This window comes from Molothrus ater, chromosome 6, assembly GCF_012460135.2.
Source record: "Molothrus ater isolate BHLD 08-10-18 breed brown headed cowbird chromosome 6, BPBGC_Mater_1.1, whole genome shotgun sequence".
Classification (NCBI taxonomy): domain Eukaryota; kingdom Metazoa; phylum Chordata; class Aves; order Passeriformes; family Icteridae; genus Molothrus; species Molothrus ater.
In genome coordinates, this window is record NC_050483.2 from 52801154 (window position 1) to 53039214 (window position 238061).

General features: G+C 40.0%; 8 protein-coding genes across 17 annotated transcripts; 3 read left to right on the plus strand and 5 right to left on the minus strand.

Moving 5' to 3' along the window:
• Window positions 1-37196: 37196 nt before the first annotated feature.
• Window positions 37197-42637, minus strand: BAG5 (BAG cochaperone 5). Of its 3 annotated transcripts, none has more exons than XM_036384239.2 (2): window positions 42559-42637; window positions 37197-41977 (listed from the first exon to the last, which is right to left on the minus strand). In XM_036384239.2, the coding sequence occupies exon 2, from the start codon at window positions 41946-41948 to the stop codon at window positions 40596-40598; it is 1353 nt and encodes a 450-aa protein (XP_036240132.1). In that variant the 5' UTR covers window positions 41949-41977; window positions 42559-42637; the 3' UTR covers window positions 37197-40595. The 3 variants fall into 3 exon arrangements, with proteins under 3 accessions (XP_036240132.1, XP_036240133.1, XP_036240131.1); XM_036384240.1 differs by having other exon boundaries at window positions 42551-42570; XM_036384238.1 differs by lacking the exon at window positions 42559-42637 and adding an exon at window positions 42357-42508.
• Window positions 42638-42724: 87 nt separating this feature from the next.
• Window positions 42725-51082, plus strand: LOC118687521 (cytochrome c oxidase assembly factor 8). Its single transcript, XM_036384541.1, has 5 exons — window positions 42725-42873; window positions 43705-43902; window positions 44926-44989; window positions 46934-47024; window positions 49492-51082. Exons 1-5 carry the CDS (start codon window positions 42748-42750, stop codon window positions 49595-49597), a joined length of 585 nt encoding a protein of 194 aa, XP_036240434.1. The 5' UTR covers window positions 42725-42747; the 3' UTR covers window positions 49598-51082.
• Window positions 51083-65049: 13967 nt separating this feature from the next.
• KLC1 (kinesin light chain 1) lies at window positions 65050-110593 on the plus strand. Of its 5 annotated transcripts, none has more exons than XM_036384228.2 (16): window positions 65050-65339; window positions 82056-82317; window positions 85470-85700; window positions 87713-87791; window positions 89639-89864; window positions 90387-90474; window positions 91133-91234; window positions 91857-92030; window positions 92172-92271; window positions 93132-93181; window positions 93268-93335; window positions 94704-94812; window positions 96786-96947; window positions 102110-102240; window positions 106800-106866; window positions 108219-110593. In XM_036384228.2, exons 2-16 carry the CDS (start codon window positions 82057-82059, stop codon window positions 108282-108284), a joined length of 1914 nt encoding a protein of 637 aa, XP_036240121.1. In that variant the 5' UTR covers window positions 65050-65339; window position 82056; the 3' UTR covers window positions 108285-110593. The 5 variants fall into 5 exon arrangements, with proteins under 5 accessions (XP_036240121.1, XP_054371222.1, XP_036240123.1 ...); XM_054515247.1 differs by having other exon boundaries at window positions 65051-65339; window positions 96786-96920; XM_036384230.2 differs by lacking the exon at window positions 106800-106866 and having other exon boundaries at window positions 65052-65339.
• Window positions 110594-112176: 1583 nt separating this feature from the next.
• Window positions 112177-124701, minus strand: XRCC3 (X-ray repair cross complementing 3). The gene is made up of 8 exons (XM_036384234.2): window positions 124207-124701; window positions 122758-122868; window positions 122267-122404; window positions 121145-121357; window positions 118490-118644; window positions 117437-117649; window positions 116029-116075; window positions 112177-114991 (listed from the first exon to the last, which is right to left on the minus strand). Exons 2-8 carry the CDS (start codon window positions 122810-122812, stop codon window positions 114769-114771), a joined length of 1044 nt encoding a protein of 347 aa, XP_036240127.1. The 5' UTR covers window positions 122813-122868; window positions 124207-124701; the 3' UTR covers window positions 112177-114768.
• A 184-nt stretch (window positions 124702-124885) lies between these two features.
• On the plus strand, window positions 124886-138540 carry ZFYVE21 (zinc finger FYVE-type containing 21). 2 transcript variants are annotated; one of them, XM_036383759.2, is made up of 8 exons: window positions 124886-125034; window positions 129829-129879; window positions 131149-131317; window positions 133007-133082; window positions 133443-133534; window positions 134315-134368; window positions 135844-135986; window positions 136797-138540. In XM_036383759.2, exons 1-8 carry the CDS (start codon window positions 124912-124914, stop codon window positions 136830-136832), a joined length of 744 nt encoding a protein of 247 aa, XP_036239652.1. In that variant the 5' UTR covers window positions 124886-124911; the 3' UTR covers window positions 136833-138540. The 2 variants fall into 2 exon arrangements, with proteins under 2 accessions (XP_036239652.1, XP_036239653.1); XM_036383760.2 differs by lacking the exon at window positions 134315-134368 and having other exon boundaries at window positions 124887-125034.
• Window positions 138541-139235: 695 nt separating this feature from the next.
• PPP1R13B (protein phosphatase 1 regulatory subunit 13B) lies at window positions 139236-207411 on the minus strand. Of its 3 annotated transcripts, XM_036383755.2 has the most exons (18): window positions 207187-207411; window positions 181894-182041; window positions 175211-175330; window positions 173669-173736; window positions 156337-156438; window positions 155137-155311; window positions 154567-154763; window positions 152656-152820; window positions 151648-151828; window positions 149793-149948; window positions 146818-146987; window positions 145473-145974; window positions 144177-144943; window positions 142495-142632; window positions 142284-142417; window positions 141414-141580; window positions 140265-140464; window positions 139236-139394 (listed from the first exon to the last, which is right to left on the minus strand). In XM_036383755.2, the coding sequence occupies exons 1-18, from the start codon at window positions 207193-207195 to the stop codon at window positions 139353-139355; spliced, it is 3441 nt and encodes a 1146-aa protein (XP_036239648.1). In that variant the 5' UTR covers window positions 207196-207411; the 3' UTR covers window positions 139236-139352. The 3 variants fall into 3 exon arrangements, with proteins under 3 accessions (XP_036239648.1, XP_036239651.1, XP_036239650.1); XM_036383758.2 differs by lacking the exon at window positions 149793-149948 and having other exon boundaries at window positions 152680-152820; window positions 207187-207407; XM_036383757.2 differs by lacking the exon at window positions 149793-149948 and having other exon boundaries at window positions 207187-207407.
• Window positions 207412-220367: 12956 nt separating this feature from the next.
• Window positions 220368-224897, minus strand: ATP5MJ (ATP synthase membrane subunit j). Its single transcript, XM_036383943.2, has 4 exons — window positions 224784-224897; window positions 223065-223188; window positions 221426-221446; window positions 220368-220564 (listed from the first exon to the last, which is right to left on the minus strand). Exons 2-4 carry the CDS (start codon window positions 223186-223188, stop codon window positions 220539-220541), a joined length of 171 nt encoding a protein of 56 aa, XP_036239836.1. The 5' UTR covers window positions 224784-224897; the 3' UTR covers window positions 220368-220538.
• A 7663-nt stretch (window positions 224898-232560) lies between these two features.
• RD3L (RD3 like) lies at window positions 232561-233994 on the minus strand. Its single transcript, XM_036384205.1, has 2 exons — window positions 233696-233994; window positions 232561-232858 (listed from the first exon to the last, which is right to left on the minus strand). Exons 1-2 carry the CDS (start codon window positions 233992-233994, stop codon window positions 232561-232563), a joined length of 597 nt encoding a protein of 198 aa, XP_036240098.1.
• Window positions 233995-238061: the final 4067 nt, after the last annotated feature.

Consider the following 238061-nt stretch of genomic DNA (forward strand, 5'->3'; position numbering starts at 1 on the left):
CCTTGACAAGTTAGAGATGGGCAATCACCAACTGCATGAAGTTTAACAAGGGCAAGTGCTGGATTCTGCACCTGAGACAGAGCAAGCCTGGCTGTGTGTACAGAATGGGGCATGAGAGACTGGAGAACAGTGCTGTGGAAAGGGATCTGGGGCTCCTGGTCGATGGTAAGTTGAGCCAGCAGTGCCCTGGCAGCCAGGAGGGCCAATCCATGCACAGCATGGCCAGCTGGGCAAGGGAGGGGATTGCCCTGCTCTGCTCTGCACTGGGGCTGCCTCACCTCGAGGGCTGGGGGCAGTTTTGGGTGCCACAATATAAGAAAGTCATAAAGCTGTTACAGAGCTTCCAAAGGAGGCCATGAGGAGGGTGAAGGTCTGGAGGGGAATCTTTATGAGGAATAGCTGAAGTTACTTGATCTGTTCAGCTTGGAGAAGAGGAGAGAGATCATTGTGGCCTTCAACATCCTCACAAGGGCAGCAAAGGGTCAGGTATCAATCTCTTTAGTGAGAGGACCTGAAGAAACAGCATGAAGCTGAGTTGTGTGGGTTTCTGTTGGGTATCACAAAAAGGTTGTTCATGCAAAGGGTGGTTGGGCGCTGGAATAAACTCCCCAGGGAAGTGGTCACAGCACCATCCCTGACAGAGTTCAAGAAGCATCTGGACAATGCTCTCAGGCACATAGTAAGATTCTTGGGGTGTCCTGCTCAGGGTCAGGAGCTGGACTTGATGATCCTGAATGGTCTCTTCCAGTTCAGCATATTCTGTGAAAACAAAAGGAGGAACGAGGGGCAAGGAATTCAGTCAGTGTATCCCTTTACCTCCACAAAATCCCCAGCTGATACCTGAGATCTGGGGACATCTGGGTGTGCAGCAGCTGCAGCCCAGGCCCTTGACTCCAGGACTTACCCTGCAGCAAGGCACACTGCATGTCTAACACAGCTGCTGGTGACAGATGGGACCAGTTGAACCCAGCTGCAGAAACCCTGGGGCAAGCCCACATGCTTGATTTTACTGCTCTGCAGGGATGGAGAAATAACACCTCTAAAGCATCACTCACCCCAGGGGCAGTGAGGTGCTGGCACCAAGCTGAGCCCTCAGCTGTGGTGCTTGGGGAGTTACAGCAGTGGGAGAGGCACCCAGGAATGCTCAGGCTGCTCACAGGGAGCCATGCTCTAGGAGCTGTGTCCAGCAAAACGCTGCTGTAACCAAAATTCTCTCAACCAGGCAGGACATAAGAATTCCCCCCAGTGACATTATATTTGCAGCCACCAAACCTCTCACTTGCTGGCACTGAGCACGTCCATTTGGAACAACAACATGATTTTCACTCTATGATTCTTTTCTCAGCATTTGCCAGGACTAATGTGTAAAGCTCAGGGTAAGTGTGGTAACTCACAAAAGTGATTTCTGGTAACTCAATCTGCTGTTGAGTGAGTGGTCTGCCTGCAACTGTGCTGCTGGATGCCCTGCTTTTTATGGTGGATAATGTGTTTTGAAAGTGCTCTCACACCCTATGGAGGTGATGCTGGTCTCATTTCTGGTAGATGAGTGTGGTAGATGAGACCCAGCCTTTCACCTGCTGAAGTCCATCACAGCTTTGCCCTTGTCTTCAAGAAAAGCTGGTAGCAACTTTCAGTTAAGGAAAAGGTAGAGGAATGAAATAAAGTCCTGTTAGAATCCAAGCTGCAGGAGAAAAAGCTGATTTTTGTATAAAGAGGATACAGGGAGCACAGGAAATTTTGGAAACTGCATGGATTTTAGATTAAATGAGCTTAGTGTGCATTTACTCTGAAAAAAAACCCATGAAATATCTTGTCAAAAGTCTACCCTACAGTAGATTGTAAAATATTACATGGTAGATTATAAAATGACTAGTGGGAGAATACCTTGATTGGCAGATAAGAAGAGGTGGCTGCTGTAGTGAGATTCACAGAACGAAGCCCCGGGGCACTGCTACCTACAAAGAGCAATTCCACCCACACCACAAAGACATGGCTGCAAGCAAAGGAAAGGGAGATGAGAGTTTCTTACATGGCTGTAATTGGGACCTAGGGGAAGCAGAGATGGAGATGGCTCTGAGAGAGATTTTTTTTTTTTTTTTTTAGCCAGGAAGAAGGTTTTTTTGGTTGACATTCATACTTGGAAAACCTGCTGGTGTTGGTGAACTGCCAAACACTCAGAGAACCATTGCATCATTCCATGTTGGTTTGGGAGACACAAGGTTGGATTCTGCAGCCAGACATCTTATTCCTTACGTCAGCAACTCCCAGCAAAAGGCAGAAAATTTATCTTGGTAGTGACATCTGTGGCTGAGCTAGGAACTGAAATAGCAGCTACTGAGTAACTGCTCTGCTGGCCTGGAAAAGTCACCAAGGTGGTGCAGTGGAAGGTGTATTTCTGCATTCTTCACCCACTTTGCAGTCTGAGACAGCCAAAAGAAAAGGTTTGGGACTTTTTTTTTACCCCTCCCACTTCCATTTGTTTTCTTGATGTGGCTCAATGTTGTCATTAAATTAAATACATCCAGGCTATAGGAGAGTGAATTTATGCAGGGACTAAAACAGGCTAACATTATGCCATTGAAAAATTCCTTAGCTTGTTACTGAATGAAAGAACAGTGCTGACCTGCACAAGTATTTCTGCCCAGGAACAAAAACAGGTCTAAAAGACAGAACTGAGAAGACAGCTGGCAGGATGAAATGAGGAAAGAGAATGTCAGCTGCCTCTCCAGGGACCAGGCCTCTTTGAAATGAGCCCTGCCAGACAAAATAGAAGTCTTATTGCTGGGCTTTAGCAAAATGCTAGCAAAGGCCAGATCTGGTAAGCCCCAGGGCTGGAGGATATCAGTGTATGATTAAAGTGGTAGGAGTGGAAATGTGAATGCCCAGCTCAGCATTAATGCTCACTAGTCTCTGCTCCTCAGCATGCCCAAGAGAAAAGAAATGAGTTCGCCCTGGCCCCAGGACTGGGACCCATCAATGCTGAGGGCAATCCCTGGTGTCTCCCTTGTGCCACCCCCCTGCAAAGGACCAGGGCAAGGAACTGTGCCCAGAGCATCAGGGAGATGGACAGGGAGACCCAGCATGGGTGTTCTCCCACAGTGCCAGGATGGTCTGTCTCAAGTTTAAATAGGGCTTCCCACTAAGAAGCCACTCTGTTAGCTGGTGTAGGTGGACTTCACATGAGCTGAGGATCTTCTTGAAATGCCACCAGAGAAGAGAAAGGTTTTTCCTTTATCATACTGGTATGACTGAAATCTCAAAGCGAGAAGGAGTTTGGACAGAAGGAAGGATTGTAACCCACCTCTGGCCATAATTATTTCAAGACAGCTGTTCAGACAGGGTATTAGCATTTTTTGTCCTGCCATAATTATTTTTGCAAGATGTTGTTTTGTTGGTTTTTTTTGTTTTTTGGGTTTTTTTTCATTGATACATCCTGGAAACAAACTGTATAGGAAGTTCACTGTTACAAGATTCATGCTGCTAGCCATATGGGTCCATACTGTGTCTGCTACATAGGACAGATTAATAATAAACCTGTACTTACTTCTGTATGGATAAGAATAAATATTCATCCCACTAGCTGGTAAATCCCATTTCAACTACTGTATATAGTTATATGACTAATTCCCTTAGTGCATAAACTGTTCTGGTATAACAAGTATATCTATTTTAGACAAGAAGATTCATTTAATTTATCTACATGAGTAGCTATCCCAATACAGATGTATTTATACCAGCACATCTGGAAGAGAGCAGATCTACCCCACTCAAAAGGAGTTTTGCCATGTTAACTGTGTGCACAGCTCAGCATGAGGGCACCTTCCAGTCAGCAGAAGCTGTCAGAGAAAATACAGTCTGCTGTAACAAGAGAAATACAGTCTGCTCTAACACGTGCTCCTATGCAAGACCTGCTGAGTCCCTTTCCTCCAACAATACAAGGAGGTGAACAACAAGTAGAGCCACTGTTGAAAAAAAAGTAAAACAGATGACCTCTGACATCAAGAGAGCTTCAAAGAAATTGTGTCTTTCCTCCTGTGGGGAAAGTAGAGTTGTTTACTCCTCTTTTGGTCCAGCAGCTGTGGGTGTAATTAAAGGCATGGCCTGATTTGTTTGACTCATTGACAGCCTGAACAGCCACCTCATGTTTTGTTTGGTCACACCAGAAGCCAGCCAGTTTTGCAGGCTGGGGTTTAGTGGGTGAACAGCCCCCATTCTCAGGAACTTCTCTTTTCCCCTGAGACACCAGGTTCTTTCAGCATTTGACACTTCCGCAGAGCTTTCCCCCCGTGGGCTTTCCACATTGCTATTTTTGGGAGGTTTCAGAGAGATTGCAGCACAACCTTCGCTTGTTCAGCTTCTCTCTGACTGTAATAAAGCCGCCCTGCACCCCTAATCATCTCAGTGTTCGGTATTAAATTATCCATCAGAGCTTCTTTGGTAGCAGAGGGAGTTGATTGTACTGTTTTTACAGAGGATAAAAATAGCAACCATTGCAAGCAAGGGCAGTGGGGAGGGCTGAGGCAAATGGAGGCAGCACTTCTACTGTGACTGAAGTTGGTGCCTTCACCTGCAGACAGCAGGGATTGGTAATAAAGGATCTAGTTTCTGTAATAGATGGAAATATAAACGGTGCTGTCTGAATTCATGCTGATGACTTTGATCTGTTAGGTGGGGAACAAGACACTGGATGCTGAAAATTGCCCTGCAGTACTCTGAAAACTCCCAGTCACCAGCTCAAAACCCCTTCCTGTTTCTTCAGCTGGCTCCATAAGACAGCCCTGCTTCCCTTTCCAGTGCCAGTGCTGCCCCAAGCTTGCACACCCCAGCCTTTCAGGAGGCACAATGAGCTCCTGGGCTCTGACAGGGGAGAAAACAGCTCCCTGGAATTTCTGCAGCTGTTAAATAAGTGGGGCACCTTCCTGTGCTGCTCTATGAACCCCCAGCCCCTGCCAACCCCCTTCCAGCTGCTCTGCTCCTAATCCAGGCTCTGACATCCCTTCTCCACCACGCCCATTGGTATCATCAATGCTCTGAGGCAGCTCTGTCTCCAGAGCTCGCTGGCAAACTCACTGCCTGCAGCCCAGAGGCAGGGCTGACGTGCAGAGGCAGGAGTCATCTGCTGATGGCATGTCCTGAAGCAGGGAGGAGGTGGGATTTGCCTCCTGAAGCAGGGAGGAGGTGGGATTTGCCTCCTTGGGCCCACGCACCCGCGAGCCCACAGTCGCCAGAATGTTGTGTGCCGCTTTCCTGCTCCCTCAATGGGCTGGCCTAGGAGAGCACAGCCATCTGGCAGCTCCCATATGTGAATGATGCTGCTAAAAAAACGAGGATTTCACATTCAGATCCCTTTTTTTTTTTTTTTTTTGCAGAAGTGCCAATCAAGCATGTGCTACTTGGACTGGAAAAATGGTTTAAGAAGTTTGCCAGGATTAATGGAACTTCATATCAGTTGAATGGAAAGAAAATCAAGGGCACATTCCCCTGCAAGGCCAGGTAATTTTGTGTCCATAATTCAGTTATTCTGGGGCTAAAGGCTAAAGGAAGACCCCAATTATCAGGAGCACTTCAGGAGACAGCAGAAGAATACAGTGCACCTAAGTGCAAATCAAAGTAGACCTTTGGGAAGTGAGTTCATATCTAGAAAGGGATGTGCTCTGGTAGCAGGCAAAAATCAGTTCTCCTTTTCACTAGGATGAGGTAATGGTGGCATAAATTTCAGGGATCTGAACCTACATCCTTTGGTACAATAAGAGCAAAAAAATAGGTAGTGAATCCTTTACTGTTTCCTATCACTTTTTAGGCCACTGTCAGGACTTATGCACCCTCTCAGACACACACCTGTTCATCAGGACCTCACAAGGGACATACTGTTTATTGATCTGTGATCACCTTTTTGCAGTATTAAGCTTTCATTAACCAATAACTGGATGACTGTGTCTCAGAAATACTGATGCTCTGCTATTTCAGCACTGCACATACAGCCAAGGGCAATCCTTCCCCAAAAAGCAGTGAGCCCTGTCCATCCCCACCCCATGAGCTTTCTGGGAGTGCCTGTGCTCTGCTGACTCAAGCGATCTCTGAGAGCACATCTCATACTTTCACATGCAAAAAGCTGTGCATTCCATTGGAAGTGAGACAGGGTACTAAATTCCCAAGAACTTGCTTGGAGTCACAGTGCCAAGCCACCAGTGTCACCCCAGGCCAGCTCCTGAGGCTGTGACCCCTGGGTAGAGAGCTCAGTGGTCCTGGGTGGGTGCAAATGAACACAACTCAACACATGCAGACATCTGCAGTCAGAGGGGACCCAAACAAGGAAGATCTGCCAACAGATTGTTGTTTCCAACAACTCAGATATTTCCAGGATGAGTGCTGAATGCAGGAGACCCTGGGGTGGGGACAGTGAGTGGCCACACTTAGGCTGAATTCGGTGCTCACCAACCAAAATGAGAATCTGCCTTTGTGTTTGTGGGGCTAACCACAAGTTACATATTCAGCCCTAGCAAAGTTTTTTAACTGGTGGAGACACTAAGGCACAAAAGGAAAAACAGTCTGAGATGATCCTGCTTTGCTGAAACGTACATCTGCAACCTATAAAGCAAATTGCCATGGCAAATAGTGATCAGTGAGGCTGAATCATCTCCCCATCCTCTGCACATTTTCACTTTGACATTTGTTGTCCTTCTTCTTCTGTTTAACGAGTGACTGAAAGATATTTGAAACCCAAGTCAGGGCGTCCTAGCAATTGAAAAAAGTATTCCAAAGAAAATAAATGCATTTAAAAACTGTTTAAAGCTTCTCAGTGTAAATAGAATGATTTACCTGTGCTATTATGAATTTTATTCTGGTCTGCAGCAAGTCATAAATAATAAATCTGAAAATCCAAAGCAATTAATACACTGCTTTCTCTCTGCCTTTCCCTGCCATCAACTCCATTAAATTTTACTTGGGTAAATTAAGCTTTGATACTTCAACTTTACATATTATGCATAAGACATATGCATTGACATACAAATATATATATAACCTAAATATCTTTATATATACATAAAAATTCTGAGATAAATAATGTATAAATAAGTATATAAATAACAATAATAAATATAAAATTAACATATGTAAATTCTGAGAAAAATTATTTAGGAGAAAACTGAGGTTTCATGGCACCTTTAAAAAAGATGAGCATTTCATACAGATGAGTTTTGTGAAGATAGCAATGTGATGACTGGTCTCTGGGTTACTAACACTCCATTAGCTCTTTTTCCAGCCTATTACTCATGTCAGGAAAAATGTGTCTTTCTGAATAATCTTCATTTGAGTGCCATGTCACCCAAAACTTCACGAGGCAAATAGCAAATTCAAGGAGCAAGAGGCACTGGATAAGAGACTTTATACTCTCTGTGAATGTCCCAGTAGGTTGCAGACAATACCTTTGCTTTTTTAAATGGGAATAAATTGTTGCAGATTCAGGGCCAAAGTTATTGCTAGGGAAAACTAAGCAACTCTTCACTGACTTGAATAACTTGCAATAAAATATGGCAGGAAGAAATCAGACCTAAATCCAGCCTGGAAAATGTGGAACAGTCAACACAGTTTTTTGCAAAGCTGGTGACTGGGGTGGTTGGAGCAATGTCTTGCTCTGCAGAGAGGAGCTGGGATGTGATGCATAGAGCTGTAGGCTCAGTTATTTATGAATCCTTGGGAGATTGGTGGGGATCCTTGTCAAAACCTGAGAATACATTGAAAACATGAGAAAGAAGCTCATTATACAAATAAGGAGCTCTGCTTGTTACCCAGTGCCAGCAGGACCTCACCTGTGAAGGCCCCTAAATGCTTTCCCTGACTCCAGGAGGTGATGATCATGGAGCATGGCACTGATACTGAGCCAGGAGACTAATGCCAGCCCTGGAATTACCTGTTCCAGTGTGCAGTGCAGAGGCATGGACTGATTCCATGGCTGTGCAGCCCTGCCATGCCTGGCCTGCAAGAGTTAGTGACACACTGAGTGACAGCAAGCACAACAGGGGCAGGGGACTCTGTGGGACAGAAATGCCATCCCTGTGACAGCTGTCTGTGGCAAGCAAGAGAGCTGCCCAGCCAGGTGTGTCAACTCAAGGGAAACAAAGGTGAACGCAAGCAGGAGGGGAGGAGGGATGTTGAGGCATGCTCTGAATGATCTAGCACTGCTATTAAAGTGCAAATTTAAACAGCAGATGGATATGCATGTTTATAGACAGAGTGCAGAACTGGTAACTGCCTGGGTTTGGCTGGTACATCTCTGTGTGAGAAGCAGAAGATGAGCCCAGACAATTATACCTTGAAGGGAGCCCTCCAGGTAAGACTTTAAGTTATGCGCTACTCAATTCCAGTCATGACCAGCATCCAGTTGCCTGAAATTCCAGAGGGACAGCAAACTCCTCCTGACACACCCTCATCTTGCCCAAAGCTTCAGTGCTTGCCATGTCTTGCACTCCCAGTGACATCTCCTTGCCCAGAAGCACCTGCTGCCCAGTGAGGGACAGGAATTGCCAACAGCACTACCTGAAGCCGCCCTTTTTTTCATGAGTGATTTTGTTCCTTATACTCAGAATGCCCTTTTATTTACAAGGGGAAGAAGAAAGAATGTTTGCTCCCCAGCCCAGGGAAATGCTGCAGTCAGGTCATACATCACTGGGTAAGAAAGTCAAATAATTTTTCCCCTGATAGAGGTATGACACTCTTTGCAGAGATGCTCTACACTTAGTTGGTATGCCCGAGGCATCACACTTTCCCAGGGATAACATATGGCAGCATATTTATCCCAGGGCTTGTAGGGCTCCATGTTATTCTTCATAACTCACAGGTATGAAATTTGTCCTTGTGACCTCATGACATTTCAAGACAACACCAAATCAATAAAGCACATTGAATCATCAGCCAGCTTAAAAAACGAACGCAGCTGCAAGCATCGTTGTAACAGCGACAGATGAGCATTACTATTAAACAGTCAGAAGTGTCATTTGTCCCCAACCTGCTCCACTGCTTTGGTCTTTGGGGTATTTCGGAGCAATTCCTTTCCATCGTGTCATTTAAGCAGTAAAGGAGAATCTTTTATAAGCTGAGAAAGGGCTGCGGTAGCAGCTGACGTGATTTATGTTTAATAAAGGCCCTTTTAGCGCCAGGAAAGAGGGGCCCTGCCAAATCTCAGGCGTCTCTCGAGCCGCTGCTATTGTCCCTGGGGCAGGAGCACTTTTTAGGTTCCCTCTCCATCGCTGTGAACAAAAGGACAGCTGTACGCTTGGCTGGCTCGGGACGGGGCGCTTTGTGCGCGATTAGTACCCCGCGCACATCATTCACGGCTCTTGAATAAAGATGACCTCTCGCAGGACGGGATGAGGGGAAAAAAGCCTCTTTATTCAGCAGGGCTTGAATTAGCATAAAGACAAGGAAGCCGTTCCTTGGAAGTCACAGGATGAGCTAGAGACATAAACAAGCAAACTACAGGTTCCCTGCAAATAGTCGGTGTTCAGGAGTTGGGAACTGTAAAATCCGAGGGGAATTGTCCCCACTCTTGGTGGCTCCCGCGTGTGCCACCCCTGGCTCTGAGCGCCGCACGGCCCAGATGTTCACCCGCAGCTGGCGGAACAGCATCGCCACGGAGGTTGTGCCCTAAGGAGGACAAACACAGCATGTAGCCTGGCCAGCGTGGGCTGATTTCCACCACCGTGATCCCTGCACTTCCCTCGGGCCGAGGCAGGGCCGGTGGCTCTCGGAGCAGCAGCGATATTTGCTTTACTGCCCGCATTGTGTGTGCGCGGCTCGGCGGCGAGCGGGGCGAGCGCACAATGGCACACGGAATTGTTTCACATGCCGGGTGACACAATGACACACGGAATTGTTTCACATGCCGGGTGACACGATGACACACGGAATTGTTTCGCATTCTGCGTTTCCCGGCCGGGCAAAGGCGATTCAGCGGCTTAGCACCGTGTGTGCCGCTGCATTAAGAGCCGTGGGAGCAGCGGCGAATGGAGTTCTCCTCCCCCGGCCCCCTCGGCCCCCATCCCTCCCCCTGGCCATAGGAACAGGCTGTCTCTGCCACCCACCGCAGCAGCACAATCGCAACCCTTATACTCGGGCTGAGCTCCGTGACCCAGGGCCAAGGGCACGGCAATGAGCACCAGGGTGTCCTCCAGAGCCAACCTTCGCTTCACATTAGATTTCAGCTGGAGTCCTGCTGTGTCAACTGGAATGGCCCTTAGAAACACGGATTTCTCTCCTGGAAGTCTTAGCAACAGCAGAGTTAGCTCGGATTAAAAATTAGGTAAAGGCAGAAGACAAAAAGTGAAACAGAGTTTAAAATTAAATTAAATTAAATTCCAAAACTGTTTTTAAAGCAGTATTACCACTTTGATTTTCAATGCTTACAGTACTTGCTCCTTTCCTACATGTTTCACCTCTTGAAAATTATCCCATCCCTCTTTTTTCCTTTTTAATTGCACCCTTTTTGCTGAAAAAAATTGAATATGTGGCTGTAGTTGGAGGCTCCAAGTAGAGGAGAAAAACATGTGAAAAAATACATATTATTTCAGAATTTGTGATTTTCAAGTCAGTCTCATCACTTCTAGCTCTCTGCAGATGACACCACAATGAACAAACCAGAGTCTTTACTGGCATTCTTGTGTTCTGTACAAACTTCATGACTCTCCAAAGAGTCTGTGGCAGAAAAATCCACAAAAACACAAAACAAGGCAAACTAATGAGATGGCATCAGCCTCTTCCAGTGGTCTGGGTTACTTTGGGGTGGAGATTAACACAGGCCAGCTCCAGTGTAGGCAACAAAGTGATTTACACAGGTGAGCATTCTCTTCCTCACTCTTACAAGGACCAGAAGCCAAGTGTTTTACCCCTAGGGTTTGGTTTATCATTGGAAAAATAAATAGTAGGACATTACCACTCCATGTAAAAGATGCACATGCATGGAAGGACATGGCACATTGCAGACTTCTGGCAGTGGGTGGTCAAGAAATACTGCTGGAATAAAGACATTTCCCACTGTGCCTTAGTCCTTGTACTTTAAATTATACAAAATGAGCCATTTGAAAGATATTAAACCACTCGCTTGTTTCCTCTCACTCTTGCCTTCTTCCAGCTCCTTACCCTGCACCTCCAATGTGTCTTCTTTGTTTCAGTTCATCTCGTGGGGAAGACAACAGCCTGAGTGTGACTGAGGCTAAACTCAACATCTGCAGCAGCAGCCACTGATGGATGTGATGGAGCACACCTGCACCACTAACAGCCATGCTGGAGCTGCAGAAACAATGAATGAGTCCACAAAGGAACTGAAGTACATAAAAATTTCTGAATGAGGCTGTGAGAAAACTCAAGTGCATCAAAGGGGATGCACTACAACTGAATGAAGGGACTTCTGAGGAGAATAGCTAGTGAGGAAAGATTATCCAAAGTGCTTGTTATTGAAGAATGTTATTAATACAAGGGAGATCCTGCCATCCTTAGAGGCACTCTGCCTCTCTGTTTCATTATGGAAATGCTTCCCTCAGGCCCCATCTGCCTGGTTTTCTGCTGCAGATGAAGGTGACCCCAAGGGAATTTGTTCCCACACATCTCCTACAGCAAAGGCAGCCTTGCTGCAAGCCAGGCAGCACAGCCTGGGAGGCTCTGACAAGCACAAGGCTCACAGGACACCACTGTCAAAAAGATCCCCATGTGACAGTTTGTGCTTCCTCCTCATGCAGCTGGACCTCTTGGCAGCAGGCAGGGAGCTGGGGAGAGTGATATGACTCATGTAGGGCTTTTTCTGGGAACATGCTCCAACAGGACACAAATTATAGTGTGTGCTTGGATCAGGCACTGTCCTGGATGCAGGCAAGACATGAGAGCTATATACAAAGGAGGTGTCTTACCAGGGAAATCAGGCAAAATGCTGCAGGTCCCAGCCAGGGAATATATATATTTATCTCTCATCTTCCATGGCTCTTCTAGAATCACTCACAGATTAACCATGCGGTACAGCTGGGAGTACTAAAGCAAGCTTCACTAGTCAGTGCTAGCAGAAAAAAATGGGGCATAAAATATGAAGTATTTCATTAAAGGCCAACAAGAAGTCATAAACAGACCTCCTGCCTGTTTTTCAGTACTCATGACAAAAAAGAAAAAAAAAGGAAAACCAAAACCCAAACAAACAGTAGAGTTAGGCTTTGCCAGATTTGAAGGGAAAAATAAAATACATAGGGACAGACTTGACAGTAACAGAAAATTCCTAGGTGAGGCAGAGGGGTGAGACCCTTAGCTATAAGTAAAGCCAGGGCCCACATGACAATCAGATTCTGATTACATGGCACCTTTTATATATGGAAGTAAATTAGACAAAGTTAATAATCTCATGGTTTATGTGTGTCATAAATCAGGGAGATGAGAGGTAGGTAGTGTATCTCAAGCATTGACTTCATCATGGAGGACCAGGATTTTCTGGCAACCTCTATGCCAGGTACAGTTCAGGTGGGTCAAGCAAGGAGTTGAAGGGAGTTCAATGCCAAAAGGCTCAGTCTCATAAAAACTGCTGGTAGAGTTACACACCCATGTGACTCAGGCTCTCAGCTTGTTCAGCTTTATTCCACAATAAAAAGAAACACACATAGGCCCTCACAGCTTAGACCAACAGTATTTGTGAGGGCCTATCACCCTGCAGGTTGCAGTGCCAGCCCAGCATCTTTGCACCAGTTCTTGGAGCTCCAGATGGGAGGGCTGCACATACACAAAGGGGATGCTCAGTGGCTCTGGGGGACTTTGCCCTAATAAACCCTGTGGTCCCTCTGCTGCTGCTGTGAGAGGCTCAGGGCCTGGCAGAGGAGATATGGCATGAGCCTGCCAGGAGTATTCCCAGCAGAGGATGAGCCCAGCACCTTTTCCAGCAGGATGTGGGGCCAACACCAGTTCAGGAGAGGTTTGGGAAGGAGATTCCCTCCTCCCTCAGGCATGCCTGCTCCAAGCCATGGAACACCACACCCTGTGGAAAGGTTACCCAAGGAAGGGCCATTGCCTCCTCTCCAATGTGCAAGTGGTTAGACATGTGCAGTAGTTCATTTTTTCTCATATCCATGGAGCTGACTCCCTGTCTTTCTGGCAGCTTTCCATCTTTACTGAGCCCCAGCAGCAGCTGAGGGATGCAGCCTTGTGGGGCACATAGGGGAGCAGGAAGGGGACCAGTAGCATGTGAAGGAGCAGGGCTGGAGATTGCACATCACCAGTGGGACAGGCAGCCTGGGAAAATGGCATTTCAAGTGTTGTTTTCTGCAGACTTGCTTATAAACCTCAAGCTTTATAATCTGTTGCAGGAGAAAAATTGGGGTGCTTTGTGTGTCTCCTGCCAGCTTTGTATGGACTTTCTCCAGCTTCTTGAATTTCTAACCTAGTTCTTGCTTAAAAGCCTTGATTTCAGTGGGAGGCCATGAACTTGGCCTGCTCTGTGGCATGAGCCACATGAGGAGCAATGGCAGAAACTTGTGTTTTCTGGTGAGACGGCATCTGTGTGCCCCTGGTTGGAAAGAGACATCCAGGAGGCTGTGCATCTCCCTCACTGCCCTTAGCTGTGGCATGTTCAGAGTGAAAGCATGGGCAGACTCACACACCCAAACCATCCTTTTTGGAGTATGAGTGGTCCTTAAATACCTCATTAAAAAGAGACTTATCTCAAGCCTGACACTGGCTTTAAAGTGCTGAATCCTAATCTTTGCTGTAGTGTGGCAACTTGATGCAATGTTTACAAACATTTGCAGGCATAGCATGATAAAACAAATGCCACCAGTCCTCCAGCAAAATGCACAGTTTATTTCCTGCTTCACACACAAATATTTGTGCTGTTCTGTCTTTGAGAGCTGCTGAGTGAGAGCAGTGAAGCAGCTGAGCCAGGAGCTCTGCCTGCACACAGCTCCTGCAGCCCCACATGGGCACACAGACAATGTTACTGGTCAAACTGGGACCCAGCCTGGCTCCCACAGTGGCAAATAATCCTGTAAAAATTCATTTTGGATAGGCTGTTATCTTTCTGAAGGAGGAAAGGTTATATTCATACTAAGTAAAACCCTATAGGAACTTTGGAATTTCTTTTTCCTCCTTTTTTTTTTTTTTTTGTGTGTTAAGAAATAATAAGATTATAGTTCACCCAGGCAGAATTAGTGGCAGATATATGAGGCAAATTTAATGACAAGCTTGTAGGCTTCCAAGTCTATGTAAGACTATAAAAACTTCCCCAAACTGTCCAATCCATCCCATCCTTCTCCCTCAGTGTTGCTCAAAGGGCTGCCCAGGCAGGGAGGCAATGGGGAGGATGCCCAGTCCCTCTGCCCTCCCAGGGGGAAAACCAGCAAAGGAGCATTTTGTTCCTTCTCCCACCCTCCCAGCACTGAAGCAGCTCACAGAGGATTGCTGGGAAAGACAGATCCCACAAACCATCAAACCACCAGATGGAAAAAGTGCAGATAAATGCAAACATGGTTTCCTTCCTGTCCACAGCACTGGTAAGGGGTTTTTCACCACAAGTGGATGGGAAGGGATATAAATACATTTATAGCTCAGGGGAATTTGCTGCATCACCTCTGCTCCTACAAGCCTCTTTGCAGGCTCCTGTTTTAGGGAGATTATTTCTCCCAGGTCCCAAAAGGGAGGTTGCCCTTGCCAAGGGAGGATTTATGTGAGGATGTGGCTGCACAGAGAGGTCAGCTTTGGCACAGCCTGGCATCCTCACCCCAAAAAGGCATCAGGAAAGAGTAGGGAGCAGGACACCAGCACTAAACAGCACAGCAGGGTTGAAGCAGACCAATCCAGCATCCACAGGGAGATATGGGGTGCAGGGAGAGCTCAGCTTTCTCAGTCTGGGGCAGCTCCCAAAGCTTCTTTGGTTTCGTGCAGACAAGAGCTTGGCCTTTATTTCTCCCCTAAAGCATGTTTCCACTCGTCATCACTTCTGTGTCCATGCTCCATTTGCTTGGACCGATGGCATGAACCCTGTCTGGGCAGTAACCACTCACATTTACTGACCAGGGCAGGCTCAGATGGGGAGGGGATCCACCCCTGCACATCTCAGCTGCTCACTACACACTTTAGTTCCCTTCCCCAGACAGACTGAGGCAGCTCATCCCTCCATCTGGGCTTTGCTGGGAGGATTAGTTAGCACACATGACATGGTTACCTGAGATAGCCCAGGGTTGAATTGAGTGGCTGAGGAGCTCCCTCTGTTTCTAATGTTTGCACAGACTTTGAAGCCAGAAGCACTAAGCACTGCACGTAAATGTGCAGCAAACTGTGTTTGCTGAGGGCCAGATGCTTACAGCAAACAGGGATGCAGCTGGGGAATGCTGCCAATGAGCACTTGAGAGGAAGGGATTGGAGTCTGTCTGGTAGCAGGAATGACATTACATGTATAGCTTGGATTTATTTCCCCTTGCAGAAGGTGCATGTGGTGGGGTTTGCCCCCCAGGCTCCCTCTGCAGCTGTGGTGGCAGCACCCTGGGATGCTGCAGCTCAGTGCACAGCATTTGACCTGGTGTTTCACCCCCAGGGACCTTCCCCAGGCTGCCCACACCTTGCCACCATCTCTATGACATTGCCATGGGCAATGAACCACGGGGCCCCTCTGAGGGCAGGCAGGAGGAAAGGGGAGATGACAGGGACAGTGGCAAGAGAAAGGGGTGCCTGAGGGCTGTGGCAGCCCAGCACCAGCTCTGGTCAGGGACTGCTTCCCATAAAGCATGGGTTTCATTAGTCAGACTCAGTGACATTTCTTTCTTTTCCTGCCTGAGCTGTGTCTAAGTGCCTGCCCATATGTTGGCTCGCTGGCAGCTCTGGGCACCTGGGGAGTGCTGTGCCTGTGCTCAGAGGGAGAGTGGCTTCACCCTGCAGGGAGCTGGCTCTGAGCTGCATCCTCAGGTGCTGCCTCTGCTTTCCCATCTCCCACGTCACCAGCTTGAAAGCCAGCCCTGACTGTGGCATTTTGGCCTACCAAGTGTCACTGGGGGACCCTACTACAGCTCCCAGACCTGGCAGTAATCACATATTGGCCTCTTTGGGATGCTTGAAATGAGCAGAGCAGCCTGGCCTGTTTTACAGAGAGCTGCTGCTCCAAGTCCCAGCCCTGCTCTCACACTTAACTGGGAATTTGCTTTGCTCCTGTGATAGTTTCGTTTCTATTTCCCTGCTGTGCTCCCAGAATTGCTGCCTGAAGATGTAAATATTGTAAAAAGCAATCCCTGTGCAAGAATCATCTCACTGTGTCCCACAACTCTGAATAACACTGAACATGGCACTGCTTTGTGGTCACTATCCAGCTGTGATTTTAAGGGGCCAAGAGGGACACCATGCTAAAGGTCTTCTCACTGCTTCCCAGGAAGAAAGGAAAGAGAAAAGAGAACAACTAGTCCTGATTAAAGGCCTTTTTTTTTTTTTTTTCCCAAAGCGGTCTCTGCATGCAAAGATTTGGTTCAAGGAGCATTAAAATCACTGCTGTCAGTTGAGAAAGAAGGGCTGAAGGGAATCTGGGCCACTGGCATTGTGCAAGGGTTGCTATGGCAATCCTGCAGAAAGGCAGCTTAATAGGCTTTCTTCCCAGGAAACTCAAAACTGCAGCTCGCAGGCTGCAAAGCGGCGCGTGCAAAAATATTTTCATGAATAGCATCTCTGTGGAAAATTTTGTTGGCTGTTTCCACCCTCCCTTTGGAAGCAGGGAGGTGAGGATGGTGGTGGCAGATCACCCAGTGGTGACCTGAGGAGGGGACAGGGACCTTCCAGGCGATGCACAGGGAGTGTGAATCTCTCTGCACAGCACAGGCGCTGTGAGAAACTTAAAAACACAGACGGAGGTGACCCACCCTGGCACAGCAAGGGATGCTTTGGTAAACAGGCAGGACCAACAAGGGGCTGCTTGCCCTGAATTCTCTGTCTCCATTCACTGTTATTCCCAATGCAAAGCTTCGCTGCCTCTCCGCTCTCCCCTGTAATATTTATTGTATTAAAAAAATAATGGCATCAGCTAAAATATTCATGAGTGCTAGCTGAACACCCTGCTTTTTTCAGAGGAAGCTTCAGAGAATTCCAGTGATTCAGGGCTTACCTGAAAAGCCCTTAACTGTTATGGATTAGGGAAACATATTTTATCTTAATGGAAGGAAAGAAGGACTGGGGATTAAAACATGAGACTGTGAGAGAGGATATCTCTGGCTCCGGCAGACCTGGATTTTGTGACGTCTGAGTCACATAAATCCCTCCGTGCTTCTGTCCCTCCCTACCACCTGTAAACTGGTCATGTTACAAGCAGTTATTTACTTTTCTGGGTGCTCTAAGATTTCATTGTTTTGGTGTTCTTGACTGCATGTTATATAATATATGATTTAACATAAAGAAATTACAATCAAATATGTACATGTCCATCTTGCTGGGGAAAATATAAACGGCTCACCAGGCTGGCATATGGCAAGGAAGATTTTCCCTTTTCTTTGGCAGTAAATGCTTTGCACTTTGGAGCAAAGAGAGCTGAGTATCTCTTTGCTAAAGCCAGGAAATTCCACGTTATCACAATGTGTAGCACAGAGCTAACCCACAAGTCTTAAAAGGTCATGAGTTAGATTTAAGCTACTGTACTTTTTACTGTAGCTCTATTTTCCATTTCATCTGCAATTCCAGTGTGGATCTCTCTCAGGGCAGGCAATACACAATAATGAGTGCATCAGCTGAATAAAAACCTGCACTTATTATAAAAGACGGATGTGTGGCCAGGAGAAAAAAAAATTAAATCAGAATTACTTTATATTTGAAAATCAGAAGAAACCATAGAAAAAATTACTTGGGATGAGTCAGGATAGGAAAACAATAGATAATGGTCTGAATGCTTTGCTCCCCACTGAGTCTGCAGCCTGTCTGGCAGAATTATGCCATTTCCCCTGTTATGTAAAGGGATTACTGCCCTCACAACATTAAGAGGAGAGTCTGAGCTCCTAATTTTTAGATTCAGAGCCAGGCTCATGGAATAAAATGGAAATCAGAAAAGGGTGAAGACTTTGACATCTGTGACTTTTTTGTGGGCTCACCTCAGTTATAGGGAATTTAACAACTAACTACAAAGAAGGGGGGAATGGTCTGCATGCCTTTTAAGTCTCTCTGTTAACAGAGACAAGTCAGATGTAGGAAACCCCAAACAAGCTGTAGCAGCCCTTCCTCTGTCACTACCAGACTGTGATGCCAAAAATGTAACAACACATTAATTTGTAATGATTGGAGAAAATTATGTCCAGAGGAGCAAAGCAATGCCTCAAGGTCCCACAACCTGTGAAGATTTCTTGGACTTCTTCTTGAGCTTCAACACTGAGCTTCTCTCTTAACTTGATTATGTAATTTAATTAGATTATGTATTACTAAAAATTCAGAACTTGGTCTATTCTTTAACCTGTGAGGTAATGAAGAGATGGTATGGAGGCAGAGCTGCAGCTGCTTCATTGTACCCAGGTGTGCAGTGGGAAAACTCCTACAAGCTTGTTATTTCTGTTCTTTGTAGTGAATGACTACAGGACAGTGCCCTCTGTTTATCTTTCAAGCCCTTTCAGGTAGTTAATGCACAGAAGGTATGGGCTGATTGATTTTTCAGGAGCCAGGCAGAACATGAATAATTTTAGCAAAGTCTTCTTCCTTGGAGCCAAAGCTGGAGGAGAGATTATAGACCTTCAGGGACCTCTAAACTGAAAGCTACAGGGAATCTAAATGAAAAAAAAATGCAATTTACATGTGATTATAACTCATCTGCATAAAACGAAGTTGTTTCACTGCTATTTTTGGCAAGCTTAAGCTTCAACAAGTCCTTTTCTTCGCACTTTCAAAATTACTTACTTTCATTTCTCCTTTTCTCACCTTTGTTTCCCTGAAGGCCTGAATGCCAGAGGATCAAAGGGTTATCTGGGTTACTGGCTGAAGCCTGCCCTGGGACCTTGCTTCCCTGAGCCTCCAGGAGGTGTTTGGAGCCGAAACCCCACAGCATTATCTGAATAACCGGGGCTTCCCTGCATTCAGAAAACCTATTCTTACAGTAGCTACGAGCACTTAATCCACTCAGTTTTGCTCTCTGAAGATTCAACCAAAGTTTATCCAGTGCTGGCTTGTCTGAAGGCATTCAGAAATTGCCATAAAACCTCCTTTGGAGCAGCAGCTAAAGCAGCCGGGTGATTACAATGGATGAGCTCATGCTTTTCCCTGTAACAAGCAGGGCTTTGTTCACGGCTCCGGGGATGGAAGCCATGAATGGCAGGCAATACACTAAATATCAGGGTCAGATGACTCAGGAGTAAGGAATTAAATTGTTTTCTGTGGTGAGTAGGTCAGAAAAGTTAAAAAATATGTTTTATAAATATGCTGGGCAGAAGGGGAGAATATTGTGCAAAAACCATTCAGCCCTGCTGTCTCCTGCGTGTGAGTAGTATTTGCCATCTGCTACAGAGCCTGATCTCTCTCCCATTGATGCCAGTTACAAAATCCTGGCTTCAAGCAGCAGAACAGAGATTTTTTATAGTCTGCAGTGCTGTTCTGCAGTGCTAACCACGAGTCCTTTCATTTCACCCTTCAATTGCTGTCACTACAATTTTTCCTGTAGAAGCACTAATGTAGAACCAGTGCACTAATAATAAACTGCTGCTGGTATATCACAGTTGAAAATGCTCTACTGCTAAAAAGTTATCAAGGAACAAACCAGGAAGGCATTTGAAATATTATGTTTTTATCTAGATGTGTAATTCTAGAAAAAGCTCTCAAGTGAAATTCTTCCCAAGTGAAGCCTCATGCAGAACAATAGCAGAGACTGCAAATGCTGTTAAATGACTGAGAAGGTTAAGAAAGGATATATGTAAAAAAAACCTGGAGATCATTAATTCAGGTTCCTATTTTGAGATCAGCTTGATGATAGCAGATTAAGACAAAGACAGGCACAAATGCAGAACAGATGCCAAGATATGCTAATTTACTACAGGAGAACAAATAGTGGAATTATTCTACTTTGGCAAAAATATTAAGCCACACAAAAAATATTTAGATGAAGAAACACTAGGAAAATATGTAGTTTCTGTACTTCTCTTCTTGGACTCTTGTGCATTAAAACAATGTAGTAGCTGGATGATTAATTTTGCAGGAATAAAGAAAGGGAGTTAACCTGAAATGAATCACAGCTCATGAAGCTTATGTCATGTTCTTGAATTGAAGGAATTTCCTCCATCCCAGGAACCTGGTGAGTGACAGCTCTGCTGAACAGCATGCTCAGAGTGCCACCTGATGGCTAAGCCCTGCTTTTTCCTCATCCAGCTGCCTCCAAAATGGAACAGGACCGTCCCTGGGCTCATCACTGTTTTCCCTAAGTAATAAAAAAAGTATTCTGCTTAATTTGCAAATGCTCCTTTGCTCTGGCAGGTGTATCCTCGGTGTTACATTCCCTCCAGTCTGATAAAGCAGACTTTGGTCCACTCTGGATCTTCACTTCAGTGGGTGCACTTGGGGCACACACTGTGGCCATCAGTGGGGCTCAGTGGGGCCAGGGATTGAACTGAGCTGGGGGACACCCCACATCCAGGGAGGATCCTGGGAGATCATTCACAGCTCCAGGTCACCTCCAGACAGGAAGGAGACAGCTCCAAGCTTCAGAGAACCAGGGTGCTATGGATTTCAAAAGATGCCTCAAAATCCACATTTGTGGATTAAATAGAGACCCCCTCAGTTAATACCTCGTTCTGCCTTCTAAAATCCCCCCAGATTTGCAGTTGAGGATCACTTCTTCAGGAAGCATACACTGAGTGAGCCAGGTCACATCTACTGAGCTGCAGCCTGGATCTGATTCCTTTCTATTGACACTGGAGAGAAAACATGAGATTCTTGCCCGACCTGTGCCAAGTCAGCAGGAGCAGCCTCTTTCTTCCTTCAGCACTCCATACAGAAGGGAGATCTTGTCCTTGAATGCCTGGTGGAAACAGGGCCATGCCCACACCTTCCCTTGCACTCATCTGCAGGTTTTGACAGAGGGGAGGAGAGCATTTGCTCTTCCCACTGAGGACAGCAGGCATGAACTTGCTTTCTGGGGAGGAGATGTCCAGGTCCTCTTCCAGAGAGAGGCACAATTCCAACTGATTTCTACTAAAAAATAATCTCATTCTGCTTGATACCCAGTTTTAATGTAGAGTGATTCCACTTTGCCACCTGCATGGGCCAGCACCTGTCAAGTCACAATGCAGCCTGAGGTTTGACTTTGTACCTGAACAGCTGCAGAGGCTGCTGCCAGAATACAAAATAAGAATGACTGAAATGTTGCTTTGTGCTCCTACATATCTCTGGTTCTCAGGAGAAACTGCAGGCAAAGCTTATACACAGTAAGTCATGGTTTTATCTTCCCCCGAAGGAAGCAAGAAAGAAGCTCATCATTGTTTTTTAAATAACTATATTTAGTCTTTAAAACAGTATCTCTCACTCCTCTCCTAGGGCATGATCAGATAAGATTTCAAAATAAGCATTCATTATGCTACTGCTTGCAGGAAACCCACATCAAGGACAATCTCACCTTATTTTAATCCTTGGGGGGTAAAACACAAATCCCTCTAAAATCTCACACTCTCTACAGAAAAACAGAAGAGGCAGCATTCTTTAAAACAGATGAAGATATTGATCCAAGCTGATTTATAACAAAACAATATTTCACCATGACAATAGTGGGACACTAGAGCAGAGGAATGGAAACAGGTGAATTCTTCATCCCTGGAGAAAACTCATTTGGAAAATGCCTTGAGCACCTGGATCTGAGTTCAGTCAGGCCTGTTTAGGGCAGGAGGCTGGGGGAAATGACCTCCACGGGTCCCTTGCACTTAGATCCTTCCCTATTTCTTTGATGCAGACAAGGAGACACCCCCTGACTCTGAGCAGCAGCCCATGAATTTGGCCTTGCCTCTCTCTCCATGGGGAGGCTGCAGCCATGAGATGCTGATTCACCCAGCAGTGATGTCAGGCCAAGTCCTGCAGCATCACCCTTTGGGGAGCTCCTCTGGCTGAGGCTGACCAATGTGGCTGTGTGTTGTCCCACATTACAGTAAACTCACAGAGCTCATTACCACTGAGCAAGCACAGTGTTTCAAATCCAGCTGACAAAACAAAGTTTGGGGACCATATAGCACACCCTTTCCTTTTGAAAATCCCCATTAAACGTGGGCACATTTCTTACTCATCGTGCTAGCTTTCCCACAAAACCTTCCTCCAGTCCATACATCAGAAATTATCCCCTTCTCAGCATCCAAAGGCAAAACTTTTTTATTAATGGCATCTGTCAGCTCATTCAGATGGGCCAAAACGCAGCTCTTGATGGGTCTGTGTGGATCTTTCTTGTGCTCAGATGGCTTTTGGTTTTGACTGCTTCCCTGAAATCCCACTGAGATGGACAAAACACAAATTTCCAAGAGACACCTTCTCTCCATTCTCTTACAGAAAACACTCCCAAGTTTCCCTTCAGGTCAATTTTACATTTATTATCTAAGTTATTTCTGCTTTGTCATTGCAGCCTGTGAACACCTGGCCCTCTGAAAACATTTACTTTTGCACAGTGGATCTCTGCTGCATGTTTTGACCAGATTGGATTGGAAAATTCCTGACCTAACACCTTTCTTCTGCTCAATTTTCACTTTATAGTTGCCTGATTTTACAGCTACTCAGAGTTAACTGCTTGCACTGCAAAGCTCTTCAAAGTCTGAAAACCTCAGGGATGCTCTGTGGAGGGGCACAGGGACATGTCTGAAAAGACACTCAGTGCTCCTTGTGGATGATGGTTGACCCAAAGCAGGGAAGATTCGACCTCTCCCCAACTCTGCTGCCACTGGGGTCCTCCAAGATCAGAGCAGATCTGGGCTAACAGCACCCACTGTCTGCCCTCACAACCCTATTTAAATTACTCTCATGATGCCAGGTATGATTCACAGACTGTGAAAACCAGAGGGAGTGTTGCAGCACTTTGGTGTGACTCCTGAGCAGCCCAAACCAAAGTCTCTGCCTCTAACCCCAGCAGCAGAGAATTATTCTTGACTTGTGATGTGGACAGGTATCTGCTGGGACTCAAGCTGGTGACGTGCTGCCTCATGTAGAGTTACCAAGAAGGAAAATAAATGGGCTGTGTGTCATGTGGGCAGTAAATGTGTGTCATGCCCAGAGTTTCATTAAATGGGTATTGAGCAGCACAGCTTCCCCAGTGAGCAAAAATCTTCAGGAGGTACTGGGACACATCAGCCTCCAGCTGATACCTCATGGTCACCACACTCCCTCACCAAGGTCACCAAAGGTTAAAATGCACCAGAGTTTCCTACACCTCTGAGAAGAGCCTGACCAGCAGAGCCACCAGTTGACACCTTGTTCTTCTTCAAAAATCTTGAGGTTTTAATAGGGAAAGGAAAGAAGGGGATGAGCCCATGTGCCCTGACATCTCTGCTCACATGGACACAGACTGGCTGAGGGCTTGTGTTTGCTCCTCATCAATGCAACACTGGAAACAAACCTGCCGAAGCTGAAACCCTGTGTCCTTCATGCAACCCAAACCAGCAGCAGCCCTGCGAGCTCTGGCTTTATAACTGACTTCCCTTCTTCCCATGGGCTCTTTATAACTGACTTCCCTTCTTCCCATGGGCTCACACAAACAGCCACAAGCCATCCCTGCAATCACAGCCCTGCCTTCCATGGAGGTGAAACAGAAATGAGGGAGATGCCTTCAGGAGCTGCTGGTGGCAGAGGCAGCCTGCAGAGGCAATCCCTGGCTGCAGGAGTGTTAATGCACCCACAGAACATGTTCATAAACAACTTCAGCAAGCTCCCTGCTAATCCTCAATTCTGGAACATCTATGGAAGAGCTGATGGCCTGTACAAAGTGTACATGGGCTGAGGCATGGACAGTTTGTGCTCCTTCTTTCAGGCATCTCAAGGCCACCAAGGCAGGGGTAAGTTCACCCAGTGCCTGGGACTCAGTCCCTCCATTTGGGGCTGCTGGGGCACACGTAACACCCCGTGTTGCTCAAAAGGACAGTGGGAGGGGTGGAAATGCTGGAGGGGACAGATGGATGAGGGACCCAGGGTTGCAGTGGGGTGCTGGCTTGCTTCTCTGTGGGTCTAATAGGCCTAAATACCTTGATTAAACACTGCTGAAAAGCATCTGTCATGTCTGCCACTGATTGGGCTGCTTAATTAAAGACTCCTGAGCAGTTACAGGGCATGGTCTCAAAACCAGAGGAGACATTATATTTGTGGCTTGCAGTACTAAGGAATTGCTGCAAAACTTTTCCTTAGGGGTGTCAGAGATAGAAAACTCTTAGGGTGGAAAACACAGTGGATAAAAAGTGAACTTAACCTCAAAGATATAAGTGTGGACTGCCTCATGGGAAGCACAGTGCAGAAAATGTCAGCAGTGGGTTCAGGAAAACAAAAATTTATTGGTGCAGCTCAGGGCATGGAGGTCAACTTTCATTTTGTACAGAGCTGGTGTTTCTGAGTCCCTTTCTCACTGCAGAGAACAACAGAAAAGGCCATCTGCAGGGGATAGCCCACCCCAGGAGAGATGGGGCCTGGATGTCCCAGGTCACTGGAAGCCCCTGGAACATCCCCCATCCTCTTTGGGCTGAAGGGTCATGGAGCCACCCATGTCAGCTTGCACCCATCACTTCCTTTCCTTTTATTGTGGTTTCCTTCTCGGAAAAGAGAGGTGATGGCTGTGCCCTGTGTAGAAAAATGTTTTGAGACCCTTGAATGCAGAAGTGCGAAGAGGAACAGGCAGGGCCACCAGGCTGAGCCTTGGGTGCTTTGTTATTAGCTGAATGTGCAAAAACTAATTTAATACATGTAAAGCAGAGGACAGATACCAAATTCCTTTAGTTTATTCCTTAGAAATACATAAAAAATGTGAATGCTTTCAGATTTTAGCCATGGGGAAAAATCCAGGAAGAGCCTGTATTTTTCTTCCTGGCTTTACCTGGTTGCTCATCCTCATCATTCTCCGCTGACATTTGCCAGGTCTCCTCTTCTTCCTGTCCATCCCAGCTACACAGACAATGCTCTGCTCTCTCTCCATTCAGCCAGTCTCCTTACCTGGCTCTCAAAAGCACAAATCCTCAGCTGGCTCTGTGACTGCAGATGGAGCCACAGCTTGCACAGTGAAAGGACCCATCACTCAGAGAATTAAAACCCGGGGCGCAAGGACCATGACATTGCAGAAAACACTCCTGGAAACGAGTGAACCAGTGGTTATCTGCCATGCCATGCCTGCCCACTTCCAGGCTGCTCTGACTATCTCACACCAGAGCTCTCAGAAGCTCCCTGGCTATGCAGGGAATGTAGATTTCCCTCTTGAGCCCGGAGCCACGAGCACTTGGTGCCCGCAGCAGGAGCGTGAGTGCAGCCCTCTCTCCTCACAGGTGGAGCTAATGTGTGAAATGACCTTCTAGCATCTCCTGGTGTTTGCAGACAGGCCTGTCAGGCCTGCCTGTCACTTGTCCTGCCAAGTCCCTGAGGCAGATCAGTGCTGGCAGAGAGATGAAAAATTGCTGCCTCCCTTCTTAGCTTTTATTCAGGGATGTTAAAAAAAAAATCTACTGCTTACTGGCCAAATCTGTGGAGTTAACTACAGGAGATCAATAACTAGCAGATTTTTTATATTGTTTGAGACTACTCAGCACAAGGATAACAGCTGTTTTTTGCTTCTGAGAAAGGTCTAGAAGGAAACCATCACTCAGCTATTCAGCCAGGTGCTTCTCATCAAATGAAAAGTCATTTGCTTCACAAGGCAATGCTTCTACATTTGGATTCACCTCATCAGGAGGGTACCAGGTATGTGCCCTTTGTGCTGTGAAGAAGGTCAGAAGAAAAGTCCAAGCTTCAAGCATTAAATACTAGGCTAGAGAGGGTGGACACTGGTGGGGTAAAAAATTAGGGAATGCAATATCAACAAAGGTAAATGAAGATTAAGCAGTGCTGTGTGCTGGTACCAGTGTGACAGCAGTGCACCCTCTGTGGTAAGCCCTGTACCAGCCTATTTTTATCCCTTTCTTTGAGTCAGAAACAGCAAACACAACACTCTGGCGCCGTCTCCAGACAGTAGGGCTGGTTCTTGACAAAACATTCCTGTCAGAGCATCTGCACCTCTCACACCTACCTGCTTAGATTCAGCATCTCCAGAGAAAGTGGGCACTGTTCCAGCCTCCTGTGGAGGAGCAAGAGGATTTACTTTTCTCAGTGGCCTGGGTATTGTCTGTGTGCAGCCAGGTTGGTTTTGCAGAGGCAAGGCTGGGGCTCTCCCAGGGCAGTGGGGATGCAGTGGAGGGCAGGAACACCTCTGTGTGAGTGGCCACTGTGACACAGCCTGAACTCACACAGATGGAGCAGAGATCACAGTAGGCAAAGTAGCCAGGAATGAATTAGTGCACAGATAAAGCTCTTTTTGGTGAGACATGAGAGACCTTAAACAGTGAGAAGGTTGTTTATTGAGGAACATGCAGGCTGCTGAAATGTGCCCACATGCCTGAAGACAAAGACCCCAAGGAAACGCTACACAGGCTGTGCTGGGACAGGCTGCCACATAAACACAAACAGACCCAGGGAATGATGTGATTTTGAATGTAAAGAACAAAGCCAGCACAAGGGCAAACTTGGTTGTCAGCAATCTTAGGTGGGACACTGCAGCTGGCAGGGAGGCTTGAGACCAGGGTGATGGGAGTGTTTTGGGAGGAGGCTTGATGAGTTAAAGGAGGGCATGTGAGGGAAGTGGTGTTTGCCACAGCCAGGGTGAGCAGGCAGCAATCCCCACAGAGCCAGCCAGCCCAGTGCAGGGCTGTGAGTGTTGGCTCTGCTCCTTGGAGGGGCACAGCAGTGCCTGCCCAGGGCTGACTGTGTGCCCAGGGCTGACTGTGTGCCCAGGGCTGACTGTGTGCCCAGGGCTGGGCTGTGTGCCCGAGCCCGTGCCCCACTCTGGCTGATCTCATGTGAAGGGGCTGTGCTCACAGCAAGAGCTCTGGAGCTGTTTGCCTGTGATAGAGCCCAGGAGCTGGAAGGGTGCCCTGGGTGTGTCCCACTGCCTATCAGGCCACCAAGGGCCTCCCATTGCCTTCATTTACTTACCCTGCTATACAAACAAGATGGACAGCAATTCTTGGAACTGCTGCCCTTCTCCATATGCTAAACCAGCAGGAGTGGAAGAATGAAGCCCTGGGGTCAGCACACTGTGATTCACAAGTACACACCAAGAAGAAACTCAGGCTCAAATTTTTGACTGAGACTTCCTATGGCCCATTTCTCTTTTGGCCATGCTTATATTTATTTTTTGTTGTTGTTGGAAGGCAAATCTCCTGTCATTTTATCTTCAATTTAGGGTGTTCTTGGTCAGTAAGAGCTGGCTTAGGTTGGGTCTTCAGTTCATATTGACCCTGAGGTAAAAGCTCCCAGTCCCAAGCAGTGTTTGTTCTGCTAAGTAGGGCATAGTGCTGTTACCATCTGGCCTTTCATGCCATCTCCTGTGCATGGTTTTGCACTTTCAAATGACTTTGCTGGCTGAAGTAACAGAGTTTGCATTTATAAGCCAGAAACAACAGAGAGACAAAAAAAAAAAAAGCTAGCTAAGCATTAGTGTCATGATATTTTCTGGAAGGAGCTCTATTAACCTAAACCTCCTTCTGCTCACTGAGTTGTTTAGTGCTTCTCCTAATGTTTACATTTGTGAAGGGCTTTTAAAAAATCCTTCATGACAGCATTTATGTTGTTGAGTTGTATTTTAGAAATATACTCAGTCTGAAAAATGCAGACACATGCATCTTCTTCCACTTTAGTGTTTCAATTTTGGAAAATCACAATCTTTTCTTGACTGGGCACATGATGAGGCCAGCTGCAGTGCCCTGTCTGAGCCATTTATCAGCCCCTCACAGCCTCAGCCCTTCAGGAATTTAACACCAGTGGCTGAAGACATATCTTCACCCTCTAAACATCTGCCAGTGCTTTCTTGGCACCGTGAGCAGACAGGTTCTCCTCTCCCTCTGCACAGGCCAGGCCACTTGAAGTGAAGAGAGGCTGAAGATTTTGCAAGACTGCATTCCAGATAACTTTGGAGAACCATGTGTTTAGGGATGAAAGTCAGGGTTCTTTAGACAAATGAAGGAGCTGAATCTTGTTCCCTACAAATCCACATGTAATAATCCCTCTGACTTCCTTCACTGCCAAAATGCCATGTTTGTTTACTTCTTCTACTAGTTGTTTTGCAAAACGGTGAAGCCAACAAAGAAATAAAAGCCCTGCTGCTTTCAGTTAGAAAAGTGACAAGTCACGTTGGCAATAAAAGCCCTGATGAAAGCTGAGGAACTGCTTTTCCTGTTCTGCACCCTGTGACAGTACAGCAGCCAGTGAGTACTGCAGCTTATTTTGAGAAGTGCGTCATGCACTCCAGTTATAGACAGAAAGCAGCAGATTAGGTTGTGCCCTGTTTCTTTCAAGACCCTCATGAGATTTAGGGGACCAGGCACAAATCTAGTGCCCAAGCACAGGACCATGTCAGACAAAATGGGTAAGCAGAGAAGAAATGGAATTTCTCACACCCTGCAAGGCTGCAGGATCTGGAGCGATGTACAGAAATAGAAAGCTGCTGCTGTGCCTCCCCCTTCCTTCCCATAAAAAACCTATTTCCACCAAACTGCAGTGACACCTCGACCGAGGGACCATGTGGCTTCAAAGTAGAGCCATCCTGGTGAGATTTAAAGGGCACAGCAAATACCAAATCAGAAAGAAAATAAAGGAACAGCACAAAACACTGCAAGGTTTTGTCAGGGTGGGTTTTCCACCTACAGGGAGGAGGAGAGATGAGATATCCTACAGCAGAGTGATGGGCTGCCTTGAAGAAAAAAACAATGGTCCAGGCAGAAAGCAGACACTCCCAACACACCCAGCAGCTCACACAATGCCTGGAAACATCCAAGTGCCTGTTGCAAAGAAGTGAAGTGTTTTAACTCTTTGATGTCAGGGAAGGGGTTGATTTCATCCACAGTCAGAGGCTTTTGCCTGTACAAAGTCTCCTCAGTTTGAGTCTCAAAAAGAGCTGGGGTTGCCTTTTTAGTCCTGTGTTTCTCCAGATGGGCTGATGCCCTTTGCATCCACAGTGGGAGGAGGGAAGGAGCTTCTTCCTATGAGATGAATTCATGTGAGGGAGAGTCTGGGATTAAGCTAAGGCTGGCAATCACAAGTGGGAATTGCAGAGCAGGCATTGGAGCAGGAAGGTGAGAATCCCATGGAAAGGCCTTGGAGAGACCAAAGCTGACATCTCACTCACATTCAAAAATCATATTGGAAACAGGTTCAGTGGTCTCTGAACTGCTTGACCTGTGGGAAGGGGCTGCTCTGCTGTCAGTTGTGGTGGCTTATCTCTGCAATGGTGGCTCTACTGTGCCTGTCCTCTGTGCAGACACAGCCAGGGTTGGAGCTGGGGCAGGACACTGAAGTCAGGCTGGAAGCTCCAGTTCAGACTGAGGCAGGTACTGAAGTCATGCACAGACATCTTCCCTCCTCTCCAGTCTAATCCTCACTGTGCTGGGCATTGAACAAAGATCTCATCATTAACCCAGGAACCAGCAGCTCAGGGCCAGATATCAACAGATTATCCCATGCCTGTACTAATGATTGCCACCTATCTTTTTCCTTTTAAATATAATTCCCTTCCAAGCTAGAACACAGATCTGAAATTCAGAGTACACAGAGAGAGCTTCTCCTTAAAACACAGCCTGGCAATCACTAATGCAAGTGATACAATGCCCTGTCTGCCATAATCCAGACTATGTGGAAGAGAATGTGTCCCTTGCCAAAGAGCTACACAAGCCTATAAAACCCCAGGAGAGTGCTCTGGATTGCAGGAGCAGATGAGCATGCCAGAAAGCAGAAGGCACTCCTATTTTCAGCAGCTGAATATGTAACACTAAGGAAGGGTGTGGGACTGAGGAGAAGGCTTAGCAAAATGAAGTTTCTAGTGACTATGGACACCTCTTTAAGTGCCCTGTTAGAGCTCTCTGAGCAGTTCTTTTTCTTCAGATGTTTGAGAGGTTTCAAATCAAAAAGCTGAAATGTGCCCAGCACAGCTCTCACCCTTGCTGTGGGCAGGCCAGGGGCAGGAACCAGTGCCAGGAGTCCTGCACATGATGGGAGAGATCAGACAGGTCTGGGCTTATGCAGGATCCTGTGCTGAATGTGAGTCAACTCTGTGATGCTCTTGCAAGGAAGGGGTTCTTGGCTGTATTTATAGGTCTGTAATAGCTAAAATATGAAAGGCAATTATGCCATGCTACTAATTGTCAATGCCTCCCCAACTGCAGTCCTGTGTCCATTTTTGGGAATAGTACTTCAAGAAATAGTGAGCATATATGGGAGAGACACCTCAGCAACAGAAATGTAAAGAACGTGGGGTTATTCTGTGATGGAATACTGAAGCTGTTTGGGTGCTTAGTCTATAAAAGCAATTGCTAAAAGAAGAGCTGAGTAAACAGCTATTTTCTGTGAATAATAAAGGATTAGTTATTTATTACTAACCATTACTTACTCTCCAGACTCATGAAGATAGAGTAAGAAGAAAAAAAAATCAGCACTATTTAAATCTTTAGATGAAAAGTCAAGCTGTTAGGAAAAAACTTGCTAATTATAGAAGTAAAGAGCTAGAACAGGCTGCCAGCAGAGTGTGTGGATTCTCTGAGAAGGTTACACAGATATTGGTCACTCATGATCTATTGATATAAATCCTCTCTTAATGCAAATGTTTTCATTAAATGCTCTCCTTATATCCCTCCCAGGTTACTAATTCTTTTGGGGTCTAAGTCACTAATTCTGTGATTTAATGTCTGCCAGACTTCTGCTTCCCAGCTTCCTATGAAAAAATGCCCTCATTTGGTGGCTGTGGGCTCCTGAAAAGTGCACTCCCACACAGACAGTGAAGGCATCTCAGAGATGATCATCTAAATTTTAACAGCCTGCATACTGGGTATGGTGCAGCCTCTCCCACCAACTGTCTCCAAAGCCAATTAGGAACAAGGAATAATAACAGCCCTCAGCTCTCCCCGTGGGTGCTCTGAAATCAAACTCACCAATGTCAGCGAAATCTGCTGAGGCTGTGACAAAACCAGTCATGGCATACTCAGAGTAGGATTTGTATTATTTGCAGGAAATTATATAAATGTGGAACCAGATACTGAATAAGGAGTTTCAAAAGAAATACTGAATAACTTTTAAAGCATTGTTGCTTAGCCACATTGCCATCATAGGATGGCTTCTTGTCTGTAAGAATTTAACAGAATCTTACAGCTACTCTGAAATGGTCATTATTTCCAAAGCAGGGTAAGCTAAATGGAAATTTGTGACATATACTAGCACACCCAGAGAAGACTTAAGAAGGCAGATACTCAAGGACTCAAGGTATCTTTGGGGTAATCAAATCAGTGCAACATCTCATATAGCTTCCTTTAGAAACCGTCTTTTTTTTCCCATTTTCATGCTGGCTCATTTCCATCTATTTGTATCTTTGCCCACACCATCCATTAGCTTAAGTAATTGTTCTTTCATCTTTGATACTTGACCTATTTAGAGAGAACAATCTTACATTGTTTTTTCCTCAGTTTTCATTTTCCTGGGCTACAAAACCCAGCTCTTTTACTGCCTTCCACTAAAGCAGGCCCTTCACTCTTCTGGTCTGTGTTGCACCTCTCTCCACCTGAGAGGGAATGACCAAAAGTGAGGATGATATCTCAAAGGGGGCTCCTTACCCCCCTGTGCAATGACAGTAATATTTCCCTTTCTGATGGAGATATTGTCTCTGATGCATTCTAGGAACACCTTCATCATCTTTATGTCCATACCACAGAGATAGCTAGAAACACTCTAGAAAGCTCTCTGTGAGGTAGTGTCAAAACTGAAATGGGTACTGGAAGTGACCACTCAGATTTCCACATGAAGCTCTGTACAGCTTCAGTGAGTCAAGATCAACAGGCCCTGCATTAAATACAAATATTGCATCTGCTAGTCCTCAGTCATACAGCATCATCCTATAAATCACCATCCCATAAATCATCACCCCAAATAACATCATCCCATAGTAAGGAAATCAGAATGCAATTGCATCATGAGCTTTGGGTGTACAGGTGTGTGGCTAATTGTGTATCATGTGATCAGAAATTGCACACTTGCTGAAGGTCCAGACCTCTTCCACACTCAGGTCCTTGAGGTATTCAGCAGCTGACTTTGCTCTCTGGATTTATAGGAATGCATCCTTATGACCTGAGCCCAGCCCCAAATTTCCAATGGTTTAACCTTACCCTGAGGTCCCCTAACTGCTCAGCAGAGTCTGTCTAAAACATTGACCCCTTTGATTGGTATCCTTGATTGTTTGGAGCTGGAGCCCTGACCCCAACCCTCTGGCTGTGTTCCTGGCCTGCCCTCAGACCTGCTTTAGCACCAGCCTTGCCTTTTGATCTGGATTCCTGGCAGAGCCTGGATTTTGTCTCAGGACCTGCCCTGCCCTGCTGTCATGCTGCCTGCTGGAGCCCCATGCCATTCTCCATTTTGTCTCCTACCTTCCATCAGCTGAGAATATCAGCAATATTAGTATTTTCAGTCACCTTCTTGGCTGTTCTTCTACCTCCTCATGGTTTCTCATTTGTTGCTGCAACCTCCTAACATTCTCTTTTTCTGTACAAGGAATGAAGCTCATTAAAATCCTCCCAGCTGCCTTGTAACTCAAACTGCTTCTTCTCAACTACCAGGACCTGGGTCCCAGAGATCCATAACACAGTAACTCATGTAGAGAACATGTATTTTTCCAGTGTCTCCAGGTCTGACCAAGTGAGGAAAATTTATCTTTTCCAAAGAAAGGTGCCCAAAATGTCAGCTGTGAGGTTTGCACCAGGACAGAGAAAGAGCTCAGCCATCAGTGAAGTGGTGGAAACAATGCCCACAAAATAATTATAACTTGGGAAGAAACTCCTGCTTGGGAAGAGCAAGATGGACCAGATATGATGAAATTTGCCACAAAACTGAATTAATGGTTATAAATGAAAAGACAGAGACAAATACAGCAGAAACACAATAGCTGTGTAGAAACAAAGGAGACAATAAATTGGCTTCTGCTTTGAAAACAGGGATGCTGAGAAATGTTCCAAAACACTGAGTTGAAATGAAGCTATTCTGAGGCTTTCTGAAACAGCCACTGGCTTTACTGCATGGCAGCAATCTTTCCAGCCACTATTCTGCAGACTCTTAGTAATCCCTGGCACTTTCAGAAGCTCCCAAAAGGCAACAGTGGTCAGCAGATTTTAATTAGCCACATGTATTTTTTGGAGTTTATAACTTGAAGAAGGTTGAAAACCACAGGGCACAACTTGTCTGAATGTCCACTTGTGTATAAATGCACAGTAGGATGTTTTTGAGTTTATTAGATATTTTTTCTTAAGATTTTAGTACTCTTAATAATGAAAATTTGAACATATCTATACATGACAGTAATGTAAATCATTCTTCTACACTATGGCCACACTTACTAAGCAGTCTCCTGTTTTAACTGATGATTTCAAAGACCTTTGCCATGAATTGGAGGGGACTCTCCCCAAAGAACCTTTTAATCTATTTAATCTATTGCACTTGCCTAAGTAAACTCACACTTCCAGTTGAGTGAAATAGTGAGAGGTTCTGATACAAAAACCACTCATACATAGTTCCTTCAAACAACAACACACCTATTATTGATGCAAAACCACTCCAACATAGCAGAGGTTGAAAATGCTTCTAAACTGCTTCTGCACTCAAAACTATCAATTGCTAGAATATTCAAATGGCAAAGCAAGCTGGGCATGAAGATAATGCCATGAAGTACTGAAAATAAGTAATTCACAACTGCAGTGCTACAGAGCTAATACTAAAATTTCTTTTCTATTTCCTTTGAAACAATACATCCAGCAGTGTACATGTATGGACTCCAAGTTGGAAGTTTTTTGTCAGAACTGGAAAAACTCCTGAAAAAAAATGCAAAGTGCTACTTATAATTTGTTTTGGATTCAGAGAATAGAGATTTTCAAAGGAGCTCAGCCTGTTTGGGTGTATTTGCTTGGTAGCCAAGCAAATCCAGAGCTGAGAGGCAATTCAGCTGTGGCCTATAAATATATTGCAGACTACACGCTAGGGGAGATGAAAAGCTTTTCATGAATATGTTTATGCTGGAAATTAGAAGGTTACTCAGTCCTCACAGCAATGATGCTTTGGAACAACCTCTCACTGGAGAAATGAGGCAAAGCCATTTTAAGTGGCTTCTTGATTAGCTGCAGGGATGATCCTGTGGTTGTCTGTGACAAGAAATGACAGTGTTTGGGTCTGTGCATGGGCTCCTTTTCAAAACCTGCCCTTACTTGTCACGGTGGGAACTTTGGATGCTGAGTGTTTTGGAAAATCTGGGTTTCACTGCCTGTCTAAAAGTGAGCAGAGGCCGTTCATAAATATCCATTGACAATGGAGCTCTTCAAACCTCCATTTCATGTAGTACTAACATGGGCCATACTGGAAGGTAAGCAAGAGACACTTGATCACAGGTTGATTTGTATAAAACGTTATGAAGAATTTTCTTTTAAAACCTAATAAATTCAGCATAAACACACAAAAGATACCTTACTCAGACTTGCTAGCAGTTATTACACAACCCCTTCCAATTACTACTTTATTACAGAGTATAACCTTCATGCTGCACACTGCCTTATGCAAGCCATGCTGATATTCTATGTGCTAGGAGTTGCCACACCACACATTTCAGAGAGAATAAAGGTAATTATGGTATCCCTGGAGATGGGTGGCACCCTCTTGCCCACGGGCACTCCAAGGCTAACCCCCATCACCTCCATCGTGCCCCGGAGGAGCACTTAGGGTGACATAGGGTGAAAACAATGTGGAACTGCAGGGTGTAGACAATGTACAACTGCACCAAGCCAAAAGGGAGCTTTGCTTTGCTTGCTTTTCTTGTCATAAAGCTAAATTAAGTTGGTCAAACCTGACAACTGCACTAGGTCTTAGTTTTGTTCTCCTCCAGCCTTTCTTGTCTCTCTGCTTCTTTGGTTTGCGCTCTTGGTGGCCATGATCACAGATTGGTTTGGGATGCGAGTTCTGGACCTTACTGAGGACGTTGCACTCCATCATGGTGTTTCCTCCCTCATGAGATGCTTTTGATTAGCTGCCTGAAATACAGGTTTCACAAGGAACTCCTGTGGCACAGAAGTTTGTCTGGCAAAACTAATTGAGGAGAAATGGCCCAATTAAGAAACTCATTGTACTTTTCCATTTCTAATGGCAAACTCTGCAACAATTTATGTCCTGTAGGAAGAGTTTGGAGAATTAGAAAAGGTCATTATTTTTTTGAGCTGTCAAGCAGTGCAACTCATGCAATCATCTGTGTTTGGCAGTCCCCAGAACAAAACGCTGGGTAGAGAATGGGTAAGTGTTGTGCAAAGCCTTCGACAAAAGCACAGCTCATTCTCAGCTTCTTCAGCTAATGACCAGCTTTTAGCTGACATGTACTTGCCTACCCGTATAACTGAAAGCATCGTGGACATCGTTGTTCCATGTAGCAAATCAGAATGATACCTAGGTCAGCCCCACCACAGCTCAGCAAAAGCTTTAAACATAATTGCTCAGTTTAATCTAAACCAAAAAGCTCTAGAGTGTTACAGGGAATACTCCCCTAAGAATCCACTTTCTCAATGAAAGCTCAGCAGCAGCAGAGGGACAGACACACAGCTCTGAAAAACATTTGGTCATGTCTCTGCTAGCAGTCTCCTCTAGCAGGAATGTTTTCCTGGATCTGCCATTTAAATGTCTCCTTCTGGCAGCCAGCTTGAACCCCCAGGCTTCAATCTATGAGCTCAGTACTAATGTCCTTCCACTCCTTAAATTCTCAGCTGAGAATTCTCCAAAGGAGAGGATACACCTAAAATAAATAAAATAATATATAAATATAATAGTATAATAAAATATGGTGGTTTTCCAGTTGAACCATTTCAGGCACCAAAACACACACAAAAAATATTCTTACAAGGTTAATTCTCTTTGACAAGTAAACAGGCAATCAAGACAAACTGGTCAGCAGCTGGCTGAGCAACATCTAGAGCCATGGCCCAGAGGATTTACTGGTCTTTGAAGAATATATTTCCTTCAAATAAGCTCTATTGTTAAAAGGGAAAGAAGATATAGTGAAGTTACCTATGGGAACATTCAACCTTTATAAACCCTGGTCTTATCCAGTATTTTCTGGGTAAGGCTTTTCCAGAGCCTGTGTAGTACTTTACCATGATTGTACTTTGTACAAAGATACAAAACCAGTCAGTCTTTTCCAACCTTACCCTCTGTAATGATCCTTGTGACATGATCATGAAAGTGCAGTTGAAAGCTACTGGTTTATTTTCCATACATGATTCATTAGTATTGCCTTCATCGCATCCCATTAGTGAAGCAGAAAATTCCTACTTCTTTGTAGGAGTCGATAGTTGACACTTTCCTTCTTCCTCCTTCAGTTATTTAACTTTGCAAGTTGATCTAATGACTTGCTGCTACCAGAATTGTTACCATTTGCTCCCTAGCCCATGGCTACACCACCCACCCCTTCATTTCGCAGCAGCTCTGGCCCACATGCATTTCTGAAAGCCAGTTTGGTTCATTAAACCCCCTCCTCCATTTTTGTTATTTGTTTTCTCCCATTTTATTGAATTCAATCACTCACTGAAGTTGGCCAAGCAGCAGAAACTGCACAAAGCCGGCAGCTTTCTGGGCAGAGAGGGAATTCTCAATTTCCATCAGCAGCGAGCTGGTAACGTGGCTCAGTGCACCTCCAAAAAACACAGGGAACCAGCAGAACACAGGGAACACAGGGAACCTGCCTCATGTGCACAGCCTAAAACCAGCCCAGCTGAGCTCCTGCTAAAGGCTCTGGGATCCATCCACGCTGACTTTGCACAAAGAGAATCCCTCCATCAGTTTCGCAGCTCATCTGCTCAGGCAGCATCCTCCAAAGGCAAAGTGGCAAGAGCTGCACACTGCCACCAGCACTGCTGCAGCCATCAGCCAAGTGCAACCCTGCAGGCTTGCAAAGCTGCTGCTGAGGAATGCAGAGAAAACCAACAGGCACCAGATTTAGCAAGTAGGAGTGGTATCCACACAAAGAACTTTATTTTAATCAATACAGCAGTGAAAAAGCAAACTTTTCAAGAAGGAGGGGGGAAAAAAAGAGCTTTCTGTCTGTATGTTTAATAAAAACACTTGCTCTAAGACAAAAATAATTTACATTCTGATAACTCACATTCAAAAATAAATAGAGAAAGGCATCAGGGCGTAACATTCAAATGAATATCTAGTAAAAGCAGTAATGTATTTGTATTAATAATCAAGAATTTAACACTGCAATATTTAATCTTGGATCTGTGAACACAAATGTCAACTCCTGCACAGCAATAACTGAAGACAGGTACACCATTAGGAGCACAGACACTGACTTCTGTTAAGTTTAAAAGGTAAGAATTGTACTTAACAAAAATCTTCTCCAAAGATTTGGATTTCTGTGATATAGAAATCCAGAAAAAATCACAGAAAAACCACTCTGAGTGGCAAACAACAAAAAATAAATACTGAAGTAACTAAAGAAAACTAGTTCAAAAAGAAATTTGGTTAACAAATAGGAATCATGATGCAGGATTAGCTCTCCCCCAGAATATCCACTCGATTATTTTGCTCTAAGGTACATAACGCAGCACACAGAAAAGTTATTCTATTTTAGTATAGTACTAAAATGCAGGCTTTAGCCATTTGGTCCATTTACATTTTGATGATTAGTTTAGCCTGCTGTATTGGAAAGAAAAGTTGTGTCTCCCTCAATCTTTGGATATGAAAAACAGAGAAATTACATTCTTCAGCATAAAAGCAAATTTTTGAGAAACCTGTGCATTTCTTTTTTTGGTTTTTTGGGTTTTTTTTTTGTTTTGCCTCTTTTTTCTTGTTAAGCACATATATTTTATTACTTTCATTCATGCAAAAACTGTGAATTAAACCCATTCCAGATGAGGATTATACCACAAAATTTAAATAGTCAATTTATCAGAGTACAGAACAAAGGAAAAAAAGCTTAATCCACATATCTTGCTACTGAACTCTACTCAGTCAGCCAAATTACACTATCATTACACATTTGCATTCTTAGAGATGCAGGCATAACAATCCATCCAGGAAAACTAAAAGACACATTTAAAATAGGACAGATCTGATAACTATACTTACTCATTTTTACATAAGAGGCTCAAACGCTTATAAAACTACACATATCTGCCAGAGAACACAGACACTAAATTGTTCAAACAAACTACAAGTAACCACTGCAGACCCGACAGTAATGCTAAAGAAAAATTATTAACATCATTACAATATCAAATCCTTATCTTTCCTAAAAACGTAAGTGCAAATCACAAGTTGCAATTCAAACATGAAGAGAGCTTGAAATGAGTAAAATAATTCAGGTATATAACATTATTAATAGTCTGTGTTAGCCACATAATATTCAAACAGAGATTGGAATTTTAATTAGGGATTTTTTTTTTTTTTAGTGAAGGAGAGTTAAATTCCATGGGGTTGTGTCTCTGAAGGAGCAGGAAGAATCCTCCACAAACATTCTGTCATTGCCAAATCGTGCCTTAGGCACTGTACTCAATTATGTCGGTTTTGGCAAGTAGATTTGCAAAGCAATCACCTGCACAATCACAAACAAAATCTATTCACACTCTGAAGGTATGCAGCCTTCAATCAACATCTCATAGTATGTTATGAACAAACATATTATTCTTGTAGCAATAGGCACAGAAGACCTGCCCAAATTCCCCCACCTCCACAGCAATGCTTTAGTTTTTAAGCAGAATATGTATTTCCCAAATTTGATACTCATTCTCAGGGCTCTATAGGGCAACTGTCACCTATTGTACTTGTGTTAGCTTGACATATACTACAGTAGAATTAGATATATACCTGAAAAATCCAGTTTGTAAAGATTACAAATGTATCAAGCTGCCAGTAAAGAGTTCCTATATCTACATATGACGGTGCAAGATAGCAGTGTCATAAAGGCACTTGTCTCTCACAGACAGTACTGTCTTCTCTAATCAGTCAAAAATAGATCTTAAAAATATTTATTGTAACATCTGAAACGGTTTTTACTCCTTAAAGTGATGCAAATCATCATCTATAGAATATTAATTCCTTAGTTCATCCTGAAAGAGCTGAGTGCAAATTATCCACAATTGAATATACCTTTATATATATATCTATAGTCTTTATATATATCTGTATATACTCAAATAATTTTAATGCCATGCTTTCAAAAAATGCCAAAAAACATGCTATAGTAGAAATGTGATTGGCACTAGCAGCCACAAATAAAAAGGTAGGTGCATACAACAGTACAAGCAAGCTTATTTATGAAGCTTCTGAAAGAAGTGAGTGAGTTGCAGAGAGAGACATTTGCCACAAGTCCTTCCAAGACATGCTCGAAGCCACACCTGACCATGTAGCACATACTTACATCATTAGGGACATCTTTACAGCTGGCTACCTAATTTTACAAAAATAATTCCAAAACTGCACATTTCACTTCAAAGTGAAGTCTGTTTATGTTTTCGCCAAATGTGAAAACCAGACGCAACAGCAGAGTTTAAAAAGACACCTAAGCAGCCACTAAAGAAAGTTCAGTGCAGTTTTCAAGGGTTTATGGATGGCAGTTTGAAATCCTCAAAATCCCCTTTATCTGTTTGGTATAAATGTACAGATTTTCCTCTCCAAATCTCAGTACCTTAAAGCAATAACTTGAAAGAATTTCCACCAACAAAAGACCTGGTTTTGCAAATCAAAGGGCTCGGGTATTACAAAAATTGACATAATTGGCTTTGCCTATGTAAATGCTAATTTGCAGCTGGCATTATAGCTCCATTAACTGAGATATCTAGATGCTATGATGGATGGAATAAATCAAGTACAATCCAAAAGCCAGCAGGCTTTTTGCCCCTAGTACTTTATGTCATGACAGCACATTAACAGGACATCCAGACTGCTGTGAAGTTGCTGGATGGAGCCTCATGCCTGAATACTAATTTTCATGTTCAGTCTCCTTAAATAGTTTTGCCAGTATTGTACCATAAGGAAGTTTCTGTGATTTGAAAAACCTGCATTCACTGAACATTGCACAAAGCTATTGAAATAAAAACAAGAAAGAAAAAGAGAAAAAAAAATAGAAGAAGCTATTTGATCAAGTATTAAGCTATTCCTTCAGAGAATTGCACTTCTTTGCTTATATCAGTGACCAGAATTGCTGATGGTGTACTGACAGTTGCCATGGCAAGTGGGTGACTGCGTGGGTTAGCAGACATATAGCCAAGTCAACTGCTTATGCAATTTCCATGATTTCAGCAGGCACAGAATACTTTATTATGTGCTGCCAATGATCTTCCTAAGGTGCCAAAGGGGAAAATGTTCTTCTGTGTCAGGCCATGGCTGTTTCAGTATTCCCATTCATCTGTTTTCATGTCCAGATAGTAAAGAATATTCTGTGCAAGCTTTACTGCCTGCTTCCTGGCAGCCTTACACCGCTCGTCACCTTGCGGATCAACAGCATCCAGGGCTAGAAGTTGTTTTGTAAGAAGTTCTTCCAGTCTCATGTAATTTTTATCTGTTCTGTTTCCATCAAACGAAATCACCTCTTTCTGAATCTGAGACAAGTTTCCAAGTACAGTCCAAACTGCTTTATGACACTGATGTTCAACAGCAGTTTGCTCTGGATACTTCTGCCTTTTTTCCAGAGCTTCATTCAAATCAATATATGTTATAAGAGTCTGAACTTCAATTACTGCTCTTCTCCTGGCCTCTCTAATACAGGGGTTTTTTCCTGGACTCACTTCATCTAGGTGGGCAATTAGTCCCTGCAACTCTGCTTTGGATCCCAGATACAAATCAGAGGCATTCTCTGTTTTGAGAAGTAAGGAGTGAACTTCCTTCATCTTCTTACGGATCTCTTCTATTTTTAGAATGGACTGATTTTTTGCCAAATCATAAGCATGAGTAGAATTTGCTTCTTCATCCAAGTCCAGGTATTTCTGCAATTTATTGATCTCTTCTACTACTTCCTTTCTGTAGTTTCTTATTTCCGTGCGACCACAGACATCTAAAGCATCCAAATCAGCAATGAGGCCTGTGAGCACACAGGACAGATGCCTGCAGGTATCATTACTACTCACTCCCATTAGAAGTGCAATGAGAGTTCCTCTGGCTTTGTTCACCTCACACATTACAGAGTTAATTTTGGAGACAGAAGGATGAACATCATTAGAGAGTGGCAGGGACAGCTGTTTCTTTACAGCATTCTCTATAATCTCCTGAACAGTACATATCTTTGTCAGAGTGCGGTATCTTGCTTTGCGTAGAGAAATTTTCCCTCCAGTTTTCACCTGGGTAAGCCTCAGCACAATGTCCTGAATTCCTTCTTCAAATTCATCACTTATACCGTTTCCTCCTTCGTAAAAAGGTGTGATCTCGCGTTCCACAAGAGCCTGTGCCTCTTTGAATAAAGCCTCTATTTCCAGTCTGCGCGGATGGTTTGCATTTTGTTCCAGTTCCTTCAGCAGCCTCTCAGTTTCTTGGGCAGCTCGCTTTCTGGCTTGCTGAATATCCCCCTTCCCTTCGGTGTCTACAGAATCGATCTCGAAAAGCTGTTTCGTAAGGTTTCTTTCCAATTCCTTGTAATCTCGGTCGGTAGACAGACCGCTGAAGACAGCCACTTGCTGTTCGATCTCTTTTACTTCCTTCTGTATTTCATGTAACCGTTTTACGGATGGGTGTTGGTTACCCATATCCATTCCTCTTCCCCAGTCCAGCTTCTGACGAACTACAAGGAAAACAAGACTTGCTTAAGTGCTACACGAGCACACATTGCAACTTCTCCGTTCTGAAGCACTTCAGCGTTACAGCTATGTTAAGTACCTTCACCAATACGAATAAACCGCTCAGCTGATATTTCATAACCTTTTAATTTTTTTACACCTTTCTCCCGGTCGGGCCGCAGGGGCGACGCTTTAGTTGCCACACGCCCAGCTCCAGGCTGCTCACCCCCAGCCTTCCCCACCTGCTCTGCGGCCGAAGCCGCCGCAGAACAACCAGGGCACCCGCAGCCCAGGGGAAAACCCGGAGCGAGGGGAGAACAGCGGCCGAACCCGACCGCCCTCGGGCGCCACAGCCGCGGGGCAGCGCTCCGTCCCCGCACATACCTTGCTGCCTCTTTGAACTCGTCGCCCCCGCCATGGTCGCAACCTCCCGCCTCCCCCGCGGTGGGGCCCGGCGCAGCGGGAAGAGGAAATGAAACCGGGCCGCCGCCGAGGCACCTGCGGGAGGCTCGTCCCCACCGGCCCCGCAGCGAACCCGCGCGGCGCGCGCGACCCGCCGCAGTCACTCACTCACTCACTCACTCACCCGCCGCCCAGCGAGGACCCGCTGCCCGGCCCGGCGCTGCGCCACGGGCCGAGCGCCGCGAACCGCCCGAGCCCCGCCCGGCCCGGCCGCGCACAGGGAGGCGGAGGCCGAGGCGGGCCCGGGCCCGGCCCCGACCTGGCCCCGCCCCGCCCGCAGCCCCCGCGCGGCAGCGCCGTAAAGCGCCGGGCCATGGCGGCCGCCCGGGTGCTGCGGGCCGGTGGCTGTTACCGCCGCCACCCCCTCGCCTCCGCTTCCTCCTCCGCCTCCTCCGGCAGCGGCCGCGCGGCTGAGCGCGGGGAGCGGCCGGACAGCGTGGTAAACCCGGCGGGGGGCGGCGGCTCCTGCGGGGGCCGTGGGGGAAGCCTCGGGGGCCGCCGCCCCCACGGAGCCCTGAGCGGGGAGCGCTCTGGCTGGCTCCCAGTAACGCCGGCGGGGCGGGGGCAGCCGGCAGCAAGCCGCGATCCCCGCGGCCTCTGGTTTTTATGTGTTTGCCGAGGCCCCCGGTGTTGGGTGTTGGAGGGGCGCTGAGGTCTGGGCTGTGGGCTAACCCCAGGTGTTCCGAACTCGGCTGGGGCAGGCGCACGCCTGTGTGTGGGCTCAGGGATGCAGGAAGAACGCCGGGCTGAGGAAAACTTAGAATCGCAGAATTATAAAATATGAATTTCTAGGCCCATACAAGGATCACCGAGATCCGATTCGTGGCCCTGCACAGAACAGCCCTAAGATCGCACTACTGAGAGAGTTATCCAAAAGCTCCGTGAGCTTGTCAAGCTTGGGGCCTTGACCCCATCCTTGGGGAGTCTGTTTCAGTGACCCTCAGCCCTCAGGGTGAAGAGCCTTTAATATCCAGCCTAAACTTCCCCTGCCACAGCTTCACGCTGTTCCCTCGGGTGCTGTCACTGGTCGCCAGAGGGCAGAGATCAGCCCCGCAAAAAACTGGGGTACTTGCTGGTTCTCTCCGTGAAATATTTTAACTGAGTATTAGTGGTAGAAAAATAAAATTTAAAAAAAAATTTAAAAAAACTGGTCACAGTAAATAAATGTGCTTTATTTCTGAACTTGGCGTTTGGGAATTTATTCCAAATTGCGAGGTCCTTCAGAAGCTCGGCAGAGGTGCTGGTAACGCGTTGTGTCTGTGCTCCGCAGGGCCTGGGTTTCCGTCCCCCCGCGCACTCTCACAGTGACTGGATCGGGCCCCCGGACAAGCTCTCCAACCTGCGCCCCGTCATCTTCTACGTGCCCCCCGAGGAGTCGGCGCTGGAGCGGCGGCTGCGGGAGGCGCGCCAGGAGGCGCAGGCCAGCAACCAGCGCTTCTGGGCACGGCACAACCGCGCCTTCCGCCAGGTGAGCGAGCCGGGCCCGCACCCGCACCCGCTGCTGCTGCTCCCCTGGCTGCCCGAAACCCGGGGACTCGCTTCTGCCCGCTGTTAATGCGCTCAGGGTCACGGGGGAAATGATGGTTTTGTCGTTCGTTTATTTAGATGATGCACAAAACTAAGCATCCCACGTGTTGCTGCCTAGTGGCATAGAGTATTTGCCTTTTTCCTGTCTTGCACTGAAAGTATAAAGTTGCAGCTGTTCTACATGCTGGACCTGGCTGTGGCTAGAGCAGCTGTTGAAAATTATTTCATGGCTGGTTTTTCTCTTGTCATAAGTGAGAGAAAAGAAATTTGGTGTAATTACCAAAATTACTAAATGATGGTAAATGACGTGTCCCATTTCACTGGGCAGCGTATCCCAGCAAGGCTAAAGTGAGTCTGTCTTTCCTGATTTTAGCATCTCCCAGCCAATGTGGCATTTTTGGAAGAACAGTAACAGTTCAGTAATTCACCATTGTTTATGATGCTGAACATCATATCCTCTCAAAACTTGCAATGATCCCAGAAAAAATGAAGCTTGTTTTTTTTTTTTTAATTCCACAGAACTGTTTTTAAGTCTGTAAAACCCACACACAAATGATTATGTGCTTCCATCTAAATAATTTTAATTTTTAGGCTGCATGTTTTTCTCTATGCTCAAAATCTCGGTTATACAGTACAGCACATTTCCATAGTTTGCTTTATAAACTGAAACTTTGACTTCTGTCAAACAACACTGAAGTTTGGCTGTAGCTTTACTCCATAAATCAGTTTTATGAGTATCAGTAGGACACTTGCATGAATTAATTGATGCATGCAGGTAGCAGGATCTAAATGACCAGTTTAACTCACTAGACTAAGAAAAATGTTTAGTTGACACTTGCAAGTATAACAAGTATTGCTAGTTCTTTCAAAGGATGTTGAACGCCACATTGCTATGTAATTAAAACCAATGGTTAACTTCAAGGACTGACTACATCCCATTCTAATGTGGAAAAACATGTTTTAGGAAAAAGAAGAATTTATTTATTCAAGACTGAAAGCCAAGGGTCTGGAAATGAGAGATGAATCAGGTTAGTGAGATCTTTGTTAATAGTTTAGGATGCATTCTCAATTCTGCTTAACTTTGAATATTGTTAGTTTATGCTCTTTGTGTTCTGTCAAAAGTAAATCTTAGGGGTAGGATTTAGAACTGTTTTCAGGAGTGTGATTATAAAAGAGACAAGGAGCTTTTCAGAGACGTGCATATGGGGGTCAGGTCATCTGTTGCACTGTTCTCCCCCTAATTCCTTCCCTGCAGCCAGAGGGAATGTGCTGAAATCCTAGCCCAGTAATATAATAATTGTGTAGCCTGAGGAGGAAGGGACTTTTTACTTTCACACCTCCTAAGCCAGTGAGCTGGCTGAGATAAACATACAGAGCATTTGCCTCAAGTGCATGTTATGGTTGGGCAGATAAATTCCCAGTCTTTGGCTTCAGGTCCATGCTGTGTCCAATGAAAGCAATATTTTTCCTTGAGGGAGAGTAAGGCAGCTGCTATCTGCCTGTCTCTGCCTGGGCATAGTTACTGTAAAATAGTTGTCCCTCTAATTCATTGTGTGAAAATGAAAACAAAATGCCTTCGTGATAATAGTGAATTGGGCATTGTAGTATGAGGTTGAACACTTTGTTCACAGAATAATGATCTGTTTGAGTTCAGTGAAGCATCTGCTCTGACGTTCTGTATGTCACAGACCATTATTTTTCTTTTCTGTTTGTATTCTGGTGATCAGTGTGTGCTTGAGAAGTAATTTTAATTAAGATCTATGTTGTTTCAAAACCACTTCTTTTATATTGCTGTTTTGTTGGGTTTTTTGTTTTGCTTTTATACTCTAGAAGTAAAAGAGAGTGACCACATACTTCCATTAAAAATAAATCTATATCAACTGCATGCCTTTGGTCAGCTATTCTATAATACAGCTGTGAATGTTTGTAAAAATAAAAATATACACAAACAGTTGGAACAAAACTTACTTTCCTATGTAATGAATCAGTTTTGCTGATACCAGTATGAAGAAACAAATTAACTATAAGTATTAACAGTTTTCAAATGGTTTTATAGTTAATTTATCCTATAGTATGTTAATACATTGTGGTATATTAGTTTTTTTAATAATGACAAATAGAACCAATCAATAATTTACATTTCTGTGGTCAATCTCAAAAGCCTTAAAATGCATTTTGGAAGCGTAGCAAGTTGAATATTGCAATTCCATTTCCATCATCCTATCCATGTTCCCTGGGGCATTGAAATTTGACTGTCATTTTAGGGACATTTTGTGCCAGAAGGGTTGTGTAGGAATTGTCTGGTAGAGTTGAGAATATTTGCTGGTTCTCAGGATTAGACATCTTGTGCTATAGCCACAGGTCTTCCTGGACCTTTTATATTCTGGTTATGAGTGACATATTCAAAATAATCTTTTGTTCTCAAAATAATTGCCTACTAGATTGTTTGGGAGTCTCATATCTCAGAACATAAACTTTTTGCCTGAAGTTACTTGGAATTTATTAACAGTAATAGAAAAAGAATTACATCTGAAAATACCATGCCAGTTGTGGATAGTGTTCTTTTGATATTTATGGACTTGCTTTAGGGGGGGAAATTAAGTTACTAAATGCTCTTATTGGTACTCTTTAGGCTTTAGCCCTGTGAGAAATTATTTTATTCAAAGGAAGATAGTCCTAGATCTATGCACATTTTCATAGGGGTTCACTGCTTCCCTAACAGTCTAAGAGCTGATAAACTATTACTGGCACAAGAAATAGGGGGTTAAGAACTATGCCAGCTTCAAGATGATCAGTATTTTTCATCTGCTGTGCTCTCTAGATAAGTCTTAAAAGGTTGAAAGTTAAAGACATTAACTTGTTCAGGTTTACACAGAAAGCTTGTAGGAGCAAGGAGTTAGACCTAGCATCTGAACCCAGTGTTTTGATCCAAAGAATTGCCTTGACTTTGTTACACCAAAACCTATTTTCAGGTCAAAAAGCAACGCTGAATGCAGAGGAAATGGCTGACTTTTACAAGGACTTTCTAAGTAAAAATTTTAAAAAGCATTTGCAGTACAACAGGTATGTAGCAGGTATTTATGTTGACCATTATACATTACAGTTTAAGTGAAAGGTATAAGATCAAGCTTAAAATTTGAACATTTTTTCTGTAATTGGTAAAACAGCACAAACCCTTGTAATTTTGGAAAATTATATTTTTGATGCTATTATTAGCATTTGGCGAATCTGCATTATCATTTGAGTTCTGCTGCTGCTTATTGTTGTTTTAATGGAAAGATAAGCTCAAGTCTGAGATTTCAAGAGACAAGATCAGGCACATTTTATTATCTTAGGGCATAGGTCTTTTCATGCTGCTAATTGAAACTGATAAATATGCAAATAGACCACTTGAAAGTTCTGGATAACAGATTCTAGCTGACTGTTAAATAAGGACAAGTAAATGATTTATATCAAAGGAAAATCATTTAATGGGAGTAATATTTAATAATCCTGGGTCTATTATTTTGCAAGTGTCTAGTAAAAAAGTGATCAGCTTTTAGTTTGACAAGGCATAAATTGATCACCTGACCTGGGTAGAATCTCAGCTACAGCTTGGTGAACTCACATCCAACTCTTCAGAGCATCTCCTGCCTTGTTTCAGTGTTACTGTGTGTACAACAACTTGATAAACTGGACTGGGGATCTGAAAGGGGTGAAAAATGACTTGCAAACTCACATAGCCCTGCAAGTAGCTGTGCACACTTGAGAAAGGGCTAGAAGTGAGGGAGGAATGGGAAGGTGAAGGAAGACAGCCCTTAATCCAGGAATGCTGATCACTGAATGTGAAAGCAGAACTGCAGTTTCCTCTCTGTAGTGGATTGGGAGATTATTGGGCTCAAAGGTGTCAGGTGTGTCCGGGTTCCTCATGGTGTGATGCCAGTGAGAGTTCTGCCATCACTGCAGCTGGTCTGTAACCAATGGTGGCTTGAGTTTCCTTGTATATTGTGCATAAACCATAAAACATTCTAAAATCCTGTAAGAACAATTTAACTAACAGATATTTAAATCTACACATCTTATCTTGCCCATGGAGGGGCAGGGGGAACCTCATCATAATCCAAAGCAACAGCACGAAAAGATGCAAAGTAAGAAATTGTTTTTAGTGAAAGGATTGTCAATACATTGCCTATAATTGATAAGTGGGAATGCAAATAGTTAATCTTAGAACTGGTTACCAGTTGCCATTGTTGCAGTGACCTTAGGATAGTGTCCCATCTTCAGGGGAAGAAAATTCAGGCTTTGTGCTTAAACATGACCTTCCTTGCTGCTGACTTGGAAAATCAGGTTGTGTTGGCTGCATTGTTGTAGTTTCAAAGTGGAACTGCACAGCACTGAAAACAGCAGAGCTTTTTACAGGCAGTCTGATTTTGAGGGGTCATATTTATAAAAATCTGTTTATGCATTTAGCTGTATGTTCTTTTGCAGTATTGCCAGCTGGCCTGAAAACTGGCAGCTGAAGTGTTGCAACTTCTAAAATGTAGTTAAAATTGAAGCAATGACTGTGCATAGATGCCTTGAATATCTAGTTCAGGGTACTTAGACTGGAAATAGGGTTTAGTTTTGGAAAAAAATTCAAGAAGGATGTAGTAAATTAAAGGTGAAAGGGGAAAAGAAACAGTTGCAATGCTAGCATGATACTTTTATTTAACATGACAATTGAAGGGGTAGCTCAGTGCTGCCTGTCAGTGTGAATTTGGCTGCTGCCCTCACTGAGGGGTTGGTATCTCAGGCTTATGTTAGAGCTGTGCATGCAAGGTTTGCCCCAGACATCTCAGGAGAAGACCTAAATCCTAGTGTTCTAGTTACAGAATTCTATGTATCCTATTGCTTCTTGTGAGCATTTTACAACATGGAAGTGAGATCCTTGTTAGAAACTAGAAAAAAAATTTGGTATTATTTTAATTTGTAACAGGGCAGAGAACTTGAAGCTAGTTTGCAGAGGTTAAAAAGGGCTGATGCAGACTATACTGTGAATAATTTTAATTTGTTCCAGACGCCGTGCATGATTAATAAAAATTAAATTATTTAAAGATATAAAGACTAACTGACAATATTAAAGGCATTATCTTTAAAAGATACTGTATACTGAGTTATACAATTAGCCTTTGAAGTGTGATTTGATTTTATTTTTTGCCATCCTTGTATGAGACCAACTCTGCCCTTTTTAACACAGGCATCTTTATCCACACACAAACAAATTTTACCTGAAGCACAGCACTGGCAGGTAGTCCAGATAGCTTGGTGATCTGCTTTACTTCTGAAACATGAGACAGTTTTAACTATTTTATCTCACCTGATTTCAAATCTGTTCCTGAATGTGGATATACACAGACTTTTTCATAGGTTATTTAACTCTTATTAGGCAGGAAAAGGGGGTTCCCACAAAGAACACAATTTAGCAGTGCCAAAGGATATTTTAATATAATTGTGTATCTTTTTCCTGTTCTTGTTCTGTGTGCTGATTATTTTCTTGGCTTTGGAATCCTAGAGATTGGTATAAACAAAACTTTAGGATCACATTCCTCATGGGACAAGTTGCACTGGTGAGAGCTCTGAGGTGGCTTCGTCGGAGAAAGAAAAATGTAGAACAGTAATCACAGCTCCATGAAGAATGCAACACTTATGCTATAAATTTGTGGTTTATAGTAATGTTCAAAATTTGAATGATTGATGCAATAGTTACTTGAATTTGTTTGTTAAACTATGTAAATAAAAGTCAACACTGGTCTTAATTTATAATCAGTATGTAGATTTCCTTTACCCTTTATTCCAAGAATATCTAAAATATTTCTCCACCGAAACACAAGGAAGAAAACTTTCAAAAGCTGTTCCTTGTTCATGTCAGATGGAATGGGTAATGAGTGTCCTGTTTTTACTATAGACTTATGGCTGCTAAATAATATGAGATTGTGTGCTGCACCTGAAGTCTGGTCTCAGAATGATGTCTCCACTAACTGTATTGTTATATAAAGACAAAAATTCCTCATTTTGCAGCAGTTGCCTGTCTGGGGCAGTAGCTATCCATAAGTAATACAATATGGGTGAAGGAACAAGTTTGAATTGAGAGTATATATACAATCAGTTTAGAATAATCCTCTCTTCAGTGTGATTATCTGCTATTTTTGATAAAGATTTAAGGTAGGATTTCATATAAAGTGCTCTGCAATAGGATCTTCTTAGATTTTCTTTTTTTTAATTAAGAGAAATGTGCCTCCCTTGGACAAGAGCTCCTCTGATCCATGATTGGTAAATGTTTTAGTTGCTGAGCAATTTAACAAATGTGCTACCCATCATTTAATCTTGGTAGAAGACAAAACTGGTAACTCCTGAATGAAGAATGACATTACTACAAGCATGCACTGCTTTCTCCTGGTTCATTTCTTCCCCAAAAGTGTGCTATTCTCACCAGCTTCACCAAAGCACTGAAAATAACTTGTCTGAGGGTTGTTTTTTTGGCCTCCAGGTAAGTAACAGCAATTGGAAGAAGTTTGGCTTGAGTGAAGTCCTAAAATATTGTGCCATTTTTAAATTAAAAGAAGTCTCAATCCTCACTATCTTCTCTCTGTCCATTTCTACAGTTAAATTACTTTTTTTTTTTATCCAGTACCTACTAAGAGGATTCTGTTAAAAAGAATGTATGCTGTCAGATGAAGTGTTTTCCTAAAGCTGTGCTGTAGGGAAGGTTCTGCTTTTGGAAGCATCATCTCAGTAGCCATTGACCTATTTTTCATATCCAAACATGACATGGTTTGTTCACAGACTTTTTTCAACTGGAGCAAAAAGAGCTTTGTCCACATCAGCTATAATAATTTTCTGCAAAATGAAATAAGTTAAATAAATTACTAATACAGTAGCAGATCACAGTGTTTCATGCAACTATGATATTATCAGGCTAAAGTGGCCATTGAATTGTGATTTTACATATTAGTAAATGAAAATACTGATTAATGGTGTTTGCTGAGATAATAGCCAACACTTTGAAAGTATCTGTGAATGTTACATTGCATCAGTTACTGTATAGGGTATATATTAAAAATGTTCAAAATACCATGTTTAGGAAAATAAATTTTTGAAATTGACTATAGTGGGTGTATCATATACAGGGCTTTACAGCTTCAGGGCTTTACAGTAAATCATATCTTACAGTATGTAAATTTGACCACAATGTGAATGCACACTTTAATAGGTAGTTCTGATGTAAAACAATAATTGGATAATACAAGAAAATATCCCAGAAAGGGAGAGACCAGAGCCCTAGTGGACTGGTGGTTAATGGCCATATGTTCTGACAGCCTGTGTAGAACATCCCTAAGGTGGTTTCACATATGCTTTAAATGGGTAGAGGTCAATCAAAAGCATTTTCATTTCTGAGCTGCTCACTTCCATTAGCACAGACATTTTTGTGTCTGCCTGCTGAACCAGATCAGGAAATTGATTCACTACTCAAACTAATCCAAGGAAAAAACTGTTCGATGTCAGATGAGCTAATGTGCTTCATCATGCAGATATGTGTTATTTGGCATGGGGGAGCTGTGGGAATTCAAATGAAAGGTTTCGATCGTGCTTCTGTAAATTCACAGTTAAAACTGTTTTCTGAACATGTAATTTTAGTGTTTGTCACCCAAAACCAGTATCAGCATACACTGGACCATACTAGGATTAAGCTGAGAGCTGCTTTGTCTTTTAAATGCCTCCAGGGACAGTGACTCCACCATCTCCCTGAGCAGCCTGTTCAACTGCCTGACATCCCTTCTGGTGAAGAAATTATTCCTAATATCTCAACTTCTGCTGGTGCAGCTTCCAGCCATTTCCTCTCCCATTGCTTGTGACTTGGGAGAGTGACTCTCACCTCTCCAGAACCTCCTCTGGGGTGGTTGCAGAGAGCAGGAGCACTCCAGCAGTGACCTCTCTGTCCTTCCTGAACTGAGGGGCCCAGAACTGCACGCAGCAGCTGAGCTGTGGCCTCAGCAGTGCAGAGTACAGGGGAATGGTCACTGCCCTGCTCCTGCTGGCCACACCATTGCTGACACTGGCCAGGATGGCTGTGACCAGTGCAGAGTACAGGGGAATGGTCACTGCCCTGCTCCTGCTGGCCACACCATTGCTGACACTGGCCAGGATGGCTGTGACCAGTGCAGAGTACAGGGGAATGGTCACTGCCCTGCTCCTGCTGGCCACACCATTGCTGACACTGGCCAGGATGGCTGTGACCAGTGCAGAGTACAGGGGAATGGTCACTGCCCTGCTCCTGCTGGCCACACCATTGCTGACACTGGCCAGGATGGCTGTGACCAGTGCAGAGTACAGGGGAATGGTCACTGCCCTGCTCCTGCTGGCCACACCATTGCTGACACTGGCCAGGATGGCTTTGGCCTTCTTGGCCACCTGGGCACACTCTTGCCTCATGGTCAGACACTGTTGACAGGACCTCTGCTTGTCCTTGTTGACCCTCACACCATTGGCCTTGGCCCATCACTCCAGCCTGTTCAGAGCCCTCCAGCAGATCACTCTCCTGCCCAGCTTGGTGTCTTCTGCACAGTGAGGGGGTCCTGGATCCCCTCATCCTGGTCATTGATAAAGATACTGAACAGAACTGGCCCCAACACTGCTCCCTAGGGAACACTGCTTGTGACTGGGTGCTAAATGGATGCAGCACCATTCACCAGCACTCTGGGCTCAGCCATCCAGACAGTTTTTAACAGTGAAGAGTACACCCATCCAAGCCATGAGCAGCCAATTTCTCCAGGAGAATATTGTGGAAAACACTGTCAAAGCTTTACTGAAGTCTAGAAGGGAACAAAGCCTAGGAGGGAACAGCCTTCCCCTCATCCTCTCTGCAGGTCATCTTGTCACAGAAGGACATTGGGTCAGTCAAGCAGGACCTTCCATGTGATCATTCTCAGGCACTTCTGAGGTTTCCAACACATCAATATCCATTGTGTCACTGCTGCCACATGGAAATCCATCCCCAGTCTCCATGGGACAACAGATGAAAGGAACTCCCCAGCACACCATCCCTCAGACACTGGTGTGTTGCCCCCAGGCTATCTCCAGTCCTGGTTTTATCCTTTTCCCCCTTCAAATTCATTAGGATTCTGTGTGGAATGCTGAGTCCCTTCATCTTAAACCTATTGAGGGAGTGAGGTATTTATCCATTAGGTAAGTGTTGAGGTCTGATTTAAATAGATTTAAAATATCTAATAGAACCACTGTGAAAAGATGTTATTAAAATTAATCTGTCTGAAATTTTGAATCTCATTACTAAAAACCACATGCATTTACTGAGATAATTACATTTTCTGAACAGCCAAAAACCATATCATTTTCACCAGTGTTGCATTATTATCCTTGACTCAGAGCAATTGCAATAACACCAGCTGCTTTTAGATATTATCGATCATAAAACCTTTATACATCAAAGGAAAGCTAAGGAGATGCCAAAGACTACTAAAAATAAAATTTTATGTATACAAAAGCCTGCTACAGTAACTGAAGCTAGTGAAATAGATCAAAGAGCGACTTTTCTGTGCACATTTTCTGAGTATAGGAAAAATACAGGGGAGTGTTCTTATCATTTAAGTATTTAGCTAATCCTGTCAGAAGGAACAGCAGTAGTTCATATTCAGTAGTGTCAGCATGTGCCTTTCTAGTCTCTCTCATGTGCTCAGTAAGTCCACAATAAAGCAACAGTATTTTGGTAATATTCAAATAGTTTTAGTTTGTATTGACTTGAGGTGGTTTTGTTTTGATAGTCTGTGTGGCATTTTGCTATTCACTGAATTTCTCTATTGGACCATGAATTATGATAGAATATGAGAGGAGAAGAGGAAGTGTCGAATGGGAATTAAGCTGCAGACTGACTAAAGGCTGGGTTAAAGTGATTGCAGCATCTTTACATATGATTAATAAAGACTTGTACTTAAAAAAAGAAGAGCTTTTCTCAATTTCATTATGGTCTTTAAAAGCAATGATAGGAGCTATGGAGGAGACAGCTTCTATGTTTAACTGAAAATTCTTAGGTATGCTATTAAAAATCTAGTTCAAACTTCAGATTTGCTGTTTAGAAACTGACCCTTCCTGGCCCCATTTCAAGTGGACTGTCCTGCTTGCAATTTTTAGCTTCCACTGTCACTAAGCAAGATTGGTACCCTACAGGGTAATCAGATTTAGCCAAACAAGAACTTAATTTACATCCTGTGCAGAGCCCACGGGCCAATCTTTTGCATAAAGACTTGAAGATTGAAATGTTTTCATGAAAGGATAATATATGCCTGGAACTGTAATATGCACAAATAACATTTTCATACTAAAAATTATATCCACTGATCACTGTAAACTGATTCACAGAATAATAAACCCATAATTGAATATTCAAGTTTATTTCTCAAAAAAAACCCCAAACTAGTAAGGGAAGAAAAGCTCATTTTATTTCTTAACAATTTATGTCTTCAGAGGAGTTTATAAGTGCACGGAATGTAATCATCTTGAAGCACATACTCATTAGTATTCACAATTATATAAATCACTTCTTTGTGCCTTGGTTTTGCATACATTAATGGATTAAGATTTACCCAAGTATTGTGAGATTTACTTGACTGATATATTCGAACAGCAATTCAAACAGCAGATGCTGTGGAAGTGCAAGAGTAGTACATGGGGCTAGAAATAGTAAAGGCAGAAAAAAGACATGATCCTTTTCAAGTCTGATCTTACTCAGAAGAAGTATCACTATGTAGTGACTTATCTATAGTCAAAATCAGTTCTAGAAGACATGGTCCATTTCATACATTGGCTTGTGTTTGTGGCTTGTGGTTCAAACCAAATACCCATTTAACTGAGTTTCTTATATTTTGCAGGGAAAGGCACAGTGATTTTGCTTGCTGGTCTATGCAGGTTCTCATCCCTAGGGTGGTCCCAGGTGTGCTGTGACTGCTTGAGACAGCAGGAGGCAGCAAAAATGTCTGTATGCATTTCCTGAGGCTGCCAGGAGCCAACGAGCACCAGCCTAAGCCAGAGCAGCCCTGAAGCCACCGTGATGGACCATGTGTGGCAGGAGTTTCCAGCAGCCCCCCTGCCCGTCAAGGCTTTCTGGCAGTCAGCAGTGCTCTGCTCACACTGCTGCCTCCAAAAAACCCACTGATATGATTCAGCTGCAGGCTTGGCCGTGATACTTCCATCAGCTGAGCCAAAACACATTAACAGGCAAAACACAAGTTTCAGAATCATAAGGAATTCAGGTCACTATTCATATCTCATTGTAAAAGAACTTCCTGTTGACAAATTGTAAGAAATCCTTGCCATGGAAAAATCATGATTGGGGTGTAGCATACGCTGGCTGTTTTTAAAGGGTTCCAGAAAAGCTACAGACTTTAATTCCTGGAATGACTCAAATAATTAAAAGTCTAAATTCTTGGGAGAGAGCAGAGGGGGTATGTGTTGTTTGTAAAACAGACTTTGTAGTTAAGGCTATTTAAGAAGACAAAATCCATGAATTTCAAATTTCAAAAGAGTCTCACTGCCTTGATTGCTTTCCAAGTGGTTGTATTACCCTAGAGTGTCATATAGAAAATAGATGGTATGACACAGCATAAATATTCTGCAACAAACCAAGCTCTGACCTTAGTAACTCTACAATAAATACTTAGGAGAAAACACTTATTTGTTCAAAATTTTATAAGAATCGAAGACAAAATGGAAACTAAGTTCCAATGAATATGTAAGAAAATGTCTTCTGAATTTATCAACCTTCTTTTCACATTTACCAAAATAGCACCTCACTTTTACTGTCATGTCTGGAAAACCTCCAGTTTCCTCAGGCCTCATGAAAAATTCCATCATGGAAAACAGAACAAAATACTAAGCTGACATATGAGTAAATAGCCACAGGTGCCAATTTGTGCCAAGGAAGAAATCCAGCTCACTTCAAAGAAAAAAATCAGTTCTGCCATAGGATATTATAGAGCAACTTGAATTGACAAGAGATGCTTAAAATTAATTTTGTTCGCTGCCTCTCCCCTGGTGCTGGTTCTGCTGCTGGGCAAAAAGGGGTCTATTCAGTGGGACACCTGAGGGCTTGCTGGACATGTCTGAGTTACCAGGGTATCTCAGCCCTAAATCTGAGCTCCACAGGACTGAGACACCCAGGCTGGTGCTGGGACAATGTGGCTGAAGAGCTGCCACTGTGCAGAGCACTTTTCCATCTCAGGAACACTTCTCAGGCTTTTAAATCATGGGGTTCACAGTTTCTCTAAAAGGAACAAAGCAGCTTATTACTTACTGACTTGAGTCTATAATTTATAGGTATTATCAAACAGGCACCTAGCACTCAATGCTCAATTTTGTATGTAATTAACAATGTCATTTCAGTATTTATAGCTACTATATGTTTACATGTAAATTAGAAAAGCAATCTCACTTGTTTACAATATGGACTTTGGTTTTGGGCACTACCCAACAGAATTCATAACCAAAAATTCATAACCAAATTCATATGAGTGTTCATATGAATATTCATTCAGAATTCATAACTAAAAAGAGATAGAAAAGAAGTGAAATTAATGAAAAATATGGTTAACACAGCATTCCATCCTCTTTTGGCTGCAAAATGAGTGGGATGGGAAATGACAGAAGTGTGAACCATCCTTTAAATGAATGTAGTGCTTTCTGCATTGGTGCACAATAAACCTGGCAGCACCATTTTACAGTTATGTGGTTAATTACAAGGACGTGGGGCACGTTCAACTGCTGCCCACAATGGAACCATTGACAGCACTGTACATTTCTGGTCAGTGCTATACACTGGGGAAGGGAGATACTGTTACTCATCAGCCTCTTCTGTGTGAGTCATGGCAGCTTTCAAACATATGGTGATGGGGTACTTTGTGGCCCTTCAGCATGTAATATGAAGTGTAACACTGTGTAGGCAGTACATTTCACTTTCATGGCTAATTTATATTTATCAGTTGTTCCCAGCTTTGTCTTAGTTTTAAGTGAGGCATGTGTCAGTTCCTGTTTGCAGCTACATTATCTTCAATAGGTAGACTTTGATAAAAAACTGCACTATATATGTCTTTGAAACAATTTCAATATATTTCAATTCGAGCTTTCATTAAAATAATTTTTTTAGATATTAAGGAATAATCTTATGTTAAAATACATGGATTCAAAATCTAAATGCCATGCATATGGCATGTTTCAGCAATTCCCCAGGACATTCCCAGGAGGCTGTAGTTAATTGGTATGGCAGAGTGAACTGCTCTCTGTAATCAAAACACCTCCAACAGTCCAGGTGTTTTAGGTGACAATGATGTCATAGATAACCATGGCAGCATGGATTTTTTTCCTTCAGAGAAATTACTACAAGCTCTACTCTGTGAATTTTCCTATGCCCAGCTAACCACCAAAGTCAAAGGCCAAGGAGTCCTGCTTTAAATTCTTATTTATAATTGTCCTCTAAAGTAAAATTGTAGCCTCAGAATATCTGTAATGACCTACATACCAATGAGGTAACTGCCTTTTTAGCCAGTTGCTGCATAAATTACCTAAATTAAATCTAGTCTTTGGCACAAGGAAAACCTTCAGAACATGATGTGATGCAGCAGTGTCTGCCAAACTTGTCAAACTAATAGCATCCCCTCACAGGTTTTTTTATACCTATACTGGTCAATAAAAAACCTCTACACAGGTGCAGGAGGAATTGCTTTCTTCAGAAATAGACACCTACAGGGCTGCTTTCTAAGGCCTCCTTCCACATCCCCTAAATGCAGGGGGCACACTGAGTGTGGGTAGGCTGGGTCAGAGATGGGCCCCATGGAGGGAGATCATCTGTCCTTATCCTGCATCTGCTCTGTTTCCCAGGAGACAGGATAAGGAACAAAATATCCAGCACAGACAGTTCTGTTTGCTATTGATTTTTAGAGTGACTCTGCCCTTCTGAGCCCCAGGTCCTGTCTACCATCCATCTTGCCACAGGCACATTCAGAGAAGTCATTTTCTGTACAGACATAATTGGTCATTGGCACAGAAATGACAGAAACTATTGTCACACAGCAGAAGCATTTCCATTTCCCTTTCCCTTGGGGCAAACTGTATTACCATGAAGTCCCCAGTCCAGTGCAGCTGGGTACTGCCCCTGAAATACCCTCTTAACACAAACTTAAGACAAACTCCAACAATGAAAAGTGAATGTACAATGGCCTCCCATAAAAAATGTGAAATTCCAATCAACCTTGAATGCCAAGTGAATTTGGTATAATTCCATATAGAGCATTAGCTAAGGAAGAGAGAACAGCATTTAACAGAACAAAGGGGTATAAAATTTTGGCAATTACTGTGCTATATGCAGAAAAGGAATACATCAAATGTAAGGGAGGTTTGCTGGCAAATCTGTCTTGGGAACAAACATTTTGGGTAGTGACCATGGCACAAACAATTGCAGCTCTTTATGCTCAAGGAAGATGAAGCAAATAGGAGCAGAGAAGGGCAAATTGAATAATCAGGGAGATGTAGAATCTCTTTTAAAGAGATTAAGAGTTCAGTTTGTTTAGCCAAGCAAATTGATGGTCATGAGGGGAGAAAGGTGTGCAGAATCTGCTACACAGGTGAGTGGAGGAAGAACCAGCTAAGAGAGTTAAGCAGGAAAGAATCTTCTTTTTCTACAAGAATTTAATTAAACATACAAAAAAGAAGTATTACCTATGAGGACTTCCTTAGAAATGCAAATACATAGAGAAATTGGGCCAATCAGTAGCCAGGGAAAAGAGCCAGAAAAAAAATAACACAATTTGGCACAATATCTGTATGTATATATTACCCTTGAGAATGCACAGTGAAGGAATGATGTTCTTGGGCAGGAAGGGCAAGATGCCTGCTTGGTTTTCAATGGACTTTGATAATTACATTTAGAAAAAGACCAGATTAGGTGTTTATCTGTAATGGCTTTTAGACTTCAGAGATTTAGTTGTGTTTTCTTTCATCAGTAGGTGCAAATTTCTACATGGAAAAGGTCATATATAGCCATATACTGGCATTAGCATTTCTTGTGATTAGCTTATGCATAAGCTTTAATAAAAGGCAGCATCTGAAAAATCCTTCCTTCTTCTCTAAATGTACCCAGGAACCTCAGTGAGAATAAAGAGAATAGATCTCCTATATCTGTGTGAGGAAGCACCAGTTTTCCTGGTGCTGAGGCAAGTTTATATTCTAGTCTGTGCCTCTGCTTGATGTTGATTGGAAAAAAAATAATGCTTTTCCTACATTTTCAAAGATTCACTTCTCAAAATAAGAAAAATCTCATACTTCTTAATGAAATTATCCCAGATTTACACTAGTGTGTCACTGAAATTACAGCCCTCATAGCCCTCACAGGTTGGTTGTTTTAGGAAAAAGCATTTCTCATAATGAAACTCTGGAGGATTTAATGAAAAAAAGGTTATCCATAAGTCTCCTTTGCTGAGGATCCTAAAATGGCTACTGAAATTACCAAGGAAAGAGTCTCACCTAATCTAATTGCAAGTAATCTGGCAGCCAAACTGGATGAATTAGCAGATCTCTACAGGAATGCTGACAAACCATAGAGATAATAAAGTGTTCTTAGTGTTCTTTAGAGCACCCTTTCTGGTGTTCTAAGAAAGGGAAGGGGATAATGGAAGCAGTAAGAAAGCAGACACTTAGAAATCAGTAAAGGTGATCCTTTTCCCCCCTGCTTTACCTACATGTTCCTGGGTTTGAACAAAGACACATGATTTTGTGTTTGGAAAAGTCTGTTTGTTGTGTTTGTGGAATAAACTTTTTTGCCATCAATACTGGGCCTAATCCCAATATAAAGGTAAAAAAGGGAGCTGAGTCACAGTTGGGAAGTAAGGATATAGGAGGGTGAACAGGAAGTACTGTACCACAGACTGAATGTTATTATTCCAGTTGTGTGATATTCCAGCCACAGCATGTTTTTTATTTCCTCTGGAGGATCTAATACACTTCTGCAATGGTTCAGTGGCTGAGGTAGGTGAATATAGAAATAAATGTAACTTCCTGTGACTCATATGCAGAGATTAATAATCCTCATAACCTTGAATGAACAACTGCAACCCCAGGGGAGAATAAACTCACTGAGAAGTGAAAGTATGGAGGAAGGAAAGGAGGAACCTAAATAGGATGTTATCTTTCTTCATGCATAAGCACTAAAAGTCATGCAGAGTGAATATGGAGAAGAGAATATTTCCAAGCTAGAAAGGTGCTGGTAGACAACCATCAGGTGACTGTGGAACATGGAAACAAATGAGGAAGAAAGTTGCTTCATCTTTCAGTGAAATGAGAGGTATGACAGAATGCAGAGCAGAAATTGCTGCTGCAGCATAGTGAGTGTAGTGGTGTAAACATTCCCTCGTAGAGGTGGCAACTTATTCCTTGAATGCAAGGATTAAAATTCAGGTCTAATTATCATCACAAGTTCTCCTCTGTGAATCCTTAACCTGTTCAGAATTTTGATGTTTAAAGTAGGATCTTGGAGAATACTGACAGTGTCTGTAACCTCATATAGCACAGAGTATTAGAATTTGTCAAAGGGTGGAATCCTTAGCTCCTTGATCACTTACTACTTTGAAGATAACAGTGGAAGTTGGGATATATAAATATAGCTGTGTTGCTGAAACTTTCTAGTATTTTCCTCTATGTTCACATTAATATTGACATGCAAATTCTCTAGCTTTCCAGTGGTTATTTTAACTGTATTACCTGAGGTTTAGAAGTCTGTTTTTCATAACAGAACTGTTTTAAAGCTAAGTGAACGTGCTGCTTAAACCTTTCATTCGGTATGTTATGTTCTTTAGTAGCAGCACAGCTTTGTAATAACTGAGAGTTAAAAAAAAATCTTATTGACAAAATATCCAGTGCAAGTATCCTGCTCTGTTTTAAAAAAAATAACAGAAATTAACTGTTAAGATTTGAATTAACACTTTATGCTTTATTTTCTTGCTATTTCTCTGTGGAGAGAAAACAGCAGGGAAAAGCAAACTTGCTTCCGTTTGTTACAACTTCCTAGAAGTCCTTGTGACTCTGAAAAAGGAGAATTCACTTGCATGTAAATAAAGCTTATTGACTTGGGAAGCAGGATCATGATCAGTGTTTATTTTACTTAGAATTAATGCCTTACCTGACAGTGGGTTCCTAATGGTAAGTTCAGGCATTTGACAATGAGTCAAGCAAAGCAAAACACAGTCCTTTTACCCCAAAGTGCCTGAACTCCCTGACAAAAAGATAGCTCTGCATGCAGTAAATGCACACATGAACAAAAGAGTTGGGCTAAAATTGTGCCTAGGACTGGGTACTTGACACTTCTGAGTCCGTTTTTTATGTTCCTCTTTTCCATAAAGGACGTTCTTTTAGGAAATACAAACTAAAATATATGCAACTGTCAAGTGGTTGTGGTGAAACAACAGACAGGTTGCTGAATCTGGCCTTACAATATTTATTATTGCCAGGATGCTTTTAAACAGCACTTTAGCAGCAGTTGAAATTACTCCAATATAGTACTTTATTGTGGCCATATTTCTAAAATGAAGTCATAGATTTTATAGACTATAAGATTAGATTGAAAAAAAAGTAAAATTCTCTTTTGGTAGAAAGATTCTCTAAGATATATATCTAAGAAGGATATATTTTTTTAGTACAATAGTGTGCTGGTGGCATTTGGCCAGCGTCAACCCATCACAAATGGTAAAATAAAATGACTCACACTTAAATGAAGTGAACCTGAATTTCTTTACAGGCTTGCCCCATTTGTGGATGTCAGTTAAGCTGACCTCAGTTTGCTGTGTGTATTTCTCACACTGTTGCACTTCAAAAACCACCGGGCTTTGTGCTGCATTAGTTGAACTGTTTGCTTTTTGCTCTCCCACTGTGAATTACAAACCTCCCTCTCTCTTCCAGGGGAAGGGGGAAATTGGTATATATTCAGACTAAAGAATCCAGCGTTGTAAATAATGTGTTATGGGGTTATGTTTTGGTATGCACTCAGAAGTCTGCAGAAAAGCATGGTGACCTTGCTGGCAATAGGCAAAGGATCATAGGAGCCACCATGCTTGGAGGTGTTTAAGCAAAGACTGGACATGGCACTTAGTGCCAAGGTCTAGTTGACATGGTGGTGTTAGGCCATAGGTTGGACTTGATGATCTCAGAGATCTTTTCCAACCTAATTGATTCTGTGATTCTGTAATGTACTAGAGACAGCATGTCTCGATAATTTAATCAAAAAATCAGGGCATGCAGCATAACTAGTTCCTGAAGAGAAAATGAAAATGTGGGCAGTGAATAGTTTTTACTTCTAGATGAACCTGGATAATTCTCATGTAGATGAGACAGGAAAAACAAGATCCAAATGAAGAGGAACTCTTTGGATATTTCAGGTCAGGCAGTAGCTTGAGGAAAAATCATCTTCACCAAGTCCCTCCTGTGTCTAACTTCTGCTGTGTGCCATAAACAGAGGAGTAACACTGCACTATAGCTCCATTGAGCTAATCAACCTTCCTGCAGGAGGGAGCTTATAGTGTGTGCTGTTTATGTGGGAAATTGCCAGGATGCAAATACTTGATTAGCCAGCATATTATGAATCAGGGTCATAGCTGGAGTAGTTGCTTTGTTCAGAGATGCTCACATCCCTGGGGTGAGCAGCTAATTGCAGGAAATCTTTTAAAGCAAATGTGTGATAGGAAGAAAGCAATGAATATTGTTTATTCAAAAGGCAGGAGTGGTTCCTTTGAATCAGTTCTCTTGCATAATTATGTAATTAGGGCATGTTCTATTTTTAATTAAATCTCTTGAATATTCATGAGAATACTCTGAACCTGTGAACCAATTGGCATAACTCTTTAAAATGTACTTTGTGTAAAGGAATGCCCTTCAATCTTTTTTCCCCTTTCAGATTACTGTGCAAAGAGATATTTCACATTGCTATAATTAGGTTGTATTGCCTGTCAAAACTAGAATGTGGTTAATTAAATCATTAATATAAAATTGCCAGAGAAAAGTTTTAAATGGAGATGAAGAACACAAGAAACTGCTGCTTGGAAATATTTGTATCAAAATTGGGTTTTGCTGGACAGCTTGATGTGTGTAAGATATCAACCAGAGAGAGGAATTCACTAAGTATACTTTATTTCCCTCAACTTTTCAAATCCAGCAATGATTCTCTGTATTTACATTCTAAAGACTATCCATGTTCCCCTAACTTTGCTTTGTTTCTTTTGACTCTTCCTGTCCTCTGCCTCTTTGACAACAACATCAGCTTTGATTCCTCTTCCGACTTCCTGCTTATTCTTAGGAGCCTTGCTTTGTCACCCAACTCTTGTTCTCACATCTGCTATTCTGTAGACTTGCTCAGCATTGTACATGAGGGCAAACATACATAGCCTCTGCTTTCCTTGAATATTTTAAATATTACCACTTAGGTGAGGCTGCATATTTTCATTTACCACTATACCTCTGTTCTTCTATTAGGTTATGATTCATACCCTGTACATACTGCAGGGACTAAATGATCATTGCAGGTCTCCTCCAACTGAACATTCTATTCTATTCTATTCTATTCTATTCTATTCTATTCTATTCTATTCTATTCTATTCTATTCTATTCTATTCTATGTGGAGCCCAGGTGATAATCAATAAAACAATCACAATGTAACAATAGGTTGTCACCAATCTCACCAATCCCTGATGATTTACAATGTACATTTTACTGCTTTGCTATATTTGATGTTTTGGGGGTTTGGTTTTTTTGAGGTTTTTGTTGTGGTTGTTTTTGTTTTGTTTTGTTTTTTAAACTGTTCTTTTTAATATTTTTTTTTTTCTATCTTATACCTCAATTCCTTCCATCTTTCCTTTCTGGTCTTAAATTCTACCTAGTGGAACATAACACAAAGAAAATACTGTGGCTGTTCCTTCCTCTCTAGCGAGAGTGGGAATGAAATTGGAAGCTGCAAAGAAATAGTTCTTGTGACAAGTGTCACTGAGTTCTCAAGAAAGTCTTACTTTTCATGAGTAAACCTGGGTAAGAGCAGGGATCTTTCACTTACTTCCATGCAGAACAAAGACAAGGGTATTGAAATATATTAGCAACACACACTGAGCTCTGCGTGGGGGCCCAACCTTCAACACAGAACTCGTCCTTCAGCCTATTTCTCTGTGACTTGCTCCATGAGCCGCTGCACACTGCAGAGATTTTCAAGCGCATTTCATGAAGTCATGGTAGGAAGAGACCTTCACGATTATCCAGTCCAACCCTCCACCCAGCACTGCCTCTGTAACCCCATAACCACTGAACCCCATTGCCCAGGGCCACATCCCGGTGCCTCTCGAGCATCTCCGGGGTGGTGGCTCCACCACCTCCCTGGGAAACCTATTCCAGGGAGTGATGTGGTTCCTCCTGAGCCTCTCCTCTTCTCCTAAACCAACTCAGGTCCCTCAGCCATTCCTCATAAGAGACATTTTCTAGACCTTTCACAAGCCGTGCTGCCCTTTGCGGGACACATTCCAGCACCTCCACGTCCTTTTTAAAGGGAGTTGAAGATTTTCCCAGAGGCATTCAACTGAGATGGGGGCATCAGTTTCACAAGTTCTACAGTCACCATAACCCTGAACTTCCTTCCACTACAGGAGGTCAAACCAGCGCCAGGAGCATCAGCAGTGGAGCCCCCTTGGCGTGGAACCGCCCCAGTGTCACCGAGGGCGCCCTGAGGAACCGCCGGGATCTGCTCTCCGCTGACATCCACTTGAGGCGGACGAGGCAGATCTTAGCAGGGTTTAGCGTGGCCGGCACCGGCATCCTCGGGGATGCACCTGAAGCTCTGAGCTCCCTCAGAGCATCCCGCCGGGCATTGCCCGCTCCCGTGGAGGGCTGACGCCATGACGGGGGGCGGTGGGGGAGAAGGGCGCGCGGGCGCTTGTGGGAGAAGGGGGGGCGCCGCCATGTCAGGCGGGGCGGGAGGGAAGGAGGGAGGGGAGCGCGGGGCGGGACAGGGGCGGCGGCCGCAGCCGCAGCAGCAGCAGCCGGGGCGGTGGTGGCGGCTGCCGGCAGCTGTCAGCGCCCGCTCCGCCGGCGCCGACCACCGCGGCCCTGCCAGCGCCTTGCGGGAAGCGCTGGGTCCGCCGTGGTGCTGACTCGCTTCTTCCTCGCCTTCCCTCCCTCTCTCCGGTCCTCTCTCCCCCCCCAAAACCCTTTTCCTTCCTCCCTTTCGCCCGCCCATCGCTGACATCCTCCTCCGGCCGCCTCCCCGCCCCGGGCTGCGCGGCCCCCGCCGCCCCAGCGAGCGCTGCGCACATCGCCCGAGCTGCAGCACCGAGCGGTGAGCGGGGGGAGCCGGCCGGGCCGGGGCCGGCGGGCCGGGACCCGGGGCGTGTGTGTTTGGCTGTGGGTGCGTGGGGTGTTCAGCTCCTCTCCCTTCTCATCCGCCGCTGCGCAAACAACAAAAGGCTGCGCGGGCCGCCCGGTCCCCCCGCAGCGCCGCCGCTGACAGCCGGCCCCGTCCTTTCCGCGCCCAGGGCGGGGTGGCTTTTTGGGGAGGCTTTTTTGGGCGTTTTGTCAGTTGCGCTCGGCGCTCGGCTGCGGGCAGGGGTACGTGCCTCGGGATGGGGATCGGCTGGGCTTTGTCCCCGTTTCCTCTGCCGGCTCCCCCCGGTGCTGCGGCGGGCGCCGCCCTGGGAGGGAGCGGGCAGAGAGGGCTGGGGAGGCTCCGGCCTGCGGCTCCGGGCGTGCGGCGCTTTGTCTGCGCTCCCCCGGCGCCGGGGCTGCGCCGCTGCCAGGGCGGAACTGCTGGTGGAAGGCGAGGCGAGGACAGGTCTGCTTTGGGCTTTGTACATAGTGACCGGATTTATACATTGTAGGTCACCTGCCGGGCTGTAGTCCGAGGCGATTCATAGACTTAGGTCTTGCCTGGATTTCTGCACCTCCAAAATAAGGAAAGCATTGGTTAGAAACGCGTTATTCTAGCAAAAAATACATAATGGATTTAATTGATAACTAACTGTATCTTTGGAGTGGAGATTGATTAGAAGGACACTTTAAAACCTTACTTATTTTGCTTTGGTCTTTCTGATATTTTAAGTAACAAGATGCCAGATTTGTAGGTCTGCATAGCAGTTGTACGTAATCAGAATAAGGAAACTTCTTGACACTTTATTGAATTCTATGTTCTAGACATATTGAAGCACATTTTAATTGCCAAGATGGTATCACTTAGTATAATACTCTTGTGTGGCTTTTGAAGGTGGCTAAATCAGTGATGGTGCTCTTAAACATTTTGGGTTTTTTTTTTTTTTTCGTTTTAGTGATTTCCATTAGTGGATATGATGTAAAAGTAACATCAGTACTCAAGATACTGGTCATGAAGTCAGAATACAGACTCAGAAAACAAAACTGGCTAGGAAAAAGCAAAAGTCTGTTTCTATAGTTTACTTTGAACAGCAAAATTATGAGCCAGTGTCATTCATATAGCATGCTTTCATGTTTACACATAAAAATACAAGAAATTAAAACAGTTAAAATTCATTTTTAGCTGTCTTGTGCTAGACAGAAGGTTTAACAACAATTGCTCTGCAAAGTAATTGTCTCTTTCACTTCCACTTTTGCATTTGCTCATCACTTAAATAGGAAACTTATGCACAAAGGGTGTCCATTGGAAGCTAAAGATGAATTGTTGAGGTTTTAGACAGCTTAGCATTTTGATTAAAAAAAGAAAAGCCCAACAAAACTGAAAGCAACACCTTTTAGAATGCACTGTTCATTTAAAACTCTTTGGGAAAATAGCTTTATTTTAATTGGGTATGAATTCCAAAGCTTCAGCGAAACATGATAGAGGATGTTATAACCCCAGGATTACAGATACAATTGGAAGTTACACATTCAGCATTTACTGGCAGCAGAGAGAAAGCTGATCCATCTGGTGAGGCTGAGCAGAAGACCTTGTAAGTCACTTGCACAATTATTTTTGTGACCACATGGTTTGGGAGGACCTTTTCCATGAAATTAGAACAGCTATGGAGAACTCTGGCAGTTCCATTTAGGGAGACATTTCACATAGTGGAGAAGCACGTGGGTAAAGGCAGGGAATTTAAATTGTCCATTCCTGAAACTCGCTCACCAATGCAGTATCACTTCTGCATCATGTTGCAGTTAAAGTTTGGCAACCTTCATGTTTCTGAAGGATGAGGATGGAGCTGGACAGTTCCAGTAATCAGAAGTGCTAACAGCAATTTGAGCATAGATTCTCTTTACTTGCTACCATATATAACTAAAAAAGAGTATAAGGTTACCCCCCAAAGGTTCTGTGAAGTAGCTTCATGAATTGTTTGTCAAATTCCTATTATATGGTTAGTAATGCCTTATTAATGGAAATTGATTCTTTTAAAAGGTCTGTGTTTGACAACAGAGGACTCACATACATAATTTGAAATTAAATATGCAGGAGTCAATCTGAATGTTTTTGACATAGAACAAAATACACTGTACAGACATTTAAGGCATATAAGGACAATTGCTGCTTCCTGTGTTTATGCAGAACTTGCCATGCTCATGTCAGAAACCTCTCACTCATGTGCTGCTCATACAGTACACATATCTCTCTCTCTCTATCTTTTTGTGTATGCACACATACCTATATATGTCTCTTATTTAATTGGGAATTTGGGGAAATACTGTAGCCTTATATTCAGCTCTGAGTCCATTTAATGCAGCTTCTGTTTCTCTTAAAATGTGGGCTTGTGCAGTTACTCTTTCATCTCTTCTTCTGTTTGACTTCTCTGGCAGACATGCAATTGAATTTACTCTGGGATTAATAGCATCTCTCCAGTTGCATAGCTCATGATTATTTTAAAACTCGATTCAGTGTACAAATACTTGTAAAATAAAGTTTTTATAAGAGGAGTAAAAAATACAGAAATCTAGGTAAATTCATAAATAAGCAAAGTGTACTCTGTTTACAAAGTAAAATGTATTCAGTGTTGAAGAGCAGAGTTGCAGATAGTGATGGGGACAAGCATGCTAGGTCTAGTTAAATTAACATTTTTTGTAGTCAGTAAGCCTCCAGGGTGTTGTTCAGTATGACACAACTGTTGTAAAAATGGACCACTTCCTTCACCATCTCAATAAAGTGGGTAGCCACAGGCTTTCTCTTAATTCAGCCTTCATAATATTTCATGTTTCCAAATATTTCTAATTGTTTTACAAGAACACAGTCTTTACCTTGACCAAAGTTTAGAAAAACATTTCTTTTCAACGTTAACTCTGATTTTCCTTCAAGCAAAAGCATGACAAACATAATGTCTAAAATGTATTTGTTGTACCCAAGTACCAGCCAGAGAAACCTTGTTCACTCTAAAAAGATTCCTGTTTGACTTCAAAGTAGAAATAGTTGTAGCAGTTACCCTGAGTCAGAGTCAGCTTCAGGTGTTCTTGAGGTAATAAAGTCTTCCCAGTGTTTGATTTAGTGAAACATTTTCCTTTCTGAAAGTAGGATGTAGAAGGAAGTGTGGTTCCTTTGAAAATTACTAAATAAATGCCTGACCAGAGAAAGGTGCCCTTTTTGTGACTTGGATTTGCTCAGATATTTGTTGTCGTCATCTTCCGGGATTTAAATTGGGCACTTCACTACGGATTAGAGCCAGAGTTGCAGATGCTTTCAGTGATACAGGAATTACTTCCAGAGGGTTCTGTGTGAGGTGTTTGGTAGTCACCAGGCATGAGATGACCCTATACATGGGGCTTTTTGTGCTAGACAGTTAACATACTCAATAATAAGAGGCCATAATGAAAGGGCGTGCATGAGGGCTGAAGGTTGTATGTATGCTTCTAGTACCCATAATATATTTGGGAATGTGAACAAAGGATGAACACTAAAGCACAGTTAACATTAGAGATGCTAATTTCTTTAAATGTGTAAAGACAGTCTCTGATAGTTGACAGTTTCTTCAGATTCAGTCAGCTAAGAAAACAGATGCAGGTAATAATATCCATGTGTTGATTTAATCACTGTTTGTTTCTTTGAATCCAGTTTATCTCCCAGGGATGCTGCTATTTAACTGCAATAAGAAACAATCTTTACTCTGGAAGCTGTATTTTGGCATTTGGCATGTATGTAGAATTAAAATGAATTTAGTTTGTCAAATAGTTATAGTTGGTCATGTTTCTTGCTGAAAATGAGGAATATGGGCTCATGCCATCTTATATTTCCAATATGCTTTCCCTCTGTTGTCTGCTTAAATGGACATATTTTGTACATGGTTTCTCAGTATCAAGTCTTCCTTACAAGTGAAAGCACTAAAATATCTTTTGTGGGTACACTTAAAAGTGAGCAGTTTCATATTTTGATTATTTTGTAAATACCCACCATAAACCCAGTTCATCGTGTTTAGATTTTCTTTCTAGGACTATGTCAGAAACCTAGCTGATTTTATTAAGTTTTAGAGTGACTAGAACAAAGGATGCCACCAATCTAGTGGGTAGCACTGGCTTCTTTACATATCTGTAGGGTTGGGGTGGTGGCTAGTTATATTACATTTACTATGGGATGTACCCCAGCAAACCATTTCAAAAGTTAACACTGCACTTCTTACTGTTCAGAAGTTCAAGAAATGTCTGACATAAACCAACTTTTTGATACTACTTAAAAAGTTATATCTACAAGTTAGTCTTTTTAAAGGACAATACCTATATTTTTCAGTATTACCAGATAAATTATTATCTTCATTCTTATCTGTGTTTGTATGTAGTAGTTAAGTAGTTAATGTTAACAAAAAATTAAGATTACTGGCAGTGTGCTGTGGTTTGAGCTTGTGAGCCATTCCTCAGTGCAGAGGGTGGTGGTTGAAGCTTTGTAAAGGATTGCAGTAACTGCATTCCTGCGCTGTATCTTGAGTTTGTTCCTTCCAGTGACAGTAGCTGAATGATTTGCAAACCATGTCATTATAGATTAGGGACTGGCAGGGAGGAGCAGGGTGTTTGTTGGTGTGGTTCTGCTGCTTTCTTTTTGTTTTTCTAAACAGAATATTGTCTTAAGATTTAGTGCTTTTATGGATGTTCCTTTATCAAACAATGTCAGCCTGAATAACGTGGGAAAGGCACAGTTTCATCTTTGTCTTCTGGCTTGAGCAGCTTCCATTTCAGAGGCTGCTGTTACTCTGTCATCCCTCCTGTCTTTGCCATGAGTGGATTTTAGTATATCCCCACCTTTAATATTTCATTTGTTCATGTGCTTAAACTGGATGTTCCACCCTGCTCTCCCCCAGCTCCCAGTCACATTTAGTGTGTATTTAAAAGGGAGGAGGGTTGATGAAAGAAGTGGATTCATCTCTCCCTCACAGTGGCAGAGTGCAGTCAGATTAATCCAACTAGTGGGATGTAATATGTGAGGACACAGGGGAGGTTATAGTTTTGAGCTAGGAGGGGCATTACAACCTCCTGTAATGTTTCTGTTGACAGAATAGGAATATATAATTGATCTCTAAGGATGTAGATGAAATGTTCTTCAATCTCAGTGCTGGTTTATGTAGTTCCACAGTCCTGCTGCTTGTTCCCTTGTCCTTGTTCCATCAACACAGCTTGCTGCATGGCAGCCTGGGGAAATAAGTGTATTTTGGTTGGCCTGAACCATTTTTCTTTTCTGTACCCTCACTTCTGACAGTAAAATAATCTAGTAAAAGGCACATACCTTTATTTTGATTTATTATGGACAGGGATTTATTATGGACAGTGAATGAAATGTGTGGCTGGATGAGGAGCACTGCCAGGTTAGGATGGCTAGCCATAGCCTTGGTGAGTGAATGAGTGCTCAGGGTCAGGTGTTTGCAGGAAGCCAGACCAGATGATTCAGTCTCTAAATTCCTCTGGACATAGAAGGCAATAATGTGTGGAAAATAAAAGAATGTGCTGAACTTTATATTTACCATTTCCTTGGATGTAGTGGCCCAATTCAGTATAGTAGCATTCACTATAATGAATATTAATTACTGTATTGAAACATGGAGGGGTGCAGAAGTCCTGATGATTAGCTTGCATGATAGTGACCTAGAGGTATAAGGGAATGAATCCCCAGAAAGACATGTTAGTTTTGAGGAATGTTGTATTTTGGGAAGATAAGATGTGTGAACCTGAGGACTATGGCTGTGGTAAGGCAGAATTGTGTTTAACAGAGAGCATGTAATAAAACTGCTTCATAAGATTCTGGTCTGGAAGCATTCTGGAACACAAGATACTGGTCCTTGGTAGGCACTCCCAAGTGCTTAAGAAATCATACAGAGATGATATGTAATGTTTTCTTATGGTACAGACAGGTGTCATAGCCAGATGTCCTAATTTTTTAAAGAATTTGTTATCCATTCTATACCTTTTGAAAAAGACAAGAGGCACCACAGGGTGACTTTGTCTCAGAGTCTCAGTAATTTGCTGTTACTTAAATACATCTTTCCATTGTTCAGAAAATAGATAAAGGCAGATTAATGAATCAATTACTTTGCTTTTAAGTACTTTTTATTCAATTAGTATCAATTTCTCTCCCTGGAGTTTTAAGAAAAAAATCATATTCTGCATGTTGATTTTAGCCCACACTTAAAATATTGCTGTTGGAATACATTGTTTAACTAAAGAAAAATACCTTGGGTTTGGAATTTGTGCTGAATGCAGGTGGACAGCAAAGATGCACAGCCCATTTTTGAAGGCAGCAGTTGGTGTGATTTGAATTACAGTGACTGCCTGTACTTTGTGTGGCCATTGAATCTTGATCCACACCCATTTGTTAGGATAACAAATAGCTCGAAAACATGCTTGCTGACTTCTGTTTTTTCTTTTCCTTTTTGTATTGCAGCCTGTAGTGTGGCTGCGCATGGAGCGGTGCTTGCAAGCGCATGATATGGTGCTTTTAATGGCCTGCTTGTTTTAGGAGGCCACTGTTCTGCCATCCTCGGGAGGGGCATGCTTTCAAAACAGATTAGCCAAGTGAGATGGTTTAAAAAACAGTATTCAAATGAAACTTTTAGCTTCTGTGTTTATTTTCCAGTTAGTGTGCTCTTGTTCTGTGTCAGCCCACCAGAAGAGCGGTGTCCTGCAGCAGGGTGGGGGGAGCTGTGACACGAGTGATGTGACCACAGGGAGGATTTCAGGAGTCCCAAAGGGACACTCTGTGCCCAGCACTAGCTAAGGTAAATCAGGAATGTGAAAGATCCCTAGAGAAGGGGTTGGAACTATGGTTTGGTCCTCAGGTATGAGTGCACAGAATGTTAAGGTGCCTTTGTGAAGTGTTGTGTTAGGGCCTGCTCTATTGCTCAGCACCTCCTGACCCAGGAGAGTTCAGAACATCAGAATAAGGCCTCCAGATTATGGAGTACTCAACAAGGAAATTATTTCCAACCTTACAGCTAAGTCAGCTTTCTGCAGTTGTAGGTAAGAATCAGTGAGTGATACGCAGTTGTTTTTCTAGATGGTTGTATCATTTGCTGTCCTTTCTGTGAACTTAAATATGTAAGGTATAAAAAAATTCTCATAACTGGTAGTTGCCATTGAAAGTATTGGTTTTAATGTAATATTGAATGGGTTAGCATTGATTCTTTCTCAATATTAAGGATTATGCCTGGACAGTTAAATTGTGAAACTTTTTCTGTCTTTTTAGTGGTTTTGCATTTCTTTTTTTAATTATTGAAGGATAAGCAGGAGGAAGATACTTCCCCTAAAGCTTGAAGAGACACTGCACAGTTTGTGCATCTTAATGTGAACTATTAAATAGTTTCAAAACCTGATGTAAGGATTTGTTAAACCTAAAGGCTGCTGTGTGCTGAAACACTGTTAGTGGATGGTCCTTTTATGCCTGCAGAAGAAATAGCTTTTTTTTTCTTGTTTCAGTCCTAATAACCCTTTTCTTCAATGTCATCAAGCATGTAAGAGCGTTGTAGTCAATACTCGCAGCAAATTGTCAGCAGAGCTTCCCACATGGATCGAGTGATATGAGGCAAGCTGTGGCCTTCTCTGCCCTTCCTGAATGCATTTTCCAGATCTTTATGGCTATGCTATAAAAAGTAGATTTGGTTAAGATAATAGAATTGATGTTAGCAAGTGGAAGCTGATAGCATTTCTAATGTATTCTGGAAGACTGATTTGATGGGAACATTCCTGTACTTCTACTTAAGTGCTGTTTAGAGATTAGATAAATAGATAACATAAATGGATGCTTACTTTGATTAGTCAATAAAGCAGTTCTTGTCCAAAAATAACAATGCAAAATGAAAGAACTGGAGTTAAGCTGAAAAAATGTTTTGTCTACACTATTGAAAACTTCAAATTGCAAGACAGGTAGCTTTTGATGTTGCTGTATTTCCTCTTATGTTGTGTGCCCTAACCCTATTCCAGTCTCAAAATCTCTCACATCAGCAAGAACCAGCCTTATCAAAACATTTATCAAAATTCATTGACGACCTGTTTGCACAAGGTGGCCAGTCCATGAAGAGCCAAGTGCTATTTTCACACAGAAATCAATGCAGGTTCTTGGAATGTTGAGGGGAAAACCTGTGTAATTTGATAGTGATGATGGATCTGTTACTCAGACTTTCTTGACAGTATTTATTTTAAAATACAGTCAAAATTTCCTTTCAATCCACTTAAAGTAGATAATTTAGGAAGCATGTCCTTGTAACTACAAAATACTAAACTACAAGACAATTTTTGAACAATTAGCCTAGATTTCTCCTGATGGATTTTTGATTCTTGTGACAAGACTTTTTAATAATTAAAGGTAATTATAACTACTCTTTAAGTTGTTACACCTCTGCCTTCTGATTCATGTAAGTAAGCTTATTCTGTCTTTATGTAACTGCTCTTGATACAGTCATGATCTTTTGGTTAAAGTGATCCAGTGAGGTGGGCTTTGTTGTCACATCTCACAGGAGAAGGCAAATCTCCTGTGGCCTAAACTGGTATGTTGTGTCAGTTTTATAGGGAGGGACAAAACTCTCCTTTCTCAACATCCATTGGTGGCTGCCTGAAAGTGTTTTACTAGTGCTCACAGAAGCTAAGGAAGTGCTGGCTTTGCAGGAGACCAACAGACGCTGCTTCTGTTGACACAACAGTGGTACAGAAGGGAGGCAACTCCCTTGCTCCAAGGGGTAGGAGACTTGGAGGTTTGCAGTCTGCCTGCCTTCAGAGATTCCATGGACATAACTAAAATTTAAAAAAAATTCAGCATTAGATTTCACCCAATACTGCCAGACAGCAGAAGAGGATTGTGTTCAGTTTTATTATTCTGGAAGAGAATGGAGTTTGGATCTTGCCACAGGGTTGTTTCAGATTTTGAGTAAGGAAGTTATGTACCACCAGCATGTAACAGATGATAGCAGCCTTGATTAACAAAAAGTTTTTAAGCTGTCCCTTGTTGAAAGTCTGGCTTTTAGTGTAGCTCCTCTGGACTCCTGACTGGCTCTGTGGAACTGCCTTAGACACACATGCCTGTCAGATTGCTTTTGCACTTGTTTCAGCTTTGCCAAAGAGTAATCTTTGATGTGATACCAAATGCATAGAAGGGTCTTAATATCCATCCTAGTTTCATTTGAAATCTGAGGTATAGGAAGGGCTTGGGAATGTGTACAGAGAATGAATTTTTCTCTTACATGCTTATAATACATCCAGACCAATTGTAGTATCTAACACTTTTCAGAGAATCTACAGTGATTTTAGGATATGTTGCCAGTCTGTGTTTCAATCACTGTATTTTTAGGTCTTTGGAAAGGTAAAATGCAGTTGATGAGATGTGCAAAAAAGAGGGTACTTTGCCTTGATTCCTTCCACACAAATAATTGGAATGGGTGTAATAATGTGTAAGGGGCAGTCACATCATCTGAGGGTCTCTGTCTGCTGCAGTATGTGAACAGGAAAAGCAAGATGGGATTTAGCCTGCAGCGTTATGGAATTCCAGATATGTTTGAGTCTAAAAGAGATTTTGGAATTAGATGGGCAGGTCATCTGGACTGTCTGCAGTTAAAAGGATACAGATTTGCTGTATCATGATAATTGAAATGCTAGCTAGTAGCCAGTGTTTATTCAGTGCAGCACGGTCAAGGGATTGACACCATAATCTTTTCTTTAAGAGGGAGAATAATCCGTGTAGTTAAAGAAAGCTTTTATGTCACTGAATACTTTTACACTGTATACAGATTTTGAACTGTTAACTAGTTCAGCAGGAAGTAATACATTTCATGAAAATAGTTTGCTTGCTGCAGAAGGAAGAAGGCTGAGGACTGAAATAACTCTCAAGACATTTTTGCCAGCTGTCTTTGAAATGTGCAAAAGTATTTTTTTCAAACTAGTATTAAATTTGTTACCTTTAAGAATCCAGGTATGATTGCTAAGAAAGTGTTCATTAGTGTTGAAGTAGCGTGCTATAGAAATCTAAATCAAAGGACTCTGCAGCAGAGCAAATCTTCTAGCTTGTACTTTCTCAGCAGTGCAAATCATCTTAGCTTGTGCTTTCTCAAAGAGAATTGTCAGCTTCACCCTTGGTAAGGGTTTTATAGGAGCTATTTTTGCTATCATCTCTTTTTTTTTAGCAAATATGTTTTGTTAGTCTGAGTTTCTCTGTAATAATTTTTTCATTTTCCAAAGAATCTGAAGATTTCCCCTGAAAGGTATGATTTTTAAATTTTTTAATAGCTGGCCCCAACGTTAAAACATTGAAAGATTTATCAAGGTAGATGTACAGTGGCTGTGTTCTTCAGCTAAACAAGTACATAATCCTCTTCACTTAAACATAGTTTATTGCAGTGCATGGGCTTTGGTGGCCATTCAGGTTTTCTAGAGGCTGGCAGTGTTTTTCAGAGGTGGATGCTGCTGGGATGCAGGGGTAGAACGTGAGGCCACCGCAGCCTCTTCCCACTGCTGCCATGTGGAGAGTAGGCTGCTCCTGGCAGTCATTAGAGAAAAGCAGCAGCCTTGTTGGAGATGTGGAGATTTCTGCCAGTATTCAAGGGTTGTTTTTGTTTTACTCCTTTTAGTCAATCTGTCCTTTGCTTAATTTTAGTGTCCTGTGCATTTCTTCAGAAACCTCTGGGCTTGCCTTTTAGAAATGCCAAAATTTTGCAAAGATTGAGTGTTTGTCCAGTTTACTTACCAACACAGACATTTTATGATGTTAAGACTGTAGGTGAAAGTCCAGATGTGATTCTGAGCTTTTCTTGGGATATGTGTCCTTGACATTAAAGAACCACAAATGTCTTTTTTACAGGACATTTATTTACTTAGCATACCTTCACTTTAAACCAAGTGGTAGGGCAGACTTCTGCATTCAGGGCTAGCTCTCAATTGAAGGCTGGCAGGAGGAGCACAGCAAGATATTTTAAATTCAAATGCTTACTATCTGGTAATTGGTAGAAAAAGTGACTCCCCTTGGGGAGGGGGAGTTTCTCTGTAGCTTAATGCTGGTTGCTAGGTTGTGTGCAACTCCATCCTCTGCAATCACTGCTTCTGGTCAGTGATTTCCAGCCTCCAGAATGTGCTGCTAATTGTCCTCACCGAGTTATTTTTATTTTTAAGGCAGCTCGTGTACCTGTGTGTTAAATGCTGAAGGTGCTTTCTGAGCTCACGCATTTGGAAAGCCGAGGCAGTGCAGAAGTACAGCAGTGTTCTGTTTATAGAACTGGGTCAGCCAGTGTGCCTTAAGTCTGACCTCCACCAGGACACTGCTTGCAGGTGCAGTTCCAGATTTTCTATTTTATGCAGATTCAAATATAGATGATGGGAAGAGTGATGACTAGCACTGGCAGGGAAGCTGCAGTCCTGAATATGTCAAGAGGGAAAAGCTACATTCCTCTGGGAGTTTAGGGATCATGTAATGGAACAAAATTCCTGACTATAAGGGATCATTTTAAGTAAAAGGAAGGCAAATCAGACAAAAAAGGAAAGATTATAAATATTCCTTATGGGAATATGACTTGTGACAGCAGAAATAGTCTCACAGGTAAAGAGAAATTTAACATCTTAAATTTGAAAAAAACAACAGATAATCATTGTTCTTTCAGATTTGGAGATTCTGACTGAAAGCCATAACAGCAATATAGTCCCAATCACTATTTGTTATGGGAGTGCTTTTACAAACACCTTTCTCAGCGTATGAAAGGCATCCGTGAGTGATTCATCCTTGTCCCTTGTGCTGTTGCTGGGCTGCCTGCAGGAGGGGTGCGGCTGATGCAGTGTTTGACACGCTGCTCAGTCCTTCCCAAACTGTTTTTCATCTCTTGCCTTTGTTGCTTAGTTTTTGTGCTTGGAACAGCCTGTAATGTTTTGATGGTTGTTTGAGAAGGCAGTTTTCCACATTAGGAAGATTAGCAGTTAAAGCAGCCTGTAGTATTTGAAGATGATGCCTTCCATGATGTAATGAGATGTGTTCTTGCTCTGAGCAGGGAATTAATGACTTGTAATTTGCAGCTCTTACAAAATTGAAGCAAGTACGCGGCAGATGTAGGATGCTGAACCTTGCCATTTAATTAGGAGGAACTAAAAGTGAAATTAGGGTTAAAAGCCTTGAATAGACTGATTATTGTTAGGAAACTGTGAACTGTTAGGTTCCTATTAGAGATACAAAAAGCTCAAATTAGTTTAACTTTTCTCTGTAACTTCGTGGAATTTGCAGTGCATGTGGGTGACAGAGCCCCTAGGTATGGCTTGAGCCAGTCTTGCAGCAGCTTTTACTGTTGGGAAGATGATTTACTCTTTTTTATATACAAACACATTATTTGAAAATGAATGAACACATTCATTTTCAGCTATGCTGCCTGTTAGCTGTACATTCAGAGAAAAAGTTTAAGGAGAATTTCACTTGACAAAGCAGTTTAGACTTGGAGGGTTTTATAATTTATTTAAAATTATATTTTGCAATAATTGTGATCATACGCTAAGTACATTAAAATTTTATCTTCCAAGCTTTTAGTACTTGAAACTCATTAAATAATAAAAATATCAATACAGAGAGGGGCGTCCTTAGGGATTCAGACCAAGGAAGAAAAACTAGAATGGTTTTATTTATTTGTTTTTAGGATCTATGCTAATCTTTAGTCAAGGAAAAAAAAATCTTGTGGGTTTTTAGAATGAAATTCTTCCTTGGTAAGTTTTCTTATGCAAAGAGGGATTCATACATGTTTTGGCACAAGAATATTTTGAAGCGAACTGCAGGAAAACAACTCTTCTTTAAAAGCAGCTGGGTAGGAAAAGCTCTGTAAGAGATCTTTAAATGTGAGCTGGAGAGTTTAGTAGCTGGCTGTGATATGTGTACGTCTGTGGAAGAATTTAGGCAGAAATCTGTCATGTCAGCATTACTAGTGTAGTTGGTTTGAAAGTTTTATGAATAACAAAATACTGGAACTGATTAAAGATAGCAGCCACTTAAGTTGTTTGTATATGATGAGATTATCCCAGTGGTTACAGACTGAAAGCTTGGCTTTGCTTGCTTTGTGCTTTCTTTGGTTCAGACTCTTGCTATTCTCAGTCAATTTCTTTGTTTTGAGCTTATGTTACAAAATGTTGTGGAAACCTCTTTAATTGCAGGGCTTTTTATGTTGATCTGTCAAAATTACTAATTTTTGTGTGTTCGAAGGCTGTGACTTGATTTTTCTAGAAGTTGGAAAGCATTAAGTGCCTTTTGGACTTCAGCATAGTCAATATCATCACAAAGAAAGAAGGAGGATAATATTCAAGATCTACACAGACACATACTTAATATAATAGGTAAATTTCTTAAGCCAGCTAGTGAGTCTGTAACTCTGACTGCATTGCATATTTTTTTTCCTCATCCAGAATTCTGTTTTATAAACCTTTGTACATCTTAATTCTTTGATTTGTTTTCAGTTGTAAACTGAGCTAAAAACTAGTATTTGATTCTAGAATTCCTGCCTAGGTAAAATTTGCAGGGCAGTGGAGTGCAGGACAAAACTTTCAGGAGCTTGAGAAGCCTTTGCCTACACCATTTTTTTCCTGTAGGGAAAATGTATAGGAAGAAAGAGTTAACATTTTTTGAGAAGTGACAATAGACTGGCTAGGTTTTGTCTCCTTTCCTCTTTATACATCCTGCATACAAACTTCATTTGTTTGCTTCCTGTGTGGCATTTGCTGTCTCAGGATATTCAAATCTAATTTACAGAATTACAAAATATGCTGAGTTGGAAGGGACTCACAGGGATCATTGAATCCATGTCCTTGCCCTTTACAAAACCTTCCTCAGTTATATGATTATGTATTCAAATATAGGCTTGATTGGTGAACAGGCAATGATCTTTTGTAAAATACATTTTAGAAGAATCATGATTGCACCACACCTTCACTTACTGCCCTTAAAGGCTATTAGATATTTATCCATAAATTTTACTCCTGCAAGGAGTCAGATTTGATAGCAGGACAAATTATATGTTTGTTTTCCTCCTGTTTTCTAAATTATTCTCCCAAGCACAATCTATAAAACTCTGAACACCAACAGACAACCCTCAAAACTTATCCCAAAAGATTTATTCCTTTCCTGTCAGTGGGAGATTGGGATTCTAACAGTGAGATGATAACAGAGGAGACTTGAGAATCCCAAGGACCTTCATGTCAGTCTGTCTTGATGCAGCTTTTGGCTTGGCTCCAGCTCCAGCAGATCCCTTGTGCTGGTAGTGCAGAAGCAATGAAAGCTTTTAGCTACACTGGAGTTGGAATGAGGCAGCTAAAAAGCCTGGCACACTGGATTGAGACAGGAGGAATGTATTCATAAAGCAGGTCTGCTGCTGGGATGGTTTTAGTGTGGTTTTGCCCCATCATGTTTAAACCTGCTTCTCCTCTCTTCAAAAGCTGCTGTGCTGGCTTGGCCATCCTTAGTTGCAGCTTCAATGTATTCAGCCAGTGCTATGGGCCTTTTAATTTATCTGTTAATTTATGAGTGTTAATTTATCTGTATTCATCACTTAGAATTAATTTTATTTCTACTGAAGTGTTTAAAATGTGTAATTTTTTAAAGACAGTGTCTGTGTGTGCATTACATATATGCATGCAAACATCTGCTTTTCATTTTGCTGTAAAATGACAATATTGAGGTATGCAGAAGGAATTGCTGCTATCTCTGTTCACAAAAGATACACAGATAATCACTTCATTAGATGTCTCTGCTGGTTTTACTTCTTTATAATGAAAGGTTCAGTTCTGTGCATGCAGGATGGAAATTGTTAATTGAGGCTGTGAAAGTGTGCCAAGGCTAATTAGGTTTGTGTGCTGAAGTTAGTATAATCCATAACAAATTCCTATATGACTGTGTGTTAGAAGCATTTATTTGCAAATTTGGTGCACATTCAATTACAGTTCATTTTTCTACACAACTTTGGAGAGTCTGTACTTTAAAACTGTCTTTTTAAGCATTCTGGGTCATAGTTTTCAGGTTAGGAATGGGAAATGTGTAAATACCATTCTCCTCATCAGATCTTCATGGGTTAATTTCTTATGCCATGCTAGATTTGTTGCTTTATACAGATTTATATGTTTTATATTGATTTATTTGTGAATATGAAGTTACTGTATTAAATCTGGGTAAAATCAAGTTCACACTTCCCCAAATTCTGTGTTTTCAGATTATTACAAAAAAATCCTACTGTCACCTACAGCTTTGGTTTGGTAACAAGTGGCTCTGCCTTTTGGGTATTGTATTGCAAGACATCATCACAGAGAGGGTAATTTGAGCACATATAAACAGAAAGAGCAGCCTTTTATTTTTAATATAATACAAAAGCATAAGAGCACTTCCTTTGGTTGTTGTCATGATGTGCATATACATGTCTTCTTACAGCAGTTTTAATTCAAGATTTCAGTGGTTCTAATTATTTTTGAGTTCTCCTAAAATTAGACTAGCTTTTTTAGTACAAAGTTTTAATACAGTTTTAATTCATGTTAAATGTTAGTTTGCCAGTGCTTACCTAGGTGTCTTCACGTAGATGGGATAATTTATTGCTTTTGAAAAATCTTTCCTATTTGATTCTAATTTATACTTCCTGGTTCACACAAAGGTTTAAGTAGCTGAGCTATAGAGGAGTAATTTCTCAAGTCTTTCTTTTCATTATAGAACATTTTTCTGAGTGACATTTAAAGGGTCAAATGGTTTGTGTGTCTTCTGTTTACATTTTTACATTGTTAAGCTTGTTTGTCAGTTCAGTAACAGCATGTGTGATAATTAGAGAATCTGAGTTTCTAAGCTTTTTTGTGTCTTCATTTGCATTTGGTAGAGGTGTTGACAAACATCCAGAAATTTACTATCTTTAGTGTAATGCATTAGATACTGATAAAATAGCACAGTGAAATGTTTCTTGCTGCAAGGCTTGTACTATACAAACTATTTTTTCTGGCATGAGACAGGTGTTCCATCTTCATCAAAACAGCTGCATCTAGACCTGTAGGCAATTGAATATCTATGTGTTTAGAGTTAAAATAATGAATTAAAGTTGTCCTGGGAGTAGTTGTGGTGTTCAAAATACATAGTGGTAAGAGCTTTTGTAGTCCTTGGGAAAGGATGAGGCTGGTGTTACCTTTCTGCAGGAGAAAGATGACTTTTCTCATGACTGACTGATGAACTCTTTCAGAAGGCTACATGATATTTCTTCAAATTCTTCAAACTCCATTTTGTGGGTTTTTTTTTTTTTTTTAGAGAACTACAGATCAGTGGCATCTGCAAATAGCTATATTTATTATAGTGTGTATTTTATACACCACCTACTTTGCTTTTCACAAACCAGAATCCTGGAGGTGCAGCCCTGTTCCTCAATAGTTGCTACAAATTCTAATACCACGTCATAGTCTGTGTTTCATTATATGTTGTTTTTTGGTTTATCAATGAGTGTTAATATTAAATCTGGAAATAGAAACTGGGGAAGTTGACAGTGTTCAAACTCAGGTCATGAAACACTGTAAAAATTGTGCACAAATATAATTGTATTTTGAATATACGTTTCAGATTTTATTCACTTATGTACTTATATGCTTATTTTATTTTTCCTTTTGTACTAACTAGCATATTCTTCCATTTCAGAATGTATGAAAACATGTCCACAATGGTGTATTTAAAGGAAGAGAAGTTGGAGAAGCTTACTCAAGATGAAATCATTGCCAAAACTAAGCAAGTGATTAATGGACTAGAGGCACTGAAGAATGAACACAATTCAATTTTACAGAGCTTACTTGAAACTTTGAAATGTTTGAAGAAAGATGATGAAACTAATCTGGTTGAAGAAAAATCAAACATGATTCGAAAGTCACTGGAAATGCTGGAGCTTGGCCTTAGTGAAGCACAGGTAAAGTTGTGGTAAAAATGAAACATTTCAGACATTTCTCCCCAGATATTAGTAATATGCTGGGGCATTAATATTATTCTTGGATATAATGGATAAAAGCTGCTGTAATTAATAGAGGTAGTTGCTGTACATCATGCTGTGTTACAGAACTAATTATGGGGTTAGTGTTAAAGCACTGAAACTCATGACTGGGCTCCACTTGGCATCAGTAATATTCCACTTGACATCACTGGCATTCAGTCTAAACATTTTCTGTTTAGACTTTCCACATCAGGCATCAGGCAGGTAATGTTGGAGCAGCTCAAGAACTGAGCAGTGGCATTTTAGCTCTAAAACATGGCATAGAAAGGTCTCAAAAAACCACACATATAATAAATGTATTTGCTCCTGCCTTTGAGCTTTGGTGTAGCCTTAAATTCATATTTATATTCCCTTGACTCAGATTTTTTATAGTAGCACATTATGCTTTTAGAGCTTAAGTATCTCTAATGTTTATTGAACATTTTACTAAACCAAAATTGAAACTGAAAGCATTTTAAAGTTTAAGACTTGAGTACAGAATCTGAACAACTTTGACTGATGCATTAAAGAGAGGACTGAGCTAATTTCTCTGGGCTCTTAGTTGATGAAGATACCACCTGCAGAAGATAAGTGAAAAGTTGTATGTTTATTGGGTTGTCAGGACTATATTTATGATATTTTGTACTAAATCAAAAACCTGAAATGATGTGATATGACAGTCATCCCTGTAAAATAGGAGAGTGCTTGCAAATGAGTTGAAAATGCCAGTGAGTTAGTTCTACATTAATAGGCTCTCTGTTGGTCTGTAACTGTGCTCAGACTTCTCTTCTGGACTGAGCTATTATTGTGTGCTGATCTGGAAGTTGTGTGCATTGGATCATGGTGAATTGAGGCTGAGAGAATGAAATGTGGGTTATCAGACAGGGGAACATAGAAGCCCTGGACAAACTGTCAGGCCTTAGTGTATATATTGTATATTCTTTGATGCCTTGTATAGAAGGAAAACGCTAGAAGATATGTGGAGTAAAATTGCAATAGTTGAGTTACTTTTAATGGTTGTTTGTAGAAGATGTGCAAGTGAATGAGTAACTTCTGTGTAGTATTAGGACTCTGAGAAGCCAGTTCTGAATTTTACTCTATCAGGAGCCTCAGTTGCAGATGTTCTGCCTTGTTTGCCTCCCATGGTACTTTGTGAACTGTAGTGGTGAGGAGCCAAGAAGTCTGCATTTGCTGCCTTTGTTAGGGAGCCAATTACACTTCAAACTGCTGCTCTCAGACCTGATAAGGCTACTCTTCCTGAATGCTTTGAGTTGTAACAATGTAGTATTTTTTTTTAATTTTTAACTTTAAGATATGGAAATAGATGGTTTTTGTGGCATGCATGTAGGTCTGGTGATGTGTTATTTCCATGAAAATGAAACTAACTTTGCTAAAGAAATAATCAGTCTTTTCTTTCAGTTAATTCTAGTGAGTAAGACAAAAAATATTTTAGTTTGCCATTGCAGCTTCTTCAGTGTTTGAATACGTTGACCCTATTATCACAATTTTCCTAAATATGCTTTCTCATTATATAAATGCCACTGTTTGAATTGACCAAATAATTAAAAATGTTAGAACAATTTCTAATATGTAATTAGATAGGTGCTGAAGTTTCAGACTGGTTTTAGGAAATTATACCTGGAGTTTTCCTTACCGTTATAGGAAAAATTAGTTTCTAAAGGCTTAATGAATATTTTGACACTGGAAATTTCAGCTAAAATCACCATCTGTTTCACATGAAATACTTAGTTGAAAACCACTTAAAGATTACTTTGTTTTAAAAAAACCCATGAACTTGAGGAGTTGAAATACTGGTAACTTGGGGATGTCTAACAGATCTGAAAGATTTGTACTCTCACCAGTGGTCCATTCTGGCAAGGTGTGCATCCTGGGACTGCTGCCAGCTGTTCTACATGTGTCAGTGGGAGATTGCATAAACAGTGAAGGGAAAATATCTTCTGCTGGTAGTGTTTGGCTTTCACTTAATAAGCTCCTTTTTCATTTAACTTTGCTCAGCAAAAAAAAACCCAGTCCAAGTAAGCTGCTTTTATGGGTGTTCTATTTTTTGCCCTTAATGTGACTGTGTTTGAAAGTCTGCACACTCCAGCTTATGGTTAGTAGTATAAAATGCATCTATAAATTGTGTGTTCAGTTAAACATGCAGATCTCAGTCAAATAAATATCCCTTTGAAGTGTTACCATTATGCTGAGGTGTTCATCTTTAGGAGCTATAAGCATGTATACAAATCCCTTTTTTGTCTGGAAGGTGCTAAATTAGAACTCTGTGTTAGTTCTTAGGTTATCTTTGTGATCCTGCAAGTTGAATGTGTTACTGCTCCATTTTATGTTAGTGGAACAAAGATTTCCAGTTCAGTAATCTAGTTCAAAATTTTCATGTATTTTAAGATTATATTTAATGTTCAGGGAATTCTGAAACAATTTTAACTTCTGATAGCATCATGGAAAACAATTATTTAGTAAAGCGTTCCTCTAGGTTGGGACCCCAGCAAGGGAAGGACAGGGACCTGTTGGAGCAAGTCCAGAGGAGGCACAGGATGACAACTGGGGCTGGAGACAGGCTGAGAGAGGTGGAGAAGAGAAGGCTGCAGGGAAATCTTACAGCCCCTTCCAAGGGGTTACAAGAGAGCTGAAGAGGGACTTTGAAAAGTCATGTAGTGATGGGGACAAGGCAGAATGGCTTCAAACTGAAAGAAAGTAGGTTTAGACTGGATTTAGGAAGAAATTCTTCCCTGTGAGGGTGGTGAGGTAGGGGAACATGTGCCCTCTCCCTGGAAGTGTTCAAGGCCAGGTTGGATGGGGCTTTGAGCAACCTGATCTAGTGGAAAGGTGTCCCTGCCCATGGCAGGGGCCTGGAAGGAGGTGATCTCAGAGGCCCCTTCCAGCCCAAATCATTGTAAATGGTAAAAAGGTTTAGAGGACAAGAGAAATAAGTCTAAATCTAAAATGAAGAGAAATAGGAATGTTTACCAGATTTCACAGCTGACACAGGTTTAAATAATGAAAGCCTTGTATGTTATGAACAGGACTGCATTCTAGGGGAAGCATGCCATGTGACACATTCTGCTTTTCAGGTAATGATGGCTTTGTCAAATCACTTAAATGCAGTGGAATCAGAGAAGCAGAAACTGCGGGCTCAGGTTCGCCGGCTGTGCCAGGAGAATCAGTGGCTGCGGGATGAACTCGCCAATACACAGCAGAAACTGCAGAAGAGTGAGCAGTCTGTGGCTCAGCTGGAGGAGGAAAAGAAACATCTAGAATTCATGAATCAATTAAAAAAATATGATGATGATATTTCACCATCAGTAAGTATCTCCATAGTAAAATAGTAAAAGCACCTTACATTTACATGTGTTGTAATCTGCCTGTTTAACAAGAAATAACAGATACATTTTATTTGTCCCTTAGATATATTTGTCATTAAAATACTACCTTGTACTAGTGTCACATAGTTTGCAGAATGATTCTGAGAGCTCATTCTTTTTTTAAGAGAGTATATATTTTACTGTCTGCAGATAATAAAATACATGAGGAACGGAATCAATAAATACTCATTTAGTAGCTTTAAAATGTAAAGAGCTGAACCAAAGCAAAAATCTCACTTCTATAAACTTAGCAGTAAAAATAAGTGAGAAATCTAAGCTATGAGACATTTTACATACCTAGAGGACTTGGCTTATTTTGACTGCAGGAAAAATACTTAATTTTTGTCTTGTGAAATCACTGTATAGCTTTTGTATCTGTTGAGAATTTACACAAGGATAAGATGTTACTGAATCCCCTTTCAGGACCATCTGCCAGACACTGTGATCATCTGCATGTATACAAGCCCATTGTGTATATATCTATTCTTAGATTCAGAGAGAAAATGGACACAACTTTAATTTACAGAAAGAACTTACAACTTAAAGAGGCTTCTGATTTATTTGCCATTAATTTTATAATTTTATTTTGCTTCCTTAGGTTAGGTGGCACTGTAGGGAAGGATCTAATTTTGTGTGTTCAGGTCTTCTCAGTGGTGTCTTGAAAACTGCAGTTTTTCATAACTAATTACTTCAGCAATTTAAATGGTTGCAGATGGATGTGATTTAGTCATGCTTAACTGACTGCTTGACTAATCCTTTTTAAAATATTGTATGTGGTGAGAGTTGTTTTGGTCAATTGCACCTAGAATTTTCAGTGCTGTTCCATGACTTGGTATTGTAGATGGATTTGCTAGTGAAGCCTGTTCAGAAAAGGGGCAGAGGAGGGAATATTGGGATTGTGATGTGCTGTATTGTCAGACTGTACTCTGCAGATGAATTAAGTAGCTCCATCATTTGAAGTTTAGTTAACAAATAGAGTCTAAGTAAGCCAAGCATCTTTATAGTTTTGCTAACCATATGGACAGTCTCTGTTTCTAGCCTTTGAAATAGTTGTATAGACTCAGTATGAGGTTGGAATCAACACTTAAAATTATGAGCATTTATCTGATATGTAGTCCCATCAATTTGCTGGTTTTACAGTGCCCTTGCTCTGCCATCACTGAATTTGAATGCCAGCAGCAGTTGGCTTTTTCTCATCTGTGGAAAAAGGTGTTGAATGGAGAGCCAGAAAAATGTGTTCTGCCTCTGAGTTTTCTCCTTACTGAGCTCATCCTTTCTGAGAACTTCAACTGTTTATATTGTGTAGGCTCAACATTTAGGAAACAGGACTGAGGGATGATCTGTGTCTTCATTTTATATTTGAAATGATCTTTGGATGCTTGAAATCATTTTAAACTGATGGATTGTGTAGAAATTAATATAGTTCCAGATGGAGACTATAGGAAATGAACTTCCTTTCAAGTGTTCTTGTTTTGTTTTTTGATTTTTGAACCTTTCAGATTATAATTGCAAAATCTAATTATTTGTACAGAAGTTGAGTACTCGGAAATTGAGGTCTCCTAATTCCTCTCCCTTGCCCAGCTATAACTGGGTTTATGACTAAGAAAGGTACCATGGACAGTTCTGTACTGAGCAGTGCTTACTCTTCAGTGGGTACTTTCATGAGACCTAGTGCCTCTGTGAGAATGGCAAATGTGTTCTTGTGTGCTTAAATTGAGACTGAAATCTAGGAGACCTCATTTCTATTCCTGGCCCTTCTGAAGGTGTCCTGTATTGTTTTGGGACAGAGTGTGTAAATACATTAAAATATAAGACCTACCTTTATAAAACTTCAGTGAGAAAATTTATTCTTGTCAATTCTGAATGTGGGGTTTTCCTTTAACATTGCTGGTTAACTGGCCTGTCCTCTTATGCCTTAGATTTAATTTGTTGGCTTTGGGCTTGTTCTGTAGGAGGATAAAGATACGGATTCCACCAAAGAGCCTTTGGATGATCTGTTTCCCAATGATGAAGATGACCAAGGACAAGGAAGTAAGTGCACTTCTGACTGCATTGCTGGTGTGTTTCTGCAGTGCAGAATTTAAAGATGCACTTTACAAAAATGCTTGCTTCACCAGTCTACTGCAACACAACTGGAGTGTCTTGATATAATTGATATAAATTCTGTACATTGGTGTGTACAGAACTGGGGCCTAGGTTTTTTAGAGTTTACTAGCTGCTGTAAATTTCAGACTGGTTTACATTCAGAATTTCTCCTGTTATCCTTCTTTGGGGCCTCAGAATGGTTAGTTGCAAATGACTGAGGCAGATTCTGACCAGATAGTGGATTCTGTTAATGACCTTTTTAATGATCTGATTTGAGATTTTTGTGGCAGGTTTCAATAAGAAATCTTTTTCATGTAGTCTTTTGTCCTTTGCCAAAGTTGTCTGCATTGGTTTTAATATTAATTGTGGAAGCATTGTTTGTCTTCAGGTGAGCAGGACTGAGGGATATGCTGTGGAACTGGAGGTAGATGTTTGGTAGTGTGATTGAAAAAAGCTCTTGGTAGATAAGTAAGCTGTGCTTAGTGGGATGTGTTTTTTGCATGTCTGTTAATATAGAACATACTGCACTGACTCCACAACATCAATGTGGTGGGAGCAGAATGGTTTTTACCAGACAAATGACTTGAGGGACAATGTCTGAAGGGACTTACCTTTGCAGTCAGCAGTTTCAAGTTTCCTTTATGGGTTTTCATATAAGGTACACTGCCTTCTTGTCAGCACAGTAAAGCTAAACATAGCCAGCCCTGAAGTGAAGGCTTGAAGGGTTTGCAGCAGGTCAGTGTTGATCATGAGCTCCTTCCTAGCTCATCCTTGCTTCCCTAGAATTTTGTAGTTGGAAGGTTGAGAGGCAAAGCTCCCTTATTTCACTTTACAAAAGACAAAGTTGACATGTCAGTGATTTCTCTGACCTTCCAAAAAAATGCTGAAATTCTTCAGAGCTTTGGCAGGCAGTGACCCTGGGTACAGGCTTGGACTTGTGTGATCCCACTGTCATAAAAAGGCTTCCACTTTCTGTGAGAGTGGTTTTTCCTTAATAGAAAGGAGAGAATAAAGTCAGGCTCAGAGAATGATAAACTTGTTCTTTAGAGTTTAATGAAAATGAACAGGACAGAATATTCTAAATCTCAGGAATTGGTCAGGTGAAGAGAAAAGGAGGCAGTAGGAGAGTAAGGGTTTTTGGGGGCAATAGGAGAGTAAGGTTTGCAACAACCAAAGGTTAGGAGCTACTGGAAAATAAGTGGTGAAGCTTGAGGGTTAGTGAGTAAAACTTGAAGGTCGACTTTGACTCAGGGCCTTTTGTCTTGCAGCTGTTGTTTCTGGCATCCAAGGTGTTTCAGTCCTTTATGTGCTAATCTTAAGTGGTCCTTGGCATAGCAAACAAAGGGAAACAAAAAAAGTATGTTTAGAGAAGAAGAATAAAGGAAAGAGCTTTTCTGCAGATATTCAGCTTATGTATGTTAGTGTTCCTTGCCATATGAAAACAGCAATATTTGTAGGTGCAAAATTGTTAAATCATTTTGAGACTGGTTTGCTGAGCCAAAATAGTTTCCTGCTTGCTTCATTAGTTTATTACATTTAGCCCTTTGAGCTATGAGAACTGTAAAAATAATAGTAATACAATACTGGACAGGATATGAGGAATAAAACAGTCATACTTCCACTGTCACTGTTGAAGACAGCCTGACAGCTGTGACCTGTGCTCTAATGCTAATTCTGTGTATTGAAGACATAAAATTCAGTGAGTCTCTCTTTGTGCCACTGAACACTCAAGTGAGATGTTTTATTTACAGGTCATCTTTTACTCAAGTTGAAATTTTGTGGATTTCTTTCAGTTCAACAGCAGCACAGCAGTGCAGCAGCTGCTGCCCAACAAGGTGGCTATGAAATTCCAGCGAGATTACGGACCCTACATAATCTTGTTATCCAGTATGCTTCCCAAGGTAGATATGAGGTTGCTGTACCTCTCTGTAAACAAGCTCTTGAAGATCTGGAGAAGACTTCAGGTCATGACCATCCTGATGTTGCCACTATGTTGAACATACTTGCTTTGGTGTACAGGTTGGTATACTGACATAGATAAATACCAGTGAAATAAATACTTAGTTATTTGGCTACAACCTTTTAATGTTTAGACTAGAATTTTTCCCTGTTCTATTTTCCTTTTTAAAATTATTATTAAAACCCTCAAGAAGTTCCTGAAATATTTGTATGTCTCCCTATACTTAAAAGTCGAACAAGTTGTTGTATTTTTGCCTATACCTTTGCTTTGGCAATGAAGCTGGTTTTGATTTTTGGTTTCTTTTTTTTTGTCTACTGAGGGGGCATGTCTTGATTACCCACTTCAAGGTCATCTAGAGATAGAAATTGGACATCAGTGTAGAAGTGGTACATGCTCAGTATAGTCCTCAACTACTAAACTATTTACAGTTACAGGCTTCAGGGTTCTACTTCCTAATTTATTAATATATTCTCAATTATTCTTTAATAGTAGCATCTTTAGGTCAGTAGTGAACTCAGCTTAATTGTTATGATTTTTCATTCCTGAATCCCCAGAGTTAATTACATCTCTTTACAATTCAGAGACCAGAACAAATACAAAGATGCAGCAAATCTCCTGAATGATGCCTTGGCCATCCGTGAAAAGACTTTGGGCAAAGATCATCCAGCGGTTTGTATACATGCAATATCATCATTTTACTTTGTGTTTCACTCAACTTTTTTTCAACTAATTCTAATGTTAAACTCAACAGGAAAGGTTTTAAGACCTGGCTTGTCTTTAAACAGTACAGGTAGGAGGCCACATTTTATTCAGTGCTGTTTCACCACAAATAATTTGCCCATACTTGATTTTGGATTGCCTGGATTTTTTGTGGGAAATCAATTTGTGAAGAAAGATTTTTGCTTACTCAAATCTCTTTATTATACTCAGATTGAAGGGGCACTTGTGGTTTCATTTACTGCTGCTTGTAAATGAAATGTAAATCAAGCATTTGGAAAATTCATGTGATACTTTTGTGGCCTGTGAGACGCAGGGCAGATCAAAGTGTAGATGTGAGAGGTACCTTTCTAAGAGAATTACATGTGAAGTTGTGTGCACTAAATGGCATTTCCACAAAGGAAGCAAAATTACTTCATGATTTAGGTTTTTCTTTCCTCTGTTGTGTGTATATGCATTTAATAATAATTATTTCTTCACTTCCAAATTTCAAGAGGTCTATCCTGTGCATGGAAAACTTAATAACATCAATGCCTTGCAGATGTGCTCATTTGTCAAGTATTTGTATCAGCAGATTTCAGTGCACCTAATGTTTCTGTGCTGTTAACAGGTGGCAGCAACCCTTAACAATCTTGCAGTACTCTATGGTAAACGGGGAAAGTACAAAGAAGCAGAACCGTTGTGCAAGCGAGCTCTGGAAATCAGAGAAAAGGTAGGAGTGACAAATACACAGCCTCTACAGGGACTTTGGGAAGGAGAAGGCAAAGTTAAATGCTACTTTTTTGTGCTTTGGTTGGGTAGGTCTATCAGATAAACCCCAGAGTTAACAATGCCTGGTAGTTAGGAGTGTCAGAAATTCAAAACAGTAGGAAATTCCAGTGGTGCTACGGAATTGCTGGAGCACTCTGGGTATATGCTAAATTCTGTATTTTGTGAGAAACCTTCTTTAGCTTTTTCCTTCCCCTTTGATAGCTAAATAATCTTTGATTTGACAAGAGCATTGGAATTAAAAAATGAAACTTAGCTAAAATTTTTAAGTTGATTATTCTCTATGTAGATATTTATTTTAGTACATGAGATTGCATCTTCTGGTTTATATAAATAATAATTTCCCTATAATGTTGTTTTCCTACTCACTTTGTTCCTCTTATGGATTGTTATGCATCATTCTCAGTTTGCAATAGAATTGAGTAATTTTCATATCTTTGAAATGCAGCTTTTGCTTTTGCTGAATTGAGGAGGAATAAAACTAACAGGATGTTTCTGAATGCTTTATTTCTAGACCCTGACGTGATGATTAGAGAATGTTTTAATACAGTGTATTTCATTTCCAGGTCCTGGGGAAGGATCACCCTGATGTTGCCAAGCAGTTAAATAACTTGGCTTTGCTATGCCAGAACCAGGGTAAATACGAGGAGGTTGAATATTACTATCAGAGGGCACTTGAAATCTACCAAACTAAGCTGGGACCAGATGATCCAAATGTTGCAAAAACAAAGAACAATCTGGTAAGCCCTTCCCAAAGCAGACCTGAGACAAAATATCTCATGAATTGAAATGCACTTCTATCCACAATGTATTGTATTTCTTGTTTGTAAAGACAAATAAAGCAATGTGCTGATACCTTTTGGGGGGTATTTTGTTTTTAGGCATCCTGCTATCTAAAACAGGGCAAGTTTAAGCAAGCGGAAACTTTATACAAAGAGATTCTTACTCGTGCTCATGAACGGGAGTTTGGCTCTGTAGATGGTAAGAAACTTGAGTTTGAATTCATGTTTTATTTTTGTAGTTATGGAATAAAATTTGCAAGAAGTCAATAGTGTCCTGATTAAAATTATTGTCTGCTGTAAGTGGACTTAAAAGGTGAACTGATAGATGTGTTGGAAGTAACATTCATCATAAGAAGGCTTTTAGATACAGCAGCAAACCTTTGTTTCAAAAACATGAGGTAGACATAGTGGGTTTATGTTTTATGGATTTTGTTTCTAGCCTAATTTATCTTACACCCCACTAAACCCAACTTTGGTATGTTTATAGAGGCAGAAAAATGTACATCACTTTCCAGTCACAGGAAAAAGTCAATGCAGGATTTTAGTGACATAAATAAATAAAGACATTGTTAATGCAAGCTCTCCATTAACATATTTAAAGAATGGGGAAAACACCTTTAAATTGAGAATTACACTGTACAGTGAAGTCATGTACATTTTATAAACTAAAAATCCCAGTAAAGCATTTTCACTGAATTCCATGTCAGTAGCATATGCACCACTTAGTAGATGACAAAGTAGTTGTTAGGATAAAAGAAATAAATTCATGTTTTCTAGCACAGAACTAGACACCTGACAAATGGGTGGCAGTGTATACTTACTTCAAAGCTTCTCAGAAGTAACTGTTCCTAAGTTCAGATAAGAAAAAGAGACAGAATTGTAAAACTGTAGAAGAGCTGTGTCTTTTATTTATCTGCTGCTTCTAGTATGGACAGTAAGTTTCTTTTGCAACAATAGTATAATTCCCTGGTTCTCAGCTTCATTTCAGAGTAGTGAAAATCCAACAATCAATACCCTGTAGTTTTGTTCTTCTGTAAAAAACTTTTCTTGTTTCACCAGATGAAAATAAGCCTATCTGGATGCATGCAGAGGAGAGGGAAGAATGCAAAGTAAGACCATTGTTGTAAATCTTTTTTGGAGCTTATATTTGTTTAGGTTGCAAATCAGATTTTTTTCAACTGTGCCTTTGTTCTAGGGAAAGCAGAAAGATGGCACATCTTTTGGAGAGTATGGTGGCTGGTACAAAGCTTGCAAAGTTGATAGGTGAGTAACTTCTTCACAGGACAAACAACTCATTAATACTCAGTGTCTCAGATTAAAGCATTTCTAAAAATGAACCAAAGCAACTCTTTGGTTAGGACTATAAAAATGAAAGTATTAAACATTCCAGGCCCTAGACTGGTTTTCAGGAATACAGCAGCACTTTTCAAGTCCTGAGGCTGCTTAGATCCAGTGACATGAAATTGCCCCAGCTGTGTTCTTGGCAGTCCTTCAGGTGGCAGCATGGGTCACCTTTCCCTCTATTCCACTCCCTGGCACGTCTGCCCTCCCTGCCCCTGCAGGGCCTCTGGAGAGGGCCAGAAATGAGCCTGCAAATAACTGCACCTTTAGTTACATAGCTGGCACAAGAAAACAAAGCTAAACTGCCACAACTAAGCATTACTTGAGTTTCTAAATCTTCTAGAATGTAGTTGTGTGAATATGACAATGTATACTTTAAAGTGAAAGAAGAGAAACAAGGATTTCAACTTGGATTGTATGGATTGTAGTTGGTGAAGTTTTTTTTTTTTTTTTGCTCTAATTTTGTTCCATTACTGCACCTTTTTTAACATGTAGGTGGTGCAGTGTATGAAAAAAACTGCAACTCGTATTGATAGTCAGTGAGAATTTTTTGTTTATTGAGTATTTGAATGCTCATGTTTAACAAGAATCAGAGCCCTTGTACTGTTGAAATCTCTTTTTTCTCCATCCTGAGTTCTGTGGATACAATACATTTTTTTTGGTTTGTTTTTCATGTACTTGTTCATTCTACTGCATGAGAAGATCTTTTCTCCGTTGTTAGTGGAGCAAAACTTCACTCAAAAATAATATGATTGAGCTAATTTTTGCCATTGAAACAAAAATGTCTTTTTTGCGAGACTTGTTAATGAAATGGGCAATTTTTTGCTTTTGTTGTTCAAGCAAATTGGAATGCACAGAAACTGCAAATAGGTGTTAAGTAAAAGCTGATGAAAGCAGCTGTTAATTGCTTTTGTGACTAACACATGCTACATGTGGTCTCTCTAATAGTCTATGCATGAATAAGCATTTATTTTTTGGAAGCTGCACAATTATTCAGTTGGATATGCTCATCTAGAACTAAATTTGCACCTTGAGGGGCAGCTGAGGAGCACAAGATTTTGGCATTCCAGTCTCAGGATGTTGGCTAGTCACAGAGACATTGATAGGCTTTGATAGGGGTCAGCAGGTTATTGTGTGTACATGAAGTACAGTATAGTGCATTTCAAGACAGAATAAATTATTACAAAATATGATAAAAACTGTTAATTTAAGCTTTTATTAGTGAATTGAGAAGAGTTTGCTGTATGAGTATATATTTAACATAGAGTTATTTTTATTTTCTTTCAATAGTCCAACAGTAACAACTACTTTAAAGAACCTTGGGGCACTTTACAGACGACAGGGCAAATTTGAAGCTGCTGAAACATTAGAAGAGGCAGCAATGAGATCTCGTAAACAGGCAAGTATGAAAATTCATCTGAATGATGTGGCTACACTGTGGTCATGCAGGTTTCCAACTTCCTGTGTGCAGAATATAGAAACTTTCAGTGCCTGGTCACCCTCTAATTTCAGCCTGAGCTGGTGATAAACTGATACATCTTAACACTTGCAGTTTGGTTAATTGTTAGGGCAGTGGCACCATGTACTGGGGACATGATTCAAACTGGAGGTGAAATTATGTGGAAAATGAAGGAGCAGAAAACATTGTGTTGGCCAGCAGTCCTCAATTAATTGGCTGCTTGTCCTGGGAAACAGACTGTAGCTGGGGGAAAATGGGGAGGTTCTGCTGGAAATCTCCTTTGCCAATCATGCTGTTCTGTTTTTAATAAGGAGCTGTCAGAATTAAAAATGTTCAGTTGCTGCATACAGCTGACTAACAGAAACCTTTTGTTACTTCTGTAAACTAATGGGATAAATATTACAGTTTCAGTGGGGACTTCCTTTTACTGTACTCTCTTTGTGCTCTCAGATCTACTCTTCAAGTAACCCTTTCTCCCTTCTCTTGAAAGGTAGAAGAGAGTTTGGGTTGGTTGGGGGTTTATTGGCTTTTTTTTTCTTTCCCTTTTGGATGGTTTGATAAGTGACACTTATAAGACACTTTTATAAGTGTCTAAGACTGAACAAGAAAACTTGGGTTGTCAATTGGTGTTAAAATGGAAAGCAAAGTAAGAAAATACAAGTAAACAAGCATCGTAAATGTTCAATTTTAATTTCTTTTTTTTTATATGAGAATAAATAAGACTTGTATTTTTTTGAAGCTTGCTGCTGACTATTTATTTTTACGGATGCTTCAGAATTTCACTGTGCATCATCATATACCACCTCTTCCATTAATCCATAATATATGGCAGTATAGACACCCCTAGATTTAGATGTAGGAGGTAATGCTGTGTTACAGCAGCATTTGACACTACCTTTTTATTCTGGGTCATTCAAGTAATGCTCTTCACTTAGGGAAAAACAGTTACATGGGAACAAGAAACTGACATCTCCATGCCACTAAAACAACTTTCATGCTTATTCATGCACTTTTAAGAACTTTGGCATCCTTTTCACTTTCTGCATTGTGGTTGGCTTTATGGATTTGCCACACACATCCCTGCTGCATTTGCTGCTAGTGCTGTACTGTAGAAGATGCAGAATATTTTCTAAAGTATAAGGCATTCATCTGGGATCTCTTCCTGTCAGCAAATACTGGTTATGATGTGAAGTAGGTTTATAATAAAGAAGACAAAACTGAAAATAAATATGACTTGAGTTTTGATATTTTCTAGTTGCTGTGTTAAAGGTTTTTGTTTTAGTGCAGGGTTTTCATAGAAGGTACTTTAGCACTTCTATGATATTTAAAGGATTATTTTATAACTGATAGGCATGCTTAAACACAAAGTTAATATATTGACCATATATTTAGTATGTTTATTACAAGTTTCTTTTCCATGTCATTTTTTTCTGAAAGAAAATTACATTAATGCCAAGTGTTCTATGTCAGTATTTTTAAATAACACAACCTGTTTCTGAGGTACTAGAGATTCAGACACCTCTCCAAAGGCAGGTGAAAACGGCACCATTTGATGGGTAGAAAACTTGAGAATTCCATTGATGGTTCATGATCTATAAGTTGCTTAAATATTTAGCTGATTGCCAGATTGCTTCAGGTGAGTGACACAAACACCACAAGGCTTAGACAAGTGATAAGAAAGGAAGAAAAGAATGGCAAGTCAGGAGTTCTCAAACTGCTAAACTGTTCACTCGATGCTGTGTTGATCCTTGCAATTTAGAAAGGGCAGCTCAGCTGCTCTCTGGAAGCAGAATCCGACTGATGGAATTGCGGGTTGGTTTTACTCCTTGCTCGGCGCAGCTCTCATGTGTAAGTTGTAGCTTAACAGAGCTTGTAACAAGATAAAGCCTCTTCCCATTCTATCAAATTCTCAGGGTCTTGACAATGTTCACAAACAGAGAGTGGCCGAGGTGCTGAATGACCCTGAGAGCATGGAGAAGCGGCGCAGCAGGGAGAGCCTCAACGTGGATGTGGTAAAGTACGAGAGTGGCCCTGATGGCGGCGAGGAAGTGAGTATGAGCGTAGAGTGGAACGGGGTAAGTACAGTACACAGTTGGACAGAGTAGCCTAGGAGCTCCTCCCTTACAGCTCACCAGCCTGCTGCGCTCTCAGGAGTGTCCTGCTTCATCTACCTCATGGTTTTTAATTTTGCAGAAACAATTAAGAAATGAAGAATAACATTTTGTCTAGCATAATGCTAAAAAACTCATCATATTTAAAAGTTCTAAGATATCCTTTCTGTTGCTGTCCTGAATGGTGATATTTCTGCAAGAATCCCAAGCAGTTGTATCTAAGGCCAAGTTGTGTAATGCTGATTGAGTGTCCTGGTTGTGGTCTGGTGTACAATTGCTTGTCAGTGGTTTGTTTTTACTGGTAGAAGTATTCTTGCAATTAACTCACTTTTGCTTTTTTCCTTTTGGTGCCGTATTTGCTTGTAATTTAAAAGTTTATTTAAAAAAAAATCCATCAGATGGAATCGCAAAAAACATTTCCTATGTAAATATACTGAGTGTTAGCAGTCTCAGAGCAAATTAAAATGACCAGTGTACACTAAAATAATTCTAATCTCCTCCTCACCCAGCTTGCTGGAGGAAGGAGCACAGCTTTCCAAAGTGCTGTACAGTCCATTTTAAGAGGCAGTGCCATCACATAACAATGTGATGGTGACTTCATGGCTTTCCCATATTAAAATCTGTCTGGAGCCAGGGCTTGTTCCTATTTGTTTCCCATATATTGGCTTCACTGTGTTACACTGATTGTCATAAAGTAAAAACATACATATAATATGTATATATATAATGTGATTACATGTGCATTTCTCTAACCATTGTTTTCCTTTAATTTGAAGGACAGTGCAAGCTTTCAGTTATTACCTGGCTTATGTAGTTTGCTTCTGTCACCACATTTCCATGATTTATCCCATTGCTGGCAATGGGATACATGTTGCACTCTTAACTAACTCCCAGCTGCAGTTCTGCTGAAAATACTCTTAGATTATAAAAGTGGTGTTGCTTTTGCTGTGTGGGAGGGGAAGTAGCCTACTTTGCAATATTGAGTGTTCTGAAGCTTCATTTCTCTTACAATAGCAATCTTTTTCTCCCCATCTTTTTGTAAGCAACGTGAGACAAAGCTTAGCATTCCAAAGCAACCTTGAGAAAACATGTAGTGCTTTAGTCTTAAAGGAGAATGTTCTTTCCATCTTTGCTTTTGTCTCTTTATTACTGTTTTCTTGGCATTGGTGTTCTCAGTGCCAAGACAGTCAATCAGCATCTATTGTGAATTAATACTGCATCATTAATAAAGCCAAAGTCAGGTTGAATAACTCTCTTTTTAATTCTCATTTTGCCCATTCAGCATTAGAACTGTGTACTGTACTCCTCCCTTAATTTTCACTATACTTTGCATGACTGTATATTCTAAATGAATTAAACTTTTTTCTGTTATAGACATTAATGCATGCAGGGTTTGGATGGAAAGGGCCTCCTGGGGAAAAGCAATAGACAGTATTTCTAGGTCAATATTTGAATCAAAATCAGTGATAAAATTTGCTGGTCTGAAAAATTAAATTTGACATCTGAGGGTAAGCAAGCTTCATTTTTAGTGTGCTGAAGTGGCATTGCTTCATTCTCATCTTTGTTACTTCTTTTTTCCCCCCTCTTGAGAGAAGGTATTTTGTATTACATGTTCTACGTGAAGTGGGCAACTCTCTCTCCCTCCCCCTGCAAGTGTTTCTATCTCAGTGATGTTCTTTCCTCTTCTTTATATTGTGTAGTTTTTTTACCCTTGTGTGTTCCCTCCAGACAAAATACTCTGATTCATAAAGTGGTGTAGAATCTTTTATTTGTGTCTGCAGAGCCTGAAGAGAGGCCTTTTCCATTTAAATTCTTTTGAAGTGGTCAAGCTGACTCTGAGAGAATAGGTAGAGTATGCAAAGGGACAAACTCAACAAAATTCTGTCAGAAGATGTAATTAAGGTCCTGCCATATGTAATGTAATCCATAATAAGCATTGTAGGCTTTGATGTAATATTTTGCACTCTCACAAAAGAACAGAAATATCTATTGAAGTAAATCAGCCAGTAACTATTAAAACAGACACATTTAAGTGAGGTGTTACAGTGCATCTTTACATGTCACTTTTAAAGTTGATGACTGAAAGTGAACAGAAGATACTTGAAAATACAAGGAAGAACTTGTTCTTAAAAATGGAAGGTGGGAAAGCCCAGATTTGATCTCTTACTATACTTTTATATAAAAAGTAACAGTGAGTCCCTGTAACTGGCATTTTTTAACTGATCTGGCAGCCTGCTGCAGGACAGAATAAAATCCTTGTGCTACTTATTAGAATGTTTGTAGTGTGAGGAATTATCTTTTCATAACTCTAATCCATATGCTTCAGAGAGACAGGCTTTTGGGCATGTAAGTGCAGTTCCAGGTGAAGGGAAAATGATGGATTTCACTGCCATAGATGAGAGTTACTCTTGTTTAAATAAGTGCCAGACAGAGGGATGTTGTGGCAGACTAAGTACAGGAGATGGTGATGGTAAGCAGCAGTAATAAGGTGATTCTCATTCTGAATGGCATAAAAATTGGCAATTAAACTTTGCCATAAAAACAGCTTGTGAGTTTTGGTTTTGTTTCCTCTGGCATCAGGAATGTTTTTGGTTTTTTTTATCCGGAGCTCATATTTTAGAAGTGTTTTGTTAATCAAGCAGTCAGTGTTTAACTTAGGAGTTTGATATTTTTATTTTGATTTGAAGTACCCAAAACCTTGTCTGCTTATTCCTACTTTGCTAGTTAGTTTTACTGTATAGAGTTAGACTCCATACTTACCAAATTTGTCTTGCCTTTGGATCATTTTCACTTCTCTGGTATTCCTGATTGCAAACCAGAGGAATAATTAGCCTTTTCCCTGATCTAATACTCCTAGCTGGAATTTAGACTTCAGTTTATTCAATCCTGCAAAGCTGAAGTCTGTCATTAAGTGTGAACAACATATGCAATTTAGTTTGAAGCATAAATACTCAGTTAGATTTAGATCTTCTGATCACTTGGTAGCAGGGCATTTTGCCATTTCCAAGGATAATTTTAATTACTGTTCATTCCAGTTGTTACAGGCAAAGGCTCTCAAGACAGATATCATGAACCTATCAGTAATGGTCTCTGTACTTGTACAAAGAATAAAAAGTGTGCAAGTTGAACCACAGTTTATTTTAAAGGTATATTGATTCAGCTGCCCCTCACTGCATTAGGGACAGTAGAGAAAATTCCACTTGGATTATAAATATAGACACAAACACAGATATGTTCTAAAAATACTTGTGAAAGTGAACTGACCCAGGCCAGTTGGATTCTAGTTCCTTAAGGGAATTATGAGAATTTTGTCTGGAGGTTAGGTGAAGACCTCTTTCTTCTTGCACTTTTGTTTCAAGGAAAATTCCTGACAGAAGTTAAAGCTGAAATGAATGCACTTTGCTCCATTCTTTTTTCTTTTTTTTTTCCTTTTTTTTTGTGTTAATGTCAACTGAAAAAAAATCCCCCCTTTTTTTTTTTTTTGTTTCTGAAATGTAATAGCAAAGCTATTTCTTGTTAAAGGTGTTTGTATTTTATACAAATTCTAACTTGAATGCACAGCATCAGTCATGCTCATTTGTCAGTCCCATCTCAGTGATGTAGGTGAAACTGCATAAAGATGTAGGTTCTGGTAACTGCAAGGGCCTGCACTTTGTACTTAGGGGCTGTCAAACAGTTACGCTGGAAAAAAAAAAAGTTTTGAACATGACCTAGAAATACTGTAAACTAACTGTTCAAAATTGAAAACTGTTGAATTTTTCCCAACAGTTTCATTCAGTTTTTCTCTCTCCATTTCTGACAGGCCTAGATGCCTTTTGTGATTCTTATACTGTCTCCTGCATGACGGGCGTGCACCATCTTCAAGCTTTAACTTCTCTCTTCAGTACTGACTGCTGTGTTTTAGCAAACCCCTTAAGATTCTTGTCAGAGCTACACTTCCCTGTAAACTGGCCATTCCTTCAGTGCTGGTGTCGTTTTTGGTTTTCTATTTCTGTACCTGTGTAGCTTTGCCAGATATGTATCTAGTCATACCAAATGTTATTACAACCATTTGCTGTGTAATACATTAGTAAAAAAAAACCAAACAAGTAACAATGACCTTTATTAGTAGCTGTTCACTATGGAATAAAGGTAGTTAAAAGTATCACACAAGGTATTATTGAAATGGCATGATGGTGATCTTTACAGGAGAAAAACCAAACCCGTACAAGTAAAGCATGTTCTCCAAGTGCTTTAAAATGTATTTAGAGACCTATTATATGGTTAACATCAATATGGAACTCTGGATGTCTTCACTTACAATTATTCTAAAGTAGCATTGCTGTTTAGTCTTTGTGTGAGATTTTGGCAATTATGCTTTTCTCTACTAATCTTGGTGTTCAGTGATTTGTGTATTTGTCTTTCTAACTTCTAATAAACTCACTCCAACTCAGGTGTCTGTCTTTGCTTAGTAGTGCTTTTTTCTTTTTCAACTCTTCTTTCATAATCACATAGGTTTTCTGTGGAGACTAGGAAGTGTTCACTTCTAATCTTACTAAACTCTTGGGGTTTTGTAAGAGCAAAAACATTTAAAAATAGAATTGTGGTCACTCTGGGTCAGCACAGCAGTGTAAAACATGAATGCAAAATATGAAAAATAAATTTCATTGTGGTTTACTTTTTTGGTAAAGATTAAAAATGAAGCACAGGAATTTGACTATAAGTACTTCTGATCAGAAATATTTTTGTTTAAGGATTTTAGGGTTAATTAAACATGTTTGCAAGTAATGTAGATATGTAGAAAGATGATGGAATGCTTTTGCTTGGGGCTTGTACTCTGTAACCATGGTGTGCTCATATGAAATGGTGGTGGTGAATTCTTGGACTACTGTGGTGGGGCTTTATTAATGAAGAATTGTGGCTTGGGCATGTCTTCACATTTAGAAATCTTTGTTGCACTTTGGAAGGAGCCCTTTTGCTTTGATAAAGCTGTAGCTGTATGGTATTACATGTCTAGGTAAATGTATACAGTATAAGCATATCTTAATAGCCATTAAAAAGTAATAATTCATCCCTGAGATGTTTTCAGGCCAGGCTTGGGGGAGGGCAGCAGCTCCTGCAGTTTCACCTGTGTTCATTTCTTTCAGGATGGCACTGGATCCCTAAAGCGCAGTGGCTCCTTTAGCAAGCTCCGAGCCTCCCTGAGGCGCAGCAGTGAGAAGCTGGTTAGGAAACTGAAGGGAGGAAATTCCCGGGACAGTGAACCAAAGAACCCAGGGTAATTCCTTATCTGCTCTTGGCTGTGCTCTGTCCCCTGCTCTGTGCCCCACTGCAGCCCAGGGGAGCTCCCAGGGCAGTGTTCCCCTCCCTGCTTAGCTAACTGCATAGCAGACACAGCTATGTCTTAAAGAAAAATAAAATAGGAAATAACTCTTAAACTTCCATTGTAAGTTCTGTAACATCTGAGGATTTATATTTGCTTGTAAGAATTAACTCTTATTAAAAATTTCTTTTTTCTTTTTGCTGCTTTACCTACTTGAAGATTAGAAAAGCTTCATAGAACTACTGATAAATGTTAATTACCTGCAAAACTATTCTTTTCACACAGCAGTGGAGAATAATAAATGTTACTGGTTTTTACAGTAAAAGCCTGAATACACTAAACCTGCAACTAACATGCTTGATATAGCTTAGTATCTTGATATATTCTTGATATAGCTTTTTATATTGCTGTGAGCATAAAGAGAATTACCAACTGAAGTCCCTCTTGGTTTCTCTTTTTGGAAGACTCAGAGGAGAATGTTGAAAAACTTGAGCCTAGCTAGTGCATCTTACTAACATTTTGGCTCCAATGAAATCTGGTAACAATCCACATTTACTGAGTGTGACTGCTCACTCTTCCCAACTTGCCATATGATGATGGATTTGTATGTAATATTTCTAATAAATCCATAAAATCATTCATCACTTCTTGGCTGCTGCAGAGAAGTCAAAATGTTAAAATGTACCTGCTACTTTTCATAGTGGCACTTCTGGGTGTTCCACTCACCCCCAACACAATTGCAGTCAATTTTACAGGGTTTTTGCCCTTGTTGTGAAAAACTAGAAGTCATTTAGTTGACAGGAAACTGCCAGTGTGAACTTGTGCTTTAAAACAGTCATATTGGAGAACTTGGGGTAGCTTCTGATGGAGCTGCTGAATCTGAGTAATGCAGTAGATGATGGTAATGATGGTATTACTTAAGACAGTGACCTGGAGGCAGGGTCTCACTGTGTTTCTGGAAGTGCTCCAGTGAAGTTTTGTCTTATTGTTTTTATGGCTGTAAAACATTAGGTACAGCAGCAGTACATGTACAATTATCTTCCTTGCATACCTGTTTCAAATTCAGCCTGATCTGAATTTTAGAGTTGTTACTTAAAATTCCACTGCCAGACACTTGATGTTTAAGGCATTGAATAGAATTGAAGGCCAAAATTCCTTTGCATTTATTGATCCATTATTAACAACTACCTCTGAGATAAGAGGTTGGGAGTAAACTATGGAAAGCACCAGATTAAAAGAATGAAATGTGTAAATGTAAAATACTTTAGGGAAAACAAAGGCAAGCCAAAATAGAATAAAAGAGACATTTCCTTCTTTCTCTTCAGTATTAGCAGCTTTATACATTGGTTTTCTGTTTCTGTTCAATTCTGTCCAGAGTTCATACATCATAGTTCAGGTATATTGTTGTATGAATAGATAGATTTATCCATAGCTAAATTTGGATTTTCTCCTCATTTTTGTGAGATGTGGAAAGGCTTTCAGTTTCACAAAAGCCAGGAGGTTTATTCCTTATTCTCTGTAGTATTTATAGCTAGCTCTTTCTGCAGGTAAAGTAACTCCATGTTTATAGGTATAGAAAACGATGCTTACATAGAACTGAAGATATTTGGCTTTGCAGTGCCTGTGAGAACTCCCCTGCCTTGTTAGTGTCTGCACCTGAGTTGTGGTACCTGACCAGAGTCCTCTCCCCAAGCTAACATGAGTTACACCCTGGGGTCTGCAGCACCAGATGAGATTTCCTCAGATGGAGGCATTAATGTGGAACAAAATTCAAAGCAAAGCAGTGTCTTCCTTGCTTTCCCTTTCTGACAAAATCATCTTGTTTTTAGATGTCACCATAGTTCTCAAGGAATATTTTATTCTTAAAACTTGCAATAAGTGTATTACATTGCCAGGCTTTTCTGTAGATAGGCACTTTCAGTATATAGAACAATAAATACTATAATTTCTGTTCTTGTAATAAATAGAGTTTTAAAATCCTGATTTATATTAGCTGGTTTTAATAACAAATGCAGAAATTTCTGGTATCAAACACCAGCTTTGTAGGTCATAAAGCATAGCTTACATATTGATATTCCAAGAAATCATTTTGATTTCATTTTATGAAGAAACTTTAGCGAATAGAATTTTCTTTCTTCTTCTTTTAAGTATAGCAAAAGGCACATTCAGTTGTTACCATGCAGACCTTTGGGTTTTAGTGTGTTTGACAGCTGAATATTTCAATACAGACGTAGCACACCTATAAATCTTCCTTGCTGTGAAGGCAGCCACTTCAGGCAGAACACTTCTGTGCCTCCCTCCTTACCAGTGCATTCCCTGCCTGTGTCTCGAGGAAGGTTTATTTTGAACTTCATTTACACCTCTTGTTTATACTCTGCTTCTCTAAATAGGAATTGACAGTGCTGGTGTGAGCACTGACTGAGAAATACTTGAATAACAATGACTCACAGGATGAAAGAAGGACTTAGTGTCCATGTTGTTACTTGATACAGAAGGTTGAAGAGAATGAAATGGAAAACTCATCAGGGAAATTGTTTCTTTACAATCCTGCAAATGCATTTTTAAACAAATAAGTATCTTAAAACTGGTCTTTGAAACATGCAATACCTGAAGCAAGGTATCAGTTCTTTAGAGAATTCAGTTCTGTAATAATTTAACTTTGATTAATTAGCGTTCCTTATTTTTTCACGTCAAAAATATTGACCACACAGCAGAACAGTTAAGATTTCTAATCTAAAAGAAAAAAAAACAAGCTTTCATTGTTGCTATTATTTATGCACCAAAAAAATGCATGTTCTTTGTGGAGCCATGTTTGTGACATGGAGGGAACTAAAAGTGCAATTGCCAGACTTAAAGTTCTTAAAAGTGTTGATTTAAACAAACCCAAACAAATAGAAGACCAACCCACAAACAAAGTAGTATCTTGGGTATTAATAATTTTTTTTTAATTGGCACTTTAGCAAGAACCTAAAATACCTGTGTGAACTTTTACTGGTGGATTTTCTGTTTCCCTGGAATATTTTCCATAAACCTTTATGCTCCTTTGGAGAGTTTTCTGTAACATTTTGTTTGTTTTACAGATTAACTTCCTTTGACTTCCATATATAACCCCTGTTGTACCTGTTTCCTTGAATAAATGAGAGGTGTACACCATGCATGAGTCCTTGCTTTGTTGTTGCTAACACTCATGTCAAATATTGTAAATTCTGTGCTTCTGGCTTTGGAAACACCAGATGTAGTGCTGGAGAACCAGCCAGGCTGTGTTGTGTGGCAGCTGCTGCCTCGTGTTTTGGTTCATTGTCCTGCTAAGCTTTTGCTTTACCAAAGCATTTCAAACTTGTGCTTTGATTGTGAGCAGTGTTGTTTCAGTAGGAAGAAAATCTGGTTAATATCTAATGTGATCTGTATGGAAAAACCTTCCCATGTTACTGGAAGGCATTGGAAATCTTGCTTTAGCCAGTTGTCCCAAGCTGCAGGTAGCACTGCAGGGTTGGGGCTCATTGTCTTGTGACCAGTTCATCAAATATGTATTCACAGCCCTCATTTAGTTCTGAAAGAGGTCAAGAGCTCATGAAAAATCAGAGCAAATGCAGAATATTCTGAGGAATGGACAGGCACTGGTGTAAAGGACATCAGACATCCCATGATAGGAATCCTAGGGCTGATCAAGAATTTCATGATGCAAAAACTTGAAAATATTTTTTGTTAAATTGTGTGTATATTTGAGAAATATAGATAAATTATTTACCTACCAATTAATCCTCGTTTGAAACAGCAGCAGATACTGCAGTTAATGCAGTGATATTTTGACTGTAGTTTCTCCTGGGTAGGTGATGAATTTTTTCCCCTTTTCCATTGCTTTCCATACTGTGTTCCAGGGTGCTTGTTACCACTGCTTGGAGTGTTGTAAAGCCAAAAGCACAACCAAAGTTAACAGCAGCAACCCATCTTAATTCCTTTCACTTTGAAATACTTAAAATAAAACATTTTAAAAAGTGCTTTTAAAAATTTATTCTGAAGACTTAGCTGAATGAGGCAGAAAGTACCAGACTAACTTCTGTTGTAGCTTTTTCAAGGTAAATGCTGCCTACACAACAAACTTGTCTTTCAGATGTTTTTTCCTAAACTGTTTGAATGTTTTGATGCTTTTGTAAGAAGCCACACAAAATTGAAACAGATAATTAATTAATTAATTAATTAAAATTCAGTGTAAGTCACTGTATTAATTTGATATGCTTTAAAAATGGAGATTTTGAGTTAAATCAGTTGCCTGAAATGTTTAAGCTCTGAGGAGCTTGTAATTTTGGGGGGGTTTATATGTAATTAGAAGTGAGTGCAAATATATTTGAAGTTCTGTAGTTGTTACCTTAAAGGCTGTGCCTCAGATCACTTTTGAGGCATTGTTCCCACTCCCTTCACTGTGCATTGCTCGTTGTTGTACTTGTGTTTTTAGAGCTGTAGTTTTCAGCCATTCTGATCAGTTTATCCTTGCATGTTCACTGTCCTGGTTGCAGCATGAAGCGTGCCAGTTCTCTGAATGTTCTTAACATGGGTGGCAAGGCTACTGAAGATCATTTTCAAGTAAGAAGCCCTACAATACTCTTACAAAAATAAATACTGTTAGTAGGGTTTGGGATGAAAAGAATGTGATAAATAATAACCCAGCAACCTCACAGTGATTGTAAGGTCCTACTTCTGTAAGGTGTTTGAAGGCTGTGCTTAAGGCATCATTCTCTGACACTTTTATGAATTATGATTAATTTTAAGAAAGAGTTCAAGTCTAACCAGGAAAGAGCATTGGCTTTTATGATACCAAGTAGTCTCTGGCTTTGGACTTCTATTACAGTGGATATAAAACTTATGGAATATTACATTCTTGTAAAAGCAACTTAAAAATGCAAGAACTGTTAAAGCCCAATATTTTCAATATTTTTTTACTGCAGTCTGTTTATTGCAAGGAGCCCTGTCATTGTAATTGCTGTATGTTACCAGGTGCCCTTAAACACTTCAGTTGTTTCTGAGGTTGCACAGGAGCAGTCTCAAAAGTTTGTCTGATCTGTGTTGTGCTTCTGCTAATATAAAAACTTACTTTGCTTAACTGTTCATGGTGTGCCCAAGTGCTACTCCTCATTGCCTGTTTTTACCTAACAAATCACTGTTTAAATTGTCAAATGAGTGAGCAATGTTCTTCTAAACACTGCTGTGTGTTTTACTAACACAGTAACTGCTACTAATTTTAGGAAGATAAAATTGCTTCTCTACTAACAAAACTGTAGGTGAGGATCTTCATCACCATCCCCTAAAGTAGCAGCAGGAAAGCCCCAGCTGTGGCTCTTGTTGTACTCCCCAGTGGTGTAAAAGTGGTGGAGCTGTGTGATCCTGATGAATGCTCTGCAGAGTTCTCTGTGGCTGGAAGTGTGAGCAAAACTTTGCTCAGGGTGAGGTTCAGCCAAATCCAGTGCAGGGTAAAGCACAATTCTCTGCAGCAGCAGTGCCAAGGGTGTCAAAGAGCCGTGTCCCAAGTGCCCCTGCCTGGATGGATCCCCAGTGTGTGTTAAACTGATGTCACTTCCAGAGGAGGGGCTTTTTGTTGGTGGCTACAACCCAGTAGTAAAATCAGTTCTTTCTTCTTGTGAACTTTTGTGGTCCCTCCACTATCCATACCCATGGCAATTCCCATAAATGGGCTCTTGCATTTCTGGGAAGGCTTAGGCTGGATTGTAAGGGTGTTTATGCTTTATAGTATTGCTAGTTAAAAATCGGGGAAAAAGATGTTTATTGGACTCTGGAAAGCATCCCCCTATCCAGCATGAACGGTTCTCAGTAGTTGCCTATGTTTGTTCCCATTTGTTAAAACTGGTACTTTGTTTGTTTGCTTGAACTATCTGGACATCTGCTTAATTTCTTTGTTTGTTTTTTTCCCCTTCACGCAGGAACGAAATAATTGTCTGACAGACTCGCGAGCTCTGAGTGTCAGTCATTCTGATCTGGCACACTGAGAGCTGGGACAGAAGCTAGCTAATATTCCTTGTGAATAAAGAAGCACTGAGACCTTCAAAGCTTTGGTTCCTCATCCTTGTCCATAGGAACACCTAGTTTGTAGATGTTGTTGGTTTTTTTCCAATGGACTGCTGTTTTTACTTTTTAAATAGGGACAATTTTAAACACAGCATTAGTGAGTGTTTTCTTCTAAGGGAAAACTATAGATAGGTATTGCTCCTTGCACTGCCCCCGTTCATGCTACTTACATAAATTTCTTTAATAGATCTGACTATTACAGCAGCCAAAAAAAAAAAACAAGAGTAAAAAAACCAAACACATTCAATGTGTACCAAAATGCATTGGTGTTGGAAAATATAAAGAAACTGTGTGGCAGTAAATCCATGCAGTGCTGGAATGAGAAATGGATAAATTTATGTGCATTACTGTAGAAATTCCGGTTCAGCATTCTGTAGTGGTGGGGTTTGCCCTTGCACCACTGAATCTTGTACTGGTAGAAGCCTTGGCTAGCAAAACAGCACTTAGACATGACTGACTTAACCACTAGACTGAGCTGTTAAATCCTGCAGAAGTGATGGCTGGGGGTGAGTTACATTTAGATAGAATAAACAGCAACACCTGTGACCATAACTTCTGATATTGTAAGTCTTAGGGCACAATAGTCAATGGATATAGGATGGTTTCTGTACATCAGGAGAAATGGAAAAAAATCTTTACTTTGTGTGATTGAAGAATACTCAAGTTTTGGACTGCAACTGTCCCAGAGCAGCTGCTGCTGCTTTCAGGGGAGCATCGAGCCTCAGGTTGACATTCTCGCTTGTCCACTGGAATTCACAGTCCCATTCTCTGTTTGCTGAAAATGCCCAACATTTCCTTATGCTGATCCCAAATCCTGCCTTTTTCCACACCAGCTGGTGACAGCAGAAGCAGGCACTGCACGCCAGGATGTCCCACTGTGGAGTGGCTGCTCTGCAAGGACCACTCCCTGCTAAGGCCCTCGTGGAAGCACTCAGAGGCTGTAAGTGACCTGTGTGACCACATATCCATGTTACAGGTTAATATATATATGCTGTCTGTACACAGGACTGCTGCTGGAACAAAGTATGTATGTATGTTTTAAGGATTTTATAGGCCTTAGGATTTCCTTTTGCTTTTCTGTAAAGCTTGTAATTTTGTTCATCTTTTGTAAAAATTCCTATTTGTGTGAAGTTGGATAAGAAAGTAAAAAAAAAAACAAGCAGTGTGTGTAAAAATGTATTTGTGGTCATAGTTGTGAGTTGGAAAATGTCGAACAAAATTAACTTTGGGAAAAGCTGGAAAATTCATTTAAAGTCAGCACCAACTGAAGAAGGTAAAATATAGGAACATAGGAAAGTTTTAGTATTTGAACAGGCTGTGAAAAGTAATTAGAATTAGTACTTAGTAGGAGTTTTTGACTGGGTTTGCACCTGGTTTTAAGTTGGTTACAGTAACTGATGCAGAAGTTGTCTGTGTAATGCACTTAACAATGTTTACCAGGAGGTACCGTCTGAGCATCTCTGCAAAGGAAGCCGTGCATGGTGCACCTGCTTTAGAGAGTGTAGGAATGGTGAGAGACAATGCTGCTAATAATTTTGTAGAAGTTTTAGCACATAGTGCAATTCCTTAATGAACTTGAGCAGGAACAGGTTGTTGCTCGTTTATCTTAACAATAGATACTCATTTAATGTTGACTCTTGAGTTTTAATCTTTTTATTAAGAGCTTTTTATATTAAAAAAAATGTAATATATATGCTTCTTTTCCCCCCCTAAAGTAAAACGTGCTCAGTGCCCCTGCTGGCTGACTGGGCTCCCTGCACAGAGGCAGACTGAGCTGGCTTTGCTCAAAAGAGCCGTGTCAGGCTGCCAGGCCAGGGGTGCCCATGTGCAGCCCCAACCCCGCTGGAGTCTGGCTTCCAAAAGAACCCCACAGAACTATTCAGACACAAAACTGTTTTGGTAGTAAGGAATTACTTAAACTGAAGGATGGGATTCCCACATTCAGCTTTGAAACAGAATGATTTTTTACAATCTCTCAAGCCCCCAGCCCTGTGTAAATAAGCAATAAATTATGTAACCATGCCAAATGACAATGTACAGTAAGTTTCAAAGTGCAAGACTGTGGTTTGTAGAGGTTGATGGTGAGGGAAATTTCCTGGTCAAGATCTTGCTGGTGGTGGCATTACTAATATTGTGCTTCTAAATGTTTTAATCCTTTTTATAATATTTTAAAGTGTGATGGAAAGTTAAGTTGTTGCGCTAATGCATATTAAACAACTTTTATATTTAAGAGGTTCATTTTTTTTTTCTGAGAAGAAACAAATTTCAAGACTTCTTTAATCCATAATCCCTGAGAACAGTAGCCAGGTCCTTACTGTTAGGAGCCAGTGAGCTGTTAGCAGTTTGAGAACTTTTAAAAAACCCAAACCAAACCAAAGTCAACATTGCCTGTGTTTGAAGCATAGATGAGTTACTGTCAGGACATGGTTTATGTACACTTATATTTCAGACAGCTTCTCAGTTCACTTTTGTGCAAGATTTTCTTTCTTGATTTCCTTTTGTAAGGTTGTAGTTAGAGCTAAGAGTCTGCATAAAGAATATATCCAGAATATCCAGTTGTATAATTCTGGGATGTCTTCAGCACCAAATTAAATCAACAGCTCTGATGAAATAGAAAACCAGAAAAGACCTTCAGAATTGACAGACACCTTGTTAGGAAAACTGCAACAGTGCAGTTGTGTTTTTAATCTGGCATTTTTGGCCTTGACTAAAATTTTAAGGGTGAACTTGAATAAAAAGGTAATGAGGACTCCACATTGGGCCTCAGCTTCTCCCCCATCAGTGGTGAGTCTGGATGTGGGATGGATTGTACATGGAATTGTTCCTGATAGAAAGGTGCCTGTTGCCCTTCTGTCTCTGGCTGTGTGCTATATTTGCAATATTCATTCTTGAGTTTAGATCTTACTGAATAGTCTTGTAAAATGTAATTGTTCCATGATTTGCTCCTCTTCTGGAGGAGTAACTGACCTGTTGCTGTGGTGTGCCTGCACTTACACAATGCAAAAGGAGTCAGTTATCTACAGTTTGTACTTAGAGTAAATGACACTTTCATCCCCCAAGCACTCCTTAATTAGTAAATTAAAATGGTTTTGAGCTTGAGACGTATTTGTACTTAAATTGTATAATTTGAATCCAGAGATTTTGCAGATGGTATAATTCTGTTGTAAATATCTAATAAAAGGTGTGTGCAGTGCTGCATTGACAGTTGTGTTTACAGTAGTTGATGATAGTTGGTTTTTGTTATGTAGGTCACATGTTGTGTCTGAAGGCTGCCAAGAGAGTGCATTTTTGGTCATGTTAGTCTGTACTGAGAGAATAAAAGTTAACAGATGTCATGGATTTACAGAAGTACACAGGGGTGGGTGTGTGTGTGTAAATATTTAGAATTGAGGAGTATCTCAAACATCTCCATTGGGTTATTTTTTCCCCTAAAACCATTCACAGTTGTGCCAGTACACTGAATAGTTAAGGTCAGTTGTTAGAAAACCTGAAACAACAAAGCAAGAAGCCAAACAGAGTGTGGGGGTCTGGTAGAGGTCCAAAGGCCCACGCTGGGAGGGTGCTTGTGCTCACAGTGAAGTTGCAACACTTCCTTGGTTACATCTGCTTGTACATGAGAAATATTTAGGGAACCATAGTTTCTCAAGTGTTAACATTTCTTTTCAAAGTGTAGAAGAATATTTAAGTAGTCTTGCAGGATAAAGACTTAATACATTCTAGACTGTAAATCTTCCTTGTAAAAACTACTTCCTTTTTTTTCCTTGTATAAAATACAAATCTCAGTTGTGAAACCCAAAGATGAATAAAGCTCTATAAAGGGAAGGTTCTTAAATTGCATTTATTAAAACTTAAGTACATTTCAACACTTTTGACACAGGGCTTCAGTAGACAGGGTGTTGGGTTCCTGTGAGGGTTTGCAGCCCAAAACTGCCCTTGGGGCAGGTGGAGATCCTGGGCTGTGCTGGGGGTGGGACTGAGGGATGGGGCAGGAGCTGGAGTGATTGAGTGTTGGCTGTGAGCCTCAGCTGCATTTGAGATTTCAGGGTTTGTGTGTGCTCATGAGCCAGGAGACAAACTGTAATGTACTCAGACTCAGCTGGAGAGAAATAACCAACAAACCAGTGGGGTAATGACACAACACTTGAGCAGGCAAAATGTTACTTGTTTGTTGGTAAAAGTATTTTTCACCAGGTAAACTGAAACTTTGATTGCAGACCCATCTGTGACTTAGAACACATCAGGGCTGTTCCAGAAAGCAGTTGCAAGTTGCAAAAAAAGGGTGATCAAAATATCACTGACTCATCTTTTGCTCAAAATATCAAAATATGACTGAGCCTTCAGAAGTTTCACACTGTTCTGGACATGGCTCACAGCAAGGCAAACTCCTGGGATTGGAGCCCAGCATTTGGCTGAGGCTCTTCTGTAAATGAATATCCAGGTAGAGTTTGATGACTCCATGAATCAGCTGCATCTCTGTGTGGCTGCTTTTCCCAGTCAGCACAATGGGATGATCATTGCCTTGGCTGCAGTTCCAGCCCAGCTGCACAGGGCAGGAACAGAGGAGAACTGGAGTGGCACCTGTGCTGCATTAGTTGACCTTTATTGAAGTTATTAGGGAGGAGGCACAGAAGGGGTAAGGGTTTAGGGAGGAGGTGGCCCTGCTTGTCACTTTTTCCTTGGAGGACACAAAGGTTTACTAAGCTTCCTGGTTGGATTTTAAAAGAAGCTGTGAGGTCATTTCCAAATACAGAGAATTAAGACACTTTAGAAAAATTATTTAGACACAACTTGTGCTATTTGCACAAGGGCCCCTGAGACATCTGAAGGGGTTGCAGAAGGCACTGCACTGAAAGCAACTCATCCTTTCTGCTTGCTTACACTCTCCTTCCTTCAGCTTCAAGCTGTGCCTGTTCTCCTCTGGAACTTCCCCAGGCTGTCACTCAGGGTCTCTTTTCCTTGAGTCAAACTCAGTTGTCCCTTGAGAAATCTGCCACAGTTCCAGCTGAGGCAGTTTACAGCCAGACAAAGCTTTCAGCTATGCAGCTGCATGTTTCCACATGGAAAGAGGATGAATGTCCTGAAGGAGCTTGACTGGCGACAAGCAGAGGAGGCAGCTGCTTCACAAACACAGGGGTCCTGGCCAAAAGAGACCTGAGCAGTGTCACCCCACAGAAAGATGTGGAGTTCCTGTCTGGGCCAGCAGCAGGAGGAGGGCAAAGGGGAGAGCTCCACGAGTGTGGGATACAAGTGAGCATCACTCACTGCTGAGAGCAGCCACACAACAGAGGCCTCTGGACAGTGTCACTTCACCTGGCTTGCTTTCACATGGAACAGAGCAAAGGAAAAATTCAGCCATAGGAGGAGTGGATGTCATGGTAGTGGTCTGAGGACAGCAGAAAAATGTGACAAATAGCAAAAAGACAGGAACAAAACCCATGTGAAGCTGTAACTGAACAAAAAAATCACCTCAGAAGAGCAATAGCATCTGAATGGATGAAAAGAGCTGAAGGTGCCCTTCAGGATCATGGCTGAGCTGAGAGCCCAGCAGCAGGGACACAGGACATGAGAAGCAGCAATCCAGCAAACCATGAAGAATGCTGATTTAGCAAAACACAGAGCAGGGCAGAGCACCAGGGAGAGCACAGAGAGCTTGCCCTGAGGCTACAAAGCTTCAGCAATGGGCAAAGAGAACAGGGGATGGGGGATGTGGTTTGCTGTCCTTCAAATAAAGGAGACTAAAGATGCTTTTGCTATGAAGGGAAGGGACTGGAAAGCAGGAAAAGAGTGGAAATGAACCATTAAAAAATTTTAAAGAGTGCTATGAAGCTAGATACAGTCAGCTAGTACAAAGGCAGTGCAATTTTAATTCTTACAGTAAGATGTTAAAGTACCTTTATGGGATTATTTTCATTAAAATCTTAATAACAAATGGTTTTAAAATAGGACAGTTGCTTTGTGACAAAGAATGGCTATCCTTAATTGGCAGCATGAGATCCAGAACCACCAGCAGGCAACATAAACTGCTTGAATTTCAAGTCCTGTTGGGTCTGGGAACAGGGTACAAAACTACAGTAAATGCTGTTTTTAGATGAGCATGTTATTAAAATAAAATTAGACATCATGGAGATTGCTACATCCCACTCTACTGTGCAGCCTCCACCTACCCACAGCTTCCCTTTCCTTCAGAACCTCCAGGACATTCATCTCACAAGGAAAAGCTGAATATCCAAGAGTAAGAAGATCATCTTGCACAATGCAGACAAGGCTAAATGTAGCCACACCATTGCTCATATACCTCACCATCAGTTTCTCTCATCTAGGAACAATTGCATTTCACCAGTAATTCTTCCTGAAAGCAAAGCCCTGGTACATTTTTGGAGCAGGAGGCTTTACTATGCAAAAGTGTTACTTTATTCCTTTTACACCTTCCAGCTGTACTGTATAGTAGCAGAAGGATGGAGGAAGATGAGGAGCAAAAACAACACTTAAAGTCCTGCTGCTGCCAGGGCCGGGTGCCGCCGCTGCGGGGGAGTGGCCAGGCAGCCACACCCGCCGGGCCATCAGCCTCATCAGCAGCTGGTTGGACCAGGTTATCCCAAGGGCTGGAGTGACTCTGCTGCCCGCTACCCTGGAAGGGAAGTATGACACATTTCTGCATGCATGGATTTCATAGGAAATACCTTCTGTTGTAACCAAACTGCACTAGAAGGCATCGTGTATTGTTTTTCTAAGATATATTGAAAACTATGGGTCCTTGAAGACAGAGGTGACAGGGTTACTCACAAAACTTAGGTTCTCCCTGTGGCAAGGAAACAGCCGGAGGAGGAGTGATTCTGTACAGAACAGCTGTCATTCTTTCAACTACAGCTAGGGGGGAATACCTGCCTCCATCTGGACAGGCCTCTCTTGCAACAGGAAAACCACACGAGAAAAATGGTTCAACTTTTAATATCTGAAGTATGTAACTGTTGGCCTTGGATTCCATTTGCAGGTATATTTAAAAATGGTGGGTAAACAAAAGACTGCATTTGTGTGACTTTCAACTCAAGGTTTCCTGGAAAAAGTGCAATTTCTCTAGTAAAATAAATACAAGATAACCAGGGAAAAATAATAATTGAACCTTATTCTTGTTCTGTGTTAGCTCCAGAATCTGAAGAACAGAGTGAACTCCTCACAAACACCCACTTATGTAGCACCCAATTTATGCAGTAAATCAAGGTTATAGTTAGGATTCAAACAACAAATATGTACATTTGAATCCTGTTAATATCTTGGTGTCAGAAGATACTATTTTGGGTTTTTTCTTAGCTTACTAACACAGCCAGCTGCTAGGGTTTGGTTGCTGTATTTTTTAAGCAGACAGGAGGTGCATGCAGTTACATCAGAGACAAGATGCAGAAATACTCTCGTGTCAGCAGGTACTCAGGCCATTAACTCCAGAGAATTTTTCCTGCTAACTTGTGATCAGGGATTACAATGTAAATGTGTATGACAGTTTCTTCCCCTTCACAGTACGAGCTAGTGCTGATCTCCAGCAAATCCAGCATTGCTGGGTAGATGCCCCAGTGCTCCTCACATGATTTTGTAGCCTACCCTGGAGTGACAAAGATCAGAATGGTTCAGAGCTGCTGTGTTTGACATTGTCATTCTGTGTGGGTGACTCACCTGCAACTGCACTGAGCAGCTTCTGACTCACTCACTGCATCCGTCACCTGGAGCACAAAAACAGATTTGCAGCTGACCTGGGGTTCTGGGTTTGTATTCAGCAAGCACGAGGGCAGGGAAGGGAACCAAGGCAAGAAAATCCAAGTTATCAGAGCATATATTAAGCCAAGTTAGAAAACACTTATTCTTTCAAGGCAAACTAAAATGGATTTGGGAATCACAAGCTGAGTTTGTAGCCTTAGAACTACTTAGCAAGGTACAGCTTACATTAATTAAATTTCTACTAGATGGATGCCTTGTTTGTTAAAAAATAAACCCAAACCACAAACAAATCCCCCACATTCACAAAACTGTTCCAGTGCTGTAGCTGGAGAAAAAAAGTACAAAAGCCCAGATCTCCCAAAAGTGCCCTGCTCTCAATGATTTCACTACCTTTGAAGTTTCTCTGTGGCCTGCCTGCACATTGACTTACCCCTTCCCAAGGCCACACTGGAGTGTGAATGCTTCACCTCTGGCATTCAGATGCTCCTTCAACTTGTGAGCAGACTAAGAGCAGTGTCTTGCCTTGTTTTCTCAAAAGAAACCTCTTTGTGACCAGTGTCATTGTGAGCTTGTTTTGGTCCAGCGCAAGCCAGTGCATGCACTTTAGTGCTTCAGTAATCTCAGCAATCACACAAAACTGCTGAATTCCACAGAAACGCAGCAAAGTCCCTGGTGCTTCACTGTCTCCTGGAATATAACTGCCTGCAGAGCTCCCAGAGCAATCCTCCTGACAATGGCATTTGAAGCCAGTGGTAAGAACTCTGTTATTTTCCTTTGATGCTCTGTGCAGTTGCTATACCTACCTATTTCTGTTAGCTTTAGTGGACAACTTTTGAGAGCATTAACTTTTGTCATTATATTACAAAGGTTCCATATTGTTGTCTCCTTATTGCAAGAGTTTCATACCTCCTTAATGTTTCTCGTAGGCAGTTCCTCTAAGCATAGACTCTTCTTCTTCTCACAGTAGCCAACCGACTCCAGTTCCCCTCTCAACCAGCCAACCCACTCTTTTATAGTACTCTTCTCATTGGCTACAGCTGTGGCCTGTTAAAGTCAGGCCTGTTCCTAATCTCTAATAATTGGCTCAGCTGCAACTCCTTAGGGGTAAGATTACTTTCTATACTACCTTTATTTTCTTATATTCTATCTCCCTACAATTAACAGCCTATAAAAGTTTAAGTAATAAACTTTGAGTAGTTAACGTTTACTAAAGTACATCAGTTTAAGGAAGCTTCAGTTTCCATCAGTCATCAACTGACGGTGGTAAATACAGCACCATGAAATCTGCATTTACACAGATTGTTCCATCACCCTCCAGCCATTTATCAAGCAGTCCCTACAGATAAGAAGCCATGGGATACCATACCTGGTTAATGCACACGATGGGAGTCCTGAACCTGGTGCTCAAGCTGTGCAGCTGAGCCCCAAAGGCCTGCAGGTATCGAGCCTTCAGGGCAGCGTCAGCCGGGCCGAACTCCGCGCGGAACAGCGCGGCCATGGAGTCGATGAGCACGAGGCGCGCCATGCCCCGGGCCAGCAGCAGGGACAGCCTCCTTGTCAGGCACTGCTGGAACGTGTCCTGCCACACACACACACACACACACAGGGACAGTGACACAGGGCAAAGAACCCTGCTGGACATCAGGAGACTGAGCTACAGCAATCACCACTGCACATGAGCTCAGGGAGTTCTGAATCATGAAGGCAGCTGGTAGATCTCTGAGTCTCACCAGTAACCACATCTGGTGGTGTTACTGAGGAAGAGACAAAACTGCAACCTGCATTTACCTGCAGCTCTGACTTCACTGATACTTTTAAATCTCAAAGGTGTAGTACTACACTCCTAAACTGTTTTGTTTTCATAGAGTTATTTAATGTTAAGGGGTTGGAATGGACCTTCAAAATCTTCCAGTCCCAACCCCCTACCATGGGCAGGGACACCTCCCACCACACCAGGTTGCTCAGAGCCACATCCGGCCTGGCCTTAAACACTGCCCGGGATGGGGCATCTACAGTTTCTCTGAGCAACCTCTTCCAGTATCTCAGCACCCCCACAGCAAAGAATTTCTTCCTAATATCGAAATTTCCCCTCTTTCAGCTGGTACCCTTGCCCTGTCCACATGTCCTGACAGAGAGTCCCTCTCCAGCCTCCCTGCAGCTTCTTCAGATACTGGAAGGCTCCTATGAGGTCCCCATAGGAGGGACCTTTTCTTCTCCAGGCTGAACAGCCCCAACTTTCTCAGCCTGCCTGGGGAAGGAGTGGTTCTCACTGAAACACTCGGGACATGAGACTATCTTAAAGTGTTCCAAACCAGTTACAAACTGTGCTGCTCTTCCACTAATGCCCTTAACAGTAAAATACTGCCTCAAATCCATATTGATCAAGAGTCTTAGAAACGTTCTTTGTGCTACTACTTACCAGGTCTGCTGCCTGCTCAACGAAAATATTGTTTCCAAATCTGATCTTCTGTATGATTTCAGCTGGAACATCTGCACGCAGCTTGTGCTGTTGGTCTATGAGCTGCTGCAAACGTTTGCTTGGGAAAACATCTTCTGTACAAATGTAGACAGCTCCTGTAGCCAAGGAAACCACAGGGCTCTTACACACACAGTTTTCTTAACAGCACACATATTATGGCAGACATTCTGCATTGAAAAGCTACACACACAGATTTGGAAATCCATGTTTGTTTGGTTATTTTGTAACCATGTTGAATCAGTGATGAACAAAAACCCCACTTCTGTGACTCTCCTGCAGATGCCTGCTCCTTTCTTCAGCACCAGCTGGGACAACTGGATTTGTACTCACCACTGGGTGACACTCACTGTGCACAGCTGTGGAGCACCTGATCCCCTGCCCTTGGGATCAGGCGTATCACACTTTATCCAACCCACAGAGTGACACTGCACAGTCTGCCTGCTTCAGCCAGAAATCCAAACCACAGCATTATGAATTTCATGCTAAAAACCTGTGCTAACTTGTGTTGAGACAACAGCTCCTAAGTAAAACTTTCTGGCCTTCTCAGCTGCCATGCTTATTTAAGCTGACTGCCTTCTGCACAGTGTTGCTTTAATGCTGAAAACCAGGGATTTCTCTACTATGAATTGTGGGCTCACAGAGAAATCATCTGCTTTCTGAAAACCAGACCTGCCTTAAGCAGGAGGTCACTTGTCCTCTCCTTGGTTTACTTAAAAAGGGTGGAATGTCCATTTCTTCAGATTTCATAGTCACTGGGGTTCTTCCAGATGCAGATTTGCATTTCTAGATAGATTGATGCTCCATTGATTAAATAATTGTATTTTGATCCATAGTTATTGCAACATTCAGGACACTGAAAACACAGTCAGAAGTCCAACAAAACCCAAACAGAAATCAGCAATTTCATCAAATCTGTTATTTAGGCCAATAAATGTGTTATGCAGGTCATTGACAAAAAATACCAGCAAAAATCAAACAAACAGGAATAAAACCTACTAAAACCCCCCAACCTCAAAAAGAAAAAATTTTGCTTCCTATGATCATAATCTGTCAGGCACCAAACCAGTTTGTTACCAAGAATCAGTAGCAAACATTATTTTCTAATTCAGAATTCTAATAAGGATATTAATTTGTTCCATTATATTCACATATTATTTATGAATATGGGCATATAAAATAAATTCAGCCAACACAACTGAACACAACTGACATTCCTAGAACAGCAGAAAGATATCCTGGAGGCAAAGGAGGCCTTTGTTTACTTTCAGCATTTCTTTGCTGCCAACCTCCTTGTCCTGAGAATTACAAACAAGACTAGCACTAAATTAAATGAAGTAACTGTTTAAAGAAATGTATTTCAACATCACCGCTTATGAGAAGGGAAGTTTCTAATCAGTAAAAAAATACAATGCAGGGAGGGATAATAATAATATAGAGATAATTTTAAATCAGCAGCAAAATCTTCCACTGGTAGTGCAGAGTTCTGTGAGAGTTTCTAAGCATTGCTGTTCTCCTCAAGTTTCCTAAAGGATAAAACTCCTCACATTTAACCTGAGCTGTAATTGCTGTATTTCTCACGGGAGGCTCAACACAAGAGTGCCAGTAGGGTGTTAGGCACCTTCCTTTGTTCCTTGATTTCAACACAAACAGGAAGAAGTGCTGGAGCATGGATAAAAATGTATTTAAACTATGTGCAGCAGTTAGCAGCAGCACACAAAGGAACAGAACAAAATATAATTGCTTCTGCTCTGATTAATGACATCGTGTAATGTAAGCCATGGGCTACTCACAGCCCTTTAAGCAAGATCTCAATTTGTACAGTCCATGATTTTTCCACGTGGGTGGATATAGTTCAAGAAATGAGTAAGTTTCCCCACAAGGAGCCACTGAGCTGCCAGATAAAGCCAGTGCTGTGTGGAAGGAGCAGCAAGGCCACAGGCAAAACACACCTAAGGCAGACTACCAGAATTCTCAGAAGTGACACAGGCTTCCTCTCTTTCTATGGCAGCAATAGTAAAAAAAAATAAAAATTGGGAGTTAGATTAATATGACAGAAGGGTAAAAACACCATACTCAAATCAAAGAATAAACCTGTATACATTGGTAAACCCAGGAAAATCACAGGTACAAAACAAGGTTACCTACCTTCAATTATATTTCCATTGATTTTACTCTGTAAATCAGTACAACTATTGTTATCAAAACAAATAATCTTTGAAATTTGAAATCCCCAGCTAGGGAATATATACCATAGACCCAAGATGTTTGTAGAAAGTTATCTGCTGAGCTGTTCTGCTGACCTGAGGAGCCAATGAGCTCTCAGGACAGCACCACTTCTCTTACATTGTTTGAGAGTGTGTTGAGTTGAACCCAGAGTGGCAGACAGGCAAACAACAGCCAACAGGAGTTGTGATTAAGTTAAGTTGTGCTGCAGGATGTGCACAGCTTTTCTCTCTGCAAACACACATTAGTCACTAACTGGCCTCCTGCTGAAGTTAGCCATGCACTGGGCCTGTGCACCTGCCTGGATGAGGTTCCTGAGGACAGTGTATTCCCTCAGATGGGAACTGAAGCCAGGTTTAGTTCAGCACTTACCAGACTCTAAGCCACCATACTTGTAAGGGTACTGCACACACAGGCACAGCTGTAAACTAATCTGAGTCTTCCCAGCAGAACTCTCCCCAGCAAGCTCTGTGATTCCCACCAAAGGAATGCCTCCTTTTAGCAAGCTGTCCAGCACTGAACATCCCAGGCTCAGCTTCTGGTGCTGGGAGGTGAAATGATCTTTATCTTGGTAGAGCTGAAGTGCTGCAGGGTTTGGGAGTGGTTTTAATGATTAAAAGAAAAAAAAAAAAAAAAGAAAAAGTAGTTCATTGTTTCATTTATTATTTTTCCAACACACAATGATACAAAATAGATGCTGTATACAAGGTTTATCCCTACAAGGGATGCTTGCTTTGTTGATGGAGAATTTCCCTAATTCAGCCTGGTCTTCCCCACCTCTCTCCCCATGAGACCTCTGCTGAGTATCTGTACAAAGATTGATAATTTACACTGAGTTCTTTCCTCCTCTCAAACTCTTTTTTTCCTTTCTCTGCCTTTAAGGTGTCCCTGAGGAAAGTTACACTCTGAGAGGATTTTGACAGCAAAGGTTCAAGCACAGCCATTATGGAAACAGAAGTAGCAGAGTACAAAACAGCACAGCAGGCATCTGGTCAAAGCCTGAAGACACATGCAATCACAGGAAAATAGGTTTTAAATACAGATTTGTCATTAAGAATTTGTGCAGAAGGAGCTATTAGGTCCTGCTTGTTTTGGAATGAGGTGTTTATGACAAAGCAGTTTATGAAGCTTTTAATATATGATATAAAGTTTTCAACTAGTCTTAGTCCAAAAGAGAATAGTGAGAGAGAGGAAGAGAGTGTGAAAGAAAAAGGAAATATTTTGTTCCTGTGTTTAAGTGTTTCAGACTGGAGAAATACTTTGTCCTGTTTCAAGCAGGTTCAATCCTGAAAATGACACCCATTCACTTCCATTTACCCCCAGGGGAGCTGTCCTTAGCATAGTTAAATCATTCACTACAGCACAATTAAAACACTTCTATTCTCATTTTAAACCCACATTCCTGTGTCATTGAGGAGCCAGAACCACAATTTCTCCCAGTGATAGTTATTTTGAGCTTTAGATAGAAGATTTTTTATGCCCTGACTGCATTACCTGTGACCATGCTGCTCCTCCTCAGTGTGTGAGAGACTGTTTTCAGCAGGCACTGGATGTCTGCACTGGAGAGCTTCATCAACCTCTGCAAGTCTGCTCCAGACAGGTTTAAAATCTCTTTTACTGATTTTATGTCAGCTGAAACAAGAGGAATTGTTATAAATATTTTTGGCTGTCTTACACAGCAAAGTTTTCCCAGTTTGTAATTCTCATTTACTTGGGGTTTATCTATGCTGAATTCTTGTACAGTGAGCAGGCAACACTCACGTGGAATGTACCAACACAAGCTGTAAAATTGTTTGGAAATTTATTATTGAAGCATTGGCAAAACCCAACACTTCCAATTACTCAGAAAACTTCTTCATGAAATACTTAATTACAGTTCTAAAATGTAAGTGTTCATCTGCCTGCTTATACCCACAAACCCACAATTATGTCAAGGATGTCACTGTGGTGAGAGATCTGTTAGAGGCAATGGCAAATTAAATTACCTTTTTTCAGGGCAGCAATTGTTTTAGGGTTCAAGTCAAACTGGTCCCAGTCCATCTCCTCACACAGCACAGCAATGAGCAGCACATCCCATAATTATCTGTGATAATTATCTGTGATAAAAGATAATTATCTGTGATTAAAGTGGCTTTTATCACAGACACAGGCAAGAAAAAAATAGGCATAAATCAGTGTCAAAAGTTTCCAGAACTTTTTTTTTTCTTCCTATTTTTAACAATAGATCTATCAGTTATCTTAGAGAAGTAGCAATTATTCTGGGGTTATGTTATTATGAGAATTATTGCTATTATTATTATTTTATATATTGATATAATTTTACTTGGGAAGAGTGAGGCCAGCAGGCTGAGGGAGGTGATTCTCCTCCCCCTCTATCAGCCCTAAGTGAGGCCACATCAGGAGTGCTGAGTTCAGTTCTGGGCTCCCCAGCACAAGAAACACAAGGAGCTACTGCAAAGGGGCCCAGCAGAGGCCACAAAGGTGATGAGGGGTCAGGAGCATCGCTCTGCTGAGGAGAGCCTGGAGAGGAGAAGACAGAGAGGGGATCCCATCAATGCATATCACAATCCAAAGGTGGTGCCAAGAGGATGGAGCCAAACTCTCTTCAGCTTCAGCTCAAGGTGAAGAAGAGCTCTTACACTGAGGGGGACAGAGCACTGGAACAGCTGCCCAGGAAGGCCACAGGGACATTCCAAACCCACCTGGACTCATTCCTGTGTCACTGCTTTGGGTGAGCCTGCCTGGGCTGGATGATCTCCAGAGCTCCCTTCCAACCCTGGCTATTCTCTAATCCAGCCCTTTGGCAGAAGTCTTCCCTGATGGCTGTTTACATTTATCCTATTAAAGAATTCAACCAATAATCCTTTAAAAAAGCAGTTAAGAGCTCCTGCTAGTTTTAATTGCCTGTAATTCTGCATAGTGCTTTTGCTCTATGTGCAGCTCACAAGCAAGCTGGAGCATTTATTCCTGCCCTGTCACTCTTCACACGAGCCTTTCATTTTCTAAGAGAAAAAAATCTCACACTCGAGCAGTTTAGGATGACCCAGGATTATTCATGCATTGGACAGTCAAATATACATTTATTAGCTAAAAGAAAATTTAATATTAAATTGTTAAAATCTGTTTGTTTCTTGTAACGACCTTTAACAGTTTTTTAAATACTTTGGTACAAAACAAAAACAGTTTAGCCCCATGGCTGCTTAGAAAGCACTGTGAGGTTCTTAGCATTATTCTGACATATTTATGAAGGATTGCAGCAGACAGCCGGTGGTTATATGAGCATAAACGACTTTATGAACAATCCCTTTTTCAACATGGGGGGAGAGGTTGTGACGGGTGCTAATAACAGAATAAATCTAAAAGAGAAGCAAGTTACTATTAAGTAACACCCATTTAAAGCAACGATCTGAAAAAATTCAGAAGCCGAAACTTACCGACATCAATCACGGTTACGACGGCCCTCGACTGAAGGGCTCCAAACCATTGCTGTGCTCACAGGGAGCCGCTCCATGGATGAGGCCCAGGGGAGACCGAAACACCGGGAGCGGGCCACGGGACCGGCAGCGGCCGGGGGAGCGGGGGGCGGACAGCCGGACACACGGACAGCCGGACAGAGCACGGCGCCGCCACAGGGCCCTCACGCAGTCACGAATCTCCCGCCGCCCGTGCAGCCAATCAGCGAGCAGCCTGCCCGCCGCAGGCCAATCAGAGCTCCCTTCAGTGACTGCCCCGGCGGGACAGCCAATGGCAGGGCGCCGTTCCCCTCCCGCTGGGCCGGCCGGGAGCAGCGAGGCTGGGCTGGGCTGGGCTGGGCTGGCTCAGAGCCTCGGGCGGGCGCTGGGGCCTCTCTGCGGAGCCGCTCTCTGCGGAGCCGCCCCTCGCGGCCGCGGCGGTCCGGGCTCCGTGTGCCGCTTCCTGGAACTCGGCGACGCGGCCCTTCGCTTCCGGGTTGCGGGGCACGAGAGAGGCGGGACTAGCGCGCCGAGGGGGACAAGATTGGCTGGCAAGCCCTGAGCTTGTGGGCGGAGCCGGAGAGCCGCTGCTTCCCATTGGTTGGGTGCCGTGTCCGTCGCGCAGCGCCGCGCGGCCATTGGGCGGCGGCGCGGCCGTCCCTTGGCGGCGGCGGCGCGCGGGGGAAGATGTCGGGCGGCGACGCGAAGAAGCTGGTGCGCTCCCCCAGCGGGCTGCGCATGGTGCCCGAGCACCGCGCCGCCCGCAGCCCCTTCGGCCTGGACGAGCCGCCCTGGGTGCCCGACAAGGAGGTACCGCCGGCGGCAGGGGAGCCGCGCTTCCCTTCCCCCTGTTCCTTCCTCCCTTTCCCTCCGCTTTTTCACTTCCGTTCCCTAAATTAAGTTGATGGGTTAAAGGACGCAGGGACGGGGCTGTCACTCGCCCCTCAGCGCTGTGCGGCCCCGGCGCGAAAATTCGCGAGCGATTGGTGATGAGAAGTGTAGCGAACTGTGCAGTGTTGCTTTAAATGCGGATAAAGGTGGTTCTTGTTCAAAACTAAATTGCATAAATTATTGAAGCAATAGGGCTGAGGTAGAAGAGCCCTTCTGGCTCCCGGTGCGAGTGGTCGCGGTGTTAAACAGCCATTGAACAGCTCAGTCTGTTTCAGTCAACTTTGCTTTAAATACTTACTAAGTAAACGACATGATGGTGATATTTTTAATTTCGCGTAACGAGAGTTGATTGTTGCCAGCCGCCGCACCCAGATGCACATACAACATAGAATCCATTGTTGGTTTATTTATTTATTGCCAGCGTTCTGTGCCGTGGACACACGCCAGTGCATTTAAATGTGAGCGGAATGAAGATTTATTTTAGATGGGGCAGTGTGGGTTTCAGCCGGGGTCACCCCGCAGAGCGTTCCTGGGCAGATCCGGACCTGCTGGGTCTGTTCTGCATGGGAATACCGAGCGCTCCTCCTTCGGTGAGGAGTGGATAACAAAGCTTTTCCCACTGCCTCGTATCTCTTCAGGCAGAAAGTTCTGTGTAATTCAAGAAAAGATTGTTTGGGGACTGTGGTAGGATCTATTTAAACTTGTGGGATAGAGGGAATTGAGCCTGTATATTTTAGATATATCAGTCTGATATAGCATGCAGATCTATAGGCTGAGGGTGTTGAATTGTGACTGAATGTGCTCAGTGATATTTGCTATTGAGAGGAAGTGTGATAGAGGTAAATATTTAAAATGCATTTGTCAATGCAAGATTAAGACTATACATTGTTATTTTGTGGTTAGTTATTTTACTAGATTTCTGGAAGTAAAATATTTTCTAGAAAAAAAAATTTACTAGATTTCTGGAAGTATGTTAGAGTTCTGACATCCCATTGGTTAACAATTGCCAAATAAATTGCAAACTTTTGCCTTAAATAAAGCAGGTATGATACATGGGGAAACTTATAAATCCCATGTTTTTGTTAAGAACAATTAAATTTAAAGATACAGGGTTACCTAGGCAATGAATTAGTTGAGATGCTTGCTCTTGGTACCATGTCAGACATAATTAAAAATGAAGGGTCTATGTCCAAGACAAGACCTTGAGTGGTATTAGCAGATTCTGATCTGGCTTTTCAAGTCCATTGGCTTTTGCTGTGCAGCCAGTAACACTCACAAATCCAGTAGTTTTTTTTTTTCTTATGCAAGAAGAGTCAACTGGCTTATTTTGTTAAATTAAAGCCACTTAAGAATTATGGCAGTTGGTAGTTTTGTGCAGCTTATACAGCATTGAAATGTAATTAAGTTTTAAATTTTATTTAATCACAAGATTATACTGTCTTAAACTATCAGTAACTATGAGGAATTTGAAATGCAAGGCTGGAGCAGGACTGCTGAAAAGTTTAGTTTTTAAAGTAATCTTATTTGTAGCAGAGGTAATGAGTTGAGGGGGATTTATGAAAGTCTCTGCTGAGCATCATTACACTCAGGACAGAGCTTAGAATGTTGGTCTCTGCATGTGCCTTGTCTGACTCAGAATTTCTTTGTTAATCACCAGCAGAGCTCAATTGATGATATTTCTGTTAAGGAAACCTTGGACTAGAAATGGAGTGAGATGTGTCAGTTTGCCTGCAGAGGTGGCCACACCTTGTGATATCCAGCTGTGCACCAGATGTTTCTGTGGCTGAGGAGCACTGTGTGCTGCAGAGGAGCTGACAGCTGTGCTGGGAGGGTTCCCTCCCTGGCTGCAGGAGGGAGCTGAGCCCTCCTGGCCAAAGCCAGGCTCGGGCAGTGTCAGGGCACCTGAGCTCTGCCTGCCCTGGGTTTGCATCCTGCCCTTTCCCCCTCTGGCCAGGTGTGCTCCAGGTGGGATTTCCTGGACTTCCTCCTTTGCAGAGGTTCCCTGTGTTAGGGAGCTCAAACAGGGGTTCCCATGCATCCCTTCTTGAATCACTCTGTTATTATTTGTGCAAATAAAGCATGTGAAGTGTAACTATAGATTCCTGGCCATCCATGGGATTCTCACCTCTGGCTGGATCTGTGGGATTATGGAAATAAGTTCTCACACTTGAGCAAACCCATGACAAGTTTGCAATGAACCAGCTCTTGGTATTTTTAAATTAATGCCAAGATCCAACAGCTGTTGGATGTTCTTCCATTTTCCTCTTTCTAGATAAAGTAATCTGGTCCTGGCACTGGTGCTTGACTGCACATGAAATGAATGTACTTCTGACATGAATTCTTACTTAATTTCTTGCTTCACATCTTTTTATTTGAAGACATGAGAAGTAACTTGGACACTGTGCTTCCTTCTCTGTTAATGTGATAAAACCCCTCCAAGCAATAAAACTTAATTCAAATCTAGTCACTCTCTGATTATGTCAGTGCATGGATGAATAGGAAAAATTCACCTTTCAAGATGTTCTCAATAAATATCTTGTCCCAGGCAAAGCAGAAATGGACATTATGCAAATAATTCACTCCATTCTGGTTACTTAAAGCAGAAATACCTTGAAGGAACAGTATCTTGAGCTTGCTTGTGTCAGAACATTTTCCTAAGAAAATCCCATTTTGCAATGCCAGCTACCCTGTGCTACTTGACTTGTGATTTATTTAGGACTGCTGTTTATATCAGGCAGGGCAATCATCATGAGTCTGGAATTCAGAAATATTTTTCTATAGTTTGTGTTAAATAAGAGGATGGTTAATCTTGTTCCTTCCTAAAAATCACTTTTATGTTTAGCATAGCATTCTGTATGAAATCTATGTAGAACAGTTAGAAGAGTTTGGGTTTAATTCCCCCCCCCAGCTTGTGACTTGTGCTTTCTGCATTTTGGCAAAAAACAAATAAACAAAAACCCCCAAAACCTAACCCCCCTGAAAACCCAGTCCAGGCGAACTAAAAAAGCCCCCCCACCACCAAAACTCAACCAAAAAGCTCCCAAGTATTTTCATTAAGAAAATTAATTAGAACTCAGGTAAATTGAAGGCATACCAAAATTATTGCCAGGTCCTGCTCCCAGGCAAGCTGTTAAACTCCATGTCAAAAATTAAAACCAGGCAGAGCAGAACATGACATTAGCTGTGGAGTTCTGCTTGTTGCAGAGGTGAAACCTGGTGTATGCTGGAATTGCTTCATGCTGCCATTATTTATCAGTGAGTGTTGAAACAACCTCTTCTGTAGCCATTGTGAAAAAGATGTGTTTGGGTGCCTCAGTTCAGTGTTAGTTAAAACAATTCAGGAGCACTTCCAGTGCTCTTCTGTGTGGGATTTAGAAACAGCTTCTTGTAACAAATTCTGCAAGTAGGTGTTTACCTTCCACTACAGTGACTGCCACTACTGTCTAATGTGTTAAATGTCTGTTTAGACAGAAGAGCCTTTCATATAAACTCTTACCAATTATTAACAAGCTTACACTTCAAAAGGACATGAAAAATTTCTGGAGAATTTTTAATTTGGCTGCCGTAATATTTTCTTGGCTGCAGCTGTTGAACTTGTGACAGTGATTATCTGCTGGAGCAAAAGTCCCTGAATAGAAGCTGTTGTAACCTGAGGGGATTTATAGAAGGAAAAGGGTTAAGTATTGAAATATGTTAATTAAAGGCAAAGGGTGATTACTGTGTGCTTAGCAAATAGCACCTGCTCAGGTCAGGGCATGTGGTGAAGAGGACATTCTGCTGTAGTCTGAGATAGTCTGGTTTGAGGAATTTCAGTTTCTAGACTTATATAACCTAGTACAGATCTAACCACGTTCTTGTGAGTAAGTTGTCAGGCATAATTTTGCATTAATATTTGCTAGTAAATAAAGCAAAAATTGCATTATAATAACCCTCAGACTGGGGCTTGATATGGTAGATAAAAAGATGTAAAGTTTTGTTGAAAATCCAGTGACCTAAGGGTTGGGTATCAACCCTTTCATAGGTAACTTTCTGCACAGAAAATTTAGATTGTCCAGCAGTCACTGATCTCTTCTGGTTGTTAACACAGTCAGAGCTGTCACCCCTTAAACTCTACTTAGTTGGAAGGGAGAAACTCCTTCAATTTTTTTCTGTCATTTTTTTGAAAGGAGTGTGGGTGTAAGTTTGTTTTAGGAAAGAGGTATTTCAGGAAGTGACTTTTTGTAGCTGGAATAAGCATTAGGTCTTGGTGGCTTGGAAGAAAACCAAGTATCTCTTAGCATGTTTCAAAAATGTGTGAGTATTGAGAGCATTAAACATTGTGTAAACAATGTTTTGGCAAGTCAGCAGAGCAGGGTAGTAAAGTGAGGACAACTTTCAGAAAACCAGTTGACTCTGGAATATGGGACTGTGTAGATAGCCAAACATTATCAAGAATGGTAAATAATTCTGAGATGTTCTTTTGCCTGCTGGCAGGATGCACTCTTCATTAGAGGGAAGTTTGGCAGGTTTTTTTTTTGTCTTGCAAATGGAGATGACATTATTTTGCTACATCAGTATTAAATGAAAGCTATTCATGGTGAAAAGATAAGGAATGGAAATTTGTTGGAGGTGTTTCTTTATGGGGCATAATATGAAGCTCATTCTTTGTATATGGTGGTAGAATTAAAGGTTTAAAAAGATTGTAGACTAATCTTAATTTCTACTGTTTTCTAGTGCCCAAGATGTATGCAGTGTGATACAAAATTTGACTTCATAACTAGAAAGGTAAGATAAATTAATGAAATATGAAGCAGTAAGTGTTGCAAAATACTAAAATTGACATATTTTGAAAAGTAAACCAGGATTTGTCTTGAGTTTGGAAGAGAGAAATTCCAATTAAAGTAGAAAGTGTAAACTACATAATTAGGCTCACTGGATGAAGAGAAAACACTAACATTACATTCTGTTTATTTATGGTAAGAGGTCACTGGAATGCAGACTGGTGTGCAGAATATGACATGGAGAATTCTACAAAACACCCTTCCAAAGAAGGCCAGCAGTGATTTTTAGGAGGGAGCATCATTATTATACACATTATCCTGTGTATAATGTAGTGCAGTGACATAGTCCATGTTTTTTAATTTAATTGTTTGGTGGGAGAGGGAAGGAGAAATTTTAAGCCAGACACACTCATATGTTATACCAGATGACCAGCTGCTGTGTTTCCCTTGTGTTAGCTGTGGGAAGCAATTGGAGGTAGCCCTGGGAAATAGGTACTCCAGAGAATTTTGCAGAACATTTGGAAGGAAACCTAACATTGACCAAAAGTGCAGTGTTATCAGTTCCTTGTATCAAACTTTCAGGCTTGCTTTGAGCCACAGATGAGTTCCTGCTTGCCTGGGAGTACTTGTTCTGTCATGAGAACTTGCATCAGGAAGATCTGCTGGCACTGTCACACCCCTGATCTGGAGCACAGGCCACTGGTTGCAGATTTAGGGGCTGTGAAACACACTGCAATACTCGGTCTGGTTTCACAACTTCACTGGATTTGTGCTGTGCTGCCTGATACTCCTGATAAATGGAATAGCTTTAGGTTCTAAGTATGAAGATTCTTATATTTTTCCCATGGGAAGAAGAGAATAAGTTTTAAAGAGAGAATAAGTTTTAAAAGAGAATAATAGTATTTTCAGTTGAAGAAGAATAGAAACTTCAGTTGAAATTCTCCAAGATCTTTTGTCAGAAGCGCGAAAGGACCTGGAAACCGCTCTTCTCATGGGTTTTTATTGACAGGGAGGTGAAGGATTTACTGGACACCAGAGAAGCCCTTTCCAGTATTTTCTGCTCCAGAAGCATCTTTAGAGAGTGCCAGCAAAGGCTTAGAGTGCTGCTGTTTATATTATACTCAGTCCTTTGTGTCCAGCCTTCAGAGATTCCTGTAACAGTTCATTTCTTCTACCTGTCCCTCAGCTTGCATGTTTCACACCTGAGAAACTTGTAGTAACCTCTTAGTTTCCTTAGTAAATAAGTAAAGGAGGTGTTCTCTCGTGCTTTTAGCATCACTGCAGAAGGTGTGGGAAGTGTTTCTGTGACAAGTGCTGCAGTAAGAAAGTGCCTCTGCCTCGCATGTGCTTCGTGGACCCCGTGCGGCAGTGCGCCGAGTGCGCCCTGGTGTCGCAGAAGGAGACGGAGTTCTACGACAAACAGCTCAAAGTGCTCATGAATGGTAAGCACCCAGGGCTCCTGGTTGTGTTTATTCAAATTCCAGTGAACAGCAAGAGCAGTGCTTCTTGTCCAACAAGCTGTGGTTTTGTTTCCTCTTTGTCGCTCCTCTTGTTTTGCAGTTAATGATTTTGTGTTAGGGGTTTATTTAGAGAGAGGTTCACACCTCATAGTCAGTGTTTGCACCTCTCAGTTTGTACTTCTTGGTCTTGACAAAGAGTGATTTAAAGACTAATTCTTAATACCTGTGAGAACAGATGAAAATGCAGTTGGCATTTTCCTTGAAATAATGCATCTTTTAACCATATTCCTGTTACATTAAATAAGGATGAAAAATACTTGAGAGAATATTTTAACATTTTCAAACAAGATACAGTGCTTGTTTCAAGCTTCATCTGAGAGCTTTGATCTTGTCCATGGCCTACAGCTGTGGTTGATGGCAGATCATCATGAGTACTCAATTTTCCATAGGTTTAAACCTTCACAATACAGTAATTCATGTTCCAATTACATTAAGAAAGCTGAAACTTCAGTTTTTAAAATAGTCTGTGATGCTTCAGTGCCTTTTGATGATCTCTCAGCATGATACCTGTGTGCATAATGGGTGAGCTAAGCCCCACATGTGATGGGCAAGGATGTTGTTCCTGGGGAGATCTGGCTTCAGAAGGGAGTGTGCTCATCCTGGAGCACATAAATCATTCTTCACTCTGCTTTACCATGAGGGCGTAGACGAGTCTTTAAGTCACATCTTTTAAACGGAGGAGGTTTTTTTAAAGCTTGTCCTGTTTGCTTTCATGTTGTGAAGTTGTTTCTGACTTGCTGTAGAGCCACAGATGATGGTCAGAGAGGTGGTGGTGGTGGCTGTAATGTCCTTCTCCAGCCTTGGTGCTGCTATCTCTGTCTCACTTCAGCAGCACAGGCTCTGTGCTGGGGGTCAGTGAGCCTGGGTGAACTGGCAAGTAAGGAGGTGAAACTCCAGGGCTGCATGGTTCAGGTTATGGGGATGGATTGCAGACCATTGGGCAGGGCTGGATGTTATTTTCTTCATTTCCCAGGCCAGCAGTATTGGGATTGGGTAATACAGGGAACATGAGGCATGGAGGAAGCAAAGGGGTCGGGTGTGTAGGGCTGCTTGGAGCTCTGAGTCACTTCTCCAGTGTAGCAACAGTGACCTTCCCCTTGCCAAAGCAGTTTTCAGGGGGAAGAATCAACATGAAAGCTGAAGTTCATTGACCTCACAATAAGACTGAGCCAGCCTTCAGTAATGAAAAAGAGATGTCTTTACAGTTTCTTAAGCATGGAATTGAAGGTCACATCCTGCTATTAAATTGGTTTTTTTAATACAGAAACAATCATTTGTGTTACAGTGATGACAGAGGGTCTTTAATTGCCTGTCTTTGCCACCTCCAAATCTCTTCTCATTTTTAAAAGCTTCCTCTTGGATATCATCTGCATTTCTACACATGGGAGAAATTGCATAGCATGTGTGAAAGGTCCTGTAAGTCAGAACATGATAATTAAAGATCAGCTTTTTATACTTGAGTGTTTTGTGATGTTAATCAGTTTAATATTTCAGTTATTCTCTTATTTCGCTCAATTCAGTGTATTAGTAAGTAAAAGTTAGCTGTTCTTTCTGATACTTGAATGTTGCTTCTTGAATTCTGTATTAGAATACTAAACCATTTCTTTCCAGGTGCTACATTCTTTGTAACTCTGGGAACATCTGATAAATCTGAGCTCATGGTTTGTCGACTTTCCAACAACCAGAGGTGAGAAAGATTTATAGAAACTGCACTTGTAAACTATAGCATTGTTGTACTTACAGCTCTATTCTTACATAACTTAAAAAAAATATGAGAGTAACATGCCCTGAGGATATTGGAGAGAGTAATCAGACTGAAAGGGTAGATCCAACAATACTGGAATGTTTGCTTGAATTTACTAACAGTGTGTCTTGGAAGGGTGAAATTTCAATGAAAAGTAACATTTTCTACTTGATTTCTATCCCTCCTCACCCCAAAGAATAGATAAACAATGTCACTGAGAGATTGTTTAATTTTTTTCCTCTGGTTTGGACTTGATATTGTTGAAAAAAAAAGTGAAAAAACTCTTTTTCTTCTATTATGTAGATACCTGGTTTTGGATGGAGACAGCCATTATGAAATTGAAATTATACAGATTTCAACTGTTCAGATACTTACAGAGGGATTTACTCCTGGAGGTATTTTTTTCTTTTAATATAAATGAACTATTAAGAAAAAAAATGAAGCTGCAGTTACTGAGCTAGACAATGCAGTCAGTGTGTAACTGTGCTGGTTACAACTGCTCTCAGAATGTCCCATGTGGCTGCTGGGATTTGGGGGAACACTTAAAGATGGAGAAGTTCCCCTACAGCCTTAATGTGGGAGAGCCTCTTGATAAACCTGAGTGAAGGTGGTTGTCACCTGTTCTCTTGGGTATGTACAAATATTTACTGATTTAAGACCTCATAGGAGGGAACTGTTAGTCTTTGGTAGCTTCCATTTCAGAATCCAGCTGAGATTTTGCCTTGACTGGTTCAAACATTGTTAACAGAATGAAGTGGGGGAGGGAGAGTAAATAATTCAACTATCTTTTCTTCATTTCATTCAAGACAAAGGGGTGGCCAAATGAAACTGGTAACATCTAAATTGGAGTGCAGCAACTTACTTAAAATCTCTTACCAGATTTTAGAGTATTTCAGGATGAACCTGAATATGAATTGACTGAAATGAGAACAAACAAGGTCAGGAATTTCATTAATTGTTCTTTATCAACACTTCTGTCACTGCTGGGTTTTTCTAATTGCACAGCCCATCTGTGCATTATTCAGTCAGTACAGCATGTTAACTTGAATAAACTTACCTTGGTTTTTAAATCACCCAGGTATATTGCTGAGCCACTTAATGCTCCTGTAATTCTTTGTTCACTACCCTTCTGATTGCTTTATCTCTTTTCTGCCTGCCTTCCTTGTTGATGGTAGAAAAAGATATTCACACTTACACCAGCCTCCTGGAGAGCCAGCCTGTTACTGAAGGTATCTGCAGTGCCTTTCAGCATGACTCACCCAAGCATGTCATGGCCCCCTCACCTCTTTCTTCTCTGCAGTGCTGATTATTTGCTTGATCCATAATTGCTGCTCAACCTGAGTTATGTTCGAGTCTGACATGTATCTGTTCCCTTCCCATATGTCTGTTTAATAAACCAAGAGTGAATGTTTTGTAACACTCTGGAGAGAACTAAAGTACTCAAGGTGCTCTTTAGACCAAAGTGCTGTTGTCCATGCTGGGAGAAGGGGAGATGAGAAGTGCTATCTGCAGTAGTACACAATGTTACAGATATCTGCTTGGCAGGTTGCTGAATTGAGCATACTAGAAATGAATATACTCCCTGTGTGCCGTCTGGAAAGGCTTTGCACTGAAACTGTTAATTATTGGCTTGCTTTTACACAACTTTAAAAGAAAGGCCTCTTTGTTGTGCAGGGTGTGTTCTGTCTTAGTAATGCCAGGCATGGGCAAACTGGTCAAGGCTGTAGGTGTGTGATTTCCCCTGGTTTATCTTTCAGTAGACCCTTAATCCATTGTTCTGACCATAGGTGCAGAGAAGCGATTGATGAAGTTGAATTTCCATTTATCCTAGGAGAGTAGAAAATAGCTCTTTTATAAACCCTGCTGTGGGCTTCTGATTGCATTGGGTGCATTAACAGCACTAACTAGATTGAGTTTGGCTTAGATTGTGATTTGTTTTGGCTCCTCAGATATTGCAGTAACAGCCTCCAGGAGCCCTCTCATGCAGACACTTCTAAAAAGAGCTTTGTAAGAAGTGTCCTCTGTATGCTAGTGCTGTTCCTAGACCTTAGTTTATGCTCCACTGCTGCAGGAAGTCATGACAGTAATTGTCATTCTAAAAGTTCTCATTAAATGACTCTATTTTTGCTTTGGTTTATCTTCATCTCTGCAGCCTCAGTAAGAGAGCTACAAACACCTCGCTTATCACGCTGTTGGCAGAGCAGCATTTTTGGCACCAATTTCCTTCAGGAAGTAAATGATGTTGCCAGCTGTTCTCTAGCCTTATGTAAGCATCATTCCAACCTTTACCAGGTTTGGAGGGACTGCTGCCTGCTGTGTCAGACTGTCTCCAGCAGGACCCTGCTTTGCCATCAGTTTGATTGGACCCTAGGCCTGCAGACTGCAGGCTACTGTATGAAACTGTGGTAACAGTGTCTTAACATGGTGCTGGTAAATCATGAGGGTGTTCCAGGTGTGTGGCTTTACCTGAAGGCTGATGCAGGTTCTGCCTTGGTGCTTGGCAGAGAGAATGAAGCAATATGAGGCTGCAGGTTCCACTGCTGGCACTACGAGCTGTGGTCATGAGCTCCTCCAATCCAGCAGCTGCTTGTACTCTGAACTGAGCAATGAGCACATTTCTCCAAACATACTCATGAGCTGGAAAATGTTGTGTTACTTAGGTGGTAAAACCTACTGCTGTTCCAGATGTTGTTTCTCTTTTCAGGAGGCAACACTCGTGCCATAGGAATGATCCTGCAGTACAAGGCACCGGGGTCGGAGGAGGTGATGCAGATGAAGTTTACTGCTGGTGAAGACTTCAGCTGTAACAAGAAGCTGTCAGCAGCCTGGCTGGCAGCTATGCATAAGGTAAGCAAAGCAGCCAAAACTTAGACAAGGCTGAAGAAAATCTTTACCTAGGGTGTTCAGCAGCACCACAGAGAGCATTCAGCCTTAGGAGTATTTCTATTATTTTTTTATCAAGGACTTCAGGGCCTTGTTGCTTAGAAAAAAGAAGCTATGGCTGGGTGTAATGAACATGACTTTAGCTTTCTGCTCAGAGACTGAAGAATTTATGTACTCTGAAGGATTTCCCAAGATCTTACGTATGTTATTAGATGAAAAGAACTAAGAATTTGGCTTTAAACTTCCTTGGATTTTGTTACTGGCTAAAGAATGTGCACTATGAAATACTTGTTTGACCCTAAGTTCAGCTAATTATTTTTCCTGCTTCATGAAGATTCAAAGAAGTTGTTGATTTTTGGAAATGGAAGAGTTTAATCTTTGGTGCTAGGCCCTGCATGGGTAATGAAACTGAACGTTCATATTTGCTAAATCAAAGTTATGGTGGGAAAAAACCAAAGCCACACTCCAATCAGTCACCTGATCAGTTGCTGATCAGAACTGTCATTTATAATGTGTATGGGCAGGTTTGTGGCTCTTTGCTGCTTTATTGCCATTTTAGAACTCCCCAGGTGCCTTTACTCTGCTCAGCACCGTGTGCTCAAACTTCTATCACTGTGCAAGTGCATTCAGCACTTCCTCAATGCTAGTACAGGTCTCAGATGGACGAAAAGGAAGAATTTAAAGCCCTGGATTTAAAGGAGGTTTTTGGAGGGGTGGGAAGTAGATAAGGTGGCTGCAAGTGAAACTTTAGTTAACATTTTCCCTTTCTGTTAGGCAACAAAACTTCTCTATGAGTCTCGGGACCAGTGAGAGCTGCAGCTGTGGCCTCCTGAGGGCACCCACAGACACCAGCCTCCACAGACCTGCCTCTCACTTTGTGCTGATTTGACAGCTGGAAATATTTGCTGTTCTTGACTCTCTCATTCCAGCGTGGTTCATTATGTAAGAACTGGCAAATGCAATGTGAGTATTTTTTTGAACCATGAGTATTCACGGTAGTGTGCAATATGTATACAGTTAATGCTTTAAACAGCCTCACCTTTTAAGACTTTGTATATTTTGTTAAGCCTTTACTGGCACTTAATATGAAAGTGACCTGCACTACAGCTAATGTACAGCACAACTTTTATAGTAACCATTATATATACTGTTTGCTACAGGAAGCAAACAAATGTGTATGTCTCTTCTGCAGAGAATAGCTTTTGGGTATAGATCTCAGGTTTTTCCCTCTATCCAAATGTTTAAAATCAATGTACAAAAAAAAAAAATCTGCCTTAGATATGATTTTATAGAAATCACGTGAGTTTTTTTAAACATTTAATTTTAAACATCTAAATTTTTCACCGAATACCACCAAATTTGACTTGTATGAACTTGACCGTGAAACTTCACTTCTGTAATAAGCTTCCAGAATAATTTTTAGTTTTGTATTTTCTTTTTTGGTAACGAGCTTTTGTTAATCTAACTGTAATGCTATCTGAAATTGTATACAATTTAATGTACAAATATGAATAAATTAATTCACTTATTTAAAAAAAGAGGTGTTGCTTAATTTTGTAATATACAACTTCTTTAGTAATGGCCACCATGGTCTCTGAACTGTCAAATTTTTCACTTTTTCTAAAGAAAACACTAATTTTAGTTCTAAGTTAACTTTTCCCAGTTGGAATACTGGGATACTAGAGTGTAAGCACATCTTCAGTGAAGCTGATAAAACAAGGAGGAAAGGTGGGTTGACAGCTGTAACCTTGGTCAAGCTACAATTAGTGTTTTCATGCAGACTCTGACCAAAGCCACATCTGCTGTCGAGACCTCTATAAAGAGAGTGAAGAATGCAGCCATGCCTTAGCAGTACTTTATTGTGCACATTTACATGTTCTCTGAATTAGTGTATCATAGGCTCTTGAAATCATCACATTCATGTAGCAAATTCTTCAACAATAATACCCTTTCACTTTTCACCACAATATATACAGTTAATGCTGACCTGTGGTAAAAGCAAGTTACAGCACTGCAGAAATGGATATATAAATTATACACAGAACTTGTACATGAAGAGTTAATCAAATTGCATACTGTTAAATGGGAGAAAATTACAAGAAATATGGCTAAAACTTATAACGGGAAATTCAAAATATGCTTTTGGTATATAAAATCATGTACAATTAAAATTCCAGTGAAGTGCCTGTTTGTGGGGTTTTTCTTTTTTGCTTGAAACTACAATGTAGTGGAATAGGTTATTGCATAACTTGCCTTGGCAGCAGTTGTAGGCTGCCAAGAACCACAGAAACTGTCCTCAAATAAGCTATTGCCTTTCTTAAATCCTTCTCTAAACCTTGTTTCTTTCTTCTCCTCGACTTGGCATCTACACGACCCTCTTTCTCTACTTCTATCCAGTCCTTCATATTTTCTTCTAGACTGACTCAGGCAGACTTCAGGTGACACAGTATAACCCTTACCAGACTCTTACCCTTTTCAACTATTGCACTTTCATCCCTGCAGACATACAAATCCCTTAAGCTGCTGCAACTTCAGTACTAACTGTTGTGTCCAGGCTGGATGAGCTCGGGGGGTTAGTAGGGGAACCTTTACATTCGTAGAGGTAACACCGGTGCTGTAAGCTGAATAATAAGAAAATAAAACACCAAGTGAAATATTGTGTAGGGACTTTGAGAAGTGTACAAATACTGTTGGTTTTTGTTAGTTCTCTAGCTTGATTCTAAATGCAAATACTGCAAGATGCTAGACTAGGTAAAGCTTTTGTTGGGCTGTCCAGACTAGGATTTAAGTGTTTTACCATGTTGCCACCTAAAATCCTGGCCTTCACCAAGCTTTGGTAACTACTTAATTATGCATGTAACAGGTGACGATCTTGTGTCCTAGAACCCAAAGAGTTGATCGGTAATGAGAACTCAACATTCACTGGTATGGAACAGAAATACCCAAAATCCCGACATGGGACAGTTGCTGTGGGGGGTTGGAGCAAACTGGACAGTCTGCACTCTGCAATGACACCTCTGAACATGGAACACAAGGAAGCTCCTACCACAGAACTCTGACTGAAAACACCGTGTGAGACGAGAGCTGGCGCAGCACTGGCGGTAGCGGAGGCATCGCTCTCCTCCTCAGTGCTGGTCACACAAACAATCCTCGTTTACAAACTGCAGATCTTGGAAATCATGGATGCTGTCCATTTAACAAGAGAAAGCACCATTAAAACTAAATATCATAGTTTTATTTCTCTGTGTGAAATGACCAAAAATGATGGCTCCAGTGTATGTTCTAAGTTTCCAGTTACCAGCATGGTACTGCACTGTTGTACAACTGAATTCAAGCAAGGGTTCGCTGTCGAGGTTTTATTCGTGGATATAACTAAAAAAAACCAGAATAACAGTATTAGGCTTTGCATGGTTAATACAAACTTAAATAATTTATAACTAAAGGGGTACTTTAGGCAAAACTTATTAGGCAGAACTGGGTGATGAAGTGTTTTGGGGGGTGGGGTTTTTGTAAGCTTGAGGGTGTTCTTAGGCCACTCCTGAAAAACAAGAAGCAGGAGGAAAAGGGCTGATTTACTCCTGCCAATGGCAGCAAGATGGCTGCTCTGAAAATGACATGGTGCATTTAGCTAGAGATCCAGAACAGACAAAGGATGCTTTTACATAAGTACAAAAATTCCCTGTTGAGCACTCCAGAGAGCTTATTTCCTGCTCTGCAAGGTTCTCTTATGCATTTTGTCCTCAGTAGCTCTCTACTTAGTCACCTTACATTCCTGGCCTCTCTCCTGACAGTGTTCCATCTGTCTGAGCAGCATAAATAATGTGCCCACAGTTGACATCTTCAAGGCTCTTTTGTGTTTTAAACTCATACACACCTATGTTCTCATCTTGTGCCAAGTATTAAAAACCTTCCCAAAGAACTTTCTGGAGCAAGTCTTCAAGCTGCCTAACAGAGCCACCATATTTTCCATAAGGGCTCTATATTTTAGCCAAGGAGGAGAAAAAAGTCTCATTAAAGCATAAACTATATTAAATATACTAACTTGCTCAATGACAACCAGCACCAGTCTAACAGTAGCCTCTCCTGTTTGTTTACAATGGCACAGAGGCCAGAGAGAATAATCTGCTTTACACCACTTCATAGTGCTGTGGATGGTGCACAGAGGGATTCTGACTAAAGATCCATCTTTTGTTCTACTTCACGTGCAGGTGACACATAGAAGGGAGAGGTAAAAGAACTTACCCCGAGGAGGTTTTTGGGCACATAGCCTTCCTTGTCATTGAGGCGGGCCCACCACCACTCCGTTTCATTGTCATCCTTGCGCCTCAGGATAGTGATGGCATCGCCCTCGTGGAATGACAGCTCGTCATTGTTCTGGGCTTCATAATCCCACAGAGCATACACCACCCCTTTATTCATCACTCCCAGCTTCTCCTGCACTCCTGTTAACAACACCAGATGGTAAAATAGCCTCTTTTTTTCCTCTGAGATTTTTACTATTGACACAGTGGCCCTAATATTAGCCTCCCATTAATAACATTTCAAGAACAGTTTTCAGAACTTCCACGATGAAATGCTGTCAGAAATTTAACTGCATGATAAAACAAAATCTTAGAGAATGAGGTTTTTTTCTTTTATTATATGTGCAGTGGAAACCGCTTCCTACAGCAGGCCTTGTACAGGGACACTTGAGGCTTTCAGAACTCACACAATGTCAGATCTGACAGAGCCTTAATGAAGCTTAAATCCTCTGATGGACATTAAAAATTTGTGTGCTCCATTGAAGTTCTTTTCTTGCAAAATATATTATAGTAACTAAGCACTCCTGTAAATTAATCATTCATGAAGCTTATTTCTTTCTTTGTGTGATCTGCTAGAAATTTGGGTATAAATCTCAGGTGATGATAGATAGCTCTGAATTTCAGCATAGGGATGAAAATCAGAGCACAGCACCACTACACAGAAACATGCTGCCTTGTCAAAATGCCTTGGAAACACCAACTCTTAATATAATTTTATGGGAAATAAAAGGCTGCTCCTACTACTAGAATTCAGTTGACAGCCTGTGCATCAGGAAGTTAGGAGTCTCTCTGTCAAAACACTTGCCAACTCACTGTTAAGGTCAAAACCTCCCTGTAGAAGCATTTCCTGAAATGAAGCCAAATTAAAACCTTAAAAATCTTAACATTTGAAGGAGCCTGTGAAGTAATTCAAAACCCAGAAGGACTAAGACCAACATCACAGTGAAAAGGTGATGCTGGTTTTAGCACTTTGAAAGCACAGGGATTTGATGGGCCATATCATCCAGTCTGGGGCCTAAGCAGATGTTTCACACACATCAGAGGCATAAATCAGGATGAATCTTAAGAAAGAGTTGGTGTCACAGCTTACCATACAAAAACTGGGAACACTGAATATAACCTTCTTCCATCTCCTCACACTTGTCTGCAGCAGTTTCTATATCACTTATAGTTGAAGCAAAAATAGCTGCCCCAGATTCAACCAGTAGTTTACAGAGATGAACACTATTGCAAGAAGCTGCACAATGCAAGGGTGTCCTGAAATAAAGCAAAAAAATGTACATGTGAAAAAAGAAGTTTCCATGAATCCTAACTTTCATCTTACCTTTTAGAGCCTGTCTGTTTTAAAAGGAAATTTTTCTTATGTTTAAAGGATGTGTATGCATTGTCTAAAACCTGTCAAGCAGCTAGGGTGGATTTCAGGATTTACCTGACTCCAGCAAAGCCAAGCATTATGAAACAGATGATAGCAAAACTAATAATTTTCACAGCTTAAAAGCTGTTGGGTGTGAAAGGGTATTTTCCAGTACAAGCAAACCTGAAAGGTAAAACAAAGTTGAGGATTCAAAAAGACTTCAGGAATGCTACAGCTACCTGTAAGGTGAGATTGTTCAAGAATACCAACATCTGTAGTGGTATCTTTGATGAAGAAACTTCAGCAAAACAACTTTTGTCATTAGTTATTTACAGTTTAATTATTTCAGCATCTGAACAAGAAATGCAGCTCTACCACTAATTACCACAAATGGTAATCTAATTTATGGTTTAAGCGTGCTTGCTTGAGAGCTGAACACGCTGTAACCTTGCATTTGAATTTATCTCCACCTATAGCTTGGAGAGTACTCATTTGATGGGGATAAAGAGGAGGGAAATTTTTCCCAAAACAGGCTTCAATTAAATTTTGAATGTGCATCTACATGGTGCTTCTCCCAGATACTAGGTTAAAAATCTTGACTCTTACCAGCCATCACTATCTGCTGCATTTACATTGACACCAAAATCGAGCAGGAACTTCACAATGTGGTGATGACCAGCACACACTGCATTATGCAAAGGTGTAATGCCCTCATCATTTGGTTTACTGGGATCATCAACCTGTTGAAAACATAAAATAGTTTAGCACTTCCTTTTCCCTGAATACTGCATGGGGTTGCCATTGTTTAAAAGCTTACCTCATATATGATTCGTTGTACCAGATCAAATTCACCCTCCAAAGAAGCATCTAGGAGGAGAGCCAAGGGATTGAACTTCACTCTCAAACCATGGCCTGTTCTTTCGGAGTTGGGTTTCTTCAAGTTGGTACGTTTTGTCTGAATAAAGATGAAGGTTGGAAGGCATCATTTCAGGTTGTACAAGTGGAAAAAATGATTCATTTATGAATCTCATCTTCCTTAAATCATATTTAGAGCTATGAAATCATTTCTATTTAAGTCTCTAAATAAAAGGCTTGATACATTACTACATTTTATGCAGTTAAAAAAATGAAAAAGCAAGCCAATATAGTTTCAAATCTTCTAATTAAAGATAATAAGGCATGAAGTACTTAAGTCAGTGTTTTAAGCATCATCATCATCATAATTGTATCTAATATAAACTGTGCATATTACAGGTGGATTATCTAAGACACTGAAAACTTTTGCTTAGCCTGGGAAGTACCACACAATTAAGCCAGAGTCTGTACTTAGAGGAATCAATGCCTTGAATTAGCAGGAGTCTCTGTCGTAGGTCAAACCTGGCAAGTTGGGAGTTTTGTTGTAGGAACGAAAAGTACAGAACATGAAGCTATTTTATGTGACATTCTAGCAGGTTTTATCGGAAGCAGCATTTTCAAGATCTGAAGCACATTTAAATGTGTTTTGAGAATATTCAGAATCCCTTACATGTGTCCTTGTCACTTGCTGTGGAAAAAAATATTATTAACTACAGTTTTTATAGAATGCTTTTAGTCTCTAGCTCTGTAGGATCTATTTTCACTTATGGTTCTATATAGGATGGCTATTTCAGTTTGGAAAATAAACCCTTCATATTATGAATAATATTAGTTGCTAGCATATCCCATTCTCCAGGAGTCTCCTGGCCCTTATGTTCATGGAAAACCATACAAAGCCTTGTGCACACTGCAGTCAAATTCTCAGAAGAATGCCAAGGTTCCTATCTGAATCTAAAAATGAGGATGAACCTTGGTTTCAAAGAGTGATTGATATCACAACAACAAAGAATAAAATTCTTTTTTTTCTGTACTTTTCAATTCCCCAGTGTGGTAGATTTTGGTAATGGCAAGTATTTAAAAGATTTTAGTGTAGCTGGAGGATGGACTTTGAAAGCAATTCAAAGTATGTGACAAGCCCATTAGAAAAACATTTCTGCTATCACAAGCCAGCTATGTTGCTGCTGGAGTTAGTCCTTTTCCATCTCCTCTGAGAGGGGAAAAGGAGAGCAGTCTCCCCAGAATAGCTATTTCAGCTGGCCTGCAAATTAAAAAGCTTCCCACTGACCTAACTATTTGTATGAAACTAATGATAAGCTATCTTTGAAGGCCTGAACAAATTAAAAAAAATTAATGGAATCTCCAATTCCTGAATTAGTTCTACAACAAGAACCTCCAAAAAGTTGAGAAACACATACACAACCTCCCGTTACCGGTTTGCTTATTTTCCTTATTAAGCAGCTAGAGTAGCAAAGAAACTAATCCACCAGAATTCTCCCTGGAACTCCTCTGGTTTTCTTTCCTTTTAATATCATGAGACTTCAAATGCAAAGATACCGCTGAGCACAAGCTTACCATGTTCCAGTTATGCTTAAGCACAAAGCTAATTCTGTAGTTCACAAAGTTTTCTTTTGCTTTGTTACTTACTGGAGGAAGTGGAGGAGGAAGAGCAGGTGGCAAAGGAGCTTCATCTTCTACTGGAGAACTGACCTCTGGCGTGGGACTGGGTGACTGCTCAGTAGAAGGAACTATAGAAAGGTTGTTGTTGTTGTCTTCAGTTGTCTCAGGAGTTTGATTTGTGGTTTCAGTGCTTATCAACTCCTCGGTAGCAGGAGAAGGTAACTCATTGTCATTGGCATCTGACGAGGGGGGTGGTTCATCAGGGACAGGAACCGTAGGTTGCACGGGGATTGGTTCTTCAATATTGCCATTGGTGCTGGCGTTCCCATTATCAACGTCAGCTAAGTTGCCTATGAAGTCCTGTGGATTGCTTGGCTGATAAAAAGGAGCACTTTCTATCCCTCCAGCCAGGGTATTAAAGCGCTGGTACAATAATTTCTGTATATTTGGTCCACTCGGGCCCTCTGGCTCAGTGATGGAGCTGCGCTTCTTCAATGGCCTCGGAGCATTGGCCAATTTCCTCCTCAGAGCCTCCAGGTCAGCATCGCTCTGATACCGTAGGGGCGAGTGCACGATAGGGGTGAGCTTTGTAGGACTGAGAGGACGGGGAATATTTTCCACATTGCTGTTTTCACTGGCTGGTGGAGCATTTTCCAGCTCTTGATCTTTTTCAGTGACCTCAGTCTGAGGCTGAGATGGTGGCTGTGAGGGAGACTGGGCAGGCAAAGAGCCATGAAGGAATGGCAAGGGTGAGGGAGAGGTTGAACCAGACTGTAATACAGGCTTTCCATAAACTGAAGAAAAGAAAGATGGAAAACAGTGAAGAGCTGTTCTTAAATTACATAATAAAATATTTATAAATAAACTACTGATACTTGTTTGCCACTAATACAGAAAGAAAAAAAAATTGTTCTGGGGACTGTCAAAACAGAAATAAATACTTAACCTGTTGGTGATGCTGATGCTTACAATTATAAGCTGCAAGGAGCATCTGGAATGTTTTTCCTCTTTCACGAGGAAACAGTAAGAGAAGCAAAACTCTTATCTAGACACTGGTTTTTCAACTTATTTATCAAAGTATTGATAAAGTATCCAGGCTATATTGTTCCAATTGCATGTTGTTTTAAAATAAAAGGTAAATCAATGCATACTTATTGATAACCTCAAAAAATATATTGAATGATTTTTCTGCTATGCTGCATGCAGAAAAATTACTCCTCACAGATTTAGACAAGTTTTCCAAACCGATATGGGAAGTGAATTAGGCCAAACAAGTAGATCTTAATGTATTTCAAAGAAAAAAAAGAGCAAAATATATTCTACCTGCTTTTACCGACTTATTTAAAGTATTGTACACAGCTTGTTGGTAATTCTTTGGTGGTGTTGCTTGCTGAAGATACACTGAGTAGATGGAACTGGAGTTCACTGTCTGTGGCCCTTTTCTGGGAGACTGAGGTCTGGATCCTTTATCAGCGAGAAAAGGTCTGATTGCCACAGTCAAAGGCAGTTCTGGCCTGCCCTCTCCTCCTGGGAACAAGGGAGGGCCAGAGGGTTGATACGTGGGGCTGGGAGGGACAGAAATTCTCTGCTGGATCTGCTGAGAGGAGCTGGGCTGGTGCACGTTGCTGGGCGGCGGGAGCGGAACCGGCCTCTGCCGATTTGCTATACTGGTGCCAGGCCTGGGCAGGCTGCCATCCTTCCTCCTTTCTAGAGAGTTTGTAGAACCTGTTCCTAAGGGAACTGGGCTTGGATAGGTCCCATAGTTCTGAGGCAGCTGCTTGCTTACACCAGGAACCGTTGGTGGCACCTTCCCCAGGTCAAGACCCTGTGTAAGAACAATAAATAGTATACACCATTTAATTAAATAAAGTACTTCTGAGCAAGAACATTCCTTTTTCAACATACCATACAATCCTGTGGGACAGAAAAGGAGTCAACATAAACAATTTGTGTTCCTTTATCACTAGATATGATTCTACCTGAGTTTATCTGAGGATCTTATCATACCTCAGACAAAGGCCACTGTTGAAAGGCACTTTCAGCTCTAACACATTCATATCAATTTAAAACTATTTGCATACATGCAAAGCCTGATTAACTTGTTCTAGGTTCCAGATCTCAGTGTCTAGTTGATCTTGAAAACACATACTGTCAGAGTTTACCAAAACAACTTAAAGACCAAGTCCTTATTCTTTAAAGATTATAGTCTTAAAGGATTAATAAAGTACTATCACAACAGTGAAGACAGATACCACTATTAGTCTCACTAAAGGATGAATTTAATGACTTCTTTTGTGAGATTTTTGGGAAAAAGAGTACACTGAAAAAGTAATAATCTATACAAAGGAAAAAGACTAACAAAGATATGAATTAGATAAACATGAAGGAGAGGGGAGAGGATTAGGAGAAGCAATGAGGGAAAAGGGGAGACTAGATATGTAAAAGAACAAGAAGGAATACAAAGTACTGAAGTTGAAAGAAACCCACACATTTTAATGTGATAAGAACAGGAAGGAACAGAAAAAATATAATTTTCTTTATGACTTTTTACATAAACAGCAGAAGGGAAATGGAATGTGTATCTAATTGAAGTGAGTTCAGCTACGAAAGCCAAAGGTTCATAATTTCAGCTAAGCAAATCTATAAATATATCACAGATGAAACCCACCAGCTTATCAGTACTTCCTAATACTGAAGTTGGCAAAGGCTGGCTGGATATAGTTCCTTGTTTTAAAGCAGTATCCATGCTTGATTCTTTCCAGTCTGTGTTGGAGATCTGAGGGGGTTTTACCACAGGGGCTGAGCTCTGTTTAAGTATCGGCCAATTTCCATCATTAGCTTGAAAACAGAGAAAAATACTAGATTTAAGATAATCCATACTAATATTGCAAACAAGAAAAACAACATGTGAAATAAAATAGCTTAGATTACAGTGGGATTAGTTTTATTCTAGAAGTGACATAAATCATTATTAACATTTGATTCAGAAATCAATATTGAAAGCCAAATCACTGCATAGAATGTGCTGTTCACAACCCTTTAAAATTCAAATTAAACTGAACATTTCCATAGAAAAATGTGATCAAAATTTTGGCTTGAGTGTTGCATATTCTGCTATTAGAAAGCAAACAAATTCAGAGTAACAATCCGTACAGAAACACTTCATCAACACAATTCTTTGGGTACTATCCAGAGACAAAGTCAAACTACAGTAAATGTTAAGTCTATGTAAGCCCTGAGTGGATTTACTCCAAATTTAAACTATGGTTACCAGATTCATTCACCCATAACAGGATGTAAAAACTCCCTTCAACAGCAGGGTGGAACAAAAGCACACATTCCTTTGCTGGAAGTGGTGGTTAACTCACCTTTGTTTTTCCTCAACATACTCACCCGATTAGAATTGCCCCAGAGATTTAATATTAAATAAATTTATAAAGTCAGCTGACAACTTTAACTCACAGCATGAAGACACAAGTCATGGGCTTTTATCTTCATCATATGCAAAAAATCATGCATAGCTGCACATCAACTGAAGCAACAAATCCTTAATGAAGTCCTAGATGCATTGATGTTACTTTATTAACTGTGTGAGACTATTTAGTTTCAGTTCTCTAAGTAAGCAAAAGAGTTTAAGTAGCCTAATAATTAGATATAGCTTATAGTAACTAAATAAATCCTATGTTAGATCCTAAGGACTTGATTTGCCTTTAAAAGATTAAACATCAGGCATGTCTTCCTATGAGGAGACTGGAGATCATTCCTCCATCCCTATGGATTGTAATTTTTGTAGTGGAGCACTGAAATGTGTACAGGTGATGTGTAACATGTAATGGACTTTACTACAGGATAGAAGCTAAAATGGAGGGGGATTGTGCATTTGTGGAGATTCAATGAGATTTCTGGATCCTACAGTAATGCAGTATCAAATGAAAATCAGGTATTTAATCAGGTATAAAATCTTGAACTTTAGAGGCCAAGTTTCCTATTTCAGTTCTAAGCCTCTGGAAAATAGACTCAGCAGGACTATTTCTAGAATTCTCTGTCTGGTATAGTAGATAGTCTCAAAATAAGCTGCATAGGAACATTCTAATGAGTGAATTTTCCACCACCATTCTACTTTCTATTCACGAGCCTTACCCTCTTTGTTGAGTATCTCTCAAAACAGGATTAACACTTGCATATTTTTACACTGAGAATACAGTATATAGTCCAGAAATCACTTTTCACACTTGCAAGCTGCCAGGAAGTAAAGTAATAAGGCCCAGTTTTAAAACTGGCATTATCCATGAGCTGAAAATGTTGTGGGTTTTGTTTGTTATTGTTTCTAATCATCTGGTTATCAAGAATGAGACCAAAAAGGTGAGAGTCAGACCAAAAGGTGTCTAAACACTTAGGCCGTAAGTAATGGCAAATTTTTCAACTATGCACTGAATTAATGCTTACTGTACAAAATACACAAGACATTTTATACCTCCAGTAAGGTTACAGTTCAGTAAAACCTTTTTTTTGAAGATCAGTGAAAGGTGTTATAATTGATTCATGCTAAACATGAAAGCATCCGGATCTGTAAGTTAGTTATGAAGAAAGCACTTAAAGAAACAACAGCAAAAGACATGACACATTTAAACATCTTACCTGCAAATTCAACACTTTTCTATTAGAAAGACAGATACACAAAAACTTATTGTAAGCAGCATGTTTATCCCCAGATTCTGAGGTAACAGACTGGAAGTAAATTCAGACTCTCTCTCCTCTCTCTGACCTACACTGTGAGGGTGGGGAGTCAGTGGCACAAGTTGTCCAGAGAAGTTGTGGATGTCCCATCCCTGGAGGTGGTGGTCAAGGCCAGGCTGGCTGAGGCTTTGAGCAATCTGGTCTAGGGGGGATCTGATGCCTCCTGCTCTCAGCCACCCCAGCTCCTGCTCTCAGCCACACCACAGCCAACTGGCTCCATCTACCCCTCCAAGTGCACCCTCTTGCTTGTGCCTGTTAATGTAACACCTAGGGCATTTTAGCTCTCACCAGGCAATTGTGCATTTACAGAAATAAGACACTGACACACAGACACAAAAGGTTTTGTGAATTTTCTCTGACTTTCCTTAAAATTTTTGTAGGTCTGGATCCAGGATACTTACTACAGCAATTGAAGCACACTCCAAGCCCAATGGAAGGCAGCAAGACTCTGGGTATTGACTTGGGCAGAGTGAGCTTTTATCTCAGCTCTGGGGTCAGTGCAACACAGAAACTTGAGGTTTCCCACAAAGTAACTCAAACTAAGCCTCAAATTAAGTAACTCAATTAAGATGTATTTTATGCATCTATCCAATCCAAAATATACTAAAATGCTTTAGTGATTGCCAGAAATTTCTAACATTGAGAAAATGTAGAGGTTTTTCAGAGAAGAAAACTCATCCCTGGTACACTACTCCAGTACTCCTGGGATGCATTTGCTGCAAATCTGTTTCCTTCAAAGATGAAAAGCAACTTCTCAATCAATTTACATTTCAACAGCATCATCTACATGCCAGACCACAACACAAGTTCTAAAGATGCTGTTTAATATGCATCTGTGTGCAAGAGCTCAGATGACCATATTAAAAACTGAGTTCTTAGCTAGCCAGAGATCTTCTACGGACTCACAGTGCTGGGTGTCAAACAGAGTAGGTGCCAGGCGGATGACATTGTGAACAGCAGACTGAAGAGAAGTGGGAGGTGACAGAATAGGATCCACTATTATGTCTAAATCAGAAACCTTCCAGGTGTCTGGAGATTTTTTCACACACCCACAGTCTGTCTCTACCGGACACACCAAGGCAGATCCAGTTACACAGAAAAAGAAAGAAAAAAAGTGGTGGAAAAATTATAACAATGACAATGGAGAACATTAGAACAGGAACACTCAGATAATGAGAAATAAAAGCATGACATTTGAAATAAATTCTCAATTCCTTTTCTTCCTGGGAGCATGTACGCTTCTCCTTACATAAATGTATTTTACAGAACTTCATTCAAGTAGCTTCAAAATAATAAATACAAAGTCAGTCCTAAGGCAGAAGAATTACTTTTATAATATTAAAAGTTCCAAGGTAGGTCTAGAAGTGGGTATGCATATTTTGGGAGGTTGATATTACAAAATTGTGGTTTTCAGTTGGTAAACTTAAAAGTTAGGAACTGTCCTTTTCCATATGTGGAAGAAGGATCCACGAATCTGAAAACAAAACTGTTGCAAATCTGTACCTTCATCCCCACAATTAAGTCATTCCATCTTCTTGAGACTTTTCCATAAAACCACAGTGATGGGGTTTGCACAGATTTTGAATACTTTTAGCTGATAAAGGTATTGCTAGGAATAATAGGAAATACTGGAGACTTTTTTTCAAGTTCTATTTGGCCAGTTTTACTTTCTGACCTTGGGGCTTTTTTGAGGGGGGCATTTCTGACATTCTTTCCTACAGAGAGGTTCAGATTATCTTCTCCTATCTCTTCCTCCTCATCTGGAAATCATGATGCAAATTTTGCTGGAATATTCAGTTTTAAGTCCTTGAATGTAAATGAATATTGCAACAGATTTTGTCTCCTAGTCATTCCTTATCCCCTTTTTGATCTCTCCTAGGAGACCAGGTAAATTAAGTCCTATGGTTAGACCAATGGGATCATGCATTTTTATTTGTATTATGTATATTTTCCTAGCTTATAATTTCTTAAGAATTCTGATTTTTCTAAGTTATGAGCAGACACGTGGGATTTGCTGGAATTGAGAAGCTAAGGCACAAATATGACCTGCTTCCTTCAGCCTCCAACAAAAATTAAATAATAATTCTATTTGAAAATTTTAGATGGAATTATTAATAGTGAGAAACATGGGAGCCAATTTCAGACACAAAGTTCTGGAGAGCTCTGGAGGGGCAGCTTCTTCACTAAATGGGGCAGAAACAAGTAAACAGCATCAATGTTATGGTTATTCCATTTCAAAAATGCTTCAAAGACCACAAATTCCCACATCCCAGATGGAGCAAAAACCTCTCATAGTTTTATTCTATGTTCCTATTTAGTCTCCTTCTGAGAAGTATTATTCTTATTATTAACTCATTAGCTTCGTTTTACTTGACAAAAAGCAACAAGGTGTAAATAGTTATTTATAATACGGTTTTCCACAAATCTGATTTCATTATTACATTCAAACACAAAAATAATTGAAAAAGCTATTAAGGACACAACATAGAATCTGTGAAGAAAACGTGCCCCTTTTAGGGATGTACCAGCCAGTAAAATTTCAAAGGAAACACTCAATTTCCTAAGAAAAAATAATGGAAAGAAGCAAAAATGCCACAGATCAAATGACTGATGTCCAATTCACAGAACAGTATTAACACATCTGGAACTTGTCTCCTCCCCTACACCAATTATGCCAACACTGGGTCTCTTAAAATTACTTCTTTTCTTTATTGCCCCTTTTCAAACCATTTGTATTGATAAACATCACACAAGTACTTACCAGATTTTGATCTTCCATGTGTTGAGTTGGGAGCAATGGTGAGAGACTGTGGCTTAACTGGATCTACTGGTACAGCATAAGTGCCAGCACTTGGAACTTGGATGTAAGGTCCTACAGCTGCCACCCTTCCTGAAGCACTCAGGGATGACTGGGGCGATGAAGTTCCATTAATTCGATTCAACTGAAAATGATCAGACAAATTGACACGTGAATGTCCATTTAATCCAGGCCCTTTGCATGAGCAGGGAGGTCTAAACTTAATTATCTACAACCATGAACTCTAGCTAGGACACCTTACAGTTAAGTTATCATACTCTCTGCTTCTACAAAAAGAGAAAAAAAATCATGGTAGAAAGCATAAATTTTGTTCCTTAAAATCAACACCTCAAAATTTAAATTTTTTAGTCATGGCACATACATCTCTTGTAGATACCTATATCTCTGTAAAGTCTCTTTCATTGTGCCTTTCTCAAGCAAATGGTCTAAAATGAGTTATTAAATGATCAAATATGTACATGTTGGTTTTTTTTAAAGCAATACCTCCAGCTAGTAATACATATGGAAATCCAGAATTCATCTCTTAAAATCTTTCTGAAGCTCCAGACAACTATTAAGCCTAACTTTATTAAACTGTTTATATTTTATCCATTTTCCATACTGGAAGGTATTTTATAAAACCCAGTTTTTTAATGCATTCATGCTTTTAAACACGTGCTTTTAATGCTTTTAGAATGCTTTTAAGCACATAGTCATACTTTCCTTCCTAGAAAAATAAACTTTTCTGACTTTTAATATAGTATTGTCTGTGCCATAAAGAACAATAAAAGGAAACATGTTCTGTCTTACAGTTTTTGGATATACCTATGAGAAACCTTAAAACAGTTTTAAGAGACTTGCTACTTTTATCATAGGTAACTGCATTATTTGAGTGAGAAAAAGGGAGATTCTACGTAGTTTTTAAAGGCCCTTGATAAACTGAAGTGTGGCCCTTTAAACAGTTTATCTTACAGGAATGTTTTCTTTTTGACGTGCCTCAACTTTTTTCTTGTACAGTCGTTCGCGCAGCTCGTTGATTCTCTTGTCCATCATGGCCACCTCCATATTGCGTTTGTTCAGGAGCTCTTTCTGCTGCTGGAGCTTGGAGTTCTGCTCCTGGTTAAGCCTGTTACGGATCTTCAAAACAAAAAAAAAATAAAAAAAACAAATAAAACCCCACTTGTTAGAACAGTTCTCGTTCTGTCTCTTGGCAAGATGGTTTGCAATGCAGCATTAGAAACACACAAAGGAATTTGGATCAACATCTTGTTCTGGTGTCTCTACAGTTCCACACATCCTGTCAAGTTAGCATGTGCAATCATCAACAACTCTTAGAAGAAAACAGTGAAAAAATATCCTAAAAAAGCTTGTGGATGCCTATTAAACACATACAGACGGCATCCCTTTTATAGAAAATGGATTGAGGAATTAGGCAGAAAGATATTTCAGAAAATTCTACTGTGAAGAACTAAATCACAGAAAATGTTTAAAGTTATGCTTAGCCAAGACAGTTTGCCTATCATGAAAACTAAGTGATACAAAACTTGTAACAGAAATTACGCTATTGATTCTGTTTCCAGATCCACATGAGACTTTGTGATGTCTGGAAGGGGTGTTAACTGAACTGCTAGTTCAGGGACTCTGCACAGATTTTCCTCTCTGCATGGGGATTAAACTGAATCCTTCACAGCAGTTTTCCAGTACATTATGAGGTGGATTACTTTTATGGTTTAAATCAACCATGACACTCTTTATAATTACTTCTCTTGCTTTGCTGTTGGCATTTTTTCACACCTTCAATAACTCAGACATTGTCTCAGTGTTCTTATTTTCATGGTAATGTTACAAGCAAAAAACACTTGAGGCAAATTTAAGTCTTAATAAACACATATGGGATCATGCAAAGCACAAGAGAGAAATCTTCATCTATTGAGCATCTTTGCACTTAGAAACACTCAAAGGCAGATATGCCTTGTATAAAAGGGGAAGGAGTAAAAAGAGAAAAAAAGGACACTTATTCCTAATGCATGAAAACAGGATTGATTAACTTCTGCTGTATTTGCTCATCTAAATAAATAAGATTAATTTTTAAATTTAAATTAATTTTAAAATATGAAATATATTAGAGCTGTTACCATGATCACAATAAAGCCCTCAAATAAAAAAGCCCTCAAAATCCTAATACATTAGCACAGAATTTGACAAAATTTCAATTTAAACTAGATACTTGACTACTTGCATGACAGCTACACTCTAGATATAACAAGCTTCTTGCAGGAGATATACAATATTGTTGTAGGGAATACTGTGTGAATATACTACAACTATTGCACTGTGTTACACTATCTAGTGCAGGGAATATAGTGCAGCTTGCATTTTTAATTACGCTATTAAAATGTGTTATTTAATTCCTATGTATTTTGTTTATCCACACCAGACGATGTAGCTATATTTTTACAATACACTTTTAAAATTACAGTCATGTCTCCAAGTTAAGATGACATGTAAGTGAGCTTGCTATACCCAGATCAGTGCAAAATAGAGAAGTACCAAAATTAGTTTCACAAAAAAATTTTGAGAGAGATTAAAACAAATAATAAATTATGTAGACTTTCAGTATTTCAGTATTAGGGCCTGAAAAAATCCCTTCAAAACACTTGCACACTTTGTATCATGATGCGTATAAGAAACAAAATAGTTTTTAATGCTAATGAAGTTCTTTCTGAAAAAAGGCTGTATGGCAACTACAACCTCACACATTAACAGCATTCCACCACACTGCTTTAATAAGGTGTAACAGAACGAAATTGCCTCTCATAAGAGCAGTAACAAAACTTTTAAAATCTACAGTTGTAATTCAAATAGCATCTTTTTGTTACTTACCTGTAGCTCTTGATACAACTTTTTTAATTCTACTGCTGCAGGCCCTGTCATTTGCCCATTGTAAGACTGAAACCCATTCAGTTTCCCTTTCCTTAAATCCTCCAGTTGCTGAGTGAGTTGATCCACTTTTAACACCGCAGCCTGCAGTTCCTGCTGCTTTTCCTGGAACATGGCACTTATATGCTCAATTTCAGTTGCTAAAATTAACAAGATAAAAATAACAAAAACCAATTAAACAAAGCAGAAGTTGTTAATTTTTTAATTCTACAAGAACTAATAAACACACCATACTAGCTCTACATCTAAAATACATGTAAAATATTTGTACTGCAAATCTGATTACAGTCATAAGATTTCCTAATAGTTAGAGAATAGACTTATTCTGACATTATGTTTGACAGCATAACACTAACAAAAAGTTCTGTTGCATACAAATGTCATGGAAACACAGAACCTCCATAAAACAAAAAAATGTAGCTGAAAACCTGCACCAATGCTATAGTGACTTAAAATATAGCATTATTTGTTAGTCATGCAGTGAACAGTAAATAAATTAAGAATTCCACATACACAAATTGCCATTCATCATCTTGCTGTAGTCCACTTGTCCTCTCATGGCACGGATTTTTTTCAGCTTTGTCTCTTGGGTTTCAACACGTTCTTTCAGTTTTTGGAGCTTTTCACTCTCAGAAACAGATTGCTGCTGGCGACGTTCTTGCTGCTTCAGGTAACGCAAACGTTGCTCCTGACAAAAGGAGGTTTTAAACAAGAGAAATCTGTTACACATTTATTAAAAAAAAACCCCAACACATTAGCTTAGAAAACCCTAAAATTTTGATCAGGTTTTCTATTTCCACAAAATAGAAAATGTTGTATTTCACTGAAATATGTACCAGCCCTAGAAAAAAACTCTTTAATATTAATTAATAAATGTATTTTAGAGCAGAGATTCGAGATTTTTTTAGACAAAAAATAACATATTTACACAGATATGCGAATACAGCCCTAGTCTGAACACTCATTTGAATACATCTGTGATGCTTCCTCTGGCATTTGTTTTCTGCCACTACTAACAGTTTTCTTGCTGTTGGCAAAATAAATTTCCAGTGCTGTTACCCAGCTTCCCAAAGATGACAAAGTATGTCCAACAGACCATTTTAAAGAAATTGAGCTGCTGTAAGAAAATGTTCCAGTTCTAAATAATAATTCTTCTGCTGGGTGCACAAGGAAAAATATTTTTTTAGTATTATTTCCATCAAGAAAGGACAACAGAATCAGTAGGTTGACTCTTAGGTATTCCAAGCATCAAAGGCATGCTGTATAATACGTCAAACAACAATGTCAAAAAATCATTAAATCCCCTACCCACTCTGCAAATATACCTAGATTCTTCTGTCTCTGAGACATGGAAATGCAATACATAATTTTTTATGAATTTGGCATATTCTCACTCCACTCCACTATTACTCTACTGAATGAGTCACTAAAGATGAGCATGGAGTCAAGCCTGTTCTGCCACAGATCATGAAGGGGGCCACACAGAGGTAAACATACCCTAGCAATATTATTATAAAGACACATTACATAGGTTATTCTAGCAGTATTTATGCCAAAAGACTGTGCACTGCCTAGGATAAGATTATTCTGGTAAAATGATGGATTTCTCAAGCAATTTCTTGAGCTTAACTGAAATGACTTAGTGTGTTTTTTTCTATCCACAAACTTATGCTTGCATATATTGAAAAAAAATGGTCTGTATATAATTATTACCTTAGCAACCAACATTTGCTGTTGATTTTCAATCTGTTGCTGTTGTCGGGCAGCCATATCCTGCAGTTCAGAAAGAGTGAGCTCCACACGTGGATTCCCAACCTGCAGAACAGAAAATGTTCCATCAATGTGTCAGTGTGTATCAGGGCATTCTGAGCTGAAAACCTAAACCCCCACTCATCAGAGGAAGGTTAAAGGCTCCTCCCAAGTTCTCAGAGAAAGAGGAATGATGGGCAGCTGTGAAAGAGTGAGGAACATCAGAGCAGAAGGGAGGCACATAGGCCTTGCAGAGGGCAGAAAAAGCAAAAAGTGGAAGGAGATGAGAACACTAAGAGACAAAACAAATAAGAGGAGAAAAAAAAGAGCCGTATCCTACATTTAACTCCCCTCTGTTCAGATGTTTGGTAGCACTGGCACACAGTTCTGGTAAGGCACACATGTTAACACACATGCAAATAGGATTTTAGGCAGTAGGAGAATCTGAAGCTGCTTTCCTTTCCTAATATTTTCAGCATAACTGCCTTGGCAGCTTAACTTCTGGTTCATGTTATTGACCTGGCACAGGACAAGACCACATGAGAACCCTTAGATAAAGGGTCAATAAGAGCACATTCAAAGATGGTGAAAATTGTGATATATTGGGCTCATTCAGGGTAAGGATCTGTGAAAAACAGTCTGTACAAGTGAAGAAAAGTAAAGCTGATTCCCTTCAGATAAGTAAGTGGACTATTACTTTGAATGAAATGCTAAGTATTAGCAAGGCTCACTCCTTTTGCATTTCAAAATTAACAGAAGCTAAAAAATTAGGATGGAGACACAAATGATGAAAATTCTTTAAAATTCATACCATGTGTGTGACCAAATTTCATATGTTTTAAAACATGAATGCATTGCTTCAATATATCTATAATTCTATCAACAAATACAGTTTACATTTATAGACCAAATTACTTCAACTACACTTTTTGTATGCAATCTCAAGGAAAAGAGTGAAATGTTTCAAGAAAAATTCCAGAAGCTGACATTTGCTCTTCAGAAAACGAAAACTCATAACCTTAGAATTGCAGGGTTTAACCACAACTTCAGAATTTCCACAGAAAGAAAATATAAGTCTTTGAAAAATTATGCTGCAAAGTTCAGAATAGCCAAACATCTGTTTCAAAGTATTTACACATAATTCAGTTAATTTATTGGATCAATTAAAAGCTGGACTACTCTAATAATTCAGTAAACAATGTAATTTTTTCACCAAATTACATGATTACACTATTAGTAAACCAAACAAACACTGCATCACTTGCTACACACAATAGAGTCAACACTGCCGAAAAAGAAAAGATAATTAAATATTTTGGATACATTGATAAATAATACTGTTTCAAATGCTGATAAAATGGAATGAGGTTTCAACATTTTACAGACACACAGAAAAAAACCCCAAACCAAAATCCCCCAGTGCCCAAAACAGATCACACATCAGATTATGGATCTGATCATACCTGACCCCATAGAAAACTGATTTAGCTGCTCTGCTTTTCTGGGCCCACCCTACTGATACCCAGCATGTGTAGCCTGCAGTATTTGTACTTTACTCTCAGAAACTTCTTTTTGAGACCACATTATCTCAGGCACTTTGAATAGCTTTTTTCATAGTTCTACATCAAACTCCTACATAAGTATCAATTCTCCAACCAATGCACAATACAGAAGTTTCTTTAAGCTTCATTTAGGAAATTAAAATGCTATTTGTTTCAAAGTAACTGAATTATTTTTTGCTACCTGAATTAATATTTCATGTTGCTGCATATAATTCTTCAAATAAGACAAACACCAATCATGAAAATGAGCCAGATTTGGTTCACTAACTTTTAAAGCTGCTCCATCTTGGACACATGACATTGACATGTCAGCTAAAATGTTTAGATAAGGTTACTGTCCCTGTTTGAACGTTTCTCACAGAGTAAGTTATGAAGTGAAATTATAATGCTTACTGGAAATAACAACTGAAATTCCTCTTACTAGTCAACACTAATGAAAAATTTTTAGAGTAGAGCAGTAATTAAGAGAGGTAAAGTCCACTCAAGATAATAATTTTCTATTTCAACACAAGGAAAAATTAGAACTTACTAGTGTGTACTTTTTTTTATTAGCATGACTTATGCAGAGAAGAGTCCTTCCTAATATTCTTTCAGGGCAAGTAACTTGTACTCACTTGTGGCCACCAAGAGAGACTTATTAATTACTGACTGAAAGGCATTAATTGGCTAAGAAAGTAAGGAAGCTTCTCCAAGTGCCATTCACAAACCAAAATGTGCTTTACTTGAGAAAAGAAAACAAAACAGAAAACCAGATGCTGCTCCCAAAACACCTTCAGGCTCTGCTGACTTCCGTTGGCATGACCAACTGCGAGAAAAACAAACTTCTACATCTGCTTCTGCTGGGCTCTGCAGGCAATTCTTACAAGGGGCTCAGAATGGCATCATGGCTTCTCTGGATCACTGATTTTAAAAGTTAAAAGGGGAGCGTGTGTGAATTAATAGTATTTTCTCAATACACATATGAGCTTTTTCAGAAATAGACAACGTGCATCAGACAATGCAGTTTTCCCAATGCTTCCTTTCTTTCTGCTTTAATTTCCAGTTGAAGTTAAAAACATTGATAGCCTATTGTATTTCCAGTAGAAATTTTGAGTATAACACTGTCTAAGAAACACAGAGAACTTTTATTCCACTAAGTGATCTTGTTAAAAATATATCCAGACTCAAAAAGTGGTATCTGTAGAGGGATTGTGAGCATCAAGTAAAAAAGCCATTTAATCACATGAAAATTAAATATTTTCTAAATGGATAACGTAACCTGGAAAGCACAATGACAGTAAGAAACTGGTTTGTAAAAGCACCAGAGTCTAACAAAAAAACCACAACCCAGTTTAATCCAAGAGCTCAGAATTTTTACTGCTCTAAACAGGCATATTTGAAAGTCTCTCTCATAATGCCTGGCAAAAGTACTGTATTATTTTGTATCATGTAAAATATAGAAGATTAATTATAAGATTAATGCAGATTCTTGAAGAAGCTATTAACTACTGTAAAATGTTCCATTTAGAAAGTCTAATGTCTAAAAACCTTCTATAAATGGCAAAGCACAAGAACATGGGAAACAGTGATAATTAACCATTTAAATATAAAAACCCTATGAGAAATCTTTTAATGTTCACCTCACTGAATACCAATATGTATCCCTTTCACTTCAAGAGCTACACTATACTTAGGGAAAAAAAATAGCTAAGGAAACACAGCCTTGAACCTGTAACTTCACTCGCAGTTTTCTCCTTTTCATCCACATGGCAAAAGCAGCAAACAGCATGAACAGAAGTCCTCTTCAACATCAAATCAATTATTTTCAGATAGACTGTTGCTGGTTTCAGGTCTCCAAATCAGCACAGCTTCATTTTTGAAACAGCATGAAAACCACTGAATCCTTCTCTTGCCGAGATCTAGTTAAATTGATTAGTTCAGAGCACTTCATATTAGTTGAGTCTGCTTGTAATAATGTGTATGCAAACACCACCACAGAGAAAAAGCCTGTCTCAGTCCTTGTCCAGAACCTCAGGCTACGCCAGGCAAAGACAGCTCTGCGCTTCCAGCTCCTTAACGAGGCTGCTGGTTTCTCAGATTCTTACATTTGTGCTGCTCCTAGCAGCTATTAGCAATTCCATCCACCAAGTCAAGACACTCACCTCTCATAACAAACACGAGCCTATCACATTTAAGGTCCAGACCTCCTCCTTTCTCCTGCAGCAAGGGAACCAGACCTCCTACAGAACTGAATTCTGAAGGAGGTACTAAAAAGCCACTACAAATACCTACTCCTCCAGATTCCACAGATTCATTTGCTACATGGTGATACATCAAAGCAGACAGTTTTGCTGAATTGTAAATTTCTTCTCATTGATTCACAGCAGCATTTACACAGGGATGAGCTCCTAAATGAAATGCCATAGAGCAAACACTGCATTATTAGGCACTGAGAAGTATTGTGTATGTCCCACATAGGCAAGAATAATTTACACCTATATTCACCAATTTCTTAATATTGATGGGGATCTTAAAAAAATTATACCTATGTTATTTAACATGCATTTTAAAAGGGCATGATGAAAGATAGCATTTGTAATGAACTCGAGTTTCAGCTTCTGACATCATCCTCCTACTACAAGCTAATATTTTACCATTTGATGATTAATATTTTTGAGACAGGTGAGATGAATAGTACAATAGTAATTAAACAGTTTGGGAACCAGTTTACAAGCAGCCTCAAAACAAATCATACCTTAGGCATTTAATTAAGGAAACAAAACTCCTTTAATATTTATTTCTACATATTAGTCTTGTCACTCTAAAAATTTATTTTCTTATTCCTCCTTCCTTTCTATACTGTTTAATATCACAAACTCCTCAGTCTACATACTTCTGGGCTATTATGAATTGCTTACTCACTGGCAACTCACAATGGTAAATGAAAAATTGCACCTGAACTTAAAATATTTCTTTGACAAGCAGGATGTACTGTAGTCAAGGGATGGAAGCAATAAGGGCAGATTCCAGTGGTTTTTTGTCTTTACTCCCAACAGAAAACTCTCTTTTAAGAGGAATCTAATTATGTCAATATTAAAATAAAAACCCCATGAGACCAACCTTGTGAATAAATTATTTTTTAAAAGATGATTAATTGGGATGTGGTCTGATTTTATGCATCTTTTTTGCCTCCACGCTTAACCCATGAAGATACTTATTTCTGATAATTTTCTAAATTTGCACTAGTAAGAACAGTTACTTTGAAAATAATAATAAAACATACACTAAATCCACATCTGAGACTGTTATGATTTCAGAAGAGCTTTAAAGGAAAAACCAAATATTCGAAAGCTTTACAGGCCACTATAAGGGCTGGTGGTCTTTTAGGACTGGTGGTCTCATGCTTTGGTTCAGCAACACCCAGCCACTAAAGCATAATATAACCAACTAATTGAAAAAGCAAAGCAGAGTAATACAAGAACTTACTAATCATTTCCTGCATACTATCTCTTTGGATCTTTTTCTAGGTTTGCAAGAACCACCATGTCATTAACGTCCCTTATCTATTTCTTCCTTCTTTTTAGTTCACACCCATCTCCCACACAAATCTTCTGAAGTTCCCTTCCCCAAACCCTGCATGAGGAACCACAGGTTCAAGTAACTCAAGCTTCCTGAAACTGGCCAAGCTCCACCTTCTCCTGTGCATATTCTTGTACACTCAATCATGTTCTATAACTCTCACATATTTTCTAGTCTTCTTCCTATCATTTCCCCCCACCACCTGTATCCTTTCTCCCTCATATAGTACTTCTCTTCTTCTACTTTGTTCCACCACTCTGTTCCTCTCTTGTCACAGTCAGAAATTAATCTGAGGTTAAACCACCAACTGCCAAGGTCAATGCCACTTAAAATGTGAACAACCAGCACACAGAGTTTAAAAAATCTGTGCCTTAGCTTCTACCGTGGAGCCCAGAAGAGTTGGTTCTGGCTTTGCCCATCAAAATGGTGACATAGAAAGTTTTTGCTTGTGCTGCACTACTTTCAACCATCTTTATTAAACCAATATTGTCATTCTGTCAGTATTCAACTGATTTATTAAAAAGTCAATACAGAGCAGCTACTGAAAACAAAGCAGCAGATACCCCACCTGCAGCCCAGCTCCACCGTTTACTCTTTACATAGGCTGCCACTCTAAAACTGTTACACAGATAAGGAAGATTTTGGCCAAATTACCTTTATAATAAAAAAAAAAAAGCCACAAAAAAACCCAAAAAACCCAAACACCAAACCACAAAAAACCACAAAACCAAATCAAAAGGACTTCTCTGAAGTCCTCCATACCTTCCTTCTTGTGATAGTAAAGGTAACCATATCCTCAAGGAGAAAAAATGTGAAAGAAACACTCTTTACCCAAATGGGGTAAGCACTAGCATATCAAAGACTGAGGGGGTGGGGCAGCATTCACCCATCACCAAACCAAAACCACAGTACTATCAAAAGCAGAAACTGCAAGAGAAAAAAATTCCTAGAAGCAACAACTTTGAGCTCGTGAAAGAGTTTACACCACCCATGTGGGCTTCATTGAGGAGACATCCAATTCTGCCATGGCAAAAAGAAAACATCTTCACCACCCTAACAGGAGAGCACAGCTCAGGTGAGAAAGATGCTGCAAGTTGTTCCTGAGAAGGTTTAAAATGGCTACATGGAAAGGCACAGTAAATACTTAGGTTTTACTGCACACAGTGAAAGACTCAGCTTTCCATAATCCACAGCAGTTTTAAGTTGCTCTTACTTCCTAGGGCATAGGAGGGAATACAAAATTTATCTCCAGGGATTTACCTTTGCAGAGCTGTCAAATCCTGGAAATCTACAGGGCTATATGACAAACAGAACTGGCAGATCTGGAACTAGGTACACAAGCATGTGGGCAAAAAGGGAGTGAAGTGTATTACATAAATGAACATCTTTCCAGAAGAAAGCAGAATGACAACTATAAAATGAAAAGGGGTAGGTTGGAGTGCTCTCCAGCCACTGAATTCCAGATAGGGATCAGTGCTCTGACAATTCACAGCCTCTCCACACCAGGCTGCTCTCAGCCCTGTGGGCCATCCCTGCATTTCCTCCCTGTGTGGCATTTACAGCAAAGGAATAACACTTCTGGCTGAAGAACGCCGAAGTGCCAGAGCAGGAGGGGAAGAAACAGCTTACTTTGCCTGCTGAATCTACCAAAAGACTTCCTAATTCTCCAAGGCTAACCTGGACATGAGCAGCAGAAGCCCAGACATGTTCCATCTTTGCCTTAAGCTGCATTCAAAATAACAAAGTTTGGGGGATGCTCTAAAAAGCCCAGTTGGCAACAAAGCCTTAAGGGTTGCTGGTGAGAATATCTAACACACATCTTGGGTACCTGTCCTTGGCACAACAGTAGTGATGAGGAAAACAGATGGAAGATTTCTGAGTTTATTAAGTCACTCCTGCATCTGATAGGTCTTACATGAAAAGTATGTGGCCTCCTTTTGCTCTCTGAGGTCTATAGGAGGAGATGGAGCATCTACTGAAGATTAGTGATTCAGACCTCTGTAAATTTCTGAAATATATTGACCCTATATATCATCAAATTAAATGTGGTCATTTTCCATAAAACCTGATCTTAGTGAAACACACAACAAATTACTTGAAAATCCTTTGTCTAAACTCATGTGTAATGCTATAAAAAGACAAAAGAAAGTATCTGTTTTTATTTAAACTAAAATAGAGTTTTGCTGATCTCGACATGGATGACATTATTTCCAGTTTAGTGGCTTTATCCACAGCTCAGCCTTGCATTTTTTTTAATTGGGTCAGAAACATGCCGATAGCAGAAATCCATTTTAAAGAATCCAATGACAATAGCACGTGCCTTTTTTTAGCTTAATGGAAATGAACAGCTAATTAAACCCAGAAAAGATACCCAGAATATTGGGAATTAAAGAAAATCTAACTAGTGTGTAATATCTCATGATAATAAAATAATGCTGCAATTAACATCACAAACAGAATTAGGTAATTTTACCCCCAAATCCTATTATAAAATATTATTGCATCATGCAAATAAAGACACTAACAGCTTCTTACAATAAAGTTGCTTCAACTGCATCACAGTTTGCTGAAAAATGTCACATTATCTATAGCTGATAAAAATCTTAACCTCTCTCAGTCTACACTGTCTTGTTAGTAATTCCTCCAATTTGCTCATGCTTATGAGTCACTCCATAAGAAAATGTTTAAAGTCTACTCAGTATAAGCTACAGACTCCAGATTTCCTGTTTTCCCATATTACTTTCTTAGTGAGGCTGCTATTTTAAGCAGAATAGCTATGAAAAGACAGAACTTAACAAAAATGAAAACAATGTTAGAATAGATTTTCAAAATTAGAAATGGATTTAAGCATATATTGAACATCTGCTACATCTGAAATAGACTGCTTATAAATTACTTCTAGGAAAGTAGCATCTGAAACTTGTTTATTTAAAGCACTACTTTCTTCCTTGTCCTTGCAGCCACTTTTAAACAGCCACAGAAATCTTGAGTATGTTTATATTAATTTTAGTCTTGGCTAAGATACCCAGTAGCTGATTTTTAATTAAACATCAACCTCATACTCCTAAAAAAAATCTTAAAAGACATTATGCATTCTTGTTGAAATATGAGTTGTACACAAAATCTTAGACTTTTTTACAACACTGATCCTTTTACTCATAGTGATTTTGAGTCATGACAAGTTACAATATACATTGAAAATACACTGTCTAGATCCTTTAGAAATGGTCTTGGAACTATATTATTCTGGGTCTTTTCTGAGAGCAACAGCTTATTCTGATAGGATTGCTAAGGATGATTAAGATGCAGTTATTATTAGTCTGAATAATATGTTTAGCACCAATTCTGTGTTTATTCTGCCCTTAATTGTTTCAACAAAAAGTTTTTGTGATGTAATATTGTTCATATAAGAATAGTATAATGAAACATTTCTAAAACACAGAAGCACAGAAAGTAAGTATCCTGTAACTGAAAGATGTGTTGTGACCTTAGCATACAACTTGCACTTCCCATAAAAGCAAACTGTTAAAGGCAAAAGTTGACCATGACATTTTGAAGTAATGAGCTTTTGATAAAGTCTTAAAACATAAGAACGATAGTAAATGCATGTAAGAAAATCTGATAAAAAATTTCAATTCAGAGATAAAGTGTTACAAAACCCAAGCTGGTCTGCATTCTGGTCATGTGACAACTAAACACAAAATCATTTAAATTGAAGTGCAAAAGCTGCACAGCACTTAAATAACATGCCCACCAAAGTGCAAAACAAACAAATTTCGAAAAGTAATTTATTACCTGTTCACTATTTTCCCATCTAATTGCAAGAGAGCACATCTTTATTTCGCAGCACTGCCCGTCAGCTGTAAACATTTCCGATGCTTCAACATGCTTCAGCTCCATCTTTCTGCTCTTTTCTGTCTACACTACTGGTTTAACAGTTTGTTGTGAGCAAGCCAAAACAACAGCCCTGCGCATCTTACGAGTTCCTGCATGGCTGTTTGGCTCAGTGCAATCAATAGTAGGTAGGATGCCTTCTAATCTCCCTCCATATGGGATGCAGGTTTCCCCAAACTCTTTATCGATATGAAAAGCTGTCTCTCTGCATTCATCAGCAATCAGCTAACGGAAAAGGCTAGTGGATTTTGCCAGCAGTAAAAGACCTAATCACGGCAAGATCAAGCCAGCTGTCAACTATAATCAGCTTGATTCATTGCACTTTTCATATTCAATGGAAAATGTTGAGCAATATACAGTTCTGTCACAGTTATCAGGTTAAACTAAAAGTGTAAGACTATAGACAATTTAGCTTGAAAAACACATGGATTATTTGTGCCTTTGTATTTTTGTAGTATTGCCAATGCTGGGCCAAAACTGAATACCAAAGAAATCACAAAAATCATTGCTTTTTGTATGCAATTTTACCATTTAAAGTGATAGCAAACTATACCACCTGAAACTTAACAAAGAGTTTCTTTATTAACAGAGACTGACTAAGATTAAAGGCAGAGTCACAAGAGATACCACAATTTTATGCAAATAACCTTTCCAGAGTTTGCTATTTGCTTTTCCCTACATAATTCAGATTTTTCTTAAATCTTGCATGCAACAAGACGAATATATGAGCCAGCAATAAAGCTAAAGCATGTGTGCAATAGCATAAATCAAGAATCTGCAAGCCTGAGAAGACTGGAATAAGCCAAAACCTAGACCTAAGGATTTTTAAATATTAAACATTACAGAAAACACTAAACCCCATTAACAATTTCTTATGTATTTACAAATCAGGGTACTGCAGAAGATAAAACCCCAAAACATTAAAAGCTGTAATTTACCTTGTCAAACTCACGAATGCCATGCAAGTTCACCCTCTTCCTTCTTTCAAGAAAGTAATTCAAGCATGATTCACTGCACTTATACAAGAGATCCAGTCAAATGGGTCTCCATAAGAACAGTGAAGAACTCTATGTCCAAGCACAATACAGTGACTATTCCAGCTGAATAAAGAGCAGGCTTATTTTTAGCAAGCAAGTAAAGGTATGAGCTGTAGAGTACGATCATCCACTAGGAATATGAGGAGAAGAACAAGTTTAACTCCCTTGCTCCTAAATTAGCCAGAGGGACTTTCATTTTTCTTGGCTTTGATCTGAGGAAGACTGCAGGGGGAACAAACTTAGCAACCATTAGATCTGGAGGCAGCTGCAGAAACAACAGAGAAATAGAAAGGTTCACTCGCCTGGGAAAAACATGCAGGTGGGAAATAGGTATGCCTGGTGTCCAGAGGCAAGATGGACAGGAAACTAAATGAGCAAGTCTGTGAACATGGAAAGGTGTGTCAGAGAAAGGAGGCCACGGCAGCACTGCATGAGAAACACCACAGAGACCATGGAAAAGATGAGAGAAAACACTGATCTGCAAATGACACAGCTATATAAAAGACAGAACTCTAAATTTGGACTGAAAATGAATAGCTGGCCTTGCATGGACCAGTAAAGTATCCTGCTCTGAACTGAAAGCTGTTCAGAGTCAGAGCAGCAGTCTAAACTCTCAAACTTTCACATTTAAGCTCTCAGAGCCACACAGTGAATTTCATAAGCAGTCTCCTATAACTACAGAAATAAAAGAAAAGACAAGTCCCAACTTCCTTAAAATAACTTGATACTAAAATATTTGGTTTAACTAAAAATGATACTAACGTGACTGCAAAAGGATACAGCTGTGACAAAGGACATTGAAGTGTACAGTGCGGGTGTAAGGGCTGCAGAGCAACACTTCAGAAAAATAACAAGTCTTTAAGTAACATTTACTTAAAGTAAATGTTTTTAACATCCTTTTAAAACATTTACTTAAGTAAACATTTACTACATTTACATTTGAGTTTATGTGTGTAATGTTATAGATCAGCTGAAACACTCATTCTCAATTGTTCTAACTTTATGTAAGAGCCAAGCAGCTCAGGATCTCTATGTGCAGTGACAACTGGAAGCAATTCTTCACATGCTTCATTTATTTAGAAATCCAGGGAAAAGAGTGAATGGTATTGCTCCATGTCCACAACACAAACACAGGAAAATAAATACCATAGTTAGAGTTTAAACAAACATACAGACTACTCCTCCTCCCCCTGCCATGGATATCTGCAGCAAAGTATTGCTGTAAAACTGCAAAGCCATGAAGAAAAGCAAAGATAGATCTGCAAAAACAGGAACTAGAGATAGAGATTCAGTAAGTGGTACAGTTTAGGTATTTTCTCCTCTGTAAAATGGGGACACTTCTCTTGGTTGTTCTGAACTAGAAAACCACATATTCAGTTCCTGTAACTTGTTGAACAGAACTCTCTTTGATTCCCAGAGAAGCAGCAGAACTACAAAATCCATACACTGCAAATAAGTGTGTGCAAATGTCTGTATGATACAAGTCTGCATACTGTGACTCTCATATCCACAGCCATCTAGATAGATATCTGGTATCTAGAGTGACAGAGATTAAAAATTACATAATTACATGGAGAAGACATGGAGGAAAACAGTCCTTTCACAAGGTTCCAAGTGGGTTCCAAGAATGCTCCCTGGTCCCAGCTAGTCAAATAACCCTTAGACTCATCAAACCAAACTAAGTCAGATGTTAGAAGTGAGTATTAGTCATAAACTAATCCTAATATAATTAAAATTGTAATAGGAAAATAACCACAGAGTAAGTGGAATGAAACCTATGAAATTATTCTCACAAAATCTAAACATACAGTAACTTTGTCCATTATGGACTGCAATTTATTTGAGATTGCACAGGACAAGTTAAAATGCTAGTTTTATTCCAAATCCAAGAAAGATGTGATTCTGCCCAAAAGGTTTAAAAGAGGCCTCAGAGGGAGGTATGAGGTCAAGAGCATTTGAATTCCCTACAGCTTCACAGAAATACTTTCCAGAAGATCACACAATTATTAGTCTTTTAGAGATGTTCCCCTACATAACTATCCTTTACTGAGGTGTGAAAATACTCAGATTTCTGGTCTGGCAAGAATTCAAAAGCTATTTGTATGCATTAAAATTAGCTTTAGACTTTAATTTTTTTTTTCTGCTTCCTAATTTAATTTTTTTCCCTTAAATCTTTTAGTTGGATTAGTTTTTCTATTTTTTTGAAGAGCAACATACTGCCAGCTGTCTGGAAAATGCTTCAGACAGACTTAAAGAACTGTATCAGTCTGTGGAGAATCCAAACTCTATTAACTCTGAGCTAGGAACTGAACTAGGAATTTGATGGTGTGAAAGGTTGGTGTAGGGGCAGCAAGGCTTCCCTCTCTAACAGATAAACAATTTTCAGAATCTATACCTTATAAAAGGGAACATCTCTGACAGCAGGAGCAGCAGACAAGTTTTTGTCTTTTTAACAAAAGCAGGAGACAAATTTGCAGCAGAAAACTAAGAAAACTTGAATCTGATTTAATTACCCTTTTATTAGAAGGTCAAAAGATTCCAGGAAGCTAACCTGAATATTTCTTCAGAAAAAAATACTTTTCTGCACACTGTTAGAATTGTTTGTGCCTAAATTGTTTAAAATCATCTTTTAATTGAATTATTTGCTTTGACATTGCTAGGAGACACCTGAATCTAAATTTCAAGAGTGACATAGTTTTTGTTCATTTTAAACAAATTTGATTAAAACCTGCCCTATGTGAATGGCAGCCCCTTCCAAGCACACTGTTAAATGTTATAAACAGAGTGCTTAATACTTACAAGCTTATATTAAATTGAATTTGCAGCTCAGCTTTGAAGAACAACTTCTATCCAGACTAAGCTCTTTATCCTTCAATAGTTCAAATGAGAAACTTCAAGCAAATACATATAATGTATTTCTCATCTGAGTTTATTACTTCTGTTAAAAATGTGTCTTGTTTGCCTTTTTCCTCACAATTAGATTTGATGTAGCTTGAGCAAGAATACTTGTAAATGGCCCCCCATAACACAATGTACATTAGATGTTTAATGCCTTTTTATCTGGTCACACTCATATGGATGAAATGGTTGAAACTAATGAACAATTTATAATTCTATTCAGGGATTTTGGCCCCACTTGTAAATCTATCTAATCTCTAAGCACAGAATGGGACAAATCACACCACAGGCACTCAAAAGCAGTGTAGCTTTCCTGCTGTCATGATGGAGTGGAATACAGAGACTCCATCAGCAACCATACACTCTTTGAAATTAAATCAGTGCTACAAAAAACTGCCTTGTGTATACACATATGTAGAAGTTCTAACACATCTGTTAATGGAATATCCTTAAGAATTCCCTCAGTATAAGATTCTCCTGATACTAAAACAGCTGGACTACCTGATGTAATTTTTGCTAAAAGCCTGATTTGAGACACTTTAACAGAAACAGGGAACATGAGTTCTGTTATCTAATCAGCACAAAACTTTTAACACTCAACTTCATCTACTGGTCACAGCTTCAATACTAAGAAAATTTGCAGGAGTATGTCTCTGGTTTGGGATGATGGTCAAGTTTTCTTCCTCTACACAAATTTCCTTTATACTAATGTTAACACAAATTCTGTAGTGAGATAAAATGAGGTTCCACTTTGTATTTCTTGGCAAAGGCTCCAGTCAACATCCATTAAGAAAAAGTCTTATTGATATCATTCTCTCTAAATCAGGGAAGCAACTTTAGAAACAGCAAAAATAAGTTTAAAAAATTGGCACCAGAGACCACAAACTGAGATTTTATGCTCCCCAAGTAAATTATTATGTATAAAATAGTTTATATATAAAATCCATTATTATTTATATATAAGCAACTACAGCAAATGAGTATTTCCTCATATACAGTCTGTTTTCATTACACGAATCTACTTCTATTCAGTCCAACACATTTGACTTCTGTCATGTTCCTGTACCACATCCCTTTTTTCCCCCCGGACTACATCTGTTTTCCTGTTTTCTCATCTCCAAGAAATTTCTGGGTTATCTGATTACCTTTTCACCTGGACAACTGTAATTATCCAGTTGGTGCTCTTTCTGGGAGAGCAGCATCGGATCCACAGCTCCTGCTGAGGGCTGGCAGCTCAGCCGGGATGGGGCTCCCCAGTCCCTCTCCTGTCTGCCACTGACCCCCAGTGGTTTCACCTATATTTGCTCTGCCTCACTGTTCACAGACTGCTGCTGCTTCTGTGGAATGATGCTTGGATCATGCTAGCACATCTGAAAGCAAACAAGAGCCAGCATTTGGATGACCACTGTTTCATGGCCACCAATCACAGAATCAAAGAATGATTTAGGTAGAAAGGAGCCTCTGGAAGTCATCTGGTTCAATAAGCCCTGACTGGAGCAATTCAGACTGCTCAGGACTTTATTCAGCTAGATCAACATTCCACAGACTCTGAAGAGTCTGTTCCAATATCTGTTACTCTCAATGATAAAACATTTTTTCCCTTATTTATTTAGAATTCCCCTTGTTACAACTCGTGTTCAGCTCCAATTGGCTCAGTTACACAAGCTAAAGAAAGGAAGCAGAGGAAGAGGCAGCTGTTCTCAGAGAAGAGAATCCCTCCTGAGACACTGTCCAATCTCCCTGGCAAAAGGAAATGTTTAGTTATGTAAGTCTGATCTTCACTCATCTGTACCTTTGTGTACTGGCATAAAGATCAGGTCCTGACTACACCACAATTCCACTTCTAAGAAAGAAAGTTGTAAACAAAAAGCAAACCCCAAAAGGTCACCTCTGGAATAAGAGCACTTGTCAGTTCACAAAACCTCACTGAGTTTTTCTTTTAGACTTTGTTATGCAGAATGCAAAGCTCCCAGATGAATACTTACAGGTAAGTATTCTTTTTACAACAAATGTTTCACTGCTGGAAGAGACTTAGCCTATTCTATTTTTAACTTGAAAAATAATCTAATAAAATTTAAGCATTTACATAATGTGATTTTAAAATAACCATTATTTTAGTAATTGCTGATCAAACACATATAGTTTCAAAGAACAACAACAAAAAAATCTTACTGCATACGACAAAATGCCAATTAATAGAATCATCTAAATTTAACTGGATAGATTGCCCATAATTTTTTCCAAGACTATTGGTTCAATCAATTAAACTAACATTCATCTTAAAGTTTTCTATGCATATCACACTTACAGCTCTACCCAATATTAAGCAAGAAATCAACTATTTCCTTAAAGCAGGTACACATAACAAAAATATACCTGAATGCAGAGTATTTGGTAAAATCTGAGCTGTCTTCAATGTTCCATTGGTTTGTGTTGATTTTAGGGCCAGTCTAACATTCAGCATTGCCAGCAACAATGAATAAGCCTAATGCATTACGTAAGTGTAAGCTGATTAAATCCTTGATCCTGAAGCCACCTCTTTTTCCCCCCTCCCCCTCTGATTTAAAACTTAGCACAATTGAAAATCTTAGTTTTAAACACTTCCAAAACCTAATTTGTACCATTTTTAGCATAAAACCCACTACATTTTTACATTACTATAACACCCTAAGGTTTTAGTCTTTCTTCTATTTTCATAAACCTGGTATTTAATACAGTTTATTTCCTACACCTGGTAAAACTCCTTTATAAAGTGATCAGTTCCCCAACAAATTTTAATTTTGTGGCCAACTTTTGGGATTTACAAAAAAAAAAAAAGAAAAAGAAGTATCTTGAATGGAATGAAGATACAAGTATTATTCAAGTTATCAAGTCTGAGCTTTACCCCTAACACTCACAGCAAATTCAATTCAATACAGAGCCATGCTATCATAGAGCTTAGCCCTGGCAAGAAGTGAGACTGTAAGGCATTCTGCACATGCCAGTCCTAATTTCCAAATATCCTACATCTCAAATGTAGTATCTGAGCTACAGCCCACACAGAGGAGTAGATCAGGGAAGGTCATGAAAGAGTTATATTCCCCCAGCACTTCAGAGCACCATGATCTCACTACATTGTCAATATGACAATGGCAGCAGGATAAACGGATCCATGCAGCAGAGGCTATCAGCCAGTGCTCTCTACAGAAAAGGAAAGCAATACGTGATTAACTGTTGTGAATAGGGAAAAAATTCCTACCTCTAGGTCCACATGCCATACACAAAACAAGCTGCAAAGACCTGCAAACTGACTGAACAACTCTGTCTGCATGGGAGAGTGTGTGAATTTTAAATGTTAATTATCAGGCAATATACAAACACAGAACTGTTGAATCTGCACAATTGTTTTTAAGATTTTCAGCTTGAAAAAACTGATTTGTTTGCTTTTAAGTTTTAAGTATTATTTTACTCTGAGAAAGAACCATATGCACATTGATAAAGTGACAGTGCTTCATTGAGACAATGTAACTATGAATTGGTGAGTTCAAACATGTTTATTGAAATTTTAAAATGTTTAAAAATAGCTAACTATAGCTGGAGTGTCTTGGTAAAGGCAGCAGAATGGTCCTGAACAAACAAGAACAGACTATGCTTTGTAGAATCTTCATGAGTATTGAAGATAAGACAAGAGAGAAGAAAGTAATGAGAGTTTCAGCTCAGGAGTAGAAGGCTTTTAAGCCATGTTAATTTTCAAAGAGATGTACTATGTTTTATGTATAAAAGAGAAAATGTTCAAGCCAGGAATCACAAGTTGCCTATGGTATGTAATTTGTATTTTTAATTAGAAACCTAGTAATATATTAGTTAAAAAACCTCCATGTGTAGAAATTAATCAAGTGCATAAAGCCAGTAGAAAATGATGGCTCTGAGGTGTGTGCAAACTCTTCTACCAGCATCTGAAAAATCCCAATTCATCCAAATCCCATTCCCATCCTCATGTTTCAACATATAACAATATGTCATGAATCAGTACCAGTGAGATAAATCAACAAAAAAATATGTGGACAGGCAATATAAGCATAAAAGAATAATGTTGCTTGTTTTTACTTCACACAGAATGAATACAACAGATTAGAACATGAACTAATAAAACTCCAGAGCTTTTCACATCACATAATTTCTTTCTAGACAGAAAATTCAGAGTAGTTGATGAAAAAGAAAGACACATTGTTCCATTCATTTTTTAACAAAATCAAAATCAATACATTTTTACCAGTTCCCATCATAACACACCTTGAAAAGTAATAATTTTTAAAACACAAAGTGTTTGAGTGGTGTTGATCCAAACCTTTAAGACGTATTACATACCCCATTCTCTGTTCGTTTCTCCACAGGTATATTTATGCCATTTCTTTGATTTTGGGCTTGACGTCCACCTAAAAGTAAAGCATCACTCTTACTGCAAAGTTCAGTTTTCAACACAAATGCATTTTACTCTTGAGTCTGTTCTCATATGTTCTGAGAATTCTGTTCAAGAACTTGTATCAAGCTTTTACCTGTGAATTTTTATTCTGTTAGTTCCAACTCTTTCTTAGTAAAGTTACTTTTTGTAAGGAGTGAACCAGCAGAAATAAAGCCTTGACTTCACAGAATTCCTCAGTTAAAAGTACAGACATGCAGTTCTATTTTCCTAACTTCTCTTTAGGCAAAATGTCATGAAGAGCAATGTACTCAGGTTTTATACTTTGTGTCCATAAGAAGCAGTAACTTCAACTGAAAGCATTATAAATTAAGATAGTAGAGGAAGTTTTTCTAATGTCTAACTTATAAACAACTTTAATCTAGAAATCTATCCATAGCTCAGTGATGAATTAAAAAGCCTTGCAAGCATGGTTCAGGAGCAATGCTTTCCTTGCACATTGAAATTCTTTGGCTTTAAGTGTATCTTAAATTTCTTAACATACTTTATATTTGTATTGCCCAAAGGATAATAGACTATTTTACAAAGTATCCAATTAATACAAATCTGTCACACATTTTTGGGTCTCATACTTCTGCATTCAAAACAAGGCGGAACCACTTAAAAATAAGGGAAGCCTCAGCTGAAAGCAATAAGGACTCAAAGACTTGAAATCCTGTTGTTAAAAGCAGTCAGATTAGTTGAATGAGTCAGGATAATCTGGGCATGCAAACACACCTCACTGAGACACCTTTCCTGTCCTTCAGACAGTCTGACAGCCATTAAGTCTACAGTCTCAAAAATCTTCTCACAGATTAAGTACAGTCTACCCCAGTAAGTTCAGAAAGCTAAAACACTTCTATTTTTTTCTTCCAGTCTTTTAAGAAACCCCACTTCATAGGGCACTGCTTCATATAAACACTTCTCCTATAGAACCAAGCAGACCAGCAATTTTTCAAGATGCAAATTTTCCTGACTATTAAATATACCTACATGAAGTATTGAGAATGCAAAGGCACTGAAACCTCTGCCAGTGATGTCTGTAAAACAGATCTGAGTTTTTAAAGGAGGCAAAGGAGTTTACCAAGTCTTTCTCTGTGCAACTGAAAGAAGAAAAAAGAACCATTCTACCCTCTCAAAATGTAGGGACTCAATAAGAAAAAACTACATCAAGTCTCTAATATCCACCAACTTTTTTGGATCCAAATAAAGCAGAATACAAACAGATCTTGCTGTTACTCAACAGACTGGTAAAAATTATTCTAAAGAAGAGAACTGGTGCACAAGAACAAGAATAAAGGTGCCCCTGAGGAAGGTTTAAAATGGCTTTGGTACAAGGAAGTTGTATTACATATAACCACTGAGGTTCACTGAAAGAACTGAAAACCAAACACTTCAGAAATCTTTTAAAATCTGTTTTAGTCACAACACTACAGGATAAATGTACTTACTCTGTTCATTGCTTTCAGCTGGCGACTCTTCATGACGAAGAAAAAATTTCACCTCTTCCCTGCGGGGCCCCCACTTCTGCAGGTGGTCATACATCATGTGGTCAAAGGGAATGGGGCGCTCTGCAAGCACAAAACCAAAAAAACCTCATCACAACTCCTTACAATCAAGCAGTGTTATACAGAACTCTTATTAATAGTCAGAATGTCCTTTCTGGTAGCAATTCAACCTACCTGATGTATTTTGTCTCACATGAAGTCTAAGAAACAGGCATCCACTGGATGTATGGTATTAAAAGCTGGCCTGTCACTGTAACACAGCTTGCTGCTCCACAGGACTACAGAACCAGCTTGCAAATCCATACCAGTGTTTAGGAACACTAATTTAGGAAATAGCAACTTTGCTCCCCATCAACACCAAATGGGCCATTTGTTCTATTATTAAAATGGTTCATTCAATTTGTACCTCTGGGTTTCCACACAGACAAAAAGCCTTATCATTATATTGACATTTAATCTTCTAAGTACTTGAGCAGGTACTCCCACTCTAATAAACTTTGCCAGACACTAACTTCCAGTATATGTGGAATTACTGGCAACTCTTTGAACAAATAAAGACTAAGTTCTATGCAACAGTCAGTCTCTTTGCTTCTCCCCAAGAAAACATTTGCATGCAGTAATTATTTTTCTTCTAAATTGATCATACATATTGTTAGTAAGAGACTGCACACTATATATTTAGTATTTCAAAATGAAAATACATTTAAGAAGACAAGTTTTTCACTGCTTCCATAATTACACTTGCATTTATTACCAGTTGTTTTTATTAAGATAATAAAATCCCCATTTTAAGATCTAATACTTGCTAAGGAATCAAAATATATCTTCTAACCAGAATAAAATTTTATTGTTTTACATACTATACTTTGTTGTTAAAAGCAAAATACTTTTGGCCTCCAAAACCCCAACCACACTATCTCCTACCAGGAAAAGTACCTCTGTTATCCATTTCATACTTCACTCATTTGACATTAGAAGTCAAAATGATTCAAAGATATAAGAGCAATCTTGGAAAGGGCTTGGGAAAACCAATTCACAAATTGTTAAAACCCAATACAATTTAATCAATAGTTTTACAATGCATTTAATACAATAAACTTTTGTCAAAATATGTCATGTCAAGTGGGTATGTGATTAACACAATTTAGCCACAGTTAGATCTAGCTGCTTTCAGTGGGGAAGGGTCATTCAAACCACAAGCTAATCATATTCATCAGGTGACTGGTTATTTCTCTTGAAAAAAAAACTTCCCCCACCCAAAACCAAACCAACAACTACATTTAAAAATTGATGATTTGCTTCACTTCTTCCTGTCCCTCACTCAAGTGGTGTCATAGAAACATTGCCAATAATGTTTAAGCACACAAGAATAAGGTCAGTAGCTTATTACTACTCAGTTCTTGAAAAGGAATTTTAAAAGCATGATTTTCAGGTTTTTCAACTTCTAAAGTAAAGTAAGGTTTCAAGTGCTTTGAAGCATATCCATTAAAAGTGCAGCAAGAGTCTTCTAAAGATCACTGAATGTAAAAATATTTAAGTGGTTTAGTTCAGAGACTTTAGAACACAAGATATGAATCTTCAGGAATTTCTCCCAAACAGAAAAATTGCTGGACAAACCCAGCTGTAACAGGGCTGGACTAATTATGGAATGGTGAGGAATAGCTGCAGCTTCACCCCTGGTTGAGCTGGTCTCCTAATAAAAGCAAGGCCTGATCCCAGGAACCAGTCAAAGTAAGAGGTGTCATTTACATAATGCACCTTCAATAATTAAGACTAATATATTTCAAACAGTGACAATGGAAAGAAATGGCAAAGATGTTTTCTACTAGTTTAGCAGTTCTTTCACAAAACCAGTTTGGGATGTTATCCTGAAGTAGACAGAAAACAGGTTAAAGTAGTAACAGCATCATCAACATCACTGAAACCATGAAGAGAAAGATGGAGCAGCACTAATCATTCTGTGCAACCTGGCTACACTAAATAAATTCAGGAAATTCAGAGGAAGAAGAAATGGACATTAACACTTGACACAAGGCACGGTAAGAATTGAAATCCCCATTCCTTCCTACAATTAAAATCCTTTAAATCTATAAGAAGCACAAGAAGAAAGCATGATTTTATATTTGTAGTATAATAGTACAAGAGATATTTTCTGAAAATCCCTGTTCTTTAAGAACCAAAACCAAATCAAATCAAAACAAAGAGAAACACTACAGTTAATTTTTTCCTAGTTGTTATAGCTTCAGAAATATTTGTCAGTAACTGGTTTCTCAAAACTATTTCAAACTTTATTATAATTTTAAAAAATTAAATAGAACAGAGCATTCTGAGAGTGTGACAAAAACATTAAATAGGAAAATGGGTGTAGAGTTATAACAGAAAGGCTGTATTCCTATACTTTAGCAATACATTAAAAATGATCTAGAGAATATTTGTTTTCATGAAAAACAAAACAGAAAACTATGATAAATGCATACATCCATACTTACCTGAAAAAACTGCCTTTGATTTTAAGCTGGATCAAGATTCTAAAATATTTTTGAGAAATAAGCTATACTCCTTTCCTTTTAAGTAAAAGTTTTGAGGATGGGCTAGTTTTAAGTACTCCAAAACAAAACACCCTGTAAATCTGAAACACGGATACTGCACCAATGTTTCAGAAAAGAGTTGCAAAATTCTTCTAGTGGAGCTACAAATCCACTACTTAAAAGTAAGTTTCACTCTTCAAATTCTGTTTTTATCCGAATTTCAAGGATCCTGCTATGTGAAATAAACACGTTTATGCCTCCTCTACACGAAACCAGAATAAAATAAAATGGATTTTCTCCACAGAGGAGTTGTGATATCTGGAATGAGTTTTTCCCTGCTCAGGTTTGCAGAAGTATACTCAGAGTAAGAAACTATTTCTTTCACACTCTCTTGGTTCCTATGTTACCACCACACTGAGGAATGTTATGACCAGTTGCTGAAGGGCATTCCAGGTGTAAATGAACTGAAAAATTAAGTACTGGGTGGATTTAAAGGTTGTAATCAATTCTCTCTTGAAACCTACTACAAGTTCCTTGCCTCACACCTGTCTTTGACCCTCCTTACTGACTGCTATTTACAATAACAGGGGAATGAGGAAGAACATTTTGGGTTTGTCTCCTGTTACAGCATGAGAAATCCTTGCAAAAAGAGTAAGCTCCAAACTGACAAAGCCTGATATATCAGGCAAAAACCCTATTGAGTTTTTCAACTACTACTGATCTCAAGAAACTGGAAAGGAGAGGGAACCGAAAATGAAATACCAAAATCAAATGTGAATAAATGAAATGCTTAGGCCATGCAGCTCTGAGAAGAATCAGTTTCTTGAATCTAATGCAAACAACACCTAAACTATTTTACAACTCTTGTGAAGCCCTCAACCATATCTTTGTCACACAAAAGCAAAGAAATGAAAGCTACAATAATAAATAAACCAATATGTTTTCCAACAGCTAAACTATTGTAATCTTCCTCTGCACTGTAGAAATCTTACATAATTTTTGGATTTAGTAACATTTTTCTGGAAGAAAATTGGTCTCCCATCCTCTAAAAATAAAATCAAGTGTTTATCATCTACTTGTACATACACATTCAAAACAGGAAGGCTATTGAAATAGACAGTATTTTGCTAGAGCAATACAGTTTAGAAAGGCTTTTGGGCATGCAAACTGTTATTTGTACCTGATGATAAGATTACAGTCCACAAGCCCCAGTGTTTGAATTTGAATAGACTGAATAGAATGCATTATTCAGCTGGGCTGCCTAAAAGAAGCTGTGGCTACCTGTAGAGCAGAGGAGTTAAGCATGTTCCCAAGAGGCCAGGCAGACTCACTCTTATGGAGGGAGGTGTAATTTGTCATTTGTGCCACAGGGAGAGACTGCCAGGAAAACAGACCACTTACAGTGTGTGACTGAATCGAACGTGTTTCTTCAGCCCATGATTTGCTGTATTAACTTCTGTTTTGAATTTTACTTTCCAAAATGTCCTCTGAAAGAACACTTGCAGATCTTTTGAGGATAAGGGTGAGGGATCAGAGACAGTGTAATAAAAGAGATAAAATATGCTTTTCCACTGGCACAACATGCAGCAATTTTACTGCAAATTGCCTCACACTTCCCACTCAGAACCATAGTTTAAAGTTGGTTGTTGTAACTGTCGCATTTAACTGTTCAGACTCTTGTTTTCTAAATCAGATCTCTGCTCCAGGCAAAATTCTTTAAAAAAATTTCAGTAGAAAGAGTTCAATTTAGCTCTCAGAAGAAGCAGTGGGAAAAATTATCATCTATATGCCCAGGTTGTTCCACTGAGAAATCTATGCACCCTAGACTTTGGGTCAAGAAGCTGAGGTCACAGATTTTCTAACAGCATCCTACATTTAAGAACAATGAAATAAACATTTGTGCTGAAAGTCCCATCAGAGAGCCTTAAAACCAATGTGCAGGATATCATTTTTGCTGACACTATGGGTCAAAGACCCAGAAACATAAGTGCATGTTTTACTATTTCTTTCATTCTCTCCAATGTTTTCTGTTCTACACTTTCAGTAGAATAGATCTATATAGTTATCACCTTGGAATTTAGCAAGTCAAGCTACCTTTTTGAAAGCATCTTCCTGTGAGTTTTACCAGAAGATCAGAGCTAACAACAGGTAGAAGCTCTGGGCAGACCTCTGCTCCTTCACCTAAGTGTCTGTATGTAGATCTGGGTAATCTCACCAGTAAAGTGGGTGAGATTAACAGAAATTTAACAGAATTAACAGAAACAAGCAGCTAAAATAGACATCTCCTTATTCTATTCACAGCAATATCCAGATCTCCACTGACTTTAATGGGATCAAAGAAAGATAATTCTCAGGGCAGATACCCAAAATTTAATCTTAGTCCTTCCATTGCAACCTCATGGATAAACTCTATTTCCCACTTTATAGAAGCTTGTAGCTTTCAATATCTAACACTTTGAGAAATAAAGTATTACACCCACAGATAAAATATTTTCTCACTCTTAAAAGTTATCATAGAAAAACTGTGCTTCTAAGGTCCAAGTTTTGCAAGGTTTAAGTGTTCCAGGAAGATGCTGTGGATCACTTTTCCAGTTTCCAGTCACCCTTTAAAGCTAGTTGACAACATTCTTTCCTACATTTTTAAAGAAGTACACCTTCAAAGTATTGTGAAAGCAAAAGAATAAACAATACCACATATGACACTATCACTGACAAGGGATTGGAAAATATTAGGAATATCTGAGTGTAGTTGAAGTCTGCAGATCCATTTTAGAAATCTGTGATGCACTTGGCATCATAGACTCCATAACCTAAATTTCCAATTTGAAGAAGTTTTAACCATTCTTCATGTTCTATTCTTAAAGAGAAGTCTCCTAACTGAGTGTGTACTGAATTTGTATTCCTAGAATTGCAGGCATACAATTCTTAGCCTTTCCTCTGTTCACTCTTGCCTAAATTCTGAGTTTCCACTCAGGTAGGAAATTACTTCTTCAAGTACCTTTTCCTTTTACAAAGTCTTAGAAAAGTTTAGAAAAAGATGAGGCATAGTTTTTCTAGGAGGAAAATATTATGGACTGCCTATAGGTAAAAGTTCCAGAGGCATCTGAATAATGCCTGTTGTGTCTGTCTGGCAAAAGAGGCCCCAAGCAAAATAAAACACCTCTATACAAAATTGAAGAATTCAGTATCAAGTTATGACATCATCAGCCTTTATACAAAACAATTTACATTAAATAGGGGTCACTTTAATAACTAAGAGATAAGAATGGGGGATTTGAACTACAAGATCTGTAAGGTCCCTCCCAATCCCAACCCTTCCATGGGCCTATTCTGTGATTCTATGAACATGTCTGTTATCCCATCCATCAATTCTGCTTCCATCCATACATTGATAAACAATAACCTGGAGGTTTGTACAACATGCAACTACAAGAATCCATTTAAAACCAGAATTTACTGTGCATGGATTTTGACACATTCCTGAAAAGAACTGCCTGCCTCATGATTCTGTGAAATAATAATGGCAACACAAATAGGATATGGACACTACTACCTGCTCCAAGAGAGGCTGGCAAATCTTTGAGAGGAAATGCTCATGAATAGGTAAGAGATACTAACTATGTCCCATTCTGCCATAACACTGTCTGCAGAACATCTGCTATTCATGATACAGAGGGAAAAAATAACCTACACCCTTTCTTAAATTTCAGCTAGTGTTCACATGTTAGCAATGAGGAAATAGGACTGGAAAGAATGCAGGTAGTGATCTGCACTGACTGAAAAAACATCATCATGAGATTCCCTACTGTCATTTAAATACCCTCCATCCTATTAGAAAAACAAACACAGAACACTAACAGGCCTTACATATGCATTTTATCAAATACTTCATGCTGAGGAACAAAACAGAGAAGAGTCAAGAATTACATTAATCTCTACAGTTATTTGAATTACCATCCTTTGCATCAAAGTCTACTAGACTAGAAGAAAAAAAAAAAGAGTACAATATGTAATTGGAATCATTAGTATTGAGAAGTCACTCTTTTTTTATAATTGATGCACATATTAAACTCCATTTCCAGTGAACGTTTCACTTACCATTTCCACGCCATACTTCAGCCAGATGGCAGCTCCCTTCTCCAGGCTCTTTGCAGAACTCCACTACATCCCGACAGGTTGTTTCTGGTGTAATTGGAACTTCTGTCAGAATCTGTTCATTGTTGCTCAGAAACACAGTTAATATCATCTGAAAGAAATAAAGAGAAAAGCAGCAGACTATTTAAAAAAAGAGAGACATACATAAGGTTATGGGTAAATTTTTTCCTCCTCTGTAAATGAAAATGTATGCCTAGGATTATTTACTACATTCCAAAGTTGTTTTCAGTTTCCTGTAACTTTGACAAAGATTTAGTCCTTTGTGTTCATTTTTTTTGACAGTACATTGAATTGACAATTTTTTTATAAAAGCTTGAGTTGAAATGCTTTAGTTCTGTCTGAAAACAAGGTTGAGACGAAAGGAACAAGGAACAAGTTTCAGCTGTGTTAGATACTTGAAATCATAACATTTAAATGTTGAAAATAAATTCATACTTTGCAAAGTAACCAGAAACTTCAGGATGTACTCAAAGATAAGTGTTCCTAAAATGCACTAAATACTCTGAAAGACACCTTACCCTAAGCTCCTGCTTAAAATTAACTGAATAATTCTATACATTCTCTCTGTACCTTAATTCCCATCTGTAGTGACAACACTGTTCTGTAAACAGTGGATGGAAAAGAGAGAAGAACATCATGTTTTGGAAGGCAAAAAATCCCATAACAGTAAGTGTCCCTAGAGAACATGATAAAGTTAGTAACTTTACCTGCAATGAAAGTTCTGCCAGATCTTTCCCATAAATAAAATGTGGCGTCACACATTGAACCTAATAACAGCTCTTCATTAAATGAGCACTCTCCAGGTAAATAAAAGTTGTGTTCCAATTTGCATAAGCAACTCCTAAAAACATTCATAATACTTTTATCTGTGGGACACATGCATCAGCCAGACTGGAGACTGCCATTAATAACAGCTAGATCCTGAGTAAGAGCAGTCTGTCTACTTTAGAAATAGACACAGGACAAATTCCAAGAAAGCCCAGGCTTCAAGCTCTCAGTCTCGTCAGTCCTCCAGGCTATTTCAGTCCAGGTTTCTACTTTCCCTCAGCCTGCCAAGTTTGCATGCTGTGTCCTGAAGTTTTCAAGTACCTACACTTCAACACAAGAAGCAGTCAACCAGAACTGAAAATATACCAGAATTCACCCCCGAGTTTTTCCAGCAGCAGCATAAAGGAAGCCATGGTAAAAGCTGTAATAAAAGCTGGAGGAAGCTACAGGATGCAGCCAACAGATAATAATGAATGTGCCTGTAACCACCTACTGTAAAAAGCTCAAAACTTTATTGTTCCCCCAACAGAAGATTCAGACAGTCTCAATATTCAGTGACTGTGGTCATATAACAAGTGACTGATGTTGAATCTATTAGTGGAATTTGACCTCATATTGAAGAAGAAAGAGTCACATACATGAACATAAACCAAGAGGCTTAGAAGAAACCTTAAGAGGTCACCTAATGCAGTCTCTTGGCCTCAGGCAGGATAAACTATACCTGCATTATTCTGCAGAGATGCTTGTCTAACCTGTTCTGAAAAGCCTTTCATGATGGAAATTCCACCACTTCCCTAAGCCATCCAGCCCAGAAATCCAGGATTCCTGTTGCAAGAGGAAGTTTCTTAAAGCCTAGTTAAAGTTTTCCTTACCACCATTTAAACCCCATAGTTCTTTTAGCCACAGGGGAAATAGAAAACACATTTTTCCTCCTTTTCCCTCTACAGTTAAATTTAAAGAATGTGTAATATCTAAGTAAATTAAGTAACTTAAATTAAATAACACCAGTTTAACAAAATTATTAGTGCCAGTATTCCAGTTTCCTCACAGCACTTGATAGCAGTTTCAGAACAAAACCCAAACTTCTGAAACTTTTTGAGAATACCAGGTGACCCTGGCTTTACTGCCTCAGAATCATGTGTGGAAGACCTGTTTTCTTGGTATGAAAGGATATACAGAATGTCTTAACATCATGTGACTTTACATGGTTTCCAGGTTTTGATTTTCTTATTGCTGTAAAAGTAACACTAGCCCAGAAAACTTGTATTAAATCTTCAAGATTATATATCTGCTTCTGCAGACAAACTGAAAGAGAAAGAAAAGCCTTGTAGATGTGAGTTATCCTATTTATCTCAGTCACTTCTCCATACATTCCAATCTCAAGCACTACATGAACTCACAGTTCCCTTGGCAATACCAGGCCAAAGTTGGCTGTAAATCAATCACACCACTTGACTCCTCAGCTCAGAGGGCATCAGTGTTGTCCTCTGCAAAGCTGGGTGGCACAGTTTCAGCCCAGGGAAAGGTATCTCACTAATGAGGAAGCAAGGTGCTGCAGCCAACAGTTGGTGTAACACTCCTCAAAGAAACTTGATTAAGTAAGGATTTGTTTTCAACAGGTTGAGTAATACTAAAGGAAACATTGTGCTGCAAAACAAATATCCTGAAGCATACACAGCAAGACTTGAAATATTGAACATTATTACAATGTTAATTATATATATATTGCAATATTAATTACAACTTCAAGTCAATGTCATACCTGTCCCTGTTTGTGGTGGGAATGGGTAAGAATCAGAGGTACCACATAGTGATAAAAATACAAATAAGCATTGATGGAGTCTGGAAATTTGCTGCTGAGGAATGCAAGTGAAATATACATGTAATACCCAAGTTTACCTACTGAAGTAAACCAGTTACACGGAAAAAAAGCATTCTTCACCAAAGATTAGTACATGAAAGAACTGATAAAGTCTTTGATTTCTCATTTTAAATTGATTTCTAAATAGGAGCAGCTGAATAAAACCTATCTTTTAAAATTGTGACCATAACCATTGTAGCATTTCTTTGATCATCTCTCAATTCACAGCTTTTAATATGTGAACACAATGTCACTCAACAGGATCAACCTAACACTCACAAGCAAATCACCTCAGGGATGCTAAATCATGTCTTTTTTCCACAATAAACATCAAGCTCCAAACCTTACATTTCTTCCTTCTCACCACACAGATGGGTACTACCTGTTACTCCCCTCTATAGTTCCTGCTACCCAACCAATGTTTTGATTTCAACTTTCACAAATTCTCATTTATTTTCACTCAGTTTTTTGGTTTTTTAACCTTCATGCAAACTCTAGTGTATCCCATCACATTTCAGGTCTTTTGCCCACCAAATAAGCTACAGCAAACCTCCCAAGCTGGCTTCCAAACTACTGTCCTCTCACTTCCCAGCTGACAGATGACCTCCTCCTAGGACTTGGAATCAGTACCACAACTGAATCTTCTCTGTCCAACAGATCCCTGTCTAATATTTGCACACATTCCTCTTAGCATGGTCTCTCCCCTTCATCCATTCCCTCTTCAAACCATACTTCATGTATTATTTAAAGGACACATTTTCATCATCTCTGCAGTTTCTCAAGGAGACAGAAACAGGGATAAACCTACAAGAACATTTTCCTTCCTTATTATCTTATCTCCTTCTACAGCTGAATAATGTTACCTACAAAAATTTCAATAGGCATCACTCACACAGATGACAGTTTTATCTATCTAGACCTGATCTCCTGCTAAGGAAACTGAAATGTTGGCAATCTTCAATTGACTCTTATGAATGCCCAGCTGTCAATTCAAGTTCTACAAGGCTGTAATACAGTTCTTAGCCATGTTTCTCCAATGATTCCCTAGATTTCATTCATCAGATCACACAGGTACCCAATCACCCTGAGCTGCAGGAGAGACATCTTTGACACAAACCATTTCCTCAGTCTTCTGTCTCAGATCTATTTCTACTTTTCCTGTACCATATGTAAAACAGAAAAAGGTGTTTTTTCCATAAAGTGGTCCAGCTAATGCTCTCAGTTTGCAAACTTGCAATAAACATTTCCCAACTTTTCGTTGGTGTGCCTTTTTCACTCCTGACAACTATCAAAACAAGTCACCCTTCATGCCTATAGCCTTTACCCAGCTGCATTTCTGTGTCAGTCCTGATAAGCACAATTTATTTGTTTTCACTTTCAATCTCCTTTTTTATCACTTTGCACTCTCTATCAAGAAATTTATGTCAAATTGGCCCTTTACACCTGTTTCTACTCTCCATGTGCCTGACTCTAACAGGTGGTTTTATGGTTTCTTCAGTGTTGTTCACCATGCCTTATATGCACCTGCAAGGCAACCTCATTATTTTCCTTGGAGATCCTCCTTTGCTGTTCTGGCTAAAAGAACACATCAGACACAAATCTAAGTCACTAATATGCAGAAGTGCTAAAGTGCTGCCAAGGAGGTGATAAATACTGTTTTGTCTCCTTAGACTTCTGTAACCTTTCAGTTCATTGCTTTCTTCATCCCTAACCAAGATTCCAAGAGCTGTGCCAAAGAGATACATTCACCTTGTCTACCAGAGCAGAGATCCCACAAGTCACAACTAAATGCCTTACACACAACTATACAGAAACAAATCATCTTTCAAATGGCTCTAATGGCCTTTCTTCTAAATGAGCTTGGTCTGGCTGTCCTAGAATCCACCTTGACCTCTCTACCTGTGTTTTGCTATTTAAGTTACACTCCCCTAGTTCAGTGTGCAATTACATATGACTGCAATAAAACTAGACTGCCACCCCAAAGACAGCTGATGTAGCATGTTGATTCTTAGTAAAGGTATGGTCTAAAAAGCCAACAAAGTCTTTGCCTCACCATTTTTCTAAAATCTTACTGAAAAAACCCAACCTCTTTTTCATCTTCAGCTAGTGAATTAAAAAAGTATACAGTTAAGTAAATCCTCTTTAACAGTTTTTTGGAGACAAGAACTACATCTCTCTCAACTATTAACTCATGCTACCAAGACCCAAAACACTGCAGCTTGAGAAGAAAAATTGTACACCCACACCTCCACTGCCTTATGCCCAAGCCAATTTACTACGTCAGGCAGCTGATAATATTTATTGTAAAAATAACAAAGTCCATATAAGTAGGCATTTCCTGATACCCTACTCACACCAAACTGAGGTATTTAAGCTATTAGAAAGGAACCTGACAAATATTATTTCAGAACATCCTGCAACATTAGTACTGAAAACAAGTTTAAGATTATTTTCTTACAGCAATATTGGTGTATTCTACTACAAAAAAAGTAAGTGACTGAAGATGGCAAACTATTCAGCTGGCTTTTTATTTTCCATATAACCATTTTTTAACTTAAACCCATGTTTCCAAACAAAACCAGAGTTCCTGGCAAAAACTGATCTGAAGTTTCTACATTTTCCTGCATGTAATTTTATGTCCATAACTTAAAAAAGAAAGACACATATAGGAAAGTTTAGAAGCAAGATCACTCCAGCAAAAACCAAAGGTTAAGATAAAACACTCCTACATCCCAAGAAAATGAAAACCACGAATTTTTCTCTTTGTGCTATTACTCTTATGACTCAAATTTAGAATGCCTACATGATATTAACAGTAGAGCAGATAATAGAGAAATTTTTGAAAAACTTTTGTCAATTTAAGAATTATCCAACATATGACTGCAATTTAAAAACATACCAGATATTTAAGATGGCTAAAGTCACATACTACTATTTAGTCACATTACACTCTCCCTTTGCCTTTTTTTTCATCTTTAAACCAGCCTAGAACTTTCACCGTGTAAATGAACAAGAAAAAAACAAACAAAACCACCTTTTCTAGCAGATCACTAAACAGACATTTGAAATACAAGGCTGACACACAAAGAACTTAAAGTACAAAACAATTTCTGATAGAAATGCCAACTTCAATCCTTCTGTTTCACAGGAACTGGAAGGCATTATCTTCTCACCATGCATTTTCCCTTAACAAAGAGTTCCAAAACATTCATTCATGATCTTGCAGTGCTCTGCCATTTCAGAGCTTTCAGCGGTGCCTACAATTCCGAGATGAGAACAATCAGTGAAGACGGGACTTGTTCCAAGTTAATTTCTCCAGAATAGCAGAGACCTCAGCATGTCCCAAGAATTTTAACAACTTCTATCCTTGATTTTGCTAACTCAGGAGTCTCAGGAGTTTGCTACTACAATAGAGTTTTAAGTGGAAATTCCAAACCCATATCTTACTGAAATGTCCTAGTCCCATCAATCAAATAAGAACTTTGAGTAAGACTAAGAATTTCAGTTACTAGAAAAATTATAGAATGAGAAGAAAGCAAAATGTGAATAATTACAAAAATAATCCCCTTGGTGATGAGATATATTAATATGCACAACTTTGCACGTAGAATGGTCAGAAAAAAAGTTACAAGTTATCAATTTTCTCACACAAGTTTGCTTGCCTGGGATTCATTCTATTATATGAAACTTCCATCAGCTACAGTTGTAGAGGTTGTAGTTGTACATTTCAAGCATTAAAGCACAGTTTTCATTTTTGCTGCAGTAGGAACACAGCCCTTTTTATGATTACAGATGTAATTAGGTAAAACTTTAAGCAATTACATTAAGAAAACCCACAGAGTATGAAATTATAACCACAGAGCTGTTTGAATTAAAGCCATCTAAAGATCCTTTCTTGACTGAAGTCACAAGTATTTCTTTATACTATTGGGATTTCAGAAGAAACAAATCACAAATAAATCTTGGCTGTTATTATGTGGAAACCCCAGAAAAACAGAAGTAAGATTAAACAATTTAACTTCTCTGTATTAATAAGAAACATTTCAAATCCATCTAACCAACAAGTTATTCACCAGCATGCTTTTTCCAATAATTATTTATCTTCAGAATGTATCTGTTATTTTTAAAAGTAAGTCTGTTGAAGAAATTTTTGTAGTATGCTTGTGAGCCTTATTTCAAATTAAAGCATCAGGACATACAGCAAATTTATTATCAATTACTGTGGTTTTCACCAGAAGATTTCTTTACTCTAACATCTTCTTGTATCTGTTCCCCATATATGGGATGAGAAATTACTGCAATCAATTTCCATATTTCTAAATAGCTTTCCTCCCATCCTACTCACATTCAAGCTCTGTAAACTTAGAGTTCAGTACAAAATTTAAAGCCCAGTGATGCTTTTGACTGTATTAGTAAAATTCACAAAGGCAGTGTAACCAACAGACTTCAGCTTGCACAGAATAAAAAAATGAGCAAAATTTTCTGCCAAAATGTAGACTTGTGAAACCAATAGTTTCTTACTATACTTTCAAATCTGAAGCCAACTGCCTCCAAATGGCCAGCAAAAGAATCCACAAAACTGGGAGTGAATCTCAGACACAAAAAATGTAAAGTATTAAGCTATGGGCTACTAACAAACATTAAAACCTTAAATTTAACTATTGGTAAACTCAAGCATTCATGAAGTTACTCAAAAATATGAACAAGGTCATATTATTTATGGTCAACACTTTTGATTTTGATCAAATCTGAAAAGTTCATGCTGCCTAAATGTACTTCAATATATTTATCTCACAAAATCTTTTTTTTTGCATCAGCTCATATGCTAGTTACACTAACTTGCTATTTTGCTATCACTGGAAAAAAAAAATCCATGTTGAGATCCACCTTCACCATGCTCTGCACTAGACAAGCTGCCCACAGAAAGCACAACCAGGAACTTGTCAGACAAAAGTTGTGCATAAAATTACTTCCCTTGCTGAAGCACAGGAATAATTTTAATTAAGTATATAACTCCTCTTTTAGAAATGTAGAAGTATAGAGTTAAAAGAAAATCTTATAAAAATGTAGGGAAATCTTGTTTAGGGCCTACATGTTGTGAAGGTGTAAAGAACTGACAGAACCACAGAGATTTCCTCTCAGGACTCCCAGGATTGTTGCTTTTGCCCCCTTCACAAGTTGTCATATGCAACAGCAGGTGTTCAAGAGGCTATTCCAAAAACCTACACCTACCTGGTACTTATTTGCTGAGGGGATACTTAGGACACTTTCTTTTCTTTGACAGAAAAAGAGCATTGTTGTAGATCTGCAATCTGAAGCCCCTTACTCCTGGCAGGGCAGGGAAATAAATGAGCATTTTTGCTAAAGGAAGGAGACAGCAACAATCATCTGCAAGACAGATGCACAAACTGTTTAATGAAAGGTTCACAGCAGTAAAATGAAGGACTTCCAGAGCTCTAGGAAAACAATACTTACTGAAAACAATAGCAACTAAGAGTTCACTTGTGTAAACAACAAAAACAACCCACAGACTACAGGCTGTGAGAAGCAAAATATCAACAGGACTAAAAAAAAACAACTGGCCTAACAAATGTTAAGTTTCTAGCATCTGCCTAGGACAGAAGAGTGACATCACTTAGGCATTATAATCCTGTATCAGATTTTAGACTACATTTTGCTATATAAGAAGTCAGAGTCAATCCATGGGAGTGAAAGTGAACCCACTGCCAGATCTCTAGACATTATCTTTAGGGAAGCTGTTATTTATTAAAACATTGAAATGCCTTGCTTTAGATTCAGACAGTTCTGCTAAAACCAAGCGGGAGCTGAGATTTACATAAACTTTAAAAGGTGGGCAGTAAACTTGTGGCTACAGCAGGGGAAAATGAGTATAGCTTAAAAGGGACAAAGTAAAAAAACAAAGAGATTGCATTACATATGAAACTGCTATTTTAGAAGAATATCTGTCCAAGTGCAATATTTATCATCATCAGCTAAAGCAACAAAGCCTGAAGTTAGAGAAATCTATAAAACATGCCTCTTGTGATGTTTTCTAGTGGAAAATATAATTTGGCACTTGCTACAGAATGAGTTCAACATCCCTGCACCATATTATCTTTTGGCTTGATTCCTAAATTCCTACATCTGGAGGAACAGCAAGAGATCTTGTTGCTCCTTGACGCAAATAATTCTACCAAAGGACTGTCAAGACACCGGTTACCACGTAAGAGACTTTGGAACACAGGGATAATTCCAGGTACACCAACAAGTTCTGCCTGATAACATTTCTCCATCAGGCAACACAGATTAAAAGTGGATTTTTATTCTCCCTAAAACAAGGCTCTGAAATTTTGCTTTCTTTCACTGTTTAAAAGACAGGGCCATATGCTATCTTTTCACAATATATACAATTATTATTAAAAGGTGGAAGCTGGAGACTCTTCCTGAAAGATTTTCTGCTCTGGTCAGTTGATGCTTAAAATGTTCATGATGATTCAATACTTACAAATTGCAAATTAACATTATATGACTCCTTACAGGATTATTGCAAAAAGGTCTTATCAACCAAGAGCAGAAGACTGACCTTCAAATCAAGTAGCCCTGAAGAAGTTCCAGAGGTTTTTTTTTATAATTGCTGTCTTCATTAAGGATACCCTATCTTCTGGAATATCTTTTTTCCGTGAATCTTCAAATGACAAACCTCATCTAGTACTACCTGCCCAATTTCAATGAGATTTATCTAAAGCAGCTTGAAACAAACCAATAAAATCAGCTGTCAAAATTTTATGCTGATTTAATTAAAAAGTAAAAAAAAAATAAATTCTAATCTATTTAAGAAACTAGCAAATATCCCAGCTATAATGAAGGATTTTGGAAGTTGATAAGGCTTGTAAATATGAGAATTCCTTAAATAATGGATTCCTACTAAACTCTCAGAAAACTGCAGCAGCTGCTGCATTTGCAAATGCACAAAATATTACTAATACACAGGAAAGGTCAGAAGGCTGGAGGACAGCAAGACTCCAGATCAAAACAAGGCTGCAGTGGTGCAGTGATCTTTCCAATTGTCCATATACTCCACCAGCTCTATTTAATAAAGTATGAACATGATGCTCATAGTTCACTGTTCTTCACATCTTCAGGCCAGGGTCCTCCAAACCAAAGGGTTCAGAGCTACGTGAGGACCCCCAGTACAAGGTCAGGTGTGGCCTCACAGCACCTTGGGAAAAGGAGGGAGGAACCACTGTGGCACTACAAGTGCATCTCATTGTACAGCATCCCACACATCACTCAGTTCTGATGTTCAGAGATCTAAATCTTTCGCATCTGACAGGGTAACCAGTATGCCCCACCTCAAATGCATCACAAGCTTGCTAAAACAGTCCTAAAGTATAAGCTGCCCATTCCATTTCATCAGCTGATGAGATATGAATAACATGTTAAAAATACTCTTAAATATTTTATTCTCCAAATCATTAAGGAAGATGTGCCTGAAGAACAACATAACTGTAGTGCTGTAAAATTTGCAGTACACACGGGTGAACTGGCAATAAATTAAAACCAAAACTAAATGAATTCAAGATGACTCAGCTTCAGAGATCCTTTTATTACATAATAATCTCAGCTGGAAAGTCAGTGGAAAAAAAAGTTGCATTCACTAAAATGAAAGGTTAAAAAAAAAATAAAACCCACTCAAACCAAAGAACCACACACAAACACAAACAGAAAACCCCCCACTTGCAAACCCAAACCAGAAAAACCCACACACACAAAAAAAACCCTGAACCCCAAACTCCACACAAAAGGACACCCTCCACCAAGACTCGAGAACCAGATGATAGATAAGAAAGACAAAAAATTGAGTATTGTACTTTTATTAGGTGGGAGCAAAGTTTTATTATATGGAGCAAAGTCTTTTTTTGCATATTGGAATTGGCAACACTGCAATTTACTTAGAAAGAAAGTTCAGTCTGACAACACCAGGCAAAGGTGAAGAGCAGAGCTCAGTGTGAGTCAATTTTCCTGAAAGAAAACAATCTTCAAAATCCGCATTTAACAGAAGTGTCCCATTGAATTTGTACCATAGAACCAAATGTTCTCAAATTATTAAAAATATTTTGGCCAAGGTTAAGGACAGGGAGGTGCTGATGTTTCTACAGTCTTGTGTTCGACCTTGTCAACAGCTACAGCAAAGTCATCCAAAATCCACTGAATTCCAGAAAAGCCTGACCTACCTACTGCATTGAAAAATCATCTCATGGAAAAAGCATAGGATACAAAGACAGGCATTTGTATCTTTTCTTTTACAAACTGTTCAGCAAAACATGAAAAAGACACCCCATCAAACCAAAACATCTAAACCACAAACCAAAACAAAACCAATCAACATGGTATTTTTACTAAAGATTATGCTTTTTGTCAAATAATAAAGGTGATTTGCAGCACCAATGATAATTTTATCATTTTAGAAACAAGGAACAATTTCTACAAAATCTACAGACACACAACCATATGTAGTGTTGTAAATGGAACCAGCACTATTCTTTCTTCTTTATTTTCAGTAGTGTGAATGCACAAAGTACTACCATAGCTTTCTTCCACTAAGCAGGAAGTATTAACAAAATGCTGATTGTTTAGTGCATTGCTTTCAGGGAATACCAGCCATTCAATCTCAGATGTAAAGATGTTATCTGGCTTGGTAAAAAATAGTAAATGAAAAGTGAATACATCCTTGGGGATTCAACAGGCAAACCAGCAGAATTTTCCTTCCATCAGAGTGGAATAAAGCTTGCCAAAACATTTCTTTAGTTTTAAGGTGGCAGATTTAAAAATTAAAAGCTATTGTTTTATACTCAGAAGTCCAGTTTGGTTGAATCAAAAACTAATGATAATAAATCAAGCTATGCAAGATAAAACTAAGAATTTCAGGCATTTTATACACAGAAGAAACTCACATAAGACAAAAATCCCTGGTGTTCAAGAAAAATCTCACACACACACACTCTCTCTCTAATCCATTATAAAGAGTCAATGTTTGGTTTTATAAAAAGAAATCCAAAACTGCTTAAAATTACAGCAAATAAACAAAAAACAATGTTGACCCACCTTCTTTTTTAAAATTCTGTCCTTGGTCCACTGTTTAGATTTAAGTCCAGTCTTTTTCGGTAGCCAAGATTTCCCTTTTGATGCTTTTACAATATTCAGAAGAACCTTCCTTAAAATATTCTTCATGTGGACAACTTTAAATAGCAGTGAATATAAAAATGTTGTGTAAAGCTAAAACCTAATAACAGTTTCTGTGCAACAACTACAGTGAAAAACTACTTAAATGGAGTATTTTTGGTCTACTGGCACATGAATTCAGGCAGTAATGACGAGCAGTGATAAGATGTTCTAAAGAAACAAGACAGGCCACAGTTGTGACAGGAACAAGATAGGCTAGATCAAGTTTCACCTAATTAGGCAAGGTTGCAGTACGGGAGTTCTGCTATCCTCTCATTGTGCAATAGGAGTCTTTGTTGCTATTATAATAATGACAAACAGTAAGTATTTATCTTAAATAAATCTACATGTAAGGCTCTGACTGTCTCAAAAGACACAGAAGTCATTTTCCTGTTGAAGAGGCAATGACAGGAGCAGAAGTCCTAAGAGCAAATGATCCTAACAATTGTCAAAAGACATTTCCATGACACATTTTCTTAAATCAAAAAAAATTTTAAGTGGAACAACCAGCTTAAAAACAACACCGCCATATATTTATGCCTAAAAATAGTTCAGGCACTACTCCATTCTTGGCAAAGTCTGTCTTCTTGCTGGACATAATTCAAGCAGCAGAGAATGTACTGTAAACTATGTTTCTGACTGTCTCATCATGTCAAGGGACAGCAAATGTTTATCATCCTTCCTGTCAGCACTGTACAGGATCGGGCATGGGGAACAGGCAGTGCAACAGCACCAACAGGGCTTTTAGCCCTTACTCTGCAACTGCAGGAGCAAAGCACAATTCTGCAGCCTGATCCTTCCCCTCCTAGAGCAAATGGAGAGAGGAGGGACCCAAGGGTAAAAACAAACCAAAACAAACCCAAACAAGCTGACCCACACTATGAAATATCAGCAGAAGCAGACAACCCATCTCTCCCAGAGCTATGAGCCACATTTTGTGCAGTTCATTGCACATTAACTGCAAGAACAGAAAAGTATGGAGCTCTCAACTTTGCTTGTGAGCCACAGCATTTTTACTCTACCCTTCCCTCCCAGCAGCAGCGGAGCACACAAAGCTAATGAGATACTTTATTTGATGTGCTTTGACATTCAGAATCAGGACTGTCCCTTCATAATGCATTGTGTCACTAACAAAAACATTCTGATCCCATGCAGTATTCTTCCTTCCTGCACAGCAAACATGTACCATGTTGAGAGATTTATTGAGAGTGTCATTGGTAGAATAGTGTCAGATGTTTAAAATGCTGCAACTTAAAAAAAATTAACCTGTTAGCAGCTAAAACATTTTAAATAAATGAGAAACTCAAGGTTATTTCTTAAAAAGGGAAGGGTTGTTTTGCTTTAGGAAGGATGGAAAAAATCTAATCTGGTTGTTCTCCAAAACCAGATTGTATCTTGATCTGCCAGAAAAACAAACTATCACACGAATAAATATTTGAGAGGAAAAGCTGGGTCTCTTTTAACACATACTGTGCCACTCTTTCAACCATGGCTATGGTCTGAATTCTTCTAAACTGCCCCCCAAACTCATAAAAGCCTTACTTAGGAAGGCAAGACAGACATGCAGAACAGCAGTATTTGGGAGGATCAAACACTAAAGCTTGTCACACCTATTGGACAACTGGATTCTTTCAAAAGAAGAATAGAAACTAAAATAAACATGTGTCACTGAATTCCCCTTTCATCCTGCCATTGCCTCCTGAAATAACTGAAAACATCTGTGTGTAATTTGTTCAATCAGATAAATAATAAAACCAATACAAACACAGAGTAGCCCCTTATGTTCTGTGAAAGTACCATTTCCACACTGAGTACTAATGCAGTACTCAGTGATCCAGTGCACTGATCCAGTGCAGGCATTTGGCTGTTTTAGAGCTCTTACTGTCAGACAGGTAAATACAAATCTAGGCTATATGTAGAGAGATAAGAATACCAGTCTCTGGTTGCTTAATGTATCAGCCTCAAAATCCTAAATTAAAGAAAGAAGGGGATTTTCCTCACTAAAATTTCAAGAAGTTCTGAATGTTCTAAATGAAGGATGTAAGATACATGCACAATTTCACTGACATAAGCTGTTTTCCTACATTAAATGCAAAATAATCCCATTTAAGATCCAAGAAGTCTTTACCTGTATGACAAAGCTCATATGTAGCAAATCTATACACCTGCAGACTATGTAAATCACTCAGCAGGAAAATAATTGCAGCCTGTGATCCCACTAAAGTACTTCAATGTTAACACACTCGTGATCGCTGAAAAATTCATGGAATGATGTAGGAAAAAAGGATAAAAAGGAAAATTCAAAAGTCTAATTCTCTGAAATGTAAACAATTTTGCATCAAATGCTTGTACAAAATGGAAAACTATTGAATATAAAGCTAGAGATGAAAACTGCTAGGTGTGAGCAGTGAAGAACACTTACAGAAATAATGAACAAGCAAGAAGAAAAGCAAGAGTTCAGAAGGAATATAACACCATACTGCATGCAGGGTAGTAATAACTTTAAATTAAGGCTTATTTGTTTTAATAACTTATGTGTCGCTTGGCCAGCCTATTTCACTCTTTCACTATTGTCACTTCTCTCCTCTTGCTATATAAGCTATAAATTGTAAATGCTGAATGTGCAAATGTACAATTTATTTAAACATGCTTAACTACATATATGCATGATTACACAGAGGCTCTCTAAGCTAAGCTTTTCCATATTTGTGGAAAATGAATCTAAACAGACACCTTAATATTGTGTCCACATGAAAATTAACTTCTTATAATTTGCATCCCAGACTTTAAAAACCCAAACACCTTGGGTTTTTTTCTATGTATTCTCTTTCTGTTTCTACAGTAGGACCAAGCAAAAATCCATGGATCATACAGGCAAACATAAAAACAAAACCCTATCAACAACAACAACAAAATCAGTATTTTCACAGATCATTATAAATGAATAACACTTAATGAGACAGGTACCTAGGTTTACATATCACTTCCACTTCAGTAAACTGACAACCAAGTCTGTGCATTTCTTGAGCCTATTGCATGAGGTAAAAACATGATGTTCTACTACAAACAACTGTACACTCATTAACCTACAGAGAGAATGAGTTTTGGGGTTTTTCCCTTTTCCCATATGAGGCTGGAATGAATGGAAGGGATTTTACAATCTGCTCTGCAAAAGATGTTAGAAACACAGTGGTACCCCTAAGCCCACAGGAAACCAGACTCTTTATTCCATTATTACTACAGCTACTGATATATAAAAACATACAAATCTACATGAAAACATTCATATTTTTGCTTTCTTTCGCATCTTTGAACACATCTTGTCTCATAAGAAAACTGCACTAATTAACAAGAAGAATCACTGAAAGACTTTGGTCCCCACTTCAGGTGTGGTGGGGGAGGGAGACAAATTCAGACACATCAGAACAGCCATCCCTGAGCACTGGAAGAAAAGAGGCTGTTGAAAATTCAGTGCTTGAAAAATTTCTAAATCATGGGAGAGATAAGAAAAAGCTGACCAAAAGCTTTTTCCTGCTTGGAAAAGATAAAGGCAACTACAGGCAGGCTCCAGATCAAGCTTCCTTGTAATTTTGTGTCAAAGCCTCTCAGTTCTTCAGAACTGAACAGTATTTGGTAGCTTCAGATGGATGGGGGAAGGGAGCAGCAGCAAATGGGGCTAATCCAGTAATGCCTTGAAGACTCAAATCACAAAGATTTGTCAGGTTGAAGGTTATAAAACACCCAGAAACACAAAAATACCATATTAGAAACACTGCACAGTAAATCCTCTGATGCAGTGTGTTTTTTATGTCCCTTAAAGTGCTTTTTCAGGTTATAATTTTGAACCATAAACACAAGAATTCCTCTATCAAAATATTCTAGAGGCTGGAACTCATGAAAGTGGATCCAATTCAAAAGTACTTTGTTTAGCTAAAAATTAGCAAAACCAAAATACCTGGTATATAAATTAAATTATTCCAATATAAGCATTGAATTGGATTTCAAAATCACACTGGGGTAAACAGAATTTAAACTGATTTAACTTCCTTCACAACTTTGCCTCCTATTACTTTGACAAAAACAAATACTATTGCTCTCCACCATCTGGGGTGAGGGGAAAAGGTAAAAATAAAGTACTGCAGCCAGTAATTTGGCAGGAAGAGAGCACTGCAAACAAGACTTGAAATTTTTCTGTTTGAGTGTAAAGCCTGGATAATGTATAGCACTTCCCATATCCAGCCAGCCCTTGCTGAAGTGTTAATAAATAACAATAAAATGACAGCTACACTGTACTATTTAGTAGACCAAAAAAACTATTCAGAAAAAGGACTGAAAAGATTTCCAAGTGGCATGGGCTAGAACAAACTCCAATCCATGTGATATGGTTTTAAAATAATTGCATTGAACCTGACATGATTTAGAAGTGTAAAGGAGGTCAACCATTACAGATCTTTTTTCCACAATCAGAAGTATGTGATTCAGACTTGCAGCTAAAATTGACTGAAACTTAGATGACTTGGGACAATAAAACAGTACATTAGGAAATTAAGCATCAGGCATGCTGAGACATTCAGAGCTGCATGCAGAGATGAAGCTGCATGCAGAGAAGAGTTTCATAGTTTATTTTTACAAGACACTGTTTCAAGAACTCAGCCATCTCCCAAAACATACCTACAGTCCAACTGTTTGGTGCCTGAACAGTAATTAACCCATTCACTAGCCTGAAAAATCATTCAAAATTTCAGTTCCAAGAACTTGCATTTTAAATACCCAGCAGCAAAATCTAACCACTTCTCTGTGGATAGATCTGAATAGCAGCTTTAACACTAAGAACCAGGTTTGACTACTTTGACATATATATTTGAGTAAGTTAGGTATCTAACATACCCATGTAGTATAAAAATTATCTTGTAGGATTGGTTAGCAATGGCATCACAGATGCTTTCTCAGATGCCCAAACAAGTTAGTTAAGCTGTCAGTGGGTAAGAGTTTCAGTCAAATAACCACTGGTTGAACTCTTTAAACTTGTTTGGGACACTAGTTTCCTATACTGTCCATACCATCACATGGTTAATGCTCTGGCTAGCACATTATTCTCTGTGAAACACTGACAGCCTGTCAACCATTTTACAGACATCAATTATACCATAACAATGTGAAAATATCCTCTCCTTACAGTTTATCTCTCCAAAGGAAGTGACTGAGATGTCAGTAACATTTATTAAAGATATATTATGACAATATTTGGGATTTAAGTAATTTGAAAACCCCTCTGTCTAGGTAGAATAAATTCAGGACAGATTTTGACCACCACCCTGGTTAAGATTTCAGAAAATAGTCAGATAGGCTTTCTGAAGCATGTTTGTTATAAAGAAGTAAGCATGGGGGGAGGGGGAGGAGGTAAGAAAATAAAAAGTTGAATTATGTTGAAAGTACCTTGCAAGTATCATCTGCAGAGCAGCCAACAGGTGCAGTATTGTCTTGAAACATAAATTAGACAAATTGCATTAGGAAACAGGATTAAAAAAGGATTTTCTCATGCAAAAATGCATTCAAAGTATGTCTTCTCAATTTAAACTGTACATGTTACTATAAACTAAGACTTTGCCCAGCTTCTTAGAGAAACTAAAAAAAAAAAAAAAAAAAAATTAAGCAGGTAAGCCTGTACTTAATGACTGTGGTAAACCTTGCCAGTCTCAAACCACTCTTTTTCTTTCCCTTTAAACACCAGAGAGCAATGCAGGCAAGACTTTTCTCCACATGTTAATGCAGTTCTGTCTACTTTTTTCATCTGATACAGGAACTCACAACAATTTTCAGCTATTCACCTTAGTAGGTCTGGACAGACACATTCTGGATTTAAGGAGAACAAGGCTCACTGGTCTCCCACTGTTCAACTGGCTCCCAAGAGATCAAGAGATTAGAACAAAGAATTAATTCAGATGCTAGTCAATGCATTGTGCTTATGAGCATGGGATTTGGGACTGGAGAGACTCTCCTAGATCAGCCTGGCAGAGACCTTAGAAACTCACTGTTTACTTGTTCTGACTTCAGAGAGCAGGGAAGTTATGTTGTTTGCCATTTTGGACATAGATCCAGATGCTTTTGGTAGGAATTAATCTCCCCATCCATATTCATTTACCATCATGGAGTCATTTCAAGCTACAGGATGATCCAAACCTAAACTGATAAAACTGATCACATCCTTCCTGCAATCTACACACTTCTGCCCTTTCTTGGGCTGGTTCCAGGGCTTATCTGACCCTGCACTGAGTCAGTTTCAGTGTGCTCAGATGGCAGGGAAGCATCCTGGCAGGGAAAAAAAAAGAAACAAAGGAAAAAAAAAAAAAATAAAAAAAGTAAAGGCAAACAACTTCCTGCTGAGTTTGCAAACAGCTCAGCACAGAAACAGATAAATACCAGAGAGAGCCAGTACAAGGGAGGGGGCAGCAGGGATGCAGGACTTCAGCAACCCCTGCAGTTGCATCCATTTCACCTACACAAAACTGAAGCCTCCGTTTCTTCCCCATTCTCAATTTATAAACAAAAGTTTAATCATGTGAACACTGAAATCCTTTTGTCAAACTGACATAAAGACACATGGGTTAAATACAGTGTCTGCAACATATGCAAGTGTAGATGAGATTGCTTCCTGCTGGAGTTGAAATTCCTTAAATAAAGTATTTTATAGCTACACTCTTCACACATAAATAGAATTCTGCTGCTAAGCAAAGCAGTGAACTGGAAACTAAAAAATCTTAATTGTACTTTCACTAGCAAAGAACTAGGCTAGAATACACTATGAATCTAGAGAATAAGGAAATAATGGGCAGAAATCAGAAGGAATGCACTACTGCAAAGTGAGGGGTGGGGAATGATGATAGACTAGCAACTGCCAGTTAAATTGTACTGGTTTTCCATTTTTTTGTGTCCCAACTTTATATTTGTTTCTCAAGATTTCTCAAAGACCACATATTTTACCAAAAAACCAATATCCTTTACTTTTCCCCATTTCAGAGAAAATGTAAAGTGTTACTGGGTATGCAATAAAGATGTGGAAACTGGTGAAACCATAACTTATCTCTGAAGTAACAACGTTACTGCACTGCAGACTTTAGTTTCACCTCACTGCTCTACTCACCTGTTCAAAATACATTGCCTGGGGTAGAGCTCCACAATAAACTAAACTGAATACACAAAAATACTTGAAGAGAGAGATTCCACTTGCCCATCCCCTTCTCTGGTATCAATCTTAGCCAAGCAGTGTGCTCCCTCCTGTACCAACATGGACAAGACAACAGTGCAATACACACACACAGGTACGTGCATACACTCACATACATACACACGTGTACATAAATCTCTTCAAGGCTCTTTGGATACAGCTCTTGTTACATGTTTAGTGAGCTGGATGGGTTTGCTGAGACAAGCAGGGCACTCCATTCACAGCCAATGGTGGCAATGGGCAGCAAGGAAGAGGAAGGAGCTGGGTTAACCATTTCCAGAGCTGCAGGAAATGGTTAACCCAGCTCATCCCCATTGTGAAACCTCAGCCCAGAAAGGAATTCAGCTGCTCCAACATCCTACTGCACCACCATGATAAACCTGCTCTCCAGTACAGCACATATACTCGCTTCCAAGCATGATCTAAGAAAAATAACAGGGTGACCTACAATCCAGGTAAGTGACTGAAATTTGAAGTTCAAACATTTTTTTGTTCCTCCACTAAGCAGTTCATATTCTTGCTGGTCCTTTGAGTTATTACAGAATTTATGCTTTGTCCTCCAGGTACCATTGTTGCCTTTGACACACAAATCTGCTTCTGAAGGATGGTGTCTATTATTGCACAATATAATTCTATTATTGTCTGTCATAAAAAAATTGCTTCCAGAACCTCAAAACATTGAGCACACTCCACTGATAAATTGCCTAACACATTCAAGATTATTACATGCTTTCAAGTTTAATAGATGATAATGGCAGATTTCCCAACTCCCAGAAAAATGTACCAGCCTGAAGTGTTAAAATTCATATCTTAGAATATTTGTTTACTTAAAAATCTTACCACAATTTAAGAACAAATGAGACACCAGATTCAAGGCTGACAGAAAAACTGTTCATAAATGCAGAAAGATTTCAAAGATATTTCAGATCACATAATAAAATAATGTTTGAATTTAAGAAAAAAATGGTATCATCTCCTTTTGTTGGGGTCTGATACAAATCCAGAAATGAACCTCCTCTATCCCAGGCTAGCACATTCATTTAAGAGGTTAAGTATTTTGAGCTATCTTGTGCTGGTAATTAATGTATGGTAATACTAAGCTTTTAATTTAGACAAACACATAAGACTTGTAAATTCCAACAGTGAGTCATGAGGGAAAGGGAGCAAGACGCCTTCCCCCCACTCTCCAAATCAGGCAATAATTTGTTTCCTTCTTCAAACCTCTATTCCCAGCAAAGATTTTTTATTTTTAGAGATGCCTATAGTTTACAAGGACAAAAAAAAAAAATTATTTAATACCCCCCCCCAAGCCCCAGACATTTAAGAAGATAATAAACATGAGCACTGATTGTAATACCAAGCACTAGACTTCAATTTCTTTACAAAAAAGCACTGTCTTTTTTCTGTCTATGGGCAGCTCTTGGCATAATGGGAGCTGCTCCACAGCTGTATGCATCTGAATATAAATATCTGAATTAGCAAGGTTTTTTTAAATAATGTATTTCATATGAAACTTGGCTTTGTTAGAAAAATCAATCTGGTGGAATGGAATTTTGTTGTCAAACATTATTTACTCTGAAGTCTGCAATGGACAACAAACTCATCTATGTTAACATATGAGATAGCATCCTTTCCCTCAATTTCTCATACATTTCACAGACCAACACATATCTAATAAATATATTTAAATATTCTATTATCAGACTAGTATGTGCATAGTACATTTGTTGACATGGTGAAGCTGATGAACTTGTTTTTACCACAGAATAGGCCATATTCTGTCAACCTAAAAAAATAGTGACATGATCCAAAAAAACATGAAATGGCCTTTAAGCTTTGTTGCAATAAATAACTTCATTAATAATGGCTGATAAACATGCAAATTATTCTCTACAGTCAGTTCAGATTTATTCAGCAAACCAGGATATCAGTATTGCTGAGAACTATACGGTTCTGAATTAATCACAATATATTTTATCTCCCTATCACTGAAAATTGCTCATATTAAAATAATGAAAATTCATAGTATTGATTTAAATGTATTAAAGTGATACATCTTCCTCTACAATGTTTAATTATATCAGTAGCAACCTTCCTACAGAAAGATAACAGGAGAAACTGATTTAAGAATATTTTGGTTTTAAATTATAAGCAATATAATAAACAATGCCCAATTGGGACTTTTTGGGGAATGTTTTAGACCAAACACAGGACAAGTGTATACTCATTTTAAAACAACCAAGAAAACCCAACTAAAGAACAAAATGTCCACCAAACCCCCCACTTTTTCTTAATTCACCAGCTTAATTGAAAAATAACTCCTGCGGACATCCATCTTTGCTTTGTATTTTATCACAGTATTCATCTTCATAGCTCAGGAGCTTCCATATAAATTCTCTAGTCTCACATAAGATATGCATTAGTCACGGACATCTTCAGAGAAGACTTGCAGTGTCCCACAAAATTAACTAGGAAAAAAAAAATCCACTAAACACTCCAGACTTTTCACTCTCCCTTCTGTGAAAATAACCATCACAACTACCTGATCCTACACAAGGATGTGTCCAGCAATTCTAACCTCACACTAAGTCCTGTAAAGCTCCCCTAGATGCTTTCAAAAATGTGAATGATGGCTGCAACCTCACTGATAATTCATGAGTTAAAGGCAACCCCAGAAAAGCTCTGCTAGGAGAACACGTAATAGCAACTCTTCCTCCTAAAAGATTCAATCCATCACGACTTCTTACACAGCACCCACCATCACCTGCCTTATCACATTACTGCAGGTATACAAACAATACACAGCTCTTCACTGTGGTGTTACCTCCCCACGTGCTGGGAAAGAATTATACTCAAAATTAAGGCAAAAAGAGGAAAGTGTCACACGCTTCTCCAACGTATCCATTCCTTATTGCATTGTATTTCTTTATAAGTGGGAAAACTGCGCTCCTCATAAGTGACTTTTTCTTGTGTGCACCGTTGTGCCCAAGAAAAATGCCAGTAGTTGACAAAAGAGGTAATTCTGGAACTACCATGCAAAAAAAAAAAAAAAAAGCATTTATTGGGAAAGTTTCCAACACTCTTTCAAACACAGACCCTGAAGTACCACAAATAAAAGCCTCTCTACTGGGTCAAATAGACAAAAAAATACATAACTAAGTTCCTCCAATCATGTTGTAGATTTTGTGGCTGAAAAAGGAGCTTTATCCACAATAATTTTGCAAATAAATCTAACTCTGGTTGTTTTAACCCAAAATATTTCCTCTTTGAAGGGATACCACATAGTTCTATGTTTGCATGCTTTATTCCAAGAATGCAAGAAAGACTAACCTTTACTTTTCAGAGAAAAAACATCCCTCTAATCAAGGCACACTTATAGGAACACTTAGCAGAGGGTGATATTCAGTGTAACATCATAAGCTCACCATTCACATAGTCCTTATCTCCTGAAGGCAATGAAAGGGTTTATGATTGATATGTCTTGTCAGCAAAGCAAAGGGGAAAAAAAACCCCAAGTGAGAAAACTGTAGTCTAAATCATTAATTCTTCTTCAAGCTCAACTGTGTTCAGGACCAAGAACAGTTATTCTGTATTTTTCAGAACCAGAATAAGCAATATGAAAAAAGATAATGAATAAAATCCTTCTAAGAAAAGGATGCTGAAGAACAGAGTGGGAAGTATCCCACTCACAAAAGAAACTGTAATTGATAAAAACCTCTGAGAAGTAACACTGTTCCCCATGTGAGGGGAGGGAAAAAAATCATAACAGACACCCAAGGAGAAAAACAGGGACTTCAGATACTATTTCATTCTTATAAATGGTTGTACAAATGCCAAAAAAATTACTGATGCAAAAGTGGTCCCAATCAATTACTACAAGTCTAATAAAAGTGAATCTTAAGAAACTACAGAAGTTTAACATTTAGTTTTAACTATGGTGATGAACTGTTACAACAAGTAGGTAAGTCTAGCAGTTATTAAAATTTCTCCTCTTGCTAGTTTATGCTTTTGCTAATTATATAAAAAAACCCAAAGCCCAAAATATCCACAAACAATAACCCAACAGGTTTAGGGGGAAAAAAAAGCTTCCATGACTATGAAGTCAAGGAATTCTCTAAGGTAAAAAGTTAGATCACTAACTTTTCCATTCTCAGAATACAAAAAAATGAGTAAAAATCTAAAAGACTTGGTCCAGTTCTACAACCATATCTTCACATTAGTTGGATATTATAAATTGATGAGTCCAGTAAATGGAGCTGGGTTTTTTTCACCCTTGTAGTCTAGCTGGGATGGAAAACTGGAAGACTGAGGCACTGTTACAAGTCCATTTAAATACAAGTATTTATTTAAATATACATATTCCTGACTGATAGACTGTCCATAAGAGCATCTAAAATGGCTTTAGAACAATGAAGTATTTATTATTTTAGGACTTGGACTAAGTAAACTCTAATCTGCAAGACTACTACTCCTGTAGCAAGGCAATTTGTTTTTATTAAAATTCATCCGTCAGTTAAAAATGCTTTGAAGTGTGTTTCAAAAACACAGTAAAAAGTCTGAATCTTCAACCACCCTCCAATAAATATAAACAAACACCACATTTGAACAAGCAAGAAGGTAACACAAGACACTGGCAGAAACATCCAAATAGGTAAAAAGAAACTTTCTAAGAAGTCAATCCCTGCACTACCCAAGTTATGACGTTAACCTGAAACCCACACAGAGGTTAGTAATGGGAAGCAAATACGTTTGTTCTGACTTAGCATGTCATTGGCATGCTGGGTTTTCAATAGGAATTTCATGAATGTAAAGCATAACCAAAGCTGAGATGGAAGATGAAGCTGTCACCTTGTTTTTGTTTCTACGTGCTAACATCCATAAGTTCATGGCACAAGTCTAACTCCATGAACTTTGCTGCTGATTTCTAACACGCCCAGCGCACTGCAATTCTCATCCTTATCAATAGAGCATTTTGGCACCCAGCAGCTGGAAGTTAAAGTGCACATGATGTTAAAAAGCTTGTCATAATACCTGGCTTTTAAACACTACCTGTACTCTTCAATCTGGAATTTTACACCTAGTTTGAGCTATTTATTTTCTCCTCTCGGTCACAAAACAATTTTAGAGCAATAAAATCTTGTTAAAGATGTCTTTAATATTCTCACACAGAAACATTCTGCTGCAGTGCTTTGGCTGCAAACACTGCAGAGGAACTGTAAATAAAAAGCTAATTTCTACTAGAATTAGAGAAAACATAGGAGATAGCCCCTTATACTGGAGTATCTCATGAAGCCACATTTGAGATCAAATAGAGTTTGAAAGAAATCAACAAAAGGAATGTGATTGTTTATTACTCCGTCCCAGAGGATCTTGTCATAAAACGAACAGTCATCAGGAACAACTCTCTTCTGACCACTGCATCAGCCCACAGCGACAAGGGAGGGAAGCGGGGGGCAGGAAACGGACAGGGATTCTGTCACAGAAGACAATCAAGGTTGCTTGCAGGGAAATGGAAGGGTTTGTCTTCGATAAATAAGCGACGGTTTCACAAAAGCGGTGACAGGAATCGAGGAGGGAGCCAGGCTGACACGGTGCTGCCGCCCGCTCTCGCTTGACCCCGGCAGGAGGGCCGGAGCCGCCTGCCCCGGGACGGTTCAGCCCTTCCCCGCACCCGGGCGGCGAGGGATCGGGATTTGGGTGGAAAACCCCGAAACAAACAGACACACCGCCCGCACACCCACTCACCCAAACACAACGCACCCCCCACGCCTCACGGCGGGCCTCGGCGGCCGGCAGCGACCCGGAGGCGACCCCCGCGCTCCCCGCCGGGGTGCGTGAGGCGCCGCTCCGCCACAGCCCGGGGGGACGCGGCCCCGACCTGTCACGGCCGGTGCAGCCCCCGCGGGTGGAGGGGCGGGGGCAGGTCGTCCCCCCTACAGCCGGGGACGGCGGTGACCCGCGGCCCCACCCCCGGCACGGAGCCCACCGACGTCTCCGCAGACCCGCAGCCCTCTGTCCCGGCTGGCCCGGGGATGACGGCGGCGCCGCGCACTCCATCCGCCGCCGGCAGCCCCGCAGGAAACGGCGAGGCGTCCCAGCGCCCGGCAGCGCGGCGCCAGGCCGGGGAGCGACGACGCGAACTCTCCCCGTTCTCACTCACCGGCATCATCTCCGCAGCCTTCTCCGCGCCGGGCCCGCTGAGCTGTGCCGGGCCTCTCCTGCTGCCGCCGCCGCCTCTCACCGCGGAGGACGCCGCGCTCGCCCTGGCGGCTGTGACAGGTGCCTCCCGCGCGCCTCGCTCCGCGCAGCGGGCGGAAGGAAGAGGCGAAGGCGGCGACGGCGGCCGGGCTCCCAACCCCCTTCCTCCTCCTCCGGAGCGCGACCGCCTCTCCCGCCTCCCTCCCCGGGCGCTTCCTGCTCTGCTCTGCTCGGCTCCGCTCCACCCGCGCCGCCCCGCCACGGGTTAACCCCCGCCACCGCCTCCTTGCCGGGGCGGGGCCGCGCGGGGAGGCGCAGCGGGGCCGCACGTGACCGCGGGGCCGGGCCGGGAATGCGGGACCGGCACCCGCGCCCGCCTCCCGACCCGCCGGGACCCTCTCGCTCCCGCAGCGCCGTGCCGAGCGTCAGGCTCGCCACGCCGGTTCTCCCCCGCCCGGCTTCCTCCTCCTCCCGGCGCTCTGCCGCCCTGCCCCCGGGCCGGGCCCCGGCGGGCGCCGCCTACTCTGGGCGGGCTGCCCGCGGCCCATTGCTCCCGGGCCCGGGCGGTGGAGGAAGGGGCAGCGGCCCCGGGCGCTCTCTGCCCCCGGAATGCGGGGAATGCGGGGCGGCTCCGCCCGGCCCGGCCCCGCCGCTGGAGCTGCCCGCAGCCCGCTGGGCGTGCGGGGGGAGCTGGGCGGTAACACGGCGGTCGGTGGTCTCCCGTGCCTCTGAGCGGAGGTCGCTTCTCGGCAGCTTGCCCGGGTCCGAAACACACCTTGGATAGTGTCATGCCTATAGCGTCACCTTCCTTCCACCGTCCCTTCCTTGTGAAATCTGTCAGATGTACAAAACTCCACTTAGCAGCAGGAGGGGAAAGGTATTTTTGTCCTGATGTCAGACTCATGAGATCTGGTCTCGTGTTTGAAAGTGAGGTTCAGTTTCCTTCATTTTCTAGTCTCTCATTCTGTAGAGTTACAACGGCAAAATGAAAGTTAACAGCTTGGAAGAAGCCAAGCTCATCTAGAAGTCAAAACATCACCATATGTTAGTACTGCAACACATGCGATGTAGACAAATTTCATATTGCTGGGAGTCTTAAATCCTAATCTACAGCATACATGGACCTACCCAGCGCTCCAACTGCTCCTGAAAAATGGCTGGTTTCCAGTCTTTGTTACTTTATTTGCAGAACACCGTGACAGATCTCAGCTAGGAGTGGAAAAAAAATGTTAACTTGGCAAGTTTTTGAGGAGCTTAGATAACGTTGTGTAAGTCTTTGAAGGTAAATGGTAATAGCATAATAATCTCACATTAATGTATGAGCCTGTACGGTAAGCATAACCTCTCCACGTAAGAATCTGTAACAGATAATTGTGTAAATTATCTTCATATATACATGCTTAAGATTTCACTGTGTATCCTTCTCAGTGCATTTGCAGGCTCTGGTGTAAGCTTTTTGACAGGTCAAAGCCTCTGCCTCTTCTACTAAAACAGTCCTACAAGGAAAATCGATTAGCATCACAAGATAGTACTTTGCCAGTTTAATGGTATTTTGCAAGTACCCGTGTGAGTGTTACTTGCTGGCAATCACACCAATATCATCCTCAGATTCTTGCAGGCTGTGATTACACCTCACACACAGAGCTTTGGAAATAGGTTACTCAAACCCCATACAGATCTACTCAGAAGAGTATTAACCCTGCAACTAGGCTGGCTTGAATAAAACAGGATCTAAAATGCTCATAGTCATCCATCTTAAAAAAAGGGGGGAGTGATTTGTCGTCATCAAATTCATATTGAACTTTAATCAACAAAAGACTAGGAGTGAATAGAAATTTATTTGTCCTCTTAGTACTTACAGTAATTCGAATTTTAAAATCAGAAATTCTAAAATTCTAACACCGAGGGATTTGTGCACCTTTTTCCACACTTGTTCTATAAAAATTAGTCTTTCTCATTGACTAGGTTAATTTTCATTGCCAGCAATTCTCAAACTGGTCTATAAATTTTTTTCCAGGTATACTTGATAGCTGACATTTCCCTGCATTAAATGAATAATAATAAAAAATAAAATACTGTAAATATTATCCCACTATTACTGTAACAGCAGGAATACCTACAAAATGAAAAGTGGGAGAATATGATGTAGACAATTTGCTGGGGATGCAGACACTCCTCCAAGCAACTCCTCTGTTGGAATAATGGCCTGTAGTATAAAAGTTTGTCATTGTGTTGCTTTTGGCAGATGAAGGTTCAGCCAGTGCAGCAACCAGACAGACTGGATACTGAGGGCTGGGAGGAAATGTCTTCAAAAGGTAGAGTAAGTACTTTATATGCAAGTCTGCTCCTACTCCTGTTTCTGCTTCCCTTGAAAACATCACTTGTCTCAAGTCTTCCCATCTCAATTTTTCTATAGAAATGCAGAAAGAAAAAAATATTAACCAATATTTACCAAGTATAATACTTAAAATTCTACCTGCAGCATGGGAAGTTATTTAACACTTCTCCCACAGAAAAATCTTTTTGGGAACCACTCTCTTAGCAGTCAAGAGACAAAACAGCCTATATAAAATTTTCTGATTCCAACTTTTAACCAGAAATCTGTTTACTGTGAGCAAAAAAATGGTCACTTATAATAATGTGGGTTTTTTTTCCCCCATTGTCCATGCATATCCATAGCAAATGACTGGTCCAATTTTGTAGAAATTATGGTGCTTGGCCCAAGGGGTCAGTGATATCTACAAATCAGTTGCCTTTCTGGGATAACTGATGTTGCATGAAAGCAGTCAGGATTTGGGGAATGCCTAAGAAGATCAGGGAAGAGAATTTGGGTATGGAAGCAAATAAAGCCAGAGGTACTAAACCCAAATTATTTGCTTCCAAATCTGCTTCCTTTGTCAAAGGTGTTTTAATTTTGTCAACCTCTTGCTAAAGGAAAGGGTTTGTGCTTATTTGTTGGTGTAAATATTAAAACATGTTATACAAATATCTTTTATTCTCCTCTTGATTTTTAAAAAACGTCAGCAATTCTATTTAACTTTGCAAGTTGAAACCACTGTAGCTTAACACACATTTTTTGAGCTCATAATACATTAAAAAAATGAAGAATTACTGCTTATTGATCATGGTATGGTGAGTTTTTGAGATGTGCAGAAGTTGTATTTACCTAGAAACTGAAATTTGGTTGAAATGCATCAACTGTCACTTATTGTTTTGCTAAAACATTTGGAATTTATGGCCACATAGAAAAAAAATGACCAAAACATGGTGTGTATTTAACCTAGGTTTATTGGAAAAATGGATTTTAACTTCTGTTTATAAATTTCCAGGCCTCTTATTTGATCATTATTTTTCTTAGGACAAGCAGAGAGTCCCAAAGATAAAGGTGGCAGACTAATAAAATTTTCAAGAGCACTCCTGCAGAAATTCTGAATGCTACTTGTGTTTTCTAAGTATCTTCTAGCAAGATTTTCAAAGGTAGATGTTTTAAAAATTTTAAAAACTATTATGTCTGAATCTCTCCTACTTCTTTTCTATGCAAAGACAAAAGGAGGAAAATGAGCTTTCCTACCTTCTGAGATCCAAGTGTTCTCCTGTTTTGCATTCTCTTGTTAAGATGCTTTTCCAGAGCATAGGAAAATGTTTTCACACTTTGGAGGTGTCACAGGAAAATATTTTTGAATTAATGTAACACTTTTTTTTTCTTTTAATGTGGTATTATTTTAAATAACAGATACTGCTATTTATAGCCAGCAACAGTGTCAGAGGTCAAACACTTAGGGTGGGATCCATCTTATCCAACTTGACTAAGGTAGGAGTTAGGTGTGTCATTTCAATCACTCATTGAGGCTGCTTCTACAGATAACCAGGATGGGGAGGGGAGAGAGGCAGTTCTGCAGGTAATTCATTCACCTCGAGATACTCATACCACTATCTAAATCTCTTGGTCTTTGAAGGTGCCTATCTCTGTATTGATTTAGGATGGAGACTGGATGACTAGCTCTGACTGGGGAGCAGCCTTCTGGATGGCTACAGTTCAGATGGGTTCCCTCATAACTGGCAGAATAAAATCTCTAAAATTGAGTATGGGTAGGAGCACTGGGGTTTTTTTGCATGTATTTAAAGAAAATGATGTCTCTTTGCTAAATGAGTAAGTGGATTACAGAATATTATTATTACAGAATACAACTCTTCTTTCAAAAATTGTATTTTACATTTGCTGTAATGCAGGAGGAGCTCTTTCTGAGTAGGTAAGCAATTTGAGAAGCTGAATGACAGAAGCACTTTTAACTTGACAGGCAGTTCATGGGGTGGCTACAGTGCAGTGCTGTGTAAAAACAAAAACACTGAATGTTTCACGGGGAGTTTCACAGCAGGAGCCTAAAATCTTTACTGTATTGCAGTGTAAAGTAGGAGTGTATATGTAAAGGAAAGGTATATTAATTTGTTACTGTGGCCTTAAATAGCCTTTCATTCCAGAATCCCATTGGCTTCCTAAGGCTGCAGCCATAAAGTGCTCCTAGTGAACAATAGTCATATGCTGCCATGCTTGGATTCACATACAGCCAAGGCACTTCAAACCCCACCAAACCTGTTCAGAGATAAATAAACTACAAATAATAACCTAAAGGAAACACTTTGATGTCTGTTTGGTATACAGTACTTAAGACACGTGAACAGGAGAAAGATACTTTTTCATCACTGCCTTGTAATATTCTAAGGTAATGTATGCTGGACTAGGTGACTCATGATCTGAAGTTTCCATAGCCCAGCACTCAGTGCATCATTCTGAGAAGTGTCACAATTAAAGCAGGAGTGAAGCATTATGTGTGTGTAGCATAGCTGTGTGCACTTCCTGGGATTTGGGTGTCTGGTATGTCATGTGTTCCAGCCCTGCATTTGGTGGATTAGAGGTAATTTCTTTAAACAATAACAGAAATTGTATACTTAATCCAGTGCACATGATGCAGAAGCACATACTTAGTGCAAAATGCTGTGGTCTCATTGGGACTGTGCTGCTGTCCACTCTCATAAAATTATTGCACTAAAAGGGATTGGTTTATATTGTAGCTACAGAAGACACAGTCCTTAAGATGACATGCCACCATCTTTAGAGATGGAAAATCTTGTTCTGCTCCTCTGTAATTTATAACAAGGAAGCCATTAACCATATGCAAAGAGGTGGAGAAAACAAAAACTTCAGTGTCCTGGGAGATTGCTTGTACTTTTAGGCTTTATAGCCATTTGAGCTCTCAGGATGTTTCTATATAAAAATCCTTTTTCTTGAAATTTTCAATATGCCCATGATAAGTGCAACTATCTGAGATGAGCCAGATGATGGGCCATTAGTTGAAACATTAATTAAGGACAGTCAATCCTTCACTCTTTAAGTCCTCTTTTATTTATGTGCTACTATGTTTTGGGTGTACCACTTGGTTAATGTGAGGGGAAAATGATGGGCCATGTTTTAAGATTGAACCCAGCTTTTTAATTTGTTACTGTAAGACTAAAATTGTTCTCACGTATCTCTTCTATGACTTTAGTTAAGTGTTTTTTACACTTAAAAAACCACTTAAAGTGTTTTTTACAGTTTCTGTGTGAAGGCATTTCAAATACTTTCTCTTTCAGCTAAAAGGCTAATGCAGAATTCTATGATACATGATTAGTTTTTCCCTCATGCTGCAAAAATTTTGGGTTTTTAGTCTTTGACTTTTCTATTAACCACATCATTCTTTTGCTTTAGATGGCCAACTACTTATTTAATATAATTGAAACCAATCTCCTTTTTAATGTTTACTGCTGTATCAGATGCAGGTTTGTTTTGGTATTAGATTTGTATTACTGCAATATTCAAACCAAGTAATGCTTAATTTGAAATGTGCATCTCCTACTAGAATTTGTCATTTTCTAAGTTACCTTTCTTGAGGTAAACAGATCTAGTAAGAACAAACATGAAGGGGGTATCATGTAATGAAGCTCCTGCTGTTGAACCTGGTCATGGGTGGACTTGAAGGACTGCAGCTTGGAAGGGCAGATTGGGAAAGTCCTCTGCTCAATTCTGAAGTCTGGGATGTACTGAAAGGTATTTTCTAACAATTACTGACAAGGTGATGTGCAAAGGAGGCTTAAGAGAGGAAAACATGCCTCTGAGCAGAAGAATGCTCGTGTAGAGTAGGAGAAAAAAATTATAAACCAAATTAAATGTGTATTAAAAAAAAAACCCCTTATCATCTGTTTCTACTTAGTATTTAAACAACTACATTATTAAGACTACACTACTGGAAATAACATTCTTTACTTTTTTATGTATGTACTTATCACAGATTTTACAGATTAGAATACACAAGGTAAGTCTCCTCTTAAGAGACTAAGAGTATTAAATCTGTTAAATAAAGCACTATTGCAGATGTGAAACAGGTTCTGATTTAACATGCATCTCTATGGAAAACATTTCTCACATCTGTATAGATATCTGTATAGATAGAGATACACATATAGATATGTGCATATATACATAAACACCACCTGAAATTACCACTTTTTGGGCTTTTTGATTACCAAAATTTGATTACAGAGCATGGCTGTCTTCTATACAGGTATATACAATTTATTGTGAGTCTGAGTTTTTCAGTCACAAACACAATTTTAGTAGTGCATTTTAATAGAAGAACATCTGCACTCAGGTAATTTGACCAGCAGATGTAATCTAACATTCACAATTATGATTTTTGCATGCTATGAAAAATAATGGGTTTGTGCCTTATTGATGCTTAAGGTTCATCCCTTCTGTTTCTGTAAATATTCCTTTTCCACATAAAGCAACAATATTCTAGTCCAGGGAACATTAATGAGACAAGCTGATTCTGTTTCCAAGTGCCCTGTTTTGTAATCTTCCAGAAATACATTTCTGAATAATTTTTTTTTTTTTTACTACTGTGATCCTACAACAAGGTTTACTACAGTTCTTAGCTGCATAAACAGAAGAATGTCAACAGAAGAAGCAGATGAATTGTGTAGGGCATTGATGGAACCTTATCGAAAATATTCAGTGAAAAGCTCTAGAAATAGTGACAGAAGAAAATGTATCACTGGTATGTGTTTAGAATCTATTTTAGGTTGAATTATTCAAAGAAGATACCATAATATGCAGCTGAACCTGAGAATATTTAGAAGGCTGGAAAGGAGTGTGTGCATCACGGAGGAGTACACCCAATAATAACCTACTTGCTGGGGGATGATTAGATACTACTTTCAAGTTTGTCTACTATTTATGTCTCAAATTCAAAACCAGTATTTCTATTCTGTAAATGGACAAGCTACAGCACAAGGTACTGTAATCTTTTTCTATTTCTTCCAGTTCCTATGGGAATAATTTTTTTTCTTACCTTCTGCCTTCCTTCTAGAAAGATCTTGAGTACATGTTTAATGTACTAGCCTTAATTTAAAAAGAGGTGTGATAGTTAGCATTAATAAGAATACATAATTTGAAAGCAAAAATATTTTTGCAAGATTCCTTTTCTAGTTGCATTACTCCAAAAGAATTACTTAAATCAAAGTATGCTGAACAGTATTACGTCTTGGTATTTACTTAAACCAAGAGTCAGGTCCTTTGTTAAAATTGGTATGACTCAAATTCTTAGCTTACTGAAAGAAATGCAGGATTTAAATTTTAGCTAATTATTTTAAAGAAGTGCCTAGAGATCCTAATTGAGACCAGAAGAATTTTCTTTTCAAGCTGTAAGTAATATGTGGAATACAAGATCAGGGGTATAAGGAGAGAATTGTAATGTCAGGTTTAAGAGAATTTAAACAAAGCTATTTCTCTGTACAACTGCACTAAATTAAAAGCATCATGGTCAATAATAGTGCTGAAAAAAACATCTCTTGAGACATATATATATATGTACAAAATAAAATACAGAGTTAATTATAAAAGTGTAAATGCTTTTGGTTAGACCTCCTCCAAAAGGGAGGTCCCTGTATTCTTGGTCTTCTATCAAATGCCTGTTCACATTCTAGTCCACTTTATTAATCCTTCCTTTTTCCTCCCATAATGCTCTGCCTCTTTTCAGTTTAGTTGTTGCCAGTCTGCTTGTTTACATAGCATTCCATATGAAATACCTCACAACAGTTTCTACTTCATACCTGAAGAATTCCCCCTTAATTGCAGCAATTCTTAATATTATCAAAAGCATGCTAAACACAACAGGTTAAAACAAGAAATGAAGACTACAACTAATACTGCAGAAAAAAATCTGTGTAGGCAGCAGTCACCACAGATGGGATTCATTCAGTATACAGCTCTTAGTTCTACCACCCACATAATCCCCATTATCATTTCCTACCAAACACACTTCATTAGCTCTGAAGAAATCTCTATTGTCTCTCCCAGCAGATCACTGACGGTACTGTCATGATATGGATATAAAAGTTAAAGGTCATATCAATTAAAAACCATTCCTTTATGATCCTTTAGAAGGCCATAATAATGAAACATATTTTCACTTGATGACAAGCAATAATATAATTTGATGAACCGCTACCAATTTTTTCCTTTATAAGTAAAAGTATTCTTCCTGCTAGTACTGAGCATTAGGATATCATCATCCAGTGGTTCTCCCTGTTCCCTATTTGTTTGTCCATTTGTCCCAATTAATTAAGTGATAGCATAAACTCAAGAGAGCGATGTGCTGTCCCAGAGGAAGGAAGAAAGGCTCTGCCTTTGCTGGAGCACAAGCTGTCATTCCTGATTTCTGTACAGGGTGGAGTTGTGCATTCTTTTTATTGCTCCAGCTGTTGACAGTGATGACAGTTCCTCCAGGAGACACAGTGCTTTGATCATGTGCATCGTGGATGAGGAGGAACCTTGCATTGCCTTGTTAAGAGGGACACAACGACTTTGGGAACTTGGCTGAGTAAATGGGAGGACAGAAATTCTGATTCTTCTGCCCTTTTTCTGTAACTCCCTTCCCCCCCCCCAACTGTTGTGCTATCATCTAGTTATAAAGCAGCTTTGCTGGAAATGGAATCGGATGGGTCCATATTAAAATGGAAAAAAACCCCAACAAATGCTTGTTTTGTTATTTTAGGGGGAGGAAAACCCATAAAATTATGCAAAATCGTCTGATCTTAATCATAAATAATTTTATCAACACAACTATGAGGAGCAAGGCACTGCAGTGTAAGGGTGCAAACTCTACAAGCTGGTGTAGCTGCCAGAGTACTCATACTGTTAACCCACAACCAAAGACAGAATTTAATTAAAACCTCTAAATCATCCATTCTTCTGGTGGTCAGTTCGTTTTGGGTTAGGACAGAATAATTGTTTCCAAGTACTTTGCCTGCAGCAGTGGAGTAGACTACATAAGACTGTCTTATTTATGAGACTTTAATAAATTACCAAATCGGCCATATGGCTTTATGTTCTTAAAAATATTAGCTGCTAAATGTTAGTTACTAAAGGTCATGGAATTGTAGTTCAAAGAGTTTGCTGTTCAAACACTACTGTGTCACTTCTTGTTCCTCCATTTAATGAATTAACTAACAGATTTAATGCCTCGGGGACTCTCCATCTCACTATTCTTTCTTTCCCAGTAACTTCACAGATTCCTTTGAATGAAACAATAGAAGTTTCACACATTGATTTCCTCTGTTTCAGTTCAGCCAGCTGGTGGTGATGTCACACACAAACACCTGTGTCTAACAAGCACCTGATACTGTTGCTTCCTTAAGGACTCAAAGTACAAGAGGCACGAACATACCAGCTCTGTATTGGTTTTGTACTAGAAACACTGGATTGCTATCATGAGTCAGATAAACAGGAGACTTGTTCAGCTGTTTTAGTTACTTTGGATCATTTCCTGCAGCTTTACTCATCCTCCCAATTAACATGAATACACATTTGGGTTTTTTCTAAGTTAGCCATTAAGGAGGTTAAGTAGGTTGGGCCTTGTGACTAATGTTTCCTTGGCTCTGACTCTATTTTGCTGCTCCCCTAGAGTATTCTATCATACTTTATTAGCATGCAGGAGAAACTCAGAGATTCCTAATTGTAGAACAGAACTTTAAATGCTTTAGAAATTTCCAAGCTCCAAAATGTAATCCCAGTTATAAGTAAGACCCAGCATGGAGAGGCAAATACAGAAGTACTTGTACTGTAAGAAGACATCTAGCATTAGCATTGTCATCATTAATACAGTTTCCTACTGCTGAGCTTTCATGTTCTGTATTGATTATAAAAAAAAAGTTACCAGTGCCACAACAAAATTTAGTCAAAAGGATGCTGCAGTAATTGGATGAGATTCTTCAATGCTTAAAGATGTTTGTTGTTCCACTAACATAGCAAAGGTAGTGAACAGGTTTTGTCACTGCTGATGCCTCATCACAGGTGACAAATTAAGAATGCAGCTGCTTAACTATTTTCCTACATAAAGTTTAAATACAATCCTGTTTTAGAAATGTCAGCAATATAAAGAGGCAGCAGCTAAAGGAAAGCAACATGATCCATCAATGTGCAGTAAGCATATCCCTCACCAGTGTTTAGTTGTGAATCATGTTGAATATTACATCCATGGATTAATGTCCTGATCTTACATAGTCATTTGCATAGCAAATGAGTTTGTTCAGGAGCTGAGTATTGTCTGTTTAGACACTTACCTGGAACAAGAAAATATTTTTAAGTTAGCTTTAGAAATAGCCTTAGCTAAATTACTAAAAAAGAAGAAAGGCACATATTGTAAAATAAGAGTATTCTCTTCAAGGGTGGGTACTCCTTGAAATGTTTGCCTACCTAGAGCTATGCTCCAGGTGCTAGTGCTGCAATGAAAATTGATTACTCTTTCCACACCTCACTGCAGATATGAAATGGCTCTTACAATGCCTTAGTTTGCTTTCCTCTAGTGTGTTTTACATTACTTCAGCATAGAGAAGCAGGAAGTATACAGTACTACAGGTTTACATGTTATGGGTGTGTTGATTTCTGCCTTCGAGTCAAGCCACTGACTGAATTCCCCCTTCTGTATGCTACTCAATTAAAAAAACAAAACAAAACATCTATTTAAACATCAACAGCAGTCTTACTTCCTCTATCTTTTGCAGATATTTGTGTTAAGGATCACAAAGGAGGGAATATTCTGTAGCCTTCATAGAAATTCCTGACAGAGAAGCACAAATGGAAGAACCAGTTACACATGGCATTGTTTCAGTAGAAATTATCATTTTTATAATGCAGACACTGCTGCCCATATGTACTTTATTTCCCTACTAGAAAATAAAGCAAGTCAGATAGAAAGAAGAGTTAAGACTTGAAGCAGGTGAAGTTTACCTAGAAGTGCAGTGAAGTGTGCTCCAAGGGCAGGTCAGCAGAAGCTCCTCTTGGCTTCCAACCCAGGAGATCAGAAGAGCATGTTGATGTACCTCAGTGACAATGGTCTGGCTAAGGTGAAGCAAATCTTGCAGTGATTAGTATTTCTTCCTGATATGTCTGCCTGAGCTCTGTAATTGAAAATTCCTAAAGCAAGTAATTTGAAGTATGTGTGGTATCTTAGGAACTATAACTTAGTGATCATAAATTTGCATTAGAAATGCTCTTATAGCTCCTTACTTGGCATAAATTTTCAATCTGAACTGCTTATTAAGTATACCACAACTCATTCACCCTGTAATTACCACTGGCTTAATATCTGTTCATTTAAGTTCCATTTTCTTCTAGTTTTTATTCTCTATTCCCTTCTGTTGGATGCTTTGATTTTATGTTAAAAGAATCTAGGAGTTCTTTCAATTTCTGATTCATTTCTCTGTGGTGAGGAAACAGAAAAACCCATATAGAAATGATTAAAGAAATCAGCTAAAACAGATCAAGAAAAGGTGTAACAAAGAAAACTGTGGAAGGTGGAATAAATATCAAAAATACATGAAGGACATATGTCACCTTTTCAAATGAATGATGCTAAACTTGCCTTCTTTAAAAAAGCTCTCAGAGAAATAAGACTGTAAATTTACTCTACTCAGTAGGGTACAGCTAATAAGCATCAGTATAAATTTTGAAGAAATTAAAGGCAACAGTGTTTGGAATGTTTACCATCAGCAGGTAAGGTTCTGAGTGTTTGAATACAAAAATTTAAGCTATGACCAGATACTGCAGTCAGGAGATTGAAAAGCAAAACTTTAATCAAGCTGGAAGATTTAAGATGTTTCAGTGAAGTAGTTAAAAAGATGTACGTAAGCATTAAGTCATTAAAATGACTTAAGCCTCTTAATCTTCTCAAAGGCAGATTAGGCTAAATTTAAACAAAACATGACATGAAGTCCAGTTTTGGTTTTACACACTATGTATCCTTGGTACAGAGTTCAGTATGCATAGTTCTGAGCACTGATTTTCATAGGATAGCATATGTTCCTGCAGTATCAAAATACACTTGCTATGGAGTTCTAACAGCCATCTGCAAAAACCACTAATACCCATCCTAATAACACAAGTATTACTTCTACACTTTCAGGAAAAAGGAAAGCTCTTTGAAGCCAGTTAAATGTTTGTGCTCATTACCAACTGCTGCAAGTGTGTGATTTCATTATTCCCTTTAAATTCTGAGGTAAGCTCCAATGGCGAATGGAAGTCCATATAATATCAATTTTCTTATTCAATATGGGCATGTTATTACTTATTTCTTTGCAAAACTTGTGACTAAACAAAAAGCCTTTCAAAATAATTCCTTAGCTCTATGGAATGTGAAGGACAAAAAAATATAGTTGTCAATTATGCACTTTTTAAAAATACCTGTAACATTTGTTTTGCATGGTGTTTTCATAACAATGTAATATTTGCTTTTAAACCCTGCAGATCTAGGAACTCTTTAAAAAATGTAAGAGTTAAAATACAATTTTTAGTACTCTTGATTACCGCACCACAAGTTGACAAAAAGCTGGGGTTAAAGTCCTCATACTTGGCATCCTATTAAATTACACTTTTGAAGTAAATAGCCAAAAAAGCTATTATTAGGAGGAGGGGGAAAGGAATCTAATTCTATTAAGAAGTTTAGTTATAAAGATTCAGTCCCTTTTAAAATACTGTTGAAAAATTTAACATGGTACTTAGAACTGTAGAAGCTTGTTCTAAAAATCAGGTTAGCACTGCGCTCCAGCATATATTGTCCAACATCTTTAATTACTTTTTGCTCAATGGATTTATTCTTTTTCCAATTACAGCAGATGGATCAGGTACAGCTCTAGTATTCATTTCCCTATGGTTGTAACTCCCTTCATTTGCAGTAGAAATGATGAACCACCAAATTCATATTCCAGGAACAGAAGAGATCTTTAATGATGGCCAGAACCAGAGGACTCTGAAACAAAGACACAATTTAGGCTGTTCAAACAGTAAAGCAAATCAATTCAGGAATGTAGTGCAGGTCCTAGAACTGACAACTGTACTTACACCTGGGCACAAGAATTGGCTATTCAAATACAACACTACCCTCAGAATACGTACATAAGTAAATGTAGCAAATATTAAAATTTTTCTTTTGCGATTTTAAAGCCCTATTACAGTCAACATCCATTCTTCCTTGGTTTTGTTATGGTTCTTCCAGAACTGAAGTTTATTTACACTATTATTCTAAGTCTAGTACTAGGCAGTATTTTCTTTTATTGCACATTTCAAAATGTAAATAATGTTTGCATGTAAAAATTCAACTGTGAGCAAATGGGCTCTCTCTCATGGTGCAGAAAGTGAACTGAGATACAGCGGGTCATGAAAAAATAAATTCCAGTGTGATGTCAGACAAACTGTCCATAAATATCTAAACATTACTTTATAAAGATACAAATTCAAATCACAAGTTTATACTTTCTAGTTTCTTGATAGCTAAATAGCAGGTATTCTTGAAATCATGCTGATTTAAGTAATTCCATTAAATGGTTGTAACTATTATTTGAAAAAAAATTCCTTGTCCACACAGTCAAGGTATAGAATTTCCATTTTACTCCTAAAACCCACACAAAAGATTAATAATGTGCAGATCCACAGTTGTTTCTAGGATATAAAATTATCAATACAACCAAAATTACTTATTTTGAAGTAGTCTTTAAACACTTGCTAAATCTGTAACTTAAGCCCCTAATTTATCTAATGTAAAATATTCTGAACTAATTTTTACTGTACTTATTTAAAAATTATATCAAGGTATTAGATATCTAATACTTACTACTTCCTGATGATTTTTTGCCTGGGGAAAAAAAGAAAAAAAAAAATAAGCTGAACAATGACAGTTAAAAATATATTTCCTATTTACTTTTCACAGATTTAATTAGCTTATAATTAGGTCAAACAAAAATTGAAAGTGTACAAAGTGTACTTTCCATGGCACATTTCTGCAAACTTTATATTGATTTTTAAAAGTTATTTGTTTTTAATTAACCAACACTCCATGCATTTAGAAATTATAGTCATCAAGATTTCTATTATAATTCAAAAGAAACTTTTATGGAATGTCACTGTTTTACATTATATATGGGTATATACACACACACACAAGATATGGATGTGCACTGAAGGGAAACGTTGGCTTAAAAATTTTCCTTTGTATTTTACATTACCATTGTAATTGTTCTCCTAAAACACTGGGTCATAACGATGAAAAAAAAAAGTCTTCCTAAGGAAGACTTTTATAAAAGCTTGTACAATCTCCATCCTTGGAAATTCTCACTTAAATTATGAATAAGGTAATAAGCAACCTGATCTAACTGGGATCTAACTGCTTCAAGCACTGGTTTGACCAGGTGAGCTCAAGAGGTCCTTTCCAATCTGATTTATCCTACAACATACTCTTTTGTAATTCTATATATTATTTGCAAAATTATCCTGCATAGTGCAGAAAGGGCTACAGCTATTAAAAACTATTTTCCCTTTCAAATAAAGCTTAGCATACAGTTGCCCTTTATCCAGGTTTTTTGGCCCTCAAAAATCTACACCAGGTCATGAATTAATGTAGCATGACATGAAGACAAGTTTGAAACAAGCCTGTCCATTTTGAACTCTCCTTGAAATAAAAGGTTAAAGCAAAAGTTAAAACCTTTTTTTTTCCTTCCTGTTTACCTCAACTACTCATATTTACTTAATAGTCACTAAGCAGCCATAAAGATCAACTAATTATATTTACTTAAACATTTAAGTGCAGTGTATCAGTTTTGGAATGCTATGATTTGGACAAAGCTAGAGAAATACTGAGGTAATATCTCTGCTGCTGCCATAGCAAGGGGTTCCTTTATCTAACTTACAACACTTCATTTTTCACAACACCCAGTAAAGGTTTTGAGATTTATTGAGCATAGCCTAAATTGACAAACAGGACCTTTAAGATACCATAATCTCTTGTACCCTTCTGCTTTAAGGGACCTGGCCCATTCAAATTTATTATTTTTACATTAGATTTTCTGTTTCTTTCTCTGAGAAAGTCATCCAGTGTCACCAAGTAACACACATTCTCATGTTCAGTGATGTAGCTCTCATTTTGAGATGCCATCAGCCCAAAATACACTTTCACATATTCGTGTGAGAGAACCTATTTAAAACAACTTTTTTTTCAAATCACAAGTAAGTTAGATCTGCATTTTAAAACCAATTACAAACATTACCTAATCTTTATAATATAAGCACAGTTACACTGACATTTGAGTATTTTTGTGCAACCATCTACAATCAGCATTTAAAACACCTAAATTATTATAGCAAAGACCTGACCCTAAGGAAGAATGTTAATTTCTGACTTGCTGGCTATTTTCAATGACTTGATTCCAGCTGTGGATATTCTCTTGTATAAAAAAAGACTATAATGTGTGACTCACCCCCATAGGAAATCTTGTAGTAGGCGTAAGATGTTAACGCTACACCAACCCATATTTCTTGATACACAGTAGAAAAGTAGAATGCCATGGGTTTCAATGCCTTCGGAATCATGGCCTGCACCATCTGAAATGATAAAAAGTGTTGTCATTTTAACTTTTGCAGATGTATTCTTACCTGCTGGATTTTTAACATACATACAGACATACATATATATATTAATCTGCCTTTATGTATACACACACACTCCTGATGCGTATCAGCAGCAGTTCACAAGTTAAAAATCCCCAAGCATGCAGAAGTACTTATTCCAAAGCGAAGAAATGATAATTCAGAGTTAAGTTTACAATTTATGGGCTAACACAAACAATTTTTAAAATTACAGTTGATGAAAGATGGGTCAACAGAAGATTTACAGAGCAGCAACAGTTAGATTTCTCTCTGCCTATCAGTAACAGCTTTTTCCTAAAGTTTCCAGATTCCCTTAGGAGGAAATCTCATTCCAGACAAGCCAGTGAGGCTCCTTCCTTGCACTACCAATTTAGCTTCCCTCCCTCGCAGCTGTCTCTTCCAGCATGGTAATTTCTACTCAAAATAGCAACATAAATGATGTTAAGCTAATGAATTCATGCTTTATCATGACTATTTGACTTTCAAAATATGCCCCAAGAGCAAGAAGCCTGTCAGTGTTGGCAGTTTATTCCTTTCCATGCAGCTTTGCAAGACAAAGAGAAAACTGTAGGAGGTTTTAGAATAAAGCTTATCCTAACTCACATAAACGTTAGTTCCCATTTGCACCACACTGCACTGAGATACCCCATGTTTTATGGGCACTCAATAGTCACTATTGACACTTATTACAACCCAATAAAGTCAGCTATACGCAGCATATAAACCAGAGACTCAGGAAAGAAAAGCAGAGTTAACTTCTCTGAGGTAATGCTCACTTAGCCGCTGTTATTAAATGTAAAGCATTGTCTGCTAAAGCATCGCCCCTCTAAGAGGAGAGGGTGCAAGGGCAGCCCTTGTCAGACAACTGGAAAAATCGACGTGTTTCTTAAAGAATTAAAGGAACTTTGAGGCAATTCCTATATAGTTACAGACAAACCCCCATTTACATTTGTTAATGGACAGTCATTTCAATAATTTATTATTGTGGCAAAAGTTCCTGAAACACCTTTGTCCTTTCACCACACTATTAACGACACTGCATTAAGGACTTAACGCTCACTTAAATTTCCAGCGTTTGTAGTTTCAGATGAACAGTGGAACATAAACAGTTAGTCTGCTATAGCAGAATATCAAAACATACTAACAAAGAAGGAGACTGAACAGAGCAGGAAGGGAGGATTTCCCCACCGCCACAGAACACAGCGAATAAGCAGCGCTGTTTCCCCGTAACACCGCACCAAAGCCCGGCAGAGACCTTTCCCCAGGGCCTGTGCGGCCGCGACGTCCTTCAAAGTATTTTTTTTCCCTGCTATCTACCCGGAATAACGCTCCGGGTTTGCTGCCTCCTTGACCTCCCCGCCACAACCCGCCGCAGCCCGGGGCGGCTGCACGGGGGCGGGACGGTAGCGGCAAAGTTCCAGGCCGCGGGCCGCGCTCCCTTTCTCCCTTCTTCCCTTCCCTTCCCAGGCTGAAGTAGCGCTATCCCCACCCGAGACACCCTCGAGCGGGGCCCGCCAGGACCCAGCTGGGCTCGCCGGGCCCAGACCCACCGTGCCAGGGAGCGGCGAAGGTCACACTCGGGAACGGGGACGGGTCCGCTGCTGCCGCGGGGCGCGCCGGGAAAGGACGCGCGGCGGGCGGGGACAGCAGCGCCCCCTATGGCCGCGGAGGACCGGAGCGCCCTCGCATCGCAGCGGCGGCAGCCCCGCTGCCCCCGGAATCACGGAATAGGTCAGGCGGGAAGGGACCGCAGTCAGGCACCTGGAACAACCTCCCTGCTCGAGCAGGGTCATCCCAGAGGACGTGGCACAGGATTGCATCCAGATGGTTCTTTAATATCTCCAGTGAGGGAGACTCCACACCTTTTCCGGGCAACCTGTTCCAGTGCGTGGTCACCGCACAGTGAAGTTCTTCCTCATGGTCATGTGGAACTTCCTGTGCATCAGTTTCTGCCCATTGCCTCTTGTTCTATCGCTCGGCACCACTGAGAAGAGCCTGGCTCCATCCTCTTGCCACCCTCCCTTTAGATATTTATACACACTGATGAGGTCCCCTCTCAGTCGTCTCTTCTCAACGCTGGACAGGCCCAGTTCTTTCAGCCTTTTCTCGTAAGAGAGATGCTCCAGGCTCCCAGTCATTATCTGTTGTTCTCCACTGGACCTGTTCCAGGAGCTCCACGCCCCTCTCGTACTGAGGAGCACAGAACTGGACATAAAACTCCACATTCCCCTCCCCTAGGCTGAGCAGAGGGGCAGGACCACCTCCCTGGCAATGCTCCTCCAGTGTAGATCTTCACCTCAGTCCTGCTCCCCAAGAGCAAGCACAGCAGGTGCCGTGCCAGGACAATGCCGGGAAGGGCCTGTCGCAGTCTATGCAGTTCCCTATGTCCCTCAGGGAACAGCTTGTCCTGGAGGAGTGGGAGGCACCCCCTGGGCCATAATGATGAAGTCTGAAGCACCAACGTGCTTTGCACATTTCCTCCAGGTGCGGGAAGGACAGAGTGACTGGAATTCCAGAGCTGTGCTCAGGCATTGTTCTGTGAGGTGGGGTGGGGGGGAATGACCGCCCGGGCCTCCCGAGGCTGTGAAAGGAAAGCAGAGCTCAGACCTTTATCGTGTGTGTTAAAATGCTTTAGTGGGATCACAGACTGCATTTACTTTCCCTGTGAGTGATTTACATAATCTGCAAGTGTATAGATTTGCTACATACGAGCTTTGTCACACAGGGCAAACAAGACTGCTCGGATCTTACATGGGCATTTTTTGCATTTAATATAGGAGCAATAATTTATGCCAAAATGCTGCATCTATGTCACCTCTTTCATTTAAAACTTTAAAAACCTCTTGAAATTTTAGTGAGGAAAATCCCCTTCTTTCTTTAATTTAGAATTTTGAGGCTGATATATTAAGCAACCAGAGGCCGTGGTACCCATATCTCTCTACATATAGCCTAGATTTGTATTTACCTGTCTGACAGTAAGAGTTCTAAAGCAGCCAAATGCGTGCACTGGATCAGGTACTCAGTGTGGAGATGACAAATCCTATTAGAGAAAGTAAGGTTCTACCCTGTGTTCAGATTGTTTTTCATTATCTATCTGATTTAACAAATTACACACAGATGTCTGCAGTTATTTCAGAAGAGAGGATGACAGGGTGAAAGGGAACTTCAACAGACGCGTTTATCTTTTTTCCTATTATTCTTTTGAAATTTATCCAGTAGTGATGGCAGGCCTTAGTGTTCGACCCTGCCTATACTTGTCTGCATCTGTCTGTCCTGCCTAAGGAAGGCTTTAATAAATGTTGGGGGCCGGTTTAGAGGAGCTCGGCCCGCAGCTGCAGGTGAACCGCGTGCGAAGGGAGAGAGAGCAGCCCGCCCCCGGAGCGGGGCGGTGCCGCGGGGGGCAGCAGGGTGTGCCCGCGCTGGGAAGGGCGGCGGCGGGGACCGCGTGCTGGGGCCGCCATTCCCGCCATGCTGCGGCAGCTCGGCGAGGACCGGAGCCGGGACTGGTTCACCGTCGGCGGGGCCGTCACCGCCGTCGAGCTCCTGGGCGAGGAGGCGCGGGTCGGCCGCCCTGGCGCTTCTCCCCGCCATCCCGCACAGGAACCGCTGCCGGCTGCGGGGTGAGTGCGGGGCGCCGGGCCGCTGCTCCTGATGGCCTCCCTCGTCCTCTGTGCTGGGTGCCCCGGGCGTTCCCCAGAGCCAGGGCAGCCTCCTCTGGCTCCCCTGCTCTGGTGGGCCCACGCTGTGGAGTTGTTGGATTCCAGCCTAACGCTCCCGGTAGCGTTTGTGGCTGATGCGTTTTTGTGCACTTAGTATTTAGTGTTGTTTTCTGATTTACTGCTTAGGTCTATTGTCTCCGTCATCGCTAGATGGGTTGCGTGTAGAGTTTGCTTTCTCTGAAGTGCATTAGCGCTGGTGTGCAGCTGTACTTAGTTCTGTTGAAAAAACTGTAGAACTGTACTAGAAAGGACTCAGTGTATTAAATTAATGCACTCAGGTGCATTAATTTAAAATTTTATCAGTGGCAAGTGATATAAATGAGATGCGCAAGTTCATTGCTGTCGTGACCTATGGAAGCATTTAAGTCACCAGAACAAAGCAAGTCAGCGGTATATTGATGTATTGTTCTTTATGGGTTATTCTCAGATGGCAGAGTTTACCGGCAACGAGCAACGAGCAGTGTATGTGTGTTTGCAGAGCAGGCAGGTACATTTGCTTTTCGCTGGAGTCTAGATATTGAAATCCAGAAACTACTTTCTCCTGGGTATTGCCTGGATTGTGGCAGTGCATACTAATCTTGGTGTTTAGACCAGGTGTGGTAGTGTATCTGTGGTTTGTGTAGAAAGTGTTTTATATGTACTTCCATATAGTATTTTTTAGAATGAGCTGGGCATGCACTCCAGAGTGAGTGTTTCGGATTTTATTTTCCCCTGAGTGTTGCACAGCAATAGAGGTTGCTGTATTTCAGGAAGGTATATTTATCTTAAAAGGTATACATTGGCATCTGAGAGAAAGTGAACTTTTTGCGTAACATCTTGCTATCAGGTAGTCTGATATTTCAGCAGAGGCTGTTCAGGCTAGCAGTGTTTCTATCTTTGCTTCAAGTGAAGGACAAAACTGGCACCTCAAAATATCTATTCCTTTTTACCTGTCAGTGCTCTGAATTGCTCACCAAGAGCTACTGGGCTTTGTGCAAGTAGTTAAAGTTTTCCATAAGTGACCAGACAAAATTTTACAGTTATTTTAAGTTATTTCTGTGAATGTGATGCCTCAACTCAGTAGGAACAAGATGTTTGTGACTTTTTGGTCTTTATTTAGGTGATAGTAACGTTTCTGAAGTGTTTGACTCTTTAATCCAGCTGAACATTTATGAAGTGTTTGACTCTTTAAACCAACTGAGTACTAAGCCACAAGATCTATTTTGTGTATTTTCAGTACACAGGAGGAATAAGCACGATTGATCAAGCCTTGTGTGACTAGGCAGAGGCATATCTTTATTTTTGGTTGAACAGAAACATTCACTCTTTCTGCTCACAAGTCTTAGCAGATAATCTGATTGTGAGTTTGACAGCTATGTTAGTAGGGAAAAAAATTATTTTTACAGGTTTGGTTTTATAATGTTTTTTCCCCATGTCTGAGTGGGACAGAAGTGATATTTAATTTAACGTAAGATTATTTAATTTAATTTAAGAAACATCTTAAATGACCATTTATGTAAGCGTGGATAGAATTTCTCAACAATAGCTATAAAACCTTTGAGCATAGATGATAGGTGTGTGTCTGTCCTGCCACAAAATGGAAGGAATCTCTATGAGAAGCTGTGTTTGCTTAGGTGTGTTTTGTTTCCATGCATACTTCTGTTTCACAGCTCTGGGAGTGTGCTTACATTTGGAGTGTTTTTGCACAACCTGAAGTTTCTATAGAGGTTTAGATTCGAGTGGTTTAGATTCAAGCATTTCAAAGGAAATGCTTGTATTTTATTCACTGACTTCTTCAGAAACAGTTTGAAGAGCTGAAAACAAAAGAATTTCTCCTCATTTGTTGAGGCTGCTTGTAGCATAATTGTCTATTTCCTTCAAACCTTTTTGTTCTTGGGAAAGACAAAACCAAAGTTATTCAGATTTTTGAAATGCTTATTTATGTTTATTTGAAGTTGGATGTACAATTACTGATGGACACTTGTCTGCCTACCACTTTAGTCTAAATTTATATATAAGAATGTGTCAGTTTGATACCAGATTGGTAATAACAGGTGTGTTATTGCACATGAGTGTGTGTAATAATACTTTACAGAAATGTTACTGAGATTGTTTAATGGGATCTAAAAGCCTCGTGTCCCCCCTAAAAAGACATGTGGAATGTGTTTGCTTCCTTTACCGATGATGCCTCATTTTCCAAGGTTTTAAGATTCTTTTGCTTCCTGAACTACCTCTAGAATAGCAGCATTAGTAATTGAGGTTCTTGGGGAAAGGTAGTAGAAATAGAAACTGCCTAAAATCTGACTGGAATTTCTGTCCTTAAACAGCTCATTGATTAACTTTTTAATTCCTTTTATTATGTTTAACTGAAAGAAAAGAAATTCAGACCCTTAAATCCTTCCTTGGTATCAACACAATTGTGTTCACATTAAGACAGTTAAGGCTTGAGTGTGTAAAAGGTGCTTATTATCTCTTTTATTTCCTGCATCTCATAGGTGCACCTTTCACCAAGCTAGCACCTTTTTGAAGCTGAATTACTGGCTGGAAACATTGCATGCTGTTTGTTTGCTTGATGCTTGTGCAGGTGGGAGACCCTGCTGTCCTTTGGAATTACTGCCACTCACCTTTCTGTCACCAGCGTGGTTTGTGGTGGCTCCCTGCCTATTGCAGAAATACCTGCTGGCTCCGTGTAAGGGCCAGTGTAGTTTTAGAACTACATTGCAAATTGTGTAGGGCATAAATACAAAATACTTAAAGAAGCAGTTGCTTGGACAGTGGTCTCCCACAGGGTAGTGGTGACTGGTCTTCCAGCAATCTTACTCCTGTCTGAGGTGGCTGAATTCTAAGGGTAAGCATAATTCTAGCAAATGCCTTGTGTCAGCTGGTGAGTTGAAGAACAGATTTTCTTGGCAGCATGTTGCAGTAAATCTAACAAATTTCTTTAAAATATATTAACATTTTTAGTTTGGCTTCTTGCCGTTACTCCATTGCTTTTTCTATGCTTTTCTCTACTTTTTAACTAGAGAGAGTATATAACAGTTTGGTCAGGAGGAAGTGCTTGTACTCCACAAAGTTACCCCACATTTCAGTATTGGAAAAAATGGCCAAAGTGAGTCCTTAGAGGAGGGCATTTTCTCAGCTCTTGGATTTTTTTTTTTTCCTGTACCTTCTGCAGTTCCCCTTTGCTTTCTCCTTCTCCTTTCTCCCCAAATGTGAGCACTAGAACTGGATGCAGTAATCGGATTAAAACATGCATATAAAAGTAGGTGAGCTTTTCTGTGCATTTCCCTGGCACTGTATGGGGATTTAACATTGAATTTGCCATGATGCCTACCTGTATTTTTAAACTATTCTGCAGCAACTGCCTTTTAGAATATGGCATAGTTGATGGTCCCTCTTTCTGAACTTGGAAAAATGCATTTGCTCATGTTCAAATGAAATTGAAGTGAAGTTTGCAGAGCGTGGGTAATGGGTGGGTTGTATCTGGGGTTATCATCTTGTGTTTATTTGTTTTCCCTGCTCATTTTCAGTGATTGTTAAGGTAAGTAGGTTTTCCATGTCACTGGCCTTCCATTTTCCATAAGTAAAAATTTGGAAGCTGCGTTTTGAGAGTTTTTTTACCTATTTTTCAGATAGAGAGCTGTGAGGATACCATTTTAAGAAATAAACTTACATGAATTGCCATTGCAGGAATCTTGCACATTTGACCACTTCAAAGCTATCTGAAACCAGCATTATGAATGTTAATTCTCAGAGTAATTCTGCCAATACCTTTTAAATACTCAGTACCTGTTACCCCCCTTCCTGTAGGAAAGGTCCTTTATATTTAATACTTGTGAGAGTTTTATCACTGTGGAAAAATCTTTCTTTGAATCTCTTGCCTGCACTCATGCAGGGATTAGATTAGAACTGCAGGAGGAGAATCTCCACCTCCTTGTGCTGCATCAGTAGGGCAGAGTGAGTTTAGCACAGTGTTTGTTATTAATCCTCAAACTGACAAGAAGATGGCAAAGAGTTTGTAGCAGCTCTGAGTGCAGATATAAGAAGTTTGGATGTCCTTGTGAAGCTTTGTGTATTTAGTTCAGGGGAGGTGAAGGTGCTAGTTTCTTTTGGTATTGAGATGTAGCTTTTATTCTTTTAAACCTGTTGGAAATTTTTTGCTCTAGTCCTCCAGTGCATTGTCCTTTATGTGGATTAGGAGTTCTCATTGTTTTATCTTCTGTGAATATTGTTTTATTTTTCTACATGAAATGTTCTCTATATCATAAGCTTTTCAAAGACTTTTTAAACCCATTTTTTAAAAGATTGAAAAGTGTTTAGTAAATTATTGTGCCATTTGTTCCTCCAATTTACGTTGCATTATTAGTAACTTTTTTTCTGGAATAGGGGATACAGCTGTGGAGCATAAGATGCCTTAAAGTTATGTTACCAACTTGATGAAATCTGATTGGCTTCTTCAGTATGTTTGAAGAAAATACCAGAGGAAGCAATTTTGTTTATGAAATAGTGTATTCTGTGAATTGGGCCATGTGAGTCTTGCCCGTTTTTTCTGATCCAGCAGACAGATCAAAAGCAAGTACAGGGAAAAAGACATTATATGAAACATGTAAAAACTTGTTACAGTGATGGGAGCACAATTGGAAATGTAGCCAACTGAGTTCTGGCATATGTTTTCATTGATTTTCTGCTCTAATTGCCTGCTGTGACTGTGACTGCTATGTATGTGATTAATCTTGTAAAACTTGGTGAACCCACAGTGATAGATCATGGTGGCTGAGAAACATTAGATTTTGTTATGTGTAAATTTAGAATGAACACCCTGTGTGTTAGAAATGATCTGTTGACTCCTTGGCTATTCTAGAGAGGTAATCTGACTTGATCAAAATGTTCAGGGTTTAATGCAGAGTTTGGGTTTCAAAACAAGTAAGTCAAATGAAAAATGGCTATTAAAAATTAAATAATTAAATAATTTTTAAAAAGAATAGAGAGCTAGTTGTTAAATGCTGTTAAATATCTGCTGGTTTTGTTTAGCTGTCCAACTTCACATACTTCAGCATGTGCAGAGTATAGTTTAGAAAAAAACATAGAAATAGTACATGCAGCTGAGTTCTGTCAGTGTTTACATGCAATTATTCTTGAAGTTAAGAAATAATTATTCAGCTCCAAAAAGTATTTACCAGTTTATTTAACTGATGTTATATTAAACCATTTCTTTTACACAGTATAAAGTTCTCATAGAGCCTAAAAACTATGTGACAAACACAGAAGTTTTGCCTAACACTCTGTGGATTGATGCTGTTTCAAAATATGCAGAGCAATCTTTTTTTGTTATTGAAATACTTCTAGCTCTATATGGCTGATAATTAAACTGCCTCAGATTTTTTTTTCAGAAACCTCTACATTTTTTTTAAAAGGTGGCTCCAAACACAACAGCTCTAAGAAACTATAAAGGTAAAAGGTGAGTTGATACCTAAGTTACTGCATACCAGCTATTACAAAGGATTTTAATTTCTAAACTTGGAATAAAAAGGGGAGGATGTCACATTTCTTACTCCTGTGTGTCTTGATGGCAATTACAACAAAGGAATGTGGATGGCTACATGACTTTTTGAAAGTAACACAAACCAACTTAACTTGATGGGTAGTAATAGGGTAGATTCCAGATTCTGTGAGAGAAGGTGGGAAACATGCTTTGTGTGTTTTTGTCGACATAACTTGAAACCGTGGGGATTTCATCTTTGTCCGACTTGTTGGAGCTGTCACCACGCAGACTAAAATGTTCAGGGCAATTTGTATTCCATGCATCTACCAGCTGCTCTGCTTGGTTTTCTCTCTCAATGGTGGTAAGAAAATCTTTTAAAACTTGCTTGAATATGTAGACTATTTCCCATGGTAAAACATCATTTTCTGCCAAAACTTCCCGAAATCTAGAAAAAAAAACAAAAATTGAAATCTAATCATCGGCACTGAAAACTTTTCTCTTTCCTCTCTGGTCATTTGGGGGTGGGGAAGGAGGAAATGACTTGAGTTCTAGTGTCATTTTTTCCTTGCTGCCACATTTCCCCACTCACCTCCCCCAGAAGACTGTAAGAGGAAAAGAGCTCTAACAATGCACTGGATGTGCTCCAGCTATTGTGGATTGAAAGCAGTTGTAATTGGGTAGGCTTTTTTTTTTTCCTTTTTTTTATTCTTTGGCCCATCTGGGTAACTTGATTTAAACTGACTTTGCCCTTAGGTGTATTCTGGGCTTTAAAAGGCAAATGGACTTGTTCTGTCGTTTCTGAGTCCCTAGAAAATGCACTTAAAATGCAGACATAGGAGATTTTTTCTTCATAAAATGCATGGAGGGATTTTTTTTTTAATTTATACTGATTTTCAAGTTTTCAGGAGCTTTCTGGTATTGTAGACAGTAAGGCTGGATTTCTGCATAATGGTGCATTGCATTAGTTGTTTTATTTGATTTTTAGTTACTGGGTTGCTATTTAATAAATAGTAGGGATAAGTAACAGGAAAAATGGGAAGTATTGAAGGGTCATACGAGATTTCCTTTGTTTGGATTAGACCAGGAAAATCCTGATTTAAAACTTCCTTCAAGTGCAACATATTAAAGTGAAGGTGTAATTTCTAAAACAACTGTACAAATGCTCTCCAGTTGCTGTCATTGCTACTTTGGAAGAGCAGAGCCAAATACGAACTTTGATTAGGTAGAGAAACATCTTACTTGTGATAGAGAACTCGGCGTCAGGGAAATACGAAACAATTACCTGCTGAGAACAGTTCCTGTTTGGCAAGGCTGGATTTGAGAGCACAGAACTTCAAGCTGTCGTTGCTCAGTAGCTGGAATTGTTGCTTGAGGGTTTTGATAGTTCTTGAGCCAGTTGTAATCCATGCCAGGTTTCTGGACTTTTTGTTCATTTTCAATCTCTTGCAGTAATCTTTCACGCTCTTTCAGGTGCCATTTCAACTCCCTCAGCAGGGTTTTTGTAACTACTTCTGATCCAGGACATCTTGTGGATTTGAAGGAATCAGTTTTTGACCATTTCATCCAGCCAAAAAGTGGCATTTTTAAGCTGGGGAGAGGAAAAAAAAATTTTGCTTGTCTGTCTAACTGATTAGTTCTTTTTACCTGTAGACTTCTTTCTTAGGAACTGAATGATTGAATGAAACTTTATTAATGATTAGTTGGCTGTACAAAATCACCAGGCCATGATGAAATATGACAAGTCTTGCACCTTACAATATTTCCTGTCTCTTTTCTGAGTTAGCATACTCTGTGGAATTTACAGCATTTGAAAGTACATATCTGTCACCTTGGAAATATTTCATATTTTATCCATAGTATACATGATTTAAAAACAGGGAGGAAGCCCTAAACCCCATCACGCAAGCTAACAAAGAACCCCTCAAACCTCACAAAAAACCCAACTAAATAAGAACAGTCCATTCCAAGAAAATACAAACTCCCAAACTTCAAAAATTTGAACTTACACATATATTTTAAAATGAAATTAATTAATTAGTAGTTAAGTGCTGCAACTCTGCTTGACCTGGTTTTACAACTTATGTATCAATTTTTATTTTAAATATTTTAATTATTGTTCACATAATCTGGAGACAGAAATCTGGTAGAATAGACTTCTGATTTGTACTTTGTAACAAATCATGCACATACAAGCATGCAAATTAGAATAAAATAACATAAATTACCTTAGCAGTTGTCTGTGAACAGTGTTGTTCAGGTGAGTTTGCTTGAAGGTCTCTTATTCTAGCATATCCCGTTTGCAGGTTCTTAGTACTGCTGGAAGAAAACAAGGGTTTTTTTCTCTTTTTTCTATTTCTTTTTTTTTTTTTTTCATTTACTCAAACTGTGCCCAGAAAAAATGACTTTCTGTACTGAATATGACAGTTTAAGTTTTTCTGCTTTTAAGGTTCTTTTTCATCCTCTGTACTGGAGAGAAGCAGTAATCCATTTAACCTAACATGGTCTCTCAAATACTTTCTCCCAAGTCCATTAAGATCTCCTACCTTTGAATTGAGTTCTGCCGATGGCAGCAATTTGAAAAAAGATGGTAACAATTTCAAATGCTTGTTGCTAAATCCATCCAAATGTATTGTTGGTAGTGAGATGAATAATGATAGTCTGAAGCAACTACAGACGTGCTTGCAGCTGAAGTTAAGGCTGTCGTATGATGTGATGCTTGGCTGTGCATAGCTGTAGGTCACAGTTTAGAGCTGTATTTTTATGCCCGTAGAGTGCTAAAAATAACTATGTTGCTTTTATCATCAAACTAAACTTTCAGGCCATTGAGATGCTGGAAGACTTATCTCCCATTAGAGGGGGATCAGGCTGTTCTGCTGTCATTTTTAAACAGCTAAGAATAGGTTTTCTCTAGTAAAGATCATCTAAAGCTTTTGTTAAGTGAGTGTTGACAGAAAAGAGATATTTGACAGTTGCTCAGGATTTTGTCGCTACATTAAATGTTTCTTCCAGCTGAATTTCTTCAATCTCATGGTTCTATACATTTTCATTACTGTGCATAGCTGTTAGCATTTTTAATTAACATTTCAAATGTGTTTAAAGAAGCCAGACTGTAACACCTACAGTTTGCCATGAAAGACACTGTAATCTAATTAAAGGAATAGAATGATAAGGAGATGCAAATTGAGGTCAAACTGATCTAAAAAGCCCAGAATTGTAAGTCTTACCATAGACATTGCTTCTCTCTCAAGTGGCTGTCAGCTGCCTGCTCCTTGTTTCCTTGATGAATGTTTTGATCATATCCATTTTTAAGGTTCATTCTCGGGGATGGCACTGTGCACACTAAAGGTCGCCGAAGGAGCCATTTTCCGTTCCAGTTATCCGGTCTCTTCCTATTAATCTAAGCAGGAGCCATGGTTTAAGAAACACTGCCTTTCTTCTTGCCCTTGTTCTAACCACTGTCTGTGCCCCTCTTCACTATTTTTCATCCCTACTTTTCCCCCTCCACGGGTGTGTTGAACAGTTGGGAGAACAAACGTTCTCTAAATTTGTTCTAGATGTCATACAACATAAAGGATGGCGTGTATGGCTGTTATTAAAGCTGATACTACTTATACATTGGAAAAATTCAAATGTCAGTATTAATCCTCTTCAACTGGAAGGTTTTCACATTGCATTGGATGTGGTACTATGAAAAAGGAAGGGAGCTAGGTTTATGATGACAGAACTGTCCTGACAGATTTTCAGATAAAATTAAAATGCTCCTTGCCACCTCCTTTACAGCACAGTTAACATGTCACCACTTTTTTCCACTGTATCAATCTGCAAGTAAACTGCTGTACAGTGTATAACCATTATCATGTCTTTGCAAATTAGAGATGCATACTGGAAGGTGTGCAAAGTCATTAAATGAGAAACCTACAACTTTTATTTTTCACCCTAATCTTTGGTTGCATCATTGAAGATTCAAGGCAGGATCCTGAGGACCATGTGTGTTTTTCCATTGGTAGGAGAGCATTGAAGCTGAGAATTTCTATTGCTTCTACTTTTGTATGCAGTTCAGGTGTGTGAAGAGATGACTGTTTCTGTGGAGCTGGCTGTGGACACTGGAATTCAAAAGTAGGGTGGTAGTTTCTGCAGTTTGTAGCCCATGGTTAATCCTGGAAACTTTGTTAAGAGTCAAAATTCTACCCACTATCTCTAATCCTGGATCTAAAGTGCCGTGTCAGGGTGAAAATTTTGGCTTGACTTTGCTGATATTGGATCTGTTCCCTGAAGGCACTGGGAAGTTTGTCTTTATTTGTAAGATTACTAATTATGTCTCAGTGGTAAACTCTGTCCATCTCCAGTCAGAACAAGGAGCGTTCCCTGGTGTGTGTGGCAGAACAGCTCCCGTAGTAAGGTGCTGGCTTTATTCTGTTGCTTTCTTTTATCCTGAATATAAATTATACACAGCTCTATTTACTTCTTGATTTTCCAAGGTGTATTTAGGGAGTATGTTATTAGTTCTTATTTGTCTGAGGTGAAAGGATTGTCAGTGTGGGGTTAGTACCTGTCATGTTAAAAGAATTCCTCCTAAGGTAATGTGTGTACCCACAGTGATTGGTCTGTTCGGGTATGGTTTGTACTGAAGAGCTGCAACCCAAACCCAGCATTCTTGGAAGAACCCTAATTTTTGGAGTGGTTTTGTTCTGCCATGTGGGTGGTTTGGTGTGAAGGAGTGGAAGTATGGTTAATGGCTCTGACTATTAACCTGAAAATATCTGGTACTTTAAATTTCATCTGTTTGGGGAATTCCTCTTTTGTCTCCTCCTGTTTGACATCACAAATGTGAGGGAGAACTTGAAAATGAAGATGTAACTTGGAAGTATTGCTTTTAAATTTGGTGGGGTTTTTTTGACAAAGCCAGTTTGAGTAGATGTTGGTGCTGAAGAGCAGTTTGTTCAAAACCAGCTCCATTTAACCAAATATTACACTGATGTGAGCATCCAGACTTGATATATGGTGAGAATGGTTGGAGGAGAAGCTTCCTATTCTTTTCTTTGGGAAATTTTATGGCATCTGTACCATGTGAGATGCTGTTGACTGTAGTAGTTGAAAGAAGCAAGAAGTACAGCTCTCTTTATGAATGAGACTCAATGTGACATTGAGAAATTCTTAGTTGACCAAAAGTGCTGCTAGCAGATCCTGAGCATTGCTACCTAGCTAACGTTTCAGCACATTGGTGTAGCAGTGCATGTTCCATAATTCTTCCCAGTATCTGTTGATGATAATCAAATACTGTGGTTTGCTGCCATAGATTCTGTGTGAAGGGCTGGATGTTAAGCCCAGTAGACACCTAAGCTCCACACAGGCCCTTGCTTACCTGCTATTCCTCCTCAGGGGAACAGGGAATGAGGAGTGGAACAGGAAAGAAAAAAACTTGGGTTCAAAATAAAAGCTGTTTTAAAAAGTTGAACAAGAGAGAAAGAAAACAAAAAAAAGTGGTGCAGAGGCAGCCCCCACATCACCTCTCATGGGCAGACCAATGCCCAGCCAAGTTCTGAGCAATAGATGGCAAGCTGAAATGAAACCCCACTCTCCCTTTTTGTTGCTGAGCATGACACTAAATGGCATCTCTCTGGTCTGTGTTGCCTTCCTGGTTGTGCCCC

Excerpts from the sequence above, each read along its gene's own strand:
- LOC118687521 (XM_036384541.1), top strand. The coding sequence starts at position 42,748 with ATGGCGGCCGCCCGGGTGCTGCGGGCCGGTGGCTGTTACCGCCGCCAC. Across the intron at positions 43,903-44,925 it reads ACAACCGCGCCTTCCGCCAG|GAAAAAGAAGAATTTATTTA; the intron begins GTGAGCGAGCCG and ends AACATGTTTTAG. Across the intron at positions 44,990-46,933 it reads GGAAATGAGAGATGAATCAG|GTCAAAAAGCAACGCTGAAT; the intron begins GTTAGTGAGATC and ends ACCTATTTTCAG.
- KLC1 (XM_036384228.2), top strand. The coding sequence starts at position 82,057 with ATGTATGAAAACATGTCCACAATGGTGTATTTAAAGGAAGAGAAGTTG. Across the intron at positions 93,336-94,703 it reads AAAGCTTGCAAAGTTGATAG|TCCAACAGTAACAACTACTT; the intron begins GTGAGTAACTTC and ends TTCTTTCAATAG. Across the intron at positions 102,241-106,799 it reads AGTGAACCAAAGAACCCAGG|CATGAAGCGTGCCAGTTCTC; the intron begins GTAATTCCTTAT and ends TCCTGGTTGCAG.
- XRCC3 (XM_036384234.2), bottom strand. The coding sequence starts at position 122,812 with ATGGACTGGGACCAGTTTGACTTGAACCCTAAAACAATTGCTGCCCTG. Across the intron at positions 118,645-121,144 it reads GTATGGTGGCTTAGAGTCTG|GAGCTGTCTACATTTGTACA; the intron begins GTAAGTGCTGAA and ends CCTTGGCTACAG. Across the intron at positions 114,992-116,028 it reads GCTGCTCAGTGCAGTTGCAG|GGTAGCGGGCAGCAGAGTCA; the intron begins GTGAGTCACCCA and ends CTTCCCTTCCAG.
- PPP1R13B (XM_036383755.2), bottom strand. Across the intron at positions 151,829-152,655 it reads GTCAAAAAGAAAACATTCCT|TTGAATCGAATTAATGGAAC; the intron begins GTAAGATAAACT and ends GATCATTTTCAG. Across the intron at positions 139,395-140,264 it reads TGCCCAAAAACCTCCTCGGG|TTATATCCACGAATAAAACC; the intron begins GTAAGTTCTTTT and ends GGTTTTTTTTAG.
- ZFYVE21 (XM_036383759.2), top strand. The coding sequence starts at position 124,912 with ATGTCGGGCGGCGACGCGAAGAAGCTGGTGCGCTCCCCCAGCGGGCTG. Across the intron at positions 129,880-131,148 it reads TTGACTTCATAACTAGAAAG|CATCACTGCAGAAGGTGTGG; the intron begins GTAAGATAAATT and ends TCGTGCTTTTAG. Across the intron at positions 133,535-134,314 it reads AGAGGGATTTACTCCTGGAG|AAAAAGATATTCACACTTAC; the intron begins GTATTTTTTTCT and ends TGTTGATGGTAG.
- ATP5MJ (XM_036383943.2), bottom strand. The coding sequence starts at position 223,188 with ATGGTGCAGGCCATGATTCCGAAGGCATTGAAACCCATGGCATTCTAC. Across the intron at positions 221,447-223,064 it reads CTACAAGATTTCCTATGGGG|GCAAAAAATCATCAGGAAGT; the intron begins GTGAGTCACACA and ends TTTTTTCCCCAG. Across the intron at positions 220,565-221,425 it reads CAAAAAATCATCAGGAAGTA|AGTCCTCTGGTTCTGGCCAT; the intron begins GTAAGTATTAGA and ends TCTTTGTTTCAG.
- RD3L (XM_036384205.1), bottom strand. The coding sequence starts at position 233,994 with ATGCCACTTTTTGGCTGGATGAAATGGTCAAAAACTGATTCCTTCAAA. Across the intron at positions 232,859-233,695 it reads ACAGGAACTGTTCTCAGCAG|ATTTCGGGAAGTTTTGGCAG; the intron begins GTAATTGTTTCG and ends TTTTTTTTCTAG.
- BAG5 (XM_036384238.1), bottom strand. The coding sequence starts at position 42,390 with ATGGCGGGGGCGACGAGTTCAAAGAGGCAGCAAG. Across the intron at positions 41,978-42,356 it reads GAGTTCAAAGAGGCAGCAAG|TTCGTCAGAAGCTGGACTGG; the intron begins GTATGTGCGGGG and ends TTTTCCTTGTAG.